This window comes from Athene noctua, chromosome 4 (assembly GCF_965140245.1).
Source record: "Athene noctua chromosome 4, bAthNoc1.hap1.1, whole genome shotgun sequence".
NCBI classification, from domain to species: Eukaryota; Metazoa; Chordata; class Aves; order Strigiformes; family Strigidae; genus Athene; species Athene noctua.
Window position 1 is genome coordinate 69,380,322 of NC_134040.1, and position 288,358 is coordinate 69,668,679.

Genomic DNA, 288,358 nt, shown 5'->3' on the forward strand with positions numbered 1-288,358 from the left:
CAGCATACGGATGTGAGAGCAAAGGGGAGGGAGGAGAAGGCTGAGCAGAGCCCTGTCTGCGAGTCTGTCTGCACGGCCTTGCCCTCCCGCCGCACATCTGAGGCAGCGCAGAGATGGGACTACATCTGCTGAGCAGGGAAAGGAAACGTTTCCAGTCCTGGGAGCAGGTGGGCATGTTTGGTGACCTACTGTGAGTGTGAATTCATTTCAGTCATCACCTGCTGCTTCCCAGGCGAGTTCTAGGGAATTTAGGCATTTCTCATTTTCCAGTAGAGGTCATTGCCTTGCACTCATTAAGATCCCATATTTCCTAGTAGTTATTGTTGAGGAGAGGATGTACAACAAAACTCCATGATCAGTCCTTCTTCATAAATGCCCTTAGTCCTTTTCACCTCTCCATGTTTCGCCTAAGTCTCCATAATGAATGCCTCAGGAGTCAAAACTCCTGATCATAGTGAACTTCTTAAAGTCTGATGTATTGCTGGTGTGGTGTAAATTCCTTTCACGTGTGTGGTTTTGCTGGAAGAGCTCTGCCAGTCTCATAAGGGCTTTTTCTACTGTCACTCTCCAATTTCTGTAACACATTCCTAGCTGAAGATGATTATTGCTAATTATTGCTTTATAAAGCTGAGATTTCATTCAGGAAGCATTAATCAAAGTAACTGGAAAAATTAATTCTCACTGAAAACTAAATGGCGTTCTGTGAAGCAGGACTGTCTTCAAAGGGGATTAAATATTCCCTGGAGAAGTCTTCTAGCTGCTTGAAATGTACTGTAGTTTAGTTCTGGAATACTTCTATTGATTTATGACAAAAATATCAGCTAAATACTCTATTCTCAATGGTTTTCTGCAGCAGTGGGTGCCAGCGGTCGGTTTTCCTTAGATCTGTTGAGTTTCAAAGTCAAGTATGCCAGTAATTAGCCTATTCCAGGAATTGTTAGAAAATGTCCTCATAGGGCACTGATTAGAGCAAATTTTACAAAATTACTAAGTGATTACCATGGATTTTGGTACTGATGTTTTGCTTTATCTTCAGCAGCCCATCTCCCTGTCAAAGAGAAACAGAAACAAAACATGTTACAATGTTAACCTTTAAGGCATACATGCCATTCACAAGTAGTACTGGGAAGGAAAACTAGGTCCATTTCCCCCTGGAAGATCTAGGTGGAGATAGGACAATGAAACTAGCGAATGTGAAAAATAACAATTGCTACTTGCTTCCACATCATGCAAGAGTTGCAGAGACAGTGGGCTTTGGAGCACTTTGACTTCTTTACAATTTTGAAAATAATTATCTAGAGAGGTAATAAATTGTCACTTAGAGAAATGCTTTCCTGAAGATTTTTTAAGCAGAGAAAAAATTGTTGGAAATGTAAGGGATTATTTAAAATGCATCTAAAGGTCACCAATGGAAAACAGAGAAGGGATAAAACCCAGTTTTATCATGACAGACTGTACCTCTGAGATCATGGGATACAAAGGCAGGCAGGATAGCAAATATCACTGTAAATAAGTCAAGGTTCAATCTTCAGTAATAATCTGGTTTTTAAACTTAACTTGCTTGAGTGAGATAACCACGTGTATTATATTTCTCTTGGGTAGAGAAGCAACACTGCAGCGTATGTGTTTGTCAGCAACACCTACACCCCAACTAATCTTTATTTGAATTCCTGTCATGCTTATCTGCAGGCAGGACTTGGACCATATGTTGGGAAAAGAATTGGTACAAATAGCTGAATCAGAGCTCTGAAGCTCAGCAAAACAGGGTGACTTAATTGCCCTTCCCGAGTTCTCTGCTTCTTTATCTTATTTGGTTGATGTAATTGTTAAGGTCCTGTGTAATCACACAGCAAAACTGTCAGACATAGATTAAACAGTGACAGTTGCTTAGGCAATTACTTTTTCCGTAGCCCACAAAATTCAGGTATGTTTCAAGTTGTATCTCATGAGTTGCCCAAGCTGTACTTAGGCCAGTAGCTGGACAAAGGCTTCAAACTGGCCCACGTTGTCAAGTTTGTCTCTCCACTCACAACTGTCCTTCCCTTCAACCTTGCTAGTCTGTTCTCCTCTTTCACTTTGTTTTCCTTAGGACTGTACTAAAACAACTGTGTCTGTCTGGTGGCCTCCTTCAACTGCTGAAGAATTTAGACATACACTTGAAAGAATAAGCATCCCCATTCCCAGACAAAGGCTGAAAAGAGATCCCATTTTACATGTGAACCAGTGCTACAGTTGCAGTACTAGCAAGTCTGAGCATTGGGGAACAACTGCTCCAGTGGAAAACTGAATTTCCCTTCTGTGGGTGTCATAGCCCAGTTTCAAGGAGACAGATAGTTAGACACTGGTGCTTGGATTCAGGCATGCAGATTTATCCCCTTTCCTTGGATGGGGAGGGACTTGCCAGCAATCCTGTGGCTGTCACAGCAACCCACAGCACAGAGGGGACGGGGACCCTCCTTCCTGCCCCGGGCACTGCAGGCTGGGCTGGGGCAGGCTGCAGGCAGTTTGCCCCACAGCAGCCCCCCGCGCTGCCTTGGCTGACATCCTTGGGGACAGCAAGGCAGCCTGCACAGGGACATCCATCACAGCAGTCACTAGGAGTTACATTTTTGGGGAGTTGGCTTTTTACCCTGATAAGGCATGTTGAGAGATAAGAGGAGCATATAGAAGCTCTGTTTCTCAGAGATATCAGAGGAGATAAACTGAAGTTTTTCTGTGGTTTTCTCTGACGGACATGAGCAATTCAGTGTACAAACTCTAGTAAAAGGAGAAGCAGCAAATTACTCTTAAAAGCTTTAATTAGGTTTGACTCTACCATTTGCAAAAAAGGGAGATGATGCCTGCTTTTGGAAGGTGTAAGCTCCCAAGTCACTTTTGCCTACTACAGCTTGAGAAACAGAGCTCCACTGAGTGGATCTACCCCCTCTGTACCAGCTGTGTGTTCAGGCTTGAGTTCACAGAGTCAAGTGCCTCAAATCAGTTGAATCCATACTGCCTTCAGGGTCAAAAGCACAAGTCCCTGACACCACCCACCCTGCATTGCTTTTCCTTGTCTGGACAGGCAGCCTGGCTATTTCTAGAAAGTGCAAGCAACATCAAGGATGGGGGGATTTGGGCCAAGCACGAGGTCAAAGCTGACATGACAGAGCCATTAGATAATCATCTTCTGAAATCAGTAGCTATTAAGCGTATGCAGCCCAGACATTATGGTGATTGGCACATAGCAGTGTTGATGCTGGGGGTCTATAAGCTGAACCAGCAGCTTCTTGCTCCAAATACAGGTGGTGTTTGGGAAGAGCAGATGATCTGCCTTCAGTCCCTCTACCCCTGCCATGGCCATTAGGGTGGCAGGGTGGGTGGTGGTGTCCTCAGCTTTCTGTGTTAGGAGAGGGCTTATCACAGCAAAAGCATTTAGATTGCTGTCATTTGATAAAAGCTTAATCAAATTGGTATTTTAAGGGGTTCTGGTTTTATGGCCCTGTCATGAAACAAGCACGATTAACAAAAAATAAAAGAGAGTAAGAGTCAGAAAAAAGAGGCCAAACAACTGTTTTGATCAATAACTTAGGGAATGCTGCCCCTTGGATGCAATGTGGGGTTTGTCAGGAGTAAGGCTAGGGAAGCCAACTGTGATTACACACAGCAAACCACACGTGCTGCTGACCGGCAGGGGCGTCCCACACTGAACGACCTGATTGGGCTTAAATACGCTCAGTCCAGAGACAGGAACTTTGTGTTGAAGTCTCTTGTCATAGTAAAATAAAGTATGACTTCTGCTATCATAGATAATTTTCCTTGCTCTTAGTGAGCGCTTATGCAGACCTATGAATGTGCGTGGCACTTCACCGATCAGAGAAATTGCTTTCCTGCAGCAATTGCTCAAGGGGGGGGTGGGGGCAAGGACTTCTTGCGCTTAGATTGCATAGCACGAAAGGCAGCTAGCCTCAGAGATGGAAGTGCATAGCCCTTCTGCACTGCGTTGATTTTCAATCTCTAGTTATTATGAAATAGGGCTGGGTGGTTATTCTTCTGATTATTTACTGGAAAGCAGCTAATGATATTTAGGAATCTGAGCTCAATTTTGCAAAACCTTCTATTGGAAAAAAAGAAAAATGTTGTAAAAATAGTTTCAAAATATGTTTTTTTTTTTTCTCTTTTGAAGGAAAAATAAGTGGGTTTGGTTTTCTGATCCTAGAAAAATATTTTTGTTTTGGTTTACCAAAAATATTTTCTCTCCTGTGTTTTCAAGTTCATTGGCCAAATACAAATAACAGGTTCTTTCATCCTTTTTCCATGGAGACAAAGAGAGTGTCTGTTCTGTCTGTCTGTTCTGTCTTTTATTTTAACTAAGGAATATTCAAACTGATTGTTGTCTTTCTTCTATCTGAAGGGTTACTGTATTCATTATCATGAAAAATTCACCATACTGCAAAATAATATTTATGTGTCTACAGAAATGTTATTTAAACCTTCATCTAGAGAAATCATCCTCAAGAAACCAAAAGCGTGTGTCTATAGAGAGAGTGTGTTTGCTTGGTTGCAATCAAGGAGACATAAATAAGGGTTGCACAGTGTCATCTCTATGGTGACAGCGTTAAGGCCCTTGTTCAGCATGTAATGTGCTTTTACTTTGAGAAATTTGGGGGTGTTAACACTGGTAGAAGGACTGGGAGTTAAGAATTACCACTTTCTAAATATGTTTGAAAGCATTATTCTAATAAGCCTGGGTGTCTTAAACATGCTTCGTTAGACTCTATCAACAGTGTATCTATGGTGTAAAGGAGAGTAAATGTAAGCATGGTATTTTAGCTTAAAATTTGTTAAAGATCATATGATAAATAATGAGTTAAAACTTTAATTTTTCTAATAAACTATTCTAAAAGCTATTTATTTTAACTTCACTAAGCAGCTTAAATTGTTTTTTAGTCTGTGTTGAGAGCAATATCTGCAGATCAGAAATGAGAGTAGTGAAATTATTTGTTGATACTTAGATATTTAAGAGAGAGACTTGGAATCCATGTCTGCTATTGATTTTACATGAAGAAAATGGTTCAGATCCATTTTAGTACTAGAAAAAGCCCTCTTAGAAATATAAAGTAGACCATAAAATCCATACACTATTTAAAAAAAACAACCATTGAATACTGAGAACTCATTCTGCATTGGAGAGTTCATTTATGAACAGATAGCTGGTAATGGAAAAAACCCTGTTGTATTATGCTATATTTAACGGCCCCGTGCCATATAATGGACCAGGAGGCAAGGCAGGAGGGCTTCTGGTCACCTATGTAGGGCTTAGCTCTCTCACAGCCGGAGGTCACAGAATGTGTCAGGCTGCACATTGTACACAGCAGCTTCTTCCATAATTGAGAGAGACTTAACATCCCCCTTTTCTACTATTAAAATCTGAACTGTGTGTTGTCACACAGCAGTGCCCCTGGGATGTACCTACTCACATTGACGAGCCTTTCCTAAATGACTACTCCTTCCTAAGAACACACAGCTCTCTGCACAAACATACAAAAGTGCCTCTTAGTATTGCACATTGGTGCTTTTTTGTTAAGAAATAAGAGAATTCAGGTGCACTTTGTTAAATTCAGAAAAGCAATATCACAAACCTAGTTAGAGGTATAACACACATACACCTATACATGGAGGTTATGTATATGTCTAATATATATGCACACCCTCACTTGTGTTTTCATAGGTTCAGACTCACACCAGATTCGTTTCGGCAGGATATGTTTTTTGAGTAATGGCAGGAGATGTTAGTCAATACAACAGTTCCCTCCAAGACTCTATGTCTATTCAGACTTTGCAGAGAAATGATCAATGAAGATTCAGAGTTTGACCTAGAAAGCTGGTGGTGACCTAGAAAGGATGCAGGAATGCAAAAAGGGTGTCCTCAGGGATCAGATGAGGCTTGCAGAGTGTCTGAATGCTGCTGACTTTTATCTCTCTGCATCACATTAAGTCAGAAAGGATCAGACCCTAGAAACTAAAGATTTATCAGGTTTGTACCAGATACAGTATCTGATACAGTTAGGCTTCTTATTTTCAATGGCTAGTTAACTCAGACAAGTAGCTCCATCCATTTACCACACTTACCTGCAGCTACTTACATACCATGCTCCTGACTATATACCTTTGGTTATGAATAGCTGTGAGCAGGGAAAAACAAAGTGGGAGGGTTCCTTCTCTTCCTCTGCTCTGCATCTGGGTGGGAGGGTCAATAGGAAAGTCTACCCCTCTGTCTTGCTTTTTTCTGCCTGGGGAGGGGAGAATGATCTGTTGTGTGTTTGGGAAAAGAACACCAGATCCCCATGAGGACTGAAAAGGGCAGCTGTTCAGAGCTGATAACCCAGTGGCTGGTCTTTTCTACTTGAGGGGACTTCCAGTCAGCTACAGATTCAAGGTAGCCCTACAACTTTTCTTCAAAGGTCCTCAAGAACCACAAAAGACCTCTTAAGCTCAAAAGCTGGTTTGACATGAACAGATACTAAGTCAACAAAAACTTTATAACTGCAGAAAATTCAGAGAGAAATCAGACTCTGAAAGGTCTGTACACACACTTAACCTTGCTCACTTGGTCCATGGAGCATGGGTCTTCTCTTCCAAGTTCACTTCTGCTCTGATAACCTTTCATCAGCTTCCTGGGTTACAGCAAATGCTACACACTGTCCTTTGGATCCCCAAAATTATTTTTCCTTCCTTCACTTCAGGAGCCTGTGCATCTGCTATTCCCAGCAGTTTTCTAATCCCAGTTATGCCACAGATTTCCAGTTCCCAAGATTTCTCATTTCTACGTGCTTTTTTCCAGCTGTCTCACTGTCCTTGGGAAGCTTTGTCCCAGCCAATCAGGCTCATTTGCTCCCAGGAGGGATCAATTTCCCTTCCCCTCACTGTGTCCACTTAATGAGCACAGTGTCCACTTAATGAGTTACGTCTATTTTCAACATGGTATATGACAGACAAAACCCATGAATAACTTACATACTTTCTCTATTTTTGGTGTTTTAAGAAGGGTATACTTGGAGGGATACACAGTGTTCAATGTAGACACTCCGCAGCACAATGTAAGAGCACCATAACTATTGAAAAAACTTGTTTTAGTAAAAAAAAAACACTAGTAATTTTTCATACAACCCTAAAAAAAATCAAAATCCTAGCCTATTTTGGGCTTCTAAATGTACTATGCAATAAACATAGCAATGTTAAATATACCCATATCATCATGTGAGAATTTGCATGTGTATATATAAGCAAAATGTGATGTATATCATATCTACATATATAAATGGGAGTTGTTTCAGGAATCAAGCTGTAGGACTTTTTATTACAACCTAATCCAAATATGAATTCATCTATAATCAGATGTGTTAAGTAAGAGGTTCAAAATGAGGACCTGAAAAGAAGAACAAATTCAGTTATCTGAAGCTTGTTACCTACTTCTGCACCCCACGCCCTGCATGAGATGAGTAATGTGCAGATTTGCAGAGTCTTTAAGTATCTGCAAGAATGCAAACCCTGTAGGATTTTGGTCATGCAGATGCTACAAACCTGATGCTTTGGGTCTCTCTGCAGCATTTGGGAATTGGCCAAGGGGGATCGCTTGATGGCTCATGTCGCGTTAGACCTTGCTCGCTCGATCAGCTCCTCACGCATCTCTGTCTACTTTAGTCATGTGGAAAAATCCAGCCCACAGCCACTCAGCCCTTAAAAGCAGTTGTTGTATTACGTTAAATAGGATGCTTTAGTCAGGTTATTTTTCAGGCAGCTTCATCCATCTGGGAGCCTGACTTCAGGCAATGTGTTGCAAAAAAATTTCTTGAAGCTTCTGTAAGCCTGGGCCGATGTTCTGCATAACACAGTTTTTAATCTAACAGCCGTATTCTCTCTTGTTCTTTCCTCAGTCTATGATTAATCTCAGCCCTAGTGATAATTCAGAATGAAACTGCAAAGCAGAGCACAACTTCTTTCTGCCTTCTGCAACTCAGGTAATTTCATATACAAAGTCTTCTTCACCTTAATCTGCACTCCACTTCGGAGATGCTTCCTGGTGAAATGGGTGAGCTCCCTCACACCCCAGCCAGTTTCACCAGGATAGTGAGTGCTGAGAGACGATGCGTATGGAGGACAGCAGGGCCAGGTGCCACAAGTAGCTAGTATCGCTGGTACCCTCTGTGCTGGAGATGCCACTCCTATGTAGAGAGTATGTTCAGACTTTCTTGTTCTGTAATCACCTATTTCATCTAGGCCTTACAGACAGCAAAAAAAGAGAGAAGGAAACTCATTATTTAAATTATTTTTGCTACTAACCTATTTCACTACTCTTTATTTTCTTTTATCTTACTTATAATACAACAAACTTTTATAACAAGAACATTGTACTTGTTATACCTTTTGTTAGAATGTGTCTCCTGAAGCGGGGGTCATGTATGGGCTTTTTCTGATTCCTTTTTCCTCCTCTGAAAATCTGGCTATTAAAAAATCAGCCTGACATGAAAAAAATTAGAGTCCTTCTTGTAGTAAAAAGCAATTTTTGATTGGGTGCCTACCTGTTAAAATGGTGGTTTCAGTTTTATTTATATAAAATTAATATGCTTGGGAAATTAATACATATTAGCCAGAGATATGAATTTAAAGTGGTTTTGGTTTATTAAATTAAATCAATATAGATATTCTAATCCAGAATTAAAGTGGCTTTAATTCATTTTAATTGATTTCAATGTCAAGTTAAAATATCATTGAATACAAAGTAATTTTAAATAACAAAGCCCAGTGATTTTAAGAGACTCTTCGGGTCATTTGGAGATGTGTCTACAAGGAATTTTAGTGCAGAATTATGAAAGGGTTTGAATTTATGGAATGAGATATTGTTCCAGCTGATCAGGTGCACATCCAGAAGGCACAGTACAAGGAAGAAGGAAAGCCATACTCCCTGTTGTTGGTCCACTCCCCCTTCTGCTGTCCTTCGGGTGGGACATCTGGCTGGAAAGCCTCACAGCTCCCACCCACCCTGAGTACCGGAGTTTTCTCTGGTCACAGCGCAAGACGCTGAAGGGTGGAGACAAAGGCACAGATCTAACCTCAGTTTCACTCACGCTGAGGTTCACCTGTAGCCTCCACACCATTTCACAATCGGTAAAACACAGGCAAGTGGTGCTCTTCGCAAGGAGCCCTGTGCTGTCACTGTCTGTATGGACTAAATATAAATAAGTAAATCAAGCCTTTAAAAAACTGCTTTAGCAACACAGATAGGTAGAAACTTAACCTGAGGGCTTGTGATTGCAAGCTGTGTATCTTGCCTGTGCAGAGAGGGCTAGAATGTTATGGGAAATCATAGACCAAAGTCTCCGTAACATCAATTTACAGTCCGAGATTACTATTGACATTTTTACTGTCAAAACTGAGGGTTGTTAGAGCTTGACAGTATATGAAAGCAAATTCTGCTTTAATGGTTATTAGAAAGCTCTTGGATAATACCTTCAAAATAGATACCCCAAATTTAGTATGACTAAGTTGTTAAGATCACAATTGCCTGAGAGGGACAGTTTTGTTACCATTTCCATCATCACCTCTGTAACGATTCAGCCATCGAATATCATTTAAGCCAGACAACACCCACCCCCCCACCCCCGGTTTCCAGCTGAGGAGGGAATATCTGTCATCCATGTTTGTGAAAACATGTAAAGGTCTAGGAATATTTCATCATTATAGTGGAAGACAGGACTTTCTTTGGGCATCAACCAGAGTTCCCTCAGCCCTAGCGCTTTGTCACACAGAGAGGTTGTAAAGCATAGTGTAGGTTCAGGCCTCTGGAGAAGCTACAAGCCACGTTTTTAGTTAAAAGGACAAACTATTAGAAGCACGCTGACAAAGTCTCCTACTGGAGCAGCAGCCGATGATGCCAGACAACTTCATTGCTGATATAGATTTGAATCAATTCCCTGCTGGTCTACTGATATTTATGCTATTGCTTTAGCTAGTAGAGCTGTATTGATCCAGGCTGAGGATGAAAAAAAATATCTTCCAAACTATCATAGTTATTAAAAAATAAAAACAAAAGTGCAAAACAGGAGGGTGAGTTTTCACATAGAGCAGCTCTTGAAAAATGGGTGAAGCAAAACAGGAATGGAAAGGAACTATTTTTATGAAACACTTGAGGAGTTATTCCAGAATCATTTCTATAATTAAATGTTAATCCAACTGAACTTTCAAACGTAGATAATACTTGACTCCTATTCCTAGGCAAGGGATTAATTTCCAAGACATATGTCTTCTCAAGATCCATATTAAATGAAAATAGATCACTATGTGCTGAGACAATTGAAACAAAGATCACTCTGGTTCAGTCAGGTTAGCTTCTCAGTAAAGACTGATGATTTTGTTTTGACTGTATTGCATTAACAGGGAAGGTCACCTTTCAAAACTGGATTCAGTCCTATTCAGCATGGGCCTAAATTTTAAGTTTGGGTAGTCCATGAGATGCTTCCTTTAACACCTTATCTGTATTTCCAGCAACCTGTAATCAGCAGCTGAGCCCTCAGGAGTGGGTACTAACTGAGTCTGCATCTCTGCATTAATAGCTGATGCAAGGACTCTGCATGATGGGGTCCTGCTAATTTATAATATTTTTCACTGTTCATTAAAGGAGATAGGAAATTTTTCCTAAAACTGTTCCACTAATCTAGTTTACTGCACAGCCCCAAAACAGTTTCATCAGCACAAGTACAAAGGCAGTGGACTAGGTGCAAATATGAAAAGCAGGAACTTTGCTGCCAGAGAAAATACAGCTTGGAACTATGTCCTGTTTTTTCATCAGGTTCATTATTTTTCAACTCTGTAGTCTGGACTCTCATGTAACTGTACAGTCACCTTTCTGGAGAAGAATCTTCACTAATTATGTGTGTTATTATTCTGTCTGGGCTTCATAAGAAACAATGTATTTGAACAATCAGTAGAAATTGAATTGTAATTTAATAGAAAGTCAAGCAGTCTCTCAATGCTTCCCCCTGTGTGATTAATATTCTTAAGGAATGCCTTCATGTTTGTCATGCTGAAAACAAAGTTTAGACTTTTATTCTTCCTTGTGGAGTAAGGGAAAGGGTAAACAAAGAAAATCAAACGTTCCATTAATAAGGATGAAGATGGAATATAGCTGTCAGTGGGAAAAACCCTGGCTTGATTCCCAAGGGACTGCCTCTCAACAGTTCTGGTTTAGCTGAGCAGGCTATTCTTGGTCAGATAAAGAGAGGCGCTGCTGGCAGCAGACACTCTGTGGAGACTTGAAATCTCTGCAGTATGCTCCCTAGCTTGGTCCAGATGCACTGATTCTCTAGGCACAGCGAAAGACATATTTATTTGATCAAAGTTTTGAAGAAAACTGTGGGTAAATTCCCAGAATGATAAATGAGGGAAGAGATGATGGTAAGATGACAATTCTTTAAATACCACTGAGATTGTGTTTCCTTTTGTCTCACTGTTAATGCTGAAATATTAATTATAAGCTAGGGCATTAAATTTTATTTATACTAATGTAAATAAATAATCACATAAATCCTAGAAGTCTTATTCCCCAGCAAGCACATATGCTAGTAGGGTATATGTAAAAGCACAGAACCAAATAATTACTAAATACAGAACCATTGCTTGAATTTACAACACCCTTTAGGGAATTAGTGTCCTCCCACTCCCTCAGCAACAGAAATAGTTCATCCTGCTGGCCAGACAGTAACTTCCAGATGACAGTCATTTGACCAGCTGAAGCTGGTGGTTAGGACTACTACTCGTGGTGGATATGGTTAAGCATATTTTGAGTAAGATTTCAGAGAATAAGGGCCAAAATTGTCCTTGTCACCCTGTGATGAACATCGTTAACCTGACTTATGTCATATAAACATATAGCAAATACCATGAGTTACGCTTGCTATTGCTCTGATTAACTCTTTTCAAATTAATTCCATGTGTGAACTTTCTTTTTCTGGAGTTCCTGGTTCCAGTTTAACTGGAACATCCTGATTGCTTTCCAGTATAAAATAGCCACAGCTGGTATTATCTAGGAATAGCTATTTCATGATGGCCTAATGAAAAGCATAAGGAGGCCCAAGATGTGTGTTTACATCATTAATTTCTACATGAGCTGAAGGTACTCTGTAATATGAAGGAGTGAGCCGCTCGGAAAACAGAGCCCCAGAGCCAGTGATTCTAAATCAGCGATAAGAAGGTTTTGTATTCTGTTTTAAAACTGATAAGTCAAGCCAGACCAAGTGCTAAATATTAATTTGTGAATGAGAAATGGAGAAATAATGAAAAGCTTAAGCTCTGTTACAGACTATAATTTCAAACATTACTCCAGATTCAAATATGTCTCTCTGGCTTATTTTACTTCCATTATTTTCTTCAAAAGATGGAGGCAGAGTTTCAGCATCATAAACTGCTTTCCATCTTTCATCCATTAAATATACCTCCACTTGAAAAGCACCAAATGGCAGTCCACAAACAGAGGTAACCACTCATCAAGGACAGCATAGGTGTCACTATAGATGTATCTCACTGCTGGCTTTTTTTCCTTTTTTTCTGCCTATCCTCAGAGAAAAAGATATCTCAGATATCTCAACCTCCTGGGAATACCCATGCAAATGGCAATCACAACGTTCACCTGCTTGGTGTAGGAATCCACCCTCTGAGAACCACCCTGAGATCACCATCTAATATGAGCTGCCAGCGCTGGGTGGGATGCCACATGCCAATTTTTTGCAGTGCCACCAGCTTCAACCCTTCTGCCTGCCCACCTGGTGCTGCCTATGGCACTGAAACAACTGTTTCTCAACCACATGGTAAAATGTTTTGGTTTCATTCCTGGTTATTTTTAGTACAGATCAGTTCACTGATCTCATTTTCTATCTGGCCTCGGGCGGTGGCTTGGGGAGAAACAGCTGTGCCAAAACAGTGTGAGATGGGAACAAGTGGCTGAAGGTCAGAACTGCTGAGCAGGCATTGTTCCAAGGATGACTGCACCCGGAGTGATGCTCCCACCCTGGCACACACACAGATATAAATGCCTGTGGGTCCCTGGGGGGACTATGTGCAAACTAGGGGCTACAGCAATCAGCAGACTAAGGCTGGTGCAGAAGGGTTGTCTAAGTCTTTCAATCTAACCTTCCTGGAGGCTCTGAAATGACAAATAGCCCATCAGTTGTGGCAGTTGCATAGAACATGGAAGTTCAGACTCTTGTATAGTCATGGTTCTTCTTTTGCCCTTCTTCACGTATATGCTATGAAGACAGATACTGTGGCCCTTAGACACAAGAAGTGTCATTTTAAAGACCCACTTAGCTTCAGAAGATAACATATCACCTTGTGCTATACTTCAAGTAGTATTTAAGTCTGCTTTTCTTTGCTGAGCTTTTTTTCCTAAATTTGATTAAGAGCCTGAGTCTGGAAGAGAGCAGAAGAAATAAAAGCAAGCTCTACCCTCCTGTCACCTGCTAACAGTCATTCAAGGAGTTAATCAGGGTCCTCTATGAGAATGACTGAAATGATATAGTGTAGAAGTCCTGCTCAGTCAGGTTTATCATTCAGTTTATCATCTTTGCTTCCTTGTGAAGATGGTTTCTGAAGCTATATGAGAAGGTCAAACTCCTTTTGACCTTAGGGTTGCCAGTTACATAAGGAAATAAGTAGAAATTCTAGGACACAGCTGTGGAGGTATGCGAGTGCACTATTTTTTAAAAAATCAGATCATATATTTTGTTGAAATTGGAACCAAGAAGCTTACAGATACTATTACATAAATAAATCTCATTTTATTTTTAATGAATTATTTAAGGAATTAAAAAAAAAATCTTCTAATCTTTAAACCACTGGAATGGAACAGTAATCGTAGGCCTGTCTGGAATATTAGGAACTTGAAACTTAGGTGTTTGGCTCTTTATCTTAAGAGTCCTAGAATGCATATGAATGATATGCTAATTGTGAACCAATCTGCTAACTTGTAAATCTGCAATAACACACTTGCTCCATTACATGCAACAGAACTCTATAAATAATCAGGTGAAATTTACTTTTCCCTTTACAAGATATCAGTGTCACTAATAGCAAGCTGTGCATTCTCGATTAGCAATTATTTTGCTGTGATTAAGTTACTTCTGGTGCTTTAAAAATAACCTTGACTATACCTCTTGTCTCGGAATTGCCTGGCAGAAATCATTCACAGGAGCAATGCCTGTGTCACACAATACCATTGCAACATTATTGGATTAAGGACGGTCAGCAAGAAGAGTCCAAAGCACTTTCCAAGATTAGTTTCTCAGGAAAAGTGCTTTCCCCAGAAAACCTGTGCTCCTAAGAGAGCGTAATACACTGAGAGTAAAGGCAATCTTACCATGATATTAGATAAAAAGCAGAGTAGAAAAGCTTTTTGGTAGAAAAACCCCTTAGGACAGCCTGTAGCACAGTAGTTGGATCAAAATAGGTTTATCCAACTTTACGTTTTTCTGAAACTTACTCTGTTTTTTAATGGTATTAACAATGCTGCAGAAGAGTTGAGTAGGTAAACTGACAGGCTGGTTTTGTCACTGTGTGCTATTTATACAGCTTACACCATGCAATTTTACCACCATGTGCTCCTTCTGACAAGGAGTGGGGATGGTATCATGTTGGCTCATAGCAAACAGGCAACTCAGAATGACCTCCTGATATTACGCCACTAAATATGTTGGTGCTGCACCTATGTCTTGAATACTGTGTGGTGTTTTGGTTCCCCTTTCTTACCAATCTCATGAAATGATTTGTTATAATAAGAAAAGGTACTGAAAGTGGTTGATGTGGATGTACTCCTCTACCTGTGCCATTATGTTAATCTTAACAGCTGAAAACTAGTAGCAATCTGCAATTAAAGACAATGTATTTGACTGCATTTTTTCAGGCAGTCTAAATAAATTTTTTGTTCTCTCTGTCTCTCAGAAATGTCTGAAAAGGCTGTAGTAGTGAGATGTTAAATAATTACCTTTCTGAAGAAGATGAACAAGGAGCACTTGCAACATTTCATAAGTCAAAAACTAGAATTAAATTGCTAGAAATAGATTTAAAACTTCAAAGGAAATAATTTTTCATGCAGTTCATAACTAAATTCAGTCACCTTTTGCCACAAAGAAGTTGTAAGAAAAAAACTGAATTATATTTAAGACCAATTCTGGCAAGGATATTAGATTATATGAATTCTTAATCTGACTCCAAAGTGCAGTTTTTATGTTCCTGTGACTTGTATCCCAGTAGCAGAAAATACTGCTGTGTATAACTTGAAGAGCACATACTCATATATTCAGTGCTACTGGAATACATATACTGTATTATAACACAGTTTATACCATCCAGATATTATTTCTAGCATCTTGTCATTTAAGGAAGAAACAGAATATCAAAGTACAATTCTCATTTGATTATTACAAGATACAAGTGCACTGAAATGCATCAGTCTCTAAATTTGTACTATTAAAAAAAATCATTATTAGCGTGAATCCATATACAGACCATCACTATAATTTAAAAGCTGGCTCCAAGACAAATTCAAATTCATTTAATAAAGGTACATATTTTTTAGTGGGTCAATTTTGTTCTTGACTCTGCTCTTTTATACTGGTGCATTTGAAATTCAAATGGAGCTGTAGTAGGATAACATCTTTGTAACTGCTGTTAACTAGAAACACCAAGAAATGCTTTCCTGTACTCAGCAGGAGGTTTTCATTCAGTCCCTGGACCAGAATCTTGTTCTCTCTTTGAATACTGCCAGGGCTTTTTCTTCAAGATGCAGGTGTGGGGCACACTTTTAAAGTAATGAATGAGAGCTGCTGAGCAGGGCACAAAAGCTTCCAAATTGAAAAAGTATCCAGTTTATATTACTGTCTCTGGATGTACACATATATGTGTGCCTAGCACACAATAAATAATCCCTTGTGGTTAAAAAATAGCAAATATTCACTTGATATGAAAAATATAAACAACAGAAGTAGGGGTTTTTTTTCTATATAGGCATCAAACTGTCCAATAAATAAAAAAATTGGTACCATTTAGTATACATTTTCTCCCACTACTTAGTCTTTCTTATCTATGAAGATATGCATAGATATCTTCATGCATATGAAGATGCAGATGATCTGCATTTCTTATCAGTGCAGATATGCAGTAACACTTCCCTGTCCCCATAGGACCTGCAGCCCTGCTCCAGGCTGAAGCATCATCCCCATGGTGCGAGGGGCTCTGAGGCCCTGGTGCCATCACCTACGCAAGAATATCACCCTTGCCTCCACGAATGCTTCCTCCGTCGAGGCTCTGTGGTGGGAAGAGAGTATGGTGCAGGCTATCCTTGCCTGGGAAGGATCCAGACCCTACTGCACCTGGGCTCCTGTGCCCAGCGCTGCGGTGACTGCAGGCTCTTCCCCCTGCACAGGTGCTGAGGACTGATGGATGCATTGTGACCTATCATCCCCTTGGCTCTGTGAGTATCTCTGGCACTGGCCTGGCCCGATCACCCCACCAGCAGGGCGGCAGCCCAGGGGAGACCGTCCCTTCAGGTGTCCTTGGAGACCTGACTCCAAGCGAGGCCCACATCTATTTCCATGGGTGCACTAGGTTTGCCAGAGACAGCCCACTGACAGTAATATGATTTGTCTTTAGGAAACTGGAGTTGTAGAGACCCTGACTTTTTGGGTCTCAGCTGCTATTTGCTGCTTCAGACGGTCTTTATCCAAAAAGGTGGCTCCTGGGCACCACTTGTGGCTCTTCAGGGTCCTCCATGCCATGAAAGTGATATAAGTGAGCACACACCCATCTTTTTCTAGAGTTACTTCTTCTCTCGTTCAGCCAGTAATTTTTTTGAGATTTTTTTTTTTTTTCAATGCTGGCAAAGGACATGGAATAAGAGAGCCCCAGACGAAAGTCTGGCTGGCATGCCTGTCGGAGCTGCCTTGATTTCTGTCAGTCCTCCAGCTGCTGGTTCCATCTGTTGACTCCTGCTTTTTTTCACTTGTAAACACCTAAGGGCATGAGACATTTCCACCTGTTTGAATCCAAAGGGACCAATATTGTGCAATACAAATCCTCAGTGCTTCAGCAATACATGCAATATTAAAAATACTCTGCAAGAGGTTTCCAGTATATTTCCAACCACATCTGAAATAAACTTCTAATTAACAAATAGTCAAGGGTAATGCCATGTTCGTTAACACCCTAGTTAAACATATGTGGCAGCTCTGATTTGTGTACTGAGGCTTTTTTTATTGTTGCTTTAATATTTTTTCCCAACCATCCCTAAAGGGCAGTGTCTGAGCATTTCATTGGTGATGCTTGTCTGTGCATGCCTGCTGGCAACTGCTGATCTTCTAAGAACTGAGCTGGTGGACACCGGGTCTGAATCACCCAGGGTTACTTGTTCAGTAACATTTTGCTCTTGGCTCCTCCTCTTGACCCTCCAGCTGCTCCTGAGCACCCAGAGTGACTTGTGGTCTTTCCTCCTCTTCCCAGGCTTGTCTCCCATTTCTCACTCCTCCCTTTACTTTTCCAATAGCCTCTTCCCCAAGCCTTTCAGCTAGATTGTTTTGTGCTCTGTCATGCCAGAGTGGGAGTGCACCCAGCCTCTGCCGGGCATCTCCAGGGCTTGGGTACAGCCTCCTGCTGTCACCTGCGATGGACTCCTGCAATAGCTGGTCATGCTGCCTTGCAACTGGGAGGCAGCATGCACAGACAGTCTCAGAGTCTGGCTTCGTCCTCAAGCCTTTGTCTTTGTGGAAAAGCATAGCTGTTTAAAATGCCAGTGTAGTTGAAGAGGTGTTATACTTACACAAGCAACTCTACATTTGTTAGGTGTGTTTACGTTTGTACTGGTTTTCATGCAGGAAAGGGGATAACCTTTATTTTTCTTGTCTGTCTTTACACTACGCAAACTTTTTCCACAATCGATGGTACATGTCTAATTATGAAAGTAAAAGACCACTCTTCTAACTATCACGGTTATATTTTGCACAGAAAAAGCCTCGTAAGTGCGAAAGATCAAAGATGGGAAAATATGACTGCTGTGTTGTTGGACCACAGATTCAATCATATGACTTAAAAATTTTCAGCAGCAACAGGAACAGTAATGATGTCATTAAAAATGTTTGCAAAAGGACACTCCGTTTTGAAGTAGCCACACAGTGGACATCAGGACTTCCTCAGGCATTACAAACAAGCTGTCCTGCCGGGAGGGTCTGTTTCTGGGATGGGGGGAGGTATGAGGCAACACTGCGGCTGCAGCATATGTTTTGCTTTTCCTACCTGCTTAGACTTGGTGGTCAGTTTTATTTTACAACAGACTTTCTAAATAAACAACTGTGATAGCTGGGTACAGCAATATATAAATACAAGAACATATGAACTTGCTGCCAAGGTTTTTGCTGAAAACCTGGGACAAAAACCCCTTGTGTTTTGCTTACTGGGATTTATCGTTAGTGGTATTAATGATGCTGTTTATTTGGTAGCAATGCTATTGTAGGTGGTGTGAAGATGGTAAGCCATGCTAAAGACTTTACCCTTAACATGTGATTTGCATGCTGAGGATTGTGCTCTGTCTGTCACTACATAGTGTGGTTTGGTTTTGTTTTGGTTTTTTTAGAGAATGAATATGTTTGTTGGTACTTATGGCAGGTCTGAATTTGGTTTAAAAAAGCCCTGAAGATCTTGGGCAATTTATTGTTTTACTGGAGTATTTATTGCCTTTGTCTACATTTGTATCACTTCTTTCAAGCTGAAGTTGGGTCAGGGACACTGCAAAATGCATCCAAAATGACAGCCAAATGAACGCTAGTGCTAAGTTCCCTTTTGCATGCTACGGAACTCTACCACCACTGTTTCCAGTTGCCAGTCTCTCTGCTGCAGGTTGCCATGACCGTAGTGACTGAGTGGATGCCACATATCCCCCCCTAGGTGAATAGGGATTGCTTTGGTCCACAGTGCGGCATCTCAGTTTCAGCTGCAAAGATTTTGGCCCAAGATTCCAGGGTCTGGACTGGAACAGCTGAGGCGTGGACACATGCTCTTCTGCCATCCCTGCTGTGGAGAGGGGGAGGTCAGGAAATCAAATACTGGGATTAGTAACACAATATACCACAGTAGGAAAATTCACCAGGGCTCATCTACAGGATTCTGAAGACTTCTAAGAGCATATTCAAAGTCTTTTCTTTGGTGTGGGGTTTTGGTGAGGATTTTTTGTTGGTTGTTTGGGTTTGGTTTTTTGTTTTGTTTGGGGTTTTTTTGTTTTATATTTCAGTGGACTGAGCTCCTCTGTGTATTATGCTCCAGTGAGCTGGCCTGTTCTCCCTCAGCTCAAGGAGCAAACCACAGGAAGACATTAAGAAGACTAACAGAACTCCAAATAGATGACCTGCAGCCACATTAATTATTGATCATGTTAGCACTTGATGAGTTGTGCTAAATTGATCTGTGGCAAGATAATGTGAATTAAAAGCTGCTTAAATATTTAATTCCAGACTTTTTCTATATGGCAGGAATTTGAATGAAAGCCTACAGATGAGTCATGACTGGAATCAACTATTCAGTAAAGACAAGCTATCGGAGAAAAAGGTACTATCTAAATGTATATCATGATTTATTAGTGATCTCTTGCATGTAAACATTTTAATGGAGGACTGCAAATCTTTCCAGATTACATTCTCTAAATACATGATGATAGATGGAGATTTTCTTGTTATTAGTTCAATTTCTGCATATTTTACTTTAAATAAACCTTGCCGCATCTGAGGTAGCACACCAGGCACTGTGGGGAGAGAGAAAGACTGAAAGCCTGTAGGAAGTGAAGGAGAACTATTGGCTGAAACTCCATATGTTTGCTGCAGCATTGCAACGATGTACAGCTGGAGCACAGCTTGAGTGAAATGAATCCATAGATGACTGGTGAGAGGAAGCAAGGGGGCTAGTTCTGACATTGGAGATATATATATATATGTGTGTATATATATATATATATCAGGCAAAAGAATTTGCTGATGATTCTGTACGGGGTCTTGTAATAGTAGGGGAGGACTCAGGGAGCCAGTGCCCTGCATGTCAGCAGCACCAGTTAAAGCACCTTTTACAGTGAGGTAAGTCCCATTGAATATAAAGGTCGGCATCCCTCTGTCTGAAGAAGAGCCACTCGAATCTCCTCAGCATTCTCAGATTATACTGCATTGCCCCACAAACTTTTTTGAAGGACTTCATGGTATAGTTAATCCAGTTTTGAAGGTCGGCACACATTCTCGGTTGGCTTAGGTGCTGCAGTTTCAAATAAATCCTTCCCTGACTTCTCCTAGCCTCTCCACAGAGAAACATCCTTAATGTAAAGCAGGCCTGGTCCTGAAGTAGAAATGTGTTTTATTTCAGCATTTATTTCAGCATTACAGGCCAGAGTTATCTTTGGTGAGAAGAGGAGGCTCCTGCCTATTGCAGTTCCTTCCTTCCCTTTCATCTCACTTCATTCCTTCATGTACCAGAGAGCACTTTGGCGGTTGAGGGTATTAGTCTTGTTTTTTCTCACCACTCACAAAGGCTGTCCTCTGCTTAACATGCACATTTTTTTCCTTCGGAGCCATTTCCCTCCATAGGCTCTCTGAGCTGGCTCGCTGCCAAACAGTAGGGTGAGCTGCATGAAAAAGCCTTGATCATTGACAGGCTGTCTTACAATTTCTTTCTTGTATTTAAGATGCAGATGGATGTTATTAGAAAGGTTTTTACTTCGAATGTGCATGGCTTGTCCACATGCCCAGGATTAGTGCTCAATACTCATATAATGCTTTTCATCCTCAAAAGGGCTTTACAAGCATCAGCCCTCAGAACGCCCCTGAGAGGTAGGTGCACGCATTTTTGTTATGTGCTTTATAACAAGGAAGGACACATGTTAGTGACTTGTTCAAAGATGTATCACACAGCAAGCATTATAAAGGAAGGAGATCTTTATACTTTCCTAGTGTTCTTCTGTGATGTTTTCCTGTCTAAAAAAATCACAAGATTTCACCATGGCAGCATGTTTTTCCATATGAAAGAAGTGATTAGTGATATCAAAAACTGAAATGTATCTTAGGTTATAGTACTACTAGATAAATATGCAGCATTTCTGCAATTTATGAGGCCAAATTTCCTACTGCACTAAGCTTCAATTAATACAGCAGAACAGGAGCCTAAGGGGATCATCAAAGAGACCCAAGTTTGATAGAAGATTTGGAGCACTTGCCTCGAACCATACTTCAAAACAGAGGGAAATGATTTTAGGAGGAGAGATGAAAAATGCCTGTCTTCTCAGTTGAAAGGATTTTTTTTCCCTGCTTTAACTGCATGATTATAATTAAAAGAGCCACAGTAACAGCAACACTCCCAGTATGAACTGCCTTCCACTGAAAGTTCTTGTAATATTGTATCTCATTTTAGTGAGGGGGCTGAAATCAGCCCTAACTGTGAAAGTCATCTTTATAATTATGTATTCTCACTGAGCTTTTACTGACATGACTACGTTGGCATGCTTTACCTTGCACAGACAAGCCAATGAAAGTTTCAAGTGTCGACCAGCATACATAATCTGACTAGGGCCAAGATCACTCTGTGAGACGTGGTTTCTAAACTAGGTCAGCAAGCCCTTCAAGGGTGTCTAATAATCAGTATTAAGGGTCTTTGCAGCCTCAGTGAGCCTCTGGGTCTGCATAGGTAGCTGGATGAAATTGGCTTGGAAAACTGTAGCCACTTTAACCCCATAAGGAATAGTTACTAAGGCTGCAAGGTGGTGAGGCACTTGTCCTGAATAAACTAGCAGGGTCTGACTGGGAGGAGGCTATAAGCACAAGGATTTGCTTGATTGACATACACTTACTTTATGGTTCCTGGGTAAATAGGTTGAGAATAGCCTGTCTAGCTCATGTCATGAGGAGGGTAAAGCCAGATAGACTAAAGCAAGTGTTTATTTTAATTCTGCTTCATCTTCCCTATTTTGATTAAGCTTTGTTTTCTTTAAGGTTTGGTTTTGTTTTTTGTTTGGTTTTGTTGTTGGTTTGTTTTGTTTGTTTGTTTTTTTTTCACTGAGTCAATAATCACATAGTTAAGCCCAGTGAAAAAAGGACTCTGCATCATCTCAGGAAATATACTGACAATTAGTTACTTAAGTTTCTGGTGCGCCAGAGGGGACTGCGTGCTTGTGCTGCATAGAGTAGGGTGAAGAAGTGGAATGGTATAAACTAGTCATGCTTTTTTTCACCCCAAAAAGGAATCCTTACTTGTTTTCCAAAATAATTCTATGTTTGGATCTTATCTTCCTCTTGCTGCTCTGGGAAAGGTATTTGGCTCCACAAATTACTCTGGAGAAAAGGGAAATATGGCTTCTTTTCTGGTTTTCTGACCACTATACAGTGTTTCAGGTGAATTCAGGGAAATGATGGGCAGATAAATTTGTGAAAATTATTTTATGGGAAGTTACAGCTGGAGCAAGTTACCACATTTTTACAGATTCCACATCCACAGCCTTCAATCTCAGCTACCTTACTTCACCTTATAATTGTGTAAGTTGTAAGAGTACCTATGGGCCAATTAAAAATTTTCCATTCTTCCAAAAGATTTGTAAATGCCTGCTAGAATTTGAAGATACTGTATGATTTAACCTTAAACATCTAGGGCAAAGAGATACCCTACCAGGGCTATGACATACCTGCATGGTTTTGATGACAAAACATATGTATGCTCATTGCAAAAACATGAGGTGTTAATATCTCAAAGCTATGTAATGCTTTGGATAAATTCAGTACTTTTATTCCTCTTTAAAATTCACAAAAGCAAAGATTTTCAAGCACTGCAGAATGGGTTCAGGCCACCTGTGGACCAGTTTTTTTCAAATGCCATCACATCTCCATCCACCTACAAATTCCTTTCTTATTTCTCACAAGACTACCCTTGGAACTGTCGGATTTGAAGCTCCTGCAAAGTGAAGTGCAACTTGACTCCCACATGCACAGATCTTTTAAGATCTGACTACAGTAGGAAAATACTTCCCCTAGCTTCAGTGTTGGTCTCTAAGTTCAAATCAGCTGAATACCTTACCACTATTGCTGTTTTTTTTAAAAAAAAGCTGTTGTTGTTGTTTGGTTTTTTTTTTTTTTTTCTTGAGATGCCCCTCTTTGCGCTTTGAAGATGTGCTAATGTGTTTTTAACCAATTGTATTTACATTGCCCAGGAGTATCAACCCACCACCTGGCTCAGAACTTTACATATATGGTGAGCAGGACCCTTACTGAAAGTGTATTAGTGATGAGAATGGGCTAGGAATTACAGGTACTTCAAATAAAACTTCAGAAAGTCTATTTGAATATAACAAAATATCCATGCAAATTCTTGACTTCTGGATCATTGGTATTATATTTGAAACACAAGGGACCAAGACAAATTAATTAAAGATGAAATTTTCTCTTGTACTTCAACTCTCCTCCTCCACAGCAAGAGGAATCTAACTTCATACCTGTATGCAATAGTAATGCAAAGGCTTGAGGCAAAGTTGTTAGGTATTCACATCAATGGAATGAAGTTATACAGCTCACTTCCACCTGAAAGGAGAACCATTTTAAAAGTTTGTGTGTTGCTAACAAGACACAGATGTCGCCATTGGATGAAGAGGGGCAAGAGTTTTTTTGTCGTTCGTCATGCACCCCTTCCCAGGGCATGGCTAAGTGTATGTTAGAGAGGTCTCTCTTTCTGGGGATTTAAAACAGTGCATCTTTTTTTTTAGCTAGAAACAAAAAGGGGCCTATCTGTTCTCTGCTGCAACACTGCAAGAACTCCTTGCAACCCTGACAGGGATAAAAGCCAAGGAGCAGGTGCTTAGCTGTTTTAAACTAGCAGGATTTTGTTGATGACTTTGAAATACATGTTTTTTAATCAGATGAAGACCTGGACTGTAATACAAAGATATGCTGAAGCAGAATAAATGATCCATCTTAGCTCTTTTCCTGCTGAAGAATCTGGTTCCTCACATGGATGCTAATTGCACATAATCAAGAGCACGTGGATGCCAATCCTGACCCCCCAGTTTATTTGTAGGAGGATACTTCTGAAGTATTTAAAGACTTCCCTATCCCAAGGACAAAAAACACTGAGCTGTCTCCATTCCAGCTAGCTCAAGCTGAAGGAAGAGAAACAAAAATTAAATATGGATAACAGGAATGTACTTATTCTGGCAGTGTACAGGGCTCTCGTCATGCCAGTCAGATGCTAGCATATGTCAGCAGTCTTTTTTTAAGTTGTTAATAGCACAAAAAAGAGAAAATTCGTAGCAAAAAGCTTCCCCCAACAAAATCTTGAAGCGTTCACGTGTTTTTCGAAAATGTACATCTTCCAAAGAGTCACTTGATTTCTACAAAACGCAATCTCAACTACCTCATTCTGTACAATTGCTTCCCACATTTCAGTTTCTTTTCCTGACTTAGAAAACACATTTACAAGATAAGCTTGGTAGGCTCCAGATCATTGGCAACTTCCCTGTGTTAGTTTCTCTGCTAAGCACATCAACAAGAAGAGAGGCATTTTAAAAAAAAATTCTTAAAAAAATTCTTCTGGAAATGAGAAGTGAACCAGACAGCAGGTTCCCATGTTTTTCCACCACTGGTACAACAAGGCAGTGGTAGATGTTCTTGGCACAAATCAGTTGTTACAGAAGTAGGAAGATAGTATTTATCACACCTAGCTGCTGAATGCTTAAAGAGTATTGTAAGTATCTGCTTCGTAAATGAAACAAATAGTAAAATTAACACAAAAACCTGATGGAAAGTGATAATTTATTTCTGCCTGGTCTGTCTTAAATATAGATCCAGGTAACACAAAGAATACACTGTGAAAGTTTTACCCCACAGTTGGTGACTGCCTACCTGGGGAGCGCTGCTTATTTATGTCTGTTCCTTCCTGTCTCTATTTTCATATTAGTCAATGATTTCTTGCTCCAAATTAATTTAGTTTTAATTTGTTGTTGTCTGTTTGTACAGAAGCTGACGGTCCCAGTGGAAATAGGGATCTCTTTGTGTTAAGTTCTTTACCAAAAAAAAAAAAAAAAAAAAGCAGTGGAAAGTCTTAATTTTGTATTAAGTTCTTTACAAAAAAAAAAAAAAAAGAAGAAGTGGAAAGTCTTAATTTTCACTGCGGACTTTACTGGTGATTGTAAATTGTACATGAAACAAACTTGGTGATAACTATGTTTTGAACACAAACTCTTTATTTTTTCTATGATCTGCCTAATAAGAGTATGCTTGGACTATGGATGCAGTGATGAGCTCTGCACATGCAAGGCTTGGCATATTGTCATTAAATTGTCCAGAACAATCAAGATGATTCCATGATAAGGTTAGATCATCTTGGTAGCTTACCTCAGTGTTGATCTACCTGGAATATACTTTCTTGGGATAAGGTAAAACTAGATTTTAATGCTGCTTTATTCCAGGTACTGGATAGTTTCTTCCCGGAAAAATAAATTGAACATAAACTGATGGAGTGTGATATCACTGATTTGTAAGTAACAAAAATATTAACTTTTCTAGCATATACTGAACCTAAAGTTGATTCTATCCATTTAAATTGGTACCTAGTACTTGTCACATTATGCTATAGGTGTGAATATGCTTTGCCAGAATATGTATGCACAGCACAGAAACATTCACCAAAGTTCACACCCACACATCCCCATATGCTTTGAACAGATCTAAACAGTGACTGAAGGATGAAGAAGGCTGAACTGCATAAACACTATACACAATGACTATTAATTTCAAAGCAAGGGAATAATTCATAAAGGTTGTTAGGAAGCAATGTAAATGCAAATGATCTTCTAATAAGTCCTGGTAGTATCATGTCGGAACATATTTGTGATGCAGCATAGCATGTTAAAGCAAGCAGGGAAGTGTGCGGATGATTTCTGTAGAAGATGGTGACAAGAGTAAAGAGGTGAAAGCTGATGGGAATGTGGCATTCAGGGACTCAGTCCAAGGAATAGCTCTAGCATGGGCTGACTTAGTAGTGCAGTAAGCAGTGCTTGGTGGCTGAGCGAGGACGGGCAATATCTGGAATAATTAATCAATAATTCATTACGGAAAAATGCTACCAGCTGTAAACTTAATTTGTAAAATAATGCCCTGAAGTAATGCCAAAAGTTATGAATATATTAATAATATTTGTGCAACAGCTAGTGCAGACTTAAGCCAAACACTTCAATCATATATCATAAAGCTGACTTTTTAAAAAAAGTTTCTGATGGTAGATAGCGAAAATCGGGCAATCGGTATAGAATCTTAATACTGAAAATAGCACATTTGGAGTGAAAGGTCTTAATAACAATCTTAACAACAAATTTTCCTCTTATAAATATTTCATATCTTTGTGTAGGAATTAAACTCCTACCTCCTATGTGTTTCATTTTCCTTGCAGAGTTTTACATGTTTGTTTTATCATTCTGCATGATCTATTAGATAACTGTCATCTTCCGGTGTTTTATGAAAAGGAGTATCGTTGGATATTAATGATCATCTGGCTATCTATCGTTAATACATATGAGTTTAATTATTTTAAAGATTTGGCCAGCTTTGAATAAATAGTTAATCCTGTCTAGATTGACTTCTAGACAATGTCCCTTTTTCGTACTTCAGCACAATCATGTAATGTTTGGGTTGTAGAGACTTCAAAAGAATATTTTAAACAACTCAATTACAGTTATTTTAGAAAGACTAAGTTCATATTTTATTTTAGGAGATATATTGGTTTAAAAGCAGAACACCCAAATGTAAGTTTGGGCTTTAATTTGTTCAGTAATGCGAACTTCAAAGGCAGTGAATAAGAATGAATTTTTGTTTCCCTGTTTGGGATGCTATTCACTGAAATATAATATTAGAAATATATGCAAGACCTAATATATAGCTCACAAAACTGTGTTATAATATACTTTAAATAGTTGAAATAGCTCCTCTTCATATCCCACCTGTATTAGATTGTGGATGACTCTTTGGAAAGGAGTAGAGTGCGTTTTTTAAATAAATATAATTTAGAAAGTGTCATCTATCTAAAACCCTGAGTTTAGACTGTCTGATACCTTTGTGACCATGCAGTGGGTGCAATTCAAGAACCATCACAGGGCACTTCTCCTTGCTGGCTGCCTGTACCGTAGCACACCAGCACTGGAGCACAGAATTACTGCTGTGTGCTTTTCGCCATCCAACCTCTTTCACTACACATCCTGATAATAACAAGTTTCTGTTTGACTGTTTCTATGTCTGTGGTTAATTTTCTGTTTAAAAAACCTCAAAATGCTGTTAGTGTTATTAGCAGTAGCACTTTGAAGTGCTTTCCTTATGTCTCAGAATACTTTACCTAAGAAGCTGAGTTGATGCTTTTGTGCCTCCCTTCACAGAAGGAGAAGCTGGAGCCGATGATGTTGAAGTGAGGTCCTGAGCACCCCTTTCCCAGTGGAGCTACCAGGGTAGGAGACTCACAGTCATCTTCCATCATCACTTCCACTCCTGAGAGATAAGAGGGACACCTGTATCATGGTCACCAGCATGAATGAAGTTCGTGTAGACGTACCTGAGCTTACTTCAGAAATACAAGCTTGACCTTGAAGAGTTCCTGTCAATTTGTTCAGTGTTCATACAGTATGTAGTGTAGGGGGCCACCATCCATTACTGTGCCTCCTAGGTGCTGCTGCAATACAGATTTCAGCAACTTTTCTTTTGTCTGGGCACCTTTATCAGTGCAGCTGGAGGGAACACTGTGTGGGCTGTGAATTCCTCTCTAAAGAGCATGTAAATACTTGGACAGCTAGTTCATGCTGGTCCCTGAGCTGCCACTGCTAGTATTAAACTAACTAGTTAAAGTCGCTTCACGTACATTTGCAGTTACAGCAAAAGTTGTATGATAAATATTCCCAAATGTAGCTATGGAAATAGTGGCAAATTCTGAATAAATTTATGAAATGAGTTATGGTAATCACGAATTCTTTTCTTTTTCCTTTAAGACAAATTTTGCTTTATAGCACAGGCCAGGTTCTCTTTTATAACCTTCTGAATTTTGTACCGCCTTACAAGCACAAAAGGACCATAACCCAATGGTAAACGTTCAAGGATTATTTTAGCACGGACTGTGTTAAGTCACTGCTATCTTTCTATCCTACCCTCCGGTTCAGAGGCACACAGAGTGGTGGTTATATACTGTGCCTCTATGCTTGTCATCACTAATTGACAAATAGCCACATAACTAGAGGATGATGTGCAAAAAACCTAACAAACAAAAAACCTCCAAACAAACAAACAAACAACCCCACATCCCCTTCATCATGTGGTAAAAGATGATAAAAACCGGAGTGGCAAATGGTAATAATCCCGTCCATGTAAAAATCCCAAATGATGAGACATAGCATTCTTGAAAACATTGCCATCCCAAAAGACAGAGAGCATAGAGGCTAATCTTATTCAAAGGAGGTGGTCTCCCCTCAGCAGTGGCCTTACTTGTACCTGAAATCGTTAATCTTTGACTTAAAATCCAATAAAATTGGCTTCTGCCCAGCCCATTGGGGATGGCTATAGTTCTCAAGGTCAGCTCCAGAGTGGTTCGCCAGGCCGATATCTTCGTTCCCCTTTACTATTCGCCTCCACAAGCGATTATGAAAGTAACTTTTTATTGTTGCTGAAGAGGTGCCAGGAGAGAGTTGGGAAGGAGACGGGCAGTTCCAAGGGCTGGAGCTCAGCCGTATGAGTCTGCTTCAGCTGCCATGTTGTCTCCAGCAGAGAGATGAAGATGAGTATTAATCCAAAGAAAGGGGATAAAAGGACATCCATGGGTTTATACCCATACTGACTGCATATTATTTACTAATCTCCTCAAAGAGGCAATGTTCTGTTACGCAGCTGGGGCAGACTGGCCTCTCCTGAGCAAACCAAGTGCCTAACTGTGGCTGACCAATGACTGGTGTCATGAATTAAAAGTCGCGTGGCTATATCAAGTGCAAGCCTTTCAAAGTGTGGGCATCTTCTTTTAAATGATGGTTAGCAAATGAACAAAGAGCTCACAGAAATGCTGAATTTGTTTCCATGGCATTTTAGTAACTGTTTGACCTGGCCGTTTTAATTTATCCCTTAAAAGAAATAGAGATATTCAGGGAAGGCAGAAACTCTCTATTTCTAAGGCAAAATACTTTTCTAAAATAATCTAGCATAGCACTCAGTTATAGCTATCTGATATTATGCTGAGATGTCATATTTTGAGTTGCAGCCTTTTCATATTGCTGAAATATCAATACCATAAGTACTACATATAATGTATATGGTTAACTCTTAGTTTCCTAGTGTAATATGGGTAGAAAACCTATGTAATGTAGTAACGTGACCAGTGCAAACAATCCCTCCCAAAAATCCATTGTAAATCAGACTGGATAATATAGACTGAGGAATAATCAAAAAGTAAATGCAACATTAATGGCAGGCCCTGGTATATGTGTGTATTCTGAAACATACTGATTTACTGTTTAAATTAGAAAACAGGTAAGACAGTGAGACTAAGAGAATATGAAAGCTGCAAAAATGTTTGATGCTGTAAATTACATTTTGTTAAATATTTGCATGAAAAATAGAGGTTTCCAGAGATAATTGGATGTGTTCTCTAATAATTACTGTCCTTACTCAGTATCTTGATGATTATTTGGTGGTTTTTTTTCCTATTCAGATGCAAGAACTGTTCTAATTTTAGCTAGAAAAAAACCAGCATAAAGGTCAGGCTTGTATCCACCATGGAGAATATAAACAAACAGGCATCTGCATTATACAAATATGTTGCTTACGGACGCTAAAAAGGTGTTAGTGCAACACATCCTTAAATATAATTAAGAAACTGTGGAGTGTATTTGTACATAGTTCTCTAGCTTTCATTCATTCCCATTTCTAACAATTCATGTAGTGTGCGATAGGCCTTTGACATATGTCTATAACCATCAAGACTTGTTACACTGGTCAGACTACAGCCAGAGTCCCCAAAATCCCCAGGTTGAAGTTAAATATCACTGTGAATCACAGGTATTATGTTACCAGATAACACAACAAAAAATTAATCAGAGCAAAACACTTTACTCCATGCTCTTACAGCTAATAGGTCTGAAATGAAAGATAATTGCATATTAAAATTGAGTGGGTAGCTCTGTTTTGATGTAGAGATATGAAGATGTCAGGCAAGCTAGTCTGTAGCAGGAGGGAATGGGTGCCCTGAAGTGATTGAGGAGTGGAGCCCAGGAGAGCATTCCTTGCATTCCTGTGGCACTCGCCCTATACATATGCCCCACAAAAAAAGGGAATTTCAGCGCTCCGGGTTGGTAAATTGAGCTTCATAAAAGTTGGCACTTTCCTATAGCTGCAGGCATGATTAATTTCAAGAAATGATACTCTCTGGCTGATGAATGCAAGACATATTTAAAACTGCTATTTTTTATGGCAAAGGACATCACATTTTCAATCTGTTAGTTTAAAAAAAAAAAAAAAATCCCCATAAGGACTACTAATAAGCACCAACAAGCAAGATGTAGTCAGGATGTGGAACCCTCCCTAGTCTTTTCCCATGGTCTGCCCAGAATTATCGGTATTAGCTGCAAAAATATTTTGCTGACACATAGGAGTAGGATTAGCCCAAAGAGTTATCTTTATTAATGAGCCATATCTACAAATTCAGTAGGTTTATTAGTGTGTGAAGACATAGCCTGTTTGAGAGCCTTGTATGTCTAAAAGCATAACATTTTCTCTCCTGAGACCAGCAGTGTATACTTTGTAAGAAAAAAAAAATATGGTTATCCCTATGACTTTTCACAAATAAAAAATACAAATAAAAATTACACTACCTTACTTGTGATTAATATGTGTAAATCCCTGCTAGTGACTGGAAATCAGATTTCTTAATGTTGATATTATTTACATTGTGTGATCCATATCAGCAAAGGGTACACATGGCTTGTAGAAGCAAATATATTAATAGTATTACACTGCCGTTAATGGCACATTAATAATACTTCCCTGTTTCCTATTTGCCAAGCTGCTGTTGAGACATGCTTGGTGTCACAGTAAACAAAGAAAATCAGCCATGTTGCAAGACCTTGATTCTTTAAAAACTTAAGTTCACGGGAGAAGCAGCTGCTAGATTACGCCCAGAAAAAGTGTCAAAGATTTCACACCCTTCCCTTCCTCGGTTTTTATCTCGGGCAGCAATGGCAGAGGGGACAGCCGGCTGATACGGATTACTCTTGAGAAGAGTGACAACAGGTGGCCTCCCCAAAGCAGGGAGTCACTAGATCCAGCAGATCAAGTAATTTTTTGTGGGTTTTTTAATTTTTTTTTTATTTTTTAATGTCTTCGTGTCCAGCTCGCTCGTCACCAGCATTGATAAGATGCATCACCGAACCTGTGATAATGCGCGTCCCTCGGGACCGTGGCGACAGCCGGTTAGTCTTCTTTTTTTTTTTTTTTTTTTTGGGGGGTGGGGGGGGGTAAAAACGGCAGCGATGGCTTCCCGGGGAGGTTGGGGTTGGGGGGGGGAAGGATGCTAAGGCACCGCTGTCGGTGCGGGGGGGCGAGTCGCTGGGGGCCGCGGCCGGCGGGGTCCCCCCGCCGGCCGCGGCCCCCAGCGACCCGCCCCCCGCCCTGACCCGCCCCCCCCGCCGCTCCGCCTCCCGGAGCCAGCAACTTCCCCGTCGCCGAGGCGGGCGCGGAGCCCCCCATCATCCCGGATGGGAGGAGGAGGAGGAGGAGGAGGAAGAAGAGAAGGAGAGAGGCGGCGACCACGACGACGACGGTGCCCGGGGGGATGCGGCGGAGCGGGCCGGCGGGAGGCGTAGAGCCGGTTAACGAGGGAGCGCCGAGCCGTTGTCGCCGCCGATACCGGCGGGGCTCGGCCGCCGCCGCCTCCTGCTCCTGTTCCGGGCGGCGGCGCTGCTGAGCCCGCGGTGTCTCCGCGCCGCGCCGCCTCCCAGCTCCTCGCCCAGCGCTCCGGCCGCGCAGCCCGCAGCGCCAGGCCGCGGCCGGCCCTCCCCCATCCCCTCCCCGGGCGGCGGCGGAGCCCGGGCAGGCGGCGGCAGGAGGGGCGCGATGGCGTCCTACGTGGATAACAGCTTCCGCCAGGCGGTGATGAAGAACCCGGCGGAGAGGAGCCCCCAGGTAGGCGGCCCTGTCCCCCGGACCCCCTCCCACCCCGGAGGGGGGCTGCCCCGCTCCCCTCCGCTCCCGGCGGGGCGCACCCCCGGCCGGGGGGCAGCGTGGGACCCCCACGGCCCCGCTCCCGGGGGAGCGGAGCGGCTGTGGGGCGGGCTTCACCCCCAAACCCCCCCAGCGCTGCATTCCCCGGCGGCCAGCTCACGGGGAGGGAGGAGATGGTTTAACGCGGACAACTTTCCTCCTGCTCCCTAATTTTATTTTTTTTTGGGGGGGGGGTGGGAGGGAGAGAAACGCCAGCTGAGTTTATTTTGAAGATTGTTTCCGGTAAAAAGAAAAATTCACTTAGAATGTAATTTTTGGGTTCGCATTGTTTTGTTATTACCCACCTCCTCCCCATTTCCCTCCCCCCCCGCGCTGTGACTGGATTTGAATTCAATCCCTACTTTTACATAGCTGGCTGGAGCTGGCAGCGCCGTTTCATAATGTTGGGGCTGAGGTCAGTGGCATTCTTGGCAAGTCCTTGCTCCCCAAAGTAGGGTGAAATCCTTACACAATGGCACCAGAAAGGAATTTTTTAGATACCTGTACCGGGCTCCTGGAGCCCTCTTTGTCGGAGAAGTGCGTGAGTTGAAGCTGTTTGTAAGTGTAATTGCACTTGGAGAGGCTAAGAAAGGTTAAATTGGGGACTGGAGTGCATACAGAAACATTTTGACTTAACATGACCTGAAAAACAACTAAACTGAATGAGTTCCTTCTGCTTCCAAATCGTTACTGCAGTGGCTGTTGCTGCCAACTGTCTAAAGACTAATAAGCTTTACACTGATCCCCACATCAAGCCGCGGTTCAATAGCTAATGATACAAGGAGTTACTTTGCTTGGAGTTGTAATGCCATCTGTCCTATTTTCTAAAGGCTTGTCCTGTCTCTGAGCAGTCTCTGTGTTCTGGTTTTGGGGAAGAGATGCTCTTACTGATTATTTTGGCAAACGGCTGATTGGCTGGTGACGTTTTCAAATTGGGGGCAAAGAGGAAACCTTGACTTTCGGTCGGCACCCATAAGTCATTCCTCCTACTATAGATACGTCATTGTGGTAATGTTATTTTTATCCTCATGCTCATGGAATACGTCTGAGAAAATAAAAACTCCCATGGAAAAATATACTGACTGCATAGGCGTCGTATTTAGTGTCTCTTTTTTGCAAATCTTCCCCCCCCCCTTCTTTTTTTTTTCCCCCTTTAAAAAAAAAGGACTGCTTCTGGAATGTGTTTTTGTGGTGCTAAAGTTGTTTCTCTGTCCTTGTTTGACCTTTTCCAAATGTCTGTTTGCGTTCAGTGCTGGACCCAGCCCTTCAGTGAGTGTGTTGTGAAAGCTGAAGGAGGCCCGGTGCTCTCTCCTGGGGAGGATGCTCTCCGCAGACTCATAGTGAGGTCCCTCGTTGGTAGAGCTGTAAATTCCAGGCCGGGGAGCCTGCCGGCGATGTCCGGCCTTGGGAGATGGTTATCGAAGGATGGTCGGGTGTTCAGGAGGAGTGACCTGGAAGATGCTCACAAACCAGTTGGTCAGGTAGTGGGGCCACCAGGTTGGGCTTGGGGAGACAATGCTTCCCTTATGACATGATCTGTGCCACGCAAACTGTTAAACTTTCTCCTGCCCTTGCCAGTTGGCCCTGCTGTCTAGAAGAAGTAACAAAAAAAAAAAAAGAGGCAGAAAGTAAGAAATGACGCAGTGAAGAAATTAGCCTGAATGCAGGGATAAAGCCGGTGTGAAGGGCACAGAGCAGAGAGCTAAATCAGGAACACCAGGGCTGCGTTAATGCTGTAAAACTTCCCGAATCAGCAGACTGGAAGCCTGCTGTGGCAATTGCCACAGGAAAAGAAACCCATCCTTAAATCCGTGAAACTGACACTGGCCAAAATAATCCACAAACAAGACCAAATTTGTGGGAAACACAATGTATTGTTAGCACTGGAAATACTTGAAACTGGTGATCAGGCGTGCCCTCCTGTTGCTGCTGGGGAGAGCAGGGCTTGCAGCAGAAAACTCAGTTGGCATTTCTGTGAGAACTGCTCGTATTGAATTGTGTGTGCTGAGGAGCTTATTAATGTTGGTTCTCTGTTATGGAAATCAGTTTTATTTTACAAGAGTATTGGAATGTGAAAGAAATATGCTTATGCATATCATCTTTCAGTCATTAAGTAAAATTAAAAAGATGTTGATATAGAAAGCCAGACCTTGGTCTTTTTTCTTCCCTTAAAGTAACTTTTTATTGTCTCTTTAGTTGTATTTTTCTTTCCTTGTTATGCTGTCTCATAAAGATAGTTAATTTTGGCTTTTGAGAAGACATGAGGTGTCTTTAAATTTGGGAGGGGGTTGGAAAGAGAAAATATATTTATCATATTCATGTCAGTACAGGAAATAACAAAAGAATTATGTTAGTAGCACATTTGCTGCTTACTTACATTAACAATCTCATTGAGGCTCACCTCTTCCCAAATCATGGGGAGGTAAATAAATACATATTTGACATTACTATTCACCCTGGATTGTCTTGGTGCAAATTTGGCAAAATTACTTCACTGCAGGCTCAGAGGAGCGAGTGTCAGATAGCCAGCTCATACTTGTATGTACGGAAGATGTGCTTGTATGTATTTGAGAAGTGCTAGATCTGATACATGTTGTCAGAGAATGCAAACTTAACTTTGCATGAACCTCTGTAGTGCAAAAGTCTCTTGACAATTTTGGACTGGACTGTTTTTTTGGTTTTGTGTGGTTTTTTTTTTTTTTTTTTTGTTTAAAAGTAAACAGTGTATTCTGCAATTGCTTTGGAAAATCCTTGGCTTTGTATCTCTTTGGTGTATCTTCACTTACGGAGTTTTTCTGAATTTTGTAAATTACAACTCAACACTCCATTGACTAAAGCAGCTCAAAAAATAAAAATAAAAATGTAAATGGCCCATACTTAAACATGCCTGTTGTGTAACAGAGCTCTCCTCTTTAATTGCTTTATTAAACTATTCATTTTCTCTTTGAAGACATGAACTAGGAAGTTAATTTAACTACTTTGGGGGATCTGACTTCTAAATGTTCATAAATTACAAATGGTTTTATGCCCTTAAGCTGTGAGTAATAGCGATCTCTCTCTCTTTTTTTTTTTTTTCCTCCAAACCTCTTATATGAACGGTTATAGCTTGTAAGTCTTTTCAAAACAGATTCTTATTGGTGTCATAGGCCATCTTAGAAAGCGTGCAGTTTTATACTGGTGTCGTTTAATCTGAGAAAATAGGGCTGCTTTTGTTTTCAAACAAGAGAAACCAAGCCCTAATCTCTTTCTTTATCCTAACAACTTATTTGCATGGCATGGTATGTGAATAATTACCCCAGAAACTCCACATACTAGTTCACTGTTTTCTTTCCATGTAGTGACGTCTGCAGGAAGAATTTTTTTTTTTTACTGTAGGCCTTATACATGTTAGGTGCCTAAGGTTTTCTTCTGGAAACTGCTGGTGTGGTATATCGAGGCAATTCAGTACACTAGTAACAAATAGCAGAGAGGTAACAGCATTGGGCCACATCTTGAGGAGAGAACTGTACAATAGCTCTTCATTTGATACTAGTGCGTCATTTAGTGTCAGAAGACGTCTAAACAGGATGCTACTGTTGACCAGATATTCCCTTCTTGAGCACTCAAGAGGAACAATGGTTTAATTATAGGATGTATCTATGCTTTTTCCAAATAAACTTTCAGCTTGTTCACTTGTTGTAACCACTGATAGCATGATTGTGTGCAATCTTCAGATAAACCAGAAATGAACATTTCCTTCTTGCTATAGGGATCTCTTGGCAATAAATACAAGGCTGTCTAGTTTCATCGGATCATAGAAAATAAGTGTTTTATATGTAAGTCTAGCACAAGGAATTATACTCGGTATTTAAATTCAGGCTTATTGTGTATCTGTGTATCAAATACACCAGAAGACTAAAATTATCTTTTTCAAAAGAGCTTATTTGGGTTTTCTTTCATTTGGAAAACAAAAATGTTTTGGAGCTTGAGTTTTGCTTTCAGATTTTCTTCACTGTCACCATGCTACCATGTTACCATCTTTTTGATGCTAGTATTTAAGGAGAAAGGTAATACCTGTTATCATGCTGCTAACAGCACTATAATGCTGAGAACTGATTCTGCTGCTAAATTCTTCTGCTGGTTCTTGGTAGCCCTGGAAAGTGAAGGACTCTGACAGCTGATGCCTGGTATTTGGCTGTATTACATTTTTATAATGTTTTTTCTATCATGTGTCTCAGGGCTTTGTAATGTGGTTATTCAGGAGTAGCTTTACTTTGCAAGGTTTGACCTTCTGGGTTGGTTTTTTTTTTTGGGGGGGGGGGGAGCCTGTTTGGCCAGCAAAATGAGATTCCTAACTGCACTTCCCATGACTCTGTTCAGACTTTCTGCAGCAACTAATTCTGACACGGGGGCATGAGTCTGTTACATTTTGTGTTAACATTGTGACCGTGGTTAGTAACCCAGTTTAATGAAGAAAGGCTGTTGGAAGTTCTTGGTCCAGGCACTTTTGCTTGGTAGTTGGCTTGAAGTAAAGTTGCCATCATAAAGTCAGATGTAAGGGTAGTTGATCTGAGCAAAGCAAGCCCTCCAGATCCTGCAGGGTTTTAGAAACTTGTTCAAAATAGTTAACATCTCCTGAATGTGTCTGATGAACTGTAAGTTAGGTGGTGTCTTTTGGTGTCTCTTGGGCTGTAAGTGGGGGAGATGGATACAGATAAAACAGGAGAAGTTATAATAGACTGTTGACCACAGAAGTTTTTCTTGGTGTGTTTCAGCACTTAACCGGAAGGTTAAAAAACCATAGTAACTATCTAGAAAAAGTGAGACCTTTACCTGAGAAAGCAAGTAATGTGTTTGTTTAGTAGAGAAAAAATATTAGAGAATGTGTTTTTGAAGTATACATTTTTTCTCTTAATGTTTTTTCTCGAGCTAGTATTATTATGCAGCATAATTTCTTGCCCAGCAAATTTGATTGTATTGAATATGTCTTTTTGTGGCTGATAACTAAACCCGAAAACACTTGTGTAGCTCAGATTTTCTTGCCACCTCTCTAATCTCTGTCTGTTGAAACAGCCCTGAAATATCTGATGCTGAACTTCCATCGAGAATTTTCATGCCCTTCCCAAAACTAAGGGCATGTACTGCAACAGGTTGCTCAGTATCCTCTTTGTTTTGAAAGAAAATATGTTTATTTCCCAGTCTTTCTGGTGGAGGGCGCATTTTCCCATAGCCGTTCATATCTTTGTTGCTAAGAGCTTTGAGAATGGTGAGAACATTGAATTTTTAATTTCTTTTGCAGTAGTTCTTCCCTGTCATAGGGCTAGCACTTTCCCTGTTTGTAGACCTCTGTATGCTGTAATAATATGAGTTTCACCAGCCTTTACAAAGACCTCGGTGTGATCAGGAAGCCTTCACCTGCAGAGCAGAAGTAGCCAATTTGAAGCCTTGTCCTAAACACTTGACTGTTTTCTCATGACATCAGAAGGTTGCAGCTCGGTTAGCAATACATATCTGAGCCACTTTGGAAAGCGAGGGGTTTAACTGTAGCACCAAGAAGTTCTGTGCAAGTTCCTGCCTGATGATTATCTGTTTGGTAGAGTTTGCTTTTGATTTCTGCCCTCCTGGGGCTGCAGAAGTGTTTGCACTGGGTTCAGGCTGGATATGTTCCTGTGAGCTGCGAGTATGTTTCTGAGTTACTCTCCTGCACGTAAAAGCAGGGAGCATAACGACTCCGCCTTGCCTTTCTGTGGCAATCTTTTTTAGGAAAGTTACTGAAGTGAGCAGTGCTGGGTCTGAAGCTCGGGAATCTTCCCCTCAGCCCAAGATTTTTTTGTCTACTTGCCTTTTAACGTGCTGTTCAGAGGTAAGCGTGCGTGTCTGTACCCTCAGCGGTGCCGAAGAGACAGCCTTGTCCCACCTGCCTTGCTCACCCCTCCGGTGAGCCAGGGGTAGTAGCCAGCGGTGCTGCTGGGCAGGCTGCGCTGGAGGAGGGTTATTGCAAGGCAATACTGACAGCCGTGGCTAGGCTTGCCCTTCTATTAAAGCTAATAATAAGGAGAATAATCTGTTGAACTTCTGAGACAAAAAAGACTGATAGTTTGTTCTTGGTTCTGAAAGTGTAGATCAGCAAAAGTAAACGGCACACAAGCATTTTCCCAAAATTGTGTTTTTCTTTAAGAGGAAGATGCAATGTTCCATGGTTTATCAGGTTATTCATAGAAAACACTATGTACTTGGAAAAAAAGATGATTTAATGTAATCTCTGAAGATGCTTCCATTATGCTTACTACAATAGACGTTAGCTAAGGTTTTGTGAAAACAGTACTTCTTTCTTGAATTCCATTGTTATAAAAATAAAAATCTGTGTGCTTAAAAGTCTGCATCCTTATGCAAATTGAATGGTGGCTCAAGTTGTTCCGATGAATTACTGATCTGATTTTGATAACTTTTTTCCCTAAATCAGAATGCTGTTACTTAATCTGTTAGCATGTTTCAAGAATAACCATATGTGTACTGAACAGTCATTGTAAGAACTTTGACTTCCTCATTGAGGGTTTTTTGTATCCTCATGAGAAAATATATTTTGGCTTGTGTTTTGGGAACTTTCCCACAGTAGGAGATCTAATTTTTGCGAGGTATTGTTTGGGAATTCAAAAGGAGCGCTGGCAGAAAGATAGCTCTACAAAGATGCTTTGTGAAGGGCAACTGAGCCTGTGTGCCTTGTTTGCTGCAGCCAGTGTTGCAGATTTAATTTGCTGGATGTATTTTGCGTGAAGAGATGTAGTTGAATAAGTCTTGAAATGCAAGTGGTGCTCCGCTTCCCTTTTTCTGAAGATGGTGAAGTTGACCGCTTTTCTTGAAAAGGGAGAGAAAGAAGCCCTACTGCAGTGCTTTTCTTGCAGCTTTGTCTTGGAGTTAAAATTAGCTATTTGTTCTCTCTGGGTATCTCTGTATTCTGCCCATATATCTGTAGATGTATTTCTTTGTGTATCTCTGTCTTGTCTGACCTGAATAAAAGTGATTTAATAGATAATTTTCAGCAGCTCTAAAGAAATGTTGCCAACAATAACAAGCAGCATGTATATCATTGCCTGATTAAAACACTGAAGGAATGGAATAAGATTAAAAAATTTAAATGTTCTTAGGAAAAAAAGAGCATGAGTTTACTTTTCAGCACTCATGAAAATGGAAGGAATTTTCCTGTATTAATATTTCTATGGATAGCAAGATTTCCCCATTTTTCTGCTAGTCATATGTATTCTGATAAACACAAACAACAAAAAGAAAATGCATCTGATATCAGTATAAATTACCTGGGAAAGGCTATTAAGTTTTGTGGAAGACATGTTGATCAAGCATGCCTGTTGTTGACTGTCTTTACCAGGCTGCTTGTTTTTGTTTGCTTTTTGTGTGTCTTAAAGTTAAAATGAACTTGGCTTAATAAATAAAAACATTTATTTCGTAGTTATTTCTGATTTCAAAAGGGAGAGATAGGTCCTGTTCCTGTGGGATGATGCTTGAAGATTTTTGAGGGTGTTTTTCTGTGGTGGTTTTTTTTTTTTCCATTTTGTATTTGCAGTTTGTATTTTTAAGGATACTCTTGTCTCCCTTTTTATTTTATTTTTTCTGTAGTTGGGGGAAAAAAATATTGGTACAGTCTTTTCCATTTGAAATTAGTCATTTAGACTTCTTGTCCTGTTAAGCAAAAAAACCCCCAATCTTAGAGGGGGTGAGATAGGATGTTATGCAAATGTGGTTTGTGAAGTAGTTGATGGAAAAACAAGACTGCACCACCACTACAGTTGGAAGAAGCTTCTGCTTGATTTGACTTGTCGAAACCAAAGGCTAAATCTTTCATGGTGCATCATATTTTTCTAGCAGCAAAGCTTGTTTAAGAGCTTTGTTTCCCATGCTGATGTTCTCTGCTGCCTCATTTGTGTCGATACAACTGTTGGTGAATCTACAATATAAACAGGATAAGTGATACAATCTTGTTAGTTGAACAAAGGAAAAGTGACTTATTTTTGAGAAATGGTGTGTGAGGGTTTCTTTCTTTCTAAAATCTGGGTGACTCAATCTGGTTTAGATTATGCCTCCAAATGTCAGTGTTGGTGCAGCTGAAGGTGTAAAGACTTGCACTACAAGACTGAGAATAAATGCTTATGGTTGTGTGTAGGAACCTCTGAAACAACTTAACCTCCTCCAGAGAGTGTATGGTGCTCCATTTTAAAACACTACCTTGAAGTAGTAAAAAAAATATAAACTGGGTGGAATATTATTATATTGTTTCTTCTTGATTCACTTCCTAAAATTAGATTTATTTTTTTTTTTACTTATGAGACATGTGCAAGATGCTTCTTGAGAGAGACGTCTTCCATTTTTGTTCTGAGGATTAACTTCAAAGGAAACTTTTGTAATAAGTGTCTAGCTCTAAGGTTTTTACCCATTAAAATATGGCAATGATAAGAAACCTGGGCAGTAACACTATCTTTGCATGCTCTGAATTGAGTGGATAAGAGATGCTATGGCATGGTTTATTTTTGTATTGATAATACTGAGTGTTGTCTGTATTTACATTGCTTTGTTGTATGGTAGCTGAAAAATGGATGCTGGTGGGCTCTCTTCCTGGGGGAAACAGGTGTGAAGTGGAACTTAATTTTATTCATATGCAGGTGAAGAGACTTGCACACTTTTCGGTATCTGAAAACTATTGGGACGTACCTAAAATATGTACCCTATAATGGTTTTGGTTGGACTTTGACATAACTCATTAATCAGGAAACTGTTCCCTCACCCAAACAGAACATGTTTTCAAAATACGTAATCTTGCTGAAATCAGCAGTACACTGCAATTGTTTGAGCAGCCAGCACTCATTTTGTTGTGTGAATATCAGCCATATCAGAATACACAGCATTAGTAAATACAGGTACTGTAGGTACATTGTAGGTACATTGTGTAGGTACATTGTGAACTGAGAAAGGAGGAGACTTGGCCATGCAGTATCACAGATTTCTTTGTGTCTGTTGTCAGTGTTGCTGTGGGTGTCAGAGGTATCCTCCCTCATCTGCACCACAGGCAGGCAGGTGTTGCTGAAGCAGGCACTTACTTTTTACCTGTGTTCTGTAGCTCATTCAGTTTTTGAAGGTGTCATAGCTGCAGTAATAAAAAAGACACACTTCTATTTAAATAGCTATGTCAGTGTTTTGAAGTTATGGCATTTTACTACCTTTATGTATGATGGTGCTTTGTGTTGAAATAGGTTTGAACTTTATAAGCTAGCAACTGCAAAATTAAAATGTAGTAAAAATGTATTAATATTGTCAAGGAAGAACAGGCCCCACAACAGACAAGCTGATATTGTTAAAGTATCTCTGGATTCTCTGATAACTGATGAGAAATTGTTCCTATTAAAAAGTGAGAGGAAGGGAGCTGACTGTGCCCTCACTGACTGTGCCCTCTGCCTCTGGAATCGTTCCTTGATTCTGGAGGAACCACAGTCTCCAAAAAGATTAAAAAACTAGAAGAAAAATGCAGGTTCTGAGTGCTGCGGCAGCAGAATATGTGGAAAAAATGTTTCATGTTGTTGGGCTTTTTGTCCCAGTTGCTAAACTTACAACAAGAAGCTGAAAGCTGAAGTGATGTGGTTGATCTTGATGGACGTTTTGATTTCCTATTGAGGGTGGTTAATGACTGGCAGCTTCTCCTGTGAAGGCAGTAAGTGGCCCATCGATTGAAATTACATTAGTACTGGTCCTTTGTAAAATATTAATTTAGCTCATGGATGAAACACATGTTGAGATCATGGAGAAATGCAGTTTGATGGTCCATTTTGTCTGTAATCTCAAAGGAAAAAGAAGCAAGTGTACCTTAAGAAAAACAGTAAATGGGGCTATAGTTTATGGAGGATGCTCTGAGTATGAAACAAGAAATAAGGTTTTGCACTGGTTAATGATGAGTGCTGTCAGGTGGTGTCTCTCTCTCTAAACTCTTCTTTATTAGTGTAGTAGCTAAGTAGTTTGAATATATTCCCTGCTAAGGAGGTAGTGAGCAGATGGTAGACACTCCCAGTGAGGCAGTTTTCACTCTGAATTACGGAAAGGTAGTTGTGAAGGTCTCTGTCTGAGTTGCAGTTCGTGTTCTCTGTCGATCTATGGTACGCATTTCTAGATGGTACACCAAATTTATTGCAGGCTTACAATGTATTTGTTACACAAATCACAAAAAGTCAGACCCCTGTGTGAATGGCAACGCAGTGGTCTGATCTGAAGACTGAAGTATTTCACACGCGCCGTAGGTATGGAAACACTAGTGGCTCCGCCAGCTACATGCTGACCAGGAACGGGCTCTTGCTGGAATGAGGGTAATTGAGTTTCTATTCTTGTCATGGCTTCTCTGTTACTGCTGAAAGCTGCTAATTAGCGCTGATGCCTTGTTTTGATTTGTGATGATTTCGTTTGAAAATGCCAACTCCTTGGTCTTATGTAGCCCACTGAACGACTGTCAGATGGCAACACAATTCCAGCTCAGCTATTAAAAATGATTTGAGGTAACAACTCCAAGGGAAGGATGATAGTTGTTGTACATACTTGCCAAGGTGGAGGAAAGGAGTATATTCTGTCTCATCCATATTTTAGGTAGCCATCTATTTTAGTGCTTTTAGCTCTTATTTTACCAGACTGAGTACTGATGAATAGCTGGTCTCCACTACTCCTAAATCGTCTTTAAGAAGCATGTAAGACTCTTTTATTTAAGACGACTTTTAGAGGAATATCGCTTTAGCGGTTGAAAAACTTCTAGACTACTGGATATCACTGGAAAATGATTGCATATGTGACATGGTGGTGTAAAAATGCTTTGTTAGCTTTGTAAAACAGTTCTGAGAACCTGGAGCAAATAAATTTGAGGTTGGGGGGTAGACTACTTCTTTTTGATCCACGTGAGAAGATGGTATGTTTCTGAATGTCCAGGTAAATTATCAATCCTTTTTTAATTTCTCCCTTCTCTTACTCATTCTTTGTATGTAGCCTTGTGCTATGGTTAAACCTCTGTCTTATTGATTTGATGTCTTGTATTTTCTCCCTGTCTAAACCTCCATTGGTAGTGCTTTTTGAATTGTGTGCTTTAGTCATCACTTCAGGTATTTTTCTTACTAGGAGAGCGCTTAGAAAGAAATGGCAGGATGGTTTCAGCTAATTCTTTCATTCACATGTATTGATTTCTGAGTGGGAGGTAAACTCCTCTTTATTTACAAATTGCAATACAGTGTACATTATAAAAGTTATTGTCCACTTTTAAAACAAAAAGTACAAATACCCCCAGTATGTCATCATCAGAATTGACATATGTCAAATTTTGAACTTGATTTGGTTGATAAACTAGCATTGCCTTTTAAGATCTAATGTTCTTATGTGAATGAATATTCTATGTGAGTTTAAAAGTAAAGAGAAAATAATGGTGCTTTCTTACAGTCTATCTTGGCTTGACAGTAAATGAACATTTAGCCATGACGAAAGTAACACAGTTTATAGTGACACAACCTACATAAATCCAGTTGGATTTGCTGTTGACATTGGCCCATGTTCCAGCATACGAGTTACCTTACATTTCTTTTAAACAAAGGAGGTTTGTTTGAAACAGGTGCTCTAATGGTTACCCTGGCCTTTATAAATAGCTTTTAGGTGAAGTATTACTTCTGTTGGCTGTGGGTAACTTCACAAGGCATCTTGGTGTATTGTGTGAGGTTTCCTTTTTTTTTTTTTTTTAAAAAAAAAGCTGTCTTGGCTATAGCTTTGTGATGTTTACTGCCTCATACATTGCTGTTTATTTTTAGAGCATGCTTGTCACAATTTGTCAGCTAAATACTGGCCTGTCACCTCTGCTGTTAGATAGCTGCTGAAATGCCATTCCTAAGATGAGGGGGTTTTTTAAGCTACACATAATGAATTAATACCTACCCTGGTTCTTTCAGGGTAGTCTTAGTTTCGGTAGGAAATAATGTAGCTAGAACTTGCCAACTTTGTAAAACCTATATAGCAACAGAAAAAAAATAAGACACTGTTATTAGGTATTACAACTGTATGATAATGTGTTAAATTCAATGTGCTAGTATGATTTTGAAAGTCTGTGGTAACTTGCCTGAATGTGCCAAAAGGTTTGAATGTTATTTATGAACAGTAATGAAGAATATTTCTAAATCAATTATAAAATGATCAAGGACATAACAAAGAAACAGCAGGGCCAGTATGTGAGCTGGTAAGGCATGGCTGCTTACACACTGTGATTGCCTTAGGAAAGCTGTATCAGAATTTCCTTTAAGTTAAAAAAGCACAGTTCAGCTTTATACAAGTGACATCTGATATCTTACTTGATTTCTTTTCCTGTTTCTTCTATTTATAGATGTCTTGAGTTTGGGATTTATCTGAAAGCTAAGGTCAGGAAGTGCCTTCCTCCAAAAATGCTACTTGTTGTGGTTTTCTGGCATGTCCTCCCCCCTCTCCTTCCCAAAAGGAACTGTACAAAAAGTATTTTTCCACAATGAAACACAGATCCTCAACTCTGCAGATTTCATGATCTGTGGTGTATACTGCTTCACCTCCAAAAATGAGGCTTTTAAAATCATCTCTTGGTATCCACATTAGTTGTATGACTGTGATTGAAATGCAAAAGACAGTAACCAGTTTAATTTGAATTACTACTGCTTTAAACAGAGTCTACATGTGGGTTGGGATGTGGAGGCAGAGGAACATAGGCCATATCCTATTTGTTAGGACTTATTTCCCATGTGGATTTTCAGATGGTATTAATGACTTTTAGAGAGGAGTACTTATATACATGGGGAAGATGCTCAACCATTGCCTATGCTTCCACCAACCATTTAAGATCATGGAGGAAAGGTTTCTTCCCACCCTGGAGGTGATGAGAATAATAAGCACATGGTCATGAAACACATGAAGTTTTTTGTGAGTTCTGGTGTATGGAAAAGGTTCTCCCCAACTTGCAAACAAAAGGCAATTACTTAAACCAGTCCCCTGAAAGAGTGTGGCAATTCTGAGGGCAGCAAAGATGTGTGAGTGCAATGAATGCTTTTGACTAAATAACTGGTTTTGTTGTAGTTGAGGTTCAGTGCAAGGTCTTAAATTCAAGATTGATTTCTCAAACAGCTCTGTTAAGTCATTAAAGTTTTCAGTATTGTTTATGCAGCAGAACAACTGAATTTGTATGCTTGTGGTATCACCATTTACAGCAAGCATGTACCTTAAAGTACTTTTGAGGAATGGCTATTGCTATAAGGAATTTAAAATGAGGTTATATTTGGAGATATGATTACAATCTTTAACTAAACAAAGGCCCTGCACCCAAGTCATCTTGTGATAGTCCCCTTTTTAAAATGTATTTAAACCTGTGTACTTATTGAAACTACTGATGACCAGTAACTTCTTTCTGGAATACAGGTTGGACAGTATGTTATATGGTCTATAATTGCTATTTTGTCCTTTGAGTTTGTTTTTTATTGTTTCATACTTCCATATACAGTAAGCTAAATTGTGTTTAGAGTTAGGACTGTCAACAGTAGCTGAACATTTTGTTTAACTTTAGGTTTGAGTATCTGGCTGTTGTATAACTTTTTATAATGGACCTGATTTGTGTTTAGTACTTTGCATTTACTTTTAAGAGACTTTGCAATCTGGTGTCTTGAACAGCTTTCAAGAAAACAAAATGTGAGTTTAATTGTCACTGTTTAACAATCTCATCTTCGGTGTTGTGCCAGTTGAAATAGGCTTATGAAACCAGCTCTGTATGTCTGAAAGTTTTCTGAGGTGTTGAAATTCAAAGTACTGACAAGACTGTTAAATTTATTCCAAAAAGTATTGTGGCATTTGTTAAGAAGCAGTCACAAACAAAATATTTTTCTGTATTCACACAATTTCTAACTTTATTGGTGCCCTGATAATTGGGATATCGGGTTTTAATTCTGTATTTAACCAAGAGATGCGACAAAGGCTCAAGTGTCATTTTGATATGTCCCAGTGCTTAGAAGGCTTGTGAACTGGTGGCCCTGTTCCTTTTGTTCTTGGCCAAAATCTTCCATAGACTCTGCAGTGGAAGAGTAACTTGCTGTTTTCACAACTTGAGTTTTTTTCTGCTTTCAGTCACCATAATAATTAAGCTGCTTTAATGTTTTTCTTGTGTTGCTAACTGTTAACCCTGTAAAATAACAGGGACCTACAGTTAAGACAAGTAAACCCCTTAACATCTGATAATTTCTGTGTCTTCTAGATGAAAAATGTCGAGGAGTGGTAAGCATCTTTTCAGGTGCTTTGCTGTCTGTTAAAAGTTGGTCTTGAAACCACTGGAATCCGGTAGCATGTCAAAACGAGTAATTTTGTATTCAATTTAATGAGTAGAAATGGTAGCTGTGAGGTAAGGCCATGTGCTGAGTGCTGAAGATGAACCTTTTTGCATCCACTACTCTGTTTCTTAGTTCAGTATGGGGACGCTTTCTAAAATGTCCGAATGGACATTTACCTTTCAAGATGAATGTCTGGTGGGGTCTTTTTCAGAAGAAAATTACAAAGTAGTGGCTGTAAGTAGTTGTAAAAGCAAGATCTTGTTGTTTTGTAGATGAGCTATGACTGCATCCAGTGACAGACCATCAGACGTGGTGGGCTGCAGATAATGCGGCAGTGCTCAGCAGCGGCTTCTTCGTGTTGCAGTGTTTTCAGCAAATGCCAGCTCTAAGGATACCATGGCCCCTGTGACACAAGCATTGCAGCTGCTCTGGAAGTATAACCTGCTTGGAATACCCTTGCAAAACTTGAAGATGCTGCAGTCATGAGTCACTTAGAAAATTTTAGTTAGGAGCCTGCTGTTCAGAAACATATGTTTACGTACAGTAGCTTTCAAATAGATTCCAATTTAATTCACTTACAAATTCTTTACTTTGAGAATATTAAAAGGAGATTATTCCTAGGGAATAATTCACCATTTCAGTTAATCTTCTCAGGAGATGTGTGAAGAACTTGGTAAAGGTTTTTCCTGTAATTAAAACAAAACAAAATCCAAACCAAAAAAATGAAGGGGGGGAGACAGTAAATAATTGATGTGTGAGACCACCTGCTGACCACGGAACATTGCCTTTTAATCCAAGATAGATACAGAAAATGGAGGGAGAAACTTCCAGACAGTGACATAATAAAAACCCAGAAAAAGCATAGGACTACTTAATACAGCATCACCCACACGTGGATCATCTTTTGTGTTTCTCATCTTGCATATTATACTGCCATCACTTAATTTTGTTTCCTGGATGAGGAGAAGGCTTTTTTCCTTTCTCTAATTTATGAATCTTCTGGTTAGTATCAACTGTGATCTTAATTTTTTTTTTTTCTTGGCTACTCTTCTTGTTCTACTGTTTATTCTCTTTGCTCTTCTCATTCTCTTCACAGTTGCAGGCTTTTCTGTGTGGATCTTTTTCTGATTGGTTTGTGCTGCCAGGATTCAACTTTCTAAAATTCCAGAATTACTCACTTTGGTAATGAACAATGCAAGAAAAATGCTTTAGGGGTAAAAGGGAATTCAGCCTGTCACAATCACTAAAGTATACTTGCTGCTTATGGACAGATTCCTTCCCCAACCTCAAAAAAATGCCTCTCTTACAAATACCATATAGTGTCAAAATCTGAAGTATGAGATGGCAATTGCACTGACATCTCTTAGTATGCTGAAAATTAAAATAACACTAGAATTATTTTTTTTGGCTTGTTACTTATGAAATTTCTGTTTAATCAATAGTCTGTGGTTTACATTTGCTTTTTATTAAAAAATAAAGTTCCCAGTAATAACAACATGATACTGAAATGACACACATTAGAAATGGTTTCTGACTGTGTTTATATTTAAAAAAATTCTATCCAAACATCTGTTTACACTTGAATAAAATCAAGAAAATGTCCTTGCTGTCCTGTGGGGTGTGTGTGGTTTCTTTGGTTGTGTTTTATTTTGCATGAAGAATAAATGAGTTATGGCAACTGAAACTAACATAGCTACACTGAAATTGTATTGATTGATAGCATGAAATGTTTGATATGCTCTAAATGTTCAGTTATGGAGCGTGTTTTGTTCTCATTATGATATCTTTCTCTAGTTAGTGTGAGTTATGGTTGCTATTAATATAGATATAACATTTCATAATTATCCTCAGTTTCAACAAATAAAGTATGTACTTTAAAAAAGTAAACAAAAATTCTCCACTTTGCATAGGAGGACTGCGAAATACCATAAATGAGTGCAAGAATGAGGGAAGTACTTTCCAAATTGGTATTTCGTATTTGGGATTGTGGGTAGCTGTCAGTCTTTCCCCTGGTCTGTTAAGGATGTAATCTGGAAAATTAGCTGGCAAGTAATTTATTCAAATATTATGCTGTCTTTAAAAATATAGACGGTGTCCAGAATTAAGTACCAATTAATAATATTTAACGGAGCCCTGAAGATGATCAGTTGGATTTCTAAGTAGTTTCGAGAAATAAGCTTTATCTTGTTCATTTTGTTATCTGCTGCTTGCTTGGCACTTGTCAAAGTAGTAGTGGGAAAAACTATGGATCTGGATATTAAGAAATGCTTTTATAGTCAGTGAGAGTAAAAGGTATTTTTTTACATGTGTAAGCAAATATTTTAATGCCAGACTGTTTTGCTCTCTGTTTTCATTAGAGCTGGGACAGCAAGCAGAGGACTTGAATGCTCTTTTTTCCAGCCAATTTGATGTCTTATAAATAAACTCCCTGGCATGTATTTTTGTGTCCCGCTCCTTTGAGCATTGCTCGAAGCTGCAGAACTTCCAATGATAGCAGTGTAGTGAAAAAACCCTTTTGGTGTTTCTGCATTATGACTGCACTGCTCTTCTGTAACTGCTACCCTGTGGACAGCTGAAAGATGTTGTCTGTTTCACAAAGGCAGATCTTAAAGCTTTTGTGTTGATGGCACTACTGGTAGGTGGCTGTTTGGAGGGACCTTAGAGCCTTTTAAATTAGCCGAGTCATTAAAAAGCTAATTTTAAAATACCGCAGTAGCTTTATCTGACATTGTCTTTCTGCCACCCATGTGCACTTACTTTTAACACTCCAGGAGCAAATGATTTTTGTATATCTTCTAGTTCTTTAAAGATGACAAAAGATATTTCTGGTGCCCTGCAGTTTGACTTGTACGTGAATATGTACGGATCACGTAGTCTTCAGTAGCTTAGTTATACTGCATCCTTATGTGAGTTCTTGGGTCTCCATGGTTAAATATTCAAAATTGTGAGGATGAAATAAAAGCTTTCACCAGTCAAACTTAATAGCGACAAAAATGGTTATTAGTGAAACTATCTTTGCAATCTGGAATACTTAAGCAGACACTTGTTAGGGAGTCTGCTACAATTTAAAGTAACTGTGGCCCTCTTTCCGAACTCAAGGAAAGAGTGTTTTATCGTGGTTGGGCTGGTTGAATCAAGGTGTGCATGTAGACTTGGGTGCTGCTAATGCAAGTGGATGGTTTTTCTCTTACCTGCATGAGATGATCTGAATCAACCTGAGCACCACTGTGCTGCTGTCCGTGTAGGGCTTTTTTATTGAAATAACCATCTGTCATTTTTTTATCCTTCAGAAGGAAGAGAGCATCCTGTAACTCTGCAGAAAGCATTTTGAATACAGTTAGTGTTATTCTACATTAATATAACCTTTTCTTCCTAATGGTATATTCTCCATTATCCAAACCCAAGAAAGATAATTTGGTATTGATATTTTGTATCTCTTAAGACATTTTTGTTTCTCTCAAGACAAACAGTGTAGCTTATTTGGGGGGAAAAAAGTGATCATATGCAAAAGAAATGTAATGGCCAACTTGAAAGTGTATGTTGGATTGTATTTTATGAACAGGTGCTAATATAAGAATAATATGGGCAATAATTACTGTCTTGGACACCTTGGAAATATTAGCTGTAGGTATTTTAAAATGTTAATAACCTTCAGCCCACTAGTCCAGACAGTTTCTGGAAGGCTGAGGAAGCTGTTAGATAATGAAGTGTGGTGATGTTCACCAGAAGCAGCCTAACAGCCAACAGCGTATATACTACTTTGTGCGACATTTTAACATGTAGTAGATGAATATTAACCATTTTAACAGAACAATGTCTAAGAGCTTGGTGGTTTTTTTTTTTTTTAAAGGCTAAGCCCCAGATGGGTAATACAGGAAAAGAAATGAAACAGGAGAGGCATAGGAGGTCAGAGTATATGGTGCATGTTTTCAGGTAGCTCCTGTTCCCCCCTCTGTTAGCTGTCCCCTCCAGCCACTTGGCTCTTGATTTGTGGTTCTTTAGAAAGACATATTGTTTCATTTACCGTACTGGTAGAGGAAAGTAACTTTCAGAGGAAGGTTATATAAGGAGAAAGTGGGGGCCTTGAGTTCATAGCAACTCAGCCCATTTTTTCCTTAAATGCAACTGAGATAAATTTTAAGGTTAACCTCAATAATTTTAATTTACAGAAACAAGTATGTGGCTATATTCTATTGGCGCTCCCCCCCCCCCCCCCCCCCCCCCCCCCCGCCCCTGTTGGTTGCTTTCGTTCAGATCCAGGTAAAAATGTGCTTTAACTGAAATTGGATTTTAGCATCTCCTTCATTTAAATTAACTGTATTGTCCAAGCTATTCATCCACTGATGTAAGACTCTAATGTCATACATAAATTGCATGCAGTACTGTAGATGCAGGAGTTTCTCGTGTCTAGACTGGGATGCCCAGAAGGAAGAGAAATGTCAGTGATGTTTTCCTCTACAGTGATATCAGCCTAACTGATGCTCTGATCAGTTTTTACACCTGCAAAAATGCTTTTGATCATGTCATATCACCATTTTTTTTTTTTTTTCTGAGAAGTGACATAAACTGTACTGGCAAAGCAGCTTTTGCGGATGTCTCTGCTCGTGTCAGCTATGTTTGACTGCCTTCGCAGGCTTTTCTTTTTATAGACCTGTCTGGAGAGAGAGGGATTGTAGGAGTGATAATAACAGCTTTCATTTTCATGAAATTTAGTGAAGTGTTTGCAGTCTCCTTGTTACCTTCCTGTACAAGTATTACTTCACCAACGAATTAAGTGACTGTTAAGCTAACTGATCTGCAGGTGTTCCTAAATTTTTGGGTGTCTGATGTTGATAGGTATGTCTCATCTCACTATGCTGCTATTCATAAGAGAAAGTGAAACAGTCCTCTAACTTTTCCAATTTTTTTACAAAAATATGGTGCAACTCATTACAAACCCTATTTGGAGGGCAAAAAGGGGGAGAGAAGAATGTTAAAATGGTAAATATTTCTGTATGAAACCATTAGGCAGGCTGACTTAAATGTAAAGGTGGGACTACTGACTATTTCATATTTCAGCAAGATGAGCAGGGGCATGGGATGGCTGGTTCTTTTGTAGTATTATTTCTGATCTTACTAGTCTGGCACGTCTTTCAAAAAGAAAGTGCTGCTATTGTAAAGGGGGAGGGAATCCATAGGTTCATGATTGTATGGTTTGAGGGGGAAGATAAAATTTTCTTGTGGGGAGACCAGATATACTTTCAGGAAATTTATAAGGTAAACGTTTCTGTACTTTTATTCTTGGCTACAAAATGGTGCCTCTAGGAGAAAGATCAGGAGCTACTTAACCTTTTTGTCCCTCTTTCATTGACAATATAGTATCTGAAAATACACGTCTTACATTTTAAGTTTGTTACTTAAAAAACTGATTGTGGCAATTTGACATAGAAAGCAATACTGTTAAATGTCATTTAAAACAAGCATGAGCTTCAAATTTTGATTAAGCATCCTTACATGGAAGACCTACATTCTTTCTTCTTTACTTAAAAGTAGGCAAACCAAAAGAAAACCGAAAGAAGAAACTGCTGGCATTGGTGGATACACTGCTAGCAGTACTTCAAAACAGGAACAACATCCAAAATTAATTCTCAAAACTTTTAACTTGCAAGCATGAAGAAAGTAAATAGCACTTCAAGATCTCCATTAACTCCTAATTTCCTCTTTTATTGTAAAGCTTATAGTTTCTCTTATTTCCATACAGAAACATAATCTAAAACCTGACAAAGACTCAACCTTTTGTTGCCGTTAAAAGTTAACTATATTAATTTCTTAAGACAGCCAAGCATTTCTGTGACTTTAAATTATCTCGAAGTGTTAAGAGTAGGATCTGTATTTGTGTTTGAGATGCTCTTGTTCTCTCAAAGACTGTACTGTATTCAGGGGGCTGTAATAAAAATCATGGCAAAATGTTCATAAATACATAAATACTTAAATTTTTATTTCTTAATTCTTGGTTCCAAACTGTACTGGAGAGAGAGAGGGGTTATATTTTGGTCATCTCAAAACAGATCTGTTTCCATCATAGCTAAACAGCAGTTTTAGAGACAATGCTGTTTGTGTAAACTATAGAGGCAAACAATAAGACTTCCAGTGGTTGTAAGACTTGCTTGTTTTTCATAGCTGCATTATTGCTCATAGGAAGGTTCACAATTTGTTTACTTAAAGCTTGCTCTGTAAACAGTGGACAAAGTTATCACTTTTTTAACCTGATGATTCTTTTTATATCCTTTGAAAACTGGCATGCCAAATTTGACAGGAAAACTGACAGTGTGTTTTATATGTTTGTTTGTTCTCCACACCTGAAGAAGGAGCTTCAGTCATAATCTAGATTTACCAGATTTAAAAGTGAGTAATTTTAGTGCTTTTGACAGCATGCATTTAACAACACGTGCATAGCATAGCAAAGAGGGAGCAGCAAGTAGATGGAGTGGTCCATCAGCAGCTGCCAAAACTGTATGCTGGATTTAAGCCATAGCTATTAATCAGTTCTGCTATGAACAGGAAAAAAATGCATCAAAAGCCTTTAGGGCGTTGGGAGGGGAAATTCCTTCACTCTGCTAAACAGAGAAGTATACTTTATTTAGTCATACAGCAGTTTCCTAAGTTTCCTAAGTTTTACCACCCCCATCGCAAAAGATTTCTTTCTTATATCTAGCTAATGCCATAGTATTTCTAAGTTATAAATTGTGCAACACTGAAAATTACTGAGACAACATCCTTTACTTATGCGCTGTCGCTGGCAAAGCATAAGTTGTGCTGGATTGAAGGTAGAACTCTAGAAATGGGTACGTTGGTGGAACCTGAAGAAAGTGTTTTCAGATTTATATAAGCTACCCATACAGCCTGACTTGTTCAGATTTAAAGGGATGTATCTGGCAAAACCCCCACAGTGAGTCACATTTTTCTCTCAGGAAACTTTGAATTTCCATTTCAGGAAGTAGAATATAAATAACCTTCTATAAGACTACCAAAAATTCTATAGTTAATAAAAATTTTAACAGTAGATTGCTGATATTTTCAAGGCCCAGAATTAATTATGTGCAGATGAATAGTATTTGTGCAGCTTTTGAAAGAAATTTTTTAAAATGTTTTCTAGATCACATGCTAAAGTAGTTGCAATGATTGTACATGAATACAGCTATAGCAAATCTCTGATTTGATTTCCTTCCTTAAAATTTTGAATTAGGGATTTGAAACAGGAGATGGCTTGATATGCACCAGTATTTCTCATTTATACTTGCATTGGTAAAAGCTGGATTTTTCTTATGAAACTTTCCTGCACAGACTGAAAATTAAAGCTACTTTTGGGTCCTGTCTGCCTATCAATAGTCAAAATGTCACTTCTGTTGCATCATGATTTAAAGAAATCTGTATTTTTGGTTACAGATCGCAACTCCAGAAAAACAGGTATTATGCTGTTGTGTGTAGCTGTTGAATCCCTTACATGAACACTTCCTATCACTTTTACATATTTGCTCAAGTGCTACAGGGGGTGGTATTATTTCACATGAAATAGCTTAAATTTTTTTGAATAAATTTTGCAGATAAAATACTGATGCTTCTGGTTTTTTGGACCTAAACTTTTCCAAAATTTGCCCTCAATATGAAAATAAATGTGATTTACAGGTATTTGTATATTTCTGTTAATTTGGAAGGGGACAAGTCAGTTTCCCAGTTTCTTAAAAGTTGTCTACAAAAAGGAAATTTCTGGCTCATGTTTGTGAAGGTAACTAGGGACATTTGAGAAGTTAAAGGTTTTTTTATTATTATTATGTATTCTCACAGCCTCAGCATTTCTGCGGCTGTATATAACTTTCTCATAGTATAAGAGAAAAATTACTTGGCAGCAGTAAAATAATAAGCAGGTGCCATTAGTTTAATGAGATATAGTTTTGTTAGGCATCCAAAGAAGAAAACTTGCACAGAGAGAGGGGAATGTTGACCAGGTAAGAAGTTAGGAAATGGTATCTTGTAGCTAGTGGGCGAATGGTACGACTGCTTGCTTTCAAAATGAGTAGGAGGGGTACAACACTAACTTATTTGACAATACTGGCTTTCAAGGCTTCTCAGCCACCTTCTACAGATTCCTTGTTTTGATGCAACCGTGACTGGAGGAGAATCTTAACGAAGGAGAATCCTAAATTAGTACCAAAGTATACAAGGAGGAATGTTGCCAGTATCCCTTTTAGTCCCGACACTCCTCACGTTTTTGACGTTCTGTTCAACAATTATGCTGTCAGGGATGCTAACTGATTGACAGCGATGCTTTGCATATTGGACAAGTGAATGATTAAAAAAAAAAAAAAAAAATGGTCTTTGTGGCTTTGATAGAGGCCTGATTTGTGTTGAGTGGAATATATGCAATTTTATGCTGTTACTTAAAATTCAGGATTTAATTGAAAGAAGTAAGGCCAACTCGTATAGCAGATAGGAAGGAAGTAAACATTGTAAAATAAATATGCAGATATATTCTTGGTTTTTAGGCTTATTAACTTGCTGTAATATCTTTATGGTTCTGTCTAGTAATAGCAAAGTTATTAATCATAGTGATCTCAGAGAGATGGATTATTTGTGATTCTTACATTGTCACAACTCAAGCTAGAGAGTAATATTGTGGGAGAAAAATTAGTAAAATTTTAATATTATACTGTAATTAAATATAAAGTTAACACGTCCCAATGGAAGACAAAGTACTACTTGCCTGCCAAGTTCAAAGACTTAGTGCTATCCTTGCTGATACTGACCTGATGATAAAGGCCTTTCTGACGGCAGCTTCCCTGTATTTGGCAGTTTTAGGAGGCTTGACTAAAATTTCTATAGTATTGAAATATTTTGTTGTATATGCTTCTTCTGTTGTTCTCCCAGGTGCAGGACACTAAGGTGAATCACCTGGGTAAACAGCCCATGTCTGTGTCCACTGGAAGGACTGTGCTACATCCTATGAGTGCATTTTTGATATTTCTTATGCATATGTTCAGAAATATTTTAAACACTTTGAAGTAGATAGAACAGAATCCCATGCAATTTATTTGCATATAAGCTTCAGGGTGACTAAAAACCTTTAGTGGCCAATTCATTTGAAAGGATACACAAGAATTTCTTATAAGTACTTGTAGTAAGGATTCTTGAGCTCTGTGGTGTGATTATGCCAATCTATTAAACACAGTGTTAAAAAAAAGGCTGTGTATGCAGTTTTTATGAGGTAATTAAATGAGGCCTAAAATGATAGCCCTCTTCAGTCCTGACCCTGTGAATTGATTTAGTTTGTAGTCTCATTATTTTAGTTAAGAGACTTTTGTAATGCTTAAACTGGGTAATATGAACTACATGCCTTCCTCTAATGCTTTCCAACAGTAAAATAGTAGTTCTGAGTATATAAATTGTATATGTATTGGTTGGCCTCTACCATCTATCACCTTAATCTCTGAGCTCCTCTTTTCCAAAAACCCATCTTTTAAGGAGTCTGTTTTCCCTCTGCTTTGGTAGTCCACTGTGGATATTGTAGGCCATGACCTGCAAGGATTTATAAGGTGATTAAAGCCTGTAGCTTGATTTCATGGCCTTGCCTTGTACCAAATAATGTAATTGATTTGCACTGAAAGAGGTATTTTACCCCAAACAAAATATGTAACTAATTCATGCAGTCTAAGGGAACTTAAAGTCCATTAAAGGTCATTGGTCAAATGTCTAACTTCTTGGCGGCTTCTTGTCATGAAAATATTTCCATGTCACTGTGATGTGTCTAAAAATAGTGATTGTATCCCCATATTCTGGTGAAGTTCCAAACAAAAATGTATCCTGTTGATCGTGTAAAAAATATCCAATGGATATCTACTTCAAAACCAAGCTTGTTTGTTTTCTGGAAGATTAAGGGTGGGATCACTGAGCAGGAAGAGAGATGTTTGCAGAAGGGAACTCTCAAGTTTTTTGGAAACTTCCTTTCAAGAAGGATGAATTCTTTAATTCTGTTCTTTAAGTTTATATAAGCCTCAGAATATCATACAATCCAAATGGAGAATAATGTAATAAAAGACATTTTCTTATAGTACTTTCCATCTGCAAACAAATGGAAATGATGCAGGCATTGGGAGAAACCCAACAGTCCAGGAGTCTAATGTGCTTAGGCAAAACACAGCTCATTACAGGTGTGTGGATATTTGAGAAGCTGTAACTTGCTTTAGGGTATATTTATGCTCAATCTTATACTTAGGCCTTCATCTTTGCTTGAATCATATTATTTTTTTTTCCAAATCAAAACTCTAGTTTATTACAGTAGGGATATTTAATTTCTTTTCATTTTAGAAGGGCCTGATTTCTTGTATGACTTCATTTTATAAGAATAAAAAGAGTTAACTCATTGTATTTGGGAATAATGAGTCTTAGAGAAAGTATAGAAGGGTGGATTGATTTTTCCCAAGGAATATGCAAACCAAATAATGGCATTGTCAAGAATTGACTGCCAAATATGCATCATGATTGAGGAAGACTGGGGTGGCATGGGTGTTGTCAAAAGATGTAAACCTGAAACATACTGGAAAGCTGACTGTAGCATTAGGGTGGGCACAGCCTTTTGATGAAATATTAGAGTTGCACTGGAACCTCAAAGTATTGGAAATCTGTTCGTATGTGTTGTAGAATAGTGAGGAATGTGAAACGAACATTTCTAACAATACTTCTCAGTATGTCAAACCCTATCTATTACAGTATGCAAGTTGCTGATGCCCCTGTTGGAACAACATGGACAGAGAGAAATGATTTTCTGTGGAGTAGACTAAAAATGACCACTGATTCTTGTCTCACTTCAATAAATTGCTATTAAAGATAGTTCTGCTCATCTGTAACTGTTCCTGAAAGTAGCCATCAAGGGTTTGTCTAGCTCTTACTCACCTAACTTCTCTTATAACTATTCTGCTTCTCACCTTCATCATGACCCTTTACCAGCTTTGATTCCATAACTTAACAACTAAGCTTCTCCTTTTCAGTTTGAAATTAAAGGAGGTAGATATGGCAAGGATTAACTTTTGGATGCTTAACTGTTATGTTTGAATAACTTAGTGGGGGGAAGGAAAGAAGAGAGAAGATGGTTGTGATGACTTGGAAGTTTTCTGGCTTGGAATTCAGAAAACCCTAAAGAGGGAAGCGGTGGGAAAAAAAAAAAGATGTTTATAGAATTAATGAAAAGCGGGAAGGATACAAAACAAATTCAGAATACTCAGAAAACATGTTTCTAATGAGAATACTGCACAGAGAAAGTTTCCTGCGGGAGGACATCAGAAACCTCACTGACTCACTTGCTGCTTGGTTGCACAAGGTGGGCAAGGATGTGCTGTGGAGGAAACGGGTATGCATGTGCTTGCGGAGGATGTGCCAGTTGATGGGATGGTAATTTTTTTGGCTCTTAATTTCTCTGATTCAGTTTTACAGCACAGCTGTTGTGTGGGACCAGCTCCTGCGTGTGACTATTGCAGTATTTATGAAGTGCAAATGAATAGGATTCGTCTTTGTTTGCAGCAAGGCAGGCTAGAGATAATAAATGGTAATTGTTTGGTAATGAGAGAGGTGTCACTTCCCAAATGAGCTTAAGCTATGCTTTTCTTTTAAGCAATTGTAGTCTTTTGTTTGCTACAGCAAATGACAGCTTTTACATAACAGAAAAAGACGGTGTACAAAAATTATCCTAACACTGAATAAATCTGTTCAAGTATGATCTCATTCAGTTCCCTAAATGGGTTTTGTCCTTACCTAAAGCAGCAGCTGGGAAGTTGGGAAGTGTGATACCACTGAATACCAGCCTCCCAGAAAGTGCAATGGTGCAGGTTTCTCCCCGCCTGCACCTCTTGAAGCTTTTGCCTGTAGTAGGAGTTGTTATTTTTAAATGAAACAAACAAAAACATTTGGGATTTTTCAGATCATAGTGAAACTTGGAAAAAGTGGAATAATATGTTTCTTTTAAAGGTCCTAATTTTAGGTAGTGGGACTTGCCACTCAGTAGCTATGCAAAGAAAAAATGCTATAGCCTTAATATCAGTATTTTAAAAGTTGTATTCACTGTACATACTACTTAATGATGAAAAATGAGTTTAATCCAGGAAATCCTGTTTGGGTGCCACTGGGAGGATGACAAAGGAGTGTATGTCAGGAAACAAATTTATTTGGCAGAACCTACAGCTGATCTTGAGCCCTGTTGGCAGACATTGATAGCTCTGACTGCCTGGAGTTTTTTTCTTGTTCATGTTGTGACTGCTGTTCTCCTGTTACCTTTCTGGTATTTGTTTTCTTCTTTTTGAATACCATTTTGAATTGGTACTCCACGGCATAGTTAGGGAATTGCCGCTTTACATTCCAGATCACTGACTCTTACAAAATTAGAGTAATGTCACTGGACAGTTTTTGAGCTGGCATTTTCCTTTCTGCTCATGCCAGCGTGCGTTAATTGGGGCAGATGAAGAAAACATATGGATAAGGCTGAAGTTCTGTTGAAATGATGCTGGTGTATACTGCATGCCTGATATATAGGTCTAAAAAGGACTACCCAGAAGGCATTCAAGGGAACCACCTGAATGATTTAATCTCTGTTACAGACTTAGATTTTGCTACTTTTTCCCCAAGACTTTACTTTCGGGGGAAATCCCTGATTAGCAGAGCCTGTGGTCTAGTAGCACTGAGTATGGGGACAGTACAAGTTAAACCAAAGAAATTAATAATCTGAATAACTAGGCAAATGTTATTTGTCAGTAAGTGCTTGAGGCAGGGGACTGTTGGGATCTGAGCAGATTGTCTTGCTTGAATTCATGGACTGCTATTCTATACTAGTGGGTGTAGAAGGTGTAGGTATGCTTCTCTATATGGTGGTATGTCATCTGCTGCCTGTGGGTGATAGGACTGGTGGTTCTCCATTTAAAACCGATAAATGGCAATCTGAAATCCAGCTATTGGTCTTTTTCTGGAATGTTTTGAGGTATTTGGCATGACTTAGTTGCAGTCCAGCTTTTTGCTATTAAAGTGTTTAAAGAAGATGAGCAACTGTACATGGTGTGGGTTCTCTTGATGTTCTCTAGTTTGAAGAATCTCATAAACTAGTAAGATCTCTATACTTGCCTGAATCAGCTGGTGTCTGGATTAGTGAGTGACTCTGAATTATATTCCTTCTAAACTTCTCCCTTCGGATCGAAAGATTCAGTGCTTATAACAAATCACAGCTTTTATTAGCAGCTTGGTATTTTAAATACAACTTTATCTCTCTATACTAGCTTTTCTAAGTTGGTTTTTTTTTGGGTTTTTTTTTGTTTTTTTTTTTTTTTTTTGCCTAGTCTCACTTGCAGGCACAGAACTATGAATTTGCAGCTCCCTCTCCCCTTCTTCCTTCTTTCAAAGGAATCTGTTTATAATTCAACAAAGCAAACATTTGCCAATGTTGATTTTTTTTTTTCTGAGCTGTATAACTACTGTGAAGCTTGAGAACTGAAGACCTGAAGAAATACTTGAAGTTGCTCTTCTCCTAACTGTAATTGGTTTTGCCCTTCTCACCTCTTATGAATGAGAGGACTAAACTGAAATCTTAATTTACAGTAAGTATGTTCAATAGGAGAAAAATAAAAGATCATTTGGGGATAATTTTTCATGTTTGAGGCAAATATTGAGAACTTTACTTCCTTGTTGATTTTGGTGGGCTTATTGAAAATTATTCATGAGGGAAGCCTGCTTCCCCTATTATTTTAGGTGCTGATCAGAAAGCATGCAACTAAGGATGTAAGTTTGTTTTGTTTTAGTTTTGGTTGGGCAAATGTTGCTAAGTAATGTTTAAACTCAAGTGTATGAACAAATTGATACTAAGTATTTTTCTTCTGTGTATGTGTTCGGAAAACTAATTGTTAGGAGGACAGTTTAATTTTTTTTCTTACTAGTGGAGGCCTGCCCAGATACTTATTTTTTTCCTGGTCCATTCCGCTAACTTTTGTTTTTCTTAACATAGCTCAGTGTCTTCAGTGTGCATTAAGCTGCGAAATGTGAGTTGAATACAACTGTGACCTGTTCTAAATTCTTCTGTGTTACCTTGAATAAGCCCAGTGCTGGTGGGAGAAGAAGAAAACCCGAGAGAAACAATAGCTAGTACCACCCAAATTGAGCAATAAGTTATTGCTGCGTGTGGTTTCAGAGAAATCAAATTGTGTTGGTCTCCAGAAGATGGAGCTTTAATTATACCCTCTGAAATGTAGCTTATCCATATTTATCTTTTCAATATTCTGGTAAAGGTTTTCTGTCCAGCATTATTCTAACTTTTGAACTGAAAGAACATGCTCTCCTTTCACAAATGCGAGTGAACTTTTTATATAAAATGTCTTGCAACATTGATGTCAGTTAAGAGTTGCAGGAAAAGGAGAATAAAATGCTTGGCATCCAGACAGAGTGAATTTTGACACTAGCAGTTGATGAGCAGTTAAAAAAGAAAAAAGCATTTTAGGCTTAAAATTAGGCTTGTCAGAAGAATCTTTTAATAGACCTTGTGAAGTGGAAAAAACCCACAGGCTTTAGGTTCAGTGTTAATAACTCTACTTCATCCAGTGAAGTTTTTCTTCTCTTTCAACTGTATTAATTCAGTAATAGGTGTAGTGTATGCAACTCTATTTTTGCTGACAGCATCAGACAGTCACATTTTATTTAAAATGGGGCATTCTGAAGGCTTTAATGGCAAGAAGAGATCATTCATCTATCTGTAACGTGGTTCTCAGGGTGCAGGTGAAGGCTGAAAAAGGACTCTGTCTCAGAGGTATGCAAGAACTACAGCTTCTCTGATGTAGCTCATGGAAGAAAATGATCTACTGTTAGTCTCGTCACCTTCCTCCTCCTAATTCAGGTGCCAAAAGGTAGGAAGGGTAATAGGGAAGGATGTGTGCCAGAGCTGAGATGAGTGTTAAAGATAGATTCAAGGAAACTCAACTTACTGGTTTGAGAGTCCTGAAACCAATTACTGTGCCTGGGCTGGTACTTAAGAATGAGGAACTGGGAATACCACTCTCCTTAGTAATATTAACTTCATAAGTGTCAAATTGACACTTGAATGTAATCCCAAGCATCTGTCACTCATTCGCACATCCTATTTCTTAAGATGAAAACAAGTAGCTTAGCTTGGGACAGACGGTAAGCAGGCACTTGTGAAAAGTGAGTGGTATCACTCACTGGTAGGCAGTATTACCCTTGGCAAGATATACAAACTTCCTAGCTGATCTGTCAAATTATGATTACTATTCCAAACCAGAAAGTATGCAACTATAAATCCTTACCTGTTAAAATTCCCTGTGCAAAGCAGGGCACTAGTCTGCCTACTAATAATAGGAAATGAATGATTTGAATTTTTTTGTTGTTGTTGTTGAACAAATTGCAGTTCTAAAGTGGGCTGGGACATTCAGCTTGAATGTAAAAAAACCTCCCATGCTAGTATTGCAGTCATAGTGGGTTTTATGGTTTATTTTAAGCTTCTAAATAGCTCTCTCCAATACTACAAATAGTTGAATAACACTTTTCGGTAACCATAGGAGTTGAACTCACTGTTCTTGCTACTCTTTGATATGGTAAAATGTGCACATACACTCTCTATTCCTTTTTATTTTATGGCGAGAATAACCATCATCTTAAAAGTTAAACATCCTAACTACTGTGGTAATAAATGGTTGAAGTAGCTGTAGCCCAGTGATACAGAGTCTTGGTACCGTCTCCTACAGGTGTTTTCTCATAAAAGGCAGATGGTGGATATGTTACTGACTCCTCAGGGACAGCAAATTAGGAGAAATAAATTAGAAAATAAATATATTAGAAAATAAATTTAACTCCATGTAATTTCATTCTTTCAAAGGTTGCTTCTTGTTTCTGTCCTTGCTAGAAACATTAAAAAGTTTACGTAGCTTTTATTAAAAGCAAAATTAAGAAAGAATACAGAATTGTGATTTTGCTGTTTGATTTAAGTTACAAGCCTCTAGAAATTGTTTATGTGGGTGAGCATGTGTAAATTATAATAGTTTTTGTATATATATAATCTGTAGTATAAGTATTACCAAATCTAAGCAGTCAAAAATCACATGATGGGCCTCAATTATGAAACTGGCTTATTAATGAGAAGAGTTTGTTTTGTTTTTCTAACATCATACACCTGAGCCTTGTTTTAGGACTGAAATAGAAGAGCCTCCTGGGTGACTGAATCAGTTTTTTGCAGTTACAGACTGTTATGCAGCAGAGTATTTCCTAAACTGTTTGTATTCCTTTCCAAATTCCCACTGCAGTGGTGTTTGTGTTACTAGGTCAGGATTGTCTTTTTAATTGTCTTCTGTATATTCTAGTTAAATTTAGTTCTAGAGAGCTGCAGTTGCCTGGGACCTCTTCTGTGTCTTAACATAGCCAGCTTTTGGGTAGTACTGTCTTGTAGAACAGACTCTTTTCTGCAGTTCTCAGAGTTTTGAATTAATTTGAAGGAAATGCCTAGATCGGGTCTTGAGAGCAGTTTGTAGAAAGGATTGAATAGTTCTTCTGTTACAAGATTTAATTCTCTCATGACTGCATTATGGGCCATCAAAACTGTCATGTTATCAAGCAGTATGCCAGTGGTTTTTTAGTTCATCAATGTTTTTGCATCATGTATGACTGATTTTTTTTTTTTAAAGTGTGGTTAAAATCCATTTGTTCATGTATGCTTTGTTCATCCCCTGACAGTACCTTCCCAGTTTTATACCTTTAGCATATTTTTTTCATAAACATAAACTTGGAAAAAAGTTTAATAGTGAAAAGATTGGCTTTAATATCAGCTCAAAAATGTATTCCAGTAATACTTTTCCATACTACTTTGCTGTATTCCCTTTTAACTAAATCCTTGGGGTTTTGTGTTTCTGTGTAAATAGCTATGTTCTTAAGCTTTACAATTTTTCTACATGACACTATATTCAGTGTGTTGTTCATGAAAACCATCTAATCTTTCTGGATCCTGTCTAAGAAAGCAAAAAAAACCCCAAACCCAAATGTAATAATAACTAAAAATATGGTTTTGGTTATGTTGTTGCTTGTGTGATGCCATGACTTATGTTTTTCTGTCTGTGACCTCTAAACTTGTTCAAAAGCCCTGTATTCTTGGGGTTGGGAATAATAGTTGGCAAGCCTGATTTCTTACATGCCCTATTTAAATGAAGCTACTGCAGGTGCTCTCTTGCTCTGTGTGTATGTGCCCATCACTTGACAGATGTGCTGGAAATCCTAGCATGGGTGAGCTCTTGCGTTCAAGTATTACAGGCTGAAAATGATCCAACCCTCAGATTTAGTACATTAATCTTTTTGTCCTTTGCATGCATTTTGTATATGGTAATTTACACTTCCATATCCTTTTTTGCCATTAACGATTGTTGTTTTGCCTCTTATATCCAGTGTTATATTTTGTTCTTGGCTGTTTGTAAACATACACTTAATTTTGAAGAAGGCGATACCTAAATGTTGGTGCTGTTTGAAAAACTGTGAAGTGGTATGTGATATGAAGTGGTATGTTTTTAAAAGAATCAGTAAAAATATGTAATGGGAAAGGCTCGTTGTACAGAAGCATTTGCGTAGCAAGTGCCTGGGTATTGGGAGTCATTCAGAGGAGAGAAAGAAGGAGAGCTGTGGTTCCCTTAATTTGCTGGTACTGGGATACTTTTGGGAAATAAAAAGTATGCAGAACAGTATAGGTCATGATCTTTCCTGATCATATCTTTGCTGTGGTGGAAATGCTTAGATGGGTTGTGCTACTATAGCTGTTCTTCCAAAGAGTTTGTTTTGGTGGAAAGAAGGGGATATTTCCTTATGCAGTAAAGAAGGTGCTTCCTTTTACCCCCATGCCTTTGTGTTTGTGTTGCAGCTGACTTGCTTAAATTCTTCTCTTTGTTTTGAGTGGCTCTTTTTTTGTTAATATGGTGATGCTTCCTGTTGTCAGTAGCTCATACTTAGCAATGCAACCTCAATATATATGGTATATAGGTTTGCGTATTTTATGCACATATTGGTTAGAGTAGGAAAAAAAAATCAAAACTGGAGGATGAGGAGTTGCTTTGTATTGAGACACAAGACATACCTACATTAAAATCTGTCCAGAAGTCACCTGTCAGCTTTAGTTTTGTACAGCTGGAAATATTTTTCTAATGAAATGTTGTGCATGGCCTTGTTACAGGGAACGGTCATACAAAAACAGTGACAGCCAACATGACTTCCCTAAAATCATTCCTGATGAATTTGGTGGCCTTTGACAGGGCTACAGCTTTGGTGGGTAAGGAAAGAGCAACCGTTGTCTGCCTGGACTTGTGCAAAGCTTTTGACGCTGACTCACATGACAACCTTGTCTCTGAATTGGAGATGGATTTGAAGGATGGACCACTTGGTATATAAGGAATTGGCTCAAAGATCGCACTCAAAAAGTTGCAGTCAGCGGCTCCATGAGTGGAGTGCAGTGATGAGTGGCATTCCTCAGGGGTCGGTGTTTGGACCAGTGCTGTTCAACATTTTTGTTGGCAACATGGACAGTGGGATTGAGTGTACCCTCAGCAAGTTTACCAATGACACTAAGCTGTGTGGTGCGGTTGACATGCTAGAGGGAAGGGATGTGCCATCCAGAGGGACCTGGACAGGCTTGAGAGGTGGGGCCGTGCAAACCTCATGAAGTTCAACCAGGTCAAGTGCAAGATATCCTGCACATGTGTGGAGGCAATTCCAAGCACAAATACAGGCTGTGTGAAGAGTGGATTGAGAGCAGCCCTGCAGAGAAGGACTTGGGGGTATTAGTGGTGGCTCACAGCCCGGAAAGCCAACCATATCCTGGGCTGCATCAAGAGAATTGAGGCCAGCAGGTCGAGGGAGGTGGTTATCCCCCTCTACTCTGCTCTTATGAGACCCCCACCTGCAGTGCTGTGTCCAGCTCTGGAGCCACCCAACATAAAAAAGACATGGACCTGCCTGAGTAGGTCCAGAGGAGGCCACAAAGATGATCAGGGGGCTGGAGCACCTCCCCTGTGAGGACAGGCTGAGAGAGTTGGGGTTGTTCAGCTCAGTCATGTTATGTATGGTACCTAATACAGATAATAAAATAAGTGATTCTTTAGCTTATCTGGTATTCAGTTTAAGTAGACAGTATACTGTTACTGTGCTTTGAGCATATGCTAAAGAAATAATTTTCCTTTGGTCTAATACAACCTTTATCACCATCTGAAATTAGAAAAAAAGTCTCCCCGTTGTTGTAGGGTGTATCATTCTTTGTAAACTTTGTAGTGTTCTTTTTTTACTATGACATCTTTTTAATTGATGAAATACATACAATGGGCAGTTGAAGAATCCCCCAACATTATTATACTTAAAGAATGGTGTTTTGAAATTTTGTCCTGTTTGTTCCGGAAATAAGGATACATTTCTCAGGAAAAAAATATAAGTGGCAGATAAGTATTACATTAAGATAACTTTGTACTGTTGAGATCCTTGATAGTTGTTGTAAAAGTTAATGTATTTGGTGACACAACTGTATCTGCTGAGCTTATATAGTTACTGTATGCTCTTTTTTTTTGTATGTTGCAATCTGTTTCAAGTCATTGAAATCCTTTAATTGATTGATACCTCAATGTTAATTTTTAGGAAGAATTGGAAAAATATAGTCCCTTCTGAAAAATAGTTTGAAAACTTAAATAATTTCATGTTGCATCATGTAAGTGTGTGTAGTGTGTCCTCTTACAAGCTAGTAGGTGCCTTAGCCTGTTTTCAAATAGGATTTTTTTATTATAGTTCCAGATTCTTGTAGACTTGTGTGATTTGACACAAAAAGGATTTTCAAATGGTTCAAGCCATGACTAAAAGGGAGCTAGACCATCATTAATCTGGAGATGTGAGAACTAGTGCAGATTTTATTTAATTCTGAATCTAGACTTCTTCCTCAGTTTGAACATTTTTCAGAGGGATGCATGTGTGTGAAGGCAGCACAATTTGCTGTGATCAGTCTCTAATACTTTTCTTTAATAAAAACATGCAAATTAGTTATCTGAAGGATAGTGTAAGGCACTTTGTGAATACTGAGTTGCACTTTGTTACTTTTGATGGAAGTCACATTCTTCTGCTAGATACAAAGAAAGTCACTAATTGATGCTGCTGGCAGCATTGAATGTAAAAATACGGTTTTCATGCTAGCAAGCACAAAAGAGAGTTTCCTCTAACATAACGCATGTAAACTTTTGATATTAAAAAGCAAGAGCCGTGTTCTTGGCTTTTGTTCGTTTATTTATAACTACACTAAATTTTAAGCACATTCTAGTTTCTATTGGGTTGTGCTTTTACTCTGTCAGAAATGCTTACGGTTTTCATTCTGACTGCAACTTGTTTCCTTCGTAAGTGCTTCTGATAATTCTTCTCCCTACACCACCTCCACCCCCCTTTTTTTTTTTGTTTCTTTTTCTGAGGGTATGCCTACCTTTCAAATCCATGCGGAGGACCCAAGATTTCCCACAGCGTTATGAAGCTCAGTACAGACAAACCACCAAAGATCGTACATACCTTGTTAAGAATATCTCTCTCTCTCTCTGTCTTCCTTATATACATATATATAAAATGTGTCTTAGGTACAGTCTTTTTCACCTCAAGTATCCCTGTATTTGGAGCCTGCTGGAGTGTATTTGCCTGCCTGGCAGACTGTGCGTTGTAGGTGCATCTTGACAGATGGAAACACTTTTTCCTGCAGGATGCGGTTTCTCTGTAGTCTTGGGGCACACCCGTACTGTAGTAGCCTGGCTGGTAGGAGCTGTTGGGAGGAGTGAGCTGAAGACACCTCGGCACAGGGTCTGCAAGTCTTTGGAGAAGGAAAGCGTTGATCTTCTCACAAAGCAGAACAGTCTTCTGATAATAGCAGCTCTTGAGTATCATGCAGAGCAGCCAGATCCTGATGGTGGGCTTACTACGTAGCCAGTGCAGTACTGTTGTCTTAATACACTTTCTCAAGAAGAACTTAAATTATACTTTTATGAACTAAAGGTGCTGATGAAATATCAAAGTATTTCTAATGTAATTGAACTGATGATAGTGCTAATTTGGATTAGTATAAATAGTATAAATGTAATTGGTGTAATCAGAAAAAAGTACATTAGAGAGGAAATCTTTGACATGGATCAGTGAAGTTTTAGTATCTGATGAGAGTAGGTTGCGGCTTTATCCTTTTTCCCCTCTTTGTTTGTGGATCCCCTACGGCTCATGACACTGGGATCCATCCTTGTCTCCTAGAGATGCAGTTTCGCAGACCAGTGCTGAAGGCACTTGGATTTCCTCATCCTCCCTTACCATGTCTCCCTTTTTCTTTTGGTCATTTGGAGGTGAGCTCAAAGTACTGGGTACCTACAGATTGGTTTGGAGTGTGATATGTGTTAAACACTTCCTAAACTTTACTAAACTAATAAAATGTATACCTGTATTAGCTGGCTGATAATATGGGCTTTTATGCTATATATTTCTTATGTCCTCCTTGAAAATTTGAGGTATGATTAAAATACAAGTAAGTACGAACTGATAGACCTTACAGTTACAAAAATCTTAATGAAATCTCAGATTTCCTTTTCCCCACAGGTGTTCTAAAGTATTGCTGGATGTACAGAATATGACAGCTCCATAATCTGATAAATGAAAGTTACAATACAAAACCAGTTCCACTGTTTAGTGGTTTCTGTCATTACTGTTCAGGTTTGTCTTATGTCAAGAAGCTGGAGTGTATGGGAGATGACTTGCATAAGCTATTGTGTTACTCTTCTGTTCAACTTTTTTTTTTTTTTTTTTTTTTAAGGTAGTGGTCCTATCAATTCAAAGAAAGGAAAAAAAAAAAAAAACAAACCCAAAAGCCTACCTTGACCCTTACTTCTAATCATCTCATGTAACCGATGGACTGCTGAAACAATAGCAGTCCAATCTGATACAACAACATCTTATTTATAGATGGAAGCAGCTGCATCCTCTGTCTTTGCATGCAAGAAGCCCTATTGTTTTCAAGTTACCAGGTTAATGAGACTGTGGGAAAACAAAGCCTACTATAAAAGCATTATTAAAGGTAATTATTTAACACAAAAAGGAAGGGAGGATGTGGCTGGTATGACTTGCTCTTAAACTTGAGTTAGGTGTGGTGTAAATGTAGAAGTTATCAGCACTGACAAGCTATAGTATAGCCTTGAGTTTTCTTGTGGATTCTTATATCACCTTTAATGTTCGGCTACATTAAAAGCATTCGCTTCCGCAGGCCTGCAATTTTTGACTGAGGGTTGAACATTAAATAAGTTCAGTAGATAGAGAAAAGTCCATGCCCCTTTATAGTCCTTTTCCACCACTGAAAGCTTTCTCCTTGTTTGTTCCCTCAGGTGGATTATCTGCTTGCGGTACCCTGAAGCACGGTGTGGTTTATCAAGCAGATACTTCTGTACCGTCCTCATGCAGTCACTGAGGCAGGGGCTTGCTGAGGATGCAGCAGGGGGTGGGCACGTTCTGTGGTATAGCTTTTTTCAGCTAGGAAGTGCTCCTCTGGGACCTGTGAGCGGCTGGCTGGCCTCTGGAGCTGGAGCATGGAATTTGGGAGCTGTAGTAGGTTGTTAATCCCTCTGTTGTCATCCTCATTTTTCTCCTCTGTTGGATGCCCTAGATGGAAGGAAGGATTTCTGTCTTCATGGGAGTGCTCTCCCAGGCTTAGGGGAGCATCCTGAGCTTCTTTATAGGTTCCGGAAAGACTGTGGACAAGCAGCCAGGACCTCTTTCCCTGTCCTGTTTTGATCAGGCATACGGTGTCAGTTTAAGGACCACAGTCTCTGACAAATGGAATACAGCTCAATCCAGCATGTGCTCCCCTTGCGTAGTATGTGCTCCTAGGAGCTCTAAGGTGTTCCCCATCTAGTTCATCCTGTGCGTGGGTGAAAAAAAAATCAATTGCTAAATGGAAAATATTGGATGATAGGAGCATTAAGAGTGAGCGTTTTTTTTTTTTTTTTTTTTCAGTGCAAACTCAAGTGATAACGGTAAGGTCTTTCATGTTAAATAGTCTTTTTATTAAGAATGTACCTTTAAAATTTGTGCAAGTGAAAGTCTGACTAAATAATCAAGTATGTGTTAAGATCAGCTGACATAAGGGAACTCCTCTGGGCATCTTCTGCAGCAGTATAATTGTAATTTACAGTGACTGTCTTTTGAAAGCCATCTGATGCTGGTGTAACTGATAAGATTTACTGAATCCTTTGGGTAGGCTGAATTTTACTTTTTTTTTTTTTTTTACCAATCTGCAAGAAAAACAACGAAGACTCCAATAGTCCCTGAAATCTCTAGTATGAATTGTCTTGTTCCAGGTTCTGGGTTATTGAATTTCATGGTACCACCTTCTGTTGAGCTGGGATTTGGAAGTCTGACATGTGATGCTTGCTAGCATGTGGTCATCAAGTCTGGGTACCTCAGAGCCTTCTTTTGGTTCATCTTGCTTGAGCTCATCAGCACTCTTTTTTTTAAGCTTAGATCTAGAACACAAACTTTTCCTGATACTGGTGGTTCTTTTCCTGTAAAGTGGTTACAGTAGTTTTGCAGGAGAGAGTCCCATATCTGAATTGTGGAATATACTGGATAGATAATGTTTTTACAATTATAGTTTTAGACTTTTTTTTTCTAATTTCAGTTAAAGCTTGGCTTTAGCTTAGTGATTTGAAACATTATGCTGTTCCAAGATAGAGGATCTTTTTTGGTGGGGGGTGCAGTGGGGTGGGTGGTAGGTGTTGGGTAAGGCTTTTTTAAAATTTGCATCCATTATTGAACTGTAAAGGTAATTTTTTTTTTTTTTTTAAAAGGCTTTATTTTACTGGTCAGCTTGTTACTTGGCTTCTATTTTAATGTGTTTATAGTATAACACATCTAGAGAGTTTGTTTTTTAAAATGAGACATTTTTATTAAAAGAGCAAAGTAATATCTTTTTCCTCTGAAATGTATTTTTATTTTTAGAAGAAGCCATTATTAGGGAGATGTTTTGCACTGTTTAGGTCTCTTGACCCTTCTTATCTTGTTGAAAATCTAGCTTCAGTAACCTTTTGGTGTTAGACTGCTTTGTTGCATGGATTCTTTGGTAAACAGATTAATCTCTGGGTCTTGTGACTATTAATCTTGCTTTGCTGCTTAGGTTTGTTGAGGGATTTCTAATAATTAGGACGTCTTTGTGCTTGGTCTCAAAACAGTTACTGTTTTTCCTGTGATTCTAATGGTAAAGTAGGAAACAATGGAGACAACCAGATGTATCAGCAGTAAGAGGTTATTTGGTTACTTTTGCTTTTCATGTTGTGTAAAAAGCTTATAAATATTTAAGTAGTTTTTGCAAGATACTGACCCAAAGCAGAACCTTCTAAAACCATATTAACTGTGGGATTCAGTGTTGATATGTTCATGTAGGAGATGGTTTTTTTTTTCAAAAAAAAGCAGACTTCTTTTAAAAAGTGTAGGAACTTTATTGCATCTTCTGATACTTTACTGTGGGTACTTGTAAACTGTGAACTACTGTAAGGCTAAATCAAAGATTTTTAATGATGTCAAAATGTATTTCTACAGTAATGGAATTCTTCTTGAATGGCGTCTAGGACTTTGAACAATCACATGGTGTCATTTCTTGCTGAAAAATTTGTACTTATCTAAAGAGCTTGTTTGATTTTCTACCTCGTGCTGTTCGTTAATACAACATTCTGTAGAAAAAATGTTGACACCAGAGCCAGGTGCTGAGAGGCTGTGGAATATTTGTGAAGAAATTTTGTTTATATTTTGTTGCAAGTCTATTTCAGTATATTGCTTCCCATTATTTAATTTTCAACGTTTTACTGTTGCTTCAGATGATTTTAGGGTGCTTTTTAGTATCAAGTGAATAGCGAATGCAAGAACCCTTTGTTTTGCATGCTGCTGCTGCTGCTTGGTCGGGAATTGTGTGTTCTTTGGGTCTACCCATAATCAAACCTTTTTATACGTGATGTTGGTGAGTGCATGCTTTACTAAAAACAACATACAAAGCACCCTCCAGGAGTTAGCCTGGACACATGTGAGCTATCTCGGTGTTGTGAGTGCATTTTGAGACTTTCCTCTGCTGGTTTGAGGTCAGAAATAAAACTTACTTTTGGTAATAGTTGTATTAACCACTCAAACGGCAGGCTGTTCAAGTGAATGAAATGCCATTAACCAGAAGGACAAGAGGAGCATTTTTTTTTTTTTTAGTTTGAGAATGAGATTACAGCCAGAAAATTGTCTTGTCAGGCAGCCAGATATTGAATTCTTGGTCTTCCATTGCCAAATGCTCAAACTCCTCCGGCTCACTCCTCTGAGCCCTCCACCAGCTCACCGTGAGAACTTGTGCTAGTCCTTTCCTTGTTTGCTGGGCAAAATGTTACCCATCAGAGATCTAAGCACTGCTTCTTTTTACAAGATCTGAGAATTTGAGTAAGCTGTGTTTACTTAACTAGCAAAACTGCTTTTCTTGAGGTCATCTTTTACTTGTAACTGTTATAAAAGTATATTTATAACTTGAAAGTGAGTGGGGTGCTGCTCTGCTTTACCAACGTAGAACTCACTTTCAGTAACTACGCTAAAGGAAACTCAGTATTAAATACTGGGTTTAATTTAGAAAGCCTGGGGAAGCTGAACTTTTGTTTCAGGTCACTTGTGTTGGTATGAAGTACTAAGCAGGTTTTTTAATTTCTAAAAAGAAGTTATTCTGTGGGCATAAGAATGTGTGTAAATATTTTGTTTTCAGATGTTTGATGTTCGCAACTTGTGCCTTATGTGTGCTTCCCAGCGCTTTAGCTTGTTGTTTCCAGTTTCTTTGCATTTCTTGACTTCTTCCCTTCCTGTTGTAACTTTTCTATGCTGTCAAATAGGTTTAAAATTAGCTAGCGGGCTAATACATGATGAAAAGTGAGACACATACAGGTTGTGTACAAAAGCCTTCTTTCTTCAATCAAAAGAATAAATGTATTGAAATAAAAGATGGGATTGTTTGATATGTATGTTTGAAAAACTGGCCCTTTGTGTCAAACTTAGCTGTTACTATCTCTTTTCTCTGAAGTATCTTTCAACTTTTTTTAGATCAGGTTTGCAAGGTTAATTCCTGTAAAGCTGTTACTGTAGTACTGAGGTTTTTTCTGCTGGGATATAAAATTAAGGTTAAAAACAAGTTTTCTTTGACGATAAACCTTTATAATTCCACTTAAATTACTTCTGTGACATTTTAAATTTTTTTTAAGACTTCCCAGGTTTAGTTGGATGAAAAAGAGAATTGTAAGTAACTTTTGAAAAGTCTCTGTGAAATCAGGCCTGCTGCAAGTCAGTTTATTACTGGGATTTGTGCTTTCTTCTTTAAGTATGTCTCTGGGTCAGTGTTGAATGTAGTATTCCCTTGGGAAATCTAAATCCCTTGAAGCAAATATAAGACCAGTCGGCCTCACATAAACTCCCATAGTTACCAAGTGAGACCATACTGATGCCACAAGGTTCTCAGTTATTGTTGAAGCCCAAAAAGGAGAAATGCCTAAGGATCTATTATACAACGTTGCTGCTTAAAAAATCCTTTATTCCACCGTTTAACATATATAAATGATGTAATTAATTCCCAAAACACTTAATATTTTTGAAGTAACTCCAAAAAGTTCTATTACATAGCAGAGTACAAAGTTAACCTTTGTTACAGTAAGCCTGAGTGTAGTCGTGTCCTGTTACCTCCCTGCAGCCTTGCCTTCCCCAAATGCCAAAGGAGCTCCCTTCCCAACCCCTGCCATCCCTGTGATACAGTTAAGGGTACATCGTTGACCCTAAATTACCCAGGGCTCTCAGCTGGTTTGCCAAAGGGCAAATAGACTTTGCATATACTTCAGTGATAACTGTGCCCTGTGTGTGCCTGTACGCACACTGTGTGTGCCTGTAACCTTAACCTAGTAAATAGCTAACTTCCAATTGCTAGCCTGTTACTTCTTGCTCAGCGTGTACTTTCTGTAAGTTCACAGTGCAAGTTAATAATTTCAGAGAGTATGCGTTCTTGCATTCAATCTTGAGTTTAGACTTCTTTCATGTGCTGTTGGAAAGGAAATCAAGATATCCTTGGAAGGAAACTGCTCTGTAATTTCAGGTTATGTGGGTAGTAATCCATGACTTATTGATATACTAAAATTAAACTGTAGTATTTCAGTGCTTAAAAAAAACAAAACAAAAAAACAAACACACAACCAAAAAACAAACAACCCCCCCAACCCAAAACCCACAGACCAAGACATTTGCTGTTCTTGACTTACTAACTCATTCATAAGTTTTCCAAAAGAAAAAACCCCAAACATAAAGGATTCCAAGTCAATGGCAAAAAAGTGCAGAACCTGACCCCTGGGTGAGACAACTGTACAGAGCCAACTAAATCATGACTGTAACATTGGAGAATCTCCTCTGGCAATACTTGCTGTGGAAACTTGAGGAGCAACTGTTTCTGTCTGTCACTGGTCTTTCATCTGTACAGTACCCACCCGAGCAGAGCTGGCAGAAGAGAGCGCATAGTGCATGTGCTGCATCCATACATGGCTTACAAGTGTAAAACAATCTCTGGGAGGTTGCAAAAAAGCCTTTCTAATCCTCCTGGGCAGAATTTCAATTCAGCAGGGCACTAGAGAGTGCAGGCTCGCCCAAACAGTGTCCTTTTTCAGGGCAAGTTTTTGGCCACTCTACATATGAAATGGAAGTGAGCAATTAGGGTTTGGCTGAAGTGGAGTCAAGGTGTTTTGTGAACTGCAGATAGCTGAAATCTGTTGCTTCTGACAGTGATCCACAGTCAAATCTTGCTTTATTTCTAATCTGTTCAGTTGTGGGAGAATAAATATAAAGGATAGGCAGTACAGTCCTGGTGTTCTGCACTCTAAGGAAGGAAGGGAGGGAAGCTGGTGGGATCCACTATTTGAGAGCAGCCATAAAATATATACAGAATTTTCAAGGGCTTTATTGCATTGCTGAGTTTTCATAGACACATCCAGCTGATGTGCTAGTTCTGGAGCTCCTGCCTGTTTCCCGTACCTTCACAAGTGCCAAAAACTTTAGTTAAAAGTACAGCTGGAGCCGATGTAGAACTTTTACCAGATTTTGCAGGATTTGGCTGGCCATAAAATGTGTGGGGCCTTGGAGTCGCTGCTGCATTCATTCAGTCTTTTCGTAGTATTTGAGAGTGCCAAGAGAGGTGACAAGTTCTTTCCTCCCCTGGCAGTTTTTTAGGGCTGTTGGCCCTGCAGCAGGTGCTTTGAGGTGTCTCATTGATTTTTATGCTGGCCATCAAATGTGTCTGTCTGTTATGGCTAAATGCTAGTATTAGTGAAAATACTGAAGGGAATGTAGTAGAAATATAATAAACTAATTTCTTTGAATTAAGGATGAGGAAAAAGAAAATGGTAGACATATTTGCCAGTTTTTCTACAGCAATTGCTTGGTTCATGAATGAGCAAAAAACCTCATATCTTTATGAAAAAGTGGAACTGGTGAAATGGGTTAAAAATATTTGTGACAGCAGGAGGCCAGAGCAACAAACATGACAAGTTAGGAACCTTGGCAGAAGTGCCTCTATGTAGAAACAATGACTTTATAACCTGAAACCACTGTAGTTGTGTCACCCATTGCAGGTGGAAAGTTTACAGCCTGACTACTGTTTCTTGAAGTAGAGAGCTTGCGTGAGGCTACTAACCATTTGCATATTAAATGGATAAAATCCAGCAGATAAGACACCTTTTGATATGTTGGACACTAGAAAGAATAATCACGAACTATGCTAAAAGTAACTGAGGATGTTTTAAAAGGAGGAAGTAACCTGTAGAAGCTTCCCTGTCGGTTGTTATCTGGATTACATGTGCTTTGATGATCTTTCAAAGAGAGGTCAGGTCCTGTCAGATGCTTTACTGAGGTGCAGCACTGTGTGGAGGCAGCAGGCATGCTCTGAGGAAAGCTGGTGATGATGCAGGGATGGTGTGAATAACTCCTGAGCTATGTTTCTAGACCTGGGGGCAGTGAGCAGGATGCAGAGACATCTTGGGTTTTCACAGAGCTAGTTTCGATCCAGCTCTGTTGCTCCTGAGTAGATTCCCTGTGGATCTACCTTCTGCACCTCACTCTCCAGGGTTTCTGTGGCTTATTTTGCCAGCAGAGAAGTTCCGTCTAAATGTATGGAGGCTCTTGTGGATATTGCCAGGCTCCTGACTTAATAAGCCCTTCCCAGTGGGGCTGGAGAGCAGAGATCAGAAACAGTAATTAGGTTTCCTGGTATCAGCAGAAGGCCAGTGGAGGCCAAAGCTAATAGCAAGGTTGCCTGGATCTTGGTTCTTTGTGTCGAACACCACAGGTGTGGTGTCGTTGTGCCTCTCCCTCCTAGTCCTCTGCAGCCTGAGAGCTGATTTACCCAGTCACTGTGCCCAGCCTTTGTAGGAGTCTTCTGCTTTTAGTCACACTGTCACTAATCATCCCTCTTCCTCTGTGCCCAAAGCTCAGGAGCATTGGTGAGCATGGTGCAGCCACACATCCCATCAGGTGCCCCTGGAATAAGCTTTCTGGCTACCACCTGGCTCCTGGAGGAGATGGCAGTACTTTTGCACGGGTATCCTATTCTTGTCATCCAGCATCATCCTAGGCCACTGTATCTTCAGGAAATGTTCACTGCTGTTTGAAAACACGTTTGTCACTCCTATATTCTTGTGCCAGACTCAGGAAAAGGAGTGGAAAGGTGTTTGTGTCTCATGTATTAGGACATTCTAGGGCTGTGCAAGCAGGTAATTAATGTTGGTCATATTTCTCAGTACACTTAGGAATGCTTAGATACTGCCATGGTGCTCAAGCCTGTTTAGAGTTGTGTTCCTAATAACATTGCAAGGGCTTTTGTGGGGCACCAATGGGCGAGATCACACCTATTGTCCATCAGAGTGATTTGGGGAAGGGTGTGACATTCACTACCATGCATTAGTGAGCCATGTTTGAAGTTGCTTTTAGTGTTAAAAGTGAGTTTTCAGACTCAGCAGTAAATTACTAACTCAGCAGATAACCAGTAATCTCTAACGAGGAATGTGCATACTTTTGATGTCCAATTTTAAAGTTCAAACACATGGTTTTAAGCTGCTGTGAAGGTATGCATTCAGTGTTTAAGAACAAATGTTGCTTGCTCATCAGTTGATAAGCAGTATCTTTTACGATTTAGTAAATTGATGGCTGTCATATGCTTGGTCTAAATTAGTTTTGTGAAACAACTGGTAAGCTTCTCCATATCAAGACTTCGTATACAAGTTTGTAAATAATGATGCTTAAGATTCAGGCAAAAATACTCTGTTATGAAACCAAAGGTATGTATTTTATTATATGCAAGGAATTCAGAGTTATATCTCTAACTTTTTGCTTATTTAACTTGCTCTAAGCATATCAGGTGACATATGGTACCACTCTGGAGAGGCTATGAAGGCTGAAAAACCTGTTTCCCCTTAATATGGGTTGGATTAAGATTCTGAGAGATTGTCTGCTGCTGTCCTGTGGGCAGGGTTTTTTGTCTGTCTGTTTGGTTTCTCCATTCCACAACACTCGTTGGTCCTTTGACTGCTTTACCACCCGTCGACTTGTAAATGTCTGTCTTTGTTGGGACCGGTGGGGGGGAGAAACAAGTACAACAACTGGAGGCACATTCTTGAACTTCAGTAAATAAATTAAAAAATCAGTTTTGATGTGACAGCCAGGTATCTCATTAGCAGTTAATAGAAATTAAACTCTTTAGTTAATAAATTCAGTAGACAGTTTGTAGACCAGCTCTAAGCAGTCACTGCTATTGGGTTGACTTGTGTTCTTAACTATGCAGCCTCTGGTCACAAAAGAAATAGCTGGCAGTATCTCTACCTCTTTACAGTTGTTGATAAAGCTATTGAACAAAACCCCAAGTTAGGGAATGGAGTAAGCAGTAGATGAAATTTATTCACAACTTCCAGCCTTTTCAGGATCTTGTGCATGTGAGTGAAAATCACATCTGTATGACCATCTCTGTAACCTGAGGTACAAATGCAGTGTTTTAAGGCATTGAGTAGGAGATTTGACAAACAATCTGGGTGTTAGGGCTTGGTGTGGAGTTGTCTGATGCCTGGAAGTGGATTTAGCTCTGATGTATCCCTTCAGCAGGTGTGATGGCATAAAAGGGATTTCAAAGTGCTGAGGAAGAGCTATCTAGAGCTGCTAATGGGGGATGTTAAAGAGAAAGGTGTTTCCAGATTACAAACAGCGCCCCCCCCCCCTCCAACATTATGGTTTAACAGTACAGCCAAGGGATTTCTTTAGGGGCCGGCAGAGCATTCCATGAAGCTTCACCGTGTGATTTCTCTTACATTTTTTAAGCTTCTGAGGTGTTCCTGATGGTGTTCCCTTGTGGGTGCAATGCTGGATATGACAATCAAGAGACTCGAGTAAGGGCAGTGGTCGTTACATTGGCTGAAGCTGCTCTGTGTCGCTTCATCTCAATAGGCAGAGGCGGAGCAGATGGGCTGAACCCAGTTCATCTGTCTGTTTTGCTGCCAAGCCGGGGTGGTCCTGCGTGCCCTTTTGTGCCGGGACAGCCTCACGTGGGCTGGCTGTGGGTACGTGCGTGACCTCTGCTTGTTGGAATTGGACTGTTAAAGGGTCAGAGTATTAGCCTGAGTCAGAGGAGGCAGACTTGGCAAGTGGGGTTGGCTCGCTGGGGCGTCGGATGCTCTCCCAGTGCCCGAGAGAAAGTCCAACCTTTTTGGCAATTGAAGGCCGTTAGTTTGTTTTTTTCCATCTTGTTTTATGGTACTCAGAGCTTCATGCTGTTTGCAGGGTGGTGACTTGAGAGGGGCCATGCTTCATCACTACCATAACCTTGTGGATGCTTGACCTGTATGGGTGTTTACCCATTTGACATGAAAATCTCTTAGGTGTTTGGCGTTCTGCTTCCAAGAGTGCAGAGTGCAAAAACTGCTCTAGTCAGATCAAGGCAGTGTCCCTGTTAAGCCCATGGGGATGAATAAATTTCTGTATCTCACAAGTGATATTTAACACCCCTGCTTCCCCCCCGCCGCCCCCCCCCCCCAAAAAAAAAAAAAAAAAAAAAAGCCCCAAAACCCACACCAAAAAAAAACCCAAACCCCAAACCTTGGGTCCCTTTCAGAATGCTACCATTGCTGATAGGAAGGAAAAAAAACCCAAACAACCAAAAGATAAACATTTGGAGTTGTTAAATGCAGCCTGTTTCAGGAAATACCTGAGCTAACAAATTCAGGCTTTGAGATTATTCTGTGGAAAGTACTTTAGCATTTTTCAAATGTTTGCCTCCTTTGCACAGAGGAGTATTTCCAGCTCTGGGAGGATGTGATCACCAGCAGCTTTTGAGGTGAATTTTTGGGTGAGGGTTGATTTGAGATGCAAATATGTACTTCAGTATGATCATTTGCCTGATAGTCTGGGGATAATTTTCATGTGACCCACTGTTGATGCTTCAAGTAAGATTAATATCTGTTGGAAGAAATGCTCTGAAATGTGCTGCTGTAAATTTAGCTGCTCCAAAAAAAATAAATGAACGTGATTCTTTTAAAACATGAAATCAAATGGCAAAGCTTTTGTTTAAATGTAAGCTGAACTAAGAGGAGTTGTATGTTTGAATGTTGGGAAAATTGTATCTGTCTAAATGAATCTTAATGCTTTCTTTAAACACATCAATATAAAGATGTGTATTAGGGTATTATAAGCCTTTAAAATAGTTGTGTGTAATCTTTTCTCTCCCTTCTATTGTCTCTGTTTTTTGGTTGGTTTTTTTTTTTTTTTTTTTTTAAATTAAAGAAACTGAGCAAGACATTTTCTCTTAAATAAAGACAAAACTATCCAAAGCAAAGAGGAATGGTGCAGTTTTACTTCAGCAAATACCCACCGTTGCTTCAGTGGTTGGAAAGGCGAACTTTATTTTTGTTTTGTTTGTTTTTGTGTTTTTGCTTTGGTTGGTTGCAAGCCAGCAATATGAAATGGTTGTAGGCCAGCCACAGAAAATAACTTACTGTATTTTCTGTTGATTATAGTACTACCGAGATATTTCTGTTGCAAGTTCTGGCAGAGCACACCAGTGCTTGCTGGTTCCTTTTGTTTCTGGATGTGAGTTGTCATGGTAATAAGTCAGAGCTGCAGCTTGAAGCTCCTCGCTAGCCCAACCCTGGGTTGGTGGTTGCCATTTGAAACAAGTAAGGAGGGGGTGGTCGGGGTCTCCCCTCGCATCAGAGGCTTCTAGAAAATCCAAGTTTACAAAGTGGAAGTGGCCCTGATGCATGGGGTGATTCTGGAAATGAGTGTGTTGCTGGCCGCGTTGCAATTCAGTTGTGCTTGGCAACTGATTTTTCTCAACCAGAATGTGAGGTTTGTGTGTTTCTGGGTTGGTTTTGGTGGGGTCTTTTGTTGGGTTTTTTTGGGTGGTTTTTTTTTGTTTTCTTTGGCTTGGCAAGGGAAAAATCTAAGAAGTAGAGGGTAGAGTGTGATGACATTCAGCACTTGGGACAGTGCTGAAACCCCCATCCATGGCTTCTTGGTCCCAATGGCACAAGGAGGTCTATTCCATGGTCTTGTTTTAACAGCAAGGTAATGCTGTTATGTCCAAGAAGTTATATGAAATGTGAGCAGTTAGGACCGTTAGAACTTTAGATGCAGACAGATGATCACAAATGATTGTGTAGCGGTGGCTTACCAGGTTACCCCTTCATCAGCTGAACAACATTGCTGCCTTAGCCTGTTGCTAAATTTACAAAGCTTGTTTGCCATGGAAAGCTTAAAATATTCATATGAGCAGTTATCACAGATCAGTTGACAAGACAGCTCTTTAATAAGACTGTGCCTTATTTGCTTGTAATTTGGAATACCTGCCCCATTTAACAAATCTGGTATGCTATGAAGACCAGTATACTACAAAGTGTATGTTGGAATTTTTTTAATGATCGTAACCTTATTAAAGATGCATTTGAAGAAGGAATATTGTATAGCTGTGGTTACCACTTGGCTATGATGTCAAAGTACCATGACCTAGACTTCACAGAAATTAAGGTTTTTCAGAAAAAAAAGTTTTTCTTTTCCTCTTGCCTGCTACAAATTGTATGAAGATTTCATCTAGACCAAGTCTGGAGTTAAGTGCTTCCTTCACAGCAATTTGTTTTGCTTAGTTATGCCTAGATTGTCTGCATTACAATCCTTGTGCTTAAACTGGTATCATGGATATTAGCTGTGGCTGCTTTGAAACCTGTAGACTAATTAAGCACTCTAGAAAACCCCACCACCAGCAAAAGTACCTGAGAATTGTTGTCTTAATCTTGCTCTGACAGTTCTTGGGGAATCCTTTAAGCATAGCTAACTGCTAATCCTGTTTTTAGTAGGCAACCCTACCTGATACACTGTGGTCTCCTTTTCCTGGCCACCATATTTATTCTTCCTAATGATGTTCTCTAAGATGAGGTCCTTTAAAATGCTTCTAACATTACATCTAGGTGCCAATTAGGAGTTAACTTTTGGCTGTTTACTCCAGGTGTATTGCTTAATTTTCCCTCTTTGGTTCTTTGTTCCTCTTTTTTTTTTTTTTTTTTTTTAAAAAAAAAGACCCAGATTTTGTTAGTTGAAAGCTGCCAATCATTATAGTCCTTTATATTTGGATAAACTTATACAAAACTCATCTCTGCTACAATTAGTTGTTTAAAATAAGTCCCACTGTATTTAGTAGCTGATATATTTGTTAATGCAACATCAGTATTCATTTAGTAGAATATTGAGTCTTATTCCATATACCTAATGGAAGACATGGGACAAATAACATACTGTCTCAAAACAATTCAAGACTCTCCTTAGCATTACCAAAAAAAAAAAAAAAAAAAAAAAAGAAAAAACCCCTAGGAACTGACATAACTCTGCAAGAAAAGATGTGAATGTTTATGCGATGAATGGATGGAACAGATTTAATACAAGCTTCCAACTGTTGGCTATAAATATTGGAAAGGCACGAAAAGGCAATTATATATATTCTTAATGGTGAAAAACTTAATTGCATTTGATAATTATGGACTGTACAGTCACTAGGAGAGATCTTTTGTGGTGAAACCATTTTGTTTGCATTTGGACATGCAACCAACGTTTGGGTTTTTGACTACAGAACTTAGGCTTTTGTGTTAAGCATTTAATTGTCTGACTTCTGAGAGTCTGGAAAGCAGAAAAGAAATGCATGGTGCTACCCTGTAATTTCCTATGCTCATTAGGTTGTTCACTGACTTCTATGAGATGGCAGGCTTTAATTTCCCGTCTACCCATTCCACGGTTATCCCCATCTTATGGGATGATTATAATCATGAATGTCTTACAGCTTTTAGCAGAATAAAGTAAAGAAATGATGATCAGCAGGATATGTTGAATCGATTGTACTAATCTTGAGCCAGTGTTAAAAGTCTGCTAGTGTGGGTGGGTCAATGAACCTTCCAACTCATTTTTATACATTTGAGCAGGTTCTGCTGGCAAGATGGAAAACCAAAACCTGTTTATGTTGTTATATGTAAATGAGGCATTACATGGAAGTAGAGGTTTTTAACCCACTTTCCATTGGAAAAAAAATAAATCTAAAGTGCAAAAATAGACATGTAATCAACTTGTCTTTTGAGGGAAGCTCATTTAAAAGGAAAATAATTCACAAAACAAACAACAGGTATTTAAAAGACATGAAGGCTGATTTAAGTATCCCCTTGAAACATCTTGTTTCTCCATGACTGTGATACTATGGTATTTCTCCAGCCTCTGACTCTGAGGCAGTAATGCAGCTGAAGGCTTTGGATAAGCATATTTTTGTTCTCTACTAGGACAACTCCCAGTTAAGACAAACCAGGAAAATGGGATTTCTCCTTTTTCTTTATGAGGTTTTGGAGTTGTTCCTGATTAGCTTCATGTGCAGGTACTTCACTTCTGGATTAAAATTGCCCGTTCCTCCTATTTCTAATCCAGTTTAAAAACTCTACCCGTAACCCAGAGCAAATGTCCCCGTCTTCCTCACAGTGAAGCTAAAAATAACGATTTTTTTCTGTGTCAGCAAGTCTTACCAAGATCAGTAAAGTTTCCATATTCTTTTCCTACTGCCAAGGTGAAGACTTGGGTTGGCTTGATGGTTTGTAAACTGCCCTTTTGATAAAGGCCGATTCCCAAGGTTAGTCATGCCTGGTTGCTGTTGAGTAATGTTTTGTCATGAATTTCCTGAAATATAATGCATGTTTGTTGAGACAAATTCATACAGGTCTAACACTGTAAAATTTTTCAGAACTTTAGTGGCTACTAACACATTTGGCTGAAGTTCAGATAGTTAATTGGCATCTGATGGCTCTAGCAGGCTTTGAAATTCAGAAGTTGCCTTTAAATCCCAGTCACCTGTTTGGAGTATGAGTAAGAAGGTATTTGGTTTTAGAAACTCCTCAGTTGCAAATTGTCTCATTGTCTTGGAGAGCTGCAGTTTTGAGGGAAGCCAAGCTATTGTCTGGAATAGGTAGTTTATGGAAAGGTTCACTAGGCTGGTGGGTGGCAAACTGAGGACAGCAAAGCTACTCTAGTACAATCAGTTGTTTTCTTACCCATATACCTGTCTTTGCTCCCTACCTGTCTCCAACACTCTTGTTCTTGCTTCCCACCCCTCCACTTTTTACATTTTTCCTTTGCCAAACAAAAGGTGTGATGGATGATGCTTATCAGAGCAGCTCTGCTGAGCTGAGGCCCCTTGAATCTGTGTCATGAATGTTGAGTTTCCAGGCTTGCAACTTGGCTGGGAGCTGATGGTGCTGCTCCTGGGGGAGGGGAGGTCTGTGTTGGGATGGATCAGGTAGCTGGATAGGTCTGTCTTGCTCTTGGCAGGAAAACAGGGGTCCCACAGGATAGAGATAAGCAAATGGGATCTGAAACTGTGCTAAATGTGGCTGATGAACAGGGCAGGAATGTCTTCAACCCTGCTGTGAGATCGTTTAAAAGGGTAGTGTCACCTGATTCTGCAGGTTTTCTGTTTGAAGAATCGGACTTCAGTATTAAAAATATTGTTTGGCTAAAGGAAATGCTAATTGATTGTTATGCAAAACTGATAGACCAAGCTTTGCACCCTAGACTATGCTTAGAAACTGAATGTATTAAGAATTGGCAGTTTCACTCGAAGTTCAGAAATTAATTTTTATTAGTCTTTGAGTGTTTACAATTTTTAATTTTTTTAACATAGGCTGATATAAAGGAAATAGTTGTTTCAGGTAAATTTACAAAAGTAAATTGCATAATCTGTATTCATCCATAAAATATAACCCATGGGATTAATTCACAAAAGTACCAGTTTGGGCTATTTGACACAAGTATTTTCACTCAAGTATTTCATTTGCATCTGTGTAGCAGCCAATTCAGCATCAAGTCAATAAATTTTTTTCCTATAACTTCAGCTTTAGGTTTTTTTAAACCACAGATCACTATATACACTAGTAAAAATGGCTTACAGAAAAATGCTTTGGTAGCTCTACAGGGAAGTTAAAAAGAAAAATATATCTTGAATTGTAGTGTAATAGGTTGGATTCTGGTAGGCTTCCTGTGTGGCAGCCCCTTCCACCTGAATATGAAGGTCCCAATGTAAGAAATAAATGTAAAAAAATCTGTAGTATGTGACAAATACTTTATTTTAATCTCTTCAACAAATTAGTCTTGGTATAGCTCACTGATAAATGCATACATACCTAGGCATGCTTCTGCACAGCAGTTGAGTGTGTTTAGGTTTTTTCCCACTGCTAGGAGGCTGGAGGTGAAGATGAATACTTCATCTTCATGTATGCGTGGCAGGTGCTTTGGTATCAGCAATACTGGATTTTTTTGTCGTGGTGTAAGTAAGTTTTTGTGGTTTTGCTCCTGTCTCTTGGCATCTTAATATTTCCAAGATGTGGGCTTACCCTTAGGGTAAGGTCTTGTCTTCGAAGGTAGGTTTGGCTGGGCTAACTGACATAGCTTCCTCCCTGCTTGCCCAGCCCTTCCTTCAGAGGTAGCGGGCTCTGAAGGCAGTAACTTTTATTGTCTCCTGAGCTGCTGCTGGTGAGAACCTGGCATGTTAGTGTGAACCAGATGTGAACAAACCTACTCAGGAGCAGACATGTCTGTTCTGTGGACATGGAAATTTTTGTTTAAACCATATGGGATTGGTGGTGTTGTAGTCCAGTCTGTTTCTTTTGGCGATGCCGGCACTGCTTTGGCCTCAGTGAGCCAGTACAGGCAGCCAGGTGTTAAATCAATGCTAGTGGAAAAAAAGAAGATATAAATGTTTGGTATAGCTACCTGAGTGGCTGAGAGTCAAATGATTTTAGGTGCTGAATGCAAGAAGAAAAGGGAAAAAGGCAGGATCCTGCAGCAGCTACAAGGAAAGAGAGGCAGGACTTCAGCAACCTGGGTTTGGATTGTGGCTTCACTGCTCACTAGGAAGAAAAACTTAGCATTGCTTGCTTCTGTTAATATATCACGATTTGGGGAAAAGGGCATTAAAATACTTGAAGAAAAAAGGGAGGTTCTACTTTGAGCTAAAATAACTGTTTAGTCAGCCCTATAGAAATGACAAACACCTCCCTTCCTACCAGCGGTTTCATGGTCTGTTTAAACCCATCAAAAACTTGTGAGGTCCCACCTTTTCCCTGCTGCATGAGCTGTTGCCTCTGTGACCCTGACGCTGGACCTCGTGGGTTTCATACTGCCAGCAGAGAGGCTTGAAGTTCGGTTCTGGCAAGCGGGTGCTCGCCCTGGGGCCAGGGAGGTGGCAGGGGTGCAGCAGGGAGGGACCAAATGTGATCTCCCGCTTTCCCAACAGTGAAACCTGGGCGTGAGGTGGGATCTGGAGCTGCCAGGTGTGGTGGAAAGCAGGTTTACACCCCCCCCCCCCCCCCAAGCCCCAGCCTGGAGCTGCTGGTAGTTGGCTGAATGAGAGCTAAAGAGGAGTTATTTTAACAAAGACCAGCCTTTCAAAACCTGTTGTAGGCTCAGCAGGCAGATCTTTTTGAGCCTACGGTGAATATTAAGTGCTTTGAAAGGGTCTCTTTTTTTTTCTTTTTTTTACATCCTCCAAGACAGTGAATTAAGGAATTAGCTTGTATTTTATTTTTACCCTTTGATTTTAAATAAACCAAACTATTATAAGATGAAAGCTTCTTTCTGCTTGTTTGCCATTTAACAGAAATTAGTGAATATCGTACTGAAAGCAATGAAGATCTCAACTCAGTATTTTGCTTTTTTACCGTGGCAGGGATGAGTACTTGGGCCTGTAGTTTCACACCTTATGCAAACCAGGACTGAAACCACTGTAAGTCTGCAGTTTTTAGATATGTTTAACTTCTTCAGTCCAAAGTAGCAAATTTTCATGTCTCTGTCACTTTAGTAAAGTAAAAATTTCTTCATTAAGCTAGTACGAATTTGGGGCCAACATTCTGGTTTGGGTTTGTCTGGTTTGTGTAACTGGCATTGCCAAATGTGTTTGAAGCACAAATGAGATGGATAGAAATGTCTGAGCATAAGCATATGCAGATTTTTATTAGAATGGAGAGCGGAGGTGAGGTTGCAGACCGATGTGTTTCTACAGCTCTAATTGAGGTTGAACTGTGTTAAAACTTGAGTCTGTTTTGCTTCAAAGTACAGTCAGAACTTAAAACTGAGCCAGCTGACACCACGGAAACAAACAAATTAAGAAATAACACTGAATTAAACAAATTTTGAGCTGCTCCACACATAGCAACCCAAGCATATGACTTTGGCTGCAGTACAAGTTTAAGCATATATTTCAATTTTCTAGCCTTCATTTAAATAAAAACATCGTTTAAAAACTGCTAATTTGTGCTTTGCATTTAACTTTTGGTTTTGGAGTTTCCATTGAGATGTTTTCTAAAGCTGTTGCCACAACCTTTGTGTAGAACTTGATCCTTGTAGAGAGATCAGCTGAGCCTTTGCATTGCTTGTGCTATTTTTTTTCAATTCTGTTGGCTGGATAATACTAGAAAGCAAAAGCTGGTGGTTCCTCTGTGCTTTTGTATAAATAGTCCTTCCTGTAGCAGGTATTTAACCAATTGTAGTGATGATGATTAACTTTGCTCCTCTCGACTTTCATAAACAGTTATAAAGTTATATTTTAAAAAATAAAGGGAGAAACTGTAAAGAATGATTTTTCTCTGAAGTTTTGATGGCTCAGTCTGCCACCTTGTGGTAATGAGTTACAGGTGTTGTAAAAGCAACGGGAAAAAAGCATCAGACCACTGCTGTCACCTGCAGTTTATATATTCTGTGGATTAGTTGGAGGCAGCTTTCATGGACACTGCGAACTAGCAGAAGTGTTTGTGTAAGTCACATTGGGGTTGAATTCAGCTGCTGCTCTAACTAGCCAGTTAGTTGCTCAACTAGCCAGCATAAATTACATAGGCAGGCTGTGCCCTCCTTGAAAGACAAAGTTTTTTCCTGAGAATTTTAAAATTCTAGCTTTTTGGCAAGTATCTAGAATATCAAAATTAAAAACTTACATAGCTTACATGCCTAAGTTTATGTGCATGTGTTATTTTTGTGAAATGGCTTTTATTAAACCAGCATTTCAAGTATTCGGAATCTGTTTAAGATTTTACAACACTTGGCACAAATATTTCTGAAGGAGTCTTTCATTCCTTTAATTCACTTCTAATTAAGAAGCTGAAACAGCTCTTTATGTTTGACAATGAGTATGTTTGCTAAGTAAGCAAAGCATAGTTATTCCTGAGATAAATGGAAAATGGAGGTAACCTAATGACAATAACTTGATATTCTGATTTGATTTTATTTTTTTCAAATTGCTTTCCTACTCTTTAATGGTGCAGGCTGACTGGAAGTGTGCAGTGTCTACTGACACTATATATTCAGCTCTTTTGACTCTACTGTAGTTTTCTTGTACCTTACACTGTCATGGAGAATTTAATTGAAAGGAATGATGTCGGTTGTTACTTAAATTTCAATGCCAAACTTTTGATGCTAGAGGGAGCTGTTTCCTGCTAGACGCTCTCTGGAAAGGTACCACACGGGCTGCAGCACATTCCTCGGAAACAGTGTTGGATTTAATGCCAATGCACATCAGCTGCAGTGTTATAACGACTGTTTGCTTTGACAGGACCCCGCTGCCACTGGTCTGTTTTCTTGCTGGTTTGGGGGTTTTGTTTGTTTTGTTTTGTTTTTTTTTTTTTTTTTTTTTTTTTTTTTGTGTTTTTTTTTTTTTTTTAATCAAAAAGCCCCTGCCTTTGTTCTATCTGTGATGAGATGTCTTCAACTGTAGCTTCCCTGTGTTGCTGCTGCCAGCAACCATGATGGAAGGACAAGTAAAGATTTATTTAGTTTTTTTTTCTTACCCCTCCCTTTTTTTAGACAGCTTCAGATCTCTTTATTTAGATCTTTTTAGGTGTCTTTTTTGCCTTTTTCATGCAAGGACCTCCACCATCTGCAGTTCGTGGTAGGGGGAACCATGTGGTGCTGTATTTGCAGATATTTGACAAGTTTATATTTTGAAGAGGGATTATTTATTTTTTTTTAAAAAACGTTCACTAAACTTAACTTGTCTGTTGCTTATGAAACTGGTCAGAATGACTCCCTTCAGTGATTTAATGCATCCCCCCCTGCTTTGAGTCACTTCAGCAGCATTCCTCAAGGTACATAACTTGTACTAAGGAGTGAAGAACACATCTTCAGGGTTGGTCACTGGGTTTGTGTCACCCAGCAGTTTTGGAACCAAAAGTCCATGGATCCCTTTTACCAACACTTCCACTTTTAGGTCTGTGGATCCTTGTAAGCCAAGATTCTTTAATCATCCGTGAATCCTTTACTGTGAATAAAATCTGTGCCACTCAAAGAAGCCTCGGTGTAAGCCAATGGCAGGTTACTCTCCTGTTCTGTCTCTGCTGCTTGTTAGACAGGCTTGCTGAAGATGAATTAAAGTAGCACCTTCTGGCCAGGCTCTCTTTGATGTAATCCACTGCCACGGGCATCTGATGATCCTCAGTGGTGCACTCCCAGCTTCCCACAGCAGCCGGTGGCTTGTGCCGCAGAGTTCGGCACGTCGGGATAAGTGGCAGCAGTGCCACAAGGACTGTTGGCCTTGTGTCTTACCCCGCCGCCGGCATGGGGCTCCTAGGAGCCTCTGCTCACCCCCAGCCTGTCTGGCAAGTGAGCAGGTCACTGACTGCAGCAGACACGTCCTTTCACATGTTTTTTTTTTTTTTTTTTTAAACAAAAAATAAAAAGGGTAAAAAGGCAAGTGACTACTGTATATTCTCTTCAAAGCTTTTTATGTTCATGATCCCTCCGTCCCAAACCATGCAAAATTATTTTTGTTGTTGATGTATCCTCTGCTTCTCACAGGAGGAAACAGAAAGACCAGAGTACAAGTGAAATCACAGCATTTTCACTCGTGCATTTCTTCCACTTTTTCAAATTGAATGTTTGCTTTTTTCAGTGCAGGAAAAAGATGTTCTTTTCGATACTGAATGAAAGGCATCTATTTATTCTGAACCATTGAGTATAACTCCTTGTATCTTTTCTGATGTACTGTGGTTTAAACAAGTACAATAACATTTCTACACATAATGTATTTAACTGGATTTTTAAAAATTTTCTTACTTAAATTCAAGTTCTTTATATGACTTCAGTCCTAACATGTTTGCCCAAGTACCACATTAACCTTCTTTCATTGTGTCTGAAAACCGAAGTATTTCTGTACTTCATGGGCAATTTTGAATACACAAATATTTCCCAGTGACCAAATCTTTGATAAATCTATAGCTTCAATATATTATGTGAAAACATCTTCTTAGAGCAAGTTATGAGTGTTATTGGTGTTAGTTTATTCTCAACTTGTCAGCCTCAGCTGGTGGTTGTGAGCCACAGCTCTGATTTTCAATAAATTATACATAATACATTGTTTCTTAACTAGCACGTTTAAAAAAAAAAAAAAAAAAAAGTAACAGCATCAAATCCATGAGTCAAATTTAAATAACCCTAGAATTTGTGGGCTGCATTGAAGTTTTTTCTTAAGTGCTGTAGTGATTTTAAGTATAATGTTAGCAAAGCCTCTAGACTGACATCAGTGCTTCCATAGTTGCATCTTAGGAAGTTTTAAGTCTTGGATGTTGTTGTCATTATTAATGTTGTTTTGTGAGCTGGATGTTGGAGGTCCACAATGGTTAAATGAAACACTTTGCCATGTAACTAGGATTGTATTTACGATTTTTTTATTATCCCATGCCAACTTTTTTTTCTCGTTTAAGCTTGTGGTTTACCTTACATTTGAAGAAGATACAATTTTACAAATATTTATGTACAATGGAGTATTCTGTTAAGATGGTTTGTACTTTTTCCTTTTCCCTGAACATGAAAAGACCATGCTTTACAAAATAAATGATGTTTTTTGGGTATGTTGGCATTAAGCAGACACACATTGGTAGTTGCAAAGCAGCTCACTGGAATTCTGGACCAGGCTTGTTTCCTGGGCACAAGTACTGACAGCAAAAGCAGAAAGGTTTCTGTGATTGTATTTTCCAATGTGAACATGCCATCATTCTTCCCCATGTCAGGTTCCGATGTATAATCAAAGGTATTCCTGCAACTTGCCTTTAATCTCTTGTGAATGCGTTATTTCAAATATTCCTGCTGTTCTCCTATTAGGAGATGCTTTGCAAAACCAGTATTTTAGCAGCTTGTACCAAATTGAGAATCCTAATAATGTTTTCCTTATGTTTGTAGGATTTGGAGATTGTGTATTCTTATTTACATGGAATGGAAGCCTTGTCTAATCTGAGAGAGCATCAGCTAAGGTATGATACTTTATCATTGAGAATACATATATGTTAATGCACTAACAAAACAAAGGAACGGTAACTATACACTACTCCTGTGTACCTACCTCAAACTGAAAAGCTGTCTGTCACTGCATCCATTTCTTTCCTTCTTTATTGTCCTAAATGCTTTCTCCTTGTATGTGTGCCTATCTATATCCCTATTTGTTGCTTCTGATTTCTATTATGGCTGTGTTTACTTTCTTTTCAAACGTTTGAACTAGAATAAATGCTCTACATACAGAGTACAAGATCCAGTCCTGAATGAGTCGTCATATAGTCCAAATAATTTATGTAACATAATAGTCTATGTAATATAATAAGCAGAGCCTGTTATTTAGCTTCTGTTTCTGTTTATGCTTGCTTTTTTGTGGAAGTTTTAGACAAATTATGTACTACACATGCAAAGGATACTTACTAAAAAATTACTAATGTCATCCACATACTTTTTTATTAAAATGCTTCATAAGAAAATAAATTCAAGTAAAAATTTCCAGATGAACTTTCTATCTTTTGTAAAGACTTGTGTGTTTGATCTTCAAGTAATTGTTTCAGTTGTCTTCACATAAGCATCTTGCAGCAGAGGTTTCTAAGGGTATTTGGACATTGGTGTGAGGCTGGCAGATAGAGAAGGAGGCCAGCACATCTCCCGTGTGCTTCATGGGGAGGGTGAATTACTGTTCAATCCTGGGGTCTGCCGACATTTGCCACATCTGAAGATGCTGAAGCAACTTTGACTTGATTAATGCTGGTTTAAGTTCTAATTTCTGGCTTCTTTTGCTTTGTCATTCTGTCAGAATCCATATTCCCAAGCCAATATTCTGTAATTTGGAGAAAATAAAACGTGGGGTTTTCTTTCTTCCAGAGCGCTCAAGATACATTTTGCAATGTGAATGTTAACTTCAAAGGAGTCTTTGTAATTACTTCTGCTTTGGAAGGAGGCCATGATCCCATTCAGTTAAAGTATTTTGTGTTATGCTGTTATATGCAAGACTTTTAGCACATCAACTTTTGCATAGCTGGAGTTGAACTGATGTTAACTTGTTTCAAAGATCAAAGTGTGCACATATGGTAGCGTGGTATGTTGATGTGTGCTGCTTGGCTTCCTGTGCAGAATGAGGCTCCTGCTGAGGAATGTGTGGAACTCACTCTCCCAGCACAGTGAATTCCTAGAAGAGAGCTTCTGTTTACAGTGCCATACATGGAAAAGGCTGGGCTCCCGGCAGATGTGGGACAGAAAGCTTTTATAGTATCCTCTAGGATACAACATTTCTTGTGGCAGTGGGATGCCACAAAAACTTCTGAGATGCATTAAAAACTAGTGTATTAAATATAGCCTCTAGTAGTGAATAGCTTACATTATGGCTTGCTGATGATCTCATCTTGCATTTATTATTTGCTTAGGAAGCAGACAAAGATCACATTTGAGCAAAAATTAGACACCAGTATTGATAAGAACTAATCAAATTTTTCAAATATTTGAGGAAGCAATCTGGTTTGTACTACTTGGTCATTGTAATTTTGAACTGTTCCAGTTTAACACAAGAATTGAAACACTTGACTACCTTCTGTAAGAGGCATTTTCTCCCCAATTACTGTCCTAATAACGGGACCAAAACACTGTAAAACAGACAGTGCCAGTGGTAAACTTGCATGGCTTTATCAAGAATGTACTTCCTTTGTTTCCAATTCAGAGGGGAACAAAACTTGCTTGTTAAAGTGATTCTGTTTCCTACAACTCCTACTCCTAGATGGCCCATTGCCCAGCATCATTTCAGACCAGTAGAGCACAGACTATCCTTGAGCAGTATTTTAATTTTTAAATTTGACTGGTAGCAATGACTTTTCTTCTGGTACCTTCTCAGCAGTAACCTCATGTCCGTTCTCCCCTTCCCTCTCAAAACAGGGGATCAGAGACAGAAAATGAGGACCCAGGAGGTAGAAGCAGACTGTAGCTTTTTGGTGTCTTCAAGGTTTTTGGCAAGACATGATTTTATGGTGGGGAGTAGTGTCTGAAAAAGAGAAGGTTCTGTGGTTCAAAAAATTTTTTGCTGTGCCGGAAAGCAAGAAGATTTTTCATTAATGGAAATTGATGTATGGTACATAATAATTATATACAATACAGACATTGCCTATATAAGAAAAGCTCTCAGAGATGGTTCAAAGAGTAGATCTAAAATACTGGGGTGGGGGAAAGGCCATGGTAGTAGAACTTGAATAATTTTTTTTTTTCTTTGGGCAAATAGAATTAAGGCCTCGGTTTTCTGTTAACAGTTCATAAATAATCGGTTTACCACTATAAGACTGCCACTTCTGGTTAGAAAAAGTATTATTTTTTAGTGAGCCGAATTGATAAGTAAAATCCTGAAAGATGAGGGCTAAGGTAGTTTTTTTAGCAGCCTGTTGATTATGGAAATGAGTGATTTGGAAATGATGGGAAATGGCAATAGGAAGCCTTTTAAATGTCACATCAAACCGAGATCAATGCTTCCAGGCTTCAGATCAACTTTTTGGAGACTTATTGTCTGAGCAGGGATTCTTGAGCACTCTTGTCTGCTTAGGATATAATTGTGAGCAGCCAGTCATTGGTGCGCTGAGGTTCTGATGACTGATCCTGTGAGGAATGATAATTTCTTTCCCAAAATTAAGTATAGTTCCTCATTTGGATGTTCACATGAGCCTCTTAAGCAAATCTCTGTTTGACTGTCTGTCAAATAGCCTTGGTGTTTGCAGTCTGCATCAGAGCCATAGAAAGTCCAAGGGAGGCAGTGAGGGTTGTTTCTTCCCCCCCCCTGTAATTTACAGGGTCCATTTTCTTAAGACAATAGACAGAAATGGCATGTTGGTCTTTTACACCAAGTTAACATTACATTTCCTAATATGTGGTAAATTCTATTATAGTTGCTGTCTATTATGCCACATTTGTCAGGCAGACAGTGAATGCAAAAGTGCTTTAATCCCCCCCTCTAGACAGAGGATTTTCCTTCAGGAAATTCTCTCCACTTTGAGCCTTCTGGGATTTCAGCATTAAAATCTCATGGTAATTTTTAACTTGTTGAATTTTAGCAAAACATGAAGCATCGATTTACCATGCCACATAATTTCTTGTTTTATTTATTGGACCCGTCGTGAAAAAGGGAGCAGTTTTTATATTGTATCTCTGATTAGTGTTACGTATTATAAATTTCCATCCATTTCTAAAATTCTGAATTGTTTCCTTATAAAGCAACTTACTTTATCAGATCACTTTATAAAATGAGATCGGTATCACTTTACCCATTTTATAGAGTTTTTTTTTGATGGGAGCAATTACATCTAGTGTCCTAAATCAAATCTGATCTTGGATGAACTAATAACTTTAATGCTTAGATTTAACAGTTTGTTCTCTTAAATTAGAAATCAGTTTAGCTTTAAATTGATAGATTCTGCAAGTGCTGGAGGCAAATGTGCAAACGCTGACTAACTTTAGAAAGTGAAGTCTTTGTGACACTGATAAGAATCATAATTAAAAATGACTTCTTTCCTTCTCTTCCAGACTGATGTGTGAAACCGTTAGATATGAAAGGCATGAAGCAAATGAAGTTCTGTACTAGTAAGTATTTCTGCTTCCTTTCCTTTGATGTTCAGAGAATTAATTCATTTTAAAGTGTGTTAAGGACAGTGTTTAATGCCAGCTCCCTTGCCCAGCACACAGTCTGTAAACATAAATGAGCCACTTCATTTTCATTGTCAAACAATGCAGAAATTTGCCAGTGCCAGGGAGGGAGCCAACAGTGACTCCTTGCTTGGTGATGTGTGTTGTATTATTTTTTGTAACCAGTGAGATTAAATGGAATTAGGGGATGTGGGATGTCTTCTCATTAGAGTAAGTTGTCATTTAGTCTCACTTCAATTTTGTCAAAGTAGTAGCGACAAGTTTTTTCTGCCAGAGGTGCCAAATCGACATGTCTAACACATCTTATAATTAGCAGGGATGTGATCTAATGTCAGCTCGGATGTACAGTAGAGATCAGAGGATTGCAATTGCTTCGTTTATGCGAGCAATTTATTGAAACAAAAGATTTATCAGATTTTCACTTACTGCCCCTAAACCAGACTCTAAATGCAGATTTTTCTGGGTTGTCTGATATTATTTGAACATTTAAGCATACAAAGAATGGACCTCTATGTCTTCTTTTATACATATGTAATTTTTTCCTGTATTGACCATCAGGAGGAAGATGTGATTGAACAAGCTTTAATGCTAAGCCTTGAACATTCAGCAAAGTTAATTTAATGCCTAATGCAACCCAGTAATCAGTTATTTATGGGAAATGCACAAGGTCAAAATCTGTAGGTGGATAGATAATTTTAATTAGACCAATATAATCTTTATTTATTTTACAGACTAATTTGCTAGTGACCATTGTGCTGGTGATTTGTTCTTTTCTAGGCAGTTGGTCTGTGTCCATTTTGTTTACTAGAGTTTTTGTTTAGATCAAATATGTTGGCTCATTCCAACTGTTGGTTTAAATTTAAATTATATGCTGAATGAATCAAGGCTGCTAGTTATTCATACAGTCAAGGCAGGCAAAAGTTACCAGGAAATACATGCCTGAGAAAATAAAATGCACAAACAAACTGTGAAATCTGGGTTAACTTGAAGTGCTTTTTGCAGTTCTTTTGCACTGATTTCCTTTGTCACTCCTTTCACGTGACTTCATCTTACTTTGGTTGTTTGCCTGTCATTCCTATTTACTTCTTGACATTGTTTCCCCCCATGATTTATTCAGTAGATTTAATGGGCAGTTGGGCAGTTTCTGGATACAGATGCAAAATGTGCTTGCTCTAGCATTTCACATCTCTGATTTAATGTTTAATATGCTAAACCTTAAAGTTAACACTCAATATTTTTTTTTATTTAGGAAAAAAAATAAAATTAAATATTTTGAAGCCAGAATAATATGTTCTGTTACTGAGTTGTAGCTTTACGTTTTATTTTAATGAAAAATTTGAGATCTACTTGGCAAGAAAATCACATGACACCTGCAGTCTAATTTCAGTATTCTATTTTTAGGACAAGGAACTTGGAGGAATCTTTTTTTTTTGTTTCAGATTCAGCATATGCATTGAAGATATATTCTTCTAAAAAACATTAACTCCAATTTTGCAGTGTACATATCTGGAAAAAAATTCCTAGTCCTGCAGGAGATAAGCAGTGTGATAGCCAGGTTATAATCAATCCACTCAGTTATAGGGTATGAGTTTGGAGGATAAAACCTGGTCACTTTTTATTCAACATGCCAGAATTTATCACTTGAAGGTCTTACTTTGGTCATGAAGGCTAAGGTTTTAAAAGAAAAAAAAAAACATTAAATTTGAACACTGTTAGAAAGGGTTTTTTCCCCAGCGATGGTATGACTTGCACTGAAATCTGAAATTGGGTGCTAATCTTCTGTGTTCATTAGAAAAATCTATTAAAATAGCTGCAACGGTTGGAGCTGTTAATTGACCTGTGTGTGACCTCCCTGAGGCACAACTTAATGTCTCAATGCAGATAAGCTAAATCTTTATATTTAAATGCTAACATAAAAAATAATACAGTTGCTCTGTTTATTTGATCAGAACTTTTTCATTGTGAAAAATTTGTTCATATCTGCACTGTCAGCTGTACTTATAAAAAAGTAAATTTCTATTGCATGCATGCAATGCCAAAAAGTATTCGTATTCAGTACACAGTAATTTTTTTATTCTCCATTTTTTTAAAAAAAGTTGTTAATTTCCATAGTATCTCTATAGATTTTTTTTTTTTTATTATGACCAAAGGGATAAAATGGAGCACGTTGTTTAAAATTGGCTCATCTCATCTGCATTTACTTTACTATCAGTGGGTGTACATTGTAGTGACAAATTCTCAAACCCTACGGCCATTTCACTGTTTAAATGGAAACTGGGTTATTAAAAGTGGCAGTTCAGCTCGAGTTATTCTTCATTTGCCAGTCATCTTACTACTTTCATTTGATGGGAAGTTAATGATAAAAGGTCTTAAAACCTGCAAGGCAAAATTTCATAATAGAGATTTTCTTGACACATACCTGATTTTTTTTATCCACTACCTTTATTCAAATCTACTTAAAGATTTTGGTCACTTGATATATATTTTATCAGTAGTTCAAAGGAAGAAAATTAGTCCTTTCTTCGTATCTGCGTAATAGTCATTCTTGACATTTCTAACAGTAAGCTTCTAATTAGCTTTTTTTTGGAAACCAAAGTTTTAGCAGTTTTGTAGAGGGTATGTATACATCCTGATAGATGAACAAAATTTTTCAGATCAAAATTTAAATGTTTGCTATGATGGCAGAAAGGAATCTTTGGTAATAAATGTTTTTCATATAAGTAAATGAATATGTCACTAATGAAGAAAGCAGGTCTTTTTCCTCTCATTGCTTGTACAGGGGCTGTATGTGCTTTTCAGCCATGCTGTTTGATATTTCTGTCTGTATGCATCAGTGATGTTTGGCTTACTCTTTCTGTAAGGAAGTCTTGCATGTGTTTAAACTTCCATTATTTTCTTCTCTAAAGATATTGGTTTGACAGAAAATATTTGAAGTTTTGATGACCTGATGTCCAAAGTCTTTCGGTAATAAAACCTCATGTGTTTATGAATTGCTATGCTGTAGCATAACATGTTTTTCTGATCACGTTCCCTTTAGTTTCTGAGCAATTGAACCTGGAACTATTTGCTGCTGCTTATAATATTTTTTAAAAAAATACAAAGGAAACCTGAACCCAGGTTATTGTAAAGTGTGTTTTAGTTTTTTAGAGAACATTACAATGAAAGCCTGATCGGATATATGCTCCTACCTCCCACATGTCCCTACTGAGAAGATTGCAAGACACATATTTTGGATTTAAGCTCTTATCAGTTACAAATTTCTCAGTCCGTAGCACTTCAGTAGTATGCTACTGGTTTTGATTTCATTGATTCATAGAAAAGGACAAGTGTTTGAAGAAAGGGTAGTAATTTCTTCGACATCTTGAACTGAATTTTAGTGTTAATGTCTATGGTTGGAAAAAGCTCTTAGATAATGTCAACGTTTGTGTGCTTTCATATCATTCAGTTGTGCAGCCTTCTGTGCTTTAATGAAATACAGCGTTTTCACAGAACTATATTGTGAAAAAGTAGGTAGAAGGTGTACATATAAACTGGAGATTGGAAAGAAAAAATGTTACATTGTAAAACTGAGTTATTCGTACAGTCAGTGTCCACAGCTGAAATGAGAAACAGCAATCTATTTAGTTTCTAAATTACTGATTATGGTAGGCAGCATGTATAATAAATAGCTGTATTTGTACGATTACATTTTGTCTTGCTTTTTTCCTCATTCCCTGCTTGTCATGCCATCTGGGATGAAAAACATCCACTTGTGTTAAGACTGTACTGCTTATATGGTGGGGAGAGAAAAGTGGATGAGAAGCGGAGAAGGCTGTGAAAAAGGATGAAGAAACATAATTTCAATTGGTCTTTTGGGATATTTCGATGTTCAGACCTAAGTTCTCAGGTCCAGTAGCTGTAATCCAGTCTTCACAGTTTTCTGAGTTACATCACTGTGGCAAATCACAAGACCCAAACCTGTTTGCTTTGGGCTAGCCATGTGGCCTTCTCCAGAGCTAGCTTGGCCCAGCTGTCAAAGCCTGAAATGAAGGAAATAAAGTAGCATGACTTCTTGGTTGCTACTTGAAAACTTATGGTGTTCTTAGATGAAACTGTCAGCGTCTTTCATGAGGTAGAGCAGAATGTCTGAAAAATGCTGGAGGGCATTGGCTTTGCATAGCTTTGAGGCAGGTTGTTGTTAGAGGATTGCCCGAAGGCATTGAGGAGACTCAGGGCAGTGGCTGGCAGTGAACTTGCAGAGCTTCCTCAGGAGGATGCTTGTCTGTGCTGTCACCTGTCCAGGGACTGTGTGTTACACAAAAAGTCAAGTAGGGATTTGGATGTAGCTGTAAAGCATCTGGGGGTGTCTTAAATGGCTAAGCTGTAGTTTTATTTGCAACTGTAGGTCTATGTAATTAATGTATAGTAGTTCTGTGCAAGGACAGGTGAGAGATATTTGAGTAGTCTCTAAGAGTGAGAATCTAAGAGTCAAACTTTAAGCCCTACAATAAAAGTGACATTTAGTAAATTCATGGTTCTTTCACGGTAATGTATTGCCCTGAAGACCCTCAGGAGGATAAAAGCAGTGTGTATAAAACAACAAAAAGTGGTGTCAAAGTTTGTTCGTTTTTGCATAGCCTGACTTGACTGTGCAATGAAGTGTGACAAAAATGAACTAAAAGTTGCTTCTTTAGCTACTGGTGCTTGATTTTTAAACTGAACAGCTCTGCTGAGACCTACCTCACTGAAATTTGTGTTTTGATGCATACATTTGTGTTATGAAGTAATGTTTCTGTTCCATACATGTTCAAGAAGTTCTGTAATGGTGGTATCATAAAATCAAATTATTCTGTAGAGATAGGATATATGTGATCTATAGCTATATATATATATCTTATAGATAGAAAACTTAAAACACTACAGAAAGGAATTGCTAGAGAAGTGTACGAGGAACAAGCTGACGTTTCCACTAGTGATATTTGGAGTTTCCAGTAAAATTATTCTCTTGTATTCTTTAATATATTACTTTTAACCAGAATTATTTTTTTTTTTTTTTTGGACAGAATGCACCTGTATTTGGAGGCTTGGGTCACATCTGAATTTACTGTCCTAGTTTACTGAATGTTCTTGACTTCAGAGAGCCCATATAAAAGATTTCTTCTTTGCTCTTATAGAAATATGAGACTTTGAAAATTACTTAAAATGCTCTAAATACACAGTAAACTCAGAACATATCTGTTTGAAGCATCCCTCTGCGTCAGTATCTGAATTTTCAGGTAGACATCTGCAGGCAATATATATTCATTCTTCTTGTGTATCCATAGGTTTCTGTGGAAGTCAGACAGTAGTATATTTAATAATGCAAAGAACTGCTGCATCAGGGCTGGTCTATTTTATTTTTTTTTTTCCTTTTTTTCCTTTTTTTTCTTCTCCTTAAAGTATTCCCAAAGGTCTATTGCTCCTTCTGATAGTCGGGCAGTTGCCAAAGTAGTGTTGGGATACTGCCAGTTCTGCACTGCAGTAAATCAGGAAGGTGAATTCATATGTTGTGTTGTGGATACATTTTCTGTAGGGAATTTTTTAGGCAATGTGTATCATTAAAACAAATACATTCAAGGACATGGCAGCCAGCTCTGTATAAGCAGACATCAAATCAAGGCTGCTTAATAGTGTCAGTGATGTTACAGTCTGTTGGCTTTGCATAGCCACTTCCAAATTTCTGTGTTATTGTTTGACCTGATTTTGAGACTTATTTGAAGGCCAAAGGAAGGTTTTTTTTGAGAGGATTTTAATTTGCACCTTCTTTACTGTAAATGTTTCACTAAAACCTATCATGGTTTTGTTGTCGTAATTTTGAGAATAAAAGCTTTGATTTTGGAGAAACATTAGAAAGATATAATATTAAATAGAAGAATTGTATGTCTTGATTGACCTCAGAGTATTTTGTATGGGAAATAATTGTATTTTACTACCTCTGTTATTTTCCTGATGATTTAGGAGATGATAATTTTTTTTTTTTTTTGTTCTGAAATTCTCTTCTGATATTAAGGGCTAATTTGATGTACAAGTTTAATACCAAGACTTCAATGACAGTAAGTTAGTTAGCTTGCAAATGAATATTTGCATAATGTGTTTATTGATTGCCTATTTAATCAGCTGTCTGAGACTGACACACATTACTGACACTGCAGTAATCTCTGATTTGACTGAATTTTCTATTTTTTTACTGATTTTATTTCAGAAGTGAAAAAGAATACAATAAATTTAATACTCTAAAGAAAAAAAATACTTTTGATTATTTGTTTTCATGAATATTAAGGAATTGTTTCCTGCAGTTCATTTTTCATTTCCACCCTTGCTACCAGGAGAGAAGACATCAGTTTTCATCTTGTGGCCACTATTAAAAGATAATCATGGACATCAGTTGAATTAAGCACGCTAAAATGCCTGTTCAGTGAAAATTAGAGGTTCTAAATCCTGAGTTATCAGTGTAATTATGGGATATATTTTAACCTTTTCTTACATTTAGCATGAAGATTAGGAATAAATGTAACTTCAATCTGTTCATTTAAAAAAAAGTGTTTAAAAATTGTGTGTGACTAATGCATTAAGTACCCAATCTCCTTACTTCTGTGTTTGGGATATACCTCTGAAGGTCATCAAGAGCATCTAAAATGCTTTGGCAGATGTCGGTAACTGCTTAACTATCTTATTCAGGAGGGTTATAGACAGTGCTGACAATGTGAATAAACCATTTTCCAGTTATTCTGTTAGAACAATACAGTGCTAGTGGGCAGAATCTTCAGGCAAGGAGATGTTTACCTGAAACGATTGTTAAATCTAAAGACATGTTTGACATTCCAAGGCACTTCAGGGCTAATTTAATAGTGGCAATGGTTATTCAACTAAACAATAACTACCTATAGCTTTCTGCATACAGAGGGTAACCAAAATGAAGAGAGAAGAACAGACAAATTAATCTGCTGAAACAATATCCTATGGAGCATGAGCTTGCAACGCAATGTTCTTTCTTTCTAATTTCTTCTTGTGTAGTGCTTAAATGCCTGAAAGAGGTCCCGTTCTGACATGTCAAATTTTCATTGTGTTTGTTCCTCTCAAGTAGAGATCTGGGAGCATGAACAATGTCTGTTCTGAATTATTTTGTGTTTACTTTCTGAAATTTACTCAACTTTCAACAACATTGAGTATGATTTAATGAAAATGTAATTTGCTAGGTATATCTTGGTTTGTCATATAAGTTCTTTTATCAAAGCAGTTACAAATGTTATAGTTTGTAGGAATGGTACTATATCCAGTTTAAATGTAAGTCTTGAATTAATTCTTTAGTGGTTGAATTTTAATGATTTATGGAAACAATAATTCTAACTAGCTCTTCTACAACTAAGAAATTGTTCTTACCGATTTCATGACCTTTTTATGAAGTAGTTTGGAAAATACACCTGAATTGGAAAGGAATTCTGGATGCTGATATTTGAATTATGTCAGGGGTCATTCCAGCATCTGGTATTGCTGGACCATTCAGTCTAGTGTTGGGAGGGAGAATGAATGACACCTCTGTTGTTTACGTTGCAGGATAGACACATCTCCTGCAAAAGGAATAAAGCAGTAATTATGTGGAAGCCATTTCCATTGAGACCTGCATACTACTTAGCTTTTTTCGAATGCTGTCTTAAAGAAGCAGACTGAGAAACCAATAACCAGAAGGTGGTCAGAGCAGCAGACTTCTGTTTTAACATGTGCTTTCAAGTCCAGATGCTGAATTTTGCACTTAAGTGATCTCTTATTTGGCAGAAATAAGCATGTTTGACAGCAGTTATCACACAGACCTGCAAATTCTTGCCACTGTACATGTTTATCATGTTCATTATCTCAGTTGAATCAAATGCACACTGGTAAGCATGTGCTGAGTATGATTTGTAATTCAGAGGTTTTAGTAGTGCTGTATCTTGGTGAAGAATGAGAATTAAATGGACTGCTCTTGTTAAAATGTAGCTATTTCTAAAGAAGTTCTAATGAAAAATGGTGCATCAGGAGTTGTTAGGTTAGAGGAAGACACTACAGATGGTGTACGTACTTGAGATGTATTGGGTCTTTTAACAGGTTGACTTAAATCTTTATTGTAGTTGAATATTTTGGAAGGCTTTTCAGCATCTTATGTGCTTAGAAAATCTGAAAGCTAAAATTGGACTACCTGTGCTACTGTAGACAGATGCCTTATTAATCAGTACATGTGGGGGACACGTATTGAAATGAGTTCATTTTTGTGCATAACTTCTTTGATATGCTGTTAATATTGATTCAGATTTATAGTTACAAGCCTGGTGTACAAGTGCTACAGATTGCCTTATATCAAAATAAAATAATTATAATTAGAAAATAAAACTTCAGTTTTAAGTAGTGTATATGTAACTAGTTGGGGGTCTGGGGATAAGAAACTGCCCCTTCCAGTGGAATAAATAACTCACACCATGAAGAGTTTGATACAGGTGCTGAAGACTCTGAGAAAGCCTGCAAACTTCTTGGATCTTGGCAGTCTGGAGATTTATAAACACTTCCTGATTTTTGAAATCTGAGTACCTCTGAGGTCTCAAAGAACAGTTATATGCTAGGATATGTGAGGACTCAAGTCTGAAAATGCTGTCTAACCTTATCGGCGGTGACAGCCTGGTGATGTCATCGTAAGCTACTGCATAATTATGTAACTGAAGCTTCTAAACAGAACATTTAGAGTGACAGCTCTGCAGTTTGAGAAGTTCTGTCTTCAGGTTTTTCTGTCATTTTCAAAGCAGAGAAGTGTGCTGTCTGGCTGCAGGTTGTGTAAAAGGAATATGTTAAGGAAGCTGAGGAAGGAAACGCAATGGGAAGGCATCGCAATCCAGTCTCTGGATTTCCGTTTCTAGCTCCTGGATTCCCGTAAATCAAGCTGTTTTGCATTCTGAGAAATGAAATATAGATTCCTCAGGAAATCCCCTGTTCTCAGAAGTGCGATAATACAAGATTCCAGATTTAAAGTATTTATTTAAGTTTTGTACAACTAACTTAAGTGCGGATTATGAATAAAGTCTGCATATTGGTGACTGTTTTGGTATTGGCTTTCTGTTTTCCACCACTTCTAAGTACGCTGCCAGAACCTGAGTATTCTGAAAACTTTATCAGTAGGGAGCTCTATCATAGCAGTAGTTACAAGAGAAGAATGTTAAATCTTAGTACCTGAGTCCTTTTGTAGTGTCTTTACAGAATACAAACCCTATCTTCTGCTAAAGATTTCTTGCTGCTCTTACTCTTTAAGCTCTTTCTTCTGCACTGTAGTGGAATGCTTTGAGTGCATGTAGACATATGGCATTAGTCCAATCCTAGTGTGTTATCACAAGTTACAGTTGTAGTGCAGCTGGCATCTTGAATCTGGCCATAGTCCTGTTGGTTCTGTAAAGGATGGATGTCACCAAGGCTTCACTGGGGCTTTTGCTGCCTCTAATATAGCTAGGACAGAATGGATGCATATATTGATTTTGTTCTTCTGACTGCCCCTTAATGTGTGACTTCTGAGTTTACTTAGTTCAGATTCTCTGCAGGAAAAATTGCCTGTGTCATCTTACTTTCTTGGTAATAAATCTTGGTTTCAGTAACGGGAGAGTGTATAGCTGCACTGCATTTGGTAGGCAATCTAACTTTAACAGTCCTGAGTTTCATCCAGATAAGTATTAAGAACAGCAGATGAGCTGGAAACGAAACAAATAAAACCCAGACAACCCCCCAAACCCCTGAAGAAAACCCCAAGAGGCTTACGTATTTGAAACAATGTAGTCTGCCACTTAAGACCAACAGATAAAGTAATTTCTTGCCTGCAAAGATCATGTGTGAATGCCTGTGTGGAAACATACATGCATTAATAACTACTGATTTCAAGTATTTCCACTCCTGCTGTGGATGCAGCCTTGCAAGACTGGAGGGGAAGGGTGGGGAGAGTAGCTCAAAACTGGGCAGAAGTGCTGTTTGCTTGGGTTGGCTGAGCTTTGCTCTCAGCCTGATGTGGATTGTTCACTGAACTTCCAGTCTCCTAGTGTCTGACAGCTGCTGCTTCAGTGGTGGTGGTAGTGGCAGTGATGATGGACAGTAGTGGCACACACAAAAAACTAGTAGTTGGAAAGATCTTACCTAAGCAAATGGCTTTTCCTTCTACACCAGTTTGACTGACAGCTGCTACTGGACTCTCCTCTCAACTGTCCCTAGGCAAAAAAAAAAAACAATCTCCCTCTAAGGATGATTTTGTGTGGGAAGCCTTAGCATCCACCCTGCTTTGGCTAGTTCTGGATGAAGTGCTTACATGGAGTTAATACCCTCCTGCAAACCCAGTCAGGGATGTATATTCTGTCCACAAAAGAACCCTTTTAAGCACAATTTGCTGTCATCTCTTTGACAGCAGAAATATCTTTAGGAGGACAAATGCAGTTTCTAGATACCTCTGTGGGCTGCCAGTGGTAGGCAGTATTCTATCAGTGAAAGAAAACACCATAATTAGGTTTAGATTTATTCTCTAGAATTCAATTTTGATGTTTAAAAACAAAGTGTAAAATGTGATTGCAAAGAAAACCTTTCAAATGTGAGCATTCTACATGGGGTAAAATGGTATTTGCATGAGTCCTCTCACATGGCTTGAAGTGCTTTTGTAGTTCAGTATAGGATCCTTCTGTCCTTCATTACAGGCACGAAAGTCCTAAAGAATGCAAATGTATTGTTGATGAACAAATGTCAAGTGTAGTACAGAAAACATGGAAATTTGATTGAAAGCCACCTGATGTTTGAATAGGATTATGGAAAGCCAAGGATCCTTAAAATGAAAGAATTGCACGTGTTTTTTGTAGCAGTACTGTCTAGCAAAAGCTGGCTGCCAAATGGCTTTGCTGAGGCTTAATTTTAAACAACGGAGTGTAGTAAGTGTTGAGAAGTGCAGGAGTTAAATATATTTTCATATGAAAAGAACAGTTCAGTCTTTCATTTGTTTGTGGTTTTCTTTGAGGGAAGCATGTGTGTTCTAGAGGAAGGAATGTATTTGCTATACATGTGGCTTTTTTCAGATGTTTTGTTCAAGACTATATTAAGATGATGGTAGTTGTAAAAATGAAGAGAATGAAAATCAATCAATGTTCTTTGCTCTTGAAGGCTGTCTTGGTTTTGGCATGATTTGTCTGGCAATGAAAGTTAAAAATTATACGCAGTGTGTTTTGGGGAATATACCCCACAATCTTCCACTATTGTGACACATGAATATTGAAGATATATATATATAGATATTATTTATTTAGGTAGTTAAGGAGTTGAGTTCAGTAGATATGCATGATACAAGTAGCTTAGAGTTTAGAAATTGTCAAACATGACTGTAAAAATAAAAACAGTTCTCAAAGTACACATAAAGCAAAAAGAAAATAAAACCAATCACATGGTATTCCTAAAGTTTGATTTATTTTTTTTAATCGCACTTTCAGCTGTCAAATGAACATGCTTCTTTTGATTATATATAAAGTGGATAAAGTATGACGTTCATGACAGGTGAGAAGGAGCAACAGCTGTTGAAGAGCTAACTTGCAGAGAACATGGATAAACCTGTGAACTGGCAAAAAAAGATAAAACTGAGAAGTCACGCTGTGTGTGATCAGATAAGAAAAACTTTTAACCTATTGCAGTTAAATGTAATAATAATTCTAGCTGTTTGTTAAATGATTCAAAGGTAGATTCAAAAGTAGCATTAAGAATTTGAATATTGAACATACTGGCTGGTGCTTGTGAAAGCCAGTGTCTGCCTTTCTCTTTGGAGATAAAAGTTATCGAGTGAGAAAAAAACCCTAAAGCCCCCTCACGGGATTTGACAGAGGATTTAAAATAATTTGTCAACTCTTAAAGGAGGGAAATAAAAGCTTGTATATTAGTAGGTTTGCAAAAGTTAAAATATTTTCTACTGTTTTAAATATTTTTTAAAATTTTTGCTTCAATTACTTTATCCTTGGAAGTGACTTTCTGTAAAAATATAAACAGTTCTAGATTACTTTTGCTTTAGTGCTAAAAAGCCTGTGGCCCCGGATGAGGTTCTTTGCTATCAGACTACTTTTAGACTTAGCAAAACTGTCAATTTTTAGGAAAAGAAAAAAAACCACCAAACCCCCTCCCCCCCAACTACAACCCCACAAAATTTATGTGATAATATAATGCACTGTAATCCGCATGGAAAAATTATTGACTTATTAATAGAATTACTTCCCAGGAATTTGGGAAATCACTTCATCTGTAGTCACTGCTGCAAATATTTTTAAAACTTTCAACTGTGCTAATTAGTGCAGAATATTTGTACTTAGAATGTCATCTATTAAAAACCAGAAACAACAAATAACCCAACAGACTTGCAGTTCAGCAGCAATGCCAGTTGTATACCTGTCATCTTTAGACACATCTGGGGGGAAGTGTTTAAAGGTGTGACTTAACTCAGATGCATGTTTATGCTTTTGAGAATTATATTACTTTGAAGGGGTGATTTTATTGAGTTTATCTGCTTTAACCTCATTCTCTGTACTTATGTGCAATGTTGATTTTTCTAGACTAACAACTTTGAGGGCAATACAGGTCCATGTGAGAAGCAAGCATGTGAAGCACACTTCAGAAAAGGCAGCTTCAACTATGTAAATAATGATTTACTTCAACTATATAGTTGAATCAAAATGGTTTGGTGTTTTAAATGTGACACCATGTTATTGCGTCATTTTCTAGTGTCTGTCAGTATAAATATTTTCTGAAGTCTTCATTTTGAAGATGTTAAGTCTTCACTGGTGGGTGTGGCTGACCGGTGTGTCTTCACTGGTCAGGTCATAGGCTGGTAGAAAAGAAATACAGGCTGCGTCATTTTAGTCAGTTCTTGTGTTCTTGGTCATAGATGTGTCCTCAATTTCCTCTATTAGTTCTCCATGTTTCTGATGTTTGTCCTTTCATGGTTATAGTACAGAGTACAAAACAGAAATGGAGCATGTTTTTAGATTGGATGGTTTGCTGTTTTGCTTTCAGCTGGTTTAGGCCAGCTCCCTCCCTCTAACTTCAGCTTTCCTTTTAGAAAGTGTAATACAGTGAGTGCTGAGGAAATGGCACTCTTGTTTTGAGCACCCTGATGTGTAGGTACTTCTTAAATTGAAGTTCTTCAAATCAAAAACACGCTGCTAACATGTACATAGCCTGCTTACATTTAAGACTGGGTTTTAATACTATGCTGTCATCATCATTAAAAGATGTGGGCTGTTCTTGCTTGAAGTTAGAACTAATTGTTGCTAAAGACTTGAGACATGTAATTTAAAAAAATGAAGGTACTACAGATTAATTAAGTAATCTGCATCTCTTAGTGTCACTAGGGATGTGGTTTTCGGATAAGAATGCTCGTGCAGTTCATACTGGTGTACTTGAATCCCATTAGTGAGTTTCTTTGGAAGAAGCAGGAGTGGTAAAAACTGAAGTAAAGTACAGATATGCTCGGTGTGGACTGTTGAAATGGCACAAGACTTCTACTGCAGCTATTTCTAGCAACCTTAAACTATTTTATTTTCCTGTCTAAACATAATTTGAACTTCTCAAAGAAAAGTCTAAGCCTATGGAAAGGATTTTATATTACTCAAGGAGCAAGATCTCATTCTACAGAACTGGTCTTGGATGACAAAGCCCCCTCATCTGGTTCCTCTGTAGGTTAAAGAGAGGGGAGAAGAAACTCTACGCCCTTTTCATTGGGAATTTACTCTTGTGCATGAAAGGGGCAGTGCATAGTAGCAGCAAAGTTGACTAACAAATCTGATGTAGGTTTACGATCTGCAAATGTATCCAATGCTCTCTTACCTTGTGGGAAAGCAGGCTGAGGGTGAAAGGCAAGTTTCTGTCTTGAAGAAAGGGTGAAAAAGGAAATGGCTAGAATAAGGAAAAGAAGCCTTATTTATGGAGGGAAAAATGCTACAGTTCTCTTCAGCAAGAGGAAAGTAATGGATTCAACAGAACACGATACATTTACTGTCTCTTGACTTCATTTTAATCACTTTCAATTATATTTCATTGATTTGTGCTGTTACTAAATGGATAGATGCATGCTTTTAAAAAAGTGGAGTAAATGAAATGAGACATTCTAATAATGTATATATTTGCAGGTGGAAATTAGAATAGTTTGATGGAATTGTTTTATAAATGATTGAACTGTGGATTTCTTCCATAATTTTGAGCATTTTTGCCTCTTTGATGTTCTTTGTACTGCAAATTTGATAGTACCGTAAGTAAGTTAAATCAAGTGCCTTAAACTATGTCCTTTTTTCTTTTTTTTTTTTTTTCCCCCCAGCCCTGATGATATTGGTACCTGTTGGTATATTCTGCTGTCTGGTTCAGTCTTCATTAAAGAATCAATGTTTCTTCCGAGGAGCAGGTATGTCAGCTATAATTTTGTATTTTAAATAGAAATCATGAGATGTAGAGAATACTAGAATTAGAAGGTAATGTTTTATGCTTAATGAAACACAGAAGTACATACATAAACACACTTCCTACCTTTACTAGCTGTGGTAATTGTTTTATGCCCATAGCTAGAATTGAAAGCCCATCATTTGTGGACAGTGTACAAACATCCGGAGTGTCATGCAAATGCTGTCAATTTAAAAATAAAACCACCAAAAACCTGACAAATTGAGTGAAGTACCGAGTAATCTGTTCCTGTGAGTAATCAAACTTCAAATCACGGAGGGCACTAGAGCTTATGATGTTTTCCTGAGGCTTTACTTACTGTGCACAAGTCTTCAGTACATGTTTTAGCATATACTTAGATCATGTTACTGCCAGTTTTGCCATTTCTGTTTGATTTGCAATAAAGGGTGGTATTTTACATGGAAAAAGTTAAGTTTGAGTGTGAGACACTCAAAATTTATATTGTTTGTTACAGTGAAAAATTTAATTATTTTGAACTATGGAAAAAAATGCAAATGACTGCAAGGATTTTAGACTAAGGTGACTGAGCTTGATCATTTTAGTGGAAGCAGAGCAGAATCACTTGAAAATGCTGCTATATACCTATTCATTCAGACTACTGTAAAAGGCTCCTTTGAACTAAGTAGCAGGTGATAAAATTTGTGAAAGGTGGAGTGAAAGAATAACCCATCTCTATATGGTATGATGAGAAGAATGAAAGCACTAGAGATTTCCTTACAGTTTTAAACAGTTGGAAACACCTGCAGAGCCAGTGTTCGCTGGTATATGAACAATTAGATGTTTAAATCTGCCTTTCAGTAGGAAAGCAATGCCAGTCTTGAGATTTCCATTTGATGGTGGCATGTTCTTGGTGTAAGCAATTATCTTGCATCTGTAAAGGACAGGCACTGCTGATAAAATGGTTTATTTGATGTGCCATCAAACAGTATATGTTAAAGGTGCAAAACTGGTTATGGTAAAAAGTAGCACAACAACAGATTATAGGATCCCTGCTTCTGGCAGATGGAAGAAAATTGTCCCATATGTCATCCATGAACAGGCAATGCCAGAAAAAAAGCTGGCAGAAAGTACTACCTTTAGATGCCAGGAGAAGGGATATATGATGTCTGAATTAATGTAGGGTGGTTGTATATAGTCTGTGGCAAGAATCTTCTGTTCCTTTGAATTACAACAATGCTTGTGCTTCAGACATTTTTTGACTCTTGATGAGAGGTGAGATTTAATAAGATAAACAATGAGCTTGAGATTCTTCCTGGAAGAATGAACAGAAAATTACAGGTTTTGTGACTCTAAGCAGAGTGTTTAGGGGCTGTTCACCTGGAGAAATTCAGAAATGACAACTGGGACAGGACAATGTCTGAGATCTTGGTGAATTGCACATGTGAAATTTGGCATTAGAAAAAGTTTCTTGGTTGTGGATGGAGTCAAGTAGCTGCCAAAGCTGGTGTCTTGGGAAGCAAATGCACGAGAGGATTTGTTAATTAACAAAGGTAACATAAGTCCATGAAAGCAAACTTAAACTTTAATGATACAAGATAGAAAGTATTTTTGGAGAGCAAAGCCAGAATCATTCTAGTGAGAGGCTTTCTGCTCAGAAGCTGTTATTAAAGTGTTGATGAGGGCCTTATTTAAGTTTAGGATAAGGCTAACCAGGATTTACTTTGTAAATGTGTAAGCTGCAATATCTGACTCATACATGAATAACAAACTTTGGAAAAATGAGAGGGCACCCAGGTTAAATTTCTGATTTGGAATACTGGTGGTTAGTAAGTGATTATTTTTTAAAAAAACAAGTCTTGAGAAGAAAATGAAGTTGTTCAGCTTTACTTATGCTGCCAGTGAGTTGCTCACAAGGAAACAGTAAGCTGCTCAGATATACGGACCGGGCAGAAAAGACTGATTAGCAGCGGTAAAATTTTATAGTGCTCTAGAAAAGAGGAAGTGAGACCTCCTGAAAAGGCTGCTGTCCAGAAATTGCAGATAGGGTGGTATTTTGAAATCTAGATCGGTGTCAAAAGTGGGCAAAAGGCAGTTACTGGATAACTGTTTGCTTAAACTTGACTATTTACACATACAGGAAGTGATAATTTCAAGAGCCTTTTTAAGATAATTTGGAAGTCCTGATGTCTTATTGTTGTTAAGATGAATTTGCTATATTTGAGCAAATAGAGCGTGTCCTGATGCATCATTGATGTCAGGTAATAGAAAGAGACCTAAATATTCCCAGGTAGAGATCATCTAATTTTGATCTTGTTTGGCCAAAGCATTATCATTTCAGTAAACTTACTGTAAATTCATGCTTAGACTATTTTAGTGTTTTTTCCAGTTTAATCCATTTTGTCTTTGCCCATCTAGAAAGCTGCTAGGAAATAATTTTGCAACATGTGAAGCATGTTTCAAAGAGAGCAGGATGGAACTGAGAAGTCTGTGTAGGAGCTGAAATCAAGAAGTATGTTCCTCTTTCCAAATCTGAGTGACTCAGAAAATTCTTGTTTCCCTAACTTTTCCCAGAAAGTAATCCATCCCTCTGATCCCCAAGCATTTCACCATGCAAAATAACTTTTTTTTTTTTCCTAGTTTAACATTATTCTCTGTTTTTTTGAGAGTCTGCCCCATGCACCTGCAGTAATTCCTTTGCACAAGTTCTCTGAACTGCATCCAGCTCACCCAACAGGACCTTGGGAGCTGCCGGTGCTGCTTAGACTGTGGGCTTCCCCTTCTGGCTTTGCTCCTGTCTTCCCCTGCACCCCCCCCCCCCCCCCCTCCGAATTTCAGGAGTATTTGCTATTGATTATTGGATTTCATTCTTAAAATTTACATCTGTACAAGCCAGCGCCAAAGTAGCACCTAGTTAGGGTAATTCACATAGCCCTAGGGAGTAAGTCTGCCTGCAATCTTGGAGGTGTTTTCTCAGTCCTGTGCTGAATTCCATCCTACTCTTTACTTCGTGGTCGTTTGCATGTGAGCCTAGAAGGAACAGGATGGAGTGCTATCATCATATTTATAGCTGAAACTTAGAAGTACCTTAATGCATTTGACTCCATATACTCAGTGTATTATTTTCATTTGGGGCCTCTCTTAGAATTTAGTTTCATTAGTTTCAGATATAGCATCCTCAGACTGCTTGGTAGATAACAGCGGAAATGCTCTTTTGTTGTGTATCTTGTGTCAAGTGAACTTTGTTTTTCTTCCAAATCATCATTTCCACATCTTTGATTCCTAGTGTTAGATGCCATTTAAAATTCTTTGGGGAGAGCGAGTGATGACTAGGTTTGGCATACAAACACCAGGCTGTCTAGAAGCATAAAAAATGACCACCACCCTCCTTTCTCACTTAAACCAGAAATAAGTAATAGTATATCAGCCCCAAAATAAGTAGCTTTGTAATGTACTATATGTGGTCAAATAACTGCTAGTTGAAATAGTTTGAAATGAGTGTCATAGCTAGCAATTTTGCTAAAGTTATATAACGTACTGAGTGATGTGTAACACTTCTTGTAACTAGCTACTTGACAAGTCTTTAATTCAAAATTAAAAAAAAAAAAAATCAAAATCAAGTCCTAAATCAAGTAACTTGCTTTGGAAACTTTAACATCTAAACCATGCCTGTTTTGTGAAAATAGCATGAGTGTAATTTTCCCTATTGTAATATAGTTTAGCATGTATTTGTTCAAATGACAAGCCATCAACTAGCAAACAGTGTTCATAATATAAGGCTGGATTTTATTCAGTTAACTTAATATTTTGGGAAAATTTAAAATTCAGAGTTTTAAAGAATTTTGATCTGAACAATTAAAGCTGCCATATTTTTGGTAACAGGAATTAAAGCTTAATCTTACTCTCCTATTTATTTTCTATAAATTGCAACAGTGAAATTTATTCTGCAGTTTAATATGAGGAAGATTCCCCCCCCCCCCCCCCCCAATTCCCAATATTTACTATTAACAGTTTTCAGACTTGTTTGTTTCTGCTTAACATATCAAGCATATATTATGGTCAAACTAAACATTCCCTAATTCCCCCCTCCTGTGATAGCCATCAAACTAGCACAAATTAACACTTGGTCCCCTCCCTGTTTGCCCTGAGCATCTGTACCCTGAAAGCAGTTCACATGGTCGGATGAGGTACAATTCCTTGAAGGTTGTCCTGTCTCTCCTGTGTTTTCATGTGGTCACTGATGGCAGTAATATGACAGTCCCTCAAAATATCTTTTGGAATGACCTCCAGCATCCCTAGGTCTGTTTCATGCTCTCATTACATTTGCTCCTCTGCTCAGACTTCCCATGTGGTTTTTGTTCCAAGACTTTGCTTCTGGTGTAAATTTTATCATGGTCTTTCATCTTGTTTGGCTTGAAGCTACACTACAAAAACATCTAGATCTCTCACAGCTAACCTCATGCTTGTCTGTGGCCTTCAGAACAAACTCTTAGCAACAACAAAATACAGAATTGCTGGGCAGTTTGTCTCAGACCAGCAGGCTCTGGTGCTTAGGTTTCTCTGCCTTTTTCCTAGAATTCTTTTGAAATCATCTGGGTGGTGTGTGCTGTGTTGCAATGCTGACTTTCCATGTGCAAGCCTGGCTTTGCTCTTGCTTTAACTACTCCCTCATCTACACTCTGCTTGCTGTAAGCCTCTTCTTTTCCTTCCTTACTGCTGCAACCGACCAGTTCTCTCCTCACCACTTCATATGGCGATGGAGAGCGGCTGTCCATTGGGCAAGTTCACAGGTTTTACACACGAGAGTATTTGAGTTTTTTCCTCTAATTAAAAGATTAAGTTTTGAAGTTGAGAGAACATTGGGTTTTTCTCTCCTCAAAAATTAAAAGGGATGTATCTATTTAAATATTGAAGATTTAGCCCTATTGTTTTTCCTACACTAAAACAAGTTAAAAAGTGGAATGGAATATCAAATTTTACTGGAGAGCCACTGAAGAAATTAGGTACTTGTTTTGAATGTGTTTAAAGCAATAACAAAACTCAGTTTATGCAGAAATGATTTGTCCTCATCCAAGTGTGTCCTGATTAAATTAAGAAAGTAACCTCTCTCAGAAAAAAATGTGTTAAGGATTTTGGCAGGTTTTTTTTATTTTGACAGATAATGCATGTGACTATAATAGTGCTGGAGCAGAGCTGCTGGTTATGTACATGCATTTATACAGCTCTATGTATCCTGAAATAACTTCCTAATTTTTGTGATACTTGGGACATGCTGTTTGGTGTGGTTTACATATATCTAACTGATACCTTTTATATTTTGAATAGAGAACTGTCTTTGATCGACCTTTTCAGTGAATAAAATTATACTGATAGCTTTAATCACAACTATAAAATCCTTCTCTGAATTTATGGCCCTAACATATCTGCAATACAGTGTTTATTAATAATGGTAATTGCTGTCTGATACTTACGAGGCAACAAAACAAAACTGGTGTTTTAACTGAAAGAGTGACCAATATACACAAATATTTAAACCAGGATGAATATGGAATTGTAACTAAAGAGGGATATTTTTTTTTTTTACTCTGAGCAGGAAACAGAGTTTTATAACAACAGATTTTAGCGAGGCTTAGGGTTGTACTTTTGGGAGCTGCTGGTTTAGTTATTTAAGGTGCAGAGGGAGTTGATCAAGAGCTGTGCTGAGCTTATTGAGCTTTTCCCTGTTTCTGAGTTTTGCTTATGGCTAAGGATTTGCAGCATCATGAAGGAAACATGAAGACCATGCATTGGATCTTTGTAAAGAAAAATAACTCCCCAGGTTATGGTTTCAAGTGTATTTAAGAAATTACTTGGAAATGTGGGCTTTGGATTTAGTTTGCCCTCAGAACTCTCACTCTTTAATATTAAAAACTTTTTTTTTCTGCTAGTTGCTACTTCTGGATTTTCTCATGACCTGTTTGTTGCTTTGTGATTTGTGTATCCAGCTAGTGGTGTTCTGAAGTCATGCTCATGACTATATAAAGTCTGGTGGGAAGGTACGGAGTACAGTGGTGTTGTGGGTCCGGGGCCATCTGGTCTACTGTGTGGTTTGAATGCCTTGGTTCATCATTTCAGTCCAACTGAAACTGAAGCATGAAGGAGATTTTATGGATTAATCTATGAAAGAGTGAGATTGTAAAATGAAGAAAGAAGCTGGAAGTGTGCTGGAGGTGTCAGCCCATTTTTGACTGAGTGTGTCTACCATGAATTAACTGATTACTCTTGAGACTCAAACTCCTGGAGAAAATAAAAGCTTGCTTAAGAGAGAGCATTTTATTGGGAGTGTCTGATCTGGCCATCTACCTCGAATCTGTTCATCTCCTGTTGATATCATGGCCAGTGGTAACAGTGAAGCCTGGAGCTCGCTAATGCGTGGCATCGCCTTCTTCCTCGCGAGGTGCCGGAGGAGCTGGAGCTGCCGTGGGTCTGTCCCTCAGCTCGGCTCCCTGAGTGTTGGCTAGCAGGGAGGGCATGCAGGGAGGCTTTCAAGTGCTCTGAATCTGCCTTCCTCACTTGGACACAGTCAGCTCTGGCTGTAGCTGCATTAGTTGAGCCATAAATTAACGGGGCCGTGTTTTGTCATGTCATCTGCTGTTACAGCAAAGTTTGTGATGCAGAGCACATGCTAGTTGTACCAGTAATGTCATCTGAAACTGTCCTTACTCTTTGCAGAAATTGGTGTACAGGGTTTTTTTAAAATATGAATATTTAAAATGATTTTTGCAACTAAATGAGTTTGGTATTATGTACATTTTGCTTTATCCCACCTGTCTCCTGTTCTGTTGAATTTTTTATTTAAGATTTCACTGAGGTTTGAAATTGGTCATCTTCTAAGTGTGCTGCCAGTATCTGAGGTGTTGGGAAATAAAGAGGACACAGTTCCTAAATGATGAGATTGGGTGGTGTCTGGCATTGTTCCTGTCAAAACAATTATAACGCTACTGGAATTTTCCTCTTGCATGGCTGATAAAATGTTAAGGGACTTAATCTATTACGCTGGCATCTTTTGAAAATAAAAATAGAAATCTAGCGTAGTGAGGCTTTCTTCCCAGTTTGGATTGAGGAGATGAGAAGGTAACAACGAAGCAGGAAGTGTCAAATGACCTGAATAACTTTGAAGTGAGCCGGAAAGTTTCTGATTCCTCTTAATGTGGGGGCGGTTTTCAGGGATGGAAGTACTCATGGTAGGAGACAAGCCAACTTTGTAGGCCCTCACAAATGCAAGCCTTGTATTAGTTTCTGGGTGTATTTCCTAGAGCTACATGCTTCTGTCTCCTTTCCATATGAAAGACCTGATGAGGCACTTGAGATGGCCTGGATCACCTGCTGATGCTCAGGTACATTGGTGGAATGTTCAGAACAACTTCATACACTTTCTATAGGAGCGACACCATTAACTGATGGTGTAGAGCTTGTAGATTCGAGTCCTTGCTCTGGTCCAGTCTTCCACTGTTTCACACCTGGTAAGTGAAGTCAAGTTTCCTGCCACTTGCTACATCAAAACAAAGCAAAACAAAAAAGTTGAAGTAGGCTTTTCTTAGGTTGTCCTTTATTCAGGTCAGTGATGTTTATCTTCCCCATTGAAAACACAATCGTGTAAAAATACTAAAAGTTAAATGTATCTGTTTTAATGACAAAATTATGCTTAAGAATATGTGATATGGAGCATAAAAACAAAGTATGTAACAGTATAAATCCAAACCGCTTTTATAGCAAGTCTCACCTGCAAACCCATTTAAATGATTTTTGCACTTGCTATATAGAATAAGTATAAAAAAAAGTTTGTGAAATATGAGTATGGGATATAGCCAATGCTAAGGAAAAATAAAATTTGAGGTCACATAGACAGTAGAATTTTTCTGTATAAGCATGAATGTATCTTAATAGCTCAAAGTAACTGAAAACGACCTTAAGGAAAAATTAAAATTAAGCAGAGGGGTTTAACAGACTAGATTCATGTGGGATAATCTTTTAGCAGAAAGAAAGTAGAGAAAAGGAGAGAATCCTTGAAGGTAGATGACAGAGGAAATATAGTCTTTGACATCTGTGAATGGTACCAACTCTCACATCCCGTTTTTTTAAATGTTAAAAATATGACTATTTAGTATTTGAAAAATGTGGTGAAATTATGGGCTGCCTTTTTTTTTTTTTTTTTTTTCCTTCTGGGAATGTTTAAGAATGTTCTCTAGGATGGACAGGAAAAACATTCATTTCGCTGAAAACTTGTTTTTCCTGGAGATGTTGATATATTCTCAATGTTGAAAAATTTTTTGCTTCGTTGATACCTGCTGACTTAATTGATATTGCTGACTCTTTAGTTTATTTGTTTGTTTCATTGGCTAGAGACACCTTTCTAATTCCAGCATTAGGGTTTCTAATGGAGCATGGCACAATTTGAAGTAATTGACAACAACATCTAATTAATCCTGGAAACACTGTTCATCTTTGGCTTTGCTTTTATTGTTCTTTCATACATTATAAATCTGTTATAGTAATTTAATTTCAACAGTTCTCACTTATACTGGTATCTTCTTTGTAAAATTTCAGGTTTGATTTTAACATTAAAAAGCTATTACCTCAAATTATAATAAATTACTTGCATAAAAATGGGAGTGTGGAAAATATTGAGAGCTCTTTCTGAGAACATGAGGGTACAGTTCTCCACTTAATAAAGTACGTGATTATTTCAAAATTAAATGTGAGACCTATTGTACCTGGATATTTACTATTGCTTACACTGCTAATTAACGATATCTATGAGAATCTGTTGCTTTTTCAGAAGCCATACTGTAGCTAGTGGGATGACCTGTTCTGCAATCTGTTCCTTCAGATTCAGTTTATTAGTATTTAAGATTTTGAGTTTCAGTGCAAACCCTGCAAAACATCAAAAAACCCCCAACCAAACCCAACCAACCCTCAGTTTCTTGAGAAAACGCATCATGAGATTCTTTCTGAGGGCAAAAGGGAGACTGTGTTTATTTTACATGCTCTCCGGGTCTCTGGGCAAGTTTTAGAAGTGTAATGAACTGAGAAGTTACCTGGTCATTGCTTACCCCAAAATAACAAAATTAACTGTTCAAAAATAGCATGAATGATACCAAAAAGGGAGAAGTACACCCATGTGGAGAGAGGGGACAGAGAATACTGCAGAGCAAGGTGACAGTACTGGTCTAGGTATGATACTTTGGGGAAAAGACAATTGTCAGTGAAGTTTGCACAGCCTAGGAAGCAACACTAACTAGACAGGTCAATTTTAAATCTTGAAATTGAAGATGATTTATTACTTCTGAACAATTATATTTAAAAGTATAATAGAGTGGAAGATCATGCTCACCAAAATTTGTGTAGTTTACAGAAAAGCCAAGAGGTACCTTTAGAGTCCATCCTCTGCGTACAAGCGCAAGACTTACAATATATACATTTTATATATTTCTTTTACAAAACATCCAAGAGAACGCTTGAGGGAAGTCCAATATAAATATGTTATGGAATGGCTGTCCCTGCATTTAGGTTTAGGGTGTATGTGGGGAAGAGCCTTTTCTTTGCCTCATGTGGAACTCAACTGATCTAAACTTCTATAGACTTGGGTGAAGTACAGTCTTGCTAAGCTGAAGTAATGACTTTTACTTGTGTATTTTCAGGACTGTAGAAAGGTGGAAGGAATCAAAAGTATTGTTTTGATTATTAACATGATTCTGCTACTATAATTGTTCTACAAATAGTGTTTTAAAAAAAATGTTATTCCATACTGTAGAAGACTTTAGAATGTCTGATGTTTTTTTTTTTCTCAGGTGATGCTAACATTTTTAGATGTTTCTGACAAATTCAGGGACATTAAAGATAGTATAACATATTAAGTGAGGGATAATTTATTTTCTAATTGTAATCTAAATAGCTAAAACAAAATTGTCGCTATTACTCCACTGTTTTAGTTTTATTCATTTGCAGTTATAGGGCACTTGTAATTAAGATATATATCTTTGTAATATCTGCATTGTACTAATAAGATTTATGGAAACTAGTTATTGAGGGCATGTGTTTAGCCCTCCATTTGAATGAACTGTTTGTATTGAACAAGTTAGGCATATAAGTGGGGATAGAAAACGTCAGTATGTATGGTCTTATTTTACTACTATAAACCTAGATGACATGTCAAGTTATTATTTTTTAAATTTTATTTTTAAAAGACTATTTCTAATACCTTAATTATGGAATTTATAGGGGGTTTTAAAAAGCTTGCTATGTATTTTTCAAGGTAAAAAAACAGCCTTTATTTAGGTTCTAACATCTAAAGTCTTTGTATGAGGTTGGAAAAACAGTCCTATGTTTTAATGAATTTCATTAATGTTAATAAGTCAAACTGTTCAGACAAGGTCTTGCCTCTTACGTAATGTTTTCCTACTACTTCTCATTCTTTGACACCATTATGTAGACCTTATGATGGCACAGTAATCACCATAGCAACACAGACATCATTAAGATGAAGCATAAGCAAAGCCATCTTTATTTGAAACATTTATTAAAATCATTTTTTATTTAAAAAAAAGGACTAACAATAAAAACTAGGTTAGGAAAAAAGCTTTCATCTTTGAATGTTTTCCAAGATAAAATGAGAACTTCTAATTGAAAAGGATTTTTTTTTTCTCCGAAAGTTTTTTTCTGTCAGCTGTTCTGATGAGGTATGTGCTTTCTGAACTAGAAGTTGAAGTGTTGCAACAAGTTTAATTTTTGTGTTCCCACTACTTCTAGGTTCCAGTTTATAAATACAGATCTTGAATTTCACAGGAAAATTTAATAAACATATTTCTCTAGTTTAGTATATATGAAAGGGTCATGGAGAACTGTAAGTGGTATCTTAGTCTGAAAAATATTCAGGATCACCTGCTGCTATAAAGGCCCTGAGCATCTACACTCATTTGCTGTAAACTTGTAAAACAATTTGTTATCCTGTAGATTACATTTTCAAATGGGAATTTTAACCATTTTTCAGTTTAGCTTAAAGGTAGCATTATAAAAAGCTGAAATGAAAAGCCACAAATTTGAAACTTTACTCAAGTTTTTTTTTACATAAACTAGTCAAACTCGCTTTCATAGTCTTTTAACTTGGTAAAAATTTTAAAATGAACCACACTTTTCAAAACCGTAGTCTGTGCTAAAAAACTGTGAGGATCATAATGTATATGTTTCAGGGGTTGACTGAAGGGACTTTCTCTGGAAGCAAACCTCCAGAGTCTAACTAATTTCAAATTATTCACTGTGGGTTTTCAGGAACTTCTTTTGAAGTCCTTTCAGTAGTCAGTTATAAATTAACAGATTAATGCAACCTCTGATCTGGGTTGTATTTGCATAAGAAATAAAGAAATCCCTATGCGTATTACGTAGATAAAGTACTATAGTCTGTCATCTGTTAGGATGCTAACTAAACGTGTTCAAAATATTGAAGTTTACTAAAGCTTTCATCTGGAGTTCAAATTAACTTTCACACGTTTTTAGCAGGAATTATTTAAAGGATTATTATACTATAAATATGCTTATCCTATAATTTTAGTGTCCTTCACAAGGGCTGGTGAGCTGTCAGGCATTCTCTGTCTGGCTTGATGGGTTTTTTCCCACCTTTATACTGTTCTGATGCAGCACTGCGATTGTTGCTCTTTACACCGTGATTCCTCTTCTCCCAGGCAGTGATGTTTGAAAAGTTTTTTTCCTTTGTGACCAGCTCCAGCACGGCCCCCCCCGCCCCCCTCCAGTATTAAGTGGTGTGTACTTAGCTGTGATGTTGCTAGTCCCTTCTCTGACACATGAGCTGTTGTATCTGAGACCGTAAACATCTAAGATATCATATGACACTGGGTAAGTCTAATAATCCTTATCCATGGTATGTAGTGTGCTCAGGTCTCCAGGATTTGCAAACAGTGACAGGTCCGCAAATGCTTCTTCAGCTTATTCCAGTTGCCAGCATCTCAATTTTCCTTTCAGCTGAAGAGCATTTCTGCACAGCTATGTGCTCTTGCTGGGGAAAAAAAAAAAAAAAAAGCTATAAATATAATACTATTGTGAGAAGTAAGTTAAAAAAAAGAAAAAGGTGACTCTGGATTATTTTGATGTGCAGATGACACTACATTTAAATTAAAAATAATATTTAACACAAATCAAAAGCAGCTTGGGCTTCACTTGCATATTTGCTTGCTTTTTCTAAAAGACAGGCACTAATTCAAATGAGAATTGGCTAAGTCAGCCTATATTATGCAGAAGATCAAATTATCTGATAAGTCTTTTGTCTTTTAGTTGACAGACCCTTGGCTTTCGTAGTTGCCAGTGTGCAGCTTGAAGCATGGACAAACCCACTGCTACCTTCCCTCCTTGCATCCTCCCCAGCGGAGGGCTGCTCACTGTTAGAGCTGCTCAGCATGCATGAAGGGCTCTGTCTTTTTCTGAGGGGTCAGAAAATGGCCATGCCAAATTTAGTTTTCGTCAGAACACTGAAGTGTTCCCCTAGGGATGGCTTGTGCATGTATGTGCACTTCCAAATGGTAACTTTCTTCTTTTCATCCCTAGCAAAGGCAAGTTGGCTGGAGGAACAGTCTGGGTTTCACGGCACACTCACGTGAAACCCAGCTAAACCTAGCCTGGTTAGGATAAGCTATTAAGAGGGACTGATATTTTTAATTCTATTCTGGACATACCAAAATGAAACATGGTGTTTTTTAGTAAAAAAGATATAGGAGAAGGAACTTGACTGAATCTCTTGCTTATCTCTGTGACAGATAGAAAATAGTACCCTTTTTTTTTCCTTTTTTTTTACACCCCCCCCTCTAGACAGCTACTAAATACTTCTTTATAATATTCAGTGATTCAGTGTGACTGGTTTGCTTTAGAACTAAATCTAACGAGTTTTGGTGTTCTTTTAAGTTAAATGTAATGTTGATTATTACATCAGGATCTGACTTTGGGATTTGTCAGAGGCCAGACATTCTGCTCATGTTTGCTTCTGTATCGTCAGAGAATAATTGATGCAGTGATGGAAAGCAGCTGCCGGTCATGGCTGAGGTCATGGCGCTGGTACGAGGAAGCAGCGCCATGCAGCACGTTCAGGCAGGGCGTGCAACAAATGATCTGTCGGGAGGAATGGTGGCTCCTCCATGCTCCAAGTTTGAGAAGTGGAAGGTAGAGGGAACACGGGAAATACAGCAGAGCACTGGAATGTAAATAGTGATGGTAGTAATAGCATTTGCAGGGTGAGTGCTACCTAAAAGCAAACGAAGACTCTTTGGCTTACATAACTTCAAATTCTAAATATGCTTAATGCAGTATCTCTGTATTTTATTTTGGTAGTTTTCTGTGACTCTCTGAAATGTAGATGTCAACTTGAAGCAATGTAATTTTCACAAAAAGAGTTTGGAAGTATTGTGTTTATGTAACTTAAAATGTGTTTTTATCATGAATATGTTAAAACCTTGAGAAACAGGACTCAACTAGGCATAGCCTTTGCTTACAGATTTATTCAGGTACAGTCTTGAAGAGGAAAGGATTGGTTTCAGGCAAAGTTGGAGAGGGAAAATGTTTACTTCATGTATACTCCATGTATATTTACATGTCCTGCATTGGCAACTGTTGCACAGCGGTGACCTTAAGCCTATTGTACCTCCCATTTGAAAACTTCAGAACAAAAAGTTTTTGAATATTAGATTTCTAGAGTTTTGGCACAAACCATTTCAATACTTGTGCATTACATTTCCACTTTTACTATATTACAGATTTTTTTTTTTAAATAAAACTTACATGGAGTTTTCCTATATTGCTTTCTTTTTTTAAAAAATAAAACTTATGTGGAATTTATTTCCTTGCATAAATACACCATTGAAAATTCTAAGAACTTGAGAGACAAAAAAATGTGTTACTTGTATTTTTCCTTGCATTAGAACATGTCTAAATGGAATATGCTTTTTGACTTAGAGAGGAAATGGCAATTAAATAGACTTTATTCTAAACCAACAGTTTTATTCCAAATATAGTATTTACAAATACGTAAAACTACAGCAGTATTTTGCACTTAATATGCTGAAGAATATGGATCATATATATGATCAGACTTTGTGGAGCTCTCTTTGTGAGACTTATATGTAGTTTTACTAAGACTTGTAATTCAATGAGAATTAATTATTACTTTAAGCTAATGCAAGGTGGTGATTATCAAAAGAAATAAAGGTGAAGATTGCATTATAGGAGAAACCCTAAATTTTTATATGTCCTTTTTGAAACGGAGTTGTCACTAATGAAACTGGGTTTTCTGTGAGTCATCTTTGATCTTTAAGAGGGAGTAATAAAAGGGCTTCTCACTGAATAACCTTTTCTTGGCGTTCGTCGTCAGTGGAGTTTTCAGATTCTGCATCACTTTTGATGAATGCATTTACATTCCAGTGCGGAGAAATAACTTTCCATTTGGGAGCTGGACTGACGTGAAAACAGGAATGTGGAGGCCCAGGGTAAGGGGACAGGGCTGAATGCTGATAGGGAAATGTTCCCTCTTCAGTAGCTGCCGCCTTTCCTGCAAGCTTTGAAAAGAGCATCTGTGTGTGAGTGTGTCTGGGGACCTGGGGAAATGGATGGCTTGTGTCTGAAGAAAACTGCGTTGTCCTCCAGTGTGAAGATGATCATAGAAAGGATAGAACAAGTCACCCTTAATACCTGGAGGTTTTTGGCTGTCTCTATGTGTAAGTGCTCATATAAACTAATGTGTTGCCTGTAGTTTTAGGTATTTAATTTAATTGAGGTGCATTGTTGTTTTATTAGTAAATCTAACAAATTTGAAAGGGAATAAATGCAGACAACAGTTTTAAATTGTTATAATTTTGCTGTTTACTAGCCACCAATGTATTTGCACTATTTGTAGTTTTATAATTATAAAGATTTTTTTCGTAAAAACTGACAGTGTAAACTTGGGAAACATGGAAGCCCATAGCTTTCACTTAAAACTTGTCTTCTATTAACTAGCGTGTTGTAAACTGTAATACATCTATTCTTTAGCCAGATGTGTATGTTTTGAGTATAAAAAGTTATAAGATGATATATGTATGTAGTAAGGTGGATTTACGGAGAAGGGAACTGTCATCCACACTGTAAACTCTTATTTTAGATTGCATTAAAATGGAAATAATGTTGCAAATTACATGTATGGATTAAAATACTTTCTTTTAATACACATACTGAGCAAAAGGGTTTTTTAGTACTAATGAATTTATCTGGCAATAATGCATTTGAATAGTCAAGTGGGAAATCAGAATTTTGTCAGTTGCCTCAGGGAATAGTATAGTTAGGGAGCAGTTGCTTGAGCAGACTGTCTAACCTGAGATGTTTGGGTTTTTTTTAATCGTCCACTTTAAAAATTGTTACTGTGAAGTAGGTTCCTGCAAATAAAATTGTTTTGTATATCTTGAAGTTTGTTTTTTTTTTAAGTAGATTTATATTCACATAATTCATACAGTAGCTTACCGGGAATAAAAGTAACTGTGATAAAAAAGGACTCCAGAAGTGTAATTGCCTTTTAGGACAGGTACTGAGGAGAGTATGTGTGAAGTTTAATATTCGGGGAACCTCAAGTCAGAGCTTATGGGGCAGCAGGGGAAAAAAAGGTGTTGGAAAAGCTGCTGCAAAACAAGGTTCTTTGGGGACTTTAGCTGAGGCAGCAATATTTTAACCAGGCAGCCTTCTGGCTATCTAAATTAGTGTTATAACCTCCTCATTCCATGTTGACAGCCACCATCACAAATATAACTTTAAACTGCCTTAGCTTCCTTCGGTGAAATTCTCTCATGAAGATCACTGATTTAGAGAAAATAGTTGCAAAGCTGGGATTTCCTCAGGTGTTTCACTGACTTAATAGTTGCAAATGAGATATTTTTAGGAGTTGAAATTAATAAGGCTTAGGTAGAAAGAAGATGATTAGTCTTTCTGTATTAGGACAATTTTGATTGAAATTATTAAGGAATGATATGATACAACTAAATGCAAAGTGTATATTATGTAAAATTCTTTATTCTAAAAACAAAAATGTGGTTTAACCTTAAGCTCCATAGTGAAGTCATATTCATAAGCTTGTTTCACACTACAGTAAGGGAAGGAATAATTTATTAAATCCTTGGTCCATTGAAACCTGCTAATAAACACTCTCTACATCTTACTTTAGCTAGCCAGTGCTCAAGCGGACTGTGTATTTTGTGATAAATCTGGGTAGTCAATTTCTGTGGGAAGTCTGGCATCAAAATTTGGAAAGTGTCTGGAAAAAGTTACTGAAATAGAGCTGGTATTACGAAGATAATCTGTCAGTTCTTCCACTAAAACTTTATTTGCTGCTACTCTTTCTGTGTGATACCAAGCATCCCTCAAGCCAGCTCACATGCCAGCTTGTGATCGGTCCCTTGTATGAAGTTCTTCTGTTATTTTATAAAAGGCTTTACAGCTTGGGCTTTTTGATCAGCTCAGTAAACAGACTGTACTATGTGTTGGGTATTTGCTCCTTTTTACTGCTTACTAATGTTTTAAATAACTTGTTTGCAATAAAATCAAGTTTGTTTGGTGGCTTCCCCTACCTAGTGGCTGGTTACTGCAGCTGGGGATTTCAGGTAGAGAAGAGTGTCACTGAAGTCCCTTTTTGTTGTTCTTTGCTTTTTGTTCTTGTGTGAAGCTCTGACAAATTAATTCTGACAAAACTTACTGACTTTGATATCGGTCTTCTGAACTGAAGCAGTGGACTTGGCAATGGCCGAAGATCCCATATATTTCTCAAATTTGCATGTCAACGGGTATTTGTGTGACTGTGTGTAGGTATTGAAGGGTCGTTGTGCAACAGATAGCATGCAGTAGTGTGATGGATGTTCTACCACAGTCAGAGTTGGACACTTCTGAAGCGTTCAGATGTAGTGGACAGTCACAAGAGAATTTCATAATTTTCACTGGTTATGTGAATTCCTCACTGATGATGAATTTTCAACAGAAGATTAGAAGTCAGGAGGTTTAGCTGGTGTGGCATATCTGAAGTGCAACACCTGAAGGTCGTTTAACTTTCTTCTGCCTTGATTTACTTGTCTTCTTGCTTCACAAAGATTACAGAGTTTGTTTGCAGCCTCAAGTGTCTTGTGATCTTTGGTCAAAGATAATACGTACATGTGATGCACTGTCTGCTCTGATAAATTTTGTGCTGTCATAGGCATCTGAGCAGTACAGCAATGACATTATTTGCTGCGAGAAGCAGTGTGTACTGAGAACAGAAATCAAGAATTTTCTTTACAGTAATTCATTTCATGCCTTCTGTCTTAATATGTTGATTACCTGTTCCCTTGTGCTGAAATGTAAAATCCAAAGAAGTTATGCAATAACAGAAAAGCACATCCAAAACACAGCTTTTTCTTTTGACTGTGTTTGCTAAAGCTTCTAACTTTTGGATGTCAGCAGTGATTAGCAATGGATAGAAGTTTCAAGTTGATTCTTACAGACAGAAATAGAGGAAGAAGAAATGGTGGAGTGGAAAAGTGTATATGCCTTTTCTGCTGAAATTAGTGTTTGCTGTTAGGCTAGAAAAATGGGCTGGCAATAAATACAGGAATAGCGTATTCTAGACTAAAACCAATGCTTACAAACAGCGTGGACAAGGATCTGCAAGAGGAAAGGATATTTCTGCATTTGTTTTCAGTTAGAATATCAAATATATTGATTTTCTAATGACCATTTTGGAATTCTTGTTGTTCAATCAATTAGCTGATTTACTGTCTCCTTTCTCTCCCCCTCCTTTCCTTTTTTTTTAAAGAAAAACTGTGTGTATGGATCAGATTAATGACCAAGAAAATAAGTTTGTCACTTTTGCAACAGTCTAATGAATCAAGATAAAGGCTTAATTTTCTGGTATCTTTAAAAATAGTTGAAACTGTATAACATTCAAGATGGCATTGTGGAATAAAGCACCCTGTATTTTGTTTTTGGACTATAGGGCAAAGCATTTGTTTGCCTCTAGGAAAATACACATTTTGTTGAGGGACTTCTTTACTGAATGTTTCTTTTCAAGAGGCTTAGTATTCTGGAAAATTTTTTTCTATTGTAGAAGTCCCATGTACCATTAAATGCGATTATTATTTCGATGAATAAGCACAGCTGGCATTTCTTTTCAATATCTGACTGTCTTCTTTTTGAGCTATAAACGTGCTGTTGTCAAGAGATTAGCCTTTGGGGTAGCAAGTTAAATTGTTCATTTCTACTAATTGCCAGGCAGAACAGGAGAATAGATATGAACTGACTAGATATACTCTTTTGAATGGTATATGGTATGAACTTCAGTTTGCTTGTTATGAAATAAAGCTTAAAAAAGTTACTTTTCACAAATATCGTAGCCTAAGTGTGTCACCGTGACTGGGCATTACAGGATTGGTTCAAATTCAGACTTTACAATTTTACTGAGTCTGGTTTGTTTTCCATAAACTTATTTTAACAGCTGATGCCCTGTGAGCTTCAGATAGGAAGGCTTCCCATGCCTGTTGCACAATGCTGGGTTGAAGAAAAGGAAAGGCTCAATAGTTACGTTGGCAAATTCTAGGGCAGGTTTCTTACATCAGTCTACAAGAGGGTTCCTGAAGTTCCAGCCATTTTGTCATCTGTCCTGCCTTTCTCAACAGTCTGGCATTAACGTGGCAGGCTTAAATATGAACTACCTAGAGGGGGAAACACACTTTAGCTGGTTGTCTTTTCTTCCGTTCTGATGGCATATGATTAAGGATCTAACTATAACGGTCTTGTATTTCACTGAATTATGTACTGGTTCTCTGCACTCCACCTTTAACACTGCATTTCTTTACAGTTAAGCCTCCAAACACACATTCATTTAATACAGGCAGAGCACTTCAGAAACTGAAACTAAAATAGCTTTCTATTTAATCTTACAGGAAGCAAAATAGTATCATGCTTAACTATTGCACTAACATGAGAATGTGTCACAAAACACAGAACAACCTTTTGTCCTCATCTATTCAATCTGGGAATACTCTCGTGCTCGTAATCCTTACTTTATTAATTTATTTTAAATAAAAAATAGGTAATTGAAGTTGATCAGCCTTCTCATTCTTTCCTCAGTAAGCTAGTTAGCTTTCTTTATAGAAATGCAGATAGCTTAAGTAACTTAATACTGTAATGTCAGAAGATACTCCGTCAAACTCTAATGTAGTTCAGAATCAACCATGCATCTTCACTAGACAGCACTTGATTGACACTTGTTTTAGTGTTAATAGAATTATTTAGAAAATACTTTTAGTAAACTATGTAAATACAAAGTACACAGCTCTTGGTGTCCTTTGGGTATCAGTTATGTGTCAAAGGAAATATGCATGAAACTTGTATTGTGCAGAGGTATGTACATTTGTTTTTCTATGCTTTACACTATCTGGAGAAGATGTGAATATGCTTATGGATTGTGTTATAGCCCTGATTTTTGTTCTGATTGAAGTATTTTTGTTCTTCAGTTTTGGAAAACGTTCTGCAGGAAGCTTCAGGCGTGGCTGTGAATGCATTGTTTTAGAGCCATCTGAAATGATTGTGGTAAGAATATTTTTATTCACTTGATTTCAAATTTTGCAGACCAGCCTTGGTAACATTTCAACTTCAAATAAAACTCAGAGTTTTCTGTTTTGCATGTGATCTTTTTATAAATCTTAAGATTTCATATATAACTATCTTGTCATTATTTGCGCACATACTTGCATTGCTTGAATGATAAAGGCATCTTTTATACTTTTGTTACATTTACTTTTGCAGATATCTTGAAAAACTAAAGTTTTATTCTACTAGCAGAATAGTGGAACAGTTATGTTGTTGTTTGTTTGTTTGTTTGTTTTTTAAAGCTGCTTTATTATAATAGATTACCTTTTAAGTAATTAATATTTGATTGAATTAAACTTATTCCTAGATGTCTGAAGTTTCAAGAAGCAGTTTGAACATTTTAAAGTTCTACTGACTCTTCTGATGAAGGTTATTTCGTTAGCAGTATCTGCTGTAGTCTAGTGGCAAAACATCATCATCTCTGAAGGTTCACAGGCTCACAAGTTTTTAGTTGTCACCTCAGGGTGCATCATCTGAACAAATGTACAATCAATAGGCTAACTGTGTTTGTTTTTTCTGTCACTGAGATAGTGATCAGTTCATAATACAGACACGACAATTTTCTAAGCCATATTTAGATAACAGTTCAAATACAGGCTGTGATACCAAGCATTTTTTTCCTAACAGTTGACGGTTTCTGTAAAACTTGCAGAAGTTCAGGAAATTGTGTTACAGCCTTAGGCTTGTAGAAGAGATTAGGTTGCTTGTTTAGAGTTGATTGGAAAAAAAAGAAGTAGCTTTTTAACTTACCTTCATGCAAATGCAGGCATGCTTTTGTGGGTTTTAAGCTCTTAGTGATTTTGCTGTAAACATAAGGATGATTGTGTAACGGTAGCTTATTCTGTCAGATGTTTGATATATCTTCCTCTTCTAATTCTAATTAAGTAAATCATCTTACAAGCCTAATACAATATAGTAGGAGTCACAGAAGGCATACGTGAGAAATGCCACTTGCTTTTTTGCTATCCCTAACTCAAGCTCTCTGTAAAGGATCAGCTCCTTAACAGCAGCAGCCCATTAGGCCTCCCCATTTGCCCCTGTAGCGGCCCCCTGATTTGTCTGACAGGTTTGTTTAACTTGTATCTGACCACAAGTTTGGGAAACAGTTTATTGTTCCAGATTTGTTCGCTAGAAGTATATAATTTAGTTGGCAGTAGCTGTGTGGATGTGTGTGTCTGTCTCTCCCTCATGCATTCCTTGATAAGTTATAAGGAAGCGTGATATAAAAATAAGCATAGGGAAGAGAGATGACTGAACAGCAAGAGCCCAGAAGTAATCTTCTGGACTGATGGATAATGTTGGGGCAGGGACAGCTGCTCCCACATACACTTTCTTAGTCCAAAACAACCCACGACCTCCAGAGTTTTGGGTAAACTGAAATGGAACACTTAACTTCAATCCAGCCTTTCAAAGGAATAATTGTACCTTGAATAGAAAGAATCACATCTCCAGAGTTTGTTGTGCCAGTAACTTTCAGTCTCAGGGCTGGATGGTCTCAATCTGTGGGGAGGAGAAGCAGGAGAGGTGTAAGTTGTGAGTGTGTCAGATGTGAAATAGGTACCCAGTGGCAAGGGGGTAAGCATTGCCAACTCTTCTGCCTGGTGGTGAATCAGGAATTGTGCTCATCCCCTTGTGTTAGTACACTGAAAGTTGTGTTTACTCACATGGGCTGACTAGTATGTGACACTTCTGACAGATAAGTTGTGAATTCTTAGTAGTATTTTGTCTAATATTTCTCTTTGTTGAAAAATATGGAGGAACCTTGTAAGGTGCCTCTAAGCTCTTCTCTACATCCTCAGAAATACTGGTTATCCGTGTTGGGATGGAATTGACTAGAAGGAGGAGTTAACTGAATCCCCATATATAGCCAGTACTGAAAGGTTTTTTCCTCATTTCCCTGTTTGTCTTGAGTAGGGTTTCTATTAGTAGGGTGAACACAGGAGAGATGTTGATTTGCAGCCAAATTACTGTGAAAAGATTGTTCTCTTTCAGGAAAACCAGAATTCCTAGTTCAAATGTTTTTATTGCAGTACACTGTTGTGTAGTAATTTAGGACTATTACTTTGAAGACTCTGAAGCCGAGAGGACTAATTTTATATTAGGATATACCATGTAGGTATTTTTTATTCTTCCTGTTGTTTTTTGATTTATTTTTTTGTAAATCCATTCTATTAGAAATCCTTCTTTTATGCTCTCAAAATATTTGAAGTAAATAATAAAACCAGTGCTGCCTGTTGAAGAGCAAAGCTTTTGCCGTAAGTTGGTTAGGGAAGATACCAAGTCACAAACAGGACTGTAGGAAAGTTACCAAGTGCACTCTCATACCAGTTTTCTTTTTGTAAAATACTGAGTGGTGAAATGTTTGCATTAGTGCAAGAGTAAGAAGCGGGGGGAGGAAGGGACACTATTTCTTCTGTCATTTTTGGAAAGCGGTCATATTCAGTGATGCTGTTCATACCAATTTATTTTTTCTTTTAGTAGTGGCTTTACTCTTAGTGCTGAAAATGCAGGAACTTCAAAGCTAACTGCTGTTTTTTGAAAATACAATCTGTTGTGTTTCTAACAAGAATAAACATTTTTATTTCTTGTGGGAAATTACAGTCTCTTGCATCTATTCTAGGTTGATTACATGGATGAAAATGAGGAGTATTTTCAGCGCCAAGCTTCTCATAGGCAATCTCGAAGAAGATTTAGGAAAATCAACCAAAAAGGAGAGCGACAAACAATTATTGATACTGTTGACCCTTATCCAGTGGGGAAGCCACCTCTACCTAGAGGCTACCATACGGTAAGCTGTCTGTTGTTATAGTTCAAAAAAACATAAACAGAAAAATTACTGGAAATAAAACAATCAAAATGGCTTAACTTGCTGTTGTCTTTAAAGATATGTGCTTCTGTAGGGAGGTTCTCCCTTAAAATGTGTGAATTTGGCTCCATCATTTTGTGTAGCTTGCATCTTACTTGAGAGTTGAAAACATGTTTTTATGACCATGAATGTAATGTATTATTTCTTAATGTTCCAGTCATTATTTGAAACTGTGAAAAAACCCCTATGTTCTCATTTCCTTCCGATATTAAGATACAGAAGGAATAGTTCAGCATACAGCTTTAAAAGGTCTGTTAGTGAAGCACTCATTCATTTATATGATAATAGTTGTTGCCTGAAAAGAACTGTGCTGCATTGTAGTAGGCCAGATTCTTGGATTAAATCTGTCATTTCTTTTTGATATCCAGAATTTAAATCTCAGATTAATCTTTACTTGTGTCTTCCTCAAGAGACCTTTATACTTGGGCTTCAGTGAGCTACATAGTCTGCCCATCATCCAGAAGACCATTTGGTCATTTTACTTTTCTTTGGGGGTCGTCTTAGATATTGTAACTTTCCCGGTTTTGTCTTGAGATAAAAATAAACTAATGATTAAAACTTATTCTACAAAATATTTTACATGGCTTTTAAATTGAGAAAAACTCTATTAGATGAATATGTTTGTTTGGTATTGATTTAAACTGTAAACAAAATAGTGGAAAAGCTGTGTCTTTGGCTTTCATTTATTTAAGGCCTCAAATCTGCTCGAACCATAAAGGCATGTGCATAAATAACTTTGTGCATATTTAATCTCATTGAGTTCAATGGGCTGAGTTTTGCACAATGTAAACCACATGCATATAAATTTGCAGGATTAGAGCTTTATTGTTTTTAGAATACTGTCTTTGATCCAATGCAGTTGTAGGTTTTTTCCATTTTTCCTTCTTTATCCTTGTTCCTTGACATGTTTGCCAGTTCCCTTCCCTGTATATTCAATGTGTGTCTGTAAATGTGTAGATGTTTGATTACATCTGTTAATTATACAGGCTTTTCCTCACGAGTCGAATAATTACATTTTATGCCAACAATTTGGTTTTGTTTATACAACAGCTTTTAATAGTTTAATTTTCAGTGCAGTTTTAATTGCCTCTAAATTTATATGGATTGAGCCAGTTCACTTGGTTTGAAGATGAAACATTTTACTGGTCTGTTTTTGAAAAAAGAAATACGTGGTATTGTACTCTGTAGGAATTACAGGAAGAATTACTTTTGTTCATATTAGTTAGATGTGTACATTGTGCATAGCAAACAGTTCTAGTGTGATTTTTATCTAACTGTAGAAGGGCAATATTTAGGTTACACACAATGCCATTTGCATTGGTAGGTCCTTGCCTGTTGTATAAATTTCACTTTAGGTATGCCTAATGAGTTTTTGTAAGCTTAACTGATACTAAGAGCAAAAGCCCATTGTGTGCCATTCTGTTGTGTGAGTTCATAATGATTTTGTGTATGTGTTGAGAAATTCATTGCAAGCGAGATTGCCAAATAAACTGTAAAATATGTAATAATTACAGTCAAATGTTCTTAAGAAAATGTAATATGATGCATATGACTGACTCTTTTTTTCTCTTCCCCCCCCCCCCCCCGCAATTAAGAGTCAAATAAGATCAAATGAGTTTTACAGTGTAGTCAAGACTCTCCATGCTGGCCCATTCCCTTCTATTTTTACAGTATTTGGTGATCTTGTGTATGTTGTTCTCTCATTCACTTCTACTGGCAATATTATTTCCGTTGCTTTAACCATACATCTTAAAGGCTACATTGTCATTTCTCCCTTCCTATTTTATGTCTTTGACCTCATTTTTTAGTCTTTATTTCTTGAAAAATTAATTGAAGAAAGCAGGGGTTTTTTGAAACACATAGGAATTCAAAGCATGTTATAGCATACATCTTGTGGGCTTGTTGCCTGTTCAGTCTTTGGCTAGCCTCTGTCAGGGTCTCATCTTTGGTTCTACTTGATTTTGGATAAATAAAGAAGCAGTAAAAAAAATGCAGATGTTCAGATATGGCAGTAAATAATGTGTTAAAGTCAAACTGAAGAAGGATTAATATGATGCATTTGTTTTCAGTTTTGCTCTTCCTTGTGGATGCATTCTGGTTTAAGGTGTTAGGTACATGAGATTCAAAGTAATAAAGCTGTTTTGACAGCATCTTCAAAATCTTCACAAAATGTGTAATTTTCTTATCTTGTTTTACCCTAAATCTGTAGAATGATTTTTTGTTATTAATTTAATTATTAATGCTTTATTTGCAGTAGTCTCTGAATGCTTTTCTTCAGAAAGTTCCAACATTATTTTCTGAAGAAAGTTTTCTGTATCTTTGTGAAAACATAGAATGAAACATAGAGCTTAAATGAAGATGCATGGCTGTGCTTTTCAAGAATTAAAAATTAAATGGAGTGCTCTCAGTTGTGGCATGGCTTTCTTGCAATAGAGTCAACTTGTAGGGGATGGTGGACCCTCATTAACATAATTCTAACATTATCTTCATAGTGGTGGAATGTACTATGGCATGTCTGATAATGTTCATCTTTTCCTTTCCTCCTTTATGGCATTCATTTCATTTTGGCTCACAGGAATGCACTAAACCTCAGGTATTGTAACTTACTGTGTATGGTCCACTAACAATTTACTTGTGAGTTTGCAGTATGGTATCATAATACTGATGTAATGTTATGACTAAAATTGCCTCCTAGCTTTTGCTTTGATACTTGAGCAATCTCACTATGACCTAAAAATACTAATGTAAATGTGGAATTTGGTGACAGCACAATGTCTCTTGCCCAGCTTGATTGACATTTCTTCCTTGCTTTGATGTCCTGTGATTTAGAGAAAATGGAGAACAATAAGCAAAGGGTATATATAAAATATTTAGTGTTTGACAGACACTTTACTCGGGTATCTCTTCCATGACATGGAGGACTTAATCTTTGGTTTTGATTTTAAAAATAGGCCTCCTGTTTCTGTTTAGTTCCTGTATGTCAGTAAAACAGGGAAATGGTGTGTGATGAGCACCAAAGAAGCAGCAAAAAGTTTCTGTTAGCTGAAAACTTACAACTTGCTTGTCCTCAGTTCTGATGGTGTGTACTGATTTGGTATAAAGAAGTTGGATTTTGTAGAATCCTATCGAAGTATGTGTAAATGGCCGTTCTTTGAAACAGGCTTGCCAAGCTAGGGAGAAAATTATGCCTGACTGAGTCAAATATCTTGGAATGGTATTAAACCAAGCAAAATATAGAAGTTTTGACTGATCTCAAATGCAGTTCAAGTAATCTGAAGATCTGAGTGACATCTTTTAAGCTTAACTGGTGTATTTGTAATTGCATTTGTCAATATACAACGTTTGGTAAGAATGTTTCTTGTCAAACTGTTAAGTCCTCACTGTTATGCTTGAGAAATCTCTCATGATAGCGCTGAAAACAAGTTAAAACTAATTTTTTTTTTAAATCTTCAAAATTCTTCCTTTCCTCAAATATAACTTTGGTCAATTCTTCTGATATTTTATCAGGAAATGTGTTTATTTTAAAAGTTCCTCCTATGTCACATCGTTCAACTCATTTCTTTACCGAAAAGACTTAGAAGGTTCAAATTTCAATATGATTCTAGTATCACAGGCAAGTAACTTCTGTGCTGAAATTCTCTTTCTTCAATATGTATGGTACATTTCTTCTAGGAACCCAGTTCCTTATATTAAGATCAGTGCTCACCAGTTTTTCAGTGGAATGATCCTAGAGTAACCTATGGTTACTAAAATATTATGTCTAGGAGTGATAATACTGTTCTTAAATTAGAATAGGAATTTGAAATGTTTCATAGTATTTTTATAACTTACCCAAATGCTTGAAGGACCATTTGGAGTGAAATCTAATGTTGAATATTGTACTTAGACATTTTACTTTTGGAACAAGTGTTGCTGATTTCTAGGGTGAGGAAAACAAACTTCATAATGTATGGAAATAAAAGGAAAGTGTTTTATCAGACCGATAAAATGGCATCCCTTTTGACACCACTGTAGTTTGGTAAAATGGATCTGTTCTTTTTCAGGCAAGAAAAAATAAATCCTAATCAGTTTAGGTTGAGCTGTTCTTATTTGAATCTGGAAAACCTTGTTCAGATTTTTTTTGACGGAAATTTTTGCTTGTGCTTCTAATGTGTCAGAAACTGACTTTATCTAGATTAGTGTTAACACCTGCTTGCTGCTTAATAGAAATTGGATTTTGACTTCTGAATGTGGATTTTCTTTCTGTGTATATCTATACACAAGGCTACTTTATGTTTTCAGTGAAAAACCCTTGTCTTGAGTCACTTGACTGAAAGAGTGTGGACCCTTTCTCCTGAGAACCTACATGGCTTTTCTTCTGCTTTTTCAAACCTAAAATAAAATAGTCACCTATGGAGTGAATTTAAAAAAAGGATAGACTTTCTTGTAATATCTTAACTGCCAATAAACTTTGTGTCTGCTTCAGTGCATCTGTAAAGAATTGGTCATGCCCAGTCTGAACGTTGCTGAGCTGGTTATTATGTACATAACACATGACTTATTTAGTGTAAATTAACAGAAGTTCATAAGCAAAAAATAATTTTGTCCAAAATAACATGCTGTTCTTTACTGACTCAGAGGTTATGAGTAGTAATTTATAACTCCCTCATTTGTGATAATCTCTCTCTCCTGTGCCTTAGACTTGATATGTAAACTGTGATGTGGGCTTTTACTAGTCTGTACCATAGCCTCTACTTTGCTAAAGGCAAAATATCGAAGCTTACTGGGGCATATTTAGAAAGATGCAGGTAGGCCTGTAAAGAAAACACTGAAGTACCTGTGAAAAGCCCTGAATAGAAAGTAGTGTGTGGCTTTTAATTCTGTAAGAATCTATCCAGATTTGAATTAGTTAACAGGTTTATGAAGACTGCTGCTAGCACATTCTCAACCGGGCTTTTTAAAGCCAGCTACTGAAATCCCTGTAAAAGGTCTCTCTGCCTTTAGTAGCCTTTTTTATTACATTCTGCTCCAGATTCACATGAGGTGACAATCTGTTTATCTCATGCTGGAAGGAAAAGAACAGTGGGCATGGAGCCATCAATAACCCTGACTTCTTCCCCAAGTTACAAGCATATAACAATTTTATCCTCACACACTGTGCTATGGAGGCAGTCATTGTGCCGGTGCATTAAGGGCAGACAAGTATTGTCCTTCTGGATTTTATTTGAAGGAGGTGACCGAAAATTTGAGTAAGAGGGCTGGAAATGAAACCATGTCTAAAGCCAGTGAGTCAAGTCTCATCTGCAGCCATGACTCTGAAAAAATTATTCCGAGGGTTTTTGCTAGCTTTTTTGTATTATTTGTTTAAAAGTATTAGAACCTGCTTGCTTAGTCAATAGCAAATTGTAGAAACCTTGCTTCCTGCTCAATCTTCTCTTCTAACTAGTAGTTAGTGCAGAGCGTTGACAAAGTAGCCTTTTATTCCTGATACCATTTGCATTCACATTGTCTGCTGAGAGTCTAAAATACCTTGATTGAAAATTTGTTCAGATCATTCTGTCTTATGAAACAAATTTGCCTTTTCTTTTGTCTGCAAAATTACATTTTAAAAGTCAACAAAGCTGTTGTATATTGCATTTTTACATTTAGAAGAAGGATTTAAAAAGATGAATTTTAAATTTTTCTGCCTGAATTTGATGCGAAAGCCTACTTGTTTTCCTTTATGCTGTGTGTGTAGCTACTGAAGCAATGTGGAAGGTTACGAGATGACAAGCACTGTTTTCTTGTGGTTAATATAGTAGATGAGAATTCAGAAAAGCTGATTCTGGTTTAGGACTTCGTTACAGATGTCCAGTATAATTTGGGATGAGACTTAATGATAAAAACCGGCATAATACAATTGCTTCTCTGCATGTATATTTATGTTATGTTGTAAAATACATATTGCTGGATATCTTTCCATGGACAAGTACAAATGATCATGAAATATCTTATATATGCTTGCTTCTCAACAATGTGGACTTTACAGTATTGTGATATACCTTGATATAATGTATTCTCGTTAGTGCGTTGTATTCTACATAGTAAATTGATGCAGGTGTAATAGTGTGCTTAGTCATCTTCATTATGTACAAAATTTCAGTCATTTTAGTTTGAATCAGTAGGAGCAGTTATCGGATACCGAATCTACAAGAAATCAGTTTAAAGGAATACTGACAGTCTTTCAAGCCTGTAAATAGATGCAAACTTTAATGTACCTAATGATTTTTTAAGGATTATCTAGCACTTTCATTCTGATACAAATTCACTTAAAACAGAATCCACTGTGAATATTCACATTAAAAAAAAAAAAAAAGGCAGGTTGCTTGTAGGAAGAAGGAACCACATCTAAGCTAATTTCACAAGTCTGGGAAAATTATTTGATAGGGCAACAAACAAGGATGTGTGGACACACTGAAAGCTTGACTTTATACAAAGGTATAAAGGATGTGGAGAGGTCATGGGGAAAATACAATTTTTTTACACATCGTTGACCTTGGAAGTGTTAAGCAAGTCTATCTACACTTGGTCATCAAAAATGTCTGGGGAAGCAAGATGTCACCTCAAACTGAATTGGACTCATTCTGTTCTTGGTTATGAAGCAAATTAATTTAAGTAACATAAGCAGAGAAGTGTTTAATTCAAAATATAATTTTACACACACCTAAATTTACAGTGTATTGCCATCGGGAAGTAACACGGTATGCAAGGATGTTTTAATCACACATTTGCACAAATAATGCATGTTTGCTGGCTCAAACAAATTTGTCCCTAGTGATAACAAATTCAGTAACAAATAATTTAATATTTCTAGTGTTTACATTTAAAATAAAATACACTGTATTGATCCATTAATAAAAGAAAGGGGCTAGTTCTTAACAGTGTCAAGTGCGAGTGTCCTTTTACCAGGAAGGATATTAGTTTTCTTGATTTTGTTAATTTACAAAATTCAGTATGCAATTTCAAGAGCAACTGTTTTTATTATTCCATGATGATGATAATCTACTGATGACCAGGAATGAGATTGTATTACTTCCTAGTATGCATCAAAATACTAAATAGATATACGTAGTCTGTATATGTATATAACGCAGGCAGTAATGAGAATTCCTGAAGTGTGTGGCTGTGCAATATATACAGGTGTATTTTGAAGTGAGACACTACAAAAATTATGGGGTAATTTTATCTGAAATATGAAATTCCCAAGATGATTTGGGCAGTTCCTGTTATTTTTTTTTTTTGTATAAAAGTTTCTTTATGGGAACATCCATTGGTAATGTTATAATGACAATATGTAATCCCCATCCCTGTGTTCTGTGTTTTGTGGCAAAACACAACCTTCTTAGCCACATGCCTGCCTGCTTTTATCCATGTCATAAGGGACTATTACTGTTTAGCTATGTATTATTGTTAATATATGAGCAATGTTATCATTTTATTTTGTGTAGCACCCGAAGGAAAACAAAATTGTTAGTTCATCATCCTTTTAGTAATGTCTACTGGCAAGCTAATGCAAAATTAATGACATGCAGCGTGTTATTTACTCAACTTGCAGCTTCTGTCAGAGGATGTCTATTTTTATATATTACATCATCCCTGCTGCAGAACTCATATCCATTGGGATTTACTGTTCTTCCATTTCCTTTGGAAGGGCTCACATTGATGTCATAACTGGATTTGTAATTGTGATTAGATTTGGAAATTCAAAGAGAAACACTGAAGCTATGCAGTATTTTCTGCAGCTGAAGTGCCAGTAATACTACTGAGTTTATTTTTTTTTTAGATACATTATGACACTAGGTCCTGTTTACAGCTTGTAGAGTTACCAATATTTTATGACCACACATGTGCAATTTCAGTTAATAATAGACTTTCTAGAGTAGTGTCAGATTTTTTTTCTGCTACTGACTTGTGATGTGCTGTTTTATATTATATGAAAGATTGCTTTTCTGAGATGTAGGGAATAAAACTAAATGTGAGGTTTGTCATCAAAGCAGAAGTTGTTCATGCAGCAGAAAAATGAATTTTTCATAACTCTTTTCTAAACTGATCATTGCATAATGTATCTAAATACAAATATTGAATTTCCACCACTTAAACTTGATTAGAGCTGAGGAAGATTAAAAAACCCAAACACATGTGTTTTTAAATATGTTTTAAATAGGATATCCTCATTAGCGTAAGGTTGTTAATTTAGAAACAATGTTTGCATATAAAGTACATATGGGGAAATTGGATCTGCCTATGCATTATATTTGAAGAATACCAATACAGATACTTTCAACACTGCATCTCTATATGGATGAGCATCAGGAGTGACAGTCCTAATGTGGACATTTGCCCACTAAAGCATGCAAAGAAGCTGTCACTTCATTTTTTTTTCCAAGCATCTGAGCCACTGTTATGTGAGCTGTGCTTGACATAGTGACTTGAAAAAAAAAGTACTAGTATTTGGTGTCAATCTTTCCACAGAAAGTTCTGTTTCTGAGTACCTTTAATAGTGCTTTTGTATTTGATTTGAATCATATTTCATATGATCATTTTGCTCAGTGAATTTCAAAGCTCTAAAAAAATTAATTAAATATCCTGAGCACCTAAGTATGTAGGTATATCACTGAAACGTAGGAAAGATGAAGTGTTACAAGAAGGCCAGTAACATCTGGGTTATAGTGTGGCCAGCAGGACTAGGGGAGTGGTTGTCCCCCTGTACTCAGCATTGGTGAGGCTGCTTCTCGAATACTGTGTTCAGTTTCGGGCTCCTCACTACAAGAAAGACATTGAGGTGCTGGAGCATATCCAAACAGCAATGAACTTCATGAAGGATTTAGAGCACAAGTCTTATGAGGAGCAGCTGAGAGAGAAAAGGAGGCTGGGGGGAGACCTTATCACTCTCTACAACTACCTGAAAGGAGGTTGTATCGAGGATGGTGTCTGTCTCTTCTCCCAGGTAACAAGTGACAGGACAAGAAGAAATGGCCTCAAGTTGCACCAGGGGAGGGTTAGACTGGGTACTAGGAAAAATTTCTTCACCGAAAGGGTTGTCAAGCACTGAAACAGGCTACCAAGTGAAGTGGTTGAGTCACTATCCCTGGAGGTATTTAAAAGATTCACTGTAGACATGGTACTTGAGAACATGGTTTAGTGGTGGACTTGGAAATGGTAGGTTAATGGTTGGACTCAATGATCTTAAAGGTCTTTTCCAAACAAAATGATTCTATGATTCTATGTCCAGAGGGTAAGTTTTTCTTTCACTTTCTATTTTTTCTTGGACAACTGGCATATGTTAGTTCCTGACTTGTCTTGCAGTTATCGATTGTGAAGGGGTGGGAAAAAAAAAGCACAAGACTGTGTCTCCATATTTTGAAATATTGATGTTATAGTCATGCCTAAGGTCTTCACCAAAGACTGGAACCCATTCCAGTACATTTAAACATTACCCTTCCATGATGAGTTTTGGTGCATGAGTATCAAACCAATTTGAGATGAGGAATAAGGCAATTAGAGGCAATGCAAGAATTTAGTAATAAGACAAGAACTGTAACCTGCAACTGCTGGCTTCTAGTCTGATGTCATGATCTTACAGTAATTTGTGAAAGTAAATTAGAATGGCAATAGTAAATTACAAGTAAGTTGTGTATATTTAACATAGCTTGGATTTTCATGAATTTGAAGCTTTTTGCTACTTGTAACTTTTACTATGTGGAAATAATGCTATGATTCCTATTTGTGAATTATTTCAGTGTTGGTTTTTTTTCTAAAAAAAAAAAAAAAAGAAGAGTGTCAAAAATCCTTAAAATTAAACATTTTGGAGTCAGAGATTGAAAACATGCTTAAGCCATGAAGGAGTTGACCAAGGTCTCAGGATAAATCTTTGAAGTTGTGTCTCATGGTAGTTTAGTGGCGGTGGGTTTCTTAGAGCAAAAGAGAGGGTTGTGCTTTGTTTTATTTAAAAGCTGTGTTAGTTTAAAGGGAGGGAAATACAGTTGTTACAATGGTAATTTCACATTCAACATAATTTTGCTTCTAAGCTTTTTGTTGAGACTCAGTAGCACAAGTTGCAGATACCAGGTTTCTCAAAGTGCTGTCACAGCTGCTTATGAAGATGCAGCAATGTCCATCATACTTTCCAGGTAGTCTTAATCTTAACAATTAACTTGTCTTGGCCAAAGGCGCTCATTAGAAAAAAGGTGGAATAATTTGCTTTATTTTGGACACTTAAGTCTGAGATAAAAATCTTCCAATATGTAAATACTTTTCACTTCTTTGGGTAGATGTGTGTATTGTAGTGCCCTGGCTGGTCCTGCTTAAGTATAAATGCCATTGTCCATGCTTGCGTCTTCCAGTAGGTGAAAGTTCATTTCAGGGGACCTAAGAAATACTTAATTCCTGGTATTTACCCATCTCTGATGGGAAGATTTATTTTTTTTTTTAACATATATAATGAAAGAGACTTTTGTTGTTGTATGTAAGGTCTAGTCAAAGTGTTAGTATTCTGTTGTATGAGTAAAGGGTACGGGGAGCTGAGCTCTAGTTTTGAGTGGTTAGCCTTAATTATCTTTGAATTTTCAGATAGTAAAGTTTTGACGTGCACCTGGAACAGCTGGCAGGTGTTACGTATATTGTTGACGTGGCTGGCATAAAAACTACACAGATTGTTTTCTTCCTCTGTTTTGCATTATTTGTATATATGTGCGTGTATGTGCTAAAATGTAAAACATTTTACTTTTTCTTCCTTCACTAAATTATATTCTCTGTATTAGTCTTGAATGTTGTAACTTGGTGGGTATAAACACTTGCAGCTAACTGGTTTTAAAAAATCTACAAATGATCTATGGTGCAAAAAATGTCATCTTAAAAATAAGCATGCCGACAGCTTTTCCGATAGTAATCTTGAGCTAAAAAATAGTCTAGAATCAAATTATTAGGGAGACTCAATCTGGTAGGTGCACTTCTACCTGATTTTATTGAGCACTTCTATATCTAGATAACTGGTCTTGTAATTGCAAGGGGAAGATATAGTCTTAAATTTGCAAAACGGGACATCCATCAGTTGATGGTAGTTGGCTCCCTGATTTATTGGAAGAGGGAAAGGGCGTTTCTTAGAATTTTGTATCAAAGGTTCTTTATTTGAAGGATGTAATGTTGTGTTTTGACTTTTTTCCTATCTAAAACCAGTTTGGCTCATTTTGCTTGCTAATTGTTTTTGAAAGTAAGGGACAAATGAAGTTCCATGGGGTTTTTTATTGATAAAAGCAAAAGGTCTAGATAAATTATTTCTGTACAGTTGATAAAGCCAGGGAACAAACCTCTCAAGACAGGTTAGTGCACGGTGCATTACACAAGGGAGGATATGCAGGGGCATGAGGTGAGAGTTCTCCCAAAAGAAACTGATCTTATGCTGGTAAACTGCTTTCAGTAGGCTCTTTGAAGAGTCCTCTGTGTCTGGAGACAAAACCAACAGTTATTTCCTTCCAACAGACAATCGAAGTGAGCAAAAATCTGTAACAGCAGCCAGCCCTTTCAAAGTTAATCTTCCTCAAAATACCAGAGATAAGTTGTTAGTTACTCCAAGAGATGCCCAAATAAACATTCAAGAAGATGGACAGAAAGGACTCAACATCACATACGGTAGTAAAAATGACACATAATTTCCACCATTATTTGGAGAATCTGGAAATCTAATGGCAGACTGGAGATTTTTTTGTCAATCCCATCTATGTCTGCACCTTGAACATGGTGATGAGAATTTCAGATTCTCCCTTAAAACTTCTAAGTAAGTTCAAGGAAAACTGTTAGAAAGCATAAAGTATTCACTTAAAATAAAAATACTTTCCCTCTTCACTACTGCCAGAATCTCCCAGTGAATAAACAAACAAGAAAACCCAACAGAAAATGACTATAGCATTTAGAAAAGATTGGAAAAATCACGTTTGTGTTTATTTTTAATTCATGAATATTTTATATTGAAACATTAAATAATTGTTACCCTGCCTTGGGTGGTCTGAGATACATTCAGTTCCACACCAGAACAATCATCGTTGCAATTCAAACATATCAGCGTTTCAGGTAACAGGTTTCAATAGGGCTGGTAAAGATTGTAATGGTCTAGAATTTGAGCAGTGAATGCCCTCAGAAAAATTCCTGAGTTTTATTCTTACCTTTTAACAGTGTAGCACTAGGATACACATGAGAGAGGTATGCATTTATCCAGTTTCCATGAAGTTTTCCTGCACTGTTATGCAGTGATCATGAAATTCTGGGGGTGCCTCATGTAAGTGAAGAACTTGTGTCCCTGGATTCCTGTTGTGAAATTGGTATGGACACCATGATCTGTGTCTTTTTGTGTTTGGGTTTTTTTGTTTGTTTTTCCTTCAGGATAGTAAGGAGATTTGTATCTCAGTAGTGAACCTTGTCCCCAACAGATATGGATGTCAAGGTATTGTTTAGACCTGGTAGAGGCCTTGCTAGTCCTGTGTGCCCAATACCATAATTCCTGACCTTAACAGAGCGTTTGATTTTTTGCTTTCATGCTTTTTTTCCCACAGTTTAAAAGCAGAAGGCACATTCTCATGTTCTCTGATTTAATTACACATTATCTTAAACTCCTGCCCTTACACCAAAGTGAGAAATTTTTATGAACTTTGGGAAAAACTTTATCTATCCTGGCTGACTGCATTTTTTCCACTCCTGAAGTACTGAAACAGTTAAAGAAATTAAACTAATCTGTGACCATTCTGCCAATTGAAGTCATTAATATCTCAAGTTTTCATATCTAATTTTTGACATTTAATAATGATAATATATACTTTTAAGTCCATGTTAGATGCATTAAACTTTAGACTTATGTAAGTAATAACCCTTTATGTAAAAACCACAGGTAAATCAGTTAAACATCACATAGAGGGACTTCACAAACATACATATTAAATATGATTTTGATCATGCAAGTAAATTTTAACAAGACCTTATAAGTGTTGCAATAACAGAAAAGATATGTTGATTTTTTTAAAAAAAATTTTTTTTAAAAAAGCATTGTTAGATTTAAACCATAAATAAATATGGAGTCCAGAGAAGAGTGTGTGCTCTGTTACTGTGGTGAACCTTTGCTCAAGTTGGTTTTGTAAGCTAAAGTAGATAGTCTGGAAATGGGACATCTTGTCACATTTGGGATAAGTATCCAATCAGTTACAGGTTTTCTTCATGTCTGTGCTAATATAACTGTTGTATGTAAGAGAATTAGATGACAAGTATTTTAAATGAATACTATAACTTGCTCCCATTTTAAGATGGATGGCATGCAAACAGAAAGTTTGCTGTACTGAAAACAGAGCTGTGCACAGAAGGTGACAAATGAGTCTGCTGTCAAAGGGAAGATTGGCAGCCTATGGCACATCCACCCAGCTGAGGCACCAGCCTGACTGCTCTGGGCTTGTCATTATTTTAAAGATCCGGATTATAGATTCATCTGCAGCAGCAGCTCAACAGAAGGCTGTTTGTTCAAATGGTCTGTAACATTAGTAAATGTGTTGTCAAAACAGCACACATCACTCCATTGTAACTGTTGCTTTGGTGCTGCCAGTGGTGCAGCAAAATATCATTACAATAATGTTAATGCCACAGGTTTACGAATAAAAAAAAACCAACCAACAAACCAAACATGGCAAATACTATGACTTTATCCATGCATTTTGGCTGAAGTGGTATTTTAGTCATAGAAATTCACCTTGGAGAACATATTTGGTAATTTTCCTTTTTTTCAACAGTTTTATTTAAGGTTCTCAAAAGTTCTTGAGAAAATGCAAATAGAACAGGTGTGCTGGGACTATTCTGTGTTTGTGTTGTGCTGATAAACAGCAACTCACTGCATGAAATTGGGTCATATGGCCAGAGATTTAAATTACTGGCAGTAAATTTGTCTAAGTACATTAGACTTTCATATGGTATGGGACATTTAAATTACACAACTGTGTAATATCTGTGTGATAGTCCCTTTGCTGTGAATGTTTTTGGGACACACATAGTGATTTGGGGGTGGGGTGGGTTTGGCCTTATTCCTTGGTCTTTTGTTCTATGTCTTTGACTTCCCCCTGGCCCCTGCCCCGGGTTTTCTAGCTACTGAAGTCATGAAGTGGCAGTAAATTTGGTGACCTTACCGTGTTCTGTTGTCTTTTGCCTCAGTGTTTGAACACGAAGGAAATGATTCTTTACATTGTGTTTAAAGGGAAGGGGAAAATGTGCTGATAACTTCTGGTTTTGAGGTACTTCAGGAAAAGAATGTTTTCGGTGTACATAATCTGTATAAAATTTTAAGTACTCCTGTAAATACTTGTGAGTTAAGGTGACTGCTTGAAATTGAAGACTTGAGGTAATCTGTTGTTGCAGCATTTGTCATTAACCTAAAAATGTTTAATACTCCAAGCATTGTTGACACTGTTGGAGGAGAATAATATCTGTGTGAGATTATGTTGTAGAATGTAAAAGAGTTTACAGGCATTACATTCAGATGGTACATGCTGCTAAGATCTCTACCAGTTTTTACCTTGAATTCAGAACTGCTATTTATGAATCCTGTGGGTAGTTCAAGGATGTCCTGATGTTTGTAGTTACTTTTGAAAGGGTTTTTACAATGTTCTTTTCTATGACTCATAAAGAGATACCAGCTTGCTTATAAATACATTTTTGAAAGCAGCTGGGGATAGCCTATCGTGTCCAGTTATTGCACATCAGGGTTATTAACATCTTGCTTTAATTGCCTAGAAGCATTTGCAAAAGCGTCTTGCTTTTTTCAAACTTTATGTCTAATCAAGGATTTCTTACATGAGTTTGAAATACACATGAACACAAAACTGCAGTTAGGTTTTGTATAAATTATTCATACTTGTGTGATAGAATCTTTACAGGATATATTGTTCTGGTGTCTTACACTGATATAAATTCCATTTGTTCTTCACTGAACATATAATGATTCACTGAAATTCTACTTTATTTTTTTATAAAATATAATTTATATGTAATTATTTTCTGAACTGATAATGGACAGTACCTACAATTCCAGGTACAGTGGTGCAGTGTAAAGTGTTGGTGGTTGAGGAGCAAGGAACAGGGAAATGGAATCCATTTATTTCTTGAAATTGTTTTGACTCACAAATTTCCAGTGAGTGGTGTTTTCTTCACCCAATGACACAAATATCACCTTTCACATTTTTAATATAATGAAGCTTTTTTCTGTTTTGGAAACTACCAAATTTTCATCAGTCTGCACATGAAATTTGTTAGGTTGATATAAATTTTTCATTCGTGTGTGAAGTACTGACTTAATTTTCTGTTAGGTCAGTAAAGGTGTATAGTAGGGACCAGCATAAGTAGTAGGGAAGTGTTTCATGGCATCATGATCTGTAAGCTTTGACTTTCACTACTGTTTTAATGGTTTTAATCATATTTTCGTGTTACTGTGCAAGGCTTATGCTATAGAAACCTAAACCTAGGCTAGATTTTGGCTAGAAATACCAACTGATGCAGAGTAAGATACATGTGGATAGTTGTACTCCAGTTCAGAAAGTGGTGTGTTCCCTTCCAGTGCTGGAGAGATGTTTCTGTCTTGGCAGAACTTCATTTTTTCCCTGACATGAGTGTAAAACTCCACGCTCAAATTCTGCTTATGGTGTTAACCACAAGGCCATCAAATCAGACTCAAGAGGATTTTAATTGCTTTGTCAACAAGTAATATTTTTAAATTTTGTACTAGAGAGGGTTTGTCTAAGCTTCCTAGAATGAATAACTTCTGATATTTCTGGTCAGCACTTCATCAGAAAATTGATTGTACTCAGCATTAGTCTGTTTTACAAGGCTTAAGCATAATTTAGCATTTTAAAATCATCTGTTATTGGCACTGGCACATTGCAAAGACTTTTAAAAATTCTAAACTAATTTTTGTAATTCAATCGTTTAAAGAATAACTTATCTGTTAGCATATGCCAGAAGACCAAGGGCACAAGTGTCATTAAACTCTCATAAATGTAAATATATTCCATTTTAAATGTGCTGTGTATGAAATGGTGTCCCTAGAATAACTGTGCAAAAAATAGACCAGATATTTCAGGATCTTTTCTTGCTTTACTAGAATTCATTTCCACCTATTTTTGTAGCCTCGTTTACTAGCAGTCATCAGTACCAAAAGAAATCACTGTGTTACAAACTAAACTCATTTTTGGTGGACACGTTATTTTGGTGGAAGGCAGCTGCAGACTTTATGACATAGTATTCTGTAGTATTCGTTCTTTTTCCTGTGTGTTTATGCCTGTGTAAAAACTGTGAAGTTTTTTTTTCCTATTGTTCTTGTTAAAAAAACTAAACCAAACAACTTTGAAGTTACTTTAAGCACAGATGGTGTCTGATTTTAAATAATATGTTCTAAACGTGTTAGAGAACTGTACTAAAGTTGAAGCCTAATGGAAGAGTGGCATGTTCCTGTTTGCCCTGGCTTGGTGTCCCCTGTGTCAAGTGGCGTGAATTCCTGGCATTTAAGATACATGTTGTATAGGGCTGACAATTAGTTTATAGCTTGAGTATATTCCCCGTTGTGTTCCAGCTCCTCTGCAGTGTGATGCTGCTAGTATAACATAAGTGGTACAGTGTAAATGAGAGTGACTGGGGAAATTTCTGAGTTTAAGATATAATTACAGGCAGAGAGAATTATAAAAGCCATATGTATGTCAGTCTCTTCCAGATCTTGCATGGTCTTTTGTTTTTAGTGGAATTTGTGCGTTAGTTTTGCAAGGAGAAACAGGAGCTATATTCAGAAAGACTTTAAATGATGCATTAAATGGTTCTGGACGTTACCTGCCACAGCCCCTGGATATCTGTGGCCTGCATAAGTGGCGAAGCTGCTGAAAATCCGGGAGTGCACTGTTTATAAATACTTGATAACAATGTTTACAGCTCTGCAGCAGCACTCTTTTGGGTGGGGGAAAAAGGGAGGTGATGTCAAACCCTCTGCTTTATCCTCATCTTCATGAAAAGTCATGTTCACTTTAGGATTTGATGAGGTATATGTGGGTCCTTATTCCCACCCTGACTTCGGTGATATTCTTAGGAGCCAGCAGCGAACGGATCCCTCCCCTCTGGGGTGCCTTGATCTTCAGAGGCTGATACCAGATACAGGCAAGAGCTTGCTCTTTTATCTGCATTGTCCATCTCTACCTTAATGAGTGAAATGGTTAAGTATCCGAGGGGGTGAGCCTCAAGGAATGTGTCTTCCATTTGACTTGAATATTTCGGTGGATAAAGGGAGAGGGAGGGAGAGGAGAGAGAGCGAGCAATCCACTTACATCACTCGAACTGCGTTGAGTGTGTGCCTGTGTGCAGGTTAAGAGACAGACTACAGTGTCTTTGCTTTCTGCAGGAAGCAGCAATGCCGTTTGTATCCTAAGAGGAATTTTTTATTTAGAAAAGGAAGCATTCTTTCTACCCAGGAAATGGCTTTCCTTGTGCGTTGCTATGCCAACTGCCTGCAGCCATGGTCTTCCAAAGTAAGCACAATAACGTAATTATATTGGCGTATTGCATTCAGACTCATGATTCTCTGGGTTTTTGTGTGTGTGTATCTGTGTTGTATTTTTGTTGCTGACTCTTTGGGCGGTAGATGTGCTTGTCTTGATTGCAAGGAACAGGCATCATAAAATTAAATGTCCATCAATGTCATGCTGCTAAGATTAATTGTGCAAACTTGGTTAGCTGAGTGGAACAGAGATCACTGGTCACTACTCTGTCAGCATCATTAGCAGCCAGGGGAGGAGGTCCCTGTTCGCGTGCTCTGCCCTGATTTTGGGGGAGTGTAGGGTAGTGGTGGAGAGGGGGAAGGCTGCGTGTGTGAGTGTGTGTGATTGCAAATGAAACAGGAGTATTAACAATGCTTGGCTGAATGCTGGAGACTGGTTCCTGCACCCTGACTAATATAATACTGTATTAAGCCTTTTTGAGGGAGTCTCTGTGCAGTCAGCCATTTTAGCTTTTTTCCTCCTTTTTCTTTTCTTCCCATTCCTCAGGCTTAGGGAATGGTTTTGTTCCCTTGGATGAATGCTGGATATGTAGGGTTTCATCAGGCTCTGTACGTCCTGACATGCTTAGACTTTCAGTGTTACAAAAATGGAGACTAACGCTGTCGTTTGGATTGCTGCTCTGCACTACAAGTGCGAGGGGGGTTTTGAGCTTACCAGTAGTGACACTTTCAGCTCCAGCTTGATTCTCCCCCCTCCTCCGCTTTTTAATTTAATGCTGTAGAGGGTGACTTGCCATCCATAAGAAATTGGTACATGATGTGTAAATTCAGTTCAGCTTATGTTTCTTCATTATGAAACCACTTGCAATCCCAGCTAACCATGGAGTTATGGGCCAGCAGGAGAAACACTCAGTAAGTATTGCAAATTCCATTTGTTCTATCAATAACCTGTCACAGGCAAACTGCATGGAGATTGAAACTGCTTGTCATCCTGCTCACGGGCTTTCCTGCTTGTGAATTTATCTAATAGTGGGTTTCGAGGGAAAGCTGTACCTGAGGTGGCATTAGAGTTGGTGGCTGTATTTCAGATTGTTTCTAGCTCAGAAAAGGCAACTCTGTAGGTTTTTTTGAATGTTAAAAATTTGCTGAAAAAATGCTAACATAATTTCATTGGACTAGAAGCTATGAGCATTCAGTTAAATTGTTATGTATTTGTTAAAACTTTAAAGAAATATTCAAGCTCTATAACAAGTGATATAATTGTAGGTGGTGATAAGAATAGATTTATTCTGTCTAGTGTATAGTACTAGTGTGCTGTTGCCTTGTAGCATGGCGTTTAACATCTGTGATACACTTATGCTGAAAATGCAGAAACTGTTAGTAAAACATGGAATGAACAAAAGGCGTAAGTACTGATGCTTTCTAATTGATCCCATGAGTCAGCTACACCTTTGTCATGCTTTAATCCCATAGGCTGCTTGTGTTTATTGTTTGGGAAAAATGCATTCATAAGCAGAAGAGCAAACATTATTTAACAAGGCCTCAGGTGTCAGGAATTAGAAATTTAGGTTTTACATGATAATAAATGATTCTAGAAGTATAGATTTTTATTGCTCAGTTACCATGTTTAAACCTTCGTGCTCAATTTTATATGGTTCAATATAATAAATTTTACAATTTGTTTCTTGAAAAGATATATATTTTTTCTGTGCATACTGTGTGTGTTTGTGCATGGGAATGTGTACAGTATATTCAGCATATACAAGAATCGTAAATATGGTAAGGTGATAGCAGAAACTTTGTAAAGGAGGAAAATTTTCTTCAATTCAGTTTTGGGTAGAAATAGGAAAGTAATCTAGAAACAAATCTAGTGGATTTTTCTTACGCATTTAGGAGACGTATCAGAGTTTCTTGTCGTAGACTGGTTTGTTCCTCTTTCTTCTTAATTACATTCTAAGTATAAAGGAGTTCATGTTACTAAATCATTTGGACTTCATGAAATATTTAGAGCTTAATCTAAAAAAACCCCAAACCAATCTCCTTTCCTCCTGAAACTCAAGTACTGAAGAAGCTGAAATAGAATAGGATACCTTGAATTTGCAAATAGGAATAAAATGAGACAGCTCCATATGTATTGTTTTTTCCTGCTCTTTCTACTCTCTAAAGAATGTTGATGAGTTGTTCTAGGTTAACACAGCTTAACACAGCAAGTCTAACTGATATAAAATAATTGCTTATAGATAAAGTAAAAAATTAACCTGGCATTTTAGACTCTACGTTACAAGCTCTGTCATATTTGAATTGTATTACTTTGAGTTAATTAAATCACAGAGATAAACTTCACTCTCTGGACCAAAACGTAGGAATAGTAAAAAAGAAAAGGTCAAGGTATTGCTTTACAAGAAAAGGAGTTTACCTCAAGTAATGTCCGCATATATGTAAGAGAAAGAAATCATACTTTGACATACAGCTGGCATGCAATTGCAGATTTTGCATGAAGAAAACCCATAATTTAGAGTTTATGTAGAAGTTTAGAATGAAACTGCTAGGAAATGATGTAGCTCAGCAAAAAATACCACTTTGTCAATGAAACTTTCCATGCTTGTTCTCCAGGTTAGAGGTTACTTTGCTTGGAAAATGGGACTGAAATATGTGAATTCTTGGTAGAGAGGGAAGGCAAACTTGGAGTTTCAAGGTATACAGACTTTGTCTTGCTTTGCCTAAAAGGAAAACTTAGTGAATGAATCATTTTTGGTGATGAGTTATTTTCATGTTGGTATGTTCCCAGAATCTTAAATCTTTTATTGATCTCTGACGTGATCTTATTTCAAGGAGAGAGCCTTAATTACTTCTGTGACATCCCCACCTAGAGTCTCACAGCCTGATTTGCTGGGACAATCTGGAATTGAATACAAAATTCTCCTGTGCAAGGTGTCACAAAATTATGTGAATTAATTTTAGTTAATGCTGTTAAATCTTAATTTCATGCTAGTTTAGTTAGGGAATGAAGGATATGGTTTAAATGTACAGTTCTGTGAAAATGATATGCAGACTGATCATATGGTGAAAATGGCGGAGGAAAAGTGGAAAAATTGAGTTGTGTTTCCTAGATTACTTAATATAAGAAGAAATCAGCATCAATCAAGTGTACTAGTCCTACATGCCTCATAATTCATAAACTGGAAGACTGAAGCAGTGCTACAGGCACCTATCAGAAGGTAGTGATCTATGGGTGATGTTCCTTGATACACGAATGTTGTCATCTGCTGAACAGGGAGTAAAAGTATGCGCTGGGTGAAAGATGGCAGAGACATGAAAACTGGATTGTTGGAAGAATAGTTTTGCTTAGTTCTTTTGTTTAAATTACTTAACCAGATTTCATGTATTTCAGTAGGTTCATTCTATTTGGCTGTGTCCTTGCTGGTTTTAAGAGTTCTTTCAACTAGGTTTGTAGTACTTCCATTATAATTTTCCTAATCTTAAATGTTAGGAGAATGAGTGATGGTTCAAAAATTGTTGCTTTGTGGATGTTAAAACAATGATCTCTTGAAAAGCTTCTTGCATTGCATCTTACACCTTCTTTATTTTGTGAAAAAATCGCATGAAGGTTTCCACAGTAGACTCAGACCTTCTAAAATATTATCTTTATATCTCACTTCTCCTTTTCCCTTGTGTGTGTTGTTTGTAGGAACCTTACTCAAGGTCATTAAAAAAAAAAAAGAAAATTGACAGGTATAATGGCTTTTAAAAATGTGACTCGAGATGCCTAGTTCTTTCATGACTGTGTAATGATTAACAATTCATGAATTGCAGACTACACTGGCGTGATTTATGTACAACCTGTAAGAAAGTATGTTACATTTTTACTTCGGGTGTTGAAATAAAGTCTGCTAATAAAGGATGTGTTTCACTGCCAGTCCAGTGACTGTCCTTTAGTAATCATGTAGGTACCACAGTTTTCTGATGTGCTTGACCTGTCCTGAATTACTGAAAGCAGTAAGTCATCTTTAGCTTGTTCTTACCATTTTTTAGTTCACAAAGACTTGTGGCCCTGTGCTAGGGCCCCCCTCATGCTCAGGAATAAGTGGCGTTTTAAAGAAAAGTCTGGAGTGGTGATTGTTCAAATACGGTTTAGTTTGATGTCTAATAAGGGTGCTGGTTACCATGCTTTCCTAAGAAATGTAGAACTATACAGAATAAGCATAGTGCTGGTTACCATGCTTTCCTGAGAAATGTAGAACTATACAGAATAAGCATAATTCTCTGCTGCTGGAGGAGATCATCATTATTGTTCTATAACTCAAAAAATAAACGTAACCTGGGATAGTTATTTGTCATTTGAGTGACCATCATACAGCACTAATAAGACGTGGGAAAGAGAAGTGTGATGTTGTGATCAGGTGGCTATGCTTGGTAAACTGAACAATCTGAAGTGGCATCATATCTAGATTTTTTTTTAATGTATATATCTCTGGGAAAAAAATGGTTGCATGAAAACGAACTCTGACAAGGTACTAAACTGTTAGCTACAGTAGCTGCTAATGGTTGTGATTTCGTTCATCTTAATGAATTACATTGCACTGGGTCTTGATACAGATTTTTTTCTGTTGTTTTTAGGCATCTTTATTTGTATCACTTATTGAAGCCAGATTTCTGGCTTGACCCCTTCTGATTATTCCTTTCCTCTTAATTTCTACATTCTGGGAAGAAAAAAAAAAATCCTCCCTGAAGACCAATAAAGAAGTTATGGATTTTTCATGTGATTATGAAGTGTTTCACTTCTTCATAGATGCATCTGTTAAGCAGTATTTAATACATGACTAGATATATTCCACAAGATACATCTCAAGATGGATAACTGGTTCAATGAGCAGCTGTTTGATATTTTGGGCTAGCTTCATTGCTCAAATGGCCAGGTTGTGTTTATGGTGTACTATTCAAGTTCTACTCAGAAGATTAAAGCTTTTTTTTTTCTTCTCTGGCTTTTTAAGGTGATTAGAACTACAGAGTTCATGCAATTCATTAAAGTGGTGTGTGTGGGGGTGTGTGTGTGCATTATCTTAATTTTTCAGGTAGATCTGTTTTAGCAGATCTTTGGCAAAAAGTAAGAACGGAATTTCGAGAACTTAAGATGCTTGTTTCCAAGTATAGCTAGGCCTAAGTAACTCTTCAAAGAATGGATTTTGTTATTTGAATAAATAATGCAGCCTAATGGTCATCTGAAAAGTTGATTTTAAGTGACTTGCTTGGCATCCTACCATAGATCAGTGGTGGAGCCTGGCTAAATTCCTGTTCTCCAGGACAACATTTAACTGCAGATTTTCTCAAAAGCTTATAAATGGTGAAATCTGGATCATTTCATAGGAATGACAGTGAATGTATTAGTGACCCGTAGAGATGGCAGTGAAAGCATACTTGGCATGTAGGAGGGGTCCTGCCATCTTTCTGTTACTGTTTCAAGGTCTGGGAATTTCACAACGTATTTAAAATAAAAAAACAAAAACCAAGAAACAAAACAACCAAAAAACAAACCCAACAAAAACAACATACCAAAAAAGCCACCATCTATGTGTGCACAAAACTGTTTTCTCTACCTTCTTAAGTAGTAGCTGGAATTTTTTCAGGTCAGCATGGATAGTTCACATAAAAGATCTCCCAGTAGGACAATTGTTTAACAAGTTTATGAAGTAGGAAATGTTCAGGTCTCTCAGTGAGAACTGAGAAACTAACATAATCAGTATTATGGGTTCTGGTTTACATTCCCAAGTGGCAAAATCTAGTGTTGGTGGTTAGAGTGCCTGCAAAGTGATATTTATGATTGTGTCATTTATAGCTAGAGTATAGATGTGAACCTGAAAAGGAAAGTCAGCCTCTTCCAAAATGCTATTTTGAGACCAACAGACTAGTACTATTCATCATTACTGAGTTGTAGGCATGCTGAAAAATCCAGCTGAAGTTGAGGGTTGCTAATAACCAGCAATTAGAAAACCAAGAAAGCCAAGCAATCAAAAAACCCAACCCCCCCAAAAATCCAAGAAAACAAAAACCCCACCAAACAAAAGGCCAAAGCTCAAAAGAAACAAAAAATCCTAAAGCCTTTACGATACTGTAGTTTTGTTCCTAATTCTAGGAGTTAATAAAGACAGGAATAATAGAAGCTCTAAAAAGCAGAAGATAATGGAATATGTTGTGCTAAGTAGTGTAGGTTAAAAATATCAGGGGATTGGCTATGTGCACTTAAGAGTACCATGGAGTCCATTGTAACTAGAAGCAAGCATAGTCAGCTGAGGAAATCCTGTGCCTCCGAACCTCAACTTGATTCTTCCATCTGCAAAATATTTGCACTCCCTTGCAGAATACTGTCTCAAGAGTTTTAAGCAGTGGTACTTATGCTTGTACTTTAACAATTTCCAAGTGATGTAAACTTAGCAGTTTATCAAATTGACCTGGAATAATTTTCCAGCAAGATGAAGTAAATTTAGATTTTTTTTTTTTCTTTTAAATTTAATTTTTAATTATCTAAGGCAGAGAATCTCAGATAGTGACATGCAAAGAAATATGTAGTTTATAAAAGGATTAGAAACTGCTGTCAGCTGTGTTGCTTGGTTTTGCTTTGTGATTGCTGCTGCTAATGGTACTACTCCAGTATGCAAAAGTGAGGCGAAGTGTCTCGTGTTCTCTACCTGCTGCTGAGATGACCTGAAGCTCATCTGCAAAATACTTCCGTACTCGATAGCTTTACAGGTTGTCTGCAAAATCGAAGAAATATGAAAAGATAACTGTACGTCTTTTAGTAATAAGAGCTAATTCTGATTTCTAATCTAGAATTGGATAAACGTTTAAAATATGTTAAGACAATCAGCTCTCTGGGAAAATGAATGATGTTGATGCCTGGAAACTCTTAAGGACAAATTTTTCTAGGCTTATTTAAAGATTATTTTTCTTCAACTATCTTTTTTTAAAATTTCTTAGTGTATTTTAGGCTTTAAATTGCTACAAATTAGTCCTTAACAGTATCCCAGATGTTTGAAAAACTGAAATAATTTTGCTAATGCTTACTAAATATACAGTGGGGTGATTTTTGTCTGACTGAAATAAATACCAGATTTTTAGGATCTCGGGATTATTTTATTAAAGTCTGATTTTGATTTGGTATCTGCAAGGAACAGATATATAACCAGACTATTAATTCTTTTCACTTACTATTATTGATACATTCTTGTTAGCATTCTCTATATTTTAACATTAATAGAAGTAACACTACAAGAAAGAAAAAAAGCCCTTGACAGTAGGGTATTTCACAAGTTCATTCAGGTAAGGGTAATACTGTTGCAGTTTCCAGTGTTCTTTACTGCCAATGGATGAGACATACTACTGAGTGTGAAGACCCTGCATGATAAGTAAAGTTAACATTAAGGATTTGAGAAAAATGAAATATTAATGTCTCAAGGTTTATGCTTAACCAAGGAACCTTGTACCTGCCACTCTTCATTTCCAATGTTGTATTTAGAAGAGTCTGGTAGCTGTAGTGCAAGAGAAGCATGGCATGACCCCTGCAGGTCTGCAGGCTTTTTAGAGTTCTAACCTCTGCATGCTTAACCTGTCAGTCTGTTACTGAAACGTAACCGGTACTCATATGGTATCCCAGCACTAGATTGTTGGTGGTTCTTCCAATTTTGTCAGCTTGCTAGTAGTCTTTTTTGGTTGTTCATTTTGGGATGGTGATGATGCAGCTGAGAACCACAGGAAGAATAAACTGTACAGAAGGAGTCTCCACTCAGTGGGTTGCTTGTGAAAGCTGAACCTATGCCCAGGAGCTAGAATTTATCAGTGTGTGTTATTCTTCCCTAAACCCATGTTTGTATGGGAATACTCGAAGGGGAGATGAAGGACAACAGATTACAATGCTTTTATGTGGGTGATATTGAAGGTAAATTAAATAGCCTTATGTTAACACAGCACCTGACCCAAATAGTGATGCTACTTAGTCCCTAATAAATCAAGACATAGGGATGAACTGTTGTTTTTGGGTTTTTTTGTTTGTTTGTTTGTTTGTTTTTCTGTGTGTGGTTTTTTTTGTTTGTTTGTTTTTGTTTTTTTTTGGTGTTTTTGTTTGTTTGTTTTGTTTTATTTTGGAAAAGACTAAGGATCACAACCAATTGCATTTGGTGAAATAACTGGAAGATAGAACAAAAGTTTGTGTAAGTGTTGTTTGTAATTTGCACTTGTGGTAGTAACATGCAAGAATGGGGGTCCAGCCTTTGGCCAAAAGGCTTCACCTGTCTTTTTGTGCTGCTCTCACTGCAAATGTGAAGATTGCCACTGTGAATCAGCTTCACAGTGTTTAGCTAACCTAGCATTCTCTACTTGGCCAAAACCTTAAGCTGGTCAGAAAGCTAAGAATAAAGGCATCTTTTTGTCATCCATGGTCTCCATTGCAAATGTTGGAGCACAAAATACCAGCATATTTAGTTCCGTTTTCATGAGAAGGGAAAGAGGATTTTTCTAAATGGGGACTAGCCTGCTGAATTTCACAGCTTGGACTGGCTAGTTTTCTAGACTTTCCCAAGTCCTGTGTAATTGGCAGTCAAGTTGATGCTCCTGTAATATGCCATTCCTACAAAAGCCTGTCTGGAGTGCCTTAAAAATGTATTGAATAATTTGGTCTGTTATGATAGAAATTTCAGTAGTTCCTGTGCTTTGTGGTCCCTGTGCTGGTTAGTGGATGGGCGTGTGAGTGCCCCTCCTTCAGTTCAAAGGAGCTTTCTGATTTTTCCTTTACATGTCTTCCGAGTTCCAGTTTGGTGACTACTGTAAATGACAACAGAAAGCTCTCAACTATTTGACAAAATGTGAGGATTTTGCCTTGAGCGTGAGGATTATGGTGACTGCACTCAAATATATGCATACCTCCATGGCATTTGCAGCTTGTAATGGAGATGATGTTCCTCCTTTAGACTTAAAATATGAAAACTGGTTTAGCACCACCAGCCTTCTCTTTCAGCCCCGGTTTCTTGACTTGAATCAAGAGCCAAGTGCTTTTCAACACAGAGGAAAAGCACGCTCATGAGTCAGCATGCAAAGAAGTGCAAAGTGTATTACATTATATCTGCATTTAGTATCTGTTAATAAGCTGACAAATGCTATGGCAATGGTAAAATGTATCTCCATGTGACACCTGTAACTTTCAACCTGTAGTTACTTCAACTGCCCCAGGGTTGGCTGGTGACCAAATGCTGATGTTCAGTAGCAGTAAGGTGTCCTCTTGTTAACTGCAGTTACCTGATCTTCAGAGGTATATGAGTGGACAAGAACCTCATTGTAAACCCAGCCAATAACCCGGTGGTCAAAATCCCTCAACCTGTGATTTCTTTCACTCAGTCTACAAACAGTGCCTCATTTTATCTGACTGTAGCCTTTCAGCTTGCTTGCTTACAAGCATAGGTGCTGTGCACTGCCTCATTTGGACACAGTGACTTGGGTAGGACTTACTAATTTAGAGCTTGACTCCAAGCTGTAACTTTGCGAGTAAAAAAATGGATGAAAGCTTTTTATTCCTCCTCTGAAGAATGATTTCATAAAAAATGTCATTGTGCTATTTTGTAGGTCTGCTTCCTTTGTGTGTTTAGTCATGTAGGCTTGCTTTATAGTTAAAAATAGGCTTTTACTGTTCTGTGCTGCTGTTATTCCTGTAGAGCCAGGAGAATGGGAGCTGGGTTGTGCTCTTAGGACACCATCCATAGCATTGTTTCCTGAATGCCTATCTGCTGCTGCGTGCCTGCCAACCTACCAAATGCTGTAGGAGTTACATGAGTGTCGGAAAGGTCTAACGTGGGATGATTTGAAAGGGCATGGTAATGCCTGAAAAAGAGAACATGGCTGAAGAACTGGACCATAAATTTAATATTGGTAGTGGGATTGACGGCTTGAAAACAGGGTGATGAAAGACATTGTACCTAAAAACTGAATGTATTTAGTTGTGATTGAAAAAAAAAATTAATTTCTAGATTTTTGGGGAGTCTCAATTGAATTGTGGGAATTATTTCATAGTTAGCTATGTCCTAGGTTTGCTGAGCCATCAGATCTCTTCTCATTTTACACCAAACTACATTTTCTGTGCTCTTGATTTGGGTTTTTTTGTACACGTAAGTAGAAAAAGGTTCTTTCAAAACTTGCATTGTACATTCTTTGTCTCTGCAGCTTCACTGATCAAGGTACAGCTTGACCTCTAAAACCTAAGGTAATACTGATAACAAGCCAGGAAGAAAGAAGCATCTTCCAAATACTTGGCAGGCAGTAGCTCTTTACTCTTCTAGATTGTTCAGGAAAGAGCTAGATGTCAGACTTCGATGTCGCTCCCTGGTGTGCTTGCCTTTTCAGTTTTGACCCACATCACCAGCAGATTTTTAGCTAGGTTTTTTTGGTCTTTGAATGAGAAGCTGACTATAGGGGGCTTTTGTTTGAAATATCCATAAATAATGTAGAAGGACCTTCTTTTCTGTCATCCTCACTCTTAAAGAACCATGAGGAAAAGAAAAATGCATGAATTTATGGATTGCAGAGCCTTTGTAAAGTGTCCTACTTAAATAATTAACTTTGCATCTGGAAATGGTGGTCCACTGGATTTAAGGCAACAGAGAAGACTTGTAGTAATTCTTTTAACAGTGAAACTGATCACAGCTGTAGGAGCAGAACAAAAAGCAAGCTAAAATGAAAGCAGTGTTATTTTCTGTTAATAACTGTAGAAGCCTGTATGCTAGGTGTACCTCTCCTTGCCTGTTGATAAACTTGTGCAAACGTTTTCTCTTGTCTGACTCCAGGAGTTTGTCCTGTTCAGTCTAGTTCGTTTCCAAAACAGGAGGTTATTTTAGTTGTGATTTTTTAGTTTTGTGAGAAGATAAGAGATTTCTTGCATTTCAGAGGAAAGTATTTCAGATATTTCCCTTTAGCAGAGTGTTTCCAAGGTCTCCAAATACAGCTGCTGCTCCTATATAAATGGATACTAAAGTGTAGTTTCACAAACAGTGGCATGCATGTCAGCAGTAGTATACAGAAAATCTACTTATCTACCTCTTTCCTGTTGAAGGAAGAGGTTGTTTAGACAGTTAAATGTCACTCCTACACCTGCCACTTCCATTAGTATTGTACATTACTGTTCTTTCTGTGATGATGGTACCCAGGGAAAACTAAATTTAGGAACTCCTGAGTTAGAGTAATATGATTTGTTTTTTTCAAGTGGAGGTTCAATGTTCCAGCTGGGGTTTTATTCAGTTAAGCATGCAGAGATAACATGTTTAATGTAGCAAATGACTAAAACATCTACCACTTTTACGAAAGAAAGTAACCTTCTTAATCTCTCGCACCATGGGGTGTTATAGCAAAGACCATTCTATCACTGTCATAAATCAGCGGTTAAGGTTTGACTTTCAAATCTTCTGGTTATTGTAAGATGACCTAATGCAGTAGATGATGTACATGCACACATCTTGGCTCTCTATAGCTTATCTTCTAGGTGGGAGAAAAGAAGTCAAACTTCACTGTAATTGTATTTGTCAAATGGCCTTCAGTTATTGGTCCTAGTATTTCTAGCTGATTTCTGTACTGCTTATTTTTCTGCAGTTTGCCAATCTCTGATGTAAAATCTCTTCCTAAATAAATACCATTGAAATATTTCATGTATAAGTTGCTACATTGATTGTGGTTTTTTAATATGCTGTTGACCCAAGGCAGGAATATAAGGGGTGATTTAAGTTCTGTGTGCACACCTGCCCAGACACAAATAAATAAATTTCTAGAAGTCACATCTGCATGTCAGTATTTTAAGCAGAATAATGTGGAGCTTCAATTGACAATGCCTCCTTGCTCTAAAGCAGCCTTGGTTTTAGCAGGCTGCATATGGGGCCATTTTGTTCTGCTTATCTTGTAATTTTGTAAAAATTAAGTGATTTTAAATATAGGGGGAGAGGGCTAATTGAACTTAGGATTTGATATTGCAGTTTTCAATAACTGCCACTTAGACTACAAAGAAAAGCTCTGCAGGATGTTTCAAAATTCAATGGCGATATTAATATAAAAGATGCTTCTGTGTTTATCTGCATAAGTAATTTTAAATGGCTTTGCACAGTTGTTGCTGCACCATGCTCCAGAATTTAAGGAACATCTTTGTACTTCCTAAAGACACTCTGATGAGGAAAAATGGCCTTCTAATTTTTCCTTTCCTGTGATGACACTGAGCACACATGAGTAGCTCTTTTGTCCAAACTAGTAAATATTTGTAGTAGTTCAGAGAAGTTGGAATCTTTTTCTGTGTGACAGAATAGAAATTCTAGAGGTATTAATGATGCCACATACAGTTTTAAAAGCTTGTGTCAGCGTGAAAAATTTTCATTAATTTTCTTTGGCTAACATATGAGGGAAAATGTAAAAATAATGTAGCAAGCAAAGCTGGGGGTGTTACAGCAACATTCACTGCTGTTATATTGCCATGGCATGAGTACAGCTGCACTTTAAAAATAATAAAATAAGTAATAAAGCTGCTTGACTAGTAGGCATTAAAAATATATATAGCATTATATAAAAAATATATAGCATTAAAAAATAATAGATAAGGTAAGATCATACTGGTTTAAGATTTTGCATCATTAGTCATGTATAAAGGTAAATGCTTGTCATTTAAAAATAGTTCAAGTTGTCTTGTTGCTGTGCTATTTTTACATTATCCAGAAAAACAGTGAGACGTTACCTCTATTACTCTATAATGCAAATATGAAACTTTTTTCACTCTGTGCATTAATCACAGAAGAATTATCTGTAAACTTTAAGATGTTTTTAAGTAGTTTTTCTTTTAAAACTCACCTTATTTTAAAAATATCATCCCTTTTTTTTTAAGCAAAATTTTTTGCCTCTTTTGACCATAATTTTTTAAAAATTTTGTATCATTTTTTCAAAATGCTCACTATTATGCTGTTATTATTACTATGGCAATATTCTTAAAAGCAAGGCTTAGCAAGTGCTTTGATGTCCACTTGTGTGTTGAGATATACATTTTGTAATATTGCAGTTCCACCGGTTTTTTGTTTGATGTGAAGCAAAAGTGTGCATTTTTCATTGCCAGACAAGGAAAATAGAGAAAATTTTAGTTGTAGAGTAAGCACACAGAAAACAAGTAGTCACAGTGCATGATGTCTTATTTGGAGCCAGTTATTAGCAGAAGGATTATGCATGTTTCTCTCCTATTACTTAAGTTACGAAAAGCAAAGTCATTGTGTTATGAAAAACCCCACTTTTCTCATGTACTATTCCTTGATACTATAAAGCAAAAGTAACTTTTTAGTTAAAACTCCAAGGGTGACATTGACATGGCTGCAGCCATCAGACTTCAGACAAAATTTCTGTTTGATTGCTTGTGAATAGTCATGTCTCTATTTAAATTCTCATCAAATTTCTTTTGATTCATCTTGTATTTTCTAGAGGTTAAGACTTGGTGTACAGATGGAGATCTCCAGTTTTTCCATCTGTGCACAGCAACTCCGTATGTATCTATCTATATATTTAAAAAATATTTTCCTTTGGAAGTGTACAGAATACTTAAGTCTTTACTAAGAAGCTACCAATAAGAAAATCTAAAATGTTATTGTGTTAATAATGTTGATTTTTGTCTTTTTTTCCTCCTTTGGTTAGTCTGCTTCTGAATGATAAGTTTTTTAATAAACAGTCTCGCTTGAGATTTTTCTGCTTGGAGGAGTGACATAGATCTGGAAGGGATTGTCTGGGTCACTGCCATTACACACTGTTGTACAGCATGTTCATAAATTTGTGTAGCTTCGGCGTGAAACCCTTCTCTACCACAGCTCCTGTGGAATCTGGTTTTAAGAATCTCTGGTTCATTAGATAGCAGCCTTCTTTCAGCTTCCTGCTTGTTAGGCTTTACACCTGCATTGCTTTTTACTGGAAATATTTCTTTTTCCTCCTTCCTATTTCTAGATAGCGATCATACCCTCTCTCAGCTTGGACTGAATAGCCATGCTTCTCTTGAACTTTCTCGAATTTTCTTCTTCTGATAATCCTGATAGTTCTTCTCTGACTCTGTGTATGTGTATGGCTTTAAGTCCATCTTTGTTGAAAACATATAGCTGAAATATATCTATCAATATATTTTATTATATATATTGAAATATATAGCGTGCAATATTTCCAAATAAAGTCTCTGCTGGGGCCATTGAGGAGAGCCCAGAACTTCTGTATTCCTGCATGATGCATGCTGTGATCTCATTGGGTTCTCCCCCTGCTGCATCAACTTAATATTTTAGTCACCTTCTGATTAGCTGATACACTGAAACTCTTTTCACTTTTCAGTCATTTCTGACAGGTAAGTTCCCCAGGTTCTTTGCCTTTGTCTTTTGAAGAGCATGATCTCACATCATCTCCTACTGCATTTTATTTCTTTTACTCCAAGGAGGAGCCATCATATGATCACAGAAGTGTTCTGCTCATTCCTTGCACCAACAGTGTCTCTTTGCTCTGTGACACTCAGCAGGTTTTACCAGCAGTTTGGTTTTTTCCCCTGATTGTAAGGAGGGGAATTCTAAGATCTTTCCTGTATCTATAGTTTTTCATATCTAATCTTTAAAAAAGAAAAATTATTCGTGTAGCCCTTGCTTTAGTTTTGCTTTGTTCTAGAATCAATTGACTTTGATTTCTTTTACTATTGTAAGTTAGTGCAGTGCAGTACATTTCAGTGCTGTAGTTCAGTAGTAAACTGCAGTAGTTCAGATTAAACAGCTGCAGTCTAAAACTGAGATGTCCCCCCATGAGTGTTTGAAAAACTTAACTGTGCTTAGTTAGATTGGCTAGAGTGCTGTAATCATGAAATTAAATATTCTGTGACGTGTAAAACAAAAAGAATCCAGCACTTGGTGTAAGAACACCTTACTGATGGAGGCTTCAACACTTGGAATTGTGTCTCCTAGGTCTTTGCTTTAACCATTTGAAATGTGCTCAGGATAGATGTTTTCAGCTTTGGGCTAGTATCCTTTACTTGTCTGTAGTGATTTTCAATCCTGAGTGGTTCTTTAAAGCTGAAAATAAAATTTGTCTGCAGATGCTGTCAGTTTTACCCCTGCTGGTGTCACTGCTCTTTAGCATCCCCCATGTCTGGTTGTTAGACTGCTATATAAGAAACCCAAAATTACTGTGAATATGAGATGTACATGAGCATCCCCTCAGTTACTTAAAATGTTCTGCAGGATTTAAAACATCTTACTTGAAAATGTTTGAATTAACATTTCCTGTAAACATACGTGCCCACATAAAGTGTTCTTGAACTTTTTTTTTTTGCATTTACATCCTTAGGCATAAATCTTTTTGTTTCCTGTGGAAACCATTTGTGACCAGGTTCTCTGTTCCTTCCTCTCCCACAGTTACTTGTAACAGGCCAAAGAGTTCAAAATTTAACCTTATAGGTCTCCAAAAGTCCTGAAAGCAGGCCATTTAGTTTCCAACCCAGCAGTAGTTCTCAGCATATTAAACACCAAAACAGCCACAAGAGGAAGTATTTAGAAATATCTAACTGTGGGAAAAACATCAACTGGAACATGCATTATGTTAATATGAAAATCAGTTATTCCCAAGAGAGAGCTTTCTACAAAGCCAGGCCTTATTAATTTTTTGTCCTCTACGTCTACTGCTATTAAATAATGGGGAGCGTTTCCTGAAGTTCTGTGGTTGAGCTCAGTTTTCTATGTTTCTACCCTAGAGATACTGCAGAAGTCAATTGAAATGCCTCAGAACAGTTTTTCCTTCAGCCTAGGCTGCAGTTGTCACCGAGTGTCTATCCTTAGTTGTCAGATTTCATTATGCGGATTTCTACAACTCAAATTCCCTTCCCAATCTTATTCAGTGTTATTGGGAAGCTGTGTGGGTGTGGGTGTGGGCTGTGCAGGCTCTGTCAGGGCTCTAAAAGCAAATGCTTGATGGGACAGTGGGGTGGTACCAAGAGTGATAGAGTATGTCCTTATAAACATGCAGACGTAATAATACTGGAATAGAGATTCTGCTTTGCACACTTTGAACTACTGTTTAAGAGTGGCATCTGATCTGAATTGTAGATGTTTATAAAACAAACTAAATTGATCAATATGAGATACCAGATACAAAGTGAAAGGAGGAAGACTTGAAAAGCCTTCATCCTCGTTCTGCAACATTTCACTTCCACTGCACTATTTGGGAAAAGTTTTAACAGACAGAACAAAAATCTTCCAGCAATTAAGTGGAAGATACAGACAGAGACACGAATCTCCTTTTCTGTGAAGGGCATGGGAAAAAAAAAATGTATACAGTGCCTGAGAAATGGTGTTCTCTGTAAAATCAGCCTAGCCCATGCAAGAAGTATTGTTTTGTTATTAATGCTAGGTGAGGTAAAATGACTTAAAATTTGTGAGAGGAGAGTCTATGTTTGTCCATGCAATTGAGGTTGTCAGAGAGTTGCTGTTACCTAAATGTATATCCACAGTCAAAACAGTTGTAGAACAGTCTCTTTATTTTGATCCCTGGAGCAGAACTGCTCTAACTTTAAACCCACCACAGATACTGTGTTTTAAAAGTACTACATTTTCCATTGTTGCCCAGTGAAGAAGTCACACTTTTACCAGGTATTTTCTGAGACAGACTTCTGAATAAGTTTCTAAATAAAAATATTCTGATCTTGCAGATTTGTTGCTATTCATTTTAAATAAATTATAATGGTTTGAGTTCAGAATTTCAAAACCCTTAGAAGAGCTTTGGAAAATGTAGTATGCTTTAGTTCAGTGTGGTTTAGTTCAAATCCTTTCTGCATTTTTTCTTTTGTATTATTGGTTCTCAATCACTGTAAATACCTGTATGATACAAATTTTTAAATTTTATTTTATTAGATTTTTACATAATTTGAGCTGTTGCTCAAATTGGCATTTGTATTTGCAGAAGGAATATTGTTTACGCCAGATGTCCTGAAGAAGGCACTTTTGAGTATGAAGTGCTGCATTGAATCTGGCACACAAATGCTGTCAAAAGAAAAAGCGAATACAAACAGATCTGGTCCTACAACAGATAAGATAGTTATGTTAAGTGGGAATGGGTGTGTGTCATTGATGCATTTCATACTTCTTTGCAGAGTTGTCCCTGAGAGTTTTTGCCATTCCCCAGATACCCATTTACATTTCACCACTTCTGTCCTTCTGCAGAAGTCAATAATCCTTCAAGCAAAGGATAATTATGTTCAGTGCATTAAATGCTCATAGGATTAGCTGCTGGGAGTATGAGATCTACAGTAAGTGGCAGTCACTGTGTGTTTGGTAAGGGAAACAAAATGAAGTTCCCATGTGTCTTGCTGTCTTTCCAAGAGCAACAGATCATGTTGCATTAGTTTAAACCTCTGAATAGTTTTAGGAGGGGCTACCTATGGCAAAGTATCAGTGCAGGAAAATATGAAGAACTTGCCAGAAAAGGACCTTATAATGCTTATTTTTTAGAGTAGTTCTGCTGTGGGCTTTGTATGTAAACAACTACTTAACAGCAATAGTACCCAAATGCAGTATTTTCAGAACGTGGGTTGTCTTGTGTTGTACTCCAGATGAAGAACATTTGGAGAGTAGGTCTTCATGAAATCTGAGCCATGGTTTCACATAAAGCTGCCCATTTGAGACAAATTTGGAGATTCGAAATACATGAGATACTATTGTATAAAGTGAGTGATATACAGAAGACATAATTCAAGTCAGAAGGTTTTTTATTTAACTCATGCTGAAATTTTCAGAGAAAATACATAGAAACTTCTTGATGTTTTCCATTCCACCCCTCAGTACAAGGCAATCCCACTTCCACAGGAATTGCATCCTAATCTGAACTGTATAAAGTTTAAACTTTTATTTGAAATTTAACTCTGTACTGGATATGTCAGCCTGCATCATGTCTGTAGACAGAATTGATAGAAATTACTTTATCATTCTGTAATTACTTGAATTGACTGCTGTGTTTTAAATCACCGAACCATAAAAATGTTTTCCTTGATGTCTCTCTTGGTTAGTGAAAGAATTATGTTGAAATAGCATGTTGATGAATACCCACCATTATTAGAAGTATTTCTTCCTTTGGTCATGTCATAAACCCGGATATGTCCTTAAAACACATGCAACAGACCTACAAACATTTAATATAAAAAAGAACATTTACATAAACTAGTGAAATAAAATGTCACTGAATTGATAGGATGCTGAAAAAGACTGGGTTGGTGGTGTCTTGTGCAATAACAATTTTAAAATTTCTATCTTGGTGAGGAAAAAAATAGGAAAGCCTACGGCATAGTATTTATTTTATTTGGCTGCTGTTGCTCTTCCTTTATGAAAAGATACAGAACACCAAAATAACTTTGTAATTTATTTAGATTTGTGGGACTAAGTGCATCATCTATTAAAAAAATAAACACTTTTTTATGGTTGCTTTTATTGTGTTATTCTATTAATAAAAAGATACTACAGAATAAGTGTTCAGATGCACATGTTTAAAGTCTGAAGAATCAGTGTTTGCTTGTGTTTAATTTCAGAAAGTGGAAATAGAGTCTGTAAATGTCATATTTTGTGTTGTCTTATGTCTTCTCTACTTGGCCTGTCTCAGGCACTTAATTACCTATAGGATCATTTGCTGGGAATTGTATAACAGAATGTTACACCTTTGTTCTCTTTAATTTCATCTTTTTGCAGATGTATTTCAGTCACTTTGTGGGCTTTATAAGTCCTTTATAAAGCGTTGGCCGGGCTTCAGGAGACCTTCTTTATAAAATGCTTACTGATTTGCTTGCTCAAAAATGAGTGGTATATTGGAACTGTCCAACCAGAATTCCTCTTGTATTTTAAAATTATATTCTTGTGTTTGTTTTTCCCATTGTTGTATTTATAATTGTTTTCAAATATAACTTCTTTTTAAAAACAAACCAAAACGAATTAAAAAAAACAAACAAAAAAACCCCTCACAACAAAAAACTATAGAGGAATACTATTTAAATGAAGAAAAGTTTTTGGTAGCGTTTCACTCATGTTTTGCTGTTTTCATACCCTTTTTATACTATATAAAAAAATTTTAATTTATTGTCCAGTAAATATTCTGAAAATATATTATTTTTTAAAAACACTTATTAGTAGGATAAGCCCAATGATTTATTGAGTAGAAGTTGCAACAGAAATTGCCTTTTGTTATACAGAAAGGCACGCTGTAGAGTAGGAGAAAATCATGATGTTCTTAAAATAGGAGGAACATAATCAGAGCAAAGTAATTGTTAGCTTTGCATGCATAAAGCAGTGACTCACTTTGAGGGTGGAAGTAATAAAATGCTGCTTTTAAGATGGGAAGATGTGATAGGATTTAAGGTATTGTGCAGTTCAGAATGGAGATACATCTTTGTCCTTATGATAGTTTCACATAATTGTTTAAGTTTTCATTTGTTTTAGGGTTTTCAAGAAGTAAAAATTTGGAGTTCCCAGATGTATTGTTTTTTCTTTTGGTTTCTATCCATATGTGTAAACTGTTTAAATATGTACATGTCTGTACACATGCTCACTTAAGAGCTACATGTATATTTATAAAATACTGCTTTGATCTCTGTCAAATTTTTAAGACTAGAGTTTCGGTATTAACTATTTTATCGGTTCACGTTTTGTATTAAAACCTTTTTTCCCCTTTTATACTTCATTAAATCTCTGCATATGCAGCCTTATTGTTTCTCACCTTTGAAGTTTGTCATGAAAATAGGCTATGAGGACAGTTATATGACCCTTTAAATGACTGTTAATTATTTAATATACTGTACATATAATGTATTTTGAAACTATAGTTACTTAAAAACACATCATGCATTGATCTCTCTAAATTACCCTGCTATGTTTTCACTCAGTCTGCTAGTTTCTTGTGATGCTTACTCTGTGTTCAGTAATAAAGTTAAGAAATACTGTAGTTGCTGGCTTAAAGCTATATTTAGTGTTGAAGAAAAATAAGTGCTCATTATGTAAATATACAAGTTGCTTTTGATCCTTATTACTTTGAATGACTCCTTAAAACTATCCGTCATTGGATGAAAATGGAAAACAAGATAAAAATGACTCTTTAGTTCTGACGCCATTTGTGGTGTCTTCAGTCTGTGGTAGGTGATGTTACTGAGGCAAAGGGTATGTGCTTCGGCTTTCTCATATTACTGCATGGTCTGGAGGATAAAGCATGTGCTAGATCTATCCTGTACATGCTTTAAAACAGTACAAGGAAGACTTTATTTTTACTGTTACACTAAAGTCAGTACTAAACCATTTAATGGAATAGTAGCTCAATACAAGCACAGAGTGCTTAGAAATTTCATAATAAAGTGATATTCAGGAGCACAGCAAATACACCTGTTGTAGTGAACAGTTAACTGTAGTTAACTGTTATAAGTTTCTCAGAATCAGAGACTGATGTTCCTAGCCACTTTTTTCACTGGATATAATAGCATGGTTTCATGATGTTATTTTCTAATCACGTTCCACTTCAAGTAAGAAATTAGATGCAAATACCCTGGTGTGGGCCAGACAACTTTGTGCTGTTTGCTGGCAGTACTGAGGTGGCTGAACATTGTGTTTTATTCTTGCTCTGCTTACCGAAACCTAGTTGCCAAATATTGTGCTCCCGGACTGACAGGTGTAGCCTCTTATGTAGAAGATTAAAGCAGTTGTGGGTTTTCATTGTCATCAGTGTTTTACCTTTTTCTCCACTGTATAGAACTCTGTACATTAAACATTTTAATTAGCAGTATGTAACGAAGACAGAAATGCACGTATTTCTCACACGTACTTTTCATTGACCTCACAATTGAAATGTTTCATCCTATTTTTGTATTTTTTTCATCGCACAACTTCTCACCTTAACTTAATAACTTACTTGGAGGTAGGGCAGTCAAAGTGGATGCTGCTTTTGGGTGTGTAGCACAGAGATGTAGGTATTCTGCCAAGATGTGAGCATGTGTTTTCTGCTTGTGAGTAGTCTTATTTGATTAGGATCAAAGTGACTAGTTAGGTTGCCCTAAGTAAAATGCCTGTTTCTGATTTTTTCTGCTGTCACCACTTGGCAAGTCCGGCTCATGCTGCATGGCTTTGACTTGGAGTTATTCTGAAACCACTAATTGCCAAACATTCAGCTGATTGTCTGCAGCCAAAAAAATGCAGAAAGTTTGCTTTTATTTGCAGTGTATTTCATCAATAACTGTGAAATCCCCTGCCTCTTCCTCTTGGCTGTGTAGGAAGAAAAAGTAGCAAATCCTTGCTGTTATTTTAAAATACTAAGTGCAGTCATTATATTAAAAGTAACAATTTCTTTTTTTAACATACTAATTTGATTTGCTTTGATGTAAGGTTCCTACGAATGGTTATTGCATTGATAAATGCAGTTGTTAATGACATGGTGGTATTTGCAAGTGACTATGAGAAATTTAACACATTTGGGCACAAGACTGTTGACATGTATGTCCCTATGGAGGTAATATTTATTTGGGATTGAAGTAGTTATCACTTTATAAAATGTAAAGCTCTCCAAATACTGTATCTTTGTAAGTTGTTATTAAATGCAAATCTTAAATGATTTGTGTATGTACCTTAAAATAATATGTAGGATTTCTGCTTGGAAATAAACCTGGACTGCTTTAATTCTGAAAGATAGTACTTTTAGGAGTAGTCATCAACACATTGCAAAAGCTCTGGTGGTTCGTTTACTTATACATTCTACCTATGCAATGTATACTTATTTGTAGAATAGCTCAAAAAATAGATATAAACTGAGTATCAGTATATACTGTTCAGTTTTGTGATAATTCAGTATTACAGATTGAAAAGGAAAGTAGCAGAGACAACAGATACTATAAGTCCTTAATGCTGCATTTTCTCTTGGTATATCGTCAACAGTGGTGAACAGAACTAGATTTTTCTGGAGGCAGCATCCACGGCTGTATGTATGAGAGTATTACTTTTGTTAATTGCTCTTTGTTGATCGGTATATGAAGATCAGCTCTAGCTCTGGGCTTACTGGAGCTTTTTAGGATAACTAATGTCTGGTTCCTGTTTTTAGCCCCTCTTTCAGGTAAAATATTGAGAAATAATGGTTTAAAATGTAGCCATTTTTACTATCACTCATGAAGTCATGTTGTAATAAGGAAGAAATCATTTTCAGGTGTATTAGAATAGGAAATACCAGTCAGTCTAAATAAGACTAAGGTTTCCAGCTGTCTGTGCTCTTACCACAAATCCTAAAGCCGAAGTTGTTTCAGGGCATGTTCCATAAACAGACTTAAACCAGGCAAACAGCAGTAAAATCATTCAGTACCTTTAGCTGTATAGAGCCAATCATTTTCTCAAGCATACTCTTTTGTGACTTGCAGATGACTTTTTTTATAACCTTTTATACTGATTGACTTAATGCTGAAGGACGTCTTATTTTCATTTCCATCCAGGGAGAACAGTAATAGTGCCAAGATAGCATTCATAACTGACGTGGATGGACACGCTCTGTATGAAGTTGTTGGTACAAACACACCTCCATAGAAATTATCTACTTTGTCTGAGTTGAAACAAAAAAAAAAAAAAAAGAAAAAAGAACTGAGGTTTCTCAGATTATTGAAGCATTTATTGCATACCAAAATTGATAAATTAACATACTTTTATTAGCTATCAGTGAGAAGCAAGCTTCTTGGGGAGAGGAGTAATTTGTCCCTGAAATAGCTTTAAATATTTCTTCAGATATCAAATATTCTCCTTTATCAAAGTTCACTTTCTGCAGTCTGGCAATGTTTACAGTTTTTAAATGTTTTCATGGGAGGTCTGTATATAAAGCAATAGTAAATATATGTCACAAATCTTGGTGGATGCTTTTTAAATTCTACTGTCTGGATTCATTCTTCAGCACTGCGTGTGAGGAAAATCATTTCAGGATTGTAGCCTTTGCAGTTGTGTCAGTCTTCCCACATTTCCTATTTGCCATGATATTATTTGGCTCAAAGTATAACAGATAGCTCAGTGGCTTGGATTTTACTTGTCTCATGTGCTTTGTCAACTTCAGAAGCAAACCAGCCAAATCCAGAGCAGTGCTTGTTGGTTTGGTTTTTTTTGAAAAACTTTTTGCTGTTAATCCCCATTCTACAGGAAACCACTGACACTGAATCTAGCACAATATTCATATGCACTTTAATTCTATCCAAACTCCATAGCAAGATACTGAATATTTTTGGCATAAGTGTTATTGCTTCACTGGTGTTTGTTCTCAGGTCTATCTATTCTTTTCAATCTCTTATATCTGCAGCAATTTGGTGGTATTTTGCTGACCTCTGCATGAATTTAAAAAAAACTGCAAAACTCAAACTTTTATGCTGCATTCTCAAGTTCCAGTGGTTTTCCTAATACATTTGATACTGGCAGAGAGTAAAGTGTGACATAAATTACTTGATTTCATTTTGCTGTGTATCTACCTCAGATTGTAATGATGCTTTTTCTGCTCCACCTATAGCTTCCTGCAGATTTCACAAAGCTGCACCTTACTGACAGTCTCCACCCACAGGTGACCCACGTTTCATCTAGTCACTCAGGATGTAGCATCACTAGTGATTCAGGAAGCAGCAGCCTTTCTGATATCTACCAGGTAAGACCGGAATGGATGCTGATGGGAGGTGCAACTGCCAACAGTTTTGACGTTAATGGCTTGACACCCATGCTATTGTGTATTGTTAGTTTTTGTCTGCAGAAGCACTTAATAGGCTTCAAAAAACTAATGTTTATTTGAACTGCACTAATTTCAGGGTTTTATGCTCTATGTGCTAGATGTCTGAAAACTCAGCAAGTAATCTGCAGCACAGTGATATGATGTGTGTTGCAGTAGTTGGTCAGGATTAGAGTCAGCAGTGTAAAGATGTAGTGTTTCACAACATTTCAGGATTGTACTTTATGAATTTTGTGATTTTTGAGGGGATGAAATCTTCCTGAACTTCAGCATAGAAAGCTAGTGTAGCATCTCCATCAGGTGGCCATTGTGGGACCTAGAATATAAAGGGGCTCTGTTCCTGACTCCAGCACTTCACCTTTTCTTTCTGTCTGTCTGATTTGCCAGATGTGTAACAGCTGCTGTGATATTTACAGATCAAAATTTCAAAACTATAGATTTAGTACCTTGCAGTGTGAGAGATATTTATTCTTGCTGCTGTATTTCATAGTGCTTAGATGTGTTGGCTTTAAAATCTAGAACATACTGAGTGACAGGGAGAAAGAAATATGCAGTGAACAGCCAGTGCTGGCTTTGACTTGAGGGTCATATTCCAATTTCTTCACCCTGCTAGCCTTTTGGTAGTGCTTTCTCTCCTGGCTGTCCTGGTAAAGGTGAGGATGTTGAAATGGTGACACACTTAAATTGTTAAACTTCTGAGGGGACTTCTTGTTGTAAAGCTCTGTGCTCTTCGTTTGGAGCAGCTTGAATTTGGAAAGACTTGCTGTGAATCTGATCTAGAGGGTCCCTAGAGCACTTGGGGGTATGTGTGATTCCTTTAGGAATTCAGAAAAAAATTGAAATAAAATAAAATGAGGAAGTCTACATCCTTCACTGGATGTTTACAGTTCTTCCAATGTCAGAGGAGGATTTGTCCTGATAGGGAAGTATAGCAATTTGTTATTCAGGAAAAAAGGAATCAAATCTAAGTAAAATGTTGTTCTATCAAAATTATAAAAAAAATGAGATCACTTCTACATGAAGTAGTTTACTGGAGGAGGAATAATGTTTGTTTGGGATGCTTCCAAAAATGCAAATGTAGCCATTTAAACAATGGGAAAAGCATCATGTGTACAAATGCATACAAATTCAGTTGTGAGCATAACTGTAGCATGTAGTCTCCTTCAGGGGAGTAAGCTTGTAGGCTTTTCTGTGGGAGAAACTATAAAAAGGTCTCAGTTCAATTTAGAGAGTAATTGCAATAATGCAAAGGTTTACTTTTGTGAAAAATGTCAAAGTAACTGAACACTTTAGGCATAACAGATGCCAGTCAAGTGTATTTGTCAGAATTTCTTCTGAAGAGAGGATTACTTTGAGACAGGATTTAGACTGAGGGTGAAGAAGATGTAAAATCAGCTTTGTTCAAGTCTTCTATAGATTTTCATACCTTTCACTCCACAAAGATTTTCACTTTAACGTAAAAATAACAAGTACCTCTAGAGACAGGGTTGTAGGTGGCATGTAGTTATAGTCATACAGTTACTCTTTTAGATAAGTTGGAAGTAAATTTTTGCAAAGATTTTCAACAAAACTTTCATAACTGTGAGTAAAGATCACTGAATTTCTGGGAAATTAAAAAAAAACCCACACTCGCAACTGTGCAGAAACTTGAGAAATACTTCTTTATGTAGTCACCAGCCGGGTGCATGACTCCTATGATAAGTTTTGTCTGCAATTATGGAATTAACAGAATGGTTGGCATTTGGAGAGAGTTAATAGTTTTCTGAAGTGTGTACATGGAGAACATTTACTTTTAAAATATTAGTTTAAATCTAATTTAAAAAAAAAATCCATTCTTGGTGATCTTAAATATTATCTGGTTTCCTCAATTAATCTGTAATTAATACCTCATTTAAAGATTTATTGGTACAGATGTATTGAGAACTGTGTAATTGTACAATATCAAAGTAATTGACATGGACATTGGTTATTTTAACAACATTGAGAAATATGAGTGTGTGTTGTGGAATGTAACCCCATGTTTTTGTGTTAATACACATATTCGAAACATTAAGAAAATTGGTTGACAAGTTCAGATGTGGAAACTGTTAAGGTTCTTAAATTCTTGAATTTAACTTAATGGTACTGAGTATTGTTTGACTTAATGATTTGTCATATTGTAGTAAATCATTAATTTCTGACCTCACTTTCAGTCATAAAGGAATGTAATATGGCAATGTTAATTTAGGTTAAAGTACTGCCAAAAAAGCCCCACAACAAAATAAAATTGCTGTAAGTTGGTTTATGCAGGGTCAAGTCATATAAACAGAAATAGTTTTTAAAACTAAGAGATTGAATCAGTAATTCTCTCTCAATTGTTTGCCTTTTAATTCTCTCCTAAGTGTTTATTTAAGAACAGTAAACCATAACCAAGTCATGTACATGCTATTTTTTTACTTCAAATTTAATAAGTCTTAGGCAAATCTCGGTACTGTTCCTCTGATTCTTATGTTCTGTATATAATGGCATGTTTCTGTTCAGTAGGGTGGACTTCTGTTCATTATAGCTAAGTAGAAAACAATGATTTAGAAAGATTGCCATCTTATCTTGCAACTGATAAATAAATGCTTTATTTTAAAAATTCTACTATTAATTAGATCTTTACTGTTGAAAACTGAGGTAATGATATATCATGTTTTGCATACTAGTAAGTTTTAGTTTTGTAGCCTTAAGAGCAGCTGTTTGCAATGAAAATATGTTCATGGCCTCTTAAGATTTTATTGAATAAATCATGAAGCTGAATCTTCAGATGCTTTCAGCATTGAGCTGAGAATATTTCCTTTTAAATATTAATGCTGTAACTAAATTTGTCAAATGTTGTACATGAAAGAACTTCTTTTAGGATAAGAAATGCTTACCAAAATGAAATAAATAATACTTTGTGTTTACTCCACCCAAGTCTCAAAAATTTTTCAGGTACCAATTAGTAAGGTCCTTAAATGTTGCTACTTTTATTTTAGGAAATAAGTTCATAAAGTGACTAACTCCATAGTGTGACTGGAGAGGAAGGGGATGCTGAACTTTAGTAGGTTGTGTGCTGGCTTGTATTTGCCAAGAACGATGCTTCTGTCTTGTATTGACTTGGCAAAGCAGATCATTCACTGTTGCTTCTCATGTTCAGCTGCTCGCCCTTGCTTCTCATGCTTAGTTAATGCTTCCTATATGGAAGCATATACCTGTTCCTCTATGCTCCTAAATGCTTCCTATACCTGTCATGTATATTATCTGATGATGATCCCAGTTTGAGAGCGAGGAGATTTAAGCCCATGAGCGTGTGTTATTCCCCCTCCCTGTTCTGGGAAGGTGTTGGTGTGTTGGCTCAGCTCTTTCCTTTGCCAGCCTTTCTTTGCCTTATCCTGTCCTCAGTCCGGTGGCTTCCTGCCAGCCCTACGTGCCCTCTCGTGTCTGCCCAGATACTCTTGGCGGTACAGGAAACCGGGAACATCCTTTCCGAGACCCTCCCAGGATGTGTGTATTGCTTGGAAATTTTCAAGATGTCAAATTTGTTTTCTCACAAGTCTGATAGAGTAACTTGTAGAAGCAAGGTCCACCTTCCAGAAAGCGTTTCTGAGAGAGCCCAAATCTTTATCTCTCAAACCAGAGTCCGTGCAGCCCGCCCCTGTGTTGTTGTATGCAAAATAGAGAGGTTTTACCTTAAGATTAAGTCGGTCTTTCTGACTATATTAGCCTCTGCAGTGCAAGGCTCTGGGATAATACAAGGGCATCTGAAACGGTCAGCTAAGCTAGGCCCTACTGAACTCCCTGCCGCAGCTTTGGCAGAGTCCTGTGCAATACCTTAGCACTCCTGGTGAGTTCAGGTCCTCTAATCTGTTCTGCAGTTTTATAGCCTAGGAGTAACTTTCGGAGTCCTTGCTCTGTGCGCCTGTGGTCTCAGCAAATGTTGCTCCATTTTGAGAAAGTGGCAATTAGTTGGCGGTAGGGGAGTACACTGTTCCTGGTGTGTGTTGTCTGGATTATTACATTTTTCTATCTCTAGGGAGGAATAGTGCTCAGACTGACTCCTGTGACAGATGCGGGCTGCCGTGCTGTAAATTTTATAGTAGATAATGAAAGAATAAATATGAAGAGGGAGAGCAGTGAAAATATTAGACTGCAGGAGTTTTAAGATATTTCATGGCACTTATTTTAGTAGAGTATGAAAATATAATTTTACTACCTTAGATTTATGTATGATTTTTGGGCATGTAATAGTTATAATTGATTGTTATATGTATGACATTTCTTAAATAAATAAATTGATTGAATTTCATAGCAATTTATTTATATTGTAAACTTTTGCTTAGTGACTTGAAACCTAATGTAAAACAAACCCCCTGACTTATTTTCTTTCTGTGGAAAAGCTGGATCCAATCTGCTTGTATAATGACAGGAGAAAATCTTCCGGGCTAATGAAAATTTTGCAAGTGATTTCATGAGAGTTGTAGTGCCAGTGTTCTTTGTGTTTTGTATCAGCCTTGGCTTATAAATTATGACACAGAAAATGAATGTTTTCACTAATGAACATTCTTAATTTAATTTTTTAGTTTTGTTTTTACACCTTCCAACTACAATGATCAAAAATTAAGGTGGGGGTGGGTTTTTTGTGCTCAGCTTGGCTGCTTTCTTTGTTGGTGTCATGGACTTGAAGGACTGCACCAGACAATGAACATGTTTCTGGATTGCACAAGTGTCTTGCATGTTTTTTAAATTTTTTTCCCCGTATTTTTCTCTTGCATGTTTGGAGATTTCGGATTGTTGATTCAGGTGGTGACATTAGTCGCAGAGGGGATTATTCAAAATGATGTATTTTTTCCTTAATGTTTCCTAAAGAATGTGATTAAAATGAAAATTCAAAAAAGTCTATCTAGGCTAAAATATTCTGTTTAAAATACTAAGAAATCAGTAGTTAATATGGCTAATTTTAAGAGTTTTGTAGTTTTTTTTCTCTTTATATTAAGATCAGCTTTTTCCTCAAACCAGTGTAGAAACAAAAACTGTAAAGACCAACTAAAACAGAGGCAGTCATCTTGTAAGCAGTTCTCCAAGTCTTCTCACTTTCATTCCCATAGTAAGGATGGTATGTGTGTGCAGGCGTATGTGATGAAACATTTATAGTATGGGAGAGTTACTTGATTGTAAAGATACAGATCTATTGGGTAAGTAAACATCCCCCTTGGACAGTTCTGATGTTTTTCTCATCAGATACCCCAAAATTGGTTGGAAAAGGAAATGAGGCAGTAAAGGAGGTAATCTTCTTTAGCTTTTCATGTAGTCCATGACCTCTCATTATATCTATGTTCACGACGCCTCCAAAAAATGAAAGACGAGTAGAGTTAGGCTTAAACAGTTTCTTTTCATACCAGTCTAAAGGGACCAACAGGGCCTTCTGTTTCCCCCTGTCTGCCCAGTTTAACCCAAGAGGAATGAATGATTGTTCTGGTTTTTTGTGGTTGGGTTTTTTTTTTTTTTCCTTCCCTCCTACAATCAGTCAAGGATCCAAAGGCTAACTGAGAAAACTTGAAAACTTATGCAAGGCTCCTTTACTTCCCATCTTTTCCTAGTTATTTCACAGTATCTGTTTAGTTAGCTGTTATTACTCAAACTTAGAAGTGACTTTGGTCTTGGAGCTCCTTAGCAGTTGGAACAACCATTTTTGTACTATTACATTAACCTTAATAGCCACTGCTTAAAAATGGACAAGTCTTCTTAGATACCAGTTGTGAAATAACTTCACCTCAGGCTTAAAAATGTTTGTATTAAGTCTCTTGCATTTCTTGTTGGTGATGGGACAAACAAAGTATTAGGCTGATGTTATGTTAATCCTTTGAAGCTCCAGCAAATTTTTCATGCCATCTTTCCAACTGTGAAGAAAATTTTAATTGTAATTGGTATTCAGACTTTGGAGAGACATTGTTTTGTACTTTTAGCTGCAACCAGCATTTTTCTTACATGCAATCTCTTCAGATTTATTTAAATGAAGCTAATTTCTCTTCTTACCCAAGAAATAAAGGACAACATACATCTATGAAAGCACTGATTTCCAAGGTGTACTTCATTCTTGATTAAATGCCTTGGGAAGCTTTAAGCCTTATGACTAACTGTAGTAAAAATTCTGTTGGGTATTCATCTTGTGTTCTGGATTTTCTACTGCTGAGGTTTATAAGGAAGCTTCTGTCCTCAAGGGAGCTAATCAAGATTTTTCCTTTAGTCTTACTCAAATGCATGGCTATTGCTTCATAACTAAGGGTTCCTGTGCAGACGTGCTTGATTTTTCTAACACGAGGGGCTACAAACATACTCAAAGTAGGTGGGTTATGAAGTTTAATATGTCAGCCACAGGACCTTGAGTATTTAATGCCATACATGATGCTACTGACCCTAAAGAAGCTATTTGCAATGTTTTGTAGAGAAATTGGTGCATGCTTTTAACATGAAGACAGATCCAATTTTTCTTAATAATGTAACAAAACACATGCAAAACTTGCAAACTGAGAAGGAGTCCTTAGGGGATGAATTGTTTGATTCTTTACTACTGTGAATGCATATTGCCTGTGTGGAAGGGCTATGTTTGTGTTCCTTTAACTTTTTCATAAACATATCTTTTTCAGGAAATTACATTTTAAAAGGGTTTTTTTTCCCCCTCAGAAGATAAGATTTATTTTTAAAGGTTAATTGAATAAATTTTCTTGTTACTCTGTGGATTGTTGCATCAATTCTGAGCTGCTTTATTGGTGGTTTATATTTTTGGATAGCTAGTAAGTTGGAAAGAGTTGCTTTAGCATTCAGATTTCTACCGATAACTTTAGCTGTCAAAAAGATTTAATTATCTCTGTAAAAAGTGATAATATTCAGTAAATACTTGTAATCTGTTAAAATTTTAAAGTATTTTCTGAATACATAATTGATTTAATATGTGTGAGAATTTTTTAAAACAGCATCAGCTTTTCTTGATAATAGAGCTTCTACTTCTGTTTGATTTTGGTTTTAAGACAGTCAAATAACTTGTCTTTTAACATTCAGCTTTGTACAATGTGTCTAATTTTCTCCTGTATGTTAGCATCGTGTGACTAAATTTAGTTTTCTGCATTCATCTTGCCAACATGCTTCTGAGAGCGCTTATTCTGGGCATGTAGGAGGGGTGCTTGTTAGTAATAGGAAGGTTTGCAAAATTGACTTGTGAATTAGTCCCACTGTCACTGGATTGTCACTGTTGGAGACTTCTGATTCTGACAGATTGGTGTCATAAACTGTGTGTCCACTGACTCATCTTCGCTAATTTTTCCACCAGTTGTATTTTATGAAGGCTATTTTGTAAGAGTAGTTAGAGCAACTGCTTCAAATATATCATAGAGAACATTCATGTTACGCACAGTAAGATTACTAATGAAAATACTGCTATCAGTGCTATCATTTTTGTGATTTGTTTCTATGCCTTTATAACATCCTCCTTTATGCTGCTTAAGAAATGCTCAGCATTGTCTGTAAAAAAACCCACAAAACACAAACCCACAAAGTGAGAATGATTTGAATATTGTGTAGGTGCTGTTATGCTTTTTTATATTAACAAGACCCTGTTACAATGCTTGTGTTGTACTGTAGGACAGAAGCATTTAAGAATGACACTAGCTGCCCTGATGGGTCTCTAGCCATATGCTACCATTCACAAGGTGGTTGTGTATAATGGCATTAAAGTAACAGATGTCGGACACAGCTAGTGAGGCAGGAATAGGGAAGATGATTCTATGAAAATACCGATGTAATTTGGTTTACCTTCTCTGTGTTTGGAGGGTGACCTACTTTTGGGTGGTTTTGTTTTTTGTTTGTTTGTTTGGTTTTTTACCAGTGTGAGAGACAGATCAATAAAACAGGCTTTAGTAGCTGCGTTTATCCATGTAGTGTTTTTAAAGTAGACATGAATGCATTGTGTGCTTCCAGAGTCTCAGAAACAAACCATCCCTATATGGCATATGAAACTTGATTTCTCAAGCCATGGCTTAAGACTTGATGATTAGAAGCTTGTATTTCCTTAAAAATTGTCATAGCTGAGCTTTGGCAGCTGTCGTGTTATTAAATCGGTTCTGAGAAAAAGCAGCTTTATCTGCTGTGACAGACAACTGTTTGTGGGATTCATTAAGTGTTTAGTCTTAAAACTGAGTCATTAAAATGTATTTTCCTTTAGGTGTTACACTAATGACCTCAGGCTATATATGGGCTATGTTTTCCTTCATTTTAATACAATTTAAAGGAGGTTAACTTTGGCAGATATTCTATGTAGTCTATCTGTGGTGTTTAAGCAGTGACTTTGCATTTTTTCTGCATCTGTAAATTCTTATATAGCTTATCAGCAAATGAAAGCGATATTTAACTACATTCAGCTGGGATTGTAAAAGAAAAGTATAGTCCTAGGTTAATGGGAGATAGCAAAGTTCCTGTTGCATTTTGATGCTGTACATATTTCCCAAAACTATCTACTTAAAATTACATTACTTTCTTAAGTGTCTGAAAATGTAAAGTTGGGGCAGGAACAGAAACTGTTTTAAATGAACTATTCATCTGAAATAATTATATTCAGCTAATATTCCAAGAAATTGTTCCTTGAAATATAACTGCCTTCAATTCCCCCAAGACCTACTGATTAAATAATTCTGTTGAATCCTGTTTATGTGTGGATGACTGAAACAAGTGTTAAAAGCCCTGTTTAAACAATGGTTTTGGATTGATTGTTCATTGGTTTAAAAAGATACATAAAGAAAAAAAAATATAAAAAAATCGAGTGAATTTGTGTGATCTGTTAGGTGACAGAATTAATTTCTGTACATTTAACTAGAAAACTGTAGCAGTGAAGAACACATTCTAATATCTTCGTTTCTTTTAATTGCTTATATATTAATTTAGGCTACAGAAAGTGAGGCTGGTGACATGGATCTCAGTGGGTTGCCGGAGACAGCAGTGGATTCTGAGGATGATGATGATGAAGAAGACATTGAAAGGGCGTCAGATCCTTTGATGAGTAGGGATATTGTGAGAGACTGCTTGGAGAAAGACCCAATAGACAGGACAGACGATGACATTGGTAAGTATAGCAATGTAGTAAAATACTGTCAAACTTGTTCTTCTTCACCAAAACAAATTACTTTTTGAACTTGAGGTTTTATTTTTATCGTTGACGGTTGTAGTTGGTAAGTTTAGTGTTTATTCTGTAAGGTGATTCATAAATGCCATAAGTTCAGTCAGTGAATGAGTATGGCCAAAGAAGAAGAGGAAAACACACATAATATGGATGAAAACCCTTTGTTGTTGGCCCTTTTGATCTCAAGACTCAACTTCTAATTGATAACAAAACTGGTTTATGAAGTAAATGTAATTGCATACTGGAAAACAGTTGGAACCTTAGCAAAGTCAACGTTAATGTCAGCACTGGATGCTTATCACATTAATTATTTTAATTGTAAATTGTGATGTTGTGTCTGTTTTTAACTAAATGTATACATTTGTGTTAAACATGGGAGCTGTTAAGACCTTTATGTAAATGTGCATCTAATCAAACTAAACTGCTGTTATCATACAGGTTAATATATTGAAAGCAAAGCAGAAGCAGAATTCAAATTCTTACAATTCCTAATCTAATCTGTTTCACTGGCTCAGCTGTAATTTTTTTTCTTTTATCAAATGATGATTAAGGTTGATTATCAGGTGATTAAGGGACTGAAGCATCTTTTATATGAGGAAGGTCTAAGATAGCTGGGACTGTTCAGCCTGAAGAAGAGAACACTCGGGAGGATCTCATCAATGTGTACAAATACCTGGAGCAAGAGTGTAAACAAGACGGACATAGGCTCTTCTCAGTGGTGCCCAGTGGGAGGACCAGAGGCAACGGGCACAAACTGAAACACAGGAGACTCTGAACATGAGGAAATACTTTTTTTTACAGTGACTGAGCACTGCACAGGTTGTCCAGAGAGATCTCCCTTCTTGGAGATATTCAAAAGCCAGGACACAGATTTTGGCCATAGGTTGCCCTGCTCGAGCAGGCAGGTTTGACCAGATGACCTCCAGAGGTCCCTTCCAACCTCAACTATTCAGTCATTCTGAGTAAATAAACATTTAGAGAAAAGATGGGGTTCTATTGAACTACTTTTGGTAGTTTTTTTTTTTTAATCAAAAAATGCAAAAATGTCTAGCATTTAGGCTATCTAGTCCTTCAGCAGGACTTCCAAGAAAAATTAAGTTCTGTAGTTACGAACGATGTAAAAAGCAAAGATACGGGAGAAGTTCACTGTTGAGTACAAGTGCAACCCCAGTGTACACAGAAGACAGAGCAGCTGTGGTCACCTTTAAGACAGTAATCCTGTCTGGTCCATCCAAGGTGAACTTTGTGAATCTGCCAAATGATGATCAGATGTAATTTACTGTTAAGTCTAGCCTAAGAATGGCTTTACCAATGAACTTGCTCAGTTTTGTGAAATTTTCCTTGTCAATGTCTTGCTGTGTTTTATATAGGCCTATCATAGTCTTAAGGGAGTTGCTGCCAAGGCTGGAGTATTACAAATATCATTGGTTGTATTCAGAGCTCTGTTACATTACAATTCTTCCATTATGCTGACTTTTACTTTGCAGGGCTTCTATTGATGATATGACCAGCCAGTCTTTGTCTACAAAATACCCAGTAATTACAACAGGCCACTGTACATGATTTATTAGTATACAGAAATGATTGTGCAGCATTTTAGCTTAAGTAGCCTTGGGCATCTTGCTGAAGAAGTGTCTTTACTGTGGTTCGTTGTTTTGACATGTACGACTCAGTGGGCTTTTTCTCCTTCAGAACAACTACTGGAATTCATGCATCAGTTGCCTGCTTTTGCCAACATGACAATGTCAGTGAGGAGGGAGCTCTGTGCTGTAATGGTGTTTGCAGTTGTGGAGAGAGCAGGAACTATTGTACTAAATGATGGTGAAGAGGTCAGTAAAAGTTGCTTTTGACTTTCCTATTATACCAAACATCCCAGATTCCACAGGGTTAAGGTCCTCTTTTGTTGCTTAAAAAAGAAAAAGTAATACTGAGCAGGTAAATTAAGCCTCTGTTTTTTTTCTGGATTAGTTTGAAAACTTTTGTTTAAGCACTCGCACATTTCTTATGCGCTAAAAGCATAATAAAATACTCTTCATAATGTACAAAATGCTTCCTATCTGTTAGAGTTGATTTTGGGAGTTTATTTCAGTGTTTAACCTGCCTTCCTTTTTAAAAATATTTTTTTTAGCCTTACATAAACTCTTTTAACATTAAAAATAAACTTCAGATCCCAGGTTTTTTGAGCTGGAAGTAGCTGCACATTTAAGGTAAACTATTTATAGATGGTTTTAATTAGGTGTTAAAAAATAATTTTTCCTTCAGAAAAATCATGAGGGTTGTATCTAAATAGCATGATATGACAATGTTAAGTGATTCAGTCTTCATATATCCTGCAACATTTGATTTGTAGCTGGATTCCTGGTCAGTCATTTTGAATGGCTCTGTGGAGGTGACGTACCCTGATGGAAGAACAGAGATACTCTGCATGGGGAACAGTTTTGGTGTTTCCCCTACCATGGAAAAGGAATATATGAAAGGAGTAATGAGAACCAAAGTGGATGACTGCCAGGTAGAGTGTCAGACTGTAATACATGCAACACACACACATATATATATAGGTGTAATGCAATTCGGTAGCCAGACACAGTTTTATATTAAACGGAATATATGTAAAATCTTCAGTGTGTAACCCTGTACAATAGTTGGGAAATGTGGCTCCTGCCTACCCACAGCCTGGAAAATTGAATTATTTTCACCTGGATAGGGATCATTTTGGATGAAGAGGTTTGTCTACATGCTTTCTCTAGAATTTGAGGCCCAGCAGCCTGTTGCATACATCCATTGCTTCAAACTTTCCCTTAGCAGGAACATTATAGGCTCTTTTACTTCTACAGGTAATAGCCATTCTTCCTTACTCAGCTCAGCTACCGAATCTTAAAGTAATACAAGCTCTTTCTCCCATGATTTGAGTGGGAAATCTTGTAGTTTCAGCTAATCTGGTCTTTCAAGGAAAATGCCTTGATGTTTGCTGTAACACGAGCAGTTGGATGTAATGAATGTTTCTCATAGCATTAAAATACTAGCCTGATCTGAATATGTGGTTGCTATTCTTATTCCTATCCAGAAAATAATAGCCAATCCCTGGGTGAATTAAGCATTTTGCTTGGTCCTGATGGCTGATTAACTGCCAGCAGATGCCCTTTGGAATGGGTGTAAATGTGTGCTAATGTAGTCACCTGGTTTAGTTTGCCCATCTAGCTTTCCAAACATGCTTAAATGGTATCTTGTTAGGATAATGTTTTGCAACAAATCCAAAGTGTGGGACTTCTGTTTCAGCTGCTACTAGCTGCTGGAAATAGAAGAGGTATGTAAATAAATTATAAAGAATGCAGGAGAAAAATACTATGTCTGTGAATCTCGTGCCTTTGTCCTAAGTTACATACGTGATGATTTAACAACTTTTCAATCAGAAGAAACACTTATTAATTCCTTTCAGCTAAATACTCAGGCTCACATAAGAGGACAGTTTAATCTTGTCCGAAAAAAGAGACAAAGGTATAAAACTTTTAACAAGTTATAGAAGGCAATTCATGGTGTGTACAGAATTTTCTTCTAAGTTGCAGTGGGTGGTCTTAATTATATTTGCATAGTGTAGGTGCTAGGAATATTCTTAAGATATTTATTCTTGTACTTATTCTTAGCTGAGCAGGTGATTGTAGAAAATATTTTTCCCGCTATATGCTTTAATCCAGAATGTTTCTGTATGCCCTGCACTCATGTAATGGAATAAATGTTAGTTTTTTTAATGACTGACTTCATTAATAATAGCTATGAAAAATGGAAATTATTTGCGATAGCAATAGGCACAAAAAGTAAAAGCTAGGTTTTCCCTTCAGTCTCTTAACCCTTCTCAATACCACACAAAAGCTTGCGTGGGAGAAAATGTACCAGCTAGGATACTGAGCTTCATCTCCAGTAGAGGGAAGGTCAAAGCAGCTAAACGAAAATGGCTGATAATGCTTAATCATTTTGCTCTGATGAATCTTGGTCCTCTCTAACTGCCAGATTGTAGTGGAAGTACTGTACTTGTGTATTCATCTGCTTACTGCAGCTGAACTGCTGGAAAGACAAATTTGGCTCGCTGCAGGTTGAGAAACTATTTTTATCTTTTCTATTAATAGAGTACTTGTATCTTAAGTTTCAATGCTTTTCTGAAGATTTTACTTTTTAATACTGGTGCGCGATGATTCTTTCCAGTTTGTTTGTATAGCTCAGCAAGATTATTGCCGCATCCTCAATCAAGTGGAAAAGAACATGCAGAAGGTAGAAGAGGAAGGGGAGATTGTGATGGTGAAGGAGCACAGGGAACTTGATCGCACTGGAACAAGAAAAGGTCACATTGTCATCAAGGTAAAAGCAAAAGAGGGAGTGTCTTACAAAAGTCTGTGTTCTGTGGACTTCTTAACTTGACAAGTTAGGTCTAGGCTTAGTTGAGATATATATTATTGTTGTAGTTTGAGTCCAGAGGGCAACGGATCACCATGCGGTCCTTCACTGGAAGGAGAAAAATGAATCAAAAGGCTGAGCAATGGAGATAAGAGCAGGGAGGGGTTGCTCACCCATTTAATGGTCACAGGCAAAAGACAGGCTCGTTAGGGGAAGAAAACAAGAACACCATTTTAATTCAAGCACTGACAAAACCAACATTTAACAGACAGAATGGGACAATGAGAAGTGTTACCTATCTTAAAAGCACCTCCCCCCACCCCTCCCTTCTTCCCAGGCTCAGTTTTGTTCCTGATATTTCTACCTCCTCCCTCAGGGGCAGGGGACAGGGGGTGCAGTTAGTCCCCTGCTTCTTCCTCCAAGGCTGGGGGGAAACACTGTTCTGCATTCTTCCCCCTGCTCCATGCATCCCTCTCATGGGAGACAGTCCTCCACAAACTCTCTCCTCCATGAGTCCTCCCCATGGGATGCATTCCTCTCAAAATGCTCTGGTATGGGTCACATCCACGTGTTGCAGTCCTACCAGCGCCGAACTACAACAGCAGGGGCAACTTCTTCCCATAGGGTCCTTGGGTGTCCTCCACAGGTTGCAGGTGGGTCTCTGCTCCTCCGGTGACCTCTGTGGTGGTGGTGGGGTGTCCCTGCCATCTCACCACCGGATACAGAGGGGCTCCCTGCTCCAGCCCTCCTCCCCTCCTTCCTCCTCCTTCCTGCCACTGACCTCGGTGTTCACATAGGTATCCTTCCTGTAACTTGTCCTCACAAAATCCCCCCCTCGTCTCAGGTTGCCCTTCTTAAGTATATTATTGCAGAGGCATGGCCACCATTGCTGATTGGCTCAGGGGAGCTTTCAAGAAGCTTCTTACAGGGGCTACTGCTGTAGCCCCCTCCCCCGCTACCAAAATCCACACCACACAAACCCAGCACAATTCTAAAAATATATATTTGAAAATAAACAGTTAATACTTCTAGGTTTTATCTTTATAATTATGCACATCGATAACTAAGTGATTTCTATAGAAATTAATGACATAATTTTTTAAAATTTCTTCTCACAGTGATTAAGCTGTTATGTTTACTTAGATCATCATTCAATATATGCCAATATTCTTTCTGGTGTAATGTATCTTCAGTACATTACAAGAAAACAAATTTACATTTATTGAAAATCTGTTTTAGTAACTAAGATTATTTTTTTTTTTATATAGGGAACAGCTGAAAGGTTAACAATGCATTTGGTGGAAGAGCACTCTGTGGTAGACCCAACATTTATAGAAGACTTCCTGTTGACATATCGGACCTTTCTTTCTAGCCCAATGGAAGTGGGCAAGAAGTTGTTGGAGTGGTTCAATGACCCCAGCCTCAGGGATAAGGTTAAATTTCCACAGTTACATATCTGTTAACATTTACATTTAAATATTAGCTATTAAGAAAAAAATACGTTTTAGAGAGAATTACTAAACTAAGACACAGATAACTAGTAACATATTTTACTGGTAGAATATATGGATAAAACTAAGAAAATATTTGTCCTTATTTTATTATATTTTATTTAAGTATTATTGTGTTTAGGCAAGGTAAATTAGCCATGTTTTACCTTGCTGTGTTTTTACAACATAACTTAGTTGCTTATAAGTATAGGGAAAGCTGCTTTTCTAATAATCAGTATTTTTATTTGTTATAATTCAATAGAATTATATTGTGTCTCAAAATTTGAGCATATAACTAAGTTCTGTGTATTCCATACATAATACTAGTTAACACAACTTGGCAAATATTTTTTGATACTTTATTTTTATATGAAGAGACTAGAAAGTATAGCCATTGTTAGGAATCTGTTGAGGCTTACACAGTATTAAAAAAACCCGCAACCCAAGCAGAAGAAAGCAATCAAACATCCTCTTCCCTAAACAAGTGCCATGATGGAAGAATATGGCCCTGTACATGCAGTTTTGGCACACTGTCTATTGAGGCTATACTGTGCTTCACACTGTAACACTTTATTTTCACTTATATACAACTTTCTCATATGTAAAAAAACTAATAAAAGTTTTCAGATGTTTTTTGCTAATTTGAAACCCAGGGGATCATTATCAATAAGTTTAAAGAGAAATTTAGTTTTCAACTTCTATTTAGATCTGGATATTTCTTCTAGAAATGGTAGTATATCTATGCCTTGGAGAAAGGATCTTACATTTGTCAGAGAGGACAGGCTTAGCAGCTAATATTGGTTAGCATATGCTTGTCACAGCTTCAGAGCTATAATACTGGAGTTTATCTTTAAACTTATTTTTCTTGTCCTCCAGTGGATAATCCCCTCAGCCCCTGTTAAAAGCATGAGCCAGCACAGTTGCCAGTATCAGGTCTGAAAACAGAGAAGGTCTTTGTTCTGCTGTCTCAATAACCAACCCTTTCTGACATCCAGTAGCACTGACAGAAAGGCAGGAGTCAGAGAACAGCTTGTGACAAAGGGATATATGCAAGTGGGGAACAATGAATCTGGAAGATGTTGGCTGGTTTGTATTAGGGGCTGATAGTGAGTCAAAGGAAAGGGGTGAGTAAAACTTTGTGATGATGATCAGTACTCAGTAGCAATCAGACTGGGACATGTGAGATCCAACCTTACTGATGATTTTACCCAGCAGCAGGATACTTGACTTTACAGCTTTTACCACTTTGTAATGTTGTTCCTGATTGTGACACAAGTAATGCCATTCCTCTGGAAGTCACCGTTCAACCCTTCCCAGTGCGGTGTCGTTTGGGTATACATTAAGTCCCAAATTTGAAAGCAACATTGATATTGAAGCTATCACTGCAGTGATTGAAAATATAGTATGTGTTATGACTTGCAATTTCTCATCCAATTTTAAAAATCTGCAATTAGTCTAAATTTAACTAGACGCTGTCTGGATCTTCCAATGTCATCCACGTTAATGAAAAACACCACAGATGTTTAACAGAAAGGAAGTTCATCTTCAATGTCAGAGGTGGAAAAATCTCAAATATGTCAGAAATGCTTCTGCTAGTCTACATCCCTGTGACTGGGAGCCGCAGCACATACTGCTGTTCCGTTGCCTCCTGTTAGAAATCTGAACTCTGGAGGAGTTTTGACGTACGTGTTTAGTTTGGTCATTAATATCAGCAATTCTTCTGAATTCGCTTGCTCTTCTGTGTTAGAAGGCAAACTACTTGGAAACTGTATATAAGGGTGACAGGGTTTGGTTTTGAATGGCTGGTGTCAGACCTTTAGCCTAAGAGGCTGCAGAGGTTTAGATTTTGTGCAGATGCAAAGGACAGGGTTAGCTTTAGCTGATTAAAATTTGTATGAGATTTTCTTCCTAAGCTCTAGGTTTTGAAATATTCAGAGGTTTTCCCCTACTAACTTACTTTCCTAGCATAACAGAAGAAATGCAGCTGTATTTTTAGAGATAACTTTGAGCGGCACAACTATTTTGGATTCAGAAACTTTAAAATTAGTGCGACTCAATACTAATTCAAAACATCAAAACTCTTTTGTTAGGACAAGTGCTGCTGATGTTCTAGATCAAATCGCATACTAAGATAAAATTTTTTAGTGGAAGCATATAATTAAAAAAAATATACCTCTTTGTGGCTTTACCTTCAATAATATTAATTGATAGTATTTCTTTAGGGTTTTTTTCCTAACAAACTGTAAGATCCTTCTGAACTTTGATAGTCATATGTTGCTTGAGGTGGGTAAGGGTGGAGAGAAAAGAGGAGTAATAAACTGAAAGATTGACTCTGAGAACAAGAATTGCAAGTATTTACTGTTAAAACCTCTTTCCTGCTTCTCACAATAGCTCCTTTTTCCTGCCTCTCTAAACATACAGTAGCTCTTTTACACAGGTAAATGCCTAATGAAGTTAATGGTGGCTTATCTGAAGATTTTTGAGATTCAAGAACCAATATAAAGCAGTATCAGAAGCCTTATGATCATGTGCTTGAAGAATTAAGCAGATTTGGAAATGTACATGAGCAGGAAATGGTTGTTTTAAGTCAGAAATGGGTCTAACTTGTTGCCTTGTGCCTGTGTGCTCTGTTCCCTACTCAATCAAATTTGGTACAGCCAGAGTTACTTTTCTAACTCATAGTATTCTTTGAGATGCAACATACAATTGCTTAGATAAGTGAAAGCAATTTTATTACTTAATTCGTTCTATCCTCCTGGTAAATTATTGTATGTTAATAAAGTGTGATTTGGGTATGTATAATATTTAGGATTCCAATGGAAATTACAGGGACTTTAAGGAGCAGTATTTTTAAAGGATTTAGGACTAGTGCTGTTCTGGGTATTCCTGGAAAATATTTATATTATTGATTAATTTTCAGGTTACACGGGTAGTATTGTTGTGGGTGAACAATCACTTCAATGATTTTGAAGGAGATCCTGCTATGACTCGATTTCTGGAAGAATTTGAGAACAATTTGGAGAGGGAGGTAAGAGTGAGAGTTTTTTATGACAGTTTGGGATGGCAGGGAGTGGCCAGGCTGTTGATACATACAACTCATTATGCTTTTCTTGTAGAAAATGGGTGGACATTTGAGGCTGTTAAATATTGCTTGTGCTGCTAAAGCTAAACGAAGATTGATAACCTTAACGAAGCCATCGCGAGAAGCCCCTTTGCCTTTTATCTTGCTGGGAGGGTCAGAAAAAGGATTTGGAATCTTTGTTGACAGTGTAGATTTTGGTAGCAAAGCTACAGAAGCAGGCTTGAAACGTGGAGACCAGGTATGTAATTTTAAGAAGTCCTTTTTTCCCCTCTTTTTCGTTTTCTTTTCTCTTTTCTAAATAACAATAATACTACCTGTTGGTATTTTTTAGATACTGGAAGTGAATGGGCAAAACTTTGAAAACATTCAGCTGTCAAAAGCCATGGAAATCCTTAGAAATAACACTCATCTGTCTATCACTGTGAAAACCAATTTATTTGGTAAGTTTGTGTGTACTTCTTGTTTTAATTTCTGTTCTAATTTAGATGGAGTTCTAAACATTTTTTTTAATAGTTTAAAATAGTTTTGTTTGAAACACTTTTGTACTGGGGCGAATAGAAAAAGGAAGCTTTGCATGTCCTAAAATACTTAGTTGATAATTGCAGAGAAAAATTTACGATTAGGGTTTTATATGAAGTGACTTCTCTCTCTCAAGTGTATATTTCTGGATTAAGAGGAACTATTGCAGCCATTTAGTTGAAATTTATAAGACTTGTTTGTACATGTAATGTTTAGTCCTTTCTCAAGAAAGGTGTGTCTCTTGGAATTTCAGTTGATCAGTGATCCTATCTGTCTGCTGAATTTGCTCATAGTTGTTCAGTCAGTGCCTACAGTGAGCGCAACAAAGTTAATAAAAACTTTCTTGACAGCTAGGTGAAAAAAATCTCCCTGCCTTCCAAATCTATTCTCTTAATTTCTCCCTCTAACAAGTACTAAAGCAGTCATGAAGGAGTCTTTAGGCAGCTCAGGACCACAGTTAGCATCATAAGTAATTAATAGTTTGTGGGTTTTCTTTGATTTTTTACCACTGGATACTTGGATTATTTATATAATTTATTGATGTGTTCCCCAAGTACCTCTTTCAGGATCAGGTTCTTCATCACAAATAAGTAGAGCAGAATATTACCACAGGATGTTACTGCACTAACTAATGATTACATATGCTCAGGTTATGTCCAAAAGTAATTTGTCAAAACTATTTCCTGGGGATTTTTTTTTGCTTTGACATAAAGATTCTAATATTTCAATTGTTTCTAATAATTGAGGCATTTCTTAATATATCTGTGTATGCTTGTTTAGCAGTATGTGCTTGTTTACGTGTAAGTTCTGTGTAACCGTCCTTTACACACTGGTTTTGGGATCTGATGCGTTGCTTCAGTATGTTTAAGATTAAACCTGATGTTCTTCAGAAATTATGTTTTTCTAAGTTTTTAATCTTCTTGCTCCACTGCAAACACTGAAATCACATCACAGTAGAGTCTCAGTTACTTTCTGTGTATTGCATGCAGTATTCCTTATCAACAAATCCCAAAAGGAGAGGTGTTTCTTTTTTTAACAGCATCTTCTTACCTCTATCTAATTTCTCTCTCCAGCTCCTAGCTCCTATTTGACAGTGCACTTATGGGCTTGGATTACTCTCCTCCGCTTTTTTTTGTGTCTCTTGTTTGAAGCTTTTGAAGTGTCTTGGTGATTTGTGTATCTCTGGAGAAAAGGATGAATATTAAGGACAAAATTAATACATAATAGTAAAACCTAGCCCCTAATACTCATCCTTAGCTGGCTGCCCTTGTGCCCACTTTTTCTGTAATTCCTTGGTTTAATTATCAGTTTCATTTATGATTACAAATCAACTCATCAGATGATTTTTCAATTTATACATGGACACTTTCACACTCAGAATATGTGACTTGATCTTTGGATCAGTTTTATTTGATTTATTTAAATATATAAAAATTTTTGTGAAGGTAAAAGTTGCAGTAGAACTAATTCCCAAATTCATTAGGTATTTCTGCCTTAGACATGTCTCTTTACTAGGGAGCTGAGGGAGTCCGAGAGGGGTTTTTTTGTATATCAGGCAGATGGACACAACAGCCCTGTCACACATCCAAGGTGTCTCAGTAGTCTCACACTTTGTTATATTTTCCTGATTATTTTGTTGCAGTTTCCCCTCTGAATTCTGATTTTTTGATGCTGTTGCTAATAATTTCTTGTCCATCTGAGTGCTTTTGTTGCTGGCTATCTGTTTAAAACCTTCCTTCTCAGTTGTTAGTTTTCCTATCTTGTTTTTGTCTAGTGTGCTCTTTATGTGTGCTACTATTCTGCAGAAGCCTGTGTCCTTAGGTTGAAAAGTCAAGGTCCTTCTGTTGACACCATCCATGCGACAATGTGGTCAGCTAGTGTATTTATGTTCTGAGATGTGCCAATTTACTCTTTTTCTGATTCATACTACATGAAATGAATGTCCTTTTAAAAATTTTTTTTAAAGTCTTATAACTAAATTCCTTTATTACTTGAATTGACAGAATAACCTAATCAGGTTTTTGTACTGTTTAATATTAAACTGGTCTGGTATACAAAGTTTTCTTTCACATTTTTGTCCTTTTTCTGTCCACCCTTTCCCTGTCTTGTGCAGTTTTTAAAGAGCTTTTAACACGGTTGTCAGAGGAAAAAAGAAATGGTGCTCCCCACCTGCCTAAAATTGGTGACATTAAAAAGGCAAGTCGTTATTCCATCCCAGACCTTGCCGTCGATGTGGAGCAGGTAATAGGATTGGAAAAAGTAAATAAGAAAAGTAAAGCCAACACAGTTGGGGGAAGAAATAAATTAAAGAAGATACTTGACAAGACTCGAATCAGTATTCTGCCTCAGAAACCATACAAGTGAGTTTTTAATTTCCTCTTAAATATTGGCTTTATGTTAATTTTTTATAATTTCTCATGTTACTTATAATTTGTCATGATCCCTTTTTTATTTATTAATGCAAACTATGCTTATATCTGAAAAATGCAGTAGAAAATACTAGGCTGAATATTTGAATGATCATAGACTACTGACAATGCAGTTCCTGACATCAATATGGACATATTTTACTTCTTAGAGATATAGTGATGGCACAAATACTTTTGCATGTCATTTTTTCTTTTAAGAGGACTGTTAACTGGAAGGGTCCCAGGCAGTTAATTTCAGAAAACTCTGCAAGCACGTTTGCTTGCAGGTGATTGATAGGAGCAATAATTTCAATTCATCCACATTCCAGTGGTCTAGAAGAATTTCTGAGTACTGCAATAAGGGAGACTGAGGTTGAAATTCTAACTTGGGTTCTTTGAGAGAATTGAATATTTTTTTAATGAAAGCTAAATACGGTATCTGATATCTTTTATTCTATGAACACATTTTAGAAATAGAGTTGTGATGAGGATTGTTAGGAACAATAGAAGGATGAGATTTATATGATTTTATGTGAATCTCGTCCTTGGCCAAGACAGATGGCATCGATGGAGAAAAATTAATTGTAGAATGGTATTTGATAGGTAATCAGTGTTTTCTCTTGCATTTTTCTTTTCTGTGTCCCATTGAGGAAGAAATCTATTCTATATAAATTAATGAAAAAGACATTTGTGCTGAAAATTTAGGATTTTTTCCTGATAACACTTTAAAAAAAAATGCCTAACCTAATGTTAGGTATTCTCTACTAAATGAATACTGTTCTGAAACATCATAAATAGAATGTTAGTAATGTAAAGGCTAAATGAATATAAATGGAATCCTGTATTATATCCTGATAAAGGATATTTCTTAAATTGACATAGATACACACTTCACTAGAGGAGAATCTGTAAATACTCTTTTTATGTTGTTTGTCTTTAGAATGCTTTTTTTTTTTTTTATTTCACTGGTCTTGTATGTTTGTTCTTCCGATGAGGCATGCATACTGTTAAGCATGAATTTTCACATTGTTCACAGTTGTTCACAACTTTTGCATAAAATTTTCTTGTTAATTTCCTTTTTTTCTTTGATTCCTTTCATTTTTGCACTTTTTACGTGCAGGGACTTCTTTGGGTAAGACTCAGAAAAATAGTACACTTGACCTATTTTCTCTTCCTTTTGCTAGCTATACTTCATGTGTTATATATAGCAACTTTTCTGCAAAGCCTGTTGACATTCAGTTGTTTCTGTCTGCATGGTTTCTGCATAGAGATGTGTAGCTGTAGACTTTCCTGTATGTGCTTTTTTTTAAAGAAGCTTCAATCTCATTCTTCCTAATAATTAATGATATTGTATATATTAAGGGACTTTACCTATCTCATATATTTTTAAATACCAAAAATCAAGAGGGATGAAAAAGCTGATTTACTCATTAAAGTAGATATTTAAAGACTTCATGAGTCAGATAGCTCATGAGGTGAAACTGTCCACCTCTTTTGACTGTGAATATTGCAGAGGTCTCCATTGCCTCCAGAATATGTCCAGGTAAACCAATCTATAAACTAGAATGAGGTCTCTCTTCAAGGAAGCCTGTCTGCTTCATGAGACATTAAATCAGAATCAAAGACAAATCAGTTAGAGCAAGAGATTATGCCTTCCTTTGGTCTTGCTTTTTAGTCCAATAATGTCAAGTAACATGCTGAACTGAGCAAACAGAACCGTTTCCCTTGCATCTACTGGGGAAATTGCCTCCTCTCCAGCAGCTATAGGGTATCTATTGAACTGTGCTTCTGGCTACAGCCTCTGCTTGAGCTCTTTGCTTTTTTTACTCTTCTAATCAAGAAAGGTTTTGTAGTCTGTAGGCTCAGCTGCTCCAGATAAGGATTAAACAGAATCCCCCACCTCCTTCTCTAGAAAAGTTCTGCAGCACCCCTGACAAAGAAGTAACTCCTATCTCCCCCCGATTGGTATAAGATTATACAAAACTGACAAGCTGCAAAAGTAATATATAATGCAAGTGAGACTATTAAGATGAGGAGGGTCATACTGTCTTCATTTGATTTGAATTTAGAGAAAATACTGGTGTTGGCACATTTTTGTATACTGTATAGTTGTTTAGAACCACCAAAAAGCATTTTGAGATTTTAGGGGCTCTTTTTCTGGGGTTTTTTGTTTACTTGGTATTTTGTGTGTATGTAGAGTGGTTCCTACTTGAAAGACACAACGTTGATTGTTGGGAATGCTTTTAGTTGTAGTGAAAGACTTGCTTGTAGCTCTGCATAAAAGTGCTGTGCACTGAGTTGATCACCAATGCTTGTCACGGTATTTTGTACTTTATGTGGAAGTACAAAAATACAGATGTTCAGATTCAGCTTAACTTCTGATTGAGAGAGAATCCAAGAACTTTTTCGTCAATGGACTTGAGTGTTCCTGTCACTCTCATGCCTTGGGGTTCACACCGTAAAATGTTTTGGTAATACGGAGTTATCCTGTTTCTTAAAAACAAAATGAGAAAACTCAAAACCATCATACAGAGATACTGGTCCAACCTTTTTTGAGTTGCATTGCCTTCTAAAAAGCAGTTGCTGTGTCCATGTAATTAAAGTTGTGTCTTAAATGCCCAGAGATACTGTCCTGGCTTCCCAGAGTACTGTTCAATTCATAGCACTTAAAGAAGTGGTACAAGAGTGTACTGGGTAAAGTAATTCACTGGTAAGCACAAAAGGATGCTTGTGCTGTAACAGCTCAACAGGGATAATTATCAGGCCCTTAATTGTTTCTGTTTAGGATTTCTGAGGATGGATGGAACACTAGACAAAAGCTCAAGTGCCCAAAACCTAGTGTACAAATGGTCATTTGTGTTGCATCATTTCATTTAGTAGCTTGACTTTTTAGAGTTTTCAATGAAGTCAAAGTTCTGGTTTATGCTTTTATTTACATGTGTAAATATAGATTTAGATGTGCTTGGCTTTTAAAAAGGCTTTGCCTATAGTAAGTACATCTTTTAATTTAATTATTAATTTAATTATTTTCATTTTCTATAATAGCTGCTGTTCAACATTTTACACCCTTAGAGTATTTTATTAAGGATTCGCATCTATATATTTATAGAAAAGTTCACTGGCTAGCTCCAACTCTGTCCTGTAGCAGTTATTTACTTCACTTGCTGATTATGAACTCAAAAGCAATAAGCAAATTTGTGTCTACAATAATATGATCATAGCTCTGTCTTTGATCCATCTAGCACTACTGAGTTTCTTTGGGACCCTGCCTTTCACAGTTCAATAGACAAAATCCTTCACCCTTATCACAGAAAACTTTATTTACAGCTGTTGGGCACTTTCAGGGGGATAATGATAGCACCTAAGTGCAGGTGCTTACCTTAGCCTTCCAAGTTAGCTGGCATCACTTCAGTCACACTCAGTGAAGAGAAACTCGGAAAAGGTGATACAGGGTAAGAAAATTGATGATCGCAAAGATCCTCTCTTATCTGTCTGTTGAAAGATCTTAGATAGTATGGCTACAATATGTCCTGAAGTACAGTTGCAGATCCTGTCTGTGATGGGGTGAAAAATCTGTGAAATTCAGGTCTTATAAAAGAGCACTGAGGGGACAGCAGTATTAGGCAAAGTTCAGGTGATGGGGTAGTTCAAGAGTGATGAGGTATGTACTGCCTTTTGAATAAAGATCTTGGCTGTTGTGAGAAATTTTCATAAAATAATGAGCCTAGCAGCTCCTCAGAGCTTAGTAGTGAACATAAGGATCTTCTGACAGTGAGAGCTGACAGATCAAATCCCTTTGAGTGGACGTCTGGGTGCTGTTGACAAAGCTAGACAGCAAGGACTGTTGTCTGGAGGATTTTAACTTCTAAATAGTGATCAATGTACTAACAATTGAAAGTGTGAAAATGTAGTGATATAGATGTCCCTGTATCCCTCTAGTATAGCCCAAGCTCCGAATGTTTGTAAGTCCTGATTTTATTTCTTTCTGGACACAGTGACATTGGAATTGGCCAGTCTCAGGATGACAGCATTGTGGGACTGAGGCAAACGAAGCACATTCCTCCTGCTTTACCTGTCAGTGGAACGCTGTCATCCAGTAATCCCGATCTACTGCAGTCTCATCACCGCATCTTAGACTTCAATACTACTCCAGGTAAGAAGGATCCTTTTTTGTTGTTCTTGACCTTACCTCCTTTCGCTGATCTCCTTTTTCTGTTCTGGACTTCCAGAGTCTGAAGATACATGTGAGTTTTATTAACTGTATGCTGGCACATATTAATGCATTAGATTTTATTACATTTGCTCCAATAGTACTTTATCTGAATGTATTAGATGTCTATTTTTCAAGTGTGTTGTATACAGAGTGCCTCTTACTGATTGAACACTCTGGGCCAGTGAAAACTTACTTTCCTTGGTATTTTATAATTTTCCCTGATATTTACAAGACTGCCGTATTTTCAAATAGCACAGTAGATCGTTAGCTTACAGTAAAGCGAAAGGGCATTGGACTGGGACACAGGACATGCATTTTAGTCTTTTTCTGAACAGACTTATATAATCTTGTACTACATCTGTAAGGGACAGAGTTTCAAAGTTCCCTGTTAGTTACTCTGCCCTACAGCTGTATGCCAAATTCTTTCTATACAAAGTGATTTAAAATCCAGTTCTGAAATGGAGAAAAAATGAACACATTTAGCAGAGAACACAAAACATGGAGGTGAGTGAGGGAGAACAAGAGCGGTAATAGGAGAAACTTGAGAGCCTTACTTGTAAGAAGGATTTCACCAGAGCTTCTGATGGGATTTGGGCTCTTATCTGGATGCAGGAAGGTTCTTAGTGGGAAACCCTCTCTGAGTTAAGTTCCAGATCTTTGTTATTAAAACATAGCTGCTGGAGGAGGAGATGGTGATGGTTGCTGTGCAGACACTTGGTTATTTTAGTCTAATCTTCAGAGTATTTCTCAAAAGTAGAACCAAGAATTCAGTGCTCTTCTAAACCTGAGGAATTTCAAACCTTACCTTTAAGGATGGTGCTTAAACATCAGCCTACATACTGGCCAAGTGGGTTCAATCATCCCACTTGAAACCATGATATTGAGCATCACTTCATCTCAGTTTTTTCAGGGCTAGAGAAGACTGCAAGAAGGTTGTGTTGACTTTTGTCCCAGTGTCTAAGATTGCTCCTGAGAGAGTGGGAAGATTGGTATTTTTTTGTATTTTATCTGATAACTAGTGTCCAACACTTTAAAGGTATTCTTTATTGGTAAAAGCCTAACTTTTCTTCAGCACTTTAGACCAGACGGTTCTAGGTAATTAATGTGCCCCTAATGCTGAGCACGGTAACTGGCTAACTTCCAGACCTGTGGACACTGCTGTCTCACACAGCTCAAACAAGCTCCATTAGTTGAGAAGGGAGGCCAGTACAGGTCTGAGGATCCTTCAATCCCAGATGGAGTTTGGAGAAGTTTAATAAATGAATAATGTTCTACTGTTTGCGTCTTGCTTCGAGGAAAGGAGATAAATAATGATGTCATGCCATTTCTTCAGCATTATAGCAGCTTTTCCATTATCTTTATAGAAAATGTATTAAGTAATTAGTGCTTTCTCATGTTAAAAAAAAAAAAGAGTTTTTATTTCTTTACTTAAAATTTGCCCAAATGTCCACACACTGAATATTTTTAAAGTAACTCACAGGTATCATTTTCCCCTGTGTTGAAAAGAGGGGGGAGGGGGACTGAAATTTAAAAAACCATATACCTTAAGGGCTTTAGGGATGGTTGCATTGTAGATAGAACAGTTGAATTATATATCTATATACTTTAAGACTTGGAAAAAATGTAAAGCCTGCAATTTTAATTTCTTTTATTATCTTGGGCTAAATTAAAGATGGAGATGGAGGCAGCTGGCAAGAAATTGAATGCAATGGAGAAGAAAGAGAAAAGTGGTAGAACAGTCATCCTTTGAGGCCTTGGGGAATATCCCTTGGGATAGAAAATAAAACAACTTGCTTCTTTGGAAGGGTAGTCTTAGAGGAGAAAATGAGAACAGCTTGAAATCTGCAAGAAGTCATTTTTGTTTCTGTTCTGATTTGCTCACACTTTTTCATATATATTTTTAAGGTTTATTTTTAAATGTTCAATAGTACTTTGATTTCTATTCTCTTGTGCTGCCTTTGCTATTTGATTGGTAGTCAAAATAATATACTAATGATGAGCTGCCAGTCACTGGTACTCCCCACCCCCCCGCCCGACACTTTCTAAGGGACTAGATTCCTATCATATAGCATTGCATTCTTCAGCCTGCCACTCCAGTTTCCTTTTTTGAAAAGGAGTCAAGTGGGGTGATTATACTTCAAGTGCTGTTTTATTTTAAAAGTATTATCTGAATTACTTGCTACTGTTGTTATAATCATTTCGGTTGCTGGCAGACTTGGCTGTATTCTGTGTAGTGATTTTGCTACCAGCTCTGATAGGTATGCAGCCTGAGAAACTGGATGGTAAAATACATTGCAAAGATGGTACTTTTCTATTTGCTGTTCTCTGCATTTCTTCATCTTGACTTCTGTGATCTAGCAGAGCAGGTTATTTTCTCCTTGCACAAAACACTTGTTTCTTGGGAGTGTTAAGCAAGTTAGTTCCCACCTTGGTATTGTTTACAGTAGTTTCTCATCTTCGTAGCATTTATTTGAGCAAGTAACAGCAAGAGGCAACAAGATCTAGAGAATAGTCCGGTTTTCAAGAACGTCTTTCACATCTGCCATCCTCAAATGTCAAAAAAATGTAGACATTATTTCAGGTACTGCTCTGCATCCTTCTTCAAGTAATTACTGAAGGAAGACAGGTCGTTATAGAGTTTATGATAAAAGGCAAAATTGCTAGTTATAAGTTATTTGTACATTTGACTCAAGTACTTAGGGCTGTACTGGCTTGTTATGTGTAACTGATGATGTAGTCACTCAATTCTAATGTGTTTTGGTACTAGTGCTTTTCAAGCTGCAGAAATACTACTGTGAACTTAAAAGTTATGGGTTTGGTTGCATGAAATCTGTAAACTAATGTATTTAAGCCTGAACAGCCTTTGTGGCATGTAAATCAACTCATATCAGAGAGATTTATCTTTATGCTTTCCAAATTATTATTTTGGAGACATGCAGCGGCAGTGGGAAGATGTTAATTTTTGTTCCTTTGTCTCAAGATTTCTGTTGCTGAATACATCTTCCTGTAGTAACCTGAATGCACGTCATGCACATTCAGGTCTTGTCAGAAAAGATTGTGGTTGTATCAAAGTGAGTGTTTTCATCTCACAGCTGTTTTTTCAGTATTTTTTTAAACAATGATAATTTTTTGTCTGTAGATGCAGAAGGCTTTCTATTATTTTCTTTTAACTTGTTCATATGACCTTTATGATCTACATAAAATAAAGAAAATACATTTTTAAAAAACATATTCATTAAAGAAAGAATAATGACCAGATGTAGTGTCGCACAAAACTAAAAAAGGTTATTTGTAACAGAGGGAAGAACTTAAATTGAAAATACTTGTCAGTTAAAAATACCTTATGTTAAGAAATTCTAACTCTCTTTTAAAAAAATAAAATTATAACAATCAAACTTCAGTTGATTAATGGGTCTAGATTTCAATATGGAAACATGTATAATGTTTGGAGTTAGACTGGTCATTTTCCAGATTTCCTAAAAACAGCTGCCTTGTAGGTGTCTAGTGTAAGTTTTCTTCCATCAGCACTTGAAACAATAATATATTCAGAACTCGAGTATTTGTGAAGTGTTTTTCTATCTCTGGCTGCTTTAGTTCTTAATTACTAAAACATTGGCACAGAGAAATAAAAGCAAGCTATAAGTCTGTTACTTATACGTTATTATGATTTAAATGTATCAAGAGTGTAGAGTATTTTTGATAATTAATACTTGGATGCATTAATGCTACTGCAGTTTATTTGTGTATATGTGCATGCTGACCATTATACATGCATCTTCCTAGCTACTTGTATGTACATGTCTTCCTTTTGTGTGTGACACTAGGGCTGAGTGTCAGACTTAGGTAAATGAGTCTATTTTCTTAAAAACATCCTTAGGAAGATTGACACTCCTATCACCTAATTTGCTTAGATTTCTTAGTCTGTCAAGTGTATAGGGTAGTGTTGTTGCATGTCCTTAATTTTTTTCCAAACTTAAATGGAACTTAGCAGGACTCTGAAAATCAGATTGCTTGTTAGTTCATCTGTCCAAACTCTGGAAATGTTAACATATTTTTGTGGTTTGCCCTATTGATAGCTTAACTAACTTGCTAATAGAACTAGTCTTTCATTAAAACAAATTAAACCACCACCACAACCAACAACATCTAAAACCAAACTGAAATAAATAAAAAAAACCCTCAAAAGCCCAGCTTTTTTATATGAAGTAGAGGTGAAACAATGATACTGAAGTAAAAATGTTTAGCACTAGTAATTAGACTCAATCTGACTGATATTATTGCTTATTCTTATACCACTATTTTTTTTCTTTATTAAATTGCATACTTTGCATATAATTTTTCTTCCAGACCTACCAGATCAAGTTCTGAGGGTTTTCAAGGCAGATCAGCAAAGTCGCTACATCATGATCAGTAAGGACACAACAGCAAAAGAAGTGGTCATCCAGGCTATCAGGGAATTTGCTCTCACTGCAACCCCTGATGCATATTCACTATGCGAAGTCTCTGTCACACCTGAGGGTGTAATCAAGCAAAGGAGGCTTCCAGATCAGTTATCCAAGCTTGCTGACAGGATACAGCTGAGTGGCAGGTGAGATCAGACTGTGAGCTAAAGCTGATGATACCAGTTTATTAAGTCAAAATCTTGTTAATAAGAGCATTATTTAATTATTAATGTTCTGTTTCTGTACAAGAAATTGCTCCTATGCAACTTCTAATTAATATTTAGGCCTGGTGAAATTCAATTTATTCTAAAATTCCAACTGGATCATTACTGTAACTTTCACTATTATTTGAGTATATTGTATCATGTGTCTTTTTGAACTTTGTTTTTACAGATATTACCTGAAGAACAACATGGAAACAGAAACTCTTTGTTCAGATGAAGATGCTCAAGAGTTACTAAGGGAAAGTCAAATTTCCCTACTGCAGCTCAGTACTGTTGAAGTGGCTACCCAACTCTCCATGAGAAACTTTGAGCTATTCCGTAATATTGAACCCACAGAATACATAGATGACTTGTTTAAACTCAAATCAAAAACAGGTTGCACTAATCTGAAAAAGTTTGAAGAGGTGATAAATCAAGAAACATTTTGGGTGGCTTCTGAGATTCTAAGAGAAACCAACCAGCTGAAAAGGATGAAGATCATTAAGCATTTCATTAAGATAGCACTACACTGCAGAGAATGCAAGAACTTCAACTCAATGTTTGCCATCATTAGGTATTGCTCCTTAATAATTTTACTTCTAAGTAAAAAGCAAAGTCTTATGTCAGTCTAAAAAAAAAATGTATTTAACAGAGTAAACCAATTAACACTGCTAACATCAACACTTGGCAATCCAATAAAGATGACATTTTCCCTTGGCATTGAATTTGGAATTGAAATGTTTGCTGAAATATTATTTGAAATGCTACTATTATGTACTTATTGCTCAAGACAGTGAGTCAACAGTCATTGGTGAACATGGCACGAGAGAAACTACTGTTCCTACTTAAAAACAAAAATCTAAATAAATAGCAGTTATATGAATAAAAAGTATAACATTGTCACAAATGAATGGGTTAAGTTCCCAAAGAGAGCTCATCATTTTATGCTTAGTTCTCAGTATCCTGAATTCATTGAGCCATGATATGTTGTCTTTGTATCAGCAGTTTCTTGGATGGAACTCTGATAATAATCAATAGCAGATTACATTGCCATATAATAAACTATAAATAAAGAGCTTTTAATAAGAATTTAAAAAGTACTGAAAAATCTCATAGAGAAAACCTTTCTTAGTTTTGGAATGAAGAAGAGGAGAGGAAAATTTAATGTGTGTGTTTATACACATTTTTTTAAAAACATTCACATTTCTCTTAGAGTCTCCAAGTTAGGCAGAAAAACCTAACCAACCAAAAGAAAGAATCCCCAAATACTGTCTTTTCTAAAAAAGCTTGAGTAAGTTGCATTAAAATGACAATTTTATCCCTGTCTCTGGCAAAAGCCCTTGTCACATTCAATCTGTTGAACTGACCATTCAGTCAAATGTGCCAAGTTCCGAAGTCAGGGATCCATACTGATAAGCTGTCAGCTTCTCTGAGACATATAAATCTTGAGAATTAGCTCAGATTTTTCAACTGATCTCAATGAGAAATAAAAGCAGTCTGCCTGCTAGCAAAAACTTGAAGGAAGGAAAGATAACCAGACTTTCCCATAGGTAGAAACTAATAGCATGACAGGCAGTGTCATTAAGGGGAAAAAAACTGGGTTCTGTACCAGCTACAGCTTCAGAATAACCTCAGACATATAGAGTCTGTTATATCAATCTGATTTAGACACAACAAAGTCAAATGGATTATTGCAGCAAGAAGGTGGGTCGCTGTGTTGTCATCACCTAAACATTATGTAGTGGGTTTTTCCTCCAGTCTGGTAATCTGGAAATAACCGGTGATCCTGAGGTACTCCTAAATTATGATATTGTTACCAAATTCAGACACTGTTCCAAAGTAGTAAGTACATAGTGTCTGTAAGGTTTAATTAGTTATCCAAGTGTAACTTTTATCTGTTTATGGCTACATCATGCAGATATCTCCAGTTTTTATGGTTTTTACAAAAATGATCTTAATTGTTCTACATAATACACCCTGGCAAAAGGAAGTTCTTGCTTTCTGTTACTTTATTGATATGGTTGTGCTGTGCATGTTGGCTATATGGTATTTATCTCATACAAAATTTCACATGGTGTTTTCTAGGATTATTTCGTTTTTTCTATCATTCTTGAAATTTTTTGCACTTTTTTGTTTGTTTGTTTGTTTCAAGTGGCCTGAATTTGGCACCAGTTGCAAGGCTCCGAACTACTTGGGAAAAGCTTCCAAGCAAGTATGAAAAACTGTTTCAAGATCTACAGGACTTGTTTGATCCATCTAGGAATATGGCAAAATATCGTAATGTCCTTAACAGCCAAAACCTACAGCCCCCCATTATCCCTCTGTTTCCTGTTATCAAAAAAGATCTTACATTCCTTCATGAAGGTAAACCAAAAGTACGTCATCTTTTACCACCTATGGAAAACTAACTTTGCTACCTAGTAACTGATGTTGTTAATGTTGATTGTAGGAAATGATTCAAAAGTGGAGGGCTTGGTCAATTTTGAGAAGCTGAGAATGATTGCGAAGGAGATACGCCATGTTGGTCGCATGGCATCTGTGAACATGGATCCTGCTTTAATGTTTAGAACAAGGTAAGTGTGTTAGGCAGAGCTTTTTCCAGCTGAGAGAAGGCTAGGTGTCAGCAAGAGGTGCCTTTCAAGTGCCCCTAGTTGTATTGGAGCAGCGTGAATTTTTTTGTATGTTAACAATTTACAAAAATTATGTGGTGTTCTAACACTGGAGAAATCATTACATTTTGTGTTTATCAATATATATTTAAATGTTTTGTATTATTCCTTAACTGCCAGTTACTTCATAAAAATGAGATTCCATCAGTGGGAGGGAGGGGGAGATACTTCTTGAACACATATACTGTTTGAAACATTGAGGTGTGCCAGCCTTATTTTGATTTAGTAGAAGTGGGAATGTATCTGAAATGGTGTCAGCTAGTAGTGTTAGAAAACGTGGAGTGAATGCTCTTTGGCTTCATGTTAAACCAGCTTATTGCATACTCTTTATTTTAATTTGAGCTACAAGAGTTTGTAATATCTGACTGTACACCTGAGTCAAGGCTCTTTTTAATGTTTGTGGGCTTCCAGAACTGCTTGTCCTGAAGTCTGGTCTTTTTCTTTCTGAGCTTGTGATCTTTCTCTGTCTCTTCTTAAACCCATGCTTTACTCTTCCTGGCTCTCACTTGCAGGAAGAAGAAATGGAGGAGTTTGGGGTAAGTGGTTGGAGACAACACACACAGACTTTCATTCTTCCCTTACCATTTGCATTGTTTTCTACTTGCTATCTTTAATCTTCTGGTGCTTTGATATTTTTTTCTTTTGTTAACCCCTTTTTACTGACAATACATTTTAATCCAGGAGTGCTTTTGCTTTTGAGGTTAAAATACAAAAGTTGTAAATTATTTATAAGTGGTTGTGGATAGGAGTGGGGTGTTCTGCTCCTCAGCCTCCAATTTAAATTGCCAAAGGAAGTGACCCTCAGTAAAAGAGAAATTATAAAATGACAAGATTGCAAGAGCTGAAAATTACTGTTAACTTTCTTATTCCTAATAAGCAATTATCATAATCAAATATAAAAGTTAAAACTTTTAGAGTATCTGCTAAACTAACTTACTTTCATATTACAATTCAGCCATCAATTTTGCTCTTAACAATTCAGGAACAATGCATAGCTTTCATATAGACATAAATACATTGCGATGTGCATGACATTTATTTCATCATGCTAGCTGATCATTTTATTTAACAAAAAGCTGTCTTAAACCTAGCAAGTTACAAGGAAGTTCTGTTCTGTAAAACTGAGCTGTGCATTTTGTATAGAGTTCGACTGAAAAAAGTATTTAGCTTTCTGTATTATGCCTTACGTATATGTATTTAAATTTGAACCTCAACTGTAGTCTCTGTCAGCATTGACTTACTGCATGAGCTTTTCCTAATGCTCCAGTCTTCTCAGTAGCTGGCTTATGTGAGCGAGCTAGCTTGAATGCTTTTCTAGATGTGTGAAGTGATATTGCCTAGTTGGAGCAGAATAGGTTAAAATATTTGTGTAATTAAAATAGTGCCTGTAACAAAGTAAAAAGATTTCTTGACCCTCATCTTTCTATCTGTTATAGCTGTTTGACTTACTGGAATGAGGCATGTAAGCTTTGACTGTAGACTGACATTTATGCAATCTTTTGCACTTTTCATTTTTATGAAGGGATACTGGGTAGGACTAATGCATGCTTTTCCCCTCTTTCTTCCCGCTCCTGCCCCCCTTTCACTCCAGGTCCCTCAGCCAGGGCAGTACGAATGCAGCTGTGCTGGATGTTGCGCAAACAGGGGGTCACAAAAAGCGTGTCCGTCGCAGCTCCTTCCTTAATGCTAAAAAATTGTATGAAGATGCTCAGATGGCACGGAAAGTAAAGCAGTATCTCTCAAACTTGGATCTGGAGATGGATGAAGAGAGCCTCCAGACACTGTCTTTGCAGTGTGAGCCAGCCACCAACACACGTGAGCATTGTCATTTGTTATGGATTTCAAGGAAACCGTTAAATATACCTCTGGTTTTTCTCCAAGGAAGTAACTGGGAACAGTAACTAGACAATGACATGGAAAATCATCGGTCTAGTTATTTCCAAATACTGAACATCTATGAATCTTAAGGAAATCATCTTGCAGCTTAACGGTATATAGAGACATAGCATTTATGTAGGAGATAAGGCTTTCAGATCATGTCACGCTCAAGTGCACAAGGTTCTCTAGGTTTGTCTGTGCAAAGGGTATGGAGGAACCAAAAATTTCTCTATAGCTTGATGTACTCAGGCTATTGGTGTGAATGGGGCTGGTCATCCTGGATATCTTGGCCTTGAGAGGGAAAGGGGGATTTCCTTATGTCTAGGTGTTTGAGACACCTGGAGCAGAGGGGGACCTTATGTTGGATATTGGTTTCATTTTGATTTGAGGGAATGCTGTGTCTTTAGCAAAAAAGAGTAATTATGTATCCATTCTAAACCAGTTGTAGTCCTTACGATAGTCCGGTATAACTTTGGTCATGGTTTTGATTAGCTATAACAATCATCATTTATGAGAGATTTATTTTGAGAAAGAGAGTAAATGTTGTTTGATAATGTACGTATTTTAAATGGGGTTAAATCTCCCCCTCTTTTCCTCTTCAACTTTTCTCTCTAAAGGTATCCTACTGTATTAATTATACAGGTATTTGAGCACCTTTTAATTATTAATTGGAGGGCTTTGCATGGCTCAGATTAAAACTCCCACAGTATCTTTAGCTAGTAGTCATTCTGTGCTTTCTCCCACTTCTTGCAAAGTGCCAAAGAGTACAGGAGACAAGCGATCTGGAAAATCCGAAACATCACCAGTGGCTCCCCGGGCAGGCATCCAGCAGAAAGTGCAGCAGCAGCAGCAACATAAAGTAAACCAAGCGTTGCAGGTCCCTGCTGTATCTCTTTATCCCTCTCGCAAGAAAGTGCCAGTCAAAGACCTCCCACCATTTGGTAAGTGGAACAATGAAGCAGTCGGTTTAATCCTCTGAAGTTTGGTTGCTTATGAAAGAGAGATGTTTTTAATCCAGTCAGATTCAGACAGTTACTTCTAGTAGTATTATATGGAGGTTATGCATATGCAGTGTGTATGTATAATTCTCTTCTCTAGAAATGGAAAGAAAGAAATCTAGGAAAGCATCCTGTCAATCACTATAAGTATTTACCTGTTACTAGCAGCTAGAATCAATGAATGTTTCTTACTCTGCACTGGGATCTTGGCTTAACTTTGCCAAAGGAATTAGTGACTTGGAGTTTTTGAGTGACGCATCTGAGATGCCTTAGAAGTTTTGGAGTTTTTTTAAAAGTTGAACATTTAATGTGAAATTCAGGCTTGCTCAAACTTGTAGTCCTGTTAGAAAGGTAGGCTTGAAGTTTCATGTTGAGAATTGTCCCTTTGGCTTCTGCTCCCTAGTGTTTTTTTACTGTAGTTGTTCAGTCACTGCTGCCTGCATGTCACTCAGAAAGATACTGGACTATAGGAATTTCTTCTAATCTGATTTCCAAATCTGTATGACAAGAGGTGTAAGTAACTTATATGAATTATTAAAGAACTTCTTACATCTCACTTCAAGTACAGTAATATTCCTAGTAAGCTTATGTCGCATAATTGACCCTTTCTGTTGCATGATGGTAATTTCACAAGAGCTTAATTCTGGTTTCACTTTTTATTAGTTTTACTTGTGCACTGCTTAGGCTGCTAGTGGAACAGAAACAACAAAATTAGCAAGAAAAAAATCCATATTCATCTAGTTCTTGTTGATTTTACCATTAAATTTTAATCTTAAAAGGACTTTGAAGTGCCATAGACTGCATTTTTGCTCGTGGTAGGAAAGTTTCTGAAGACTGACTAGGTTATGTTGATGAAGCAGCTGTGAATTACTGATAGCAGCATTGTGATCCAACAGATCAAAGATAAATTCTGTAGAATGCTTGAAAATAATCTTTACCACAAACATTGACAAAATTGTCAGAGAAGCTGTCTTCACTTTTAAGACTGTCCCAGGGTGCATTTTTGAGGGGAGGGGAAGAGAAGGATGGATGAATGTTGCCCAAGAAAAGCAGTTCTTGATGCCCTAGATCTTTACATCATAAATAATCTTCAGGATGTTTTTACTCTTTTAGTTTCCCAAAATAAGCCGGTGCAGAGATAGTTCTCAAAAATGAAGGGGAGAAATGCAGCTGCAGGATGGCCTTGTTTTGTAAGCCTAATCTTATTAATCTTTCCAGCTTTCTTTGGCCTTCTAGGCTACTCTGAATAGAAAAGAAACAGGAGAACAGTTTCAATTCTTACTACATAAACCATCACTAACCAGTGAGATTTATATGTGTTTGTATTCAATGTTTTAGTTCAAATTTCTCAATAACCATTACTATGCGTATCTTCGATTATATGTTGTTTAGGCAGTATTCTGCAACAACAAATCTGCATTGTGTTTTTAGTGGCAAAGTATTTATTTTAGGTGGCCAGAATGAAAGACTGGATGCTTTAATATGCAAAAATAAAGCACTGTATTTTAAACAGTAGTAGGTTTAAGCATTTTGCTTCATTTAAGTTGGTGTCAGAAACTCACACAGGAAAAAATTTTAGTGTTTTTCCTGTATGGTGTCTGCTCTATAAATGTATTGTGAAACAGAAAGATGGACTTATACTGGACTTTACATCTTCCTATGTTAATTCTTATTCAAAGGCATTAACTCCCCACAAGCTTTAAAGAAAATTCTTTCATTATCTGAAGAAGGAAGTTTGGATCGTCACAAGAAACAATCTGAAGACACAGTCTCAAGTGCATCTTCACAGCTGTCTTCTCCTCCCACTTCACCACAGAGCTCTCCACGGAAAGGTATTCAACCTGTAGTATTTCTCATCTTGTTTCCTGAAGCTCATAGACTTTGGAAACTTCCAAGAGAGAATTTGGACTCTCAGAATAAACTACTGCTGCTCCTATTTTTGTCACATATGGTCAGCAAGAGGGCAGGAAGTATAGTGCAGAGTGGGATATGTGAAAGGATACCTGGGAATCTGATTTCAGGGATACCTGAAAGCCCTGTGGCTAGCAAAATACAGGAAAGATAGGCCACTCTGATACAGGATTTGATGCAGTAGGTCACTCTCACTGCAGCTGCTTCTGACAAAAATATTCCAATCATCAGTGTTTCCTGTCAGTAGAAGGATGTGCAGATTGACACTTAAAATCTTAATACAGCATTGAGCACTCTAGCCTGTTAGAGGAGTTATTTGCTGTGTCATGCATCTGGATGGGATATGATCTATGTATGACTGGTAGGCTTAAGATATTCAGGTTTCAAATCACCAATACACAACATTTTACTAGCAGCCTGATTATTCAAACAATGTATATGGAACATGGATCTTTCTTGACTGTGTTCTTTTTAAGTTACTTCACAGAGGTTTTTTTTTCAAAGTGAATTTAGGACTTAAAGGGATTTTTTAAAAGCCTGTTTTCTTTTTTCATTGTACATGTTCTGGTTATGAATTGACAAAAATGGAGAATGGACGCATTTTCCTGTAGTTTAAACAACAAAACAAGTCCTTTTGGAGGTATGATAGCCTAGTTGTATTGCAGATAACTTCTAAGTTATTCTCTTTTCAGAATATTATAAAAGTTCAGTTTAACAGTTACATAACATAACATTATGGTAATATATGGGTTGAGTCCCCATAATGGACGTTCAGAAGGCTAAAAAGATGTGTGTGTTGGAGATTTCCCTGTAGCAATAACTTTCCCTAAATTGCACAGGGATGGTAAAGATATGAAACTTATGCAAGTATCACTTTTCCTACTTTCTTATCAAATGGATAGCTAAGCCCTTTTCTTAACATGGTAGGTGGCAGTGGTGATCAGTTGAGGCCTTAATGGCTCCAGAATAATGGACCTAACCAGTTCCTTCTCTCCTCTTGGAAGTGAGAACAGTAACAAGAATAGCAGTTCACAAGGATCTCTGGAATAGGTGGTGCTTATGGAAACAAAACAGGATAAAAAATAAGTCCAATTGGATAAGCAGAGATCTGAAAAGCGGAGAGATGAATGTGGCAAGAAAGTACAAACGCCTATCCAAAATCTGTATTGAAGTGGTATTCGCTAAGGTCAGATGGAGGAGGATGTTATGTAGAGAAGACTTAGATTGTCACCTCAAGTCCTTCTAAGATATTATCGTGATTTCTCCCAAATACGGCATTCACAAAGAGTGAATTTATATTAATATGGTTGGGCCTGTGCATTTCTTGAAAAAGGTTTATAGTGGTAAAAGTACTTAATTTTTGCAAAAAAGCAAATCATAAACATGATTATAATTTTTTTTTTAAAATCCTTGGTTCAATGGTGACGTGAAGCTAATGGTATATTCTTTCAGACAAAAATGGCAACATTAATTCCATGGTCTCAGCAAGTGAATTGGAATAGATCAATTTAAGTCATCTTGACACAAGCAGATTGAAAGCAAAGAATGAAAACTGCTCTTGTGGGTGTGTGTTGTTTAATGACCTTTAATTTAGCTGGCAAGAGAATCTGGCACAACTTTGTTTAATACTAAAACAAAAGCTGAATTTGCTGAATTTGCCTCTGTGACATGTTTTGCAGATTTTATCTCAGCCTGGTGGTGTCAATGCTACCTCCAAATTATGGTATAATTCTGGTAATATATGCTATTTGGAATGTAATTAGTTAGCCAAGTACCACAAAGAAAGCTTGAAAATCTGGCCTTCTCTTAGCCAAGACAAGCAATAAGCAGTCAAATCAGACATCTGGGCTTCCTGTTGTATCTACTGTTCATCTCTGAAGTGTAGCTTTGCAGAACAGAAAAACTGTGTGAGAGGGTCTCTTGGATTACTTTAAGCAGTATTCTTGCCCAGGGCATAGCTTTCATTCTGATCTTGGAGACATAGTTTATGTACAGGCAGTTTTTTGAGAAGTGAGATTTCATAATGTGGGGATACAAGTATGATGACGCATTTGAAAATATTTTAGGGGAGGAGGGCACAGAAGAGGGAAGGTGAGTAGTTGGTTTCTAAATGAGTAGTGTGTGTTTCCCTCAGTCTTAAACCCCTTAGTAAGACACAGACTACATGATGTTACACAGTTCTGCTATGTATCTTCACCTTTTGCAGTGCAAATGTAATCGTAGTTTTGATTTAGTATGGTAGCAGTATTGCTGGGTGCCTGGCAATAACTGAGTAGGCTTCTTGGAGTGTCTGATTAATGTGATGTTCCCTTTGCAGGCTATACTTTGGCTCCTAGTGGCACAGTGGATAACTTTTCAGATTCTGGTCACAGTGAAATTTCTTCCAGATCTAGTATTGTCAGCAATTCCTCTTTTGACTCTATGCCAGTATCACTGCATGATGAGAGGAGACAGAGGCATTCTGTCAGCATCGTGGAGACAAATCTTGGTGTGGGAAGGATCGATAGAAGAATTATGATTGAACCAGATCAATACAGCTTAGGGTAAGAATTTTATTTGTGCTTACTTACGTTATACTTTCATATAGTGTGTATGTGGCATGTATATGCATATTTGTTCATGTAACTTCCCCTGTACCTTTCTCAAATATTTTTTCTTCCCTGCTCTTAAAACCTACTATTTCAATGGTGTGTTTTGTGATAATGATCCATTTTCTGACAAGAAGAGGTTTTGCACTCCTGAGTATGTGATGAGGTCTACAGCAGTAAGACTTTACCTCAGTACATCTTATCATCTGACCATTTAGCAGTGCTGTAGATTATCCTTTTTATGGCAGACTAATATCGTAGCCTGTTTTCTAGATGGGGAATTAGCTGAATTAGATGAGAAATTACTCACACAATTATTCGGTGATCAAGCTGAGAACAGAAATAGCTATTAATTTTCTAGTCTGTTTCATAGAAAAGTGCATATTTATCTAAGTCAAAAATATTTTACCCCAAATATCTCTTCTAGTCACCAATAATTGGAAGCTAAAATTATCATTACGCTGCTGGTTTTCTAGGTAATTAACTTCTGTAATGGTGGGGAATCTAGTGCTACGAGTAGTTTTCTAAGTCTCTAGCAGTGAGCCTTGGTCTGAAATTAATTTGAGCTCTGGCTCCTATTTAGTCTACACTTAATTTTCTGAGCTGTTACTTGGATGCTTCAGTGCTCTGAATAGTTTCAGATTTTTTAATCCTGCGGGGTCTGTGAATGGCAGGCCTGTACCAAAACTGGTGTACTTCAGCTTTGGGAATCCTGGGCTATGCAAACTCTGTAATCGGGTGTCTTAAATATTTGGAAGAGCAGGGTTCTGGTCTGCATAGCAAGCTGCCCTGGAAAGACAACTTCCAAACCCTGGATAGTTGCTAAACAAAAGTGACACTGTCGTTTTTCTTTGCTGCTACGTAAGTGAAAGTGTCAGGATGGACACTGTCTTAATGGCTGGAAGGCTGCAGAGAACATACTTTCTCTACCAAGTAGTATGTGTTTCCAAAATTAAGGTTAAAGTACATTTCCATTTGCAAGAAATATTGAAAAGTTGGCTTTCAGAGTTTCCTAAGCAGAAAAAAAAAAATATCTGAAAGCCTGAATATAGGCCACCCCCTGCTAAAACTCTGTTTCTAACTTCTGATCCTTTGCTTTGCATGGCTGGAAAAGCAGTAGGAACCCTATCTATCTGTCTGTTCCCCTTTATATAAGTGAATGTGGTGTGCCTGTCTTAAAGGGCTGCTGCAAAGATTTTACCTTGTGAAATGACTCCACTAAAATGTTAAGTTTCGTCAGGATATCTATTGAGTAATTGTTTGTTTTATTGAGGATGAGCATGAAAGGAAAGTGTTCTATTCTCAAGACTGATTTACTCATTAATGCAAATAATATTTAATATAAATTGCATCAAAATCTTCAATCGTAGTTTGTGTTGGAAGGGACCTTTTAGAGGTCATCTAGTCCAATCCCCCAATGTTTGCTCTTCTCTTGATTGTTGAATTCTTCAAGTGTCTTGTAATTGAACTCCAATTCCAATGGTGGATTTATTTTACTTTTTTTTTTCCTTGTCAATGTTCATCTAGCTCATATGCACCGCTGTCAGAGACCAGAGGCCTGTACGCTGGAGCAACTGTGCTTTCTTCTCCTAGTACAGAAGAACTGTCACAGGATCAGGGGGACAGAGCTTCGCTCGATGCGGCTGACAGTGGCCGTGGTAGCTGGACTTCTTGTTCGAGTGGTTCTCATGACAACATACAAACAATACAGCACCAGAGAAGCTGGGAGACTCTGCCTTTTGGACATGCTCATTTCGATAGTTCAGGCGAGGGGGCAGGACTGTGGGCCTCGGGCAGTCATATGGACCAGCTGATGTTCCCCGATCACAGCACAAAGTATGGCAGGCAAAGTCAAGGGAGGGAGGGCCTTGATCAAGCACAGTCCAGAGCAAGCTGGGCATCCTCAACAGGATACTGGGGAGAGGACTCAGAAGGCGATACAGGTACCATAAAGCGGAGGGGTGGGAAGGATGTTTCTATTGAAGCTGAAACAAGTAGCATAACATCTGTACCAGCAGAGGAGTCAAAGCCAGCTCCCGTGCCCACTCATATAGCAGTATCATCAAGTAGTACAAAGGGGCTTATTGGTAAGTTAAGTTTTGTTTACTGTGAAGTATTTTAATTCATTTGCTTATGTTTCTTCATACTGTTCTAAAACCAATTTTCTTTTGCGTGGTTTCATTTTTTAAAGCAAAACCAAACATTTTGCAGTCTCTCTCAAATTTTCCCCTTTAACTGTGCATTTATTGCTAGGGAATATTCTCACTTATTTTTGATTCTCAGTTCTGGCAGCACCTTTGTGTTTCAAGAGAGCCTGGCATACATTAAAAAATTAGCTTAACTGCTGGACAGTGTTCTAAGAGGTTGATGTATTAAGATGTCTGTTCTGAAATATGAATTTCTCTTCACAGTAAGGCTCCATGTTCTATATTTAGAAATCTTAATAAATGTGGCCTGATTTTTTAGAAGTGTTTTACTTTATACATCTGTGTGACTTGTCTGATAATTGTGGATATACCTTATTTCTGAAAATGGGATCACTTTGTGCATAATTACCAACTGAGGTGTTTCTTTGGACTGCTGAAACTAAAGAGGTTCCTAAGAAGTTAGAGCTGAAATGCATTTATAATCATTCAACAAAAGAAAGATCAGATAATATATAAATTAATTTGAAGGTGTCTTTGGCAGAGCTTAACATTGTTCTCATACTGCTCCTTTATGCATCCCATTCCTTGGGCCATCTGAGACCTGCATTTTTGCCCCTTTCCTTCCTTTCGTTTCCTTTCATTTTGTCTTTCTTCACATTAATAAGAAGAACTATCTAAAAGCCATTTTGCGCTTACACAGCTGAAAAAGTTGGCCAGATTGAGGTCACACTGAGACCACTGTGATAAACTGCTTTTCCTTCTTCTGCCCAAGAATATTGCTTAGCAACGGCCCTTTGCCTCAAAGCTTGCATGGAGATCTGAATCCCTGAACTATGAAGTGGAGGAAGCTGTTCAGTTCATGACTCCAGGTTCAGATTCATGCCACTGTCTAATTTTACTCTTTGATACCCTTGGTTTACACCAGAATGTGGAATGAGGATGCTTCCAAACTTGCCTCTCAAGGCAGTGTTTGCCATTACAAACTTGAGAGAACGTGAGAGACACCTGAAAATTCAAACCACACATTCCTATGCACTTCAGTACTACTAATTATCCTGCAAATGTAACTGCATATTGCTGTCCAACAGAAGCTGCTATTTTTATATGGTTCTTTTGGACTGAATAGACATTGATCTCTTGCAGTATTTCAGTAGAATTTTTCTACAGAGTTTCTTCTGCGATTAAGCTATTTTTCAGAAGTCTTCGAATAAAATTTCTCAAACTTCTTCATGCTGCTCTCCTCAATTAAAACAATTTGTACAAGAAAAATATTTAGATTCTATTGGTTTTGTTATAATAGCGAGAATTTATTTTGAGTTTATAAAAAGTTGAATCCAACTGGCACCGGTCCATTTTAAGTTCATTCTGCCCTTTCAGTCAAGTCCATGCTGCCTAATGCAGGGTGATGTTGTCATCACCCCTTGTGCAAGAATGTATGGTGTATGACAAGCTGTGGAGAGTAAATTGTCTGTGTCAGTGTTTTTTCCTGCTGTGTTTGCCTTTGTACTGTAAGTTAAGTGGTCATGTGTTAAAGGGCTAGACCCACAAAAATTGTTCAGTATCAAAGTCCCAGCTGACTTCTGTAAATAAGTAACTCCAAAATAGAGAGCCATGCCTATCTGCTGTGTGTCCCTGCAGATGCTTAAAATTTTTAATGGCTGTTTCCTCCCTTAAAGTTTTCTGCAAGAGTGAACTAAGTATGCCCAGAGTTAAGCCTTTTTCAGGTAAACAGTTATGCCTCAATGAGATCCATAAACTAGGTGGTTGTCTTTCCATCTCCTATATAAAATCATGTTCAATCATTGTTCTTACAGGCATACTTTCAAGTTTTGATTTTGCAGAGAATACATTAACTGTAAGAGCAGCAGGCAGTAGTGTTTATAAAAAGTATGAAGATGAAGCTGACTTCTCTTCCTTACCTTTTGGAGTTGTAGCTTATGTCTAATTAATTAGTAAGGTTTTTAAGAATGAATAATGTTTCGAGTGCTTCCACACACACACCCCCCCCCACACCCCCCAGATGCTAAAAACAAGAAATGAGCTTTTAGGTACAAAGCCCACATTCAGCATTAAGATAGTCATGTGTTTGGGGAGATCCCCTCATTCCTGATGTTTGTCACTTCCATCATGTCTTGATGAGAGCCTTCCATGTTACTTTGATCAATATATGTTTTATTCTATATAATTGATGGAACAGCTTCAGCTGTTAAGTTTGAACAAATTCCCCATGTAGTTTGTTGAATTTTCTTAGACTAATGCTTCACTACTGGAAGTATAGCTATATCCTGTATATGTTGTATATTCTATACTTTCTTGCATGGTTATTTTTCAAGACCTCATTGTCTACCATATGGTAGTTAACCTTTTTCCTTCAGATTTTCTCCTCCTGGGCTGTTGAGTTGGGTGATATTTATTTAATTTCCACTGTTTATTTTCCTTTGATCAGTTTTCCTCTTACTGTCTCTTATAGTAGTCTGTTGTTTTTCCTGCAGCACGAAAAGAGGGTCGATATCGGGAACCACCTCCAACTCCTCCTGGTTATGTAGGAATACCTATTGCTGAGTTTGCAGAAGGTGGTTCGCATCCAACCAGAAAGCCTCCAGATTACAACATAGCACTTCAGAGGTCTAGAATGGTGGCACGGACATGTGAGACTCATGGGGCATCAACTCCACAGCAGCAGTCACACGGCCATTCAACCAGCAGGCCTGTGAACAAACCTCAGTGGCATAAACCAAATGAGTCAGATCCACGTCTTGCTCACTATCCGTCTCAAGGGTTTTCCACAGAGGAAGATGGTAAATTTCTCATTGTTAAATTTTGAGTGTGCTGCATGCAAAAACGGTCAGTGCTTTCACAGGCACAAAGCAAATTACACAAATGTGTTCCTCCGTAGAATTCTTGCCATAATTCGAGCTCTCTTCCATCTTTTAAAACTTACTATTTGTAATTTCTTCTAAGGGGAGGAATTCAGTTCTTCCTAAATATAATTTAAAATTTGGAATGTTAGGTTCACCCGAATCTTGGACAAACAAGCAGTTGGTTTAGGCAGCTTCTCTGGAGGTGCCTGTGTTCACCAGGTACAGCCCTGCCTGTCCTGAAGTTTTCCAGCATACTTATTGTTTGACACTAACCATGTATTTAATGGTCAAAAAAGTATCCTGGTCTACAGAATACCTGTCCATCCATCCCATAGAGCTCAGGTTTATTTTGGATAGTCACTCACGTTCTACCTGAAACTCTTAAACGGTGGACATTGGGTCTTCCACACCAACTGCTTCACATAATGAGCCCACTACTATTCTGCTACCTTGCTTGCCCAGCGTGTCTGTATCTTTATACTTTAGCTCAATCGTAATGAGCTATGTTTTTCTATGGAGTGCAGGTATAACTGCTTGCATCTTTAGGGCAAGGTGCTCAAAATCTTGTCAGGGCAGTGCCCAAATCACACATTGGAATGCTTTGTTTTGCTTAATGATAGAAAGACTAACGTTCCCCTTTCCTCCCTAACTGCTTCATTGCTAAGGTTTTATGTGTAGAATGAAGTCAGAAGTTGAACACGATGGAAAAAAATGAAGTCTACCTTAATTCAATTGCCTCAAACTTTAAGAATTACCATGACAGAGAATTTTAATTGTTTCTAGCCATGATGACTAAAGCTGCACTCAATTTTTATGCAATCTTAATATAAATAAATCACAGATATATTCAGGGAAAAATGTAAGATGGCTTTATGAAGCTATTGGATATTGAGGAGTAGCTATTGTGTGAGGAACTGCACCTAGCTCAGTTATAGCAATTGTTTTTTTTTCTTCGAGAACAAAATTACAAAGGAGGAATACTCATGAGACCTGAAATGTACAGATATTTAGATTGTTTTAAAATAAATACCTAATACAATGAAACAGAAAACACATGAGCACAGTACAGTTGTTTCATTCAGTAGCAGTCTTGTTCTATATGAAAGATAGATAAAAATATAAATTCTGTTTTCCCCTATCCTGTTGTGTTTGCAGAAGATGAACAAGTCTCTGCTGTCTAAGACTTGGACTTTTCTGGATCCAGAGTGAGCCACCTTAAAGGAGAGCACAAGAAGACGTCCCTAGAATAGGAGCCTTGGAACTATAGTTAAAGGATGGTGGACCTATTTGCCTCCTTCCCTGCCTTAAAGCAGCATGGGGCTTCTTCCTCCGCCCCTTCCCCTTCTGTCCCCTCTCCCCTTGCATGTGAAATACTGTGAAGAAATTGCCCTGGCACTTTTCAAACTGTGTTGCTTGAAATGCACAGTGCAGCAATCTCCAAGCTACCACTGTCGCTGTCTGCCACATCACACAGTATCATTCCAAATTCCAAGATCATCACATCAGGATGATTAACTCTGGCTGCACTTCCCAATGCCTGGAAGGGTGTTTTTTTTTTTAAATCTTCCTTTTAGATTTTAATCACAATCCTAGCACTTAGTCTCATTGGGATAATGAGATAAGCTAGTTCTCAAATTACATTTGGCCTTTAATCTACAAAGAGAAAAATGCATTGAAATCCTTCAAGGAGGCAGTGCTTATTTGCTTGTTTACAATGCCTTTGTTACGATTTTGTATGTTTGCGTTTCGGAGATCAAATACTGCATCTGCGTAGTGATTACAGTATTATTTCATACCCGTAAGTAGGGTTGCCAGCCTGAGCTCCTGGAAAGAGTACTGCTACCACGTGGCTGAGCAGGGCAGAAGGGAAGGCAGAGGTTATGGGGATGCAGCCGTTCCTTGACCGTCTCGCTTCACTCTTAATGTGCCCCACCCTGGAATCTTCAAAAGTTTGTAAATGTTAGCGTTAATGGCATCCTCAGCCAGCCGGGTCTAGTGTAAATGCAGAAACGTGTGCTTGCAACTGGCTGGTGATGGAAGAGGACACTGTGTGTCTCATACCTGTGCCTTGCGGGATACAGGATGGCATACTAAAAAAGAAAGTGTCCCCTTCTAATGAAACAGATGGCAACCTCACCTTTAAGTTATATATATATATATTTTTTTTATTTTACTATATAGTAGTTAATTAAAAGAAAAATTAACTGGATAACATTGCAGTGAAGGCAAGTTGGGATGTCACAGCTCCTGTCAGCTGTTAACACTGATCTAATAACCTCCATCTATTGACTTTGGCATTAGGGGATAAACGAGCCTTTAAGTAACGAAAAATAACACGTTTAGATTTGCCAGCCTTTGCAATGCAGAAATAGTCACAACTGTTAATGGCTTCATGGAACACTGCATGTGTAGAGAAGGCCAATGTGTAGCAACCACCTGCTCACAGCTGCTATTAACCCTATAATGACTGAAATGACCCTCCCCTCTATTTTTGTGTTGTTTTTGCACAGACTCCGGAGAAGTGAAGGCTGCCAATCCGAGTAGTACTCAAATGTGAGGAACTGCTGGTCTTGGATATTTTTTTTTTTTCCATTGAACTCAGCTGATCATATTGATCAGTAGATAAACGTAAATAGCTTCAACTTTTAAAGATCAAATTGCAGTGTTTTTTCACTGTATCAAACAATTGTCAGTGCTTTATTTAATTCTCTCTCCTGTAATCATAGCTTTTGTCTATTTGCTTATATATCACATTGTCAATCATGCATTTGTAATTTTACATGTAATATGCATTATTTGCCAGTTTTATTCTAAAGGCTATGGACCTCATGTGCATATAGAATTACAAAATCCTAGCTCTATCACAAGTTGCACAAATGTTATATAAGCATTAAGTAATTGTAGACCATAGGACTGCTAATCTCAGTTCGCTCTGTGATGTCAAGTGCAGAATGTACAATTAACTGGTGATTTCCTCATACTTTTGATACTACTTGTACCTGTATGTCTTTTAGAAAGACATTGGTGGAGTCTGTATCCCTTTTGTATTTTTAATACAATAATTGTACATATTGGTTATATTTTTGTTGAAAATGGTAGAAATGTACTATGTTTATGCTTCTACATCCAGTTTGTATGAAGCTGGAAAATAAATAAATATAACATTAATGAAGTCCATATTGATTCTTATGCATTTTACATGTTCCACATACTTGAACAAATTTATGAAAAAATTTTACTTCTCTGTGTATTAATATTAAAGGGACATTGCCAAGTGATGTGGGCAAACCATTGGTGTGGAGTTTTTCTTAATATACACTTATGCTGAAAAATTTTGAGAAGTTTGGTGTGTGTACTGCTGAATGAGAATGACTGATAATGTGGTGTGTCCCAGCAGAAACATTTGAGATACCAAAAAAAAAGAGTGTAGGTATGGTCTTAGGTATATATAGAATGTAAACATTAAGTAAACAGTTTTAAAGTGAAGATTGTGTTGATTTTATATTCTGAATGGTGTAAAAGTAAGGAATACATGTTTTAACATTTGGGTAGGGAGAAGTATGGAAAGTGATCCATTTGAGTCTTTACCAAAGAAGGATTTTTTAAGTCACCCAGTAGCATCCCCAGTATTAAAAGTTGACATTAATTCAATGTCAAATCTATAGATTTTTTTTTTCCTAGGGATTAGATTAATTATTTTCAGTAGTATGCCAAAGACTGGGTTGAAATGTCACAGCTAAAGCTATTATCAGCTGTATCCCATTTAGCTTTAAAATGCTTGACAGGTGTTTCCAAATCTAAAATCAGTTAATTGCAAAGAGGAGCAACAAAATGTGTAGATTTAAGTCTGCCTAATGTAACTCTAGAAATGTTCTACACTTAAAATACAATCATAAGTAAGTTAAAAATCATTGAAAATACAGGACTTGGAAACATTCCCTTTTTATCACTGGAATCTCTAGCGCTGTAAGGAAAGAAATTATAGAGGCCGTTATATTTGTATGGTGTGTGTGTGGAACTACTGTCTGTGAATCTGTGGCTAATGCTTGTTGGGTACATTTCAGCAAGATAGAGAACTACCATTGGTTCTGACATGAGTAGAATGAATGTACATTTTTACATATATTTGACTGCAATTTTGTCCTTTGGTAATACTAAAGGTACATTGTTAGGAAAATAATTCTTGTTGACTTGTGAGGTATGTGAACCATTTGGACATTTGTCAATTTTTTTCAATGTGCTTAATTTAGTATTGAATTAGGCAGCATTCCCTGTTTTCCTGTTTATGCCTCCCTTCTGTAATTAATATTTTTAGAACACATTATGTAGAGACATCCTCAACACTCATCATCCAATGTACATAGCTTAATTCATTGTGGATTGGGAGATAATGAACACTTCACACAGCAACCAATTTGGTAGAAGTAAAGACCTTGCTGTGGTATGGCTGCTTATGAAACAGATTTGATAGTTGTTCCTAGTATGTGTAATAGGAATTTTGTACTTATTGTGTGGATGAAGCAAGATGCGGACAAGTAAACTGCCAGTTCTTGGGATCTGGTGTTGCATTACCCAAAATTGCACGGAACACTGAAATCTAAGGAAAAATTTTTTGCCTGAAGAAATGTTATTCAATTATCTTTTATGACTTTTTTTTTTTCCCCTGAAATTTGTTGAGACAGAGGCTACTTCTTTATGCAGTATATTACACAATGGAGTCAGCCATAAAAGTCATAAAAACAGGTATTGAAGGTACTGCTTTAATGGATTAACCTTGGTTATCTGGAGAAGCATGCATGTTTTACATCTGTAAATCTGAAACGAAAATATTTGGTCCACCTAAAGTGGGGGAACAGTGTTACTATTTTAAAACAAAACAACATCCCACCAAAACCCTCTGTTTGCTTCAAGACTAGTAGGAAACATAACAGAGTTCCAGACTTCCTGTCTTATATGGATTGTAGAATAGTTGAGACAAAATCAACTCCGAAGAATGTAAGGTATGATTTAATTGCCAGTATTAATATCTATGTATTACTTGATATGTGATGAAACAAAAATACTTTTGTAGACAAAGCTTATGTAGCACCAATAGCCTTTCTAGCATACATTAAATAACACAGATCTATTGAGAAAAATATGAATATTGTTAAAATTACTCTGAAAATTGACCCCCTCAGGGGAAACCAACCATTTGAGATGATTAGTATAATTTTGTCACCCATCACTAGATCATCCTTTAAGTAAGCTTTGCAGTCTTGTGTCTAAAAATGGCATGCTTTGAGAGAGGACTGGGAGTGAAAGTAGGTTTATTACTGACATAAGATGGAATCAGTTACTTTCTGTTTTCCACTGAAAATTTGATAATGAAAATTTGTTGTTTTTACTAAAATACAGAAATCTTTAAAGCTTTATCTTGTTTAAATGCAGTGACTATTTAGGAAAGAGAGATACACCCCAGGTACCAGAATATTAGCTGTTCTTCAAATTCATAAATTGCCATTATATCACAGGAATAAACCAAGATGCTATAAACATTGAGGGTACCCAACTATTAGCAACCATCAACTTCATAATCTTAAACTATTCTCATTTGTTTTTTCTGGGATTAAATTTATACAGTGACCCTCCACGCACACGGCTGCATTCCCTGTGAAGAAATGAGTCTTGGCTCTCTGTGTGAAGACTCAAGTTTGTGTTAAGTAGAAGTGCTGGTTTCTTAAGTGTAGACTTGTCTACCTCAGCCTTTTATTTGGTGGCACTATCTCATGGCTTGACATGCTTGGTCTTCTCTTTCAGTCTGGAGATTTGTGTGGATATTTTAGGGGGTTTTTTGGTAGATCCTTAAATGGGTAGTTTTGCCCTAGGTAGTCTAACCTCTGAAAGTAGGATCATTTTCTTTGTAGCACTGTTGCCCTTGCTGGCAACGAAATTCTTTGTGTGCATATAAAAACTTTATGTATGTGCGTGTGCTAATATATATCTATAAACATTGTATATGTGTGTGTATATATATATAAAAAAAATTGTATACCAACACAGCATCCAGGTTTTTAGCTAGGTTGTCTGCACTGGAAAAAAAAAACAGTACAGCATTATTTAAAGGCATTTGATGGCTGCAGTTTGTCAATCTTTTTCTCAGTGAAACACCAGAGCAGTCATGTTTAAAATGCCTTCTCAGTCATTGCCATAGTATTTTGACATACAGTTGTTACCTTCTGATACAGTTCCAGAAAAAAAATTGCCACTTCCCCCAAAATCAGTAGCTGTGGCAGAGATAAATTGCCTAAGTGGTGTGTTCAATCATTTTGAGGCTTTTCTCATCACTAGAGAAATATGAGGGGTTTTAAACTAGTTTGAGTTTTGTGTAAGATCATCTGAACTGTTGGCTTGCTAACAGAAGGTAGTCTGTGTGGCCTAGGACGGCTTTGCTTCCCTTCTGTCTGTGGCCAAGAGTCCAAGTAAAACATAGGGAATTGCACTGATAAAAAGCAACCTTCCAGACTGAGGCCCCACTTTTCAACATCAGTGTAGAACTGGAAGAGTTGTTCTGATTTGACAGTGCAGGAAACCCTCATATAACCTTGATACACATTTTGCTCTTAAGAAGACATAGCCTTTGTTGCTGCATTTCTTAATTGGAAGGTTAATGCACAGCCTCAGTGGTCAAAAGGTAACAAGCTTCCATGTGCTGTTTTATATATGTATATGATTCTTGCATTAAACATTCTTTAAGCTGAGTGGCTCTCTTTCTTTCTGTTTTCTTTTACCTATGTCTTGCAGTAGCCATACTTTCTTCCTGTCTGTCTCGAGTAATCCAGACTTCAGTAGGACAAGTGGAAGAGTGGAAACTTGTGTAGCCACTCTGTATCTTGTGCAGTTTGATTTTTTTGTTAACATAGATGTCCAAAACTACTGCTTGAAATGAAGCATGATCTGCATTTTGATCTGCATTTTATTCTGTTCCTGTCACTGTGATTATCATGTCAGCATATCCTCCTCGTACAATATACTGATCTATCTGTTGTCAGTGCCCTCCAACACTGTATTCTCAGCCAACTGTATTTGTGCTATGATGACTATTATTCATTATTAAATTTAGTCCCAACTTGATCATCAAGAACTCCAGCAGCAGTCCCTCTCCAAACTGATACTTCTCTTCTTACAGCACAGTTTAAGCACAGTTTATTCCCACCTCCCATGCAGGTAGGTAGTATCTTTTACTTGATATAATCTCTACCTTGCAATTTTTCTTTTGTATTTAGCCTGGGATCTATAAACCATTTTCTGGTTTGAGACTTGTTTTCAAGATTTTATTAGGTCGGGTTGGTTGCTTGTTTGTTCCCCCCACTTTTCTCATGTTCGTTATTCTTGAATCACCTGGTATAGGTACTCATATGATAGCTTCATCAAGTCTTGTTATTCAGTCTATGATATCCAATACTAGTTCTTTCAAAACTCTGGGCTGGATACTATCACCATTTTTATTAGTCTGTGCTTAACGACATTTTCCATATTGAAGAATGTTTCATGTTGTTAGGTAGTTATAGAAGGATTATTCCTGAGCTCTGTTCTTTCCTGGCCATATAGTGGCCCCAATGACTCATTTTGGTTTTGAGAAATTTATTCAGTTGAAGAATCTTTTGCTTTTTGTGTTAATGAAAAAATCTTATTCAGCTTGATTTCTGTCAATTTTGATTTTCATCTCTATCCTCCAAAATACTAGTTTGTTAATCTTTGTTTACTTTGCTGATTTTGGTTTGGGTTAGAGGACAGGGATTAAAATTTTCTGGTTGCTCTAAAAATTTGTTTTGTTTTGGCTTTTTGTTATTCTGGAGCCTTGTCCTACATACATGTATGTTTCTCTTGCTGATCACACACATTCTGGACCGCTTTTGTGCCTTGGGTAACCTATGAAATAAGTGAATCTTTCTCTCTGTAATGTTAGCTGAGACCTTGGCTGAAGAATTTTACTCAGGTTTCAGTACTGTGCCTTGAGAAAGTCTGCACCTACTTAACAGAGTTAAAGGAGAGCAAAAAAACTTAAAGGTCTGTGAAATGCAACTTCCAAGGAAGTCTCTAGTCTTATTTTTTATGACTCCTTGGGCTAAAGAACTTGACTGTCCCTGGACTCTGTGAAATGCTTTTCAGTCTGTGTGCTGTGAGCAGAGATATTAGCACAGTGTAACTGTTAAAGATGAGCAGACCTGAGGACTGATTGAGGTCCCTCTTGTGGTTAAGGCCGAACATAAAAGTTTCTAAAGAATTTTGAATTTTGTCTTCTGTTCAAATAATGCTGGCAAAATCACCAAGCTTCCTGAAATTTTTCATGCTGTGTCTTGGTGAAGTTGACTTGGCAAGTCAGTCAGTATTTGTGAAAAGCTCATAGCAAAGACTTCACTGAAATTCATGTTCATAAAGCTTACATATTTATTGCTCTTGAATATGATTCAACAGATCATTCATGTTTTAAGTGCTTTGTTGACTAAGAAAGGGTATACTTAGCTGCTTCTTCTCTTCTCAGCACATACGTGCTTTTCCTCCTCATACCTCCCTTGTTCTCTAGATGCACAATTCTCCCTCCCTATTAACCTCTTCCTGTTGCTTATATTAGCTGCTTTCTCACACAGCTTCTCTTTGCTCCTTTGTAGAACATGGTACCACCCATTTCCTTCCTCCCAAAGTGTTTTTGGTATGCAGTCTTCAGAACAATGGAAGGAGGCAGAGCTTCAGTCCCAAAAAGCTTGAAAGGAGTGCACCCAGGCAGGGCAAATTCAGACTTCAATTCTTCGTCTGAATATACATAGCCCTTTTCTCAATTGTTTCCTGAAAGCTGGTCTGTTCAGGATAAGCTGGTCTGTTCAGGATTCTATGTAGTGCCCTATATATATCCATAGCATAACGTTTACTTTGTTGCAATATTCTGATGAATACAGATTTTTTTTTTTATTTGCTGAAGTCTTTGTCAGATACAAATTGACTGTGACTTAGGAACAGCGGAGGTAGTTGAGGAGGAGGGGAAGGAAGGGAGGGGTGGTAGTTCTGAGCAGACTTCTTAAATCTAAACAGTAATCTTACAAGATAGAGGGGTCTGTTGTGTAATTAAAAGAGTCTAGTCTGTCTGACCGTTTTTTAAAATCACATTTCTGCTGCTTTAATCATATTTGACCTTCTCTATGAAAACATGTTTCTTTCCAAAGTAATGTTGGAGATCTGTTGTTTATGACCTGTACAGGGCTGAACTGCTTCCACTTTGTGTATTATGATGTTTGTTTGGTTGGGATGTCTCCATTCTGGCAGTTGCTTCAAGCAGCTGGCTTTCCAGAGTGGTGAGCACAGGCAGTCTTTTTTAGTGTAGCTTTGTGTTTGGATTTTTTTCCATTGTCTTTATGGGAACTGGCATATCACAGGTTCATTTAATATTTTTGAAGTTTCCCTGGATCTGCTGTAATTGAAGATTATTTCCACTTCCTGGTTGCTTATGCTGCAGAGGTACCTGGGTTAAGGAGTCAAATGGGTACATCCTACTTCTGTTCTTGTGACATGTAAATGGGATGTAATGTTGCAATTTCAGTTAGTATGGAGTAGTTCACAGATTCTGATAGTTTATGAGTAGCTGAAATAATGTCTTTAGGCAGTTAGTATCTCCCTTTTCCTTTAGGGGATTGGACAAAGGCTTGCAGAGGTCAGCAAACGTCCCGTAGGTACTATTGCAGCCAATTTTAATTTTACTTTTCCAGGTATTTCTGGCAGGCATTTGAAGGTTGTGGCTATAGCTTCCTTGATGTTATCTTTGCATTAGGGACATAAAAACGTCATCACTTGTGGGCAAGGCTCCCTTAAAGTCCTATTTGTGCATCTGGCTGATACACTGTGCGCAAATATAATTTTCAAAATGTTGGTCCCCTTGCAGAGAGGGAGTTACTCTATTCGGTCAAGTAATACTGTCTATAATTATCACTAAGGGGATGAGTTAGTTTAGTGTTTAAATTGCTTGGATCTATGCAGGCATTGTCCTTACAACTACTGGTCTGGGGATTAAGCATCTAATTTCAGCAATTTTGTCTTTGTTTTCCAGGATTTGTTTTTTCTTTGAGTGCAATGAATTCTTCCTGAGGTAGGTGTTGCATACTGTCTGTCTTTTTAAATCTTTGCAGACCTCTAAGCTGCTGAGATGTCACACTGCATTGTCTGTTCTTAGTACTTTTTTGGGGTTTTTGGTTGGTTTTTTTTACTTGCCTAACTATTGTTTGATTTTTTTTGTTTCAGGTTTAAAGTCACCGAGATGTCTGAATTTACATGTTTTAACTGAAATCAGGATTATGTGGTGTTTTTGTAGTACCTGTACTGTCAGTCTTTATTCCTTTCTTAGTTGTAAACTTGTCCTTGGTTGTAGTGCTGTCCTGATGCTTGTGTCCTCGTAATTTTAATAGCTTGTCTGAAATTTCGCTTTCTTATTCTGCATACTGCTAAAGAAATCATTGAAGCTGAATGCATTTGCTGCCTGCTGATGTGCTGATATTCTGTTCCTCTTTGCATCTGGTGCTAATCCAAGTGTCACAAACAATTTATTTTTTATTGTTTTGAAGTGCACTAATGCTATATGCACAAGATGCACTTGACGTTTAAGTTGGGCTAGTCTTGGGCATACTTACATTTGCAGCAGTTAGTGTCTTTGGCCAACAAGCAGGACATTTTCTTTTGAGGATTCATCTCAGCATGCAGACAGATGGCTATGAAAGAAAACATTTATTTTCCTGTATCCTGAGAAATCCTAGCTTGAACTGTTAGAATTCTTAATTCTTCACACAATTCACAGTTTCTCGTTATGGTTCCTCATGGCAGCCTGTACTGTAATGTCTTATTTGCTGATTATATTCTTAAAACAATCTTCCTTACTGCGTAACAATACTGGTTGTTCTGACAAGATGTTCCTACAGGAATCATTTTTGTGGTTGGGAAACAGTAGCACAGATTTGCAAATGTTTCTGCTGTAGATAGATACTAGGAATTCCTTAGTCCTTACTTCCCATCTTTGCCAGATGGAGAAGTGTGTAACTAGGTATGTAGTTGGCATTCTCAACACTTCATACTGTGGGTGAAGAAAGGTGAGAAAGATGCTTATTTCTAATCAGTGGGAAACCAATAATGCAATGTTTTTTAATAAGATTTCTATAAGCAAAAGTTATACTCCTTTCTATTAGTTGATCTACCTTCAATTCCCTTCTCCTGCTCCCTGAAATTGCAGCTATATTATCCAGTGTTTCAGTCCTAACACGGTCTCCATAAGATGTAGACCTGTATCGTATTTTGTTCTACTGAGCCATCCCAATGACTACATGATTTGTTGCATACTTTTTCCACAGCAGAAAGTTCGAGTTTAGTTCACTCTGGAGCAATCTGTGATCTGTAGTTGAGAAGGTTCTGCCCTCAGTCCTTATGGACAATTACAAAGTTTGCTTATTGGTATGGGTCACTTCAAAGCAACATCGTGGTTGAAGCAGAAGCTTGTACAGATTTCTGATAGTGTGCATAAATAAAAAGGCACAAAAAAATGACAGGGGAACAATGCAAATTGCTGAAAGCAGTCATGTTCTCCCTTCATCCAAATGAGCTGCTTGACAGTTGTTCAAGTTTCTGCGGCATGATGGGCTGAAGGCTCTCTTGCGGGCTGTTCTGCTTTCAGTGCCTTGTTGAATCCCTGTCTGCCTTGTTTCCTTGTGGAGACAAGGGCATAAAACTGACTTAGCCGAGTGATCTGTGGTGTTCTTTTGATTATTCACCTAGGATTGTCAAATAAATTGCTGTTGCTGCTGTTTGGGGTTTGTAGGTTAATGTTTTATACGTTATTTTAGTGGTTTCCTTCTCCCTTCAGCTGTATATCTTGCAGTCTTTGTAAATTTAGCCTACACCAATATTTGTTTCACGTATGAGCTTTCATTGCCTTGTAACAGCACAATCTGCCCTTCATTCCAGTCTGTCCCCACTGTCTACCCTCACTTACTATATCAAATTTGGATGCTTATTTTAGATTGCAGACACTTTGAGAAAGGAGGTATGCATTTATAAAATAATATCAGTGGAGATTTCTTGTTTCCCTAAATTTTTTTTTCTTTCTCAAAGCATGGTCTGCATTGCCAAGGTTAAAAAAAAACCACAATAACCAAAAACCAGCCTACTCCTCAGCAGATTTCTTAAATTATAGATGCACACTTAAACAGTTTGAAAAAACACTGCTTGTTCAGTGAAGGTCACCTTTCTTCATCTGAAATATTATTTTATAAATGAAATGTGCTGGTATTTTAGAAACATGGAATTGGCCAGATGTACCCAATCAATACCTTTCACATATCTGCTAAAAATATGTACTTAATAGTGCATGCTGATGACACAGCATTTATTCTTACTACAATGAATTGTGTTTTTCAAAGATGAGAGTCCAGTTAAATTTATTGACTCTTTGTCCATACTTAAGGAAGAAAAATAGTGATGGAATGACTGAGACTGCTAAGGTTATAATGCTCTGGACAATGTGAAAAAACGTAAAATGTATTTCAATCTTCACCTTTTATCTGTTACAACCAGTGGCCTTAGCACTTCCAACTTTTTGTTACAAAATGGCATGTTTCATTCCAAGGAGAAAAAAGTACAAGGAAGGTAATTAGTCCAAACCACAAAATGGACATCACACTGATCTGACCTTGTCTCAGTAACTTTTTAGGTATACTCACATTCTGGCCAAACCATGAGTGTGCAGAGCATGGGTAATACGCACAAAATAGTCTTCACAGAATCATGTAGGTTGGAAAAGACCTTGAAGATCATCTAGTCCAACCATTGATGTAACACTGACAGTTCCCAACTACACCATATCCCTCAGCGCTATGTCAACCCGACTCTTGAACACCTCCAGGGATGGGGACTCCACCACCTCCCTGGGCAGCCCATTCCAATGCCCAACAACCCCTTCTGTAAAGAAATGCTTCCTAATATCCAGTCTAAACCTTCCCTGGTGCAGCTTGAGGCCATTACCTCTTGTCCTATCGTTTGTTACTTGGTTAAAGAGACTCATCCCCAGCTCTCTGCACCCTCCTTTCAGGCAGCTGTAGAGGGCGATGAGGTCTCCCCTCAGCCTCCTCTTCTCCAGACTAAACCCCCCCAGTTCCCTCAGCCGCTCCTCGTACGACCTGTGCTCCAGACCCTGCACCAGCTTTGTTGCCCTTCTCTGGACACGCTCGAGTCATTCAATGTCCTTTTTGGAGTGAGGGGCCCAAAACTGAACACAGGAATCGAGGGGCGGCCTCACCAGTGCCGAGTACAGGGGTCAGATCCCTTCCCTGTCCCTGCTGGCCACGCTATTGCTGACACAAGCCAGGATGCCATTGGCCTTCTTGGCCCCCTGGGCACACTGCTAGCTCTTGTTCATCGGGCTGTCAATCAACCCCCCCAGGTCCCTCTCTGACTGGCAGCTCTCCAGCCACTCCTCCCCAAGCCTGTAGCGCTGCTGGGGGTTGTTGTGGCCCAAGGGCAGCCCCCAGCATTTGGCCTTATTGAAACTCCTCCAGTTGGCCTCAGCCCATGGCTCCAGCCTGTCCAGGTCTCTCTGCAGAGCCTCCCTACCCTCGAGCAGATCAACACTCCCACCCAACTTGGGGTCATCTGCAAACTGACTGAGGGTGCACTCGATCCCCTCGTCTAGATCATCAATAAAGATGTTAAACAGGAGTGGCCCCAAAACCCAGCCCTGGGGGATACCACTTGTGACCGGCCACCAACTGGATTTAACTCCATTCACCACAACTCTTTGGGCCCGGACATCCAGCCAGTTTTTTCTCAGCGAAGCGTGTGCTCATCCAAGTCTTGAGCAGCCAGTTTCACCAGGAGAATGCTGTGGGCAGCGGTGTCAAAGGCCTTACTAAAGTCAAGGTAAACAACATCCACAGTCTCTCCCTCATCCAATAAGCAGGTCACCCTGTCGTAGAAGGAGATCAGGTTTGTCAAGCAGGACCTGCCTTTCATAAACCCACGCTGACTGGGCCTGATCCCCTGGTTGTCCCACATGTGTTGTGTGATGGTACTCAGGATGAGCTGCTCCATCAGCTTCTCGGGCACTGAAGTCAAGCTGACAGTCCTGTAATTCCCTGGATCATCCTTCCAACCTTTCTTATAGATGGGCATCACATTGGCTGACTTACAATCTGTCGGGATCTCCCCGGTCAGCCAGGACTGCTGGTAAATGATGGAAAGCAGCTTGGCGAGCACCCCAGCCAGCTCCTTCAGCACCCTCGGGTGTATCCCATCTGGTCCCACAGACTTGTGTGTGTCTATGGGATGCAGTTGGTCACTGACTCTCTCCTCCTGGATTGTGGAGGGGTCATTCTCCCAGTCTCTGTCTTCTGGCTGAGGAGGCTGGATTCCCCCAGTACAACTGGTCTTCTTATTAAAGACTGAGGCAAAGAAGGCATTAAGCACCTCAGCCTTCTCCTCATCACTCATTGCCATGTTTCCTCCTGTGTCTAGCAGGGGATGGAGCCTCGCCCTGGTCTTTCTTTTGCTGTTGACATACTTACAGAAACATTTCTTCTTATCCTTGATTGCTGAGGCCACATTTATTTCTAGCTGGGCTTTCCTGATTTCCACCCTGCATAGCATCACAGCATCTTTGTAATCACTGTGAGTGGTTAGCCCCTTCTTCCAAAGGCTGTAAACTCTCCTTTTCTCCCTAAATTGCAGCCAAAGCTCCCTGTTTAGCCAGGGTGGTCTTCTCTGGTGCCAGCTTCTCTTACAGCACTTTGGGACAGCCTGCTGCTGAGCCATTAAGACTTCCTTCTTAAAGAGTGCCCAGCCTTCCTGGACCCCTATACCCTCCAGGATCATCTCCCAAAGGATTCTGTCAAGCAATTGCCTAAGCAAGACAAAGTCAGCCCTTTGGAAGTCAAGGATGTCAGTTCTGCTGCCTTCTCTCCTGGCCTCTCTAAGAATAGAGAACTCTATTATTTCACGATTGCTGTGCCCTAGTTGACCTCCAACTGCCACATCATCCACCAGTCCTTCTCTGCTCACAAAGAGGAATTCCAGCAGGGCACCTTCTCTGGTCAGTTCACTCACCAGCTGTGTCAGGAAGTTGTCTCCCACACATTCCAGGAATCTCTGGGACTGGTCCCGCTCTGCTGTGTTGTATTTCCAGCAGATGTCTGGGAAGTTAAAGTCTCCCACAAGAACAAGGGCAAGCGATCATGCGATTTCTCCTAAGTGCCTATAGAATATTTCACCCACCTCTCTGTCCTGGTTGGGTGGCCTATAGTAGACTCCTACTACAACATCTGCCCTGTTGGCCTTCCCCCCTGATTCTAACACAAAGACACTCCACCCTGTCTTTATTACACTTGTACTCAAAGCAATCATAACAGTCCCTAACATACAGTGCCATAAATCTCTTTTCATTGATTTAGGACTTCTGGTAATATTGTCGCTACCTATCTGAAAAACCAAGAGAGTATAGTAGTCCTTAGGCCCCACTAGAGCAGGGAGTTTTGCCATGAGTTCCTTGACCCGGGCCCCAGGGAGGCAGCAGACTTACCTGTGAAGTTGGTCTGGTCTGGATATTGGGGCTTCGACACCCACTCTTCTGGGGTCTTTTTAGAACTGTTTTAAAAACTTGGTTTAGAGCGACCTGGCCTTGGTGGACCTTGGTCTTCCTCCTTGTTTGACTCATTTTCATCATCCTTCTACTTCATTCAAAAGTTCCAGGGCCTCTTATCTGTTGTGAAGGGTCACCATGGAAGGTGAGGGAGGTCAGGAGAGTATTTTTTTGCTTCCCTGAGTAGGGACCTGTTTCTAGCCTCCTCCATGTCTTAGGTACCTTCCTTCTGCCTGGTAGCAGGAGGATGAGGGATTGCCTGCCTCTTCTGGAGCCTTCATTTGCTCCTGATGCTTCTTAAATGCACTTAGTTTTGCAAGACAGCATGGCACCAATTCTTTCACTGGCCGTTAGTGCTAAAAATGTAAATCAGATGAGATTAGATCTCTTTAGTTTACAGATCTTATTTCTTGTCATAAATCAGTGATAAAAGTAATTCAAAGTAATACAAAGAACAAAGTCCAATTCAGAGAAGAGGGTATAAAGATACAATGAGAAAATTACTATTTCAAAATATCATGGGAATTAATACCCAAAGAACACAGTTCTGAAATTTTCTACTTTAAAATCAAATTACCTGTATTTATAAAGATAACATGTTTGTAAGTTGACAGGCTGATTCTGCCTGCTGATTGTTACTTTGAGCTCTTTTCAGGTCTCCTTTTCATCTCAGATGCAGTAAGTAAGAAAGCGTCTACACCTACAGCATATCTACAGATTAAAAGAGTGCTGGGGCAAACAAGGCTTAAGGCGAGGTCAGCAAGTTTGGTATGTTTGTTGCCTCTTTTGACCATGATCTACACCATAGGACCATAATCCACATCAGGTTGGATAGTTGCAAGGAGGTTGAGCTAGATGATCTTTAATGGTTGTTTCTAGCCCAGGTTTTCTAGGCTTCTGTTCTAGGAGTCTGTACGTGGATGCAGAATATCAGGTTCTTACCTGGACCCAAAATATATGCTAGATTTCTAAGACATCTAGAAAACATCTGGAGAATGATATGGATGGGATAGCAAAACACTGAGAAATTGTGTTTTAAAAAGTCACAAAGATGAGTGAAGAAATCAAGGCTGTATTCCTAAAATTCCTGATACCAGTTTGTACCCGAATAATACAATGTGCTCCAACAGAAGCATGCTAATATTATAAATAGACTATATAGTTGCATATAGAGTCTACTCTATCAGAGTAGAAATAAGTAATGAAAAGGCAGGGTGAGGAGGAAGGCAGCTGATGGAATATGAGCAATGACAGCTTGACTGCTCTGAGGATGTCCCTGTGTGCCTGCAGCTGAAGTGAAGCAATACATCCTACGCATGTTTTTTATAATAATAATTCTAAAAAATGTCACCTTTCCATTTCTTTTCTGCAAAGCTTGCAGTTTAAGAGCTTGGCACCTTGCTTAAGTGGGCCTAGCTGTTTCAGGGAGAAGTCCCAGATTTCAACACTAACCTGCAAAATGCTATTCTTAGTGACCTGTGTATAAGGAAAAGCTGAGTGAGGGAAAAGTCTCTGCGTGTTCTAGAGACCTCCTGTGCTGACTGTGCAGTACTGCACTTCTGGGAAGGCCTGAAAAGCTTATTTTGGTTTCTCTGCTTGCCAAAGTGTTGCTCGTCTCTGGTTAAAAAATACTTTGCTTTTTCATCCGTGTTGTGAGTTCCCCCCGCCCCCCCCCGCCAAAAAAAAAAAAAAAAAAAAAAGATGGTGCTGTAAATTTATGCCATTTTAAAGCAATAGTCTTGTAAAGAAAGTTGAATCTCCTCCCAAAGTAAGAATAAGACTGGAAAAGCACATAGGTTTTAGAAAATGGTGTACTATCCACACATGGTAAGCTCTTGTATATTGAAGAAGTATCATTTACTGTAAATTTCAGAGATGTTGGAATTGCAGGGGATTTTTGGTTGTTTTTTTTTTTTTTTTTCTTTGTTCTTTCTGGGTTGGTTTTTAAAGTATGTAGTCATCACGAGCGCGCCCTGAGTTCTTGCAATGGTTAGCATGTCCAAGGAGAATGGAGTTGAGAATGTGACGCTCTAAACTGTGTAATCCTTCTACTATAAATAAAGAACCCAATACCTGTATTATTCCTTTTTCAGTAGTCTGCCTTCAAGCCTAAGTTCTGGGAGCACATGTATCCTGTTTAGATTTGGAGATAGTTACCTTGAAGACAAAGCCTGTAGCCTGAGATGAGTGAGTGAAATTGCTCTTTGCAAGGATTTACAGGAACCTCTGTGTGTGTGTGTCCAAACGTTATTGCATCAAGAAGGTACTCCTATCCACTAGCTAATAAGTAAGCTCTAGAAGTGAGGGTCTCTTTTCTGGAATAAAATATCAGTCTCTCCAAACTTAATTGTTACATTGACTGCCCATTATAAATTCATTAATGTGCAACAGCAGGCTATATGCAATTTGAACTTTTCAGTCTTGGTAGGGATCTGTGTGGGTGTTGTTACTGCATCAGTAACAAAAGACAACCTAAAACTAGGACAGAAACTGAAAGGAACAGTGGGAAACAAAATACTGGATTTTTTTTATTTCAGTCCTTGTTTCCTGCATATTTTTCTGACATTTGAATCCCAATAACCTTTCTCTTACAACTTTCTATACACTAGAACATCCCAGGGATACTGTCACATTTCAAAGAGATGAAAGCTCTATGTGAGTATAATATTGTCTAGAAAATTTTGGTTATTCAGGAATGTGAAGTAGTTTCTTAAACACATCATTAGGGTTATCAAAATTTATGGATTTTCTTCAGTAATAACTATGAGCAGTTGCCTTCTGGAAAACATTCTATTAAGAAGCATGTTTCAAGCTGCTTTATTATAATATCAGAACTGGGAAGCAAAAATCTGGGCACTGGAGCTTTTTGGAAAAAAACATGCACCAAATGATGTGAGTCTTATTTAGAAAAAAAAAAACAAAACCAAACAACATGCAAGCTGACAGAAGGTAGCTGTTTTCAACTTGATCTATCAGCAACAAGTGTGTCTCTGAATGTTTTTTGGTGGTCAGCAGGCCATCCTGGGTGAGGGCTAGTATGCAGATATTTGGCAAACAGGCCAATGTTCCCACTAGCTTTTCTCCCAAGCTGGTGTTCTCCTTGACTACTACGTCATTGCCTTTAGAAGAAAAAACGTAATTTGTCAATACTTTTCAGTAGTGGGAGATACATAGGAACAGTGTCCTGTTAAGTGTTGCCAATATCAAGACAAAAAATACTTGCTCTAGAATGTACTAACAGCTAGGGATAAACAGACAACTTCAAAATCTTTTAAAAAAACCTACAATAGCTCTTAAAATCTCAAAATCAAGTGTAAATGTTGCTGAGCAGAATTGGAAAGCCTAGAGAAGAAACAAATTCATCTCATGAGGGATTTAAACAAAAACTTTCCTTGTCAAATAATTTAACTATTTGCATTTACACTTATTGCTGTATATAGATCTGCCTCTAAGCACTTGACATTTGGAATGGTTTTCTGCAGCTCTGCTTGCCATCTCCCTGTGCATGATGTTGGCTCATAGTCAACTTCGTGACCACCAGGACCCTCAGGTCTGGTTCTGCAAAGCTGCTTCCCACTTGGGTAGCCCCAAGCACGCATTGGTGCATGGGGTTGTTCCTTCCCAGGTGCAGGACTTTGCACTTACTCTCATTGAACTTCACGAGGCTCCTGGCAGCCCATTTCTCCAGCTCAGTCAAGGTCCCTCTGAATGGCAGCACAACGTGCTGGTGTATTAGCCACTCAGGACTGGACCCAGTGTTGACCTCTGGGGTACACCATTAACTACTGCTCTTCAAATAGACTTCTATTGATTTCCACTCTCTGGGCCAGGCTGCTCAGTCAGTTTTCAATCCACCTCACTGCTCATCCAGATCATGCTTCAAGAGCTTCTTTATGACGATCTTATACGAGACAGTGTCAAAAGCCTCAGTGAAGTCCAGGTAAACAATATCTACTGCTCTCCACTCATCGTCATGTAATTGTAGAAGATTATCACATTACTTCCCTCGGGTGAAGCTATGTTGACTACTCCTGTTCACTTTCTTGTCTTTAATCTGCCCGGAAATGCTTTCCAGGATTAGCTGTTCCATCACCTTCCCAGGGACTCAGGTGAGGCTGACCAGCCTGTAGTTCCCTGGGTCGTCCTCCTTGAAGACAGAAGAGACATTTGCTTTCCTCTAGTCTTTGGGCACTTCTCCCATGATCAGTCAAAGATTATCAAAAGTGGCCTTGTGATGTCACCTGCCTGCTCCCTCAGGACTTGTGGGTGCATCCCATCAGGGCCCATGGACTTCTGTAAATACAGTTTGCCTAAGTTTTCCCTAATCTGATCCTCTTCCACCCAAGGGCACATCTTCCTTGCTCTTGGTCTCTGGCACCTTGGGGTTCCTGAAACTTTGACTTACTAGAAAAGGCTGAGATGAAGAAGGCATTTGGTACCTCAGCCTTTTCCATGTCCTGTGTCACCAAGAGCCCTGCTTCATTCAGCAGTGGACCCACATTTTCCCATATGTCCATGTGCTAATCAAGATCATAAAAATATTCATGGGCAATGTTTTCAAAGAATTTACCTTTGAAATAATTTACTATATCAACATGAGGGCCTTGCTACAAGCATTGTGTACAGGGAAAACTCTCTTCTGTTACTGTATTAACATAAGGGCCTTATTACAAGTGAAACCATCTCTTCTGTTTCACAATCTGTTAAATTATAATCATGTTCTACATGCTGTTATTGCTGTTGGGGATAGATCCAGCTGGTACTTATTATCAAGATTCATTGTATAATAGGAAACTTCATGTACTTGTATCAGTTGACTATAACCTACTTTAAGAATAGAAAAAATATAGTCTATTTTAGTGGGATAGCTATCCACTAAAATAAAAGTATAAAAAATATTCTGAGAAAATGAGGGGTTTGGGTTTTTGTGTTTTGTTTGGTGGATTTTTTTTTTTTTTTAAATCTGGGTTTCTCTCCTCATTGGTATTCCTAGAAATTATTAATGAATTTCATTATCATACATTTTCTTTGAATTGTGAACTGATAATTGTTTAGACATATCTGAGGAATAGCTTTGTGAAATAATATCAGCCAGATTTCAAGTGTCTTCAGTACACACTGTAAGTCTCTGCATGTGCACAGCTTGTGATGTATACATGGAAGCTGAGAATGCATGCAGCTGCAAAACTGTCACATATAGGTTTAAAAAAATGCTGTAGTTCTGCTTTGAAGTCATGTATATTAGCAGATTCATACAGAAGCCTGAGGAAGCTTCTGCTTTCAAACAATATTCTTCCTATAGTAATCATTTTAATACTGGGTAGAGTAATAATATATTTTCAACTCTCAAATACGATGTTATTAAATAAGTGAAGAGAAATTGGTCTATTTTGAGAAGAAAGGACTTCAGTGCACCCTTTCTACAGAGTTATCAGACATTTTAAATGGAAAACATTTGAGCTGGAGTTTCTTTTTCACTAGTAAGATTATCTTTCTCTGCTTGTTTTTCTCTGTGTCCCTGTTCCCACACCCCATACTTAGCTTCACAGTGTTACTTAAGCCAATCCAAACCTCTGAAATGGGCAGCCCCATCTTTGGCAAGCTTTTCCCACTTTGTGTTAGAACAGACATTTGAGATGCCAGATACAGAAACTGATATGGCTGGAAACAACTTCAGGGAAAAAAATGTAGCTGGATCAGTTTCCCATAGCAAGTGGTGACAGAAGAAAAATCAACATGTGGCCAGGAAGGCGAGGAGCACAGAGCATTTTGGCAACCAAAGCCTTCATTCATCCTGTAATTCCTTATCATCCCAGCTTCTGTCCCCTTTGCATGGTGTTGGTTGATTCCTGATATATGGAAATGTGCAGCACTTCAGTGGTCCTGCCACCTTGTACAGTTTTCTGCCCTGTCCTCAGGCCCAGGCAGTCAGTGCGGGCAGGTTTGCCGTGGAATGTGGGGTTTCTGTCTGTATTACAGACTCTTCTTGCTTCCAAGTCTTGTAAAATACTGCTTTAGACAGGGCCACACTGACACTGCAGCTAAGTCATTTATTGCAATAGCTCTTTCTACAAATGATGTGACACGGCGAGTGGATTTTCAAAGAAGAGTGAGAGAGGAAGAGGATAATTTGGTGCTGGAGGCTTCAGAAGATTAAACATGATGTTTAATTTCTCCATTTAGACATTAAATGCAAATTCAGGTGATTTATGCTAACATTAGTCTAAATACTTTCCTTGTATTTTAGCTGATATTTTTAGTTGATACGAAGGCAAGTGGCTCAGCTTCCTTTGAGCAGAGAGGAATTCCTGATGCCAGTTACATAAGAATCTGAAGGGGGTGAGCAAATGGCTCATAAAAGTGACTTTCAACTCATTAAAATAAGAGACAATCCCAACACAGATTGTGTGATGAAAATGGTGCTAAATTTAATTAACCCTCCTGCCCCCAAACCAAACAACCAAACAACGAAGCCCAATAACCTCAAACTCCAGTGATTCCTTCGTCTATCACAAAAAATAAATAATTCTTTGTCTAAATAAGTTTCTGAATAAGTTTGTGATCTGTGTATTAAAATGACCAGGTTCATTTTTAACAGAGGAAATATTTTGTAAAATACTCCTGTTTTCCCCCTTGATTTGGAGATACTGAAGTGTGCTGATTGGAGATTTCAAAGATTTCTTTGAACTCTGAACCATTTACAGCAATTTATCTTTACAGAATAGTTTATAGGGAGGATCCACCTAGGATCTGCAATACTCAGCACTGTACAACAGCTGTGCCACTTGGTTTTTGCCCCTAACTTAGAAAAGCTACATTGGGCAGAGTTAGCAGGTAATATTCTGTAGGTACCTGGCAATAGGAACGATGGGGTCTTTGCAGTCCCTGTCTCAAAGTGCATATTTATTGGGATGATGGCAAAGGCAAGTTCATGTCTCCCGAGATCATGGGCGGGGTTCGTGTGTGTGTTATAGAAAGTATTGAAGACACGTCTGCCATCAGATTGAATACAAATGCAATAGTTCTCAAGTGCCCATCCGATCCTGCACAGAAAGCTGCAGCAGCCACAGCCACCTACACGCCTTCAGGTCCAGCGTAGAGGATCTTTGTTTTCTTTTGTTGGACCTAAAGAGATTCAGCTGGAGAATGTTGTTGCAGTTATGCTAGAGAGAGGCAGGTGATGACTAGATCTAGTATTTTACAGAAGTGCTATGGTGAGAATAGGCTACTTTTCTTACACATGACATAGTGGTTGCCTGAACTAGGGAAAGTGAAGAAGAATTTAACACTTTTAGCTGGGTTTATGTATAGCTGAAATTTATTCTTCTTCACTGGGTCCTCTGGGTTTTCAAAAGGTGAAGTAACAATTGCTTTTTTTGTGTCTCTGTGTGTCCACACAAGTATATATGTACATGCACATGTATGAGTTCTGTTTTTATCTTAACTAACGCATCTGTAATGTTACAGGTAATTCCATTTAGGCCTAAGAGGCTTGGGTTTTTTTATATTTATATGTAGATATACTTTTAGGCTGAATGAGGCTTTATTTTACTGCAACACAAATGAACCACAACATTACAAGCTCACTTTTAAAACCAGTTAATATAGCGTTAGCAATTCTTCTTGGAATACGAAGCTCAGTAATGTTTGTAGTATAAACATAGAGCTAGAATTCAAGTCTGAAAATAATTTTATTTGGAAACAGTTCTGGCTCATTTTTTTCTATTGTTTTTGGATATCCCAAGGGGGGGGAGGACAGATTTTTGCTTTCAGAATTTGAAGCATAATGACATGTTATAGGAATGCGATGATGATTTAGAAAGCTGGTTTATTTTTGTTTCAGTTTCTCTAAGACTTTAGTAATTTTATTTTCTCTAGCTGCTCTTACTGTTAAACAGCTGCTTTGTCTTGAGTGTGCTGGTGGTTAACAGTCTCCCCAGAGTGGTGGCTTGCAGTAATTGCAGATTAGCTTCTTATGTAAGGAATCAGGTACACGGGAGAAACTCATATGCAGAGAACGCTACGATCCAAGTATAGTTTAAGGATGCATTTTCAAGGCGTGCACTGTTTCATAGGTTACTACTTCTGCAATCTAAACTTTACTTCTTTCTGTAACACTTCAAATGCACACTTCATACACATAAATCACACATTAAAAAAACCTTACACCTGTAAACTGCTCTAGATAACTTGGGGCATATAGTACAGTGGCTAGTACCATCTCTAGCTCCTTTTGCATTTAGTTCAAAACTGATCTCTTATAGTTTTGGATTCTTTGTGATCTATATTACCTAATGGAGTGATAATATCACAGGTTCACATCCTACACAGAGGTCGTTTCTATGTATTATGCCATTTTCCTGAAAAAATAAAGACATAATAAACTCCAAATACCTGAGATTAGATTATTCAATATTAACATTATTGTTTACTTAGTAATTGCTTGGGTCTGCTCTCCATTCAGACAGCTGATTCAAACCCCAGTTTTCTATGATGTAAGCTTAGATGACTAATTTTTAGATGCCTACATTCAGGATCTCTGTCTGGAAGAGCTTTCCCTCTTGGAGCTCAGTTCAGTTGTGCATGCATCAGTATTTATTGGAGGTGGCATAGGATATCCCATCTGGTCTCCAAAAGGGCATGGATCTGTGATAGGTGCCTGGCACTGCAGTGAGCATATGTAGACTATCCTTTGACACAAGGGAGGGGCAACTAAGCTGAGTTTTTAAAAACTTTTCCATCCAAAATAAGTACCTTAAATACCAGGGTTTTGATGACATGAACCTCTTTCTTTTTCTAGTCTTTCCTGAAATTCTTCCCATTAGCCAAGAAACCTTTCCTGACCTTCCATTTTTTATGTCTGTCCTGGTATGTTAAATGAAGTTTTGATTTTAGAATACTCAAATACTGAAATGTTACATTAGCTGAACTTTGTTGCTGCAATATTGCAACACTACAAGTTCTGTTGTTTCCATGGGCCTTACTGCTTAAATATGTCTAAGGTGACCTAGAAACCTCTGATAACTGATGTAAACAGCCCAAGGCCTTGCTGTGTTATAAGGAATGATTGACTGCAGGGATCTAGTGTTTCTGTAGACAGAGACTTAGTTGACTGCATATGCAGGATATGAGTATAGGGATATATTTTCCTAAGTTATGCAAGCATAGCATTCCATTGGAAAAAGTATTTACAATGAAAAATGGCATATGTATACTCACGATGTCATGAATCAGCAATGACTGCCATTGATTTAACTTAGATTTCCCTTTTGAAAAGGATCTCTATCATGAAACTTTCAAATGCTTATTTTTTAGTATTTATTGTGTGGCAGTATCAAAAAGACCCAATTCAGAATGGACTCCTTTGTAGCTGGTACGGTTATAGAAATATATACATAAAAAGATAATGCTTGATTGAAATAGAATTTAATATTGGATTTAAATTAAATTAAGTAATGTTAATTACTATATTAATTTAAATTAATTCAATTAATATCTCAATATTGGATTTTAAAAAAAGTTAGTGGGTGGAATCACAAATGCATATGAGTACAAAGGAGTTCAGTGTTCAAGGGCTAAGCTGACATTAGTGTGTTAGTGCATATCTGGGTGTGCTTTTTAAGTTCATCTGATGACTATCCCAACCCATTGTACTTTGGTTTACATTTTGGAGCAGTCTCAAAGATAGTGAACTCTTAAATGAAACGCTGGCAGCAATGATCAAGGAGCCACCTAATGTTTCCCAGACAGATGGGCATTCTGTTCATGGGGAAAAGAAGATGAAAGCTAGTCCAAAGTGAATACACAGACAAACCTTAACCATGTCTGGTGTGGATGTCAGGTCCACAGTGCCTCCTGGTAGTCTACAACATCATGCTGCGAGACGCTGTCACGCTCCACTGGTAGGGTGCAACTCCACAAAATGTTGTCATGGTTGATAAAGAGTTACAGCAATGCTTGATAGGATGTGAACTCACCTGAAACTAGTTTTGGAAAAGTAGCCCGAAGCTTGAAATTGGAGTGGAAGGCAGGGAGGTATAGTGAGTGGAAGAGGGGATCCTTTTCCAATACCCTTTTCTAATGGAGCAGTGCCTCCTTGTCCCAAAGTGCTGTGGGTTCAAAGTGGTATATACAAGTTGGACAGAACCTTTCCCTTGGGAGACCATGTCAGATAAAAGTTTATAAAAACCTGAAATAGTGTCTACAAGAAAAAAAGAACTCTCTCCTGAGCTACAGCAGTGTATTTTCATGAAACTAGTGTCTGTAGTTAATCAGCTTCTGCTCTTTCTACAAGCAAATTAGACATTGATTTTTGGGGGGGGGGAAGTTCTTATATATACATTCAGCATTAAATTAGTGATGTTCCAATCCTAAATATGTTTTTACTGGATTCAAGCAAACTGATATGCACATGAATGATGTTCTGTGACATAATTACAATATATTAATGCTACCTTCTGTGTTACTAGCAAGAATGTCATTAGCATAATAGGAAACTGTAGTTATGACTGAAGGCATAAGTATACTATAGGTTTAGTTATAAGAAAAAGGAATATATCTGAAAGATGTGTTACACTTCCCTTAAAGTTTAATCTTGTATCAGAAATAACAGGAGACTTCATGGTCTTGCAGTGTAAATTTTCTGCTCACATGACAGTTATTAAAAGGAAGATGACTATCCTTTTTTACTTCTTCTTGATTAATAGTTGTTAATAACATAAAATAACATTAAGGGGACATGCCTCCATGGTATGGTAAAGTTTTCTGCAGTGTTTCACTATAGTGTATAATACTTATTGCCACGATGTCTAAAATGAAGGACCAACATGCTGAAATTCTAAGAAAATAAGAATGAAAGCTTACAAGAGTGGCTGCTGTCAAATCCTGCTATAACAGTGAGATCAAATGTTAGATATCTGGTTTTGCTGCAAAATCTAGCTCTCAGACCTTAAAGATATGACAGGGAGCAGAAGTACTCTGTTGGTGTGTGAGTAGGCAAGTCAACAATTATTTACTGTACCTAAAAGCTGCTGCTATTCTGTGGTCTCCAGACCTACCAGGAATACATCTGGAGTCATTGTCAACCTTTCAATGCTTGCAAAATCTGTAGAGACCAGCCATATGTATTTGGGATCTCCCATATAATATGAAAATACAGTAATGGTAGGGACTGTTGCCTGTATGTGCCCCTAATGAGGCTGGTGGTGTAGAGCAGTCTATACAGACACATCCATGAGGAATTAAGTATTCAGTAACATCACCTCAAGCATATTTAATCTGTGAATCCTCTTCCACCATTAAGTTCCATAATCCATACCACTTCCTTTTCAGTACATATCCTTACAGTTGAAGCAAAGGATGTCTCACCACTACCAGCTGTTGACAGCTAAATTAACCAGCTAGTAACACTGTTCTGTCTGCCCTCACTGAGGAGAAAAAGGCTAATTTGGTGAGTGATTAATGGTGTCTCAGTTAAATGCTCTGAATTGCACAAGGAAGAATCTTCTTTCTCTTGACTACAGAAAAATTTTAGATCAGCTAAATTGTTTTGTTTAGGTAATTCGAACTATTTTCTGTGCTCATAATGCTGCATTCAACTTACTTATTTCAGTCTTACTAATTAGTGTCATATTTTCATATAGTCATACTTTTTTTTTCTCTATTTCCAATAGCTCCCTCCCCTACACTTAAAGATTGTTTCTCTCACGTCACCAGAAAAAGCTGATCTCCACTGACTGACCACTGACTGACACTGAGTGAGTAACACTGGAACATGAAGAGAACAAACAAGGAAAGTCCAAGGATGGGAAAATGGGGCAGCTAAAACTTCTACTGTTGAGATTCACTGGAATCTGGTGGGAGATAATGTGAGGAATAGTTGTAAATAATTGTAGCCACATAAAACCAAGATTGTTACATAGCTTTATTTTAACATCAGCTGGTTTTAAGCCATTTAGTCTTTTCAACTGTTCACAATCAAATTTAGTCAGAAGAAGCTGTTAATTACAAAGGCTTCAAAGTCCTGTTTGTAAAAAGTAAAAAACAAGTAATGTTTTGAATGCTGAGTGATTTTTTTTTTACCTCCCCCAAGGTCGAGAAATTATTTTTTTCCAGTTACAGGACATGATTTGTAAGGGGAACATTTGAATTAGAGAAAATAGGTGGTTGTAAGGAGTTAACAAAAGGCTGCTGGAACAAAGTTCAGAGCTAGATTTGGTACCCATGAATCTGACAAAAAACCCCCAAACAAAAACACACAAGGTGGGTGTGGTTGTTAAGGTGATAGTTGAGGAATTACATGAAATGATTAGGGAAACATAAGATACTGAGTATATTTGCAAGCATGAGTAAAGGAACTGTGGTTTTACTATCAAACAGTACTGAATGTAAATATTCTTGCTTTCACGTTCAGCAGGAGGCAGCCATGTATCTGTACAGACCGCCTGCCCTTGCCAAGGACAGTGTGCTGAATGATATAGAAAGATTATTTATACGGGGACTGCAAAATCTAATTGAAAGGCCAGAATTATATTAGGTTCAAGATGATTATGTAATCACAAAAATTTGTAAGACTTTCACACAAGTCAAAAATAGAGACTAAATCAAACAATATACCTAATGTTTGGTGCTACAGGAAAAAAAAAGTTGCCAGCAATAAGGTAGGCAGATATGTTGTCTTGCACTGAAGGGATTAAAAACCGCACAAATAACTAACTTGATGTGATATTGTATTTATTTCCTTGAGATAAACTCACCAGAGAATGTTACAACTGAACTGATCATGCTTAGTAAATTTTTTTTTCTTGCCATATGTTACATATTTTTCAGTTGCAACAGTCTTTGACAATGGGACAGAGTTTGCCGAGATTGAATGTAGTAAATTGGTGGAACATTGGAGGTTTAGACATGAAGTTGCTAGAGCCAATTATCTCCAGTATAACAGGGTACTGGGAAATGGTAGCAGAATAATTAAGGTCATGCTAGAAAAGACAAGAGAATCACTCTGATCCACATTTAACAATGTTAAATTTCAGAGTAATGTTAATGAAGCATAAGTCGTAATGTACTAATAATTTGGTTGCTACTTAGAAGGGTGTCTGTTGTGATTTGAAGGCATATGAAGACCTAGATAAGGAAAAAAAAACCCTAAACCACCTTACCCTGTAAACCTAACAAAGCTTGGCATGATTTAGTGTGCATAGAATTCTCCCTATTTCATGAAAATAATGATGTGAATGAATCTACACTGTTCAACACAGAACTGTGCAATTGCCAGTACAGTTTTAGAGAGACAACCTCCCATAATTATGAAAAGTTTGCATCCCCAGGTTAGAAATATGCAGTGTTTTTACTGACCCTCCCAGAAAGAGGTAAGACTGAACAGTTATGAATCTTCTATTTATCTGAAAAAGGAGCAGTTACTGCAGAGGCTGTCTGTGCCCTCATCCTTTCTGCAGTCAGACTGAATCTGAAAGACTTAAGCGAGCTCTGAGTAAACTGGTGTCTACCTGATTATGCAAAGGTGCCCGCCTGATTTCTGGAAGCATCATACCCACATTATGGTGGCTATTCCTGTGCTACTCAGCCATCACGACAAAGCTCGTTAGTCTGGGAGCATGCTGTGTGGGTGTTACTGCATTGCTTCTGATGCTGGGGCTGGCTCAGGGATGCATGTACTGCTCTGTTTTGTGCAGCACAGACGTGCCTTGTGTATAACTGCTGGGAAAGAAAGGCCAGAGCTGTCACAAGAAATAACTGTCAAAGTCATATGACTTTGGCATCCCAAATAGCTAGATGCTTTGGAGAAATAAGCAATGCTTATTGAACTTGAGATGGGAGGGAGTGAAGTGGATCAGACTTGGGCATTTTGTCTGAAAGGGCATTACCTTTGTCTGGGCAGCGTTGACAGGGACAGATTAGAACCAGTTCAGTTACTGAACCAGAGAATGTTGCAGCTAAGGTCTGGGAGAGCATTCGCTGTGGTGACAGCTAAGCCTGCTGTATATTTGTATTTCGAGCTGATATGTAAAAAGCACTCATCTCTCTCAGATAATTAAATAACTCCTGTGTAAGGATTGCTGAATGGTCACATTCTGCAACCATTAATTTAACCTCAAGATATACTACAGCTATTAATGTAGTTTTAGACCAGTGAGGTTTGTCAGCACTGCTACCTTTTAGATTTGCAGATGTGTTGAGCCTCATTTGTCTTTTTCTAATGCCATTTTTGGAATAGCTGCATATATCTATCTATTTGTGTTTTTATCTGCATATGGACATACAATTATTTCAACCCTATTAATATATTTTTCTCTGCCTTTCTGGGCTGTATCATTAAAGTGGTACCAAAATGTGAGATAGCATCATAAAGATAAAACCCTGAAGTATCTACTGTAATGGATTTGTGTGTGGCTTGAAATAACTTTGTTGGAAGAGATGACTTTACTGTTCCTACAGTTTTGGGGCAAAACCACAGCTGTAATCTGAAGGTATTTTATTTTTAGCTGGGTATCACACTTTCTAGAAATGTATTAGAGAAAGGTCAATGAAGCCACTGTGTAATTTCAGAGAGGTTCTTTTTACAATGCATTTCTGAGGAGACACTGAAATAAATAATTGCAATCCAGCTTGGTAATTGTAAGCACCACTGTATCACTCATCAAAATGTTCAGTTGTATGAGGCCTCTGTAAGAGCATGTGTTGTTGCAAGGCAGTTTATGGAGCAAATAATAGCTAGTGTCAATGTACAGTACTGCACACTAAATGAGAGGTGCTTTTGACTTCAGGTTTGCACAGATTCACAAAAGGATTTGTTCACTTCAGTCTCAGCAGTTGGCTTTGAGATGTGTTAGCCTCCTGGTGAATGCATTCTTATTTCTTTGTTCTAGGACCTGTAGGTGCCTTGCTGACAGGGGATGCTATTGATTAAAATAACTGTGTGGTTTTTTTCTTCTTTTTGAGCATTGTAGGGGTACATTACTGAGCTGGTGTCTCCATTGAAAACCTTCAAATAATTCCAGAGTGCTTTATGAGGAAATACAGTTGGTTGAACATATTTCACCACATTCCTTTATCTAGTATTTTGTTGTAATGAGAGAGGACACTATTACTGATTAAAATAATTGTCTGGTACTGAAATCTTGCAGCACTTTTAGCAGGATAAAGTTAAAGCTCAAGCTATCCTGGGCAATACTAAATTTGGTACTAATCTCCCCAAAAGTCCCCACTTCCTATTAAAAACTAATAGTGCAAAATGTGTGAAACCCCCCCTTGCAAGATGTAAGATAAAGATAAATAATTTGGATAGTAAAACTCCAAACTTGCCTTGGAAGTTCATGAAGAAAATATTCCTAATTCCACCTCAAAGACATTTTTAAAAATAACTTTGTGAGTCTCTTGCTTTTGTGCTCATATGCAAAGATGACCACAAAGGATGGATAAAGGGGTTAAATAATAATTTCATCTTGACATACCATTTAAAACAGGTCTCATCTCTGTCTGCTGAGTTTCCTGCTCATTCTTTCATCCCTGTTTCCCAACAAGTTTGTGGCTTTGCACCATCCCAGCTGTACCTATTGCAAACAGCTGAGGTGCAAACACCCAAACTCCCAGCCCGCAGATGGAAGCGAGATGGGTGTTGCTCTGAAGCCATGTTCTGGACACCATCTTGCTGCAGCAGAGAGTGACTGGCTGGTGTTTAGAGAGGTGGTGATGAGCAGATTGATACGAGAGGGTGTTACACTGTGAGATGCACAAGGAAGAAACCAACAAAGGAATCAAAGGAATCTTGAATTAGTGAGATTTGTCCAGGAGAGGAGTTGCCACCAAATTACCTTACAGCAGGGCATGCTAACTAGGTTGTGGTGGAAAGGGAGCCTGATGCCACCATCTCACCTACATTTATATTTGTGGAAAGAGAAAATTGTCTGCATATTTTTTTTCCCCTCCCTGGTACACAGTCCCAGCCACTGAGGTGTACGAACAAATTCACCCAGGGAACCATCATTCCCTGAGGTGGACACAGAGGCAGCAATGGGCTGGGAGCTGCCAAGCACGGGGTGAAGGCCTGAGGGAAACAAGGTGCTGCCTTGGTGCCTGCCAGGGCTTTCCCTGCCCCAGGGCTGCCCCACCTGGAGGGTGCACCGGGCCGGTACCGACCTCTCCGACTGGCAGAGGCACTTCAGGCACTGTCTGTTTGCTCTCCGGTGAGACAGGGCTGTGCCTCCGGGCCTCGGACACCTCATGCCACCCTTGCCTTCCTCCTGCTTCTGCCCGCCCAAGGCCTGTGCCTGGCGTTCCCGCCATCCAGCCATAACGGCCTGTTGCTCCTCAGAGGGGCAAGGGTACTTGTGTTTGGATCGAGTTTTGAAACAAAAAAAAAATCTTTTGGTGGCTTTGCTGGTGTGCTGTAGATTACGCCGTGCCGTTGCTAGGTGGCAATGTGTCTTCAGGAAAGGCGGGCAGCGGCGGTGCGAGGAAACCTCCGCTGTGGCCTGGCAGGGCCTCAGCAGTGGCCCCGCCCGGCTGCCCTCGGACCTCCGGCGTGACAGCCTCTCCCCGCTCTTCGTGAGGTGGGGGTGGAGCATCTGAATCAAACCAGATATAGAAATGTGTTGTGGGTTTTTTTTTTTTTCACCGCTCAAAATAGGTTTTTATTATATAATTAATTGGGGGGGGGGGGCGCTGACAGGAGGGAAGAGAACACAAATCCATGCTCTGCTTTACGTTAACATGGGTGTAGGTGCCAGGAGCAGGGCAGGGCCATCCTGCTGCTACCCCAGCCTCTCGGTACCGGGCGTGGAGGTGGTTGGGGGCTAACAGGAAGGGGCTTGACAACACTTCAATATAAAACTTGATACCTCTTAACGAGACTATTGGCAGGGATAGGCTACTACTTTAGAGGCTGGGTATTCATGGGGTTTGTGTGGGTTTTGGTGGGGTTTTTCTGATTTGTTTTTAAATTGAAATAGGAACATGCTGCAAGATGTGAACCAAATATGTCTTGAATTTTGCCTGCAACCTCTGCATACTCAAGAGTGTGTTACCTTCAGAGTGCCTTTCCTTCTGGCTCTCCTCCTCTTTGTAAGAAGACCTTGTGTTACTTGGCTGAACATAAATTAAGTTACCCTGTGCTAATTGATGTGTGGAGCTAGCTTTTACTCAAGAGCAAGACACAGTCCTGGGTTCAGAAAGCTTTCCTCTTATAAACAAAGGCCATTTGTTATGGATGGTATAATGTGTTCCAACTTTATTTGTTCTGAACAAGATATGCCAAGAATACATCCAGTATTTTTATATACTGTTAATTAGGGGTGGAAGGGAAAATTCTTTTCATCCATCTGATCCTGGTGGTTATTTACTCAGAAATTACAATTATTTTAAAGATAATTAATTATGAGCCAGTCATTGTACTCTAGTTCAGTGCAGCTGGCTGGCAGTGACTGATTCAAAAGCAATAATTATTACAGGTTTGGAAAGAGAGCTGAAATGACCCAGATGGTTAGCCCAATTAAACTGATCCAAAGGCACCAGAAAGAGTGCTAATCCTTTATTTCTACTGGGTATAGCAGTGCATAAAGACCTGTGATAGGAGGGGACAGGTGCTAGTGAGTCAGGTTGAAGCAACTGAGAGCGGTACCATAAAGACATCCTGCCATAAGCCAGCTGGATAGACTTCTGAAGCACAGAGGTCTGGGTGGTGAAAAGCTGCGAAGTTAAAACACAGACACGGAATGAAATAGACCCCCTCTGCCAGTCTCTGGCTGTGTGGTTAGTGGCCCATACACAGTAAAGGGATGAAACACACTAGGAAAATATTCTCAAAGGAGAATGAGGGCACGAAGACCCCCATGCAGAGTTGAGGCTCTCTGGAAAATAATCAGGACAGAATTTAAGCAGTATTTTGTTTTCTATCATATATGCAAGAATTATATTAAAAAAAAAAAGCGCAAGAAGATTGTCTTAGATAAAAGATAGTCTTAGATGTGACTAGTTTTGGAGTATTTAATACACTCTGGTTGTAATAACTGTACAAATGTGTTAGAGGAAGCTGCTTTTCTATGATAAAAAGAAACGTGACAGAAATGTTTAAAATAAATGAAAAAGGCAAAAAAGCGCGTTGATGTGAAAATGTATTCAGGACTGCTGAATCTGGTAATGTTGAGGCATTGGAATAATAGGTGAAAAAGAATGTAGGAAGGACCATTACGATTGAAAAAATATGAGAGAAGGATCATAGGTGCTGTATGCTTTCTTCATCTAAAGAATGACATTAAGGAAGCTTTTAAAGTTTGGCAAGCTGTTTCCAAAAAATCAGGCCCCTCATGGGGAAGAGCTGTAGTAATATCAGAGAATGCACCAGTCAGGTGGCTATGAGGTTGCAGTGAATGTTGGTGTAGCATGTGTAATCCATCATGTATAATTATTTGATAGAAAAAGATGTCAAAATACTTGAGTGCCTACTGGAGGGTTATGTGGGTTCAGCCTGTGATCTTTTCTTAGCTCTGCTAAAATACATAATGGAGACAGTGTAGTTCATCGTTTTTGACAGTTTGCTCAAATAGGAATTGAAAATAAAAAGTAGCTCCATAATTAAAAAAAATGGTGTCTGAGTCAGCAGGGAATTGCAGATGTACATGGAGGGAACTAAGACAAATTGATCCAAACCCTGGTATGCTTTAGCATCATGGGAGCTATCCTTAATTCATAAAGGTAAGGCTAGAAGTACCTGCAACAGAAAATAAAGGCTATGAACAGCAGGAACATCTTGAGAGGTGGCCATTGGACTGAATGAGGTTTTCATTCCAGACAGTCTCATATTCTAAAGTTATGGTTTCTGCAGGTTCCAGGAGGAAACGAGATTAGGCAATCTGAATTAGCTGAGTTGAGCAAGGGATAAGCAACAGAGCAGTTTAAATTTGGGGAATTAATTACCTTAGTATCACCCGATAATAGGGATGCCCGTGTGATGAGGAGATCACCAGAAAATGAAAGGATCCACAAAGACGCTTTAAACATTGCTATTAAGCTTACATATATATGTATATTTCTGGCATTCCAAATTTCATAACAGCTGGTGGTTAATTTGCATGGGAAGGTAAGACGTAGTGAACTGTCCCTTTAGGAGCTTCTGGAACAAGCTGCTGATTGTTGTGTGACTACTTACATTGAACAGTGTTGTGTTAGAAGTCTGATACCAAATGAAGCTGATCTCTCCTTGCCTTGGAGTTCTAAATTCTACAGCGTGCACAAGACAGACGCGTATACAACTGATCAGAGTATCATGCCAGTCAGTCCTCTTTCAGGAAGACTAAATTCCAACATAGTAATTGCTCTTTATAAAAGCTGAATGTGATTTAGATGAAGATGTCCAATAATCTGCAATATACTTAACTATATTTTAAACAATGAAATTGGACAGTCTTTCTTCAAATAAACTAATCTTATCCTTGTCCTCTATACTCATTGCTGTAGAGCGTAGAAAATCAGCAATTTCACTGTGCTGTTAATTTCATTTATTTCTCTATATATTTTACATTATAAATATTTAAAAAGGGTAATTACCTGAAAAGTCAAAGTTAACTAATCTTTGTTGACAGGGTGTAATGACTTAAATTAGCATCTTGTCCACAGTGCTCCCTTTGAAATGAAAGCAGTTATAAAAGCATATTCATAAGTTTGCCTAGCCACTGTACAAATATTTTAGAAAATAAGGTCTTTGCTCCAAGAATTATCAGTTAAACAGATTCTGAGCCAGCAAAGACACCAAATCAAATGGAAGAGATAGGGAAGGCCATTAAGAGAAAGGATTAAGTTATTCATCTCTGAATGGCGTTTCCATTACTGTGAAACTACTTGGAATGAAATGGGCAAATAGCACTGTCTGGAGAAAAAATAGCTGCAGTGTGGTGCTATCGTTTGCTTAGGTTATTATGAGATGACTTTGATTTGGAGGAAGGATGAAGAAGAGTTGGAAAGGAATTTTAATCACTGTTAGTAGCAAAAAAGAAAGGACAGAATGTAAGTGATTCATGCCGAGGAGCATACTCTGGACAACAGGCACTTACACAGCTGGGTAGACTGTGACAATTTCCTTGAGTGTTGATTCTTCTTCCTCTTTCCAACCAGGCTGTAGGTATATGGGTCAATGGTTGCACAGTGCCACACATAGCCTTCCAAAACCTCCCTCTCTACTGGGGCATGAGATTGGCAGTACTGCTCTGTGCGGGAGATATGGACACGCACACGACCAATATGATCAAGCAATGCCCATTTATTGAAGGTAAGCAAGCCCTTTTATAGGTTTCTCCTGTGCACGCGAACGGTACGTGGTGCAATCCTTATGATTGGACAGTTAGCTTTGTCCACACGCTTCAAGCCTTCTCCCGATTGGATGACTCAAATGTCTATCTCCGCCCAACCCATCTCCTGGAGTTGGTTGCTGAGTTCTTTGTTCTATGTCCTTGCTGAGCGTGCACGTGTGTAGGATTGCTCACATGTCCATTATCTGCCAACAGCTCTGTTCTGAACTAAGCTGAGGGAAGGAGGAGAGTTCATAGAAATGCAAAGAAGGGCAGTGTGGGGCACCACAAGACTCATGCTTTTGATAAGATTGTATGACCTAAGCATGGAGCCTGGATTTGGACAGGATCGTTGGAAGTTTATAATGAGTGTTATGGGTAGTAGGAGAACCAAAAAACAGAGAAGGGAACTTGATTGGAGTTGTGCTGGGGACAATACAGTGGTTGGTGCTATGGTTTCTTATCTTCCCTGAGCCCTTGTGAAAGAAACTAGTTTGGCTTCAATTACCACAATGAGTTTTTCATAAAAATGAAGCAGGCAAAGGTTTTGGAAGGACCTGGAAGCTTCCTAGCCTGAAAAAAAGGTGCACCCTGCTATCTTCTGCTGTTGTGAGGAAGAACAATACCCTGTGGGGGCAAAGGGAGAGATTACTTGGGAATGACAGATTGCTTTTCAGAAACCCCAGTGTTGTTCCTGATATTGGGAAAGATATCTTATTGCTATTTTCACCATTTAGGAAAACTGGGAGGGCTTGTTTTCAGTTTACTTGTGGTTTTTTTTGTTGGTTGTTGTTGTTTATTGTTGTGGTTTGTTTTTTTTGTTTTTTTTTTTTTTTAAGTGATAGGGGTCCAGTTGCACAGAGGACAGAAATGTGTTTGATTTCCTTAGTACTTACCATTTCCTGGCTTTTGAACTGTTCCTGTACCTTTACCTGTTCAAGTGTGTATACCTGTCAAAGAGGTTGAGACAGAAATGTATCAATTTCTTACTGGGAAGCAGGTATCCTGGTACCAAACAGGCACATTAGTTTCATGATGCCGTGGAATGAGCTTTGAGACAGAAGTGCAATTTCTGCTCCCCTCCCCCAGCATTAACAGTGTCAGAGGAAACTCAGAAAATTGCTCAGTTTGGTTTATTGCTCCTCTGTACTATTTCAGAACCCTCCAATTCTGTGAGGTTCTGTTACGTTCAGAGGCACTGCTGTCTTGAGCCAAAGAATTTAAAGAATAAATGGCGTAAATTGAGTCTAATTGTCAAGTAAAGAAGTCAGCAGATCTTGCTGTCTCTGTGAGCAAGGTGGGAGGCCTGGGCCACAACAGATATGGCAGGTGAAGGAGAAGGGTAATAGATAGTTGTTTGCTTGCTGCATGAATTGGAGAGGACAGAGAGGGACAGTGAATTTCAGAGAAAATATTTGGTACCCTCAGCCTACGAAAAAAAACAGAAAAAAAAAAAAAAAGGATGTAGATCATCAACAAAAAATGCACACTTGCCATCACAGAGCATCCATATGACCCCATTCTGCAATTTAGGGAGAGCTTGTGTTAAGTATTTTTTGCTGCCTTAGGACTTTGACCCAGAGTGCTCTGGTGGTTCACCGTTATGCTCTCTATTATACTAGAAGTTACTGAACTTTTTTTTACTTTTTAAATTTAGCTGGTACCTTTTCTGTTAAGTTCAGAGTAGTTTCCTAACATCTTGTGACTTTGTCCATCCCTAGTAAACAGCAACAATATTGAAAGAAGCAAAAAATAAAATGGTGAAACAAATGCAGTAATGTACATCCTTATTTGTAAATTCTATGTGCTACCATAAAGTACTGATGTCAGGCAGTATAATATTTTATCTATAAATACAGACAAGTCATCCAAAACTAGTCAAGCAGGAATACAAACTGACTTTCATTCCCATGGCTGTGCTATATTGATAGTCCCTTGGAGTTTGTTTCCAGTCTACAAGTCAGTGTAATTTCTTGCACATTATGATTCCAAGTACTCTTTTTGTGCAGCAAATGTCCTGCTCTGCAATAGTGTCTTGACTAATGCTAATCTAAAGTTGTAATGCAAATATTGCAGCAGGACAGACTCTTATACCCCAGATATAAAAAACTGAGTTTCATTACTGTGTTCAGCATTTGCTATGGGTGTCATTAAGGTACTTCAACTGGGTAACCAAGTATTGGATCAAATTTAGCCACCTAGAGAATAAATGTATGCATGTAATATATGTGATGGACAAACCCCTCACACTAATACTCACACTGTCGGGAAGGAACAGAGCACCTCTTTATTTGTTTCTTACTGGGCCAAGTTTATGATGGGTCTTCAAAACAGGCATCTCAATGTAGTGTAAGGAAGATGAAAGATGTATTTCTAGTTTATATAGCCTTGTCCACCTTCAGATGGAACAGCTAATGGTTGTATATGTTGTACTAGTGGACTTGGTTTATGAAACATAGCTATTGTAAAGTTAATGTAAAACAAAAGCAATGCCCATCTTGCCATCTGCAGAAGCACCAAACTTCTGTCATCACAGTGCTAAGGCAACTGGACAAGAATACAAGTAGCTGAACTGCAAGCAGACTTGTGACTAGAAGTCATATTGACCCCATGCTCAGTTGCCTCAGGGCCTTACTGTCTTCTTTCTTTAAACAGTGCTTCTGTTCCAGATCTTTGTTGCTCTCCAGTGCTTCTTTCAATATGTGCACGTACTTGATCAATTTGGATACCAGTGTTTTGTCTCCAAGCATCAAAGTGCTGTGACTTTCATTTCTGTTATTGGTAAAGAATTAATTACTCCAAATTTCCCATTAAAAATATTTATCTTTAGTTCCATCTTGTTGCTCTGCAAGTCCAGTTTAACTAGCTGCTACTAAAGATACATTAACGTTAAAACTGAAAATCTCTCCTTTTCCTTCTTATTGGTATGCTTGCTTGCTTTGGAAGTTTTTCATCTATACATTTGGCTGAGATCTCCATGTAACGTTTGCTCCCATTTTCAAGCTAATTCAGGACATTTTTAGTTTCCAGTAAACATGACTTATGTATATACACTGTAAAGCCTTTTCTGCTCCTGTGTTTCTGCTGATCTGTAGTTTGCTCTGTTTTTTTTACCGTGTTGTGACAACATAAGAGAATACTATATTACAGTGGTGTAATGTCACACATAATAACATGAAAACATGTAAAACCTAGAGCTTGATTTAACCAATATATTCCCATCTTTAAACTCAAACTTGATTTCTTTTCAGAAGGCTGGTTCAATGATTAAAACATTTTGAATATTTCTATAAGAAAATGCAAATAACTTTTTTAAAAGCAGCCTTTTCAAAAGATTCACACCTTTATGAATCACACATTTTGCACTCTGAAGCAGTATATGAATAGATTAGGTTCTTGCTAGAAATGATTTACTAAGTTGGACTGGCAAGCACTGAATCAGACAGCATTTTGAAAATCTTAAATAAGTCAGTAAAGTGTTACCTATATCAGACCTTGCGTTTATTTTCTTCTTCTGTCTTTTTTTAATTCCAAGTTAAAATCTCCAGAACCACTAAAGCTCAGATGTACAGAATAATGATAGTGAGACAGCAGATATCAAGACTGGGACTACAGCAGACCCTGAATGAATCCTGTGTTTGGGTAACAAGTCTCTTGCCTTTCTTACAGAGTGTGCTCTGCTAATTAATCAATCTTCGAATTGTGTCAAAAGCATAGACATAAAAATACATGTATATGTGAAAAAGAAGACAGTGACAATTTTATAGTAAGGGATTTGTTTGAAAGGTGTCATTTTCAGGTTTAGATCCCAGAAGCCCCTATTGCCTACCATATATTCAAAGTAGGTATTAATCTTTGCAAGTTCTCTCAGACTAGATTTACATTGTATGGAGTCCTCTTGCACACCTTGAAAAATAATCACTATATCTTCTTTCCAGTATAGGTTTTACCCATTTACAGCCATTCTGTGACAGCTGTTATAGGTTCCCAGAGATTCATTCTCAGATTTCTTTTTATTTTTGCTTTGCTATCACTAACCATTTATACTGCCTACGTTTGACCTTTTTCCAAGCAGTGGAGAATGTTGATATCTTCATATGGTCAGAAAAACCTGGTAGATCACTGTAAAGAGTATCCAAAGTGACACTCCCTCAAATATATGCATATATTTATATCTCTGTGTATGTGTAATATACATATTTAAGTGCCTGCCTTCTAAAGCTAGGTAATCCTAGCCCAAATCATACATATTTATGATGAGCAAACCTGATAAAAAGACTGGAAAAAGGGTACTGGGGAAGAAACCCAACACAACAACAAAGAATCCTCACAAAACCTGAACTTATTTAAAATTGTCTAAGTAGTATTGCATGAACCTGCGTGGAGCATCAGCCCTCTGAAAAGAGATAAGGATTTCAGAAGCTTCAGAGGATGGCAAAACATTTCAAGTGGCAGGCAAGAGTAAAGCAGGGCACAGCTGGATGTTAGGTGAAAACAAGCCTCTCAACATCGGAGGTCATTCAGGCTTTTACACGTTCCCTGTGTAGGAATGATGTCATCACTCTCTACATAAATCTTGTGAAAGAGCTTCTTTAATAGTTATATGGTCCAGAGAATAAAGCTAGCAGTTTGGGATTGAGACAGCTGATTTTTTTTGGTTCAGTGACTGAAATGACAAAAAAACCCAACCCACAACTGTAGGGCAGGTGCTGTCTCACCAGAGCTTAAAACCAAAATGTTTCCCCTTGGTAAAAAAAGGCAACAACCCCAGAATTATTTACTTTCTCTTAAAAAATGATTCAGACTGTTCTGATTAAATGTAACCAACTTTGAAAGGAAAGTCTGACTTTTTTTCAATCTTAAATCAGATTTAAAAAAAATATATTAAATAGTTTTTGGTTATAAAGATATACTAGACTTGAATTCACAAGGGCAAACAGTTGAAACTCATCAGTTTTGTTATAGAAATGCAGAATTATCAAGTTTCACTTGCTGCTTTTCAAGGCAATAACAACATAGCAGATGTCAGTCAAAGAAGCTGGAAGAAATTATAGCATCTGAAAAAGACCATTTAAAAACTACCTGTTTGGCCTGCCTACTGCTGTCATGGCAAATCTTTTGTTGCTTCAGTGAACTCCATTTGGATGGCTGTGTGCACTCGTGTTGAAATACCCATTAAAATCAGGGGGGAGTCTGCAGAGGCTCAGGAGTTTTCAAGTGTAGAATTTACTGCTGCATTATTGACTAAACTACCCCTTTAAGGCAGGTATGGCTAAAGAATAGATCAGTCTCTGAAGACACCAGATGCAAAACGTCTCAATTCATGTTTTCACCTTATTTAATAAGGAATGTAATTCAGGATGAAAATAGTCATGATAGAAAGTTAGAATGTTGTGTCATGCTTCCTATTAGTGTGTTAGCTCTTCTTAGAACTTCAGGTTTACTCTTCATTTCTGATGCAGCGTTTTTCTGCATTGAACAAGAAGAGATGCCAAATCGTTGGCATTGAGATGAAAATGATTGATGGTTCTTGATATAAGCAGGATGATTGAAAGGATGAATTTTAATGTTGTAAAAATAAACCAACGTGTTTGCTCTTCTAACAGGCAAGATGATGTTTTCATTCAGCAGCAAAACCGGTGAGCAAATGGTTAATGTTAATGGAATGGGAAAGCTATGCACTTAAGTAGGGGTCTGTACAAAATGGCTGCCTGCAGCCTTAACTGTTAATTAGCTCCAGTACTGGTTCAGCAACCACAGCCGTGTTTTGTGTGACCTCACTGGTGTGGCATCTGGGCAATTATCTTTGGGATAATGAGCCCCTTCATCCATAGCAGAACAACAACATCTCACTTGGTTTAGGAAAGATCAGAGCCAATCTGCTGCTCATCAGGGTGCCTGCCATCCCCTTTGTATCACACCTTATTTCAAACCTAACCTTTCACATCCTACATTAATTGTTTTTAGATTAAAAATTAATGAATCAATTTTAACAGCATTGGGTGTGTGTGTGTATAATAAGCACAAAGTATCATCCAAGCAGTAATTTGGATCTTAAATATTCCTGTCTGAGTTTTGAAAAGAAAAACAATATTCCAGATCACTGGTTACAAATGGTCATAATCTTTTTTATCTATGAAGAACTGTAATTAACAGAATGTATGGTCCTTCTTCCCCAACAGTACAGTTTTAATGAAAATAATTCTTACTAGCTATTCACATCATGTACAAAAATTATAGAAACAGCCACCAAAAGACTGTACCTTTTTCTTATCTTTTTGTATTCCACACCGCGGTGTAAAGCAAAGCTTTTAAAACATTTGACCCTTCACAGAGGTTTTTCTCTTATTTCAGTTCCTTCTTAAAGGGTAATGTGAAGACTTGCTTGATTCCACTGAAATAATTGAATATGTTGTGGCTAAATTTCTGTAAGACTACTCTTTCATATTTATCGATGAGCTATAGAGCTTTTCCCCTTGCTTTGAAGAGTACTTATGAAGTTATGTTGCAGTTTTACAAGGTGTGACAATCAGTGCAGGAACATGACGTGAATTGATAATGTTTTGAATTGCTGTTTCAACAAAGTATAAATAGGAAATACTTGGAGAAACTCGAATTCTGTCTCCATTCCTTAGAATTTGCAGAGTTTATGTGAGTTCACCTTTATTCCCCCACTGATACAGTACCATTAGGCTTCTTCTGCAGCCTTTGATTAAACTGAAAGACAGAATTGTGGTTTAATTTTCCTTATGGTCTGAGGCAAGGGCACTTCTAGCTAAGAGTAGCTAACGAATTTCCTTGAAATGGCAGATCCAAAGGTACCCATTGCCTAGTATAAAGCAACAGCATCAAATTTTGTTCTGTTGTCCTCTTTTTTTCTTTTTTTATATAAGCTAAACTAATAAATCATCATGTTGAAAACTTAAGAACACATCTCTGGCTCTCAAAATATCTTCCTTGTTTTTATTCATATGGCTATCTTAGCTTTGCTTTTATATTCATTCAGCTCTAACTCTCGACTTATGGTTTTCCATGTCTTTGAACTGTTAGTTTTTCTTTGCTTTGGATCAAACTAATCAAATACACATAATTAATTTACATTGTAACCTGCAGACGTTTCATTATCACACTGGGAAGGTGAGAAACTGAGAGATTAACATGTATGGGATATTTATTTAAGAAAGGCAGGAGGAGATTTTTATGTGTTTATGTATAAAATGTATACAATTCTAAGTTGCCCCAATCATCCTTCTGCATTACTTTTCAACTTTCATGAATACACTAAGTTGAAAAACCTGTTATGGAGTTTAAATTACATAGGTAATTTAAAGGCAAGGTATTCGCTCTCAGATGACCTCTGTCATTCCACAACTCAACTTTCTGACTAGTTTGCATGGTGTGTTGTAAGGGATGACAGCAATGTTTTGGGAAAGGTATATGTCACTGCACTCCCTGCGCCTCATCAACTAGCACTGATGCTGTCTGATGGCTCTTTCTCACAGAACCTATCTCCTTTTATTCTGTATACATAGTGAATGCAGCTTCTGTTGCTGTGCTTAAATAGCCATTTCCCTACATTAATTATCATCTGTACAGTTCCTCTGTTGATCCATTCATGTGTTCTGTTCGCCCTTTCAAGTGCTGCCACAGCTTTGATGAGGGAAAAACAAAAAAAATATCTATTGTTACGTACAAATTCTCTGCCTTTTCAGTGGATAGGTAATTTAGCATATAGGCTCTTTTGCCATTAAAATCCCCCTTATGAATCTTCATGAGACATCAGAAATGTGCAGAGTGCAACTACGATGGAGCACAGTTCAATCAGCAAAGGTTAATGAAGACAGCCTATTAGTATCCTGCTGGGTTTGTTGCTGAATGCATGGTAGTAATACCTAGAGGCTTTGCTCTCGAGAGAGCCCCAGTACAGTAAGGCAGGGCATACACCATATGTGGACAGAGAAATAGAGAATGCTTGTAAATTCAATGACAAGGCTGACAAAAGTGTAATTGAGATGAATTACTTAAAAATAAAATTCAAACAGCATGCAAGGACCATTCACAGGGGTCCCTATCTTCTAATTTGCTAAGGTGGCTGCGGAAATGGGTAAGTTATTAAGCACATAGCTTGAAAATAGAGGCAGAGGAAATTCTGTGATTCAGTGAAAATGTGGTCCAAAAGAATGTCTCAAACTTTTGAATGATGGTGAGGTACTTTGCACTGTGACTATCACAGTCAAACCAGTATTGTTCTAACTTTGCAGAGGGAGACTAAAGATAGATGAAATTTCTTCTTGTGAAAGGGAGTGACTGGCTAAGGCTTACACTCAACATAAGATGTGGCAGAAGATGGATGCCCGAGTTGCAAAATAAATTCCCATCTCCCGCATCACTCTTCTACATCAAAAGTATCATCTTTCCTTGCATTATGTGTTGTTATAAATCCATGTGCAGTGTCTCCTATGAAAAAGGAAAATCTTCAGTGCAGTTCTCTACCATTTTGGTACTTTTTCTGAATTTTCAAGGCATTATCCTTCTGTAATCAAACCCTTTCTTTTGTAAATTCAAGTTAGCTCTTGTGCACACAGGGTGTGAGTCAAATCTTTCAAGGCAATGACTTGCTGGGAAGTGCCCCCCCCCCCCCCCCCCCCCCCCCCCAGTTTTCCTTTCAATTTTATTTGGAAAATATTTTGTTGCATCATTCTTGGTGTTTCTTTGCTCCTTTTATAACCAGTATATTACTGTGTATTTTTTTCACATTGAATAGAAATGTACTCAGCCATTCCTCTCTTTTTTCTTCTCTTTATTTGCTAGGTCTTAGCCTGAAAAACATAATTTGCCTTTTGTTTTTTTAATCTAGTTAGATTACATTACATCTATGGGTATAAATTGTAAAGGACATCTATTAGCCTAGAGCTTCCTATTTGTCTCTCACTTTAAATGATCTTGTGCTCCTGTGGTATTGCAAAAGGAGAAACGATGGCTAGTGCTCACAGGGACACTTATAGAATGCCAATGTCAGAAATGTGTTCCCAGCTCTGCTGCTTGCTTGTTCTGAGACCTCTGTGATGCACTGTCATACTTCACTGAAGTTTTCCAATATGGGCTCTAAAAATTACTCTCCCTAGTTGCCTATGGATAACATGTCACTGCTGAACACACATAGTTTCCTCACATTTTAAATAATTGCAGGCCTGCACTGTCTCCAGAAAATTGGGTTATTTCCTCTAGTGCCAAGCTATGGATATAGACCCCTCATGTTGTGCATATATTTGACTTTGTAGGTCATCCACCATAGTTACTTAAACTGTCTTGCTTTGATGCATTTTTTGCCTGTATTTCTTTTTTTCCCCAGAGCTCATGGCTTTTTTTCAGGTCCCTTAAGTCATTATTAATGGTACATCCTATATTGATGGGGGAAAAAAAAAGACATTTTAGATGAGTCAGGCTGAAGTACTCCCCTCCTCCTTCTGTAATTATCAGGCAAAGGTGCTATTCTTTGCTGCCAGGCTGAATTCAAAAGTTTCGGTGTAGGTCATGTCATCCAAAGGTCATTAAGGCACAGGGTCTGGCTACTTTTCATATACCAGTCTGGTAAGAGACGCTAAAGACCTCAGCAGAGAAGCCAAAGTTGCTCAAAGTATTCCAGTCATTGCAGATGGGCACATCTGAGGAGAAAAACACGCTTTTGATTCTAGAGGTTGTTTGTGATCTGGATGAAGGTGCCTGTTTTGATACTGGAGTTATTTCTGAGGGGTCAGCTAGAGAGTAAGCTGCTTTCTGATAGCAAATGACATTTGTACCTTCTGTCAGAGGCTTTCCAGATTCTGGTTATGAATGCCAGGTACAGGTCTGGCCTGTCTCTTTGGAGCTGCCTGGCAGCTGGTACTATTTTAAACAAGTCCTTTGTTTCTCTGAGTGCTGACATATGCAGGGTGAAGTATTAGCATTTTATAACATTGTGAAGTGCCAACTCAGGAGCTTCAACCTCACAAGTCAAGCACCCAAATTATGAAGTGCAACTACTAAGTTTGTTAAATTTATCTTGTTATTAAAACTTGAAGAGTTCTAGTTTCCAGGCCTCTCTGTGTTATGACAAGAAGGGCTAGAGACACACTGCTGAAAACCGCAAAGGAAAGTCAGAGGTTCATCAGTAGCTGATCCCCTTCAGCTAGAGTGAGAGCAATAAAAATACCAAAGATAGCATAGCCTAGTGACTCTGAGGATGCCATATCTTGCTGCAGGAGAGAGTGGTTTGAACGAAATATTTTTTATTATGGTGCCAATATTCTAGAGTCTGAAGATCTTGTGTTACAGCCACCTCCTGCCTAGCTGTGTAAAATGGACAGCTTGTGCCATGTGGCTTAAATCTGGGTCATTACCAAATGCTGTTGCAGAACGATTGATAAGAAAAATGTCCTCTTTCTCTGGAGAGATTCCTTGAAGCAATAGCAGAGCTAAGAGGAACAGTCTGAGAAATGTGTTTAATCTAGCAAAAAGTCCTGTAATTTGCAGTATCTCTTTCTATGACGTAGCATGACAACGACTTTAAATGTTTGTGGCTGTGCATTGCTTTAGCATGAGATTAGTGTTACTCTCGTTATGTATTCTAGTTACATCAGGATGTGCTTAAAAAGTATGTTAAAAACAATACAGGCCATTCATGTAAATATTTCTCTTTCCTGTGAATGACTTTAAGCACAGAAAGTTCTGATATTTGAGAGATAATAAATACCTTCATAAAGAAACTACTCAAGCCAATGCTTTGTGAAGGATTGTTAACATAAGTTAATGTCATCTGGAAACCACCAATTAGATGAAGATGGAGAAAACAAAAACTGATTTAACCATTAGATGGTTTTTGTCCATGACTAAAAGTCTAAGCTGTACTCCGAGCGTACTGGAAAGTTACCTTTATTTAATTTTCAAGTAAGTAAACATTTACTAAATATTGTAAGATTCAGTAAACCATTTTCTGCTTAAGAAGTCACATTCAACTTCATGAGCTTAACAGGCTTGAAAGTTGCTCTCTTGAGGTAAGTTGCAGCTATGTAGAACAATACATATAATGATGGCTGTAGTTTTTCAGATTAGTTCCTTCTGTATCCTCTTCTTTGGTTCTCAGTGTCAAAGAAGTTTGAATAGCTTTTCACTGCTGCCTTTCCCTGCACTGGAGATCAGCAATTCTTTAGTTTTTATCACATATCAACATGTAGAAGTTTAAGAACTCATCTTTCCCTACCTTGACTACTGAATAACTCTTATCCAGGTGATGCACTTCAAATCACATGGGTTTTTTTTTGTCTATGTGGAGTGCTGATCCTTGCTAAACATTATGCTAGTTAGGTCTAATAGCATTTGTAGTATAGTCAAGCTTCAGCAAGACCACCAGGTTTTACTACAATTTCTGTCTGTTTGCAGAGACCAGCCAGACTCAGGCTTGTGGTTGTGTAATGCACTGCTGGATGTTTCTTGTATGACCTCATGTTCTCTAGTCAAGAATTTAAAATTAATACTTTAAAAAGCAACTAAAACATATCCACATGGTTCCTATAAATTTAACAGGGTGTAATACAAAATAATGCATGTGTGCAAGAGCATGAGTTATGATGCCTATGGGGACCATAAATTTGCATTTCCTGACTTTTGAGTGTTAAAGTGGGTTTTAAATTCCTAGTCATACTAGTATTAATATAGCTTAGTACAGCAAATACCTTTCCTGGCCCTTGCCCATTTATCTTCCAGACCACACCACCAACTTCACTGTTTTTTGAGGGTGAAATAAACAAAACTCTTAGTATATGCTTAGAATCAGCTGATTCTTGCTCTACTTGAGTGAACAAGTCCAGGTCATACTCTAGATAAAATAGTATTTTGCTTAGTTTGCACAGCTGGAATAAAGAAGGTGAGAGATCTGTTCAGCTGTGGGTGCTTGTTAAACAGTGGGGAATGCAGAAACTTCTAAATAGAACAAATCATGCTTGCAGGCAGAAAACTTGAAAAAAAAAATGAGTTTAACTAGAGTACTACTGCTTCTGTTTAGCACAGAGGGGTTTTCACAGTGCTGTAATAGCAATGTAAAGGTTAATGCAGACCTGAAAATGAGAGGTGGTTTCAAACTTAACATGGTTTCCTCTCTGTGAATATATTAGTGGCAATTCCGAACAGTAATTGTGTCAGCAGCGAGGAAGCTGTGTTATTCTCAAAGGCTCTATCTGAAATATGTTTAAAATTCAGAAATCTGATGAGAAGATGGTGGGCATGGCCTAGAATATTGCTTCTGGAAGAGTCTGGATTTTTGATCTTGATACTGATGAACATATTTCCTTGTTTAGTTCCTTGAGTTAAAATGAAGAAATTTGATGTTTGAAACCATAGTGATGGGAAGCAATATCTTCTGCCTTCATGAAGCTCTTAACAGTCTCTAAACCATTAGCGTAGGGATATAAAAGGGAGACTTAAAGAATGAGCTGTTACTGCCTGACCCATTTCCTTTCTGAAATACTGACAGATGCAGCTGTAGAGTTCCCCATTGAAATTCTCATCCTGGCACTGCATCAAAAGAGTGTAAAAAATGTTCAGCATTCTTAATAAATTTAAGGGCATTCAAATTTCTGTTAGGTTTTTTTTTTTTTTTTTTCCCATTTTGTATATCATGCTACTCATTTCAAGGTAGGAAGATTAAATTTTGTCCTGTAAATATTTATATTTGGCCATCTAATCACAGGTGGTCACAGTAGTTAGAGGCAGAAATTCTAGCCCAAAGTCAGATATTATGTCCCTAGTTAGAATATTTTTTAATATGGATAGAGATTTGTAGCTACAGAAAGATAATGCAATGCAGAGTATTCTATGGTAGTATTTTGTATGTTGAGTAATAGGTTTAGTAATTCTGGTAACCATTTATTTTGTTAAGTCTGTTTCATTTGCTTCTCCTAGCACTTGTGCTTACTGGACTGGTGCAGAATTGATGAAATGCCTATCATTCAGGTGGCTGATAATCACATTTGTTAGGATCCATGATCGTATAATGCAGACACACAATTACACAAGAGATAGTACCTTCAATTCTATGTACTTTTATTTTATTATGGAGTTACTGTTGCTACTTCACTAGTTACCGCTAAGGTCCATTTTTCACTTTAATTCCATCTATTAGTTTTGTGTAACTAAAGCAGCAACTTACCTAGGTTCACAGTACTTCTGATTGTGTATAGATTCAATGTTTTTGATAATTTAAGTTCAACTCTTAGCCTTTCTTAAGCTTCAGAATTTAGGAACCTCTGTAACAAAGGTTTTTCTGTTGTATTATGCTTCAGAGTTTTGTATTGTCTCCTGCAGTTTCACTATGAAAAACTGAATGCACAGGTGTTTCTTGTTTCTTAAGAGATGAGGCTTATGGGTTGTGCAGCTGTCAAGCTTATCACTAGTATTTTTTTGATCTCATTGTCTGGCAGAGGGTAGTCTTAAAGGTATGAAAGGTTTACAAGCTTGTGTAAATTGGTGGTTGGATAGAAGAGGGAGATCCAAATCAGTGTCAATTACACAGTGACAGTGATGCCGGCCAGCTGAGAGATGCAGCAGCTGGCTGGTTGGTTGTCTGGCCTGATCAGTCAGGGCAGGCCACACTCTGAACTGGCCCCAGCACCCAGTGCCTCTTTCACAGGCAGGAGACTGAGGGAGCGAAGGAGACGCCATGAAAGAGGAGGAGGGGTTAGAGGGTGGCACTTCATACAGAGGTCTTTGTAAAATATGAAGGATTATTATACATATATATGTAATTGCTTTGCTTATATTAGGTCAATAACTGCAGTTATTTTCAAATAAATCCATGATGACATCAAAGGTAGTTTAATCAGCCACCACCTTGAGTGATTTTCTTGGTAGAAATAGGTTGAGGGGGAGACTAAGCCTGGGTTGGTCATACTGATTGCTTGGGCATATGCTTTCCTCTGTAAAGGCCCCCATATGGTTGTATGTTGGCTTCATGTATTTCTGGAACTATTGCTTTAGCAAAATCAAATTTGTAATCAGATTCATGTCACCAGATGTCATCACTGAAGGCTTTGAGCAAGTGTGTCACTTGCCATTCCTTTTATTTCACTATGTTGTCCACTTTGTATATTTTTGTAAGATATTTTTTTCTTTTTGTCTAGGAAAATTGATGATTTTTCAAAGCCCAGATTGTTGTGATATTACTACTGTTACATATTGTTTCTATTTATAATAAGAAAATGGCAGAAGTAATGTGGATTGTTGTGGTTTCCAGATATGCTTTACAGAAAAAATCTTCAGCTAGTATAATTTTAAGTTAATGGAGATGTAAAACTGTGTAGGTCCTAAGATCATCTATCATAGTTGCTGACAAATTTTATTATGCTCTATTTTTGATGGTAAAATATGCTATTACATTTCCCCTTTGTGTATATGCCTCTGTCTGTATAGTATGCTAAATAATTCATTGTAGAATATTCTACAGCCTGGCAAACTTTGGGGATGAAGCTTGATATTAGTAGTTTTGAATTACACTGTATGGTGTTTTCTATGTAATGCTTAAGTATGATAAAATATTTTCACATACTGAATTTGAAGTCTAGTTTATTTTATATAGGGACTAAAGGACTAGAGAGTTTATTATGTAGTAGTGGGTAGTTTTGTGTGCTGGTAGAAACATTAGGATTATGGTACATTGTAATGTGTAAATTGTTCTGAGGGCTAAATAGAGACTGTTGCATATATTGGGATGGACCTGATTAATTCCTGGGACAGCTGCAGTTATGAAGGGGTTGATACAGTGTGTGGTTTCAACCTAGCTTGGTTTGCAGCTGCCTTATGTCCGCTTCTACTTTGACAAGAATTGTGATGTGCAGGCTTGCAGCACAGGCAGGTTGCCCACTATCCAGATTGCTCTGTATCCCCCTAATGGGATTTTCACCTTGCTAAACTGGAGAAATAGTTATGGCAAATAGTTTATGAAATTAGAAATACCATGGGGCAAAAAAAGAAAATATATCCTAGGCTCTTTCTATTATAGTTTTTGCAGTTTGGGGACACTCAACAATACATTTTCATCTTATTGTAGGGTGCAGATGGTGCTATGCAGCCATATGGTCCATCCCTGACAATGGCTTTTTAAAGCTGTTTGCTTGCCAGCAGAAAGAGGAAATGGAAATGTATGCAGTCATCATTTGAAGAAATGGTGTTTCCTGCTCGTGGTTCATGTGGAAGCAGAAGAGAATGTATGCCAGCATGTGTGCATCCTCAATAAGCAGCCATATTCATATAGCATTTAATTGCTGAAGATGTTGAGTCAATCAAGGTAACTGATTTGCTTACTTGTTCTTATTCTGGGTCTATTAGAAGAGCAAAGATTGGTGGATAAGAATTTTCTAAAAAATAGGATATGGTCTCCACTGCAAGAACAACTTGACAGTATGAAAAGGGACATTTATATAGACATTTGTTGAACTTTTTACACTGCAGCAGTGATTTGACTCAGCTGCTTGGGGAGGTTTTGGTTTAAACTTAGCATTAAAATCAAGTTGATCAAGGTTCTGACTGCGGTCATATTTATGAAAGAAACATCATTCTGAACTGAGGAATTCTTACTTTGTACTTTGCTGTGTAACTTCAAATTTATGTTCTTCCTGGGATTTGTGAACTTAAATGATGTTAAAAATTCCAAACCATCCTTTTTTCTTTTTTCTGTAATCAAAGGTGATTTCAATATTTTTCTTTACAAATTTCCTTGTCCTAGATCCAAATTTTGTTGCTCTACAGATAGTGAGGTTAAGGAGGGAGTCACTAGGAAACAGATCGTACTTCCCTGAGGCGTCTAACACCTGCTGATAATTTGATCATACAGAAGAAAGATGAGCTTGCTTGTAGTCTTAGAGAAATGTAGTCTAGTTGTTCAGAAATGTTTAGTTCTTGTGAGATTCTTAGGTTAACTGACTTTTAAAAATTTTTATAAAGCCTATCACAGGTCTAATACTTTTTGGTAGTCACAAAAATGTAAAGAAAAACCCGAGACATTTAAAAGCTGTATTCAGTTGCACTTTAATGTCCTTTTTCATAGAGAATTTAAATTATTCTATTTAATAATATTCTGTCTTAAGTTAGGCTCTTTTAAAGGACATTGTTGCAATACACATTGTAATGCAGTCTCATGAAAAATAATCTTTGGACTCAGCCAAAATCTTCCCCTCCCCACCTCCAACAGTTACTAGAGACAACGTAAAAGTTGTGGTGGGCTCTATGTGTGTGTTTTGAGCAGGGTGAGTGACTACAACAGCAAAACATTCTGAGAGATAAATCTGCATTTAAATAAAATTATTGAAATAGGTGGGAAGTAATAAACCAGAATTTCCACTATGAAGATATGTGTAGGAAGTTAATACGGATATGAGAAATTGCTAATGTCATAATATTATTGTCCGTTTATCTGTAACAAGGTTTTGACTCTATATCTGATATTACTTACCGTTTTATACTAAGTGTTCTGAGAACAGCTGCAGCACAAGTATTCAATTAAAATTAATCTTGAGATATAAAATGCTTAAACTTAATTACTTTTAAAAAGAGTTATCTGACTTTTCATGTGCTTCTTGTTCTATAAAGTAATCTCTAAATTCTCCATTTTTTAAAAAAAGTTTGTGTTTTAATACAGGTGAATGACTGCAGTGAGGCGAGTGTTCTAAGAGAACATTGATTTTGCACAACTGTGTGTAGTGGACTAATTGACAAACAACTGAAGATTATATTTTTTCTGAATTTAGTAGTCAGAATCACAGTAAGTACTCTTTGACAGTTGTAGAGATAGCACATAGCTCAAATCTAATTGCTTGCAGGCATTTTTTATTTATTGAAAACGACATTTGTGAAGTAATAGAAATGACTTGCAAATTTGGAGGGGATTTGGCCAGCAGTTCTTTCAAGGTAATAAAAAAAGGAATAGATTTGGAGAAATCTGAAACTTTCATTTTAGCATTTTTCAAAGTAAGGGTTCTTGATTTTTCATCATATGCAGCTATTCAGAAAAATGTTGAAAATTATAATTCAAATAGTTGTGGAAAAAACAGTCTTTTCTCTCAATCCTTCCCCTTTTATTAAATTATCAGAATGTAGCAAGCTTCTGAAGGTGGAGAAAATTAAAATATGTTTGCTACTCAATACACATAGCTAGAAAAAAGTAAATACACTATAACCTTTACCCTTCTGTTTCTAATGTCATCACTGTTATTCCATGTTCTGCTTAAATCCTGTGTTAATATTATTGTATATTCTCACTCTCGTGACCAATTTCAGTCCTCACTTTAATCAGTGGTAACATTCTGTGGAAAGCGTGTGAGAGAGAGATGAAAGACATGTATAACTTGGGGTGATTAAAATAATGAATTTCTCAGAGCATGTTCTCTTTCCTGTTTTTTGTTCTCTTCCCTATTAATGGTGATAATGTTGCTTACTGGTGAAGTGAGCATGTTTTTAAAATGTAAAAGGATGTGCTTAAAAAAATTCAAAGCACTAGGGAAAGATCTAGACTGGAACTTAGTGAAGTATGCCCCATGGGTTTATTTGTGTACTCTGATTTTGCCTTGTCCTGAATATCTCTGTAATAACTGTCTTCTGTGAAGATCCTCAAAAATCCAGAATGAAAGGGGAAAGAGATAGTAGTAAAATTCTTGGTCAGAGAAGTCAGATAAATTATTCTAAATATGCTATGTTCAGTCAGATTTAGAAAACAGTAGGCATATTCCTAAGTAAGTCATCTACTTCCAAGATATAAATAAAAACATAAATCAAATGTATTTGTTTAGTAGTTACTATCCCCATCAGAATATGATCAGAATCCCTTACTGATACCAAAATTTGTTTACATATGTCTGTATTCTGAACTATATATTTTTGCTAGCAGAAACTGCTCATTCGTGGTCAAATTAGTTTATGAAAATATTGAATACGGCATTTAAATGCAACCTGATAAAATGATGAACATAACATGGTATTAACATAAGAATGATTAATAAATACTTTGCTAATTGATCTATTAGTCTTGACTTATTTTAACCTTATGAATGAAAGAGTTTAAAATAACCCTGATTTTATACATTTTTTTCTAAAATAGAATGGTGGAGAGCTGATTTCAGCGGACTCTTACAGAAAGACTCAACCTTAAGCCTCATACAGGTGAATATCAAATCCTTAGTCATTGCATGTGACAATTTTCACACTAAAAGTCAATCAGTACTTCAAAATAATTGAATTTACTTATGTCTCTTCCCAAGAGATGTATCAAAGATGGTCTGAAGTAAGCAGCATTGTGAATCTGCCACGTTTGTACTGACCATGTCAGGCATGGTATTGATATTTACTGAAATGAAATTTTAGGTTAGCAGCCTTAAAACATTTTAAATTTCCTCTTCACTTCAGCATACTGATTTTGCTTTGTTTGTCTCTCATCTAGCTTGATGTATGGGATCCAGAGAGCTGAAGACCGAGGAAAAAATATATTGATCTTGTAGTTTACAGTTTATCAGAAGTAGTACAGCAACAGCAGAGAGTGTAGCTGAAAGGGAAAGTGTTTAGACCATAGGAGTTAGTCTGAAGAAGAGGAGGAAGATAGGGAAAAAGAAAAACAGTTGACTTCTGTGGGTCATGTCATATGTAAGAACAGCAGAAATGACTTTTCAAAGGAAAAAAAAATCCCAAACAATCCAGCCCTAGTGAACAAAAGAAAACTTCCCTGATTTTGTAGTAATATGTTGGTAAACACTAGACTTCAGAGGTAATCTCAGAGTATTTGAGGCATCAGATTTGAGAGTTATTCACTGAAAATTCCCTGAACAATTGTGAAATAAAAATGCTACTTGTTTACTATTAATGCATTCTAAATTCTGCTGAAATGAGCATTTCCTATTTGGTTATTAAGAAACGTTAACCTCACAAGATAAAAGGTAGCAGATTAAGAAGTTATAATAGGAGAGCAACACAAATCAGTAACAACATTTTTAGTTCAACACTCAAACTTTTGAGATGGCTTTTATACCTAGATTTAGCTCTGAATTTGGAAATGGAATTAATTTGTCTATGTCCTATTAGGACTTCACTGAAATGGTTGAGGCCAGACCTTCCCTGAGAACTTGGAAAGTTTTCCTGAATGCCTATGGGACTAGACATCTAGTCCACCGGGAAATGAATATGAACATTTGAAAATGTGCAGTAACATTTTAGGTATGTGAATTAAAATAATCTGTTTGAAGTTTCTTAACTTTAGACATGCTGATAATCAGAGATTTAAAATTAGATTCTTTTCCTCATTAAATCATCTTTTATGATTGCTTGGAAAAAATACATTACATAGGCAATATTAAAAAAGAAAAAAAAAAAGTTGAATAGTCTCTTTATCCTAAGTATGCCTGTCTGCTTTGCAGTTTCTTAATGCTAATATTAAATGCACAAAAAAACTAGCAGAAAAGGCTCTGTTCCAGTTTTTAGCTGTAGTGACGTGAAATGTTACTGTAGGTTTAAGGAAAGTAGATTTTAAAGAAAGACTAGGCCTGTGTTTGCGAGGTGATTGTCCTATGCTGTCTAATTAAATAAAATTTTAAGTTCTATATGTCCAACAGACAAATTTGGAATTCTTATCAAAGCTCCTTCCTGTCTAAATTATAGAAATTGCACCTGTCATCATATTGTCTTGTAATGATACAAGAAAAATAGAACTATTTCAAAGTGCATTTGGAAATTTATTTAGCAGAAGTGGATGGAAATGAGAACAAGGTGGAGTAGTGGTGTCTCTCAAAAAAAAGTAAAATATTGAATTCAATTATATTATTGAATATAATTAACAGTTCCCAAAAAAGTTGCCTTTTGAGGAAATATCATGTGAAAGTTGCAGGTTCTTCATGTGGATGGAGAAAGATTCAGTACGTACTGGAACAGAGAAGAGCATAGGATCATGGGGCTTTTGGAATGTGTTGGATTTGCTAACATAGGGGATGAGAATGTGCAGAATTCAAAAGTGCTGTTGAGGGAGTGGCTGACCTCTTGAAGAAGTCTGGTAATGAAGAAGAAAGGAGAACCGAGGTAGCAAAGGAGGAAGGATACTGACCAAATTATGTGGAGTGGTGCTTTAGGTGAAGCTGAAGTAATCTCTTCATCTATATAAAGGGCATCTACTGTTTTTAAGTGGACAATTAAAGCCAGAGCCTGGTTTGATTCAGAACTGCATTTTGCATTAATGCCAGTGGGATGCAGGGAGATGAAGATAAGGAAAGCAAGTTTTACATGATAACTGAATAGTGTTGTTATTTGATTGTCATATTCAGTGACATGAGAATGGACAATATGCTGTTGAGATACTTTCTGTGGTTTATTTTCTTTTCTTTACCTGTCTCTCAGCTTTGTGTTTCTCTTCTCTTTTTTTTGGTCTCGATTAATGTATTTCAGAGCAACTCCTTCTCATCCCACAGAAATGTGAATGAACATAGATAATGTCATCATTAAGTCTGGTGATAACTCAAATAATAGAAGGGCAGAAAGGAAGCATAACATTTACCTGAATTTTTAGACTCCAGGACCTTATTTGCAGGTGTAGATAATAGAAAGTAAAGACAGAACTCTCTCACATACATACTCTACTGGCTTATATTTAGCTTTTGTTTGTAGTACAGCAGCATTTGTGCAGGAATGAGTTTCAGATTCTTAAAAAAAACCAAAACAAAACAAAGCACAGAATCAGATTAATCCCCACAGGTGTGATAAAGTAATTAGAATAGGTGAATGTTCAGTAATGCTCTTCAAATGTTTACCCTCTTTCAGGAATATTTGCAAAAGTGGAAGTAAAAATTGTTATCTCTGTAAGAGTACTGTGAGTCAAGGGTCAGTGAAGAGCTGTAGAAAATGAATTTAAAGAACTGAAGAAATAGTATAATATAAAGGGTACATCTACCAAAAAATGTCTCTCTGACTGTGAATGAGGTATGTTATCATTTAAACGACTTCAGGTGACTGTCATTTCAGAGCAAGGTCTGGCACTAAATAGTACAAAACCACAGGTGTTGCAGATGAAAGTAAGGGGCTACACAAGAACTAATATACCAGGGACAGGAATGCATATATTGCCCCAAAGACAATATTATTCAGTGTTAGAAAGAAGCCCCTACCTCCTGAATGTCCTCAAAGTGCAGAAAAGTTGTAACATGGAGTTGAAATCAGTGGTTTAAGCTCAGTGTTATTCATTACCCTAGAAATGAATGAACAAAAAGTCAGAACTATGGCATGTATTTGACTCTGGCTTCAAATTTTTCTATGAATGATATCAGGATATCAGAAGGGATAGTCTGGGTAACTGCTTGCTCTTTGGGACATATTAGAAGCTGGCTCTCTTTTCAAGTTATCCTGAATATTGATAAGCAACTAAATGGATACATTTTTATTTACCCGGAGCCAAAAGAATTCTGCACTGCAAACACACTTAGGCTCCAGAGACTTTTAATAAGTCTATAAAAAGAGAACTTTTCAAATTCACAGTCAGAAAAGGCTCCTCAAAAATATTAAATTGTTTAAGAATTAGGTGTCTACTCAGTGTTTGCATAGTCTGAACTAACAGAAACATAGTCTACTGTTCTGTAATCACAAGTTAAACTAGGCCTTATGGGAGTTGATATGAATTCTGCCATCAGCATCAAGGAAGCCTGGATTTGCATATTAATTTCTGGATGTGTGTGCATTATATTAATGAATAGCTAGAGTACAACACTCTGCCTATATCTGTAAATATGTATTTCATGCTTCTACATGAAAACAGGTATAAAATTGCATATTCTATACTATGGGGTCTATAGCCTTGGATATGAAAAATTTCTGTCCTAAATATGTCTATTGACAAATATCCAGATTCCTTGAGAGAAATCTTAGATGCAGAAATTTACTGCTGGCTATATACAGTATGTGTGCATATCAATTGCAATGACACAATAAAGAATGTTATAGATTTTCAGAGGAGTAGTGTGATATCAAGTTTAAAAGGTGCTTGATGCATATAAACTACCAATGAAAACTGTAGGGAAGAAAAAGTAAACTGTCTCTATGCATTAGAAGAATGATGTTAAGAGCCTTAAACTTGATGGAGGTTTAAACTTGCTGCATTAATGTTTACATTGTACAATGTATATAATACAGCACCATTTTAAGGGACAGTGAATAGCCCACTGAAAATTTCTCAAGTTTTCCTGTAAGGGCATGAATTCAGCGAGAACATGGATAACTAAATTTTTTTCTTTTTGGTAAGAAGCAGAGGTAGATAACCATTCATAGTTTTAAATTAGATAATTTTTCTGTGTGTTCCCTTTTTGTTCACATTCCATGTACATTTAGATGATTGAGTTTTATTGGCATGGCGTTTGCAAAAAGTGAGCTTCAAAGTTACATGCACGATGATGAAAGGAAAAAGGATTTTAAATTTACGTGCATAAAGTAATCTCACCAGCAGTGTTTGTACATTCATCTACTCAGGAAACAGGTCTAATGGTGATGTTCATTTGTGTTTGCTCACAATGAATGAAGTGCACAATAATTTGTGAGGTCTTGAAAATTACCCTGAGAACTAAGGCATTTCTCAGCAGATTTTATCAGTTGTGTTCCTGTTTTGGGTTAAGTGACTGCAGAGATCTTGTCAATTGGTACAAAATCATTAGAAGGCTCCAGTAACTGGATAAGCTGGGAGAACATTTTACTGTAACTTTAATTTAGATGTTATTTTCACTGATCTTTAAAAATACTTTTATTATTCTGTGTCCCTTTTTCTCAGCTGCCTTCTCCCAGCTTCTTCCTACAACCCATCCCAAACTCACTTGGTACTATCTAAAAGGAATACATTTTCTGTCTAAGGGGATAAAAATTAAGAACCATTCAAACTTTCTCAGAATAGCCTATATTTTATACATGCTATTTTTAAAGAGTAAAATTGTACTGCAGTTCTACAAAGCCTTTGGAACCGCTGCATAGTGATGTTGATTTGCAGTATTCATGTACACTTCATGTGAATCTGATGAACAGAATTTAATTCCAGCATCTGTTTAAAGGTCTTGATCAGTTCAGGTTGAGTTGTTTTATTGGCTCAGGACCAGACAGAAGGAAATTCTCATTTTGGGGTAATCTTTATTCCTTTTTGAATGGAACTTCATTTTCTCTTATGTTGTGCTCTCTGGAGCTTTGTTCAGGGTGGTTTTTAAAAGATTGAGTGATGGGTCCCCCGGTGGGAACCTGCAGGATCTTTTACAAAAAGCCTCTACTGCTACTGATGTAAGAGGGAATAGGATATGAGTTAATGTATGTCTTTAATTGGAAATTTTGAGATACAGTCTAAATTCTAATGGCTGGATCATTTTATTTCTCAATGAAAGCCAAAACAATGCTGTTATTTGGATATTGAGCTATTAAAAAATGAAAACTATCTGGGTACAGAAGGTGTTTCTTCCATTAATTGATTTACAATTCCCTCTGTGACACTGAAATCCAAAGTTGAATTTTCAAGTAATCTGATCTAAATATTAAAATATTCTCTTTTACACATGCCAAACGGTAATGAGCAGCCTGCAGTCGCACAAGTTATATTTCCCTTATTTAATTGCCCCCAAAGTTAAATAAAAAAAAAGTGGGTTTTTTTGGTTTTCTCTGTTATTCAGTGAAAACCATGAAAAATATAGCAGTTCCACTGGGTCAATACACAGAGATTTCATATTCAGTCTTTAATACCACGTTTATATTCTCTTTCTAGATTGCTTTATTTCTTCTTTCATTTTATCTGTATAGAAATTAAATGCTGTAGCACAAATTCATGTTGCAGAGAAAAGTCTTTATTACTGAAGGTGAATTGTTTCCTTCCTGCTTGCAAGAGTTTTGTTTTATTTTGCTAATGAAAAAGTTAGTTGTAGAGTTACAGAGCTAAACTAGAGCATGTAATTTCAAACTTTGTCCTTTACAGTCTATTAATCTAGCTTCTGTTTCTCCACATTTTTCATTTTCACATATGGATCCATTATATTGTGCTTAACTGAAAATAGTCTTAGAGTCAAAACATTTCATGTTTCTTTGGCTTGCAAGTTCATCTTTTTTTTTTTTTTTAAGTCTCTGCCAAGCTAGGTGTCAAATTTGTGGAAGAATTGTAGTCTAAAGAATCCTAATAACATGTAACTATGTTCAGCTTGAGCATGGTTGACAGCACAACTATGCAGTGCCTATGCCAGTTTAGAAGACAGTGATTCCCAAGGAGAAATCCCTTTGTCCTTCAACGGGGTGAGCCTGCTGATCAAAGGTTTGCGCACACCTGAAATATAATTGAACTTTACACATACTCTGGCAGAAAAGACAGTATGTGCACCCCACTTGCTATCCATTCTGCCATCATGCTCTATTTTGTCTTCTGTTGATAGAAGTAATTTTGAGTTTGTATATCAAGCCAAGTTATGGAAATGGTAGAGGTCTCAGACTCCTTCAGAGTGTTTTCCTCTAATTAAAGATATTTTAGAACATATAGCTCTAATACTTCATCCAATTTTTGGTGTAACAGCAAGAACTCCATCTTGTATTGTAGGCAAAAAGTTGTATAGTATTATAGATAGACCCCAAGTTACAGGGTCAGGAGAAACTGTATGAAGCACTCCTTGGCCAAAGGTGTGCTAAATTGACCCTTTTTCATCACTTTGCAATTAAAAGCAGTAAAATAGTGTTTTCATTAGTGATTATACTTTCTTTGTGTATGTCGTCAGAAAGCTATAACCCATTTGGTGATACTTATCCTCTATCTGATGGTGGAAGAGATAGAAGTCAGGGGAATGGAGAATCTTATTTATGTAGAATTTGGGTTTCTGCAGTGACTTGCAAACCAGCTTGCAAGCTGCATGCAATGCCAGAATTTTGCATTCAGATCCATAGCTTCAGTCCTCATAATGTTTCTTTGGGATTGATATAACTCCTTTTTTACAACACAGTATAGCCAAACATCAGTATTAAGCACTTCCATTCAGTCTGATGAATAGAACTAATTCAACTTTAATTAAGTCCGAAGTGACTTAACTAAAAACATTACTGGCAGATGAAAAGCATGTAAGCAAACTGCTATCTTTTCTTCCTTTATTCAGACAATTTTTGTTCTCCTTCAGTAGTTTATTCTGTGATGTATTGAAAAGAAACTTTTCTGGACTCATGTTTCTTGCATAGAAGAAAGTGACAACCACAAGAACACTAAATTGCAGCATGTTGTTTAAGGGGGCGTAGAAGCAAAATGTCTTTTCTTATTGGGGAATGATATATTTTTTCCCCAAGTATAAGTTTCTTCTGCCCTCATATGTATAATTCAATTTATCATAAGCTCCAATTTACTCTTTAGTAGCTCTTTTAGAAAAGTCAGTTCAAGCTATTTCTGTGTACAGGTGAAATTTTACTGTATTCTGTCTTAAGGGTATCAATATTTACCAACCCTAATTACATAGGAATTTTTTCTTTACTGGTGAATTACAGGTAGGGTAATACTTTAAAAAATTACATAGTTAAAAAAAAAAAAAGCTAAGGTAAGAAGGACTTGTCATTACAAAACTTTTCAAGCATGTATTTCCTATCTCCAAATACATAATATTGCTTTTTACAACACTTCCTACCCAGCTTTTTGTGAAATTAAACCATTTGGTAAAACTTATGCTTTCTTCAGAAAGTCAGAATTTGTCCAGAGCAAGTGACAGACTCAGAACTGACATAAATGTATAGAATTAGATATTTTGGATCCGCTGTATACCACTGCATGAACTCCCTTTTGATTTTTCTCTTCTTTGCCATGCTGTTTTTTAAATCAAGAGCTATCAGTGCTCTGTTATGATTAATCTGGATATGAAAAATTATATCATAAACATCATCTTATCTAAGATTAATAATTCTAATTTCAAGATTGATTTAAAAATGTTAATCTGCTCTGAAGGAGGTAAATTAGTATTTAGTCACTGGAAACATGAAGTTCTCAGAAGTTCTTTTCCTTGCATATCTTTCTGTAATCTTGGTTACGAATGAAGGCCTAGGATAATATCTCATCTAATGAAACAAGGTCTTAATTATCAAAACACATACATTAGTTTTGTTAAGGCACCAATTCTGTACAGATACAAGAAAATAAATGCAAATGAATAACAATTTATAAATCTTTAGTAACTTCAGTAAAAAAAAAAAAAAAGAAAAAAACCCCCTGGCTTTCACTGTACATTCTAATTTGCTGGTTTCTACACTGGGAACAAGACTTCATCACAAGTTAGTGTTGTTTTATGAATATTTTATTGATTGGCTAATTCAGTCTTCCTCATTAGACAAGAGGATGAACTGAGAGACAACCTTTAATACAAGCAGAAGGTGACCACCCTCAGTGGGTCTCACCCCCAGCAGCATATATTCCTTTCAAAATTAAGGAAGTCAGAACCAGCTCAGGTAAATTACACCACTTACTTTAGACTAAAGGAGGCAAAATAAACTGCAGAGCTGATACAAATGTACAGCTGTACAAATTTTTCACAGTTTAGTCATTATTTAGTAAGCTGATGTCAAACCAGTTTGCAGTAAGCCTTATAATAAGCATTATGTGTATCTGCATGCTCTTATTTGTTCAGTGATGTCTTCCTTCAAATCACACAATGTATTTGTTCAACCTGGAGAAGATTAGGCAAAGAATATGATCTAATTTCTGTCTTCAAGTGCCTAATAGGGGTTTATAATGAAGAGAAAACCAGACTCTTCTCTGATATAAACAGTGAAAGGCTGAGAACCAAAGGGACATTTTCAGCACAGGAAGTCCTTATTAGATGTAAGGAAATGAAGGAGGTCAAACATTGAAACAGGTTGTCCTGAAAGGTGGTGGAATCTCCATCATTAGAGATATTCCAAATTCAGCTGGACAAGGTCCTGAGTGACCTAATCTGACTTTGGAGTTGGATCTACTTTGATAGTGTGTATGTGTCTGTAGATTGGATTACATGACCTCCAAAGATCCCGTCCAGTTTAAATTTTTCTATAATTATATGATACAGCTGAAGTGGGAAATTCGTAGTAAAGTGGTAATGCCAGATGATTTTAAATTTAGATTGCAATAATGAGTATCCATACAGTCACCTGAATGCCAGATGTCCTACAGTGTTCCAGTGGGGTAGTTTGCAAAGCAACAGTCATCACATTTTGCATAAGCATTGCAGAAAGAATGGATATTTACTTTGGAATCTTTCCAGGGGAAGCAAAAAAAGTAAAATCTGATTCCAGAAATTGGGAGACAAGTATAAAGCTTCATTTCTTTATAACCATGTGCATGTAATCTGAGTGAGTTTTGCCAAACAAAACCAACATTTTCAAGCTGATACATATTTACAAGATCTGCAAGTAAATAAATCCATTTCAAACTGATGTGAAGTCTGTTTGAGTGCTCTTCTGATAGGCAATCCAGCTTTACAAACACCAGTTATCTCTGCTGTGGATTATCTATGCAAAAAGAAAAATCTGTGATGTAGAAGCGAGTCTGAAAACTCCTTAAAAACCCTTGATTTTCCTCAGAGCTCTAACTGATTATATACCTCTGCCAGCTCAATAGAATCTGTAGGAGATTAAAAGAAATCTTTAAATGCTTGTGTGATATATATTACTGGACAGAAGAATAGCAAAATCTTTTTCTGTCTACTGTACATCTTTCCCTCATATTGTTTCTTCTTTTCAACCACAGAATACTTCCTCTTCCTACCCAACCCATCAAGATTTTTCAGCCAGTTATGAATTTCAGCTCTCACTGTGGAATTGCGACCATAGCTTTCACCAGAAATGGGAATTATTTGTCCTTTTTGGTGTCCCTTTTCATCTCAGTGTTATGGCTCTCTGTCAGTTTTATATAGCCAAAACATTTTATTAAGCTTTTATCTGGATGTTCAGCAAGTTTTCTTCAAGGACTATGCAAAAGTTAACTGCCAGATTCTATTTTGTGGACATATTTGAGAATTTTACATTATTTTTCATGGGAGAAACAAGCTTAACACCTAAGGAAATTCAAGTGTTATCCTGCATTAGCTTTCAAAATGTAGTAACTTATTGCATATTTGGTTACATATCAAATCAAGAAGGCAGAAAAAGTTTGTATGCATGTATGTTCAGCAGAGTGATGGAAGCAGTGAAGCTAAGCAAAAGCTAGATCCTTTAGCCGGTCAATGTTTATTTGCAGCCTGATGGTCAAAGCAGAGGGAATGGCATAAAAAGCAATTTTAGGACTGTCCGGTTTAAACCCAGCCTACAGCCAAACACTGCACAGCTGGTTGCTCACCCTCCCCCACCCCAGGGGATGGGGGACAGAATTGGAGGGGTAAAGATAAGAAGACTGGTATGTTGAGATAAAACAAATTTAATAACTGAAATAAAATAATAATGATGTTGATAATAGAAAATACAGATGAGTAATGCACAGTGTAATTGCTTACCACCCCCCTAGTGATGCCCAGCCCATTCCTGCCTAGCAATCCAGGAGGAGAGAAGATCCTGAAAATGCAATTGGGGAAGAGAGTCCACCAACTTCTTGACCAACCCTCATCTATACACTGAGTATGATGCTGTATAATAGAGAATATTCCATTGACCAGTTTGGGTCTGTTGCTCTGTCTGTGCTCTCTCCCAGTTTCTTTTGAACCTGCACGCTAGCAAGACATGGGAAGTTGAAAAGTCCTTCATTTCTTAGCAACAACTAAAATCATCAGTATATTATCAATATTTTTCTATACCAAATCCCATACTAAACCCAAACCACGGCACTGTTCTAGCTACTAAGAAGAAAACTTAGCTCTACTCCAGCCAAAACCAGGACAAGAATAAGAACGATTATAGTGTTCAGTTTAGCTGAAGGACAGGAGGGCCAAGTGAATTAGTCCTTTGAGCACTATATTAGGAAATCTATGAAGAAACCTCAAATTTCAAACAATACCAATGTCTTGGAGTTGTTCTTAGTCTTAATTTATTTGGTGCAGGTGCAGATACAGATAAGAATTAAAGTTTCCTTTTTTTTTTTTTTTTTTTTTTAAAAAAAAAGGATCAGATTAAATATTAGTGACAAAAATTCCATTGACATCTGGGATATGATCCTTGGGCTGGGATTTTACACACTTCGTCTTCTACAAAAATGTCCGGGGAAAAGCATTGAATGAAAAAGCATTCTAAAAATTTGAGTGACTTTGTTACTGATGTTAATGAATATGCACTTAGAATGAAGTAAACTAGCAGATTATATATTAAAAAAAAAAAAAAAGTAAAATCAATTCATGTTCATTTATTTGCTTACTTACCACTCAGATATGAAATGCAATCTGAGAATAAATTGATATTTCATTTTTGCTTAGTAAAGCTGAATTGAAATAAGTGGTACTCCATCTGAGTTCTGCATGGTACGTTGATTTTTCCAGTTCCAGCAGAAATTAGTTATCCAAGTTTTCTTTGAAAAAACTGCTGTCTAAACCAGGAAGCTATCTTGGTCTCTTGTTCAACTCAATACTAAAATAAGTAGTCATTCTTTAAAACACCTCATTAGAGAGCAAAAGTGTAAATAACTATTTATTCCAGTTCTCTGGAGGAAAATGCATCTAGTTTAGGCATTGATTCAGCCCTGAAAATGAATTGACTCTACTTATAAAAGACACTCTGACACCCCACCCCACCCCCACCCCCCCCCAAAAAAAAAAGGTAGGGGGGGAAAGAAGGAAGGAATTAAATTGACGGGGACTTTTCAGCACCAATATAGTGAGAAATAAATTAGAGGACTTAAACAGTAACTTGTCTGGAGGGAAATGAGGCTTTGACATGAAACATCTTCTGTTAACATCCTAAAGGACACAGCCTGCAAGAACCACGCAGGATGAGGCATGTCAACAAATAAACAAAGATCACCAAGCTACCCATCATCTAACTGTGCTGCTACACAGAAACTGTACTGGTGGCAACACCTTCTAACTGCCTTAGATGGGGGAAGGAAAAGACAGTTTTATCAGTATTTAAGATTTTGTTTTCTTCGACAGGAATGAATCTTGCCCAGAATTTCAGATATTAAAAATATGTTTTCTGGCAAAAGCAGTGGACAAGGTAACTGGTGACTCCTACTGAACCATCATGGAATGCTGAATGAAAAAACAGGAGCTCTGACGACCAGTTAAGTTCAGCACAGGAATGTTTAAAACCTTTGATCAGTGCAGCTATAAATGGAAGCATGAAATTCGTTTGCCACAACAACAGTAAACACCACTGTGGTGGTTTAAGCCCTGCCGGGACCAGAGAACACGTTGCTGTGGGCCCTCCCCCACCCTCAGCCGGTTGGGCTGGCAGTGAGGCACAAACCCCGGGGTAAAATAAGAAATTTAATACAACAGTGTGATAAACAATCTGAACAACAACAGTAGCAATGATAACAACAATAAACAGTCATAACAATAAACAAGATGAAAGATATACAGAGAAATACCACAATGGTTACAGACAGCCCCATACTCCCCCCGAACCAAAACCACAAAGGAAAAAAAAAACTTTCCGCACTGCCCTGCTGGACCTGACATCAGCATTGTATGAATAACCTGCCTGGAGATCCATTCCCCCTCTCTGCTGGAGAAATTTAACCCTATCCTAGCTGAACCAGGACAACTACTTAACAGAGATTACCATGCAGTTGTTCTCTGATAACCTATGCCAAGGCCTCTAGGAGTCTCGTTATCATGTCAGGCTGTGGTTATGGTTTCACCATGACACCATCACAGTTGTGAAAGGGAGCTGCCCAGGGCTTGGCTACTGCAAGGTCCTGTCTTGTGCAATCCTTTAGCCAGCTGAAGGGTTTCACTTCAGCCACATAATCCTGATGCCTTTTCTCTTCCCCTTCTGCACAGGAAATGATGAAATGGTTACTGGAGCCTCAAGGTACCTTTAGGAATTGGAAGTTTACCTTCCCATCTCAAACCAGTTATTGCTGATAGATAGTTATACAGAGAAAACCTACTGTTTAATCTTCTGCTGAAATCTCAGGTCACTTTTCCAGTATTGTCAGACTTCAGCGAACAAGTTCAAGATTTGTCTCAAATCCATCTCTTGGTTCACCTGCTCTTCTCCCTTCTCTTTCCATATGTAAGCAATCATTATGTCTGGATAATATTTAAACACATTATTCACTGATGATATTTTATTCAATAACATTTCTATTTGGTTTTCCAGCTGATCTGACACTGAATACAGTATTCTGCAAAACTAGCTGGAAGGCTGGATTCTACCTCTCACTGAGCATTTATAGCCTCCCTCTCTGTAAATTAGACCGTCACAAAAATGAAATAATACTAACAGTGAGTAAGAATCATAGAATGGTTTGGATTGGAAGGGACCTTAAAGATCAAGTTGTTCCAACTGCCCTGCTATGGGCAGGGAAAACTCCCACTAGAATGGCAGAATGGAGACTAAATAGCTGGATTCCTTTCTCAGTGCTGCTCCAGAAGTGTTGAATTACTGACCTTGGGACGTGACTGGTCAGAATGCAGGAAATCATATTACTGCAGAGGAAATAGATAACAATCACATTTTTATTAAAGTATGTGTATCTATCATCTCAGTTTTGTATTGTGATGTACTGGTGGAATTAATTTGTTTTCTGGGACAAATGAGTAAACATGTCAGCTGTGCCCAGAGAAGGAATTACTTTGATGAATGTGCCTGTCAGAGATTAGTCTGTGCTGCTGGTTGAACAGTTAGTATGAGTACCTGTTTCAACTCGTGTACCCCTTTCAACTAAAATTAGCTGGGTTAGTAGATCTTTTATTACTCGGCTCACGTTGTGACCATGGCCTTAGAGGTGGCAATGGTAACAGGGACAAATTTGGTTCAAAATGCCGAGGGCTGTCACTATTATCTGATTATGGATATACTAGAACTACAGCAGTAGGACATAGTTTTTAATGTTGGCAACTAATGACTGATGCAGAAGGGAAATCAGCACATGGTAAAAAAGGCACAGAGAGAACTTGAAACAAAGAGAGCCACCATAACATGGGGAAAAAACCCTACCCCCCTAAACACAATAGAAGAGAAGAAATGCTTGATACCTTGGGCCAGAGAGGCATGCAGGGTTGCTGGTGAACACTGATGATGCAGCATCCTTTTCCCTTTTAATTCAAGAAAACTGAACAAAGTGTGCTACTTGGCTAACAAAGATCATTTAAGATAGCTCCTAGGAAAGATAAATCTGCAGGGTTCCTTTGGAGTTGGATGAAGGGTGGCTGCTAGGATAAGAAACATGAATGTTGAACCTGGTAGGACACATTTTGGCATTGTGGGGTACTGTGGCTTAACTTTGTGTTGGTAACGTACATGGTATCTACAGCAGATTAAGTTCTTATCCAAATTGAATTTGAACTGTTAAAATCTCAAACCTGGAGTCATGCTGACAGCATTTTGAACATGCTGATACTCCAGGTCAAGAGCACATCAATGTTAAAGCAGAAGCTTTTGCCAATGTACTTAAACATCAGCTTGTTTAAATTTGTTCCATGTGTGCTTGTGAGACAGATTGTTTTTTCTGTGAATTTTGTTTCCCTGCTGCAGTGCTTTACCCTCACACAGTGCCTATTTCTGAAGCGTATCTTAACCATTTTAGTTTCCCACATGGTAAAGCACTGATACTCAAACATTAAAAATCCTAAATAATCCCCTTGTCTAATGACTGAGTGAAAGCTGGCCTCAAACATATCAGCCTGACTCTGAAAAAGGGAGCAAGGATAACACTTTATGATGATTACAAAGGTTGTTGAAAAACTTCCATTCTTCAGCCTCCAGCCTCTCACTTCAGTCACTGCTGACTGCAAAGTCATTGACCTTTTGTACTCAGCAGTCCCATAACACATGAGTTAGCAAAAAAAGCAGAGAGGCAGAGCTGGGCGACACTATTTTTTCTGTTTCAACAACTCACTACAAGTTGTAGAAGGTATTTACTGGAAGTTTGTAAAGGATTAGCAGTAACTACCATGGTTTTGCTGCCTAGTGTTAATTTCTGTGAATGAAGAAGACCCAAAGTGCAAACCCCGCTCTGTACACACCTGTTCCATTTAATACTTTGACAAAGCTGACTTCACTAACCTACTTTGTACTTTTGGACTTATCTCTGTACCCATACCCTGTGTGATTATAGCTCACTATCTGAAATTTAGGGATAATTTTTCCTTTGTTAAATCTTTTTCAGAATGTGTGATAAAAATATGTTCGGGTCAAGTACTGAAATCTTTGAAGTAAGAAGGATGTACCTCAGTTGGTGGTTTTCCACTCCTTTCTAGTTTTTCAACACCAATTATGTCAACACAGTAAGTTGTAGTGGGTCTTTTTCTTCCTTGTTTGTTGGTTTGATTAAAAAAATGGGGAAGGAATTATAAGGGAAGGCATTTGCAATCTAAGCTGTTGAGGTGTTTTCTTGATAAAAAACCTGTGGAAGATGATGTACCTAGTGGCTTTACACTTACAGATGAAACACAGAAATTCCAAAGCCTTAAAGCAGCTGACAGGAACTTCAATCTGCTTATTCTGGATGCGACCGCTGCACTTCAGGTATTTTGAAGCTGAGTGTCGCTCAGTTTTTAAAATGAAAAGTGAGGTTCTCTAATCTTAAATGCTGTAACTAATGATATAGTTCTAATGAATTGTGATCCATGTTACTACAGTGAAATATTTACAACAGTTTGAAATCTCAGTCAGATTATAGGGTATTTACCAATGTATTTTATGAAAAAGCAAACCAAAGATGAGGACTAGGAAAGGTTTATTTGTGGGAATGTGGTACCCTGGAGACTGGCCATAATTCAGGCAACTGTATTATCTGCCATCCTGGGGATCCATGGTTGCTAGATGCAACTACCATTGCCAAATGTTTGGAATTCTCCAAACCAGACCTGTATTAAAACAAACAAACAAACAAACAAACAAAACCGGCTACATAGAGATGAAAATAGAATTTATAATAATAAAAAAGGTAGTGATGCTAGACATGATTTGCAATATAACAGTATCAATTACTATTCTAATGGTGGGAAACTGTTCTTAAAGCACTCAAGCAGATCAGCAGGAAAGGAGAGTTTTCAGTCTAAGATTTCTGCATGTTGTCTGGTGTCTTGTTCCTTTTCCTGCCTTCAGTCACAGAGGTGTCTATTTTGTGGAAGATACTGGTCAACTGCCGGATAATCATGCTCCTAGTTGAATAAAGGAGGGGGATACAGAACAGTTAAAGAGACAGTTATGGAAGAATATCCTTAATACATTTTGAGCTCTTGATAGCATTATTTGCCATTCTCTTTTTAATTTTTATGAAATATCGAGCAGATAAACACTTAACTTGGGACTTTTATTCTACCTAATTTATCCCAATATATTGTCTCCACAACTTTGTCAGTAAAAATGGTGCAGAATCCTTATAGAGACCCACCTTTCTAGTGGCTTTGTAAAAGGACTTAAATGGAACAGAGATTAAAAAGTAAAAAACATGGGAAAGAAAGATACAAACCCTTTTAGAACTTTTTCAGTTGTGTTTGAGCAGAGAAGTGGTCGTAAGTGCTGCTTTTTTTATAGTTTGGATTTATCCATATTTGGGTATGAGCAGAGGCCACTTCTCTAACTTTCTCACTCAAAATGTAAAGAGGAGTAACTGCACTATGTACTCAGTTAAAATATATTGATGTAAAACTTCTATGAAAAGAAGATTGGCCTTGTGGTTGAGAAGATTTCATACTGAGAAAGTTAGTGGTAAAATTTATCCCTGAATTTGCATGAGCTGTGATATTCTCATATATATATATATATATATATAAAAAAAACATATTTTTATCATTGATAAAGTTACGAGATAATGGGAAAATTATGTAGCAGATGAAGAACAGCATTCCATCATTTTTCTGATCATGCCATGCCTTTGAATAAAATTGTCCACACTGCCCAAACTGGATGA

General features: G+C 37.7%; 1 protein-coding gene across 6 annotated transcripts; it reads left to right on the top strand.

Annotated features, from left to right (window-relative positions):
• Nucleotides 1-31,809: 31,809 nt before the first annotated feature.
• On the top strand, nt 31,810-220,688 carry RAPGEF2 (Rap guanine nucleotide exchange factor 2). Of its 6 annotated transcripts, none has more exons than XM_074905695.1 (30): nt 31,810-32,222; nt 90,473-90,543; nt 94,100-94,156; nt 108,567-108,650; nt 128,182-128,257; nt 130,938-131,105; nt 133,759-133,776; nt 172,243-172,374; nt 181,387-181,564; nt 183,314-183,450; nt 183,972-184,130; nt 185,819-185,971; nt 187,276-187,440; nt 190,418-190,525; nt 190,614-190,817; nt 190,911-191,019; nt 193,212-193,458; nt 197,502-197,659; nt 202,067-202,307; nt 202,555-202,938; nt 204,517-204,728; nt 204,814-204,937; nt 205,546-205,569; nt 206,625-206,848; nt 207,667-207,852; nt 209,589-209,741; nt 212,138-212,363; nt 213,936-214,495; nt 217,048-217,353; nt 218,572-220,688. In XM_074905695.1, the coding sequence occupies exons 1-30, from the start codon at nt 32,154-32,156 to the stop codon at nt 218,595-218,597; spliced, it is 4,959 nt and encodes a 1,652-aa protein (XP_074761796.1). In that variant the 5' UTR covers nt 31,810-32,153; the 3' UTR covers nt 218,598-220,688. The 6 variants fall into 6 exon arrangements, with proteins under 6 accessions (XP_074761796.1, XP_074761794.1, XP_074761797.1 ...); XM_074905693.1 differs by having other exon boundaries at nt 219,927-220,688; XM_074905696.1 differs by lacking the exon at nt 133,759-133,776.
• Nucleotides 220,689-288,358: the final 67,670 nt, after the last annotated feature.

Bases quoted from the DNA above. Each gene is read 5' to 3' on its own strand.
- RAPGEF2 (XM_074905693.1), top strand. From the start codon at position 32,154: ATGGCGTCCTACGTGGATAACAGCTTCCGCCAGGCGGTGATGAAGAAC. The intron at 202,939-204,516 runs GTATTGCTCCTT...GTTTGTTTCAAG, and splicing joins TCAATGTTTGCCATCATTAG to TGGCCTGAATTTGGCACCAG. The intron at 204,938-205,545 runs GTAAGTGTGTTA...TCTCACTTGCAG, and splicing joins GCTTTAATGTTTAGAACAAG to GAAGAAGAAATGGAGGAGTT.